The following is a 214,826-nucleotide window of genomic DNA, read 5'->3' as shown; positions in this document are numbered from 1 at the left end:
CAGCTCTGGTGGAGGTCGGGAGAGAAATGGAGGTGCAGCTGCTGGCCAGACTGGGAGAGAAAAAGAGAGGCAAGTACTGGTCAAGAGCTGACACAGAGGCAACGGATCAGTCCCTGCTTCTCTCTTCAGCTCTCTCTGGCCCTGATTTGCAGCCTCCTCAGCAGTCTGTGCTGGGGCACTCTGCCTGAAGCCGAAGCAGTAAGCGCTGGGTTACCATGATAACCCAGCACTGACTTCCGGTCTGGTAGAGCTTCAGTCTAAAGTCGTTGTACCCTGGCTCTTTATTATAGAGATAATAAAGGGCTAATATGCAAATCGTCCCCTCAGCAGTTCAACTAACTAGGAGTTTGACCATTCAATATGATGTGTGCTGACTACCAAGGGGTGGCACAAAACGAAAGGAAGGCCTCAGCTGGCAGCCAGTACCAGGGGAAGGAAGGACCTGACCAGCAGCTAGAAGGTCCCAATCAGCCCTGATCACCAGCCAGGACACTACTCATGCATGAATTTCATGCACCAGGCCTCTAGTTTAGTATTACATCCTATGTCTCAAAATTGATGTTTCTTTTTTTTTTTTTTTTTTTAATGAATGTATTGGGATGGCATCTATCATATATAATAAAGATACAATATGCAAATCGTCGTTAAGCATAACAACCAACTGTGTAACAACTGGATCATGGATCAGCAGGAGGGTGGGGCAGTGAGCTACAAGTGGTTGGCAGAGAGCTACAAGAGGAGCCAGGGCAGTAAGCTATGGGAGGGGTGGGAGGTGGAGGGAGCTACAAAAGGGTGGGGCAGCAGACAGAGAGCTAAAGGAGGGCAGCAGCAATCTACAGGCTACAAGCAGGCAGCGGAGAGCTACAGGAGGGGGCAGGGTAGCAAGCTATGGGGGGGGCTACAGGAGGGTGAATCAGTGGGTGGAGAGCTACTGGCACATGGATTCATGCACAGAGCTACTAGTCCTATATAATAAAAAGGTAATATGCAAATTGACTGTACCTCTGCTACACCCACAAGCCACATCCACTAGCCAATCAGGAGCAAGTATACAAATTACCCAACCAAGATGGCTATGGCCATGGAGCAAGCAGGAGGCTTGAGCTTCCTAATAATGGTGGAAACCAAGCTTTCAGCACACCCTGGGTGGCCTAGGCCTCCACTCAAGGCTACAAAGTTTCAAATATAGAAGATAAATAAATCCCAGACACCAGGGCCTACAGTTGGGTCTCTTGGGGGCGTGGCCAGCCTGCAACTACCACAGGCCCCTCATCCAGGCTGCCCCACGCCACACAAAGGAAACCCCACCCTGTTCCAGGACATCCTTCAAGGCAAACTATTTGGCCCCCACCCGTACACCAGGCCTCTATCCTATCTAATAAAAGAGCAATATGCAAATTGACCATCACTCCAACACACAAGATGGCTGCCCCCATGTGGACACAAGATAGCTGCCGCAAGATGGCCAGCAGGGGAGTGCAGTTGAGAGGGACCAGGCCCGCAAGGGAGGGCAGTTGGGGGCAATATAGCTCACTGTGAAGAGAAGTTAGGGGTGACCAGGTTGGCAGAGGAGGGAAGTTGGGGGTGACCGGGCCTGCAGGGAAGGGCAGTTGGGCAGGACTCAGGCCTGCAGGTGATATCAGTTGGGGGCGAGGGGGTGGCAGGCCTGCAGGGAAGGCAGTTAGGGGTGACCAGGCCTGAAGGAGAGGGCAGTTGGGGGCAAACAAACTGGCAGAGGAGAAGTTAGGCATCAATCAGGCTGGAAGGGCAGTGGTTATGGGTTTAGCAGGCTGGCAGGCAGAAGCTGTTAGGGACAATCAAGAAGGCAGGCAGGTAAGCAGTTGGGAGCCAACAGTCCTGGATTGTGAGAGGGATGTCCAAATGCTCAGTGGGATTGGGCCTAAACGGGCAGTCTGACATCCCCCAAGGAGTCCCAGATTGAAGAGGGTGCAGGTTGGGCTGAGGGACACCCGCCAATGCATGAATTTCGTGCACCAGGCCTCTAGTGTATGTGTGTGTGTGTGTGTGTGTGTGTGTGTGTGTGTGTATATATATATATATATATATATATATATATATATATATATATATATATATATATATATATATATATAAAAGCCTAAGTAACCAAAGACTGGTCAACTGGTTGCTATGATGTGCACTGAACCACCAGGGGCAAACATTGAATGCAAGAGCTGCCCCCTGGTGATCAGTGTGCTCCTACAACCAACATCCTGTTCCTGGCCAACCTCCTGCGGTCCCTCCCCCCAGCCCACTGCACCAGTCAGCACCTTTTGGGTCTGGGTGAGATGGCTCTGATCACCAGCCAAGCCGAGGGACCCTATCTGTGCACAAATTCATGCAGCGGGCCTCTATTTTATAGATATATCATTACAAAAAGGAAAAAGAATGTATTCTCAGCTATTATCCTATATACAAATAAAAGTCTTAATATAAAAATCTACCAAATAGCAGAATGACCAGTGGAACAACTGGTCACTATGATGCGCATTCACCACTAGGGGGCAGACGCTCAATACAGAAGCTATCCCCTGGTGGTCAGTGTGCTCCCACAGGGGGTGTGCTGCTCAGCCAGAAGCTGGGCTCATGTCTGGCAAGTGCAGTGGCAGTGGCAGGAGCCCCTCCCGCCTCCATGGCAGCACTAAGGAGCAACGAGCCAAGCAGTAAGGAGCAGCGAGCAGGCAGGCAATAAGGAGCAAGGGGTCCCAGACTGCCAGAGGGTGAAATTCGTACACTGGGCCTCTAGTTACCAATAATGACAGAGGTTTATAAATGTCATCTCTAAGATCGATATTACTTCGACTTGCCCAGCAGAATAACCATCCTAAATATTCTTTGGGGAAATTAATGGATAAATGGTGAGAATGCTAACCCTATGAATGTCATCTAATTGGTCTTAATTCTTTAATTCCTTACCTATATTACTAAGTCTTTGCTGTGGGGTATCTGTGATGAAATATTCCACACACTTCAAACTTAAAGTCCAAAACTTAACTTAATATTGGTTTAATCTACTTCTTTTTCTACTTTTATTCTTTTAGTTAATGGTGCTCAAAGGGATCCAGATATACCATCAAAAAAAGGGGACCACTTCATGGTAAGGATTATTTTGAATTGAAGGCAATCAAGACTAGATGCTGGAAAGTTCTCTAGAATTCCCCTTTCTCAGCCTAAAAACAAAAGCAAGGTGAGAATTTATCTTTGTGGAGGTGTCTACCCCTTACTCCCAACTCCCTATCAGGAAGAGGAAATTAACTTTTATTAGGGGAGATGGAGTGTCAACAACCAGATGTGTTTACATAAACATTTTATGCAAATAAGATAATATTTCCTATCCACTTCCCAATGATTTTTCATCCCTTGAAACCCAAGCCCCCTGTCCTTGGTTAAAATCGTATGTAAGCCTGCGTTAGATGGTTTAGCTCAGTGGACAGAGAGTCAGCCAGCGGATTGAAAGGTCCCAGGCTCCATTCTGGCCAAGGCATGAATCAAACATGCCTGAGTTGCAGGCTTGATCTCCAGTACGGGACATGCAAGAGACAGATGATCAATGGTTCTCTCTCATCATTAATGTTTCTATCTCTCCATTCTTCTCTGAAATCAATCAAGATATATATATATTTAAAAATAGTATGTAAGCCCCAAGCCTAACCATCTCTTTGTTTTACTTCTTTTCAGTGAACTATGTACATAAATAATAAAATTATATGCTTTTTCTTCTGTTAATCTTTCTTGTTAGTTTCATTCCCACCCTCCCACTGAAAGAGGATAGAGCAAAAAGTCTTTTTCTCCCCTGCAAATGCTTTCTTAGAGGAAAGAAAAATCTGTATACTGATACAGGAATGTATAGGATTAAACTAGAGTGAAAAGAGCAGAATATTTTGGAGGAAACCATCCTAAACTAGGGTTTAATTTTTTGTTTACCAAGCAATATACCCATTGTTAACAGTCCAAATACAGGACTCCATACCCCTTTTATGTGATTTCCATTTAAAGATAATTCAAGTTTGTAACACTGAGTGTTGAGTGGATAAATAAAGAGAAATAAACAGATACTTCGTTCTTAGTGTGTGTCAGGCATTAATCCACCCAATGAGTCTATTTAGAAGATATTCTTTTTTTTTGTTTTTGTTTTTATAGGTAGGAAAAGTAGAGCTTAGCATGGTTAAATAACATGCCCAGGATGACACAGCTACTAAATAGAATATCTGCTTAGGACTGCCTGATTCCAAAGTTTATGCTCTTATGTAACATTTCCTCCCATTCTAAAATGTTTTCCCTACCTTATATAACCAAATATCGTCACACATAACAATGCAGATATCCCCTTTTACATAATCAGAATGTAGAATAAGAAAAGACATGATTTTATAATCTAGTTCAAACAAGATGGAACAATATATATAAACATAAATGTCTGTGTAAGTCAGATAGTGTGCTGATAAATCTGTGCCCATGATAGCACAAAGGAAAGAAGGCTGGCCTGGGTATTAAAGACCCAATGTTCCGTCTTAGAGTCTGGCTACTGCAAAATGTAACATAGTGAAAGTAGGGAAAATCATTTGTAACCTGTCTGTGACATGGAAACATCATTTAAAAATGAGTAGGTTACACTTTATGATCCTCAATGTTGTAATTTTAATTTAATTTTGGCAGTATACCTTATTGTTTCCAAGTGTTGATGAATCCAAGTGAAAAATGGTTGCCTTCATAACTCAGAATGATAATGTCACATTGAGAAATATAACTAGGGAAAAAAGTTATTACTCAGAGAATCTTCTGGCATCATTTCAGTTCTTGTATCAGTTGCTAAAGGTAAGGAAAAGGAATGGGTGTCATTTCTAGCTATTTTTTCTTCTGGAAAGGTCTACATTGCTAATTTAAAAATACATTATACTTCCCTAAATTTCCTCATGAAATAGTCATTCATTGTGTTTACCCCATTCCAGTTTAATGAAAGACTCATCTAAATAGGGGTGCCCCTTTGTATTAACCTTTTCATACCCAATATCAATCTATACTAATAATGGAGTAATATGCAAATTGTCCGGGATGCCATTACAGTAACAGTAACGACTAAACAGCAGGCTGTGTGGGACAACCAGGTCAGCAGGAAGGTTAGTGAGGGATGACCAAATGACTAAACAGTAGGCTGTGTGAGATGACCAGGCTGGCAGGGGGGCAGTTGGAGGTGATCAGGCTGGCAGGGGGGCAGTTAGGAGCTGGATTGTGAGAAGGATGTCTGACTGGCAGTTAGGCCCAATCCCCAGGATCAGGCTTAAACCAGCAGTTAAACATCCCCCGTGGGGTCCCAGATTGGAGAGGATGCAGGCTGGGCTGAGGGAACCCCCCCTCTCATGCACAAATATCATGCATTGGACCTGTAGTTATAATATAAAATACCCTGGATCCGTACATCCACAATGACCAGGAGGCTCAAATAACCAAAAGTCAGTCCTGCAGTCAGCGCTGGGTTGCCGTGGCAACCCAATACTGACTGCTACGGCTGCAGGCATGGTGACCTAGCACTGACTAATGAAGGGACTGCAAATCAGGCCCCGAGGGAGGCCTGAAGAGAGAAGCAGGGTCTGAACTGTAGTCTCTGTGGCAGTTGTTGATCAGCACTTGCCTCTCTCTTTCTTTCCAGGGCTGGTCAGCATCTGTGCCTCCATTTCTCTCCAGGCCTCCACCAGGGCATTTTCTGTCACTTAGGGCAGCCTGTTGCCATGTTGTGGGCTACTCTTTGGAGAGGACCACACAGCAAAGAATTGACTGAGGCTTCTTACCAACAGCCAATGAGGAACTCAATCCTGCCAACTCACTGAGCAGAGGGTAAGTTGAGTCTCCCCCAGTTGAGCCATCATATGATCACAATCTCAAACAACAGCCTGAATGAAACCTCCTGAGAGGCCTTGAGCCAAAAGCACTAAGCTAAGCTCTGTCTGGATTACTGAACTGTAAATTCTGTGAGACAATGGTGGTTGTTATCACAATAATTTGAAAATTCTGTTTTTTAAATTATTTTTATTGATTTCAGAGAGGAAGAGAGAAGATGAGAGAGATAGAAACATCAATGATGAGAGAGAATCATTGATCATCTGTTTCCTGCATGACCCCCCACCCTCCACTGGAGATCAAGCTCTCAACTCAGGTATGTGCCCTCTCCGAGAATCGAACTAGAGATCTTTTCACTCATAGATTGCCACTCAACCACTGATCCACACCAGCCAAACTGAGAATTCTTTTTAATGAAATGTTGATAGTGGAAAAAATTAGTCTAGCTTCAAAAGTATGACTTCTGGCATGCTTCAGGCTTTAAAAAATAAAGCCAACATTAAGAAAATATATGGACTGAAGGGTCCCAGGTTCAATTACAGTCAAGGGCACATAGCTCAATTGCAGGCTCAATTCCCGGGCCTGGTTGGTGCTCATGCAGGAGCCAACCAATGGATATGTCTCTCTCACATCGATGCTTCTGTCTCTTGTCCTCCCTTCTACTCTCTAACAGAGAGAAAGAGAGAGAGAGAGAGAGAGAGAGAGAGAGAGAGAGGGAGAGAGGGAGAGAGAGAGAGAAAGAGAGAGATGGAAAAATATCCTCAGGTGAGGATCAATAACGACAACAAAAATAAATAAATAAATAAATAAATAAATAAATAAATATGAAAAATCATAAAGTGTTTTACTTGTAGTATACCAATCCTAAAAGATAGATACTGTTACAATTCCCATTTTACAGATAATGAAACTGAAGCTTAGAGAGTTTAACTCTATTGAGTATAGCCACCAGGATTTGAGTATAGACTAGTTAAACTTTGATATCATACATTTATAGGAATAAATGTTTCTTGGATACTTATTTTGTGCTAGGCACTGTCTTAGGCACTTAAGATTCATCAGTGATCCTATCTGGTTTGGCTCAGTGGATGGAGCATCAGCCCGAGAAGGGTCCCAGATTTGATTCTGGTTAAGGGCAGGTACCTTGGTTTCAGGCTCCTCCCTGGCCCAGGCCCTGGTCAGGGCTCATGCAGGAGGCAATCACTGATCACATCGATATTTCTCTCTGTCTTTGATAGAGAGCTCTTCTATCCCTAAAAATCAATGGAAAAGTAACCTTGGGTGAGGATTAACAACAACAAAAAAGACACAACAATGAGCAAAACCTACAGAGATCTTTGCCCTTGGGGAGCTTACATTTTAGTCAGGGGATAAAGGCAAAAAATGATAAACAGATTTGTGGTATCTTAGGAGATGACACATGCAATTGTAAAAATTAACAGTAGGACAGAGCAAAGGGGACCAGAAATATAAAAAGTGATGAGGTTAGTTGCAATTTGAAGAAGAATATTAGGTATATCTCATTGAGAAGATAACATTCTATTTTCCTAATTTTCTATTATAATTCTTAAATTTTAAACAATATTTAATATTCTAAATATTTTAAAATGCTGAAAAGTATAATCATAAATAAATACTGTAATACATATTTATAATAATAAAATCATAATATGCTAATTAGACCAGACAGCTGAATGACCTTCTGGACATCCTTCTGGACAAAGCCACAGGGGCAGGACCCTAAGCAGAGATGGTTAGGGACGATCAGGCAAGCAGGCAGAGACAGTTAGGGGCAATCAGGCAAGCAATCAGAGAGTTTACAGGTGATTAGGCAAGCAGGCAGAGGCAGTTAGGGGCAATCCAGCAGGCACAGTGGGTAGGGGTGATCAGTCAGGCAGGCAGAGGTGGTTAGGGCATCAGGCATGCAGGCAGGCAGACTGGTTAGGGGCAATCAGGCAGACAGGTGAGTGGTTAGGAAGCAGAGGTCCTGGATTGAGAGAGTGTGCAGGCCGGGCTGAGGACCCCTTCCTCTGTGTGCATGAATTAATGCACTGGGCCTCTAGTATAACCATATTTACTGAGATTGGTAATCATTCTATCTATCCATATTTTTATACTTTTACTACATATGCTCATATCATTAAAATATACACTAGTAAACCAATTTTGTATATTTTAAAAATTTATATGAATATAATTTCTACCTCTCCGTCTCAATTGTATATTCTTGGAGTTCATTTTATGTTGAATGTGTAGATCTAATTCATTTATTTTTAACTAGAGTCCTGGTGCACGAAATTCGTGCACTGGGAGGTTATCCCTCAGGCCAGCTTGCCGCATCTCACTGTCTGGGAACCCTCAGGGGATATCCTCTGTGGGAGGCGACCGGGCTGATCAGGGGAAGGCGCCAGCCCCATCATCCCGCTGCTGCAGCCACTGCCAGTCACCACAGCCACCAAGGAGTTTTCACCAACACGGACTCCAGTCCCTTCACCAAGAAAAAATGACAACTTTCTTAGGCATTTTGAAGATGTCTCTTTCATAGGATATGCATTTCTTTCTTTCTTTTATTTTTTTATCCTCACCTGAGGATGTTTCCATTGACTTTTAGAGAATGTGGAAGAGAAAGGGAAAGACAGAGAGAAACATCAAAGTGAGAAGAACACTTTGATTGGTTGTCTCCTGCATGAGAACTGATCTGGACCCCGGCCAGGGAGGAGCCTGCAACCTAGGTACATGCCCTTGTTCAGAATCGAACCCAGACCCTGCGGTCGGCAGGCCGAGGCATTATCCACCGAGTCAAACTGGCTAGAGCAGGATATGACATTTCTTAGCCCTCCAGCAGTGGACCTTCGTTTTTTTCTCAGAAGTGTGGTGGAAAAACCCTAGATCACCTTTTTGGATTCATATTACCCAAGTTACTAAGAATATTACCAGTGGCATACAGGAAGCTTAGCCAATGTGCAGTTAGAAAAGGTGTTTCCTCTGTAGTTCACACCAATCCCGGGCTGGGCCCTGCCAAGGCCTAAAGCCTCTGGCTGAAGCTTTAGGCCTGGGCAGGGGCCATCTAGCTCCCTCTGATCACCGGCTCTGCCCCTGCCCAGGCCTGCCCAGGCCGAAAGCCTCTTGGGCAGGAGAGGAGCCACAGCTCCCTGCAATCAATTGCAGGAGGTCCACTCCTGCCCAAGCCCTACCTTACAATGACCTGGGTGCCTGGATGTTCCTAGGACACAGGTGCTGGGTGCCTATGTTTGCAAATTAACCACCATCTTGTTTGGGTTAATTTGCATAGTCACTCTGATTGGCTATTGGTGTAGCGAAAATATGGTCAATTTACATATTTGTCTATTATTAGGTAAGTTATATGTATATATTTCTGTGTAGAATTCCATTGTATGAATAAATAAAGCCCACATTTTAAACTTCTCATCTACTGAGCCAGTATACTTCCTTTTACTTTTTATATTAAGCTTTAGAATAAAAAACATTCAGAACTTGAAGGAACTTTAAAACAATGTAGGCTATGAGAAAATAAGGAGCTTTTGATCTCCCAATTTCTCAGAAATCCAAGGTCACATAGCCAATCAATGGAAAAGGTGTACTTAAAACCTGATAGCCAATACCCAGCACAGCACTCATTCAATTACAACAGCATTTTAATTCTAGATATCTGTGATATAAAACTACTAAAGGCCCAGTGCATGAATTAATGCACAGATGGGGTCCCTCGGCCTGGCTGGTGACTGGAGCCAATAGGGCCATCTCACCCAGGCCTGATCAGCTGGGGTCTGGCCAGCTGGGGGAGGTACCATGGGAGGTTGGCTGGGGGAGCACACCAGGGGACAGCTCCTGCGTTAAGCATCTGCCCCCTTGTGGTCAGTGCACATCATAGCGACCAGTCTACTGGTCATTAGGCCATGTGGTCGCTTAGGCTTTATATATATAGATCTATAGAGCTATATATATATATTTCTTTATTGATTTCAGAGAGGAAGGGAGGAGGGAGAGATAGGAACATCAATGACGAGAGGGAATCATTGATCAGCTGCTTCCTGCACACACCCCACTGGGGATCAAGCCTGCAACCCAGGCATGTGCCCTTGACCAGAATCAAACCCAGGACCCCTCAGTCCTCACTCATCGCTCTATCCTCTGAGTCAAACTGGCCAGGGCTATAGAACTCTTTTTATATAACTCTATATATCTATAGTCTAAATGGAAATAGTACAGTAGTAAAAAAGAGAAAAAAAAATTTCCAGGAATAATAAAGCTATTAAACTAAATTATATTGACTACAGTTTTAAAACAGCATTAATAACCTATTTATGATTAAAATAATTCTTTCTCCACAGTTGGCTATGCAAGTTTATTTTTTTTAAATTAAATGCTCTTATTTTAAATCATTTGTGTCTGTTTTGTTTTTATTTAGAAAATAAGAACACCAGATTATGAGATTGTAGAACAGGCTTGCAGACAGGAGTCAGTGGAAGTTCTCTCCTAGTTTGAGCAGCAGCAAGGGCCCATGGAATTACAAGGCACAATTCTAAAACCTAGTTCTCCCAAAGCTAGTATGGGGGAGCTAGTGCTCTCTTTTCTTACCACTTAGTTTCCCAACTGTTATCTACAGGTGTGTCTTGATTGCCTATTACATGCAGAGGACTATAATTCCAAAATCATTTCTTGGAAGAAAGAAATAGTTTTAGCATCTATGCTTTATCTTACATTCCCAGTGAATGAGAGTTCCTGTTACTCCACAAATTTACCAAAATCTGGTGTTGTCAGTGTTTTGCATTTTGGTTATTTCAATATATGTGTAGTGGTATCTCATTGTTATTTTAATTTGCATTTCCCTAATGACATATGATTTTTGCTTATGTTTACTTGCCATCTATGCATCGTTTTGATAAGGTGTCCCATTTTAAAAAATATATATTTTATTGATTTTTTACAGAAAGGAAGAGAGAGGGACAGAGAGTTAGAAACATCGATGAGAGAGAATCATCGATCAGCTGCCTCCTGCACACTCCCTTTTGGGGATGTGCCCACAACCAAGGTACATGCCCTTGACTGGAATCGAACCTGGGACCTTTCAGGCTGACACTCTATCCACTGAGCCAAACCGGTTTTGGCAGATGTCCCATTTTTTAAATCACATTGCTGTTTTCTTATTGTTGAATTTTATGAGTTCTTTGTATATTTTGGATAACAGACTTTTATAAAATATATATTTTCCCCCAGATTTTATATTTTAGTGCAGTTTTAGGTTTACAGCAAAATTAAGGGGAAGGTACAAGGTCTCCCAGATAGTGTCATCCATCTAATTTTTAATATGTTGCTATATATCCATCATTATTTTAGAAATAAAAATACAAAAATGAATAAGGCACTGTTCCTGGCCTCAAGGAGTTCACAATCTAGTGAGGAAGATGGGCAGAAACTGATGACAAAATTGTTTGAAAGGCCCACCATTATCCTAGGCCATTTCATTGTTCATGTAAAAGACCCTGTCCTGTACCCTAACGTCATTGGACCTTAACTTTAGCTTGGACAATTTTAACCTTTGCCCCTCTTCAGCAAGTCCCTCCAATTACCACGCCCAGGCAAATATTTTATTTCTAAATCTGACATGCCAACATACTATTAACTGAGAACTTTCAGTCCTTTAGTGCTATCTCTCCTCTGTAGGTTCATTTACTACCTTTGTAAGATAAGCCTCTTTGTCCTGATTTTCTCTCAGTCTATCTCCCTGCCTTGGTTTACTCAGTGTTCTATTTATTCCTCAGCATATGTGACTCCAACTTTTCAATCACTCTCTCACTCTTAATAATAATCATAATAATGGTAGCTACCATTTATTGGCCATGTACTGTGTTCCAGCCACTGCAAATTAGGTGCTTTATATAATACTTAAATATTTTACAGATGAGTATATGGACTAAGGGTTTAAGGCTTATGTAGGGAAGGGGACCGAGGCATGCCAACCCACAATGTGCCGCTGTGGTGTACTAATTATTTTGAGCCTAAGGCAATTGAGAAATAGCAAACACAGGAGGAGCTATCTGCCCTTTCCCTTGCTGCACAAAAGCAGAACATAAATTGCCCTTTGTAAAGATGACATAAAATTCCATTTGTAAAGACTCCCCACTCCCATACCAGTAAGAGAATGATACTTACCACGGGAAATGACATGAGACTACATTAAAGAACCTTACTAAACAACCCATTGAGTTCCTAGTCATCTTTCACAATTTACTATCCCTAAGAGCCCCAACCCCTTTTCCTTTGTCTAGTGACTCTAGTCACTTCTCCACTAGCCTTTGTTAAAATGGTATATAAGCTCCCAGTTCTAATCACCTCTTTGGGTTTCCACTTCTTTTCGGTGAAGCTCCTGCAAATGTGGAATTACTAACATCAATACAAACATATGCCCGTTCTCCTGTTATTCTGTCTTTTCTCAGTTTAATTCACAAGCCTCCAAAAACGGAACCTGAGCTGGCAGAGGAAAAGTTTCCTTCTTCAATAGGGTAGTAAATAGCAAGGCCTCAATCCAAATCCCGATCTCTCTCACTCAGAGCTCATATTTTTTCCCCTACCAGGCCACACTGTTCTATATCTTTTGAAGATATATTAGATTCTGGGCAGAAAAGCATTATGCAATTTCATATCAGTACATGAGACTAAGGGTGAATTATTGCCCTCAAAACTGATTAGGTCTCAGAACAGTTGGGACTAGGGACTTCTAAAATCATCAGGATTTTCTCTCTCTCATAGTTTGTCTCACCATTATGAGGTAATAAATTCTTGTTAACTTAAAAAAACAAAACCTGGTGAGTAGAAATGGAAAATAATAATTTAAAATTTATTATTTTATAGGTTTTGTTAAGAATGAATATTTTAGAAGGGCAGAGATCTTAAATGAATAATGTTCTTTATAGTATAATAAGCATCATAGCAATGGGTAAGAGAACGGAAAGTATTAGACCTCAGGCCTGCAAACTAGATTTAAGTACTATCTCTGCTGCTTATTAATTGTACATGCCTTAGGTCTGTAGAACATCAAATCTGCAAAATAAATGAGCTAATCCCCACCTTAAATGGTTTTCTGAGCTTTATATGTCCAACTATGTACCAGATGTCTGCACTCAGCAGTTTCATAAACACTTCAACATCAGTATGAATTAATCCTGCTTTACAGGCTTTTATTCTCCCAAGGAAACCTTATCTCAGTTAATGGTACCACCAACCACACAGTACTCAATTCAGAAGCCAGGAATGGTCCCCACCTCCCTACTTACTCTTTTGTTTGTTTCCTAATTTCCAGGTGTACACACAAGGTGTTCATGTGAGGGTTATAAGGACATACTGATTTGTTTTTAAATCTTTACTGTTGAGAATATTACAGATATTCTCTCCCTCGCTTCCCCCATTACTCCCCTCTACCTTATTTTCATCCCACTCCAGGCCTTCACCACCCTATTGTCTGTGCCCATAGGTAATGCATATATGCATGTAAGTTCTTTGGTTAATCTCTTCTGGGTCCCCCATCTGTCTCTCTTCCCTCTGTGATTCATCAGTCTGTTCCATGTTTCCATTCCTCTGATTCTATTTTATTCATTATTTTATTTTGTTCATTAGATTCCTTGTTTGTTTATTTTGATTTTTAGATTCCATTGTTGGTAGATATGTATTTATTAGCATTTTTATTGTTCATAGTTCTTCCTCTTTTTCCTTTTCCTCCTCCTCCTCTTCCTCCTCCTCCTCTTCCTCGTCCTCCTCCCCTTTCTTCCGAACTGTTTTTCCTTTGCTGCTTTTAAGATTCTCTCTTTGTCTTTAACCCTTGATATTTTAATTATGATGTGTCTTGTTGTGGGCCTCTTTAGGTTCCTCTTGTTTTGGAGACTCTCTGCACTTCTTGGACTTGTAAGCCTTTCACCAGGTAAGGGACATTTTCTGTCATTATTCATTCAAATAGGTTTTCAATATCTTGATCTCTCTCTTCCCTTTTGGCACCCCCATAATTTGAATGTTGGTATGCTTGAAGTTGTCCCAGAGGCTCCCTATACTATCTTTCTATTTTTGGATTCTTTTTTCTTTTTGCTCTCTAATTGGGTATTTTTTGCTTCCTCATATTCCAAATAATCGATTTGATTCTCAGAATCCTCTACTCTACTGTTGAATCCATGTAACTTATTCTTTATTTTAGTTAATGTACGCTTAATTTCTGACTGGTCCTTTTTCATGTCTTTGATGTTCTCACCAAGGTTATTGAAATTCTCACTAAGATCCTTGATATTCTCACTAAGTCCCTTGAAACTCTCATTAATATTCTTGAGCAAACTTATAGCCATTGTTTTTAACTTTGGCTTTTCTTTTCTTTTTTTTAATCCTCACCTGAGGGTATCCAACCCCCCTACCCCTCCCCTCTCCCCCCCCCCCACACACACTTTACCCCATTGATTTCTAGAGAAAGTTAAAGGGATGTAAGAGGGGGAGAGAGAGAGAGAGAAACATTAACATGAGGGAGATAATGATTGGTTGCCTCCCATATGTCCCCTGACCAGGACTGGGGAAACTGCAACCAAAGTTCATGCCCTTGACCAGAAATCAAACCCAAGACCCTTCAGTCCATGGGTTGATGCTCTAACCACTGGACCAAACTGGTTAGGGCTGTTGTGAACTCTGTAGTAGTTTGTTTGCTTCCATTTCATTTAGTTCTTTTATGTTGTTGTTTATTTTTTGAGATTTCTTCTTTCATTTGTGATATATTTCTTTGTCTCCACATTCTGGCTGCTTCTTTGTGTAGTTTGTATATATTAGGAAAACTACTATATCTCCTGGAATTGGTAGAGTGACCTTCTGTAATAGGTGTCCTGTAGGGCTAACTGGCTCAGACTCCCCATTCATCTAAGGTGGGCACTGTAGGTGCATCCCTGTGTGGGCTGTATACACAATCTTATTGTAGTTGAGCCTTGATTGCTGTTGGCGTCACTGGCGTCACCTCCAGGCCAATTGGCTATGAGGATCAGCTGTGAATGCAGTGGAAGAGCTGCTGTGCAGGAGATACCCCGATGGAGCAGGACTTGCTTCAGTGGGGCTTTGGAGCTCACTGAGTCTGCCCCTTGAGCTTGTCACTTGTGGATGTGTAAAGCTGTAATCTGGTATCGTCTAAAACTGTCCATCAGGCCTACCTGGAAGGGCAAAGTCAGTCACTGCCTGGGTCCACTCTCCAGGAGCCACAGAGTGATTGTATATGACTGCTACTTGTGTAGTGCTCAGAGGAGGCCAAGCTGTCTTGGGCCTCTTATTGATAAGTATGAGGCATACTGATGCCAGATGCTGCTTGTTTGAGAGATTTTAGGAAAGTCTGAAGCTTGAGCCAGGATAGGCTATTCATATAGAAAGGCTGTTGCAAACAGCTTAGGCAGGTTGGCAAATTGGATGGAGCGGTGTCTCAGGGAATCACCAGGGTGGAGTAAACAGTGTGAACCAGGCTGATGGAAACTTAGATATGGCTGCCAGTCAGCTCTGCAACAGGGGAGGTCTTAGCATAGGAACAATGATCCCTGAAAGCATCCCTGTATGGGAGAAAGCCACCCCAGAGTTCTTGCTCTGATGCCAGACAATCCAGTCCCTTGGATCCCCTCAATGTGTTCTCCAAGCACTGGAGCTCAGAGGGAGTGAGTCCAAGTAAATTCATACACTGGCCCTTTAAGAGGAACTGCCTGGATCTCCAGCAGTCTGTCACTCAGCCACAATCCCCACTGTTTTTTTATAGCCTGAAGTTACGTGGACTTCTCTTCCCAGCTCTGGAACCCTGGGCTGGGGGTCTGGTGTGGGACTGGGACCCCTTGTCCCTCATAGGAAGCCTCCAGAGCCAAGGTATCTCTCCTGATTTAAAAAAAAAAAAAGCCACATGTGGGTGTCAGACCACCCCGTTCCATCCCTCCACCCTTCCTACTAGTCTCAGTGTGCTTTCTTCTTTACTTTTCTAGTTGCAGGACTTCCATTCAGCCAGATTTCAGGTGGTTCTAAATGATGGTTGTTCTGAATGATGACTGTTCTATATTTTAGTTGTAAGTTTAATATTATTGTGGGAGGCAGTGAGTATCACCATCTTGGTTTCCAGGGTCTATACTTTTTTTAAAAATATTTTTTTAAATTGAATTTTACAGAGAGAGGAAAGGAGAAGGAGAGAGAGATAGAAACACTGATGAGAGGGAAACATTGATTGGCTGCCTCTGGCATGCCCCCCGCCTGAGTGCAGGTCCACAACTGGGCATATGCCCTAACTGGGAATCAAACTGGAGAACTCTTAGTGCATGGGTTAATGCTCAACCACTGAGCAGCATGGCCTGGCTCCCTACTTACTCTTTTTTAAAAATATACATTTTTTTAATTGATTTCAGAGAGGAAGGGAGAGGGAGAGAGAGATAGAAACATCAATGATGAGAGAGAATCATTGGCTGCCTCCTGCATGTCCCCTACTGGTGGGTCAAGCTTGCAACCTGGGCATGATTCCTTGACCAAAATCAAATCTGGGACCTTTCAGTCCACAGGCCCATGCTCTATCCTCTGAGCCAAAAGGGCTAGGACCCTACTTACTCTTTATGTCTAATCACTGCATCTATGTTCTACTTTCATTAATTCATGTACTCAAAATTTATTTACTGAGCACCTGCTTGGTATATTAGGCACTGGGAATAGAGCAAGGAAGAAAACACACATAATTCCCACGGTCTTGTAACAACTTTAGTAGGAGGGCCACCATCAGGGAGTCATACCATACTCACATTAAGCTGCATGAATTTAAGCAATTATGTAATTACTAGAGGCCCCACATGCAAAATCACATGAGACCCAGACTCCGCCACTCTGCTGTGGGCAGGACCCATCAATGCACCTCCTGGTGACCGGTCTTTTGGTCGTTCCTGCATTCCGGCATTCTGGCCACTGGAGATATATATATATGCTTGGGAGGTAGAGTAGAAAGAACCATTAAAATACTATAACTAAGCAAAATTTAGATAACTACAATTATGACATACCTGACTCTCAGGAAGTACTTATCAAATTATATAATGTAATAAGGAAATGTATGGAGTGCCATGAGAGTGTACAGTATGGAGAACTAAACTAGTGAAGGGTGACAGGAACACTCCCCGCCCACCCCCCCTGAAAATAACTCTAAGCCCAGTGGAGAAGGAGGGTAAAAATTATCCAGGTGTCTGTGTTGCTGGGGTTGGGGTGAGGAGGAGGAAGAGCTTTCCTGGCAGAGGGAATGACAGGTGTGAAGACCCTAAAATAGGGAAGAAAAGGTGTTCAAGGGACTAAAAATAGTGTCACTGAAGCACAGTGAAACCTCAGGAAGTTTGATTCCATGAAGGTGAAAGGAGAGGCAGGCAAAATCACAGCAGACTAGGGGTTGCAAACACAAGTGGCTAAAGAATTCAGGCAGGGAGACCCCATAAAGGTAAGAGTGGTGGAAACAAGACTGGCATACACATGCCATCTAAAGAGGAGAGTCAGCACTCAAATCCAGCTGATTATTGCCCTAAAGGAGAGTGGGTTCAATGTGGCCAGATCTTCTGGCTTAAAAAAAAAAAAAAAAAGGAAATCTGGACTTCAATATGTAATTTTCCACATTTTTAATATTAGCATCCAATTTTTAAAAATTAAGACATTGTCATGGAAAACAAAGCATACAGCAAAAGTTTAGTTGGGACCTGCAGGCCACCAAGTTTCCAATGATGATATTTTAATATAGCATGGAGTCTGTTATATCATGAGTTCATAGTGATACACTAAAAAGTGAAGATGTCAGTAGGCCATATTCCACATACAAGGTTCCTGAGTTCAGAAGAGAGATTCATGCTGATGATCTATATTTGGTATCATTCTTACAATGTTGTTCACTAAAGCCATGAGTGTGAGTGAAGTTGGGAAGGAAAAGGGTTTGGAAGTTTGGAAAAGTATGGCACATGGAAGTTTCTGGCTGGAAAATGGGAAGATGAGAATTTTAAGGGATGAGTCAAGGTTAGTGATCTTTAAAGAGCTTTAAAGTTATGCTAAAAAATTTAGAATTTATCCAAAGAAGAACAGGGAACCATGAAAAGGTTTCAGGAAATAGTAATATGAGTTATGAATTTTAAGAAATAACTCTGGCCGAAACCGGTTTGGCTCAGTGGTAGAGCGTCGGTCTGCGGACTGAAAGGTCCCAGGTTCGATTCCCATCAGGGGCATGTACGTTGGTTGCGGTTGCGGGCACATCCCCGGTAGGGGGTGTGCAAGAGGCAGCTGGTCGGTGTTTCTCTCTCATCGATGTTTCTAGCTCTCTATCTCTCTCCAGTCCTCTCTGTAAAAAATCAATAAAAATATATTTTAAAAAAATGTTAAAAAAGGAAAAAGAAATAACTCTGACTTTAGTGTGGAAGAAGTATGACTAAAAGCAAGGAATCGAAGGCAAAAAGTCCATTTAGGAATCTACTGTGGTATTCCAGGAGAGGTGTTGATGGCCTTAACCAGGGAAAGTGAATGGAGCTGGGAACTATTTTGGTTGTGTTTAGGGTTCAAAGATGGGATCTGTTCATATATTTGTTAGCCTTCCCTCCCCTCCTTCCCCCAGCATAGAGTCCATGTTTTCTTTCTTTATGTTTTATAATCTTCACCAGACAACATGCTTTTCTTGAATTTTAGATAGAGATGGAGGGGGTGGGCGGAGGAGGGAGGGAGGGATAGAGGGAGGAACATCGATATAAGAGAGACACAGCCGTTGGTTGCCTCCTTTATGCACCCCACCTGACCTGTGATGAGACTAGAATCCTGGGTATGTGTCCTGACACCCGAGACTTTTTGGTGTACCAGATGGTCCAACCAACTGAGCAACATTGGCCAGGGCTCATGTTTTATTCTTTATATTGTTCTCCAGCTTCACCGCCTTTGCCTGTTGTCCTTTCTATCACATCTGCCTGGACAAACTCTAGCCCTAAATGAATCCAATTGTCATTCTAACACTCCCAGTACCGAGGCAACTGAGCACTAACGGAGAAAACCACAAAAGAGCAGAAATTAGTATCTCTATTCATGCTCATCAATCCCCAACGTTTTGCATTTTACTGCTCTCCTCAAGAACAGTTTTATACTCTCTCCACCTTTCTCTACTGTGACTCATGTCCCCACTCCCAAGCCTCTCAGGTAGTTCTCTGGGGGGAAATGATCTGGTCTCATACTTCACACTGAAGAAACTCCCTCAGAACCCCACCACTGAGTCTACAACTCCGTCTACTTTTGCACCCGCCTTCTCTGCCAGGCACAGTGGTTGCGTGAGTGAGGTAGAGAAGTATCTTGAGCTCATAGGTGTAATGCTCTCAGGAGTAGGGGATAAGCTGAACAGGAATGGAACAATGGACGAGGACTCAGATTCCCTCCCTCCCCCACCATACTGGCAAAGTTAAAGGTGAGTCAGAATAAAGTAGTCTGGGGAACTCTGTCAGAGATAGACTAATGAAGAAACTCAGATATCTCTACATTGCTGAAACCTTAAGACCAATTTCTTTTCACTCATATTCTATCCCTTTAGCCCAGTCCTCCCACCCCCCTCTGTACTTTCTCCCTCAATATTTCTTCATAAAAAAGGGTGAGATATTTGATTTTTTTCTGGCTTCTTGCGTCCCTTGGTCTCAGTCCAAGCTACTTTCTGCGCACCCAGACGCTAACTTCCGTGTGTGTGTGTGTGTGTGTGTGTGTGTGTGTGTGTGTGTGTGACAGCCTCCACGTGTCTGTGCGGTGGTGCCCGCGGGCCCCAGCGGCGGGGTGCGGGGGTGCGGGTACACTCCGGGCGGGGGGCTGTGGGACACAGAGGGTCACGTTTGGTGCCAGGAGGCCGGGGACGCGGTAGAGCTGGGCTCCGCGCGTCACCCCACCCTTCCCCACAGCGCGGGGCGACCCCCGCCTCTAGGCCCGGCGCCCCGCCGGGGGCGGGCGGGGCGGGGCTCCGGGGGCCGCCCGCCAATCCGGGGCCCGGGCGCGGGGGCGTCGCCCGCGGGCGGGGCTCCGGCTGCCCGCCCCCCGCGAGCGGTCCGGGCCCGGGCGCCACGGGGCCGCACTCTCCGCTCCCGGCGGCTGCAGCCCGGTCCTCGCGCCGGGCGCTCGGCGGAGATGGCCTCGGTCGCCGCGGCGGCGGCCAGACGGAGCCTCGGGCGGGCGCCCCCGCTGCTCCTCCGGCGCGGCTACCAGACGGAGAGGGGCGTCTACGGCTACCGGCCGCGGAGGACCGAGCGCCGGGAACCCCTGGGTGCCCGCGCGCACCCGCCAGGTCCGGTGGGGCGGCCGCGGGCCTGGGGGCTGGGAGGCGGGTCCCTCTGGCCGGGCCGGCCGCGGGGTGCTGTTGTGGGGCGCGGGGGGCTGCAGGGGGGCTGCAGTCTGTGCGCGGGCCGGGAGGAGCGAGGAAAAGAGGGGGCAGAGAGGGGAGGCGTGGGTGCTGTCAGTGTGGGGTTCAGCCCTGTGCAGCCTCTGGAGTTGGGGGACTTTGAGGTCAGGGTCGCCACGTCGGTTCCACCTTCTGAGTTCTTAGGGGTGTTGGGCGCTCTTGCCTTCTGTTCCTGTGCAAACTTGTGGGAACCGAGCTCTTTGCGGAGGCGGAGCCGCGGGAAAAGTTCTAAGATCTCCCAGCTCCTGGAGTTTACACAAGAATACATTGCAAGGCCACGGCCACAGCGTGATATTTGTTGCCTGTTTATATCCTCCAGCTAGCCTCGAACTTTAATTTCAGCATTTAACACTCTTTGCTGAATTTAGAACTATGTTACTGGAGTTTTAATGGACTAGAAGACAGACCTCTTTCTTCTGTTGCATGCTCGTGTGCAAGAGATTTTGATTATTTGATTTATGCTCCAAAGTTATAGTATGTTTAGTCATCCTCACAGAGTAGAAAACGAATACAGATCAATTTTCAGAATAAAGTCATTTGGTATCGTTGATCCAGTCATTAGAGTAACAATGAAGATCCCCTTTATCATCTGAGCACCTGACCTTTGAATCTTACATCACACACTGGTATCTCACTATTTTGCTCTTGACCTCAGGGAACATTTGGGATAAACCTGATTTCTCTCTCTTGAACTCATTGGGGTTTCTTTTAGGGAAGGCATTTGGGAACTACATTGTTAATCCATTGTGGGTAAGACTATAGGTATCTTATTTCACTTTGCAAAATGAGTGTCAAACATTTAGGTGTCATTTCTCAAACCTAAGAGTGTGCTCAAATCACTTTGATATTTGAAGTGCCAGTTTCCAGGCCTCCTTTCCTTCCTCTACCCCTGGGTTCCAATTCAGGAATATGTATTTTTATCAGGCACCCCAGGTAATTCTCTAACAGGAAATCCATGGCCATCTGTGGCCAAATATTGTTATAGTCAGAAAGAGATATATGTGTGAAATCTGTTTGACAGTCTCTTCTTCATATAAGATCATATTAGTGTGTGCTCAGTGCACAGTTACTATGATCTCATTTGAGGTGTTTCCTCACAATTGGTCTCTGTTTGATTCTTCAAATTATTTTATAATAACTTTTTTTTTGTAGATCATTATCTCCTACCAGGCTATGTGGGAGAAGGCGGAAGGAGAGTTGTGTATATTATGTCCAATAATATCTCATTGGCCAGAACTTGGTCACTTGTCTATATACATGCAAGGGAGATTGGAAAACACGGTCTTTATTCAGGGTGGCCATGTGTCAGCTAAAAATTACCTTGAGAAAGAAAAGGAAAATATATATCAGAAAATAACTAATGATCACCATACTTGATCCCTCTGGCCATTCAAGTAACATAAACTTTTCTTTCCAAACATAAAACATGTTCATCTCTTTCCATTCAACTTCTGGATCCAGCTCAAAATCCATTATTTCTGGAGAATATGTGGTTCTCTTCATCTGGTCTGACTGTGACTCCTCATGTGAACTGCCACCCACCCCATATATACACCTATGATACATAAAGAAAACTTCCATCTGTAGAAGGAAAGAGTGAGGGATTTCTTGCAGCCACTGGTTCAAATCAATTACCAATCCTACTAGGGAGGAATGACAAAAGCTCCTTGTTGTGGCTATGTAGTAAGTTCACGAGTCTATTTGGCCCTTCAACACGGCCCTCTGCCCATTCCCCTGAATTTGCCTTATGGATTCTTCTCTATCCAGTATCTTCTGTGGCCATCTTTGACATGGGCATGCCCTTCTCGGGGGCTGCACCCCTTTCACAGTCCACTTTGATAAGGTTAGGAGCTTGAGAGTTACTTTAGGGGGTCATCAGTTACAGGTTTTATTTTTTTTTCTGGGCAGAGTTGGGATTTCTTAGGCAGTATAGTTTTCTTATAAAATTCATAACCCTGCAGTCTTTTTACTTCTGGTCATTCTATGAGCAAATTGCTTAAATATCTCTTCCAGCCCTGGCTGAGTGGCTCAGTTGGTTGAAGTACCTAAAAAAGGTTGCAGTTTGATTCCTGGTCAGGGCACATACTTAGGTTGTGGGTTGAATCCCCTGTCAGGGCACATATGGGAGGCAACTGATCACTGTTTTGCTTTCACATTGATGTTTGTTTTTTTCTCACTCCCTCTTCGCTTTCTAAAAATAAGTTTAAAAGCACCATATCCTTAGATGAGGATTAAGAAAAAAGATCTCATCTAGACCTAACATTTATATAGTGATTGATTTTAGGGAGAAGAAGGGGAGAAGGGCAGGAAGGAGGGGGTGAGAAACACTGGTTTGTTGTTCCGCTTATTTATGCATTCATTGGTTGTGCCCTGACTGGAGATCTAACCCGCAGCCTTGGCATAGGGGGACCCTGCTCTAACCAATCTGGTACCTGATGAGGGCCTCTAGACCCAATATTTAAGCCACAAAACTTCAGTCTGTTATTCATTGCTTCTGTGTTCTACACGTTCCGCTCCCTAAATTTAATGTTGCTTACCTGACATCAACCAAAATAATAGGCTTGAGTGGGAAGGCAACACTCTTTATCGGATCTTGAGGTCTCAGCTGGCTCCCCTTGTCTAACAGAGAATGCTTACTAGAATGTACCTGAAGAAGGATTTTGTCTGTTCTATCTCCTATTAGCCAGCCTTTTCAAAATCTTGTTTTCTAAATACTTCTGATTTTCCAAACTGACCAGGGTCTGCCTTCTAGGTACCTCTATGCAGAGTGAATTTCCTGCCATCTCTTGTTGCTGAGTAGCTAGCTCCAACTTGACCTTGTCTTTTTCCCAGGGCTTTCCTGAAAATGACAAGAAGCAGTGAGCACTCACTACTAAGCTACAGCATCTGTGGGTATGTAGTCTACCTCTCAGGGTATTGCAGGTGACAGTTTTACCAAGTCAGATAGCAAAACGGTGTGCATCAGCTTTCTATTCTGAACTATATAGGTCCTTGGCACCCACTACCTGGCTGCTGAGCCAGTCAAGCATTTTAGCTTCTACTATGGCAGCAAACCACCTTGGGTACTGAGTTCTATAGTAGATAGGATGATTTCAGGGTTGTGCCAGAGGCCTGGAATAATAATGACAAGTAAGTTAATAAAAATCTAAGCTGGTATGACAGCTTTGCTCTGCAGTTTCATAAGGGGTCAAGCTCCTTCTTTATTGTTCCTTCATCATCCCGTGGGTATTGCTTTCAACTTTGGTCTGAGATAGCTCACCACTGTATCCATGTATTATTGGCCAATAAGAAGAAGGGAAGGGTGAAAAGAAGAGTACCAGGCAAGACCCAAAAGTAGTATATATCACTTCTATTACCTTCTTATTGGTCAGAACTTAGTCACATGGCCACGCTGGCTGCATGGAAGACTAGGAATGTGTATCTCTATTTTGGATGGTCATATACTCAACTATCTATTGCCATGAAAGAGAAGGGAAAATGGATATTGAGCGCTTTAGGAATATCTGTTGCATTGTAAAATTCTGGGGTAAGCACTGCACCTTCAACCTTCTCACCTTATATTTCATATCAAGTTTTGAGCATTGTATATCTCAAAGTCTTGCTTTCTATATATGTTCACTAACTAGAATCCTAGGGTAGACCTTTAATTCTGGTCTGCTAAAATAAAAAATAAGTTTAATTCAAGGGTTCTTAAACCTGAGTTCATGAACCCATATGAAAAGGTTTCAGAGGGACTGTGAACTTTGCACAACTCTGGGGAGTCTATCTGTTCTAGGCAAATGGCTCATAGCTTTAAAAAATATGTATTTTGTTATTGATTTCAGAGATGAAGGGAGAGAATGAGAGACAGAAACATCAATGGTGAGAGATAATCATTGATTGGTTGCCCCACCTCACACCCCTACAGCCCAGGTATGTGCCCTGACCAAAAGTAACCCTGACCTCCTGGCTCATATGTCAACGCTCCACCTCTGAGCCTGCCAGCCAGGGAAGGGCTCATAGCTTTTATTAAATTCTCAAAAAGATGCATAGCTTCAAAAAGGTTAAACTGCTAGCCCCTCTGGTATTAAAATTCATAGCCTAGTCCCTTCCAGTTTTTCTAAAACATTGATCTATAAGTCATTTTCTTACTCAGGTCTCCAAAGGCTCTACTTTGCCTCTCAGAATAAAATCCAAATTCTTTAGCTTGATATTCAATGCCCTCATGTGTCTTGACTCATCCTACCTTTTTTTTTTTTTTTTTTTTTTTTTTTTTTTACGTCCCTCCAACAAAATACCCCTACATTTTAATCTTTACCCCAAATTCTTCTTCCTCATTCTGTGCCTTTTCACTTATTACCCTACCTATTCTCCATGGTCCATCTCCATTCACACTTACTTCATGATATCTTTCCAGACAACACCAGGCCATCCTGATCTGAACTCTCTCAATTCTCAATATGAAGCCCTTTGGACTCTATTGAACTTTTTCTGATTGTGTATAAGGTTCTGTCTAGTAAAGGCCTAGTCTTATATTTTTCTCAGCTCTACACTTAACTGAATACTTATTAAATTATTCACTCTTTTTAATACATGGAAATAGGGTTCTGTATTTGTAATTTATTTGTGACATTTAGCACATTTGAATTTTGCATGTACAACCAAAACCTCAAGTGCCAAGAAAGGAAGCACTTTATATATTGAGTAATCAACTATATTACTATTACTATGTTAGTAATAGTGTGTACTATTAATAAGTTATTTAAAGAGTTGTAACTTCTTTTTTGCTAATGAAGTCAATTAAGACTTTTTGTTTTTTTCTTTAAATTCTGGGTAAGTGTGTGCTTATAGTCAGTTCCATTAATTAGAACAGGAGGCTTATGAGGCCAAGGACATGGTTTGTTGGGCTCTATCTAGTCTTTTTCATGCCACCTGCCATTTGTCCCAACAGTTGGCATGTTGGTTGAGAGGAATGACCGAGTTGGTGTGATGGATCACGTACATAACTTTCAGTGCTGGCAAAGTGGATTAAAGGACAAACCCTACTGAAAATGACTCTTAGCATCCTCCAACATTAAAGGAGATATAAGAAGAGGGAGGAGGGATAGTCAGACTTACGGTATCTCCCTCCTCCCTTTGCCCTTTGTCAATTGTCTTTCTTCATATGTTTATCTTGGCTGAAAAGCATTGACTTCATAGGATGACTACACTGTTAATAAGACTTCCATTGTATCAGGCTTAACAGAGATACTTATAATAATTTGCTTCTTGTAATCTTTTGGATGGCCGAGGTTTCACTAGTTAAAATTTGACCTGTGATGAGTGTTCTTTGTGGCTGTTAGTAACAGCATGTACTTTAACCTCTGTAAACCTCAATTTCTAAGTAAACTTGAGTTTATTTATCGACAATCCCAATTTAAAATGGAGATGGATTTAGGAGTGATTTACAGATATAAATTTCGCTATGGCAGAATTCAGGAGATGGGAGCCATAGGATTCCGGTGTTTAGTGGTTATTGACCTTGGCACTGAGCTTTAGTAGTTGAAGTGAGATGTTGTAGGTATGTTACATATTAGAAATAACTCCTTTACTGGAGTTATGGGGAAAATGGTTGACTAAAATTTTACTGCATTAGAGATTTTTAAAAATTTAAATAATTCTGGAGCACAAATGCAGACCAAAAAGGCTAATGACATTAGCTCTTGTACTAAAAAATAAAAAGAAGTCTTAATGACTTTTAGTTTTCTCATCCTTTTGCTATAAGCTCTGGACTTCCCAATTCAATTAAAAAAATCAATTATAGTTGATATAGACTATTATTAGTTTCAAGTGTATAACATAGGATTTTTGTTATAGTATAACTACAGGTCCGGTGCATGAAATTTGTGCACTCAGGAAGGGGGGTCCCTCAGCCTGGCCTGCACCCTCTCGCAATCTGGGAGCCCTTGGGGGCAGTCAGACATCCTAGTGCTGCCGTTTGTTCCATGTGCTAGCTGTGAGCCTGGCTTCTGGCTGAGTGGCACTCCCCCTGTGGGAGTGCATTGGCCACCAGGGGCAGCTCTTGTGTTGATCGTTTGCCCCCTGGTGGCCAGTGCAAGTCATAGTAACTGGTCATTCTGCTCTCCGGGCGAAACTGGCTCTCCAACATCCCCCTGAGAGGTCCCAGATTGCAAGAGAGTGCAGGCCAGGCTGAGGGACCCCACCGGTGCATGATTGGGGAGGGATGCAGGAGGTTGGCCAGATGGGGAGGAGCTGAGGGAGGGCTCCAGGGCATGCCTTACCTGTCTTGGTTAGTCCCTATCATCCGGGGGATGATAGCAAGTTAACCTACCAGTTGGAGAGTCTGTTCTCTGGTGGTCAGTGCATGTTATATCTTCTGGTCGACCTGTCGACTGTCTGCCCCCTGGTGGTCAGTGCATATCATAGCAAGCAATTGAGCTACCTTAGCATATTATTAGCATACTAGAAGCTCAGTGCATGAGATTCATGCACTCAGGAGGGGAGGATCCCTCAGCCTGGTCTGTACCCTTTCACAGTCTAGGAGCCCTTGGGTGATATCTGACTGATGGCTTAGGCTTACAGGGAGCTGGCATAAGCCATAGCTGGATATCCTTAGTGCTGCTACAGAGGTGGGCTGCTGCACTCACCAGCCACCAGCCCTCTTATGACTGAGTGGCACTCCCCCTGTGGGAGCACACTGACCACCAGGGGGCAGCTCCTGCATTGAGCATCTTCCCCCTGGTGGTCAGTGCGCATCATAGCAACCGGTCGTTCAGCCGTTCAATTGATTTTGCACATTACCCTTTTATTATATAGGATTATGCTTTGATTGGTTGAACTGAAAATTGGACAACCGGACACTTAGCCTATTAAGCTTTTATTAGATAGGACAGTTAAAACACTGGATTGAAGTCAAATTCCAGCTTTTCAATGATCTGTGCCACCTTTTGTAATTCACTTTACCTTTGCAGTTTACGCTTCTGCAAATAAGAACACTTATTTTCAAGTTATTGCAAGGACTAGGTAAAATGATGTGTGTGAAAATCCAGCACAGTGTGTACCAAAAATTAGTTCTTAGTAAATGGTCACTGTCATTTATTACCAATCTGTGACACGTAGGTATCTAACTTGGCAATGATTTAAGAAAGGATTAGGGGAAAATGGAAAGGACCAGACAGACCAAGGTTTCTATTTAAAGTCTGGGTTTTTTTATTTCGTTTTTGAAAAAAAGAAATAGCTGGCAAAATTAATTTATTTCAAAAAGATATATTTGAGATGGGAAGGAAGGGTTTGATACACAATGAATTCAGTTGCACAGCCTAGGTCTATTTGAGTTTGTTGCACAGAATATAGTATTCTGGTACGAAGTCTTGGCTTTTAATGTGGTTATCTCTGAAGTTCCTAAGTTGAAGCTGGAGGCAACCATCTCATATTTATAGGATTCTAAGGGACCCCAGTTATGAATTTCTCTTTCTTGGAATCTTCAGCGTTTGTATAAGTATCTAACATTCTTACTTGCTGTAAGCGTATGCTGCCTTGAATGGAAATATGCTGTGGATATGATCTAGATTTTTTTTTTGGGGGGGGGGAGGGGTGAGTATGACCAGCTGATGAAAGGGAATTGTAGTGACTTTTAGTTTAAGCACTAAGTTTAGTTTTTCTGTCAGTGTGCTTCATGCTGATTAATATGAACAATATTCTTCCTGATAATAAAACACTATTCAGTGTCCCTACCATGTTTGCTTACAGCAGAGAATAAAATATCAATAATTGATGTTTCATAATTTCTTTTTTTACTTCCTGTATGAGCTAAGATTCTCTTGGTCACAAGCATCAGAAACCAACTCTGGCTATTTTAAGAAAAGAGGGGGCTCTATTTGAAAGATACAAGGATATCTCCTAGAACTGAAGATACGTGCAGTAAACCCGAGGTAGCTCCGGGAATATTGGCAGAAGCTGTGTGTGGGCTCACAGAGCACAGCTGTGAGGTACTCAGTGCCAGTGTCACCCATAGTGTGTGTTGGGTGTCCTTCAGGCCACGGCACGTCAGGAGTTCGTATATAGTTGCACTCAGTGCTAAGACTTATTACAGTGAAGGAATAAGGACGCACAACTGGATCAGAATGGACAAAAGCACAGGAAGAACCTGGAGGAACCATCATGCACGCTTTGTTATGCTCTCTCCCCCACGAGGGGTAGCAGAACGCACACGTCTTCAAGTGACAAAAACCTGGAACGTGTGGAATGTTTCTGCCCAGTTCAGCCAATTAGAGCCTTGACACCTAAGGCTTTTGTTGGGGATGCTCCTGTAAGCACCCTCTCTGCATGCCACAATTCCTCATTCCCACCAGAAAAGCAGGTATCCAGCATAAGCCACATTGTTTGCACCACGTAGGCATAGTGAACCACCCTTATTAGTTAGAGACAGGTGAGGACATTCCTGAAATCCAGGTTCCCAGACACCAGCCAGAGGCTCACAAAAAAAAAAGCTTGCAAGCAGGCTTTTTTTCTAAGATAATTTTCTCCAGGTAATTCTTTTATTTTTTTAATTGATGAGAGAGAGAGATAGAGATAGAGATAGAGAGAGAGAGAGAGAGAGAGAGAGAGGGGGGGGGGGAGAGAGAGACATCAATTTATTGTTCCACTTTTTTGCTGGGACCGGTTTGGCTCAATGGATAGAGCATTGGCTTGGGGACTGAAGGGCCCTGGGTTCGATTCCGGTCAAGTGCATGTACCTTGGTTGCGGGCAAATCCCCAGTAGGGGGTGTGCAAGAGGCAGCTGATCGATGACTCTCTCTCATTGATGTTTCTAACTCTCTATCTCTCTCCCTTCCTCTCTGTACAAAAATCAATAAAATATATATTTAAAAAAAAATTTACTGTTCCACTTTTTTATGCATTCATTGGTTGATTCTTGTATGTGCACTGACTGGGGATCAAATCAACAACCTTGGCATATCAGGATGAAGCTCTATTCAACTGGGCAACCCAGCCACGATTCTCTGGCTTCTTAGGGATTTAACTTAAATTCCTCTGGACTTTTGGAGATATCATGAGTTCTGACTTGTTTGGACAGTATCATGGCTAACATAAAGGTATTCGTTTTTCTGTTACAGTAACCCTTTGATTTATACAATAATAGAAAGTTATTTTAATAGAACACATTCTATTGCTGTGTTCTCATCCTCTTAAGTATTTTCTTTTCTATTATATTATTTAAATATCCTAATTTAATTATTTTTATTACATATTTTGTTTTAAATATATTAATATTTTGTAACAAATACTTTCATTATTTGCTACAGAAGAAAAACAGCATTTGAAACTAGGAGTTTGTCAGTTAGTTTTTTAGAAAGCCGTTGACACAAGGATTATCACAAAGATGTGAGATGCTTCAAGTTATTTTAACCTACATACTTATAGTTTTGTTTGCATCTAAGCAAGCATTTAAAAAGAGCTCATGAAAGCAATCTGAGTGCAGAATCTTTCTATATGTTTATAGTTTCTCTCCTAATATTTTATTTTTTTCTCACAGCAACAGGCTTAGGAACAAATATAACAGATTTTTACCAGCATTTAGTCAGTTGGTGAGGGCAGAGGTGTAGATGTGCTGAGAGAAACCACTAATCAGAAGCTTTCAGAATGCAGTGGACAGCAAGCATGTTTAATGGATACAATGAAAAGAGTTCTATTGTACATGTCCATTGTGCAAAACTTAGAAAATATGATAAACCAAAAAATATCAGAAATTTTGACATAGGGTAAATAACTAAGGTTTTGGTCTGTTTCCTTTATATATATAAAATATATGTATAGATATATACATATCCATTTGTATAAAGTATAGATGTTCTAATGTGGTGCTATATAGACTATATAATAAAATAAATGTTATATTAGAGACCTGGTGCCCAAAAATCATGCACAGGGTGGGGTGGGGGTGGGAGTGGTTCCTCAGCCCAACCTGCACCCTCTTGCAGTCTGGGACCTCTGGCTCCTAACCGCTCACCTACTGCCTGCCTGATCTCCCCTAACCACTCTGCCTGCCTGCCTGCCTCATCATCCCTAACCACTCTGCCTGCCTGCCTGATCGCCCCTAACCGCCTTTGCCTGGGTCTTCACCACAGTGGCTTCATCCAGAATGAGATTAGGAAGGTCATTTGGCTGTCCAGTCTAATTAGAATATTATACTTTTTTATTATAGATAATATTAACACAAACAACATTTTAACAAAAAGCAGGCTCATGCTATATGTATTGTATTATTGTCTTTTCCCATCTAAATAAGTGGACACTTTCCCATTAAGCATTTTCCTACAACATGATTTTGTAATGACTTTTGGCAAATGGAGATTAGTTAACAACAGTACAGTATGTCCCTCAGAGGCTGAGGGTTTATAAAGAATTAAAGGATTAATGATACTGAAATATTAACGAGGAACCAGAAGGCTTTGACTCCACCTTCGATATTTGAGGAGTATAATTATGGTTGATCAATAGTTTCACCTTCTACTGGTGGCCTCTGGGGAAACCAGACTCCGGTTAGGATAAGAGTTTAAGGAATGTTCGGGGATGAGGTTAAGAATCTCCAGAGGTTTGTTATAATCATGAAACAGAATTCCAGAGGTCACTAGGAAGGGCTTGTGGATCAGAGAGGGAAGGGTATAGGATTGTACATGCCCCTGACTGGAATCGAACCTGGGACCTTTCAGTCCGCAGACCGATGCTCTACCGCTGAGCCAAACCGGTTTCGGCTTCTTTTTTATTTTTATTTTTTAATATATTTTATTGATTTTTTACAGAGAGGAAGGGAGAGAGATACAGAGTTAGAAACATGGAACAGCTGTCTCCTGCACACCTCCCCCTGGGGATGTGCCTGCAACCAAGACATGTGCCCTTGACCGGAATCGAACCCGAAACCCTTTAGTCTGCAGGCGACACTCTATCCACTGAGCCAAACCGGTTTCGGCCAATAATGGTTGTCTTATAAAGGCCACTCTTTCTTAAAAATACATCCTTCCTTAGGCTCTATGGCATTGCAAGATTCCTGCTAACAACCTCAGTCACTTTTGGGCAGATTCTTCTTTGCTCACCTCTAAAATATTGGTGCTCTATCATCTACCTAGGGTCACTTTCTCAATCTATTCTGGGTGATCTTCTCTACTTTCCATAGCTTCTGGTATTATCTACTGAATTTCATCTTTGTTGGGATAGGTCCAATAGTAAATATACATGGTTAATATCACCATCCTCATAGCAATCTAGTAGTCCTTTCAAAAACATTCTCTCAGTAAACATCAACTTACAGAGATCACTGCTCCAATTTCTAAAGGCTCAATGCTTACATGGGAGTTGGCACAAAAGGACAGTGCTTTAGACATGATCTATCTGGATTTTAACCACAAATATGAAGATTTCCTACTTCACAAAATAGCAACTAAGAACTTTAATACAATTCAGAATAGAACCCTATGGCAATATATAAGATTAACCTCTATCCAGAATTCAGTTCATTTACTGGGATTGTTTGATTAGTGTAATAGACATAATATGGATCTTCCTAACTGCATGTCCTCTGAGCTTATGCCAATAGATACATTTTGCAGTATACTGTTTACAAACCCAGGCACATATGTAACTGTGAAATTGTTGCATAGCAATACATGTTGAAATGTATTAAATGGTCATTAAATATTGAAAATATGCTAATAGTTTTTTTTGGATTCTGAAAATAAAAATGCAAATTTAAAAAATGTTCAGACAATTGTGTGCCCTCTATAGCACATCTGCTCATCCTCAGGGATTTGTGCTCAGTTTGTGTAAAACTACCTTGACAAACTCAAAGTTAAATGAATGTTGGCATGAGGAACCCCCACCCCCAATTTTAGGCCTTGCATGTAGAAAGGAAAGAAAAGCAGCTTTTGGCTGAATATGACATCATCTCAGATAAAACTGGATTCATTGAAAGATAATGGCTCCCCTGTCAGTGGAGACTGCGGGATCACTCATTTAGGGTTTTACAAAGGGGATTTTTTTTTTCATAAAAAATTATGTGAGTGACATAATTTTTAGTCTTCATCTAAGATTTTATGAGTCTATGAAATAACTGTGTACCTGAGGTCTTTAAGAAATAAGAAATAAATGTAACATTGATTTGTAGTTCTCTATATATTTTTAATGTAAGGTGTTGAAAAATATCTTACTAAGAGGACTAATTATCCATAATTTCAGCATTATAAGTTTTTTTTTCAATTTGAGGTATTCCATTTTAATATTCACATACATAGCTATTTTTATAAATGTACAATCATAGTCCTATTTACATTTTGTTTTTTTAATGACTTTAATTATCATGAGATACATTTAAGGAAATAAGTGTGTTTTCCTGGATTTTGAATCTTTAATCCTGAAAAACTACTGGCAGATGTGGTGGGTAGGAGCAATGCATTAAAAATGTTGAAGGCCGCAAGGCTTCTTTGAAAAACTAATTTTTGTGTTTTGTGGGCATTTCCTAAACTGTTTGTATTGCTTTCTCCCCCTAAAATAGTTGATCATGGACTTGCCAGGTTGGTGACAGTATATTGTGAACATGGTCATAAAGCTGCCAAAATCAACCCCCTCTTCACTGGACAAGCCCTGCAGGAGGATGTGCCTGAAATCCAAGCTCTTGTGCAGACCCTGCAGGGACCCTTTAATACCACAGGTAAGGCCCATTGGCAATAGATCTTCCGTGTCAGTTACCTGCCAACAGGTGGGGCTCCTTCCTCTGCTCTTGAAGTACCCATATGCTCACTGGAGTTGAGGCTTTCATGGGGTGAGAGGAGACAGTGAGGAGCACTTTCAGGCACTGACAGGGAGGAGCAGTCCTGAAGTTCTAGAATGGTCTTTCAATAGGGCTCATTTCATCTGCATTCAAAAACCAATAGACAAATAATCAATAGGTATATGAAAAAGTACTCAGGGAAATGCAGATCAAAGCCATAATGAGATATCACCTCACACCTGTTAGAATTGACTATTGTCAAAAACCCAAAAGATGCAAGTGTTGGTGAGGATGTGGAGGAAAGGAATTCTTGTGCACTCTTGGTGGGAATATCATTTGGTGTAGCCATTGTAGAAAACAGCATGGAGGTTCCTCTGCAAATTAAAAATAAAACCATCATTTGATCCAGCAATTCCACTCCTGGGTATTTATCTAAAGGAATTGAAATCAGGATCTTGAAGAGATATCTGCACTGCCGTATTCTTGCAACATTGGTCAATCAATATCAAAAATCTAAAGTTTACTGTAAGAAATATAAGAAATATAAAGTAAATATTTGTTTGTTTTTTTGCATGTGAAATTCGTGATACTTTTTATTTATTTATTTATTTATTTTTAAATATATTTTTATTGCTTTCAGAGAGGAAGGGAGAGGAAGAGAGAGAGAAATATCAATGATGAGAGAGTATCATTGATGAGTAGTCTTATGCAGGCCCCACCCTGGGATCAGGTCTGCAATGCAGGCATGTGCCCTTGACTGGAATCGATGTTCTATCCACTGAGCCAAACCAGCAGGGCAATGTTGGTTTGTTAATTCATGCTGTAGGTTTAAGCAAATGACTGATAACTGATATGGTGCTGAGCTAATGACATTACAAACTTCCTTTTTCTTTGGTTGAGTATCAGAGAGATTTTTTTTTAACCTTTAAATGTTGCTTTGGAATCAATATTAATTTACATTAAGACCAACTGTGTAATGATAAACATTGCTTTACAGATATTTATTAATATTTTGGTAGATAGATATTTGAGATAAAGGTAGGACATAAGCTATGTAACTATGAAGCAGATGAAAAAGTAATTTTGAAGTATTTGTTTAAATGACTCTAGAATCAAAATTTGACATAAAACAGTATGGATGTATGCTTGGGAAGAGAGATTTTTTTTCTCTTCTAGTTTTACTATTTTGGGGCTTTTGATCATGTTTTTAGATTTGCTTCTAGAAAAATGTAGATAAGCACTGATAATGACCCAAGTTATTTGTAATGAAATGCTCCAAATTGAAAAAAATCATTTTGGTATGTTCTATAATTAGTTACATGGTTGATTCTTCTTTAAAAGGATCTCTTTGATTCCATTTCATAGGATTATTGGACATGGGGAAGGACGAGGCCTCCCTTGAGGAAGTATTAGCCTATCTCAACCAAATCTACTGTGGGCAGATGTCCATTGAAACCTCCCAACTTCAGAGACAGGAAGAGAAAGACTGGTTTGCAAGGCGGTTTGAGGAGCTGAAAAAGGAGACGTTTACTACAGAAGAGAGAAAACATCTATCCAAGCTAATGCTAGAATCTCAGGTATAAAAGCAGCAGCTAACAAATGGAATAGGTCAGCTCATTTTCTACAAAGATCTATAGATACTGGAGAGAGGGAATTGGCATTAAATCTCTCACTATACCCCTACTTACCCCCTCCCTATTACTTCAACACAACAGACAATATAACACCATTTTATTCTAAGATGGAAAAAGTAAATCACCAAACAATGGAGCTATTGGTTCTCCTCAGTCAGGATACTTTTTTATATGTGTGTCTATTCACTCTATAAAAGATTATAAAATCCTTAAGATCTCCTCTTTTTATCTCCTGAAGTAATAATAAATAAATAAAAAACTATGCATGGAAGACAAATCAATACAAATTAATGGGATTGAATGTTTGTCAAGGCTATTCTGAGGTCTCAGGCATATCAAGAGGAAAAAAATTTTATTCCCAATAATTCAGACAGTTGGCCAGTTTGCATCCTTAATAAAATAGTACTGTGGAGCCTGATACTGAAACTCGGGTACTGGTTCAGGCTGCAGAAATCTGAGGCTCTGCCCAATGGAAGAACACACATTAAGGGGTTCCTCTTGGGTTAAGTTATTCTACTTCTCAGGCCATTTTCTCTTCATCCCTTACTGTGGCCGGTGTCCCTGGCAAGGTGTTCCTGCTGGACTCAGGGTGACATGTTTTTCTCTGGGTTAGGTAGTGAAGGGCACAGCTGCAGCCATTTGAGGTGGTGTGGGGTCTTTACACATAAGTATGTCTGATTTTGACCTAAGTAGTCAGCTAATGTGTAACTAAGGTGTCTGATGTGATGTCCCATAGGAATTTGACCATTTTTTGGCCACCAAGTTTGCCACAGTGAAGCGATATGGAGGCGAAGGAGCCGAAAGCATGATGGGCTTTTTCCATGAGCTGCTGAAAATGTCAGCCTACAGTGGGATCACTGATGTCATCATTGGGATGCCCCATAGAGGGAGACTTAATTTACTGACAGGCCTTCTGCAGTTCCCTCCAGAGGTAAGATACTTTCTATGACATACAATAAAACCGATGGTAATAATTTCTTTTAGAAAACTGACTAAGTATATGAATCATTGGCCCAGGATATAGCTTAGTTAACTGATGGAATTCATTACTGCTGGATAGAATGGGTATTTAGGTTGATTTTTTTTTTTTTTTTTTTTGGCATATCCTTACATAGGTTCGTTCTTTCAGGGCATTTAAAGTTTAGTTTATTTCCTTAAGGATGATATGAATAGATAAATTCTGTTCTTTGAAGCAAAATTTTCTTACTTCATAAAATTGTTCTAAAGAACACAAAGATTTGCACAATTTTATACAATTTTACCTTCTGAGAAGTCAATGTTACCTTTCAGTTATTTACAGAGTTTATAGTTTGTACTAAATAGATTGTTTTAAAACCAATGATACATTGCTATCTTAAGACACTTAACCTTTTTTGGGCAAAGGCACACTTGTTTCATGAAAAAAATCACGAGGCACACCACCATTAGAAAATGTTAAAAAATTTAACTCTGTGCCTATATTGACTATATATAAAGTAATTCTCTTGAATAGGAATCAAATAAACACAAAGAAAGTATTTTATAATTACTTTATTATGAAATATTAAGTAAACAAAATGGTGAAAAATTATAAAATTCTTGTCTTGTCTGCACCTACGGCACACCAGGCAACATCTCTGTGCCGCGGAACAGCGGTTGAAAAACGCTGTCTTAAGAGACCATCTAAGTGAGTGGTTTTATAGATAATTGGATCTTGGTATTTCTGTTCAGTCCAACTCAGCTGCTCTACTCTATAAGTAGCTCAAAAGACTTTGGAATCAGGACTGAAGATCTGATGTCAGAGAACATCAGAGAGATTTGATATTTAACAAAGTTGTGGCCATTATGTGTGAATAAGCCCCATTACTGTCCTTTTCCAGGGGATTAAAAATAACTACAAATGTTAAAGGGACTGTCAAAATTAGATGGAGTGAACAAAATTAGACGTGCTGTCTTTAAGAATATTAGAAAATCTAGGTAGTATCTTGTTTAGGGGCCAAGCTCTACCACTATTACTCAGAGCTCAGTGTTTCTGATGCTAAGAGATTGATAATCAGATTTTAAAAGACAAATACCATAGAAAAGGTAGTGTATGACAGGATAAAGTAATTGGCAGACGGAGCATGTGCTTAGGTACATGTGTTGCCGAAGCGAGCACCACGTGCAGAAATTCTTAAACCAGAAATTGCATTCCTAAAATATCTCGGACAAAGAAATCACTCAAAGATGCAAAAGTGATAAATGATTATACCTGTGATAAACACATCTGTATATACACTATGTATGGTTCTATTTGTAGATAGGTAATTAAGCTTTTGCAAACTAGAGAAGCTTCGGGGTCACTCAAATGATTTGGCAAACTGAGAATAACATGCTGTTTTTGGTTAATACTTTGGTTTGAGACCTAGCTTTGTTATAGGACCTTTAACAATTTAATTTCTCTTGTTCACTTTAAAAATGGGTAATAAGATTTGTCTCATAGAACACTGAAAATGAAGTCAGACAGTATATGTAGAAAAGTCCTTTGAGTATTGGACTTCTATAGTTTTTTTTATTGTTTAAAGTATTATATATGTCTCCGTTTTCCCTGATTGACCTCCCCCCCATCTACTCCTACCCCCAAAGGTAAGCCCCCACTGCCCCAGTGTCTGTGTTCATTGGTTATGCAAATATGCATGCATACAAGGCCTTTGGTTGATCTCTCATCCCTTACCACCACTCCCCTGCCTCTTGTCTCTGGATCTATTTTTGTTCATCAGTTTATGTTAATCATTATATTCCACATATGAATGAGATCATGTTATATTTATCTTTCTCTTACTGGCTTATTTTGCTTAGTATAATGCACTCCAGTTGCAAATGGTAAAAGTTCCTTCTTTTTTATAGCAGCATAGTATTCCATTGTGTAGATTTACCCCAGTTTTTTTAATCCTCTCATCTGCTGATGGGCACTTGGGCTGTTTCCAAATCTTAGCTATGGTGAATTGTGCTGCTATGAACATATGGGTGTATATATTCTTCCTGATTGGTGTTTCTGGTTTCTTAGGATATAGTCCTAGAAGTGGGATTACTGGATCAAATGGGAGTTCCATTTTTAACTTTTTGAGAAAATCCCATATTGTTTTCCATAGTGGCTTATGCTCAATTAATATTTGACAAAGGAGGCAAGAGCATAAAATGGAGTCATGACAGCCTCTTTGATAAATGGTGTTGGGAAATTTGGTCAGATATATGCAAAAAAATGAAACTAGAGCAACAACTTACACCATATACACACAAAAAAACCAAAACCTCTGTTTTTTAGGACTTAAATGTAAGTTGGGAAACCATTAAAATCTTAGAAGACTTCATAGGCAGCAAAATATCAGACATATGTTGTAGCAATATCTTTACTGATACAGTTCCTAGGGAAGGACTAAGGAAAAAATAAACAAATGGGATGACATCTATAGTTTTTTAGATGTAACTTGAGCTAAAAATATAGTTGTCTCCTTTCTAAACAGGATTAAGTTCTATTATTTCCCTCTCGACTTTTAATGAAATTAATTGAAAAAGTTATTTTGAAAACATACTCTAACAAGTGTATTTAAGAAAATTATTGTGTCTACTGCAAGGCAGAGGTAACTTACAGTCTATGTCATGTTAGACTCCTCATAAAGTGTTACGTCATTTGATTTTGAAGATATTCAAAAAGTTCTGTGCATTGGAGCAGTTAGAAGTTTGTGCATATCTTTAAATAATGGATGGTAATAATTATAAAAGCATGTGCATGAAGTTCCTTTATATTGTATAATTTAAACTAGCCACTTCTCAGTTATGATTAAAAAAACCTTTTTTTTCTTTCTTGTATGTGTATCTGCAATAGCTGATGTTTCGCAAAATGCGAGGCTTAAGTGAATTTCCGGAAAATGTACCAGCCACTGGAGATGTCCTGTCTCACCTGACCTCCTCAGTTGACCTGGACTTCGGTGCGCACCATCCCCTGCATGTGACGATGCTGCCTAACCCCTCACACCTGGAAGCTGTCAATCCCGTGGCTGTCGGGAAGACTCGGGGAAGGCAGCAGTCTAGACAGGATGGGGACTACTCTCCGGATGTTTCGGCTCAGCCTGGGGACAAAGTCATTTGTTTGCAGGTACTTCCAGCTTCAGGAAATGTGATCAGGGTGTGGGAAGATAAAGGAGAAAGAATGTCGAAGTTGGTAGGTCTGAAAGGAGATGGCAGGTATTCAAGATGAAACTGAGATAAACTTTTAGGGAAAATAATATTCTGGGGTTGTTTTAAAAATCAGTAACAGATATGAAGTCTAGAGTCAAGGCAATAGACTTCAGACTGGTTTTCACTGTGCTTTTCCTTTCTCAAGTTATGATTAATTAAGGGGTTATTGACTGGCATACCTACTACTGCTGGGAGGATGGATGTCATTACTTCTATGAAAGTATGGCCTTCTAGGAAACCACCTGGTACTCATACATCTAACAAGGCTACACGAGTCTGGATTTATTTATTTATTTTTTGCTTGTTTGTTCTAAAGTGACGGTTTTTGGTATTAAGGTAAAGAATACAAGTTATTGCCCTCCCTGGTTTGGCTCAGTGGATAGAGCTTTAGGCCGGAGAATTGAAGGGTCCTGGGTTCGATTCCAGTCAAGGGCAAAGGCACGTACCTCTGTTGCAGGCTCAATCCCTGGCTCTGGTCGGCGGCATGTGGGAGGCAACAATGTGTCTCTCTCACATCGATGTTTCTCTTTCTCTGTCTTTCCCCCTCCCTTCCACTTTCTAAAAGTTAATCAATGGAAAAAATACCCTTGGGTAAGGATTAACAACAACAAAAGGATACAAATTATTAGTGTGGCTCTTGCTTCCCCAGCACCTCCCCCAGATTTTTCATAACCCAAAAGGTATCTTTTAGAGGTTTGGATTGTAGGTCCCTTTTAAAAAAAAAAAATTTTTTTTAATTGATTTTAGAGAGAAGAAGGGAGAGGGAGAGAGACAGAAGCATCAATGATGAGAGAGAATCATTGATTGGCTGCCTCCTGCATACCTCCTACTGGGGATGGAGCCTGCAACCTGTTGACGCTCAACCACTGAGCAATGTCAGTTGGCTTGCATATATATATATATATATATGTGTGTATATATATATATATATATATATATATATATATATATATATATACACACACACATACATACACACACATACATACACACACACACACACACTGTTTCCCCGAAAATAAGACAGTGTCTTATATTAATTTTTGCTCCCAAAAATGCGCTAGGTCTTATTTTCAGGGGATATCTTATTTTTCCATGAAGAAGAATACAGTACACATTTATTGTTAAATGAAAATAAAGGAAATTTATTACCTGTATACAGTACGGTAGTACGGTAATTGTCAACACAAACCAGACAAACTGTGAATCCTACAGTATCAAGAATTTACTCATTTATTCAATGACAATCATGTCATCATCTTCTGGAACATCATCATAACAATCCAATTCCTGAATTTCCTGGTGAATTTCTTGTGACTCCATTTCTTTCAGAATCAGTGGACAAAATCTCTCATGTTTAGCCTAGGTGGGGCCTTATTTTCGGGGGATGCCTTATATTTCACTCAGAAGGATACCTGTAAGTAGGTCTTATTTTGAGAGGATGTCTTATTTTCGGGGAAACACTGTGTTCGTTTCATTGTGAACCTTTAACTACTAGGGCACATGTGTCAAACACAAGGCCCTCGGGCCAAATCCGTCCCGCCAGGCCTTGCAATGTGGCCCTCACCGCGCTGTCATCACTGCACTCCGCTGCGTTTCCATCACAATGACAGTTTATGACTGTTCAGTAAACCATTTGGCCCGAGATTTAGGCTGGATTTTAGATTTTGGCCCCTTCTCTGATTGAGTTCGACACCCCTAGGGGATAAATAATCCTGGATATCAGTAACCAAGTCTTCAAACTCAACAGAAATCTACAAACTATATATAAGGCAGTAGAATATTTGGCTCTGTATACAGATAACCACGGTATCTTATTCATGTTAATTTTTCATGGGCTAGAAACTTGTGGAAAATACTTGGGGATAGGCAGACTGGATTTGATTATGATACAGCATTGTTAGTATATGAGGTCTGGGTCCAGAGCAAGTCTGCCTAGGAACTGCCATAGTGTGTGGGTTCTTGACTTCACTTAGGAAAGATTTCACAACACGAGTCCAGGTGATTTTGAGAGCATGTTTATTACAGTTGGGGACAGTGAAACAAAGGAAGGGCTTAAGGTATTAGAAGAAGCCACAGGAGAGAGCCTAGGCCAGACGGCTGTTAGCTCACTGGGAAGTAAAAGTCACTGTGACAAGTAAGCCACATTGGGGCTGCTGTCAGTTCACTGGAAATTCAGAGAAAATGGAGGCCTTGGACACAGGTTCAGTGGGAAAGCCCGGGAGGAGCTGCCGATGCCCACCGCTCCCCTGGTTGTAAGTCTTTTGGGGACCCTTAGAGTTTAGGAGAAAGAGAGCAGAGATAGCAGGTTGGGCATGCTTTAGCGAGAGTGTGCTGTGGGTCCTTTGTCTTGAGGCTTTTTATCTTTCTTTGCCTGGCCAGAATCTGAGGGAGGTCTCATGGGAGGGTCTTAACAGAAGATTCATTAGCATTCCAGGGATGTCCTTCAATATGTTGATTCATCAAATTGTGCATATAGAGAGGGGTCAGGAGTTATTTTTGATTTAGTTTTATATTCAAAAACATTGAAGAGGACTGGGACTGGGGCTTGTCTGCCCTGAGACAGACTGGAATGTGTAAACTTATTTGCTTCTAAGTGTCCTTGATTAGGGAAGATAAAATCTTGTGATTCATTAGCTGCCTGTAAATTGCTGAAATTGTTTGGTCTTGTTTAATTGTTTTGTCTCAGTTTTCCTTATTTCACTTGTCAAGGAATTTCCTTAGCTTCTTACTATGCTGCCACAGTATTTCTAAATAGAAAACTCCAAATAATTAGCCAGATATTCTTTTTTTCTTTTTAAAATTTTTATTTTTAATTACAGTTTACATTCAATATTATTTGCATTAGTTTCAGGTATACAGCATATGGTTAAACAACCCTGTACTTTACAAAGTGTTCTTCTCAATATTTCCAGTACCCACCTGGCACCGTCTAAGTTATTGACTATATTCACTATGTTGTACTTTACATGAGACTATTTTGTAACTATCAATTTGTGCTTTTTTATATATATATATATTTATTGATTTTTTACAGAGAGGAAGAGAGAGAGATAGAGAGTTAGAAACATCTATCCCGATGAGAGAGAATCATCGATCAACTGCCTCTTGCACACCCTTCTGGGGATGTGCCCGCAACCAAGGTACATGCCCTTGACCGGAATCGAACCTGGAACCTTTCAGTCTGCAGGTCAACGCTCTATCCACTGAGCCAAACCAGTTTCAGCTGTGCTTCTTTTTAAAAAAAAAATACATATTTTATTGATTTTTTACAGAGAGGAAGGGGGAGGGATAGAGAGTTAGAAACATTGATGAGAGAGAAATGTCAATCAGATGCCTCCTGCACACCCCCTACTGGGGATGTGCCCGCAACCCAGGTACATGCCCTTGACCAGAATCGAACCTGGGACCCTTCAGTCCACAGGCTGATGCTCTATCCAATTTGTGCTTCTTCATCCCTTTACCTTACTTACTGATTTTGCATGTGTTTTATTTGTTCTATAAATTACAAAGACAGATATTCCCTTTACCTTTCTCTTGACTTAATTCATGATACAAATTTTTTCCTAAGTGAAGTCAAGAACATTATGGGTAGTCATTTGCATGTATCCCTACATTAAGCAGATCTTAAGATTGATTTCTGAAGTAAGAGGTAAAAATGGTATTTTCTTTGACGTTATGAGAAACTGACAGCCTACCTTTGCCTGCTTTGTGTTCCCAAAATATTTTCCCTGCTGTTTTGCATGCCTTGCTCAAGTACACGATTCTGATTTCTTGTGGGAACTCTAAATTTGGAGCCTATAAAACCATGGCGAGTGAGACGCTACTTTTTTCTGCCTGTCCTCTGTTTTTCTTAGTCCTGGACCTGGTAAAAGTGGATTCTCATTGTGATCTCCTGTGTGTGTCCAAGCTCCCTCCTCCCACCTCCCAGTCACGTTTGACTGCGTGGCTGCCAATCACCCAGCATTTGTTTGTGCTTATGGGCCCTTAATCCCACAGAGCTTTATGGAGCGTAATGGAGTGGTTTCTTTCTTAATTTAAGAGGGAAAATAAAATTAGCAATTGACAGGTGTGCTTTAGTGCCAAGAATCCTAAGGCCAGGATAAAATGAAGCAAGTTATGAACATATGTTCTTATCAAAGCCTCTACTGTAACATTTTGTAAAGGAGCAGAAAAGGCACTTACCTTTCTTCCTTGTTTTGCTGATCTCCATTTACATCCTTACCCACAATGAATCCCATCAACAAGGGAGCCTAAGGGTGAGAAACCCCTTGACCCTGTGTGGCTGCCGGCTGGATTTACAATGTAGCAAGTGTAGAAAAGACAAGGCCTCTGGAACCAAGAAGACATTTGCTGCCTTGTGGTTTGGCATGTTTGGTTTTTACATTGTTCTCTGAATCTCACAGGTAAAATGAGGGTATATTAATTCCTCATTGTATTCTGAGGATTACATGAGAACAGGTACATAATAAATTCCTTAACCCAGGAAAATGGCTCAGAGGAGTGGGGAAATAAGTAAATAAAATAAAATAAAATAAAATAAAATAAAATAAAATAAAATAAAATAAAATAAAATAAAATAAAAGGTGGTATCACAACCAAAGAAGGTCTAGTGTCTAGTGCCAGCCATGTGAAATATATACTGTTTCTGAACCTAGGTTTTCTCATCTGTTAAAAGGACAGTAGTGACTTCCTTATCTGCCCCCTCCCTCCAGCCTGGCTGTTGAGTGGATCAGTAGAGATAGTGTTTAGTGCTGTGGAGATAATGTAAGGGTATGTTATCGCTATGTATAAATATTCCACATTGTCAGTTATCCCTCTGGACCCCAGCAATGGGGAGGTGGGGCCCGGAAATTTCACTTAGGCAGAGGAGTGTTTTCTTTCTTACTCAAAATATTCTACTTATATAAAAATAACTCTCCTTGGGACATTAACAATATCATTAAAAATGAACTTCTAAGTATTTTTCCTTAACTCATATTTAGGAAAATAAATTAATATTTAATTCTGTTATCATTAGAGCCATAAAGATTGCTTTAAGTTAGGGCACATCAGATCATTTTATTCTTTAGTTCAGCATCTTAGCTGTTTATGATAATTCTTTTTTAGCATAAAGTCTGTAAGGCTTATATTTTCTTCTAAGATCTTCTAAGATCTAGAATTTCCTCATTATTAGCTTTCAGCTTTTCTTTTTTCTTTTTTAAAATATATTTTATTGATTTTCCACAGAGAGGAAGGGAGAGGGATAGATAGCTAGAAACATCGATGAGAGAGAATCATCGACCAGCTGCCTCCTGCACACCCCCTACTGGGGATGTGCCCGCAACCAATGTACATGCCCTTGACCGGAATTGAACCTGGGACCCTTCAGTCAGCGGACCAATGCTCTATCCACTGAGCCAAACGGGTTTCGGCATCTTTTAGCTTTAAAAAACAAAACAAAAAACCCTCCTTCTCTTTTGTGATATTGTGATCTAGCAGACTTCAAATATTCTTGAAGAGTAGTATATTTTAGACATTCTCTCATAACATTTTGTTTTTTCTTCAAAGCAGTTGATTGGGGGTTTCACTGGGCAAAGGGAGTGTTCAAAGCCGTGCACTATTCCTTATATCTCACAGCCTGTTTCCGTGAAAGTTTTAGTAGGCCTGATTTTCTTTCCTGGACCTCCAAGAGCCCTTGCTTCTGTTGATGAGTGTACCAGAATACTGGGGATAGGTGACGATATGGGATGGAGAGAGTAGGTCAACTGGTAGTAGCTGCAAGAGGAGAATAACTGATTTAGCATCTTTGAAAGTGCTTTAGGTCAGCATAACTATTTGAGAAAACCCTACAACCAGCAGATTTTTAGGAGGGCAGGGGAGCAGTGAGAAGGTGGTTGTTTTTATTCCTGTTATTTGAAAACAATCTATTCCAGTCTGAAAACATAAAAATTTTCCATTGTGTTCCTTCTTTTTTATTCTCCCCCATAATTTAGGTTCACGGTGATGCTTCTTTCTGTGGTCAAGGGATTGTCCCTGAAACATTTACGCTCTCTAATCTCCCACATTTCAGAATTGGTGGAAGTGTCCACCTGATTGTCAATAACCAGCTGGGTTACACCACTCCAGCAGAAAGAGGAAGGTCTTCCTTATACTGCAGTGATATTGGTATGTAACACAGAATTGTTGGTGTTGCTGGGTCAGACAAGGAATTTCTAGAGAAACTTCCAGTTCAACTTGGAACAGCGAGCCTCACTGGTTAGCCCATTTTAAATTTTGGATCAGATACTTTCAGTGTTGTTAGTTAATATTTATTTTAAACTTTGAGCATAGTTGTTACATCCAAGGAAATAAGACTAGAGTGGAACTTGGATGGTGCAATCTCAAATTGCTTAAATATCCAGTTAAATGATCTGGAAACAAGAGATCAACACAATTAGTCAGCATTAAAGTAATTGTCTTTACAATGTTCAAACTTTGAGTACTCAAATCTTAGTAAAAAAAGGATATGTTTAATTCAATAAGGGATTAATGTCTAAATATATAAAGAACTAATACAATAATAAAAACAATTAGATTAAAAGGGGAAGGAATTGAATACAGCTTTTCCCAAAGAAGATATACTGATGGCCAACAGGCACATGAAAAGGTGCTCACCATCACTAATCATCAGGGAAATGCAAATCAGAACCACAATGAGGTACCACACAAACCTCTGAATAAAAAAAACAAGAGGCAACAGGTGCTGGTGAGGATGCGGTAAAAGGGACTCTGATGCACTGTTGGTGGGAATGTAAATTAGTCCAACCACTATGGAAAACAATATGGAGATTCCTCAAAAAATTAAAAATAGATGTGGCATAAAATTCAGAAAATCCACTCTGGCTATGTATGCAAAGTATATGAACACAGGATTTCAACAAGGCTACCTGCACTCCATGTTTATGACAGCATTATTCACAATAGCCAAGATATGGAAGCAACCCAAATGTCCAGCACTGGGTGAATGGATAAAGAAATATGATAGGTATACACATGGAGTACTATTCAGTCATGAGAAAGGAATACATCCTGCCATCCATTTGTGCCAATGTGGATGGATCTTTGAGCACAGTATGCTAAGCAAGATTGGTCAGACAGCAAAAGAAAAGTATTGTATGATATCATTTATATGTAGAATCCTAAAAAAAAAAAAAAAAAAGTCACAGATGTGAAAAAGCAGAGTGAAATGGTGGTTACCAGAGGATCAGGGGTGTGGGGAAGGATAAAGGTGGGGAAGGATAAAGGTACAAATGAGTGAATAATGAATAGTAAGTAAGCCATAGAGATCTGATGTGTAGTATATAATGAATATAGTCAATAATACTGCACTATACTGGTATAATGTGATAAATATTGCTTCAATGGCAATCATATAACAATATCTAAAGTATCAAAGTAATATTCTGTATATTTGAATTTATTAATTTTAATATGTCAAATTTATTTTATTTATTCTTATTATTATGTTTTAATCCTCACCTGAGGATATTTTTCCATTGGTTTTTAGAGAGTGGAAGAGAGAGGGAAAGACAGAAACATCATTGTGAGAGAAACACATCTTTTGGTTGCCTCCTGCATGAGCCCTGACCAGGGCCCAGGCCAGGGAGGAGTCTGCTACCAAGATACGTGCCCTTGACTGGAATTGAACCCGGGATCCTGTGGTTCACTGACTGATGTTCTATCCACTGAGTCAAACTGGCTAGGGCTCAATTTTTTTTTTTTTTTAAATGATATATGTTCAGCCACTAAATTTGGCCAAGTAGTCTGGTTAGACATCAGATGTGAAGAATGATGGTTGCCTTCTTTTAATCAATGAAAATTGGCAGTATTAAGAGAAATGCAGGATTCTAAATATCTATATACTTAAATGATATTTATTGATTTTTAGAGAGAGGAAGAAACATCCATTTATTGTTCCACTTATTTATGCATTCATTGGTTGCTTCTGATGTTTGTCCTGGTTGGGGATCGACCCTGAAACCTTGGTGTATCGGGATGACACTCTTAACCAACTATGCCACCTGGCCAGGGCAGAAATGCAGAGCTTTTAATACCCATTCCCTATTTCACAGAGTTATAGGAAATGTGAGATGGTAGGATCTATTCTGTTTCAGACCCAGAGCCTGGCCCGGATGTGCCTTGAGACTATGTGAAATTTTTGTGATTAGTTAGAGATACTGAAAATTCATTATTGAATTCCTCTTTGGAGAAAATCCAATTTTCTCCCATAGGATGCATTAATAGTAATAATGTCAATAACAAAATAACTGTTAGTTATTACACACCAGGCACTTTTAAGTACTCTATATGCATTTAATCTTTACAATAATGCTAAGAAGTAGGAGCTATTAACCCAGTGTTATAGATAGGGAGAGTAAGATAACTTTATCAAGGTCACAGAATAAGTCATAGAATTGTGATTTGAACTTATTCTTGTCAGCTGGACTCCAAAATTTGAGATAACAACAATCCAAACTCTCTTTGAAGATGTGGGCTGCCTTTCCACACAGGCAGCAGGACTTGGCCCTGGGGTAGTTTCGTCTGGCTCACTTCATCTTGTCTTCTCTGCCTCAGGGAAGCTCGTGGGCTGTGCCATCATCCATGTCAATGGAGATAGTCCAGAGGAAGTGGTCCGTGCCACACGGCTGGCTTTTGAATACCAGCGGCAATTCCGGAAGGATGTGATTGTTGATTTGTTGTGCTACAGACAGTGGGGCCACAACGAGCTGGATGAGCCTTTCTTCACCAACCCAGTCATGTACAAAATCATCAGGTACAATTATACACCCTCACTTAACGTGCCCTCTCCCCCTTAGTGTCACATGCTTTTTGTTAGACATCCTAAATTAGAATGATCAACTTTCCTGGTTTGTGTGAGACACGAAGCTTTCAGTGATAACACTGGGACTCCAAAGTCCTGGGCAGACTGGGATTGTCATCCTAAGGGTGTTAGGAAAGCTCCCCATATTCTTCAAATTCTACATATTTCGTCAATGAACAGGCAAAGTGGGCCACTCAACAACCTCACTTAGCAGATGGGAAGATGGAGTAGGAAAACTTAGGCAGAGCCTTGTCTGAAGTAACTTAGTATGGCATTAACAGGGTCAGAAACAGAACCTCCATGATCCACTTCTGCAAACTACAGATGGGTACGCACTCTGTACCTTGGCACGATGTTGGATTTTAATGAAAGTCCAGAACTGTACTGTCCAATATAGCAGTCACTTAAGTGGCTACTGAACACTTGAAATGTGGTGAGTCTTCATGGAGACAGGCTGTGAGTGTAATGTACACATCAGATTTCAAAGATTTAATATGAAAAAAAGATTGTTAACTATCTCAACAATTAATTATATTAACTAGATATTAAAAGGCAATATTTTGGATATATTGATTTAAATAAATATGATTTAAATTCTACCTGTTTCTTTTTACCTTTTCTAATGTGACCAATAGCAAATTTTAAATTCCACATTGACTTGTATTAGACACTGAGTGGCCAGATTATTATGATCTCTGAATGCATAATAATCTGACCACTCAGTGTAGACTGACCACAGAGTTGGGATTTTAAAATAAGGTTTTTCCATGTATAAGAACTGCATTGTGGGTAGTTAGAAGCAGAGGACTTACTAGCCAGAGGCTGGGGGCCACTATCTCCTGGTCCCTTGGCATATCAAGATTTGCAAGCTTTCCCTTATACGTAAGTACACTGAGTGGCCAGATTATTATGTGTTCAGAGATCATCAAAATCTGACCACTCAGTGTATTTCAGTGCTGAGTCAGAGGATTAATGTGACAGAGAAAAATGTCACTTTTTAGATACTAGAAAGTAAAAATAGACCCCTCTTCTCTACTTTATTTCCTCATAGACATAAATTAAAGCAGAAGAAATAACTTGGTGACATTTTACGAGCCTTTCTAGTCATGGAGAGCAGACTGCTTTTGGAAGAACAAATCTGGATTCTTTATTTAGCTCTGAGCGTAGCAGCTGAATTACTTGGTGTACCCCAGTGCCCCATTTAAAATAATCTATCCTGCTAACCTCTCACTTCGGTCAGAATTAAATATGGTAATAAATCTGATCAGACCTTATAGTTTAAAGTGTTATGCAAATATTGAGTGGCATTATTATTATTGGAGCTGAATAGGTTCAGGATTCTTAAAGACACCTGAAATGGATGTTGGCAATTTTGGGTTTAATATATATTTTTTTAAGACAAAGGGGTGCTAAATGGGTAGATTATGTAGGTCAATCCTATGAATAACTGAATTTACCAATTGGTTGAAAAATTACTAATTATTTCTACCTGAATGTAGATGAAAATTCATAAAGATAAATTTGTTTTCTCTTGCTTCCCTGGATGAAGTTGTTACTCACCACTGCCTTTTTGAAGAAAATAATTTATTGGAGTGACAGTCACATGGCATTAAATGGACCATTTAAAATTCAATAGCAATTAGTAAATTCACAATGCCATACAACCATCCCTCTGTCTAGTTCCAAAGCATTTTCTACATGCCTTTTTACAGTGAACACATCACATATCTTTGACAATAACTGTATCTGTCTCTCTTTGATGTTTACAAATCAGATTGATTTATTCCTTTGTTTTCTTGGACAGAGCCCGGAAGAGCATTCCAGACACTTATGCAGAGCACCTTATTGCCAATGGACTCATGACCCAGGAGGAGGTGTCAGAAATCAAGGCCTCCTACTATGGCAAGTTAAATGACCATTTAAATAACCTGGCCCACTATAGCCCCCCTGCCACTCACCTGCAGGCCCACTGGCAGGGCCTGGCTCAGCCAGAAGCTCGCATTACCACCTGGAACACAGGTGTGCCCATAGACCTCCTTCGGTTTATTGGCGGCAAGTCTGTGGAGGTGCCGGAGGAACTCCAGATGCACAGTCACCTTCTGAAGATGTATGTTCAGGTGGGGAGCCCTGAACTCTCTGATTGTTGTTTGTTTCTTATGCAAATTGCTATTTGGTCATTTGGTTGGCTAATTTGTTTGACAAATATCTATTGTATGCTGTTATGTTCTAGGAACAGATTCTAGTGGTATTTTGGTACTGATAGTAAATTAACTCAGATTTTGTCTACTTCTCTTTTTCCTTCCTTCCTTCCTTCCTTCCTTCCTTCCTTCCTTCCTTCCTTCCTTCCTTCCTTCCTTCCTTCCTTCCTTCCTTCCTTCCTTTGTTCATTCATTCACTTATACATGTTTAATACATTAAATGTACATGTACTACATGCATATTATTAAATACTAGAGGCCTGGTGCATGAAAATTCGTGCACTCGTGGAGGGGGTGTTCCTCAGCCCGGCCTGTGCCCTCTCGTAGTCCAGGCCCTCTTGAAGATATCCACCTGCCAGCTTAGGCCTGCTCCCCGGGTGATCAGTTGGACATCCTTAGTGCTGCTGTGGAGGCAGGAGAGGCTCTTGCCTACCGCTGCTGAGCTCGCTAGCCTTGATCCCCAGGGTTCTGGCTGAGTGGTGCTCACCCTGTGGGAATGCCCTGACTACCAGGGGGCAGTTCCTGAGTTGAGTGTCTACCCCCTGCTGGTCAGTGCAAGTCATAGCAACCAGTTCTATGGTTTGGCTGATTTGCATATTAGCCTTTTATTATATAGGGTACAGCAATACCAGAAGGCCTGTTTGGATTATTCTAACCAGAAAACACTTTAATTCTTTTGGCTGCCTTAAATGTAATAAATAAAAATCAACATACACACCCCAGAGTCAACTGTTTAGAGCCTGAATCATGTTGAGGTTTTATATATTGTTTCACATTATGCATGTGACAAACACTTCTGGTTTGCCTGGCTCTCAGTTAAAGGCCTTCATCTTTCTTAAACTTGGATGAAGAAACTGCCTTTTGAATTATTATTTATTTATTTATTTTTTAAATAGATTTTCATTGATTTCACAGAGGAAGAGGGAAAGAGAAATAGAAACATCGATGAGAAAGAATCATTGATTGGCTGCCTCCTGCACATCCCCCACTGGGATAAAGCATGTGTTCTTGGCTGGAATTGAACCTGGGACCCTTTAGTCTGCAGGCTGACACTCTTTCCACTGAGCCAAACCAGCCAGGGCCTTTTGAATTATTTTTAAAACACTAACTTCATTTTGTTTTTTGTTAATACTCACCTGAGGATATTTTCCCCCCATTTATTTTTAGAGAGTGAACAGATAGTGAGAGACACACAGAGAGAAACATGGATGTGAGAAGACACATCGATTGGGCATGCACCCCAACTGGGGCTGGGGATTGAGCCTGCAACTGAAGTACTCTCTTGACTGGAATTGAACCCACAATCCCTCAGTCTGTGGGCCAACACACTAACCACTGAGCTAAAGTGGCTGGGGCCATTTGGGGGTTTTGATTATAGATATAGAGAATATTAAAATAAACTATGCATTCACCATCCAGGTGAAGCAATAGAATATTATAAATAAGTTCCCTGTGAAACCCTCCCTGCCGCCATCTCTCATTTATAATATTCTATTGCTTCATCCATAGGGTGAACAACTAACTTGAGCACCTGTGTATTTTGCCTGTTTTAAGATGACAGATGATTGCTATCAGACTTTCATGTATTCTTCTGCACTTTCTGTTTTGTTTAACATTATGTTTCTGATACTTCCCATTGTTGCATTACTTTTTTTTTTTTAACTCTGTGAAAAAGAATAACTTTCTCTCCCCATTCAACTTCACAGTCCAGGCTGGAGAAGGTGATGGATGGAACCAAGTTAGACTGGGCCACGGCAGAAGCTCTTGCCTTAGGCTCATTGCTTGCTGAAGGTAAGACGTTTCTGTTTACCTGCACAGCTGGTAGGAGATGTTTTAATATGATGTTTGATACATGTGATTCTGCAGATTTTTAAGTGATAGCTACCTACTATTATTTTTATTGACCAGAGAGATTCTAAAACACATTATCTTTTCTTATCTGACAATATTATTTAATCTTAGTATATCATGTTGACAACCTTCATCAGAGAATAGAGCAACATACCTGGAATAAAAGAGCTCAGGGCTGGATATTTTCCTCTAAAAACTGTAGGGTAAATGATGACTCTCCATTCTTACACAATCTCACTTTGACTACAGCACTTTACATATAGGACTGGTATATTTGAGTAAGGATAATCTATTATGCTAAGAAAACTCTCAGGATAAGTTGATATATAAAACTTCAGGGTCACCATGTCTTATTACTAGGTTATTCATAGGAATCTGGTTTTCCCTGCCTTTTGATTGCCTAAGGTTATAATGTCCGTCTGAGTGGCCAAGATGTTGGCCGTGGAACGTTTAGTCAGAGACATGCAATGGTTGTTTGCCAGAAGACTGATGACACCTACATCCCACTGAACCATATGGACCCTCATCAGAAGGGGTTTCTAGAGGTAGGATGTTTTCTTACCTATTTGAAAATTCATATGCTAATGATTATAGTTATAGAATTATTTTTCAGCCTATCTAATAAAGAGGTAATATCCAAATTGACCATCACTCTAACACAGAAGATGGTTGCCCCCATGTGGACACAAGATGGCCGCAACAAGATAGCCTGCAGGGGAGAGCAGTTGTGGGCGGTCAGGCCAGCAGGAGAGATCAGTTGGAAGAGACCAGGCCTGCAGGGGAGAGCAGTTAGGGGTGAACAAGCCATCAGGGGAGGGCAGTTGGGGGAGACCAGGCCTGCAGGGGAGGGCAGTGGGGGTGACCAGGCATGCAGGGGAGGACAGTTAGGGGTGACCAGGCCGGCAGGGGAGGGCAGTTAGGCATAACCAGGCTGTCAGGGGAGGGAAGTTGGAGGTGACCAGGCTGTGAGGGCAGGACAATTTCGGGCAAACGGGCTGATAAGGGAGGGCAGTTAGGGGCAATCGGGCCAGCAAGGGAGGGCAATTAGAGGTGACTGGGCCAGCAGCAGAGGGCAGTTGCGGGTGACCAGGCCTGTAGGGGAGGACAGTTAGGTGCACCCAGGCCTGCATGTTGGGCAGTTGAGGTTGACCATGCTGGCAGGGTAGGGCAGTTATGGGCAACCAGGCTGACAAGAGAGGGCAGTTAGGGGTGACCAGGCCTGCAGGGGAGGGTAGTTGGGGGTGACCAGACTGGCAGGGGAGGGTAGTTGGGGGCGATTGGGCTGGCAGGGGAACAGTTCGGGGTTAATCAGGCTGGGAGGGGAGCAGTTAGGGGGTGATCAGGCTGGCAGGCAGAAGCGGGTAGGGGCAATCAGGCAGGCAGGGAGGAGCAGTTAGGAGCCAGAAGTCCTGGATTATGAGAGGGGTGTCTGACTGCTAGCTTAGGCCCAATCCTTCCACTATTTCTTACTTCTTTTCAATAAGGTTAAGTTTCTGAACTCTCTAAATCTCTGTTGTCTTGCTAATGAAAAGAAAATTGGATTCTACTGAGTCTCCTAATTACTTACTCCAGGACTTCCGTGAGGATCAAATGAGATGACACATGTGAAAACACTTCATAGACATTTGGTTAAACTGTAAAATGTTTGTACCTGGCTATAAAGCAAGTCAGGTTCCTGCACTGAAGAAACTCCAAGGAGACTAGTCACTAGAGAGAGGAAGCTGGGCATTGCTATGTGATGTCATTACTCAACACCCACAGCGCCTGTTTCTGGGCTGGGCTGTGGGCAGCATTTTGCGCAATGGGGTCTTGCAGCATTGTTTGAGATTTGGTGGGGTGTCACTTCAGGGTGGTGGTGGGGCCTTTGTCCTACTTGGCGGAAACCAAGTGTTGGTTTGCCAGCACCAGTTCCATGGTGCCATTTATTTTTAAATGGGCAGTGCGCATCATGGCAGCTCCTGTGTCCTCCTGGTGGTAGTGCATGCCATAGCTACTGGATAGAGCGTCTGCCTCCTGTTGGTCATTACACATCATAGCTACCGGTTGGTGGGAAGGACTGGCACTTAGCCTTTTATATATATAGATACCTGGTATTGTGATTTCTCCAACTTTGTTTTTCTTTCTTAAGCTTGCTGCAGCTATTCAGGGTCCTATATACATTTTTGGAGTATTTATTCTATATCTGTGAAATATGCCATTGGTAATTCAATAGGGATTGTATTAAATCTATAGATTGCTTTGGAGAGTATAGAAATTTTAATGATGTTAATTTTATCAATCTATGAACACATTTTATTTTTCCACTTGTTTACATCTTTATCTCTTTTTTCATCATCGTGCAGTTTTTAAGTATGTCTTTTACATCCTTGGTTAAGTTTATTCCTAAGTATCTTTCTTTTCTGTTGCAATTGTAAATGGGATTGATGTTTAGTTTATCTTTCTGAGAATTCATTGTTGGTGTATAAAGATGCCATGGATTTCTGGGTGTTGATTTTGTATTCTGCTCATTGCAAAATTCATTTATTAAATCTAGTAGTTTTTGGTGGAATCTTTATGGTTTTCTATGTACAATATCATGTCATCTGCAAATAATGAGAGTTTTACTTCCTCCTTTCCAATTTGGATGCCTTTTTTAGTTTCTTCTTGTCTGATAGCTGTGGCTAGGACTTCTTGTACTATGTTGAATAGGAGTGGTGAAAGTGAACATCCCTGTATTGTACCTGTTCTTAGGTGAAATGGTTTTAATTTTCCCCATTGAGTATGATGTTGGCTGTAGGTTTGTCATATATGGCTGTTATGTTGAGACTAGAGGCCTGGTGCACAAATTTAGGTTTGTCATATATGGCTGTTATGTTGAGACTAGAGGCCTGGTGCACGAATTTGTGCACCAGTGGGATTCCTCAGCCTGGCCTGGGGGATCAGGTTGAAACTGGCTATCAGACATTCTCCCAGGGTTCCCAGAATGTGTGAGGGCGCAGGACAGGCCGAGGGACCTCAATGGTACACTATCGGGGCTGGGGACGTAGGAGGTTGGCCAGCTGGGGAGGGACCATAGGAGGGCTCTAGGGCATGTCTGGTCTGTCTAGCCCAGTCCTGATTGACTAGACCCCAGCAGCAAGCTAACTTACCAGTTTGAGCATCTTCCTCCTGGTGGTCAGTGAACGTCATAGTAACTGTTTGACTGGTTGACTGTCTGACCCCTGGTGGTCAGTCCACATCATAGCAGTGGTTGAGCATTCTTAGCATATTATTAGCATATTACACTTTGATTGGTTGAACGGATGACCTGATGACCAGACACTTAACATATTAGGCTTTTATTATATAGGATATGATCTCTCTATTCCCACACTGCTGAGAGTTTTTATTAAAAATGGGTGTTGGATTTTATCTAATGCTTTTTCTATATCTATTGATATGATCATATAATTTTTGTTTTTAGATTGTTTATGTGATGTAGCACACTAATTGATTTGCAAATATTGAACCAGCCTTGCATCCATGGGATAAATCCCACTTTGTCATGGTGTATCTTTTTAATATATTGCTGGATCTGATTTGCTAATATTTTGTTGAGGATTTTAGCATCTAAGTTCATCAGGGACATTGGTCTGTAATTCTCTTTGTATCTATTTTTGGCATTAGGATAATGCTGGTCTCATAAAAAGAGGTTGAAAGTATTCCTTCCTCTTGGAGTTTTTGGAACATTTTGAGGAGGATAGGTGTTAGTTGTTCTTTAAATTTTTGGCAAAATTCCTATGTGAAGCCATCTGGACCAGGATTTTTATTTGCTGTTTTTTGTGTTTTTATTTTTTATTTTTTTTATTACTACTTCAATTTCCTCAATTGTTATTGGCTTATTCAAGTTTGCTGATTTTTCCTGATTTATTTTTGAAAGATTGTATTTGTCTAGGAATTTGTCCATTTCATCCACATTGTCCAACTTATTGGCATATATTGATAGTTACTCATAGTATTTTCTTTTAAAAAAAACTTTATTGTTGAAAGTATTACATAAGTCTCCTTTCACCCTCCCCCCACCCCAATTGATCTCTTTTCTTCCACCCCTGGCCCTCCCCACCCTATAGTCTTTGTCCATGGGTTATGCATATCTTATATAATAAAAGCCTAATATGCCAGTTGTTCCCTCAACTGGGAGTTTGACCAGAAGTTTGGCCAGAGGGCGAGGCCAGTTGGCCAACTGCCTGAGGCCCCTCCCTGACCATCAACAGCAGGCAGCCGGAGGGAGGAAGGCCCCAGTCAGCTGTTGGCAGCCACTAGGGACCCTACCCATCCAGGAATTTCATGCACTGAGCCTTTAGTATGCATATAAGTTCATTGATCGATCTCTTCCTACCCACCCTCCTCTGCCTTCCCTTTGAGGTTCCACAGTCTGTTCCATTCTTCTATGTCTCTGGGTCTATTTTTTAAACTATATTTTTATTGATTTTAGGGAGGAAGGAGGAAGGAGAGGGAGCTAGAAACACCCATGATGAGAGAGAATCATGGTTTGGCTGCTTCCTGCAAGTCCCCCATTGGGGATTGAGACCACAACCCGGGCAGGTGCTCTTGGCCGTAATTAAACCCGGGACCTTTCAGTTCACAGGCCAACACTCTATCCACTGAGCCAAACCAACCAGGGCTCTGAGTTTATTTTTGTTCATCAGTTTATTTTGCTCATTAGATTCCACCTCTGAGTGAGATCATGTAATATTTGTCTTTCTCTGACTGGCTTATTTCACATCACATAATACTTTTCGGGTCCATCCATGCTGTTGCAAACGGTGAAAGTTCCTTCTTTTTTATAACAGCATAGCATTCCATTGTGTAAATGTACCACAGTTTTTAATCCACTCATCTGATAATGGACACTTAATCTGTTTCCAAGTCTTAGCTATTGTAAATTGCACTGCTATGAACAAAGGGGTGCATATATTCTTTCTGATGAGTGTTTTGGGTTTCTTAGGATATATTCCCAGGAGTTGGATCACTGAGTCAAATGAGAGTTCCATTTTTAATTTTTTGAGGAAACACCGTACTGGTTTCATAATGGCTGTTCCAGACTGCATTCCCACCAGCAGTGTACTAGGGTTCCCTTTTGTCCACATTCTTGCCAACACTTGTCATTTGTTGATTTGTTGGTAGCCATTCTGAGAGGTTTGATGTGATACCTCATTGTTTTGATTTGCATCTCTCAGATGATTAGTGAATTTGGCTCATAGTATTTCCTTACGGTTCTTTTTATTTCTGTGGTATCAGTGATACTTCACCACTTTTATTTCTGCTTTTATTTATTTTGGTCCTCTCTTTGTTTCTTGATGAGTTTAGCTAACAATTCATCAATCTTGTTTATCTTTTCACAGAACCACTGTTGGTTTCATTCATCTTTTTTATTTTTATTTTTATTGTCTATGTAATTTATTTCTGCTCTAGTTTTTATTACTTCGGTCCTTTTACTTATTCTGGGATTTTCTTGTTGTTCTCTAATTCTTTAAGTTGTAGGGTTAAATCGTTTATAATTAATTTGTCTTTTTTTTTTTTTTTTTTTTTTTTTTTTTTTTTTTAGGTAAGCGAGTCTAAGGAATGCTTTTGCTGTGTCCTAGAGATTTTTGGTTGTTGTGTGTTCATTTTCATTTGTTTCCAGGAAGTTTTTGGTTTCTTTCTTGATCTCATTGATAACACATTCATTGTTTAATAGCATGCTATTTAGCCTCAATATGTTGAATACTTTTGAGTGTTTTCACTGTAGTTTATTTATAATTTCATTCAATTATGGTCTGAGAGGATGCTTGATATGATTTCAGCCTTTTTGAACTTATAGAGACTTATTTTCTGTTCTAATGTGTGGTCTATCTTTCAGAATGTGTAATTTGGGGTGATATGTTTTATAAATGTCAATTAAATCCATCTAATTCAGTGTGTGATTTAGAGTCACTGTTTCCTTGTTAACTTTTTGTCTGAAAGATCTATCCAGTGTCAGAGGTGTTTAATTCCCCTGCTATAAATGTATTGTTGTCACTTTCTCTTTTAAAGTCCTCTAGAATTTTTTTTAATATACTGAGGTGCTCCTATATTGTGTGCATATATATTTCCCAGCATTATATCCTCTTGTTAGATCAATAACTTTAGTATTATTTAGTGGACCTTTGTTATCTCTTCTGATGGCCTTCATTTAGTCAGATATGAGTATTGCTAACTCAGCTTTTTTTTTTTTTCATTTCCATTTGCATGAAAAATTTTTTTCCTATGTGAGCCTTTTTTTCTAGGTAGATCTCTTCTAGACAGCATATAGGTTGGTCATGTTTTCTTTATATTCAGATATCCTAAGTCTTTTGATTAGAGCATTTAATCCATTTATATTTAAGGTTATTGATAGTTATTTCCATTTTAATTTTTTATGCCTTTTTTTTTCTCTTCTCATTATAGCAATTGCTTTAACATTATTGCAGTGCTGGTTTGGTGGCAACAAACTCATTAGCCTTCTTTTTGTCTGGGAAGCTCTTCATATCACTATTTTGAATGATAGCCTAGCTGGATATAGTAATCTTGGTTTTAGACCCTTGCTTTTGATGACCTTGAATACTTCATGCCATTCCCTTCTCGCCTGTACAGTTGCTGATGATAAATTAGCTGACAGCCTTATGGGAGCTTGTTTGTAGGTAACAAATTGCTTTTCTCTTTCTGCCTTTAAGGTTCTCTCTTTGTCTTTAATTTTTGACATATTAATTATAATGTATCTGGGATTGGGTGTGTTTGAGTTCTTCTTGCTTGGGATTATCTGTGCATCCTAAACCTGTGTGAATTTTTTCTTTACTTTATTATGTAAGTTTTCTGCCATTATTTCTTTAATCATGTTCTTTATCCATTGCTCACTTTCTTTCCCTTCTGATACTCCTGTTCTGTGAATATTGTTACATTTCATGTTGTCACACAGCTTTCTTTTGCTGTTCTCCTATGTTTTTTTTTTCTTTTTGATTCTATGATTGAGTGATTTTTTTCAACTCTATCTTTTAATTCACTGATCTGATCCTTGGCCTTCCCTAATCTTCTTTGTGTACCTTCTAGTATTATCTTTACTAGTGCTATGTCTTTCTTCATAGTTATTATATTTTTTCTCATGCCATTGAGCATCCTTGTCTTTATTATTCTGTGTTCTATGTCTGATAAATTTCTTATCTCCATTTCATTTAGCTCTTCTGGAGAATTCTTTTGGTTTTCATTTGGGGCTTGTTTGTCTCCACATTTTGGCTGCCTAATTGAGCTTGTGTCTGTGTATTAGGTAGATCTGCTGCAACTTACAATCTTTAGTGCAGGATTGTGCCAAATGCTGTTTCTGACTTGCCCTGAGTACCCTTTTTGTAGCCATCACCAATCTACTACTTGTGGCTCCCTCTGCTGGCGGATGAATGCCTTGGGAAAGGATCAAGATTTGTGCACCAAGGCCTGATTTTTCTAGCCCTGGGCCCTGGATTGGATCAGGAAAGACTCAGAGCCTCCAGAGACCTGCCTCTGTCTATTGAATGATTGTTATTCAGTCTGGCTATTGACCACAGGGTGGAGCAAGTAGTTTTCCAACAGAATGGGGCAATTGCTTTTAGCTACAGGCTGATTGTTATTCCCAGTCTCTTAATGGGCCTCAGAAACTTCACCGGGTACAAGAAGGGGTTTTGGAAGAGGGTGGGGCAATTGCTTCTCCCCCAGGCAAAAGCTGCCTGCATGGTGAAGGTCTGCAGGAGAAAGGCATCCTTTGCAGTATGAGGGAATGACTCAGCACAGGAAACTGGGGTGGCTGCCTTCTGACCTCACAGCCCCTAATCCTGGCTGCTGCTCACACAGTTCCAGTCTACTCTGTTCTCCCTCGGTCAGATTCCAAGGTGAGTGGCTGCACACAAAATTTTGTGTGTTGGCCCTTTAAGAGGGTACCTGCTTTTCCAGCCATCTCTCCCTGGCAGACAGCAACCCTGCTACTTTTCATAGCCAGATGTGGTGTGAACACCTTTCTGAGTTCAGTAATCTGGGTTGGGGAGCCCAGCTTGGAGTTTAGACCCCAGAGTTCTCAGTGGGAACCCCACACCTGAGATATCCCTCCAGAACTTTAGCTGCTGTCTGTGGTAGCCCAGCAAGCCCTTTTGAAGTCTCTATGCAGTCTTCAGTTCCTGTCCTTAGTTTTCAGGATTCTCTCCAGCTAGTCTTTAGTTGATCATTCAGGATGGTTTTTCTGTGTTTTAGTTGTAATTCCAGTTTGGTCTTGAAAGCATGTCACTGCTCATCCTTTTTATTTTTTTTAAGACTAGTTTATTGATTTTTAGAGAGAGAAAGGAAAAGACGGGGAGAGAAACACTAATGTGAGAGAGAAACATCAATCAGCTGCCTCCTGCACAAACCCTAACTGGGGCCAGGGATCGAACTTGCAACCGTGACCAGGAATCAAACCCAAGACCTTTTGGTGCATGGGATGATCCTGTAATCCACTGACACACTGGCTGTGCTGTGACATTTTTTTTTTTTTTAAAGCCTATATGACACAGTTTTACTCTCAGCTCCAAAGGTGGGTCTTCTGATACATCAATTTTGCTAATCCTTAGAGAAAATCTTCAATGCTCATATTCTAACATCTTTCATATCTTCCTCTTTTTGTTCCAACTTTCCCATATGCATCACTCATAGAGGGCTTTTTCCCCAAGGGCATATAGAGAGAACTAAAAACAAAGTTTCTCTGTCTGCCCTTCCTCTCTCTTAAGAGGTTTGCATAAATGTGAATCTTTGACCTTTACTGACTCATGTTGCCATTTCTCTGCCATGACAGTGTCTCTGTTCTCTTCCTTTGCATCAGGTCAGCAACAGCCCATTGTCAGAGGAGGCTGTCCTGGGATTTGAGTATGGGATGAGCATTGAGAGCCCTAAGTTACTGCCCATCTGGGAGGCTCAGTTTGGCGATTTCTTCAATGGTGCCCAGATCATCTTCGACACGTTCATCTCTGGAGGTTGGTTTTGGCATATGGGTGTATAGTGGATACATGATGCTGTCCTTATGGGGGCAAATGAATGAAAAGGAGCTGTAGCTGCTTTTGAGACTCCTTGTACCACAGTTCCTGGGGAGAGTTGGGGGTTGCCCTATCATCCACTGGAGCATGGCAGCTATCAGAGTTAAATAAACTGAGTACCACTCAGCTGCTATGCAGGGAGCGCCTTCCCATCTGTGGGGGAATGTGTTTGGCTATAGGAAGCAGGACATGTATCTACTAGGTCCTAAGTAGTTTGACTTTCAGATCTACTTTTGGGGTTTGTTGATTAGCTGTGACATTAATCACAAGCAGGGAATGGCCACACCGTTGAGGATTTGTGAGCATAGTGAATGTCAGTCTTGAAAATCTGCTTCCCTCAACCCAGAGACACTCAAGTATCTGAACATTGGAAGTTGTGCATCTTGATCATTTTTAATAAACCTTTATAAAAGCAGGACCTGCTTCCTGTGAAAATTCCAAGTATATAAAGTACAAGTATGAGTCTCCCCCATGTGCTTACCCCATTTTGGGGGGTCAGCACTCTTGGATTATGAGTGTGCACTATAGATCTTTCCCTTGGTTGTGTTACTCTGTGTCTGTGTAGTTGTAAGAAACATGCCAAGCAATGTCATCCCAATAAATGTAATTTACAATAAAGAACAACAATAAAAAGAAACGTGCCTTAAGGAAACTGGACATTGACATGTCCAGAGACTGTTCTAAAGTGCCTGTGTCTTGAAATTGAGGACAGTGGCCTGTGTTGTCAGGGGATCTGTGAGGGAAAAGCAGGAGCTGTCCAGTCTTGGTAAGAGTCGTGCCTGAGTGGATTCGGCATGGCCATGCTGTTCTGGGAGCCGGATGGCTACTGCTGTTGAGTTTGTGTTCCACTTGCTAAATAAATCCCAATATGAGCCATTCCAGGATTTCAACTGGTAGGATGGGTACTTTTTCCTCCCCAACTATGGTGTAACAATGCTGGACAGCACATGTAATGAAAATGGTTCTAGTGGGTCAGGCAGGTAACTAACATTTGTTCCTCTACCCAGATCAGATCAGACCTTTCATCTCTGCTCACAGAGGTCTCACTCCCTCCTACTATTTTCCAGGAGAGGCCAAGTGGCTCCTGCAGAGCGGCATTGTGATTCTCCTGCCCCACGGGTATGATGGGGCTGGACCTGACCACTCCTCTTGTCGCATAGAGCGTTTCTTGCAGGTATGTCCAATGCCTTTTTGATTCCCAGGAATGTTTTCATGATTCTGAGGTTTTGAACTAGAATTGCCTCCTGCAGGTACTTAATGTGTGCCTTAAACTGTCAGACATTATAGTATTTGAATGAAACGGATTTCATACCCTGGGAAGTGGCAAGCCTGGCAGCCTCGTCACCTCCACTGAGCTCTGTGGTGGCTTCTGCTCTAAATGTTGCCTTTATTTTCCCACTAGGGTTGATTATGCACACCCTCTCTCCAAATTGGAGGGGACTAGTAATAATTGTCAGGATTCTGCTGCTTTCTTTTCTCTCCATTGTTTCTGGAGTGGGGTTAGGAGCCATGTCTTAGCTTTTTGCTACACCAGGATCTTCTGAGATTTAAATCATGGTCCTCAACTTTTTCAACCTTGTTAGCCGCTTTTGATTTTGTTTTGTCGTTAAAACAAGCTAACAGCCCTGGCTGGTTTCACTCAGTGGATAGAGCGTCAATCTGCTGACTGAAGGGTCCCAGGTGCGATTTGCCTCAAGGGCACATGCCAAGGTTGTGGTCTCAATCCCAGTAGTGGGAGTGTAGGAGGCAGCCAATTATTCTCTCTCATTATTGATGTTTCTATCTCTCTCTCCCTCATCCTTTTTCTCTGAAATTAATAAAAATATTAAAATAAATAAATTTAAAAATATGTAAGCAAGTTGTTCTAAAAAAACAAATCAAACTCTTGTGTTTATTTCATTAGACGACACCATCATAACTCCACAGTAATCAGAATCTGCATTTTTTAAAAGGTCCCCTCCAGATGCTCCTTGCAATCAGCTGTGTTTGGAAACAACTGTGTTAAAATATGCAGACTCAAGAAAATGGGGGAAGCTCGGACCTCTCCTTTGGTTAATTGTTCATAGGCTGTAAATTTACTTTCTGGTATTATCTGTAATGGAGGGAAATATTTTCTTCTCACCCTTGAGAGCCCTGTGGTCCCTTTGGAGAGCAGATGTTATGATTGTAGGCGATGATCTGAACGTTCTCCTTTCTTTCATTTCTGTTCCAGATGTGTGACAGCACAGAGGAGGGGGTGGACGGGGACACCGTAAACATGTTTGTGGTGCACCCCACGACTCCTGCTCAGTATTTCCATTTGCTCAGGAGACAAATGGTCCGGAACTTCAGAAAACCCCTCATTGTTGCTTCTCCAAAGATGTTACTCAGGTTCCCAGTAAGTAGGAAACGCTATTTGGAAGCCTTTCTTCTCTCATCATTTTATTCTGCTGTGTTCTTTTTTTTAAATCTAATTATAGTTCTAAATTACAGAAACCATCTATTTAGTTTTAGTTGGCTTTGCTTTTCTAAAACTAAATCAACCTATCAGCACGCACCTCCCTGCCCTCCCTCTCTCTCCCCCTTTCAAGAATAACTGGTTTATAAGTAGCTCTCAGTTTCATTGTAATGCAGGACAGGATAGCAGATATTACCACACTGGTATTCTGGTCTGAGAGGAAACAATTTCGTAGAAAAAGTTTAAAAGTCCTAATGGTCTACTAGTAAACACTACTGTGTTGATAGTAGCAACTTGGGAATGTAGAGCATTTTCACGAAAGGGAGTGGTGTTATTCATTGACTTTTTTTTTTTTTTTTTTTTTTTTTTAACATTTTCCCTGTTAAAGGATTTATCACAGGTAGAGAAAGGCCTGTTTCCATAAGCACAACATCATAACAGTATAGCTTATTGTATGCGGCTTTAAAAGTATACATTTTTAAAAGTGTATATTTTTCTCTTGGTTTACCTGAACTAAGTGTTAAGTGCACAATGTATTTTATTTATTTATTTATTTATTTATTGAATACATTTTATTGATTTTTTTACAGAGAGGAGGAGAGAGGGATAGAGAGCTAGAAACGTCGATGAGAGACAAACATCGACCAGCTGCCTCTAGCACACCCACTACCGGGGATGTGCCCGCAACCAATGTACATGCCCTTGACCGGAATCAAACCTGGGACCTTTCAGTCCACAGACCAATGCTCTACCACGGAGCCAAACCGGTTTTGGCAGTGCACAATGAATTTTAAATAACAAATATGTTAGTTTTCAAATGGCAGAGTTAAGGTAATAAATACTAATAAGTATTTATTTATCCTTTCTGCTATACTTCCCCCCCCCCCAATTTTACTTGAGAATCTTAATTAGAATGAACATTAAAAAACTTGCACTTATTTGGATCCTACAGCTGAGGTGAAATACAGGTAAGTGATTTATGATATGGCTGTTCAGGACTATCTTGTGCTTTGCACAAAGGTTTGAGAGTATAGATTTGGAATTGAGGGGTATTGAGGAAAGTTGCAAGTGACTTGCTTTCACAGGTTGCATTTTTAAGCAGTGCCTAGCCTTTGGAGAGGAGTAAGAAGATATACTGTTATGGTCAGCACTTGTGTGATCCTAGAGTGAACTGAACACCTCCTTAAATTTTGCATTCCAGTCACCTCACCTGTCTTATCCTAGTTCTGACTCTGAGGGTCAATATCAAATGTAATGATACTAAATATAATATATGTGTAGTATCAAGTATTAAGTGAACTACTAGAAATTTTATTGAGAATCTCTTGCTATTTGAAACTGAGAACAAGAGTTCATATTCTGGTCCTAATGTTTTACTCTTTGCCCCCTTACCCCAAGTCTAATATGTAACTTGTCCTATAATAAAGTCCTTATTTGGGAGCCTTAAAAAATACCAACAGCTATACTATAGATTTTAAAGTTAAAAACTACTCATTAAGTAGTCAAATAAATTATTTTATTAATTGAAAATGAGTATGACCGTTATTGAATTCTGATTTCCTCCTGAAAATTTGATTATTGGTACACATGATCTATTAGAATATAAATCAACTCTTTTTTCCAGGGTCTATTCAGAGATGACTTGCCACGTGATAAAAATGACTCAGGGCTATCGGGAGTTTTTTGTCAATTGGTACCTAAATCCCACTCCAATTTCCCACCCAGCTTCTTTTGTTTCCAGTCCTTCCTAGTAGGACTGATGAAGGGATATGGTTCAGAATGGAGAAAGATCACATTAGTTAATAAATAGACTAGCTAAATAGTTAATATTAAGTTTTAAAGTTATATCCCAGCATCAATGTGGCTCCCCACAATGGCCTAGCAAAATGCCATATACCCATTTGGGACTAGACTGTAGGGAAACTAAATGATAGCAAAAGGAATCAAATCTCTAATCTTGGCTTCATCAGTTTTTGTACTCTAAGTTCTTTGCAATAAGCATTTATTTAAATTGAGCTCATTAATAATTTCTTTTTTTTATCACAGAAATATTCACTTCTTGTTCCTATTTGTTCTGACTTATAGGTTTCATTTAAAACTTATAATAAGAAACTTAAAGAGAGAAATAGTTGCCTTGGTTTCACTGTTTTGGTTCACAGTATAAATTTATAAAACTTTGCTTCTATAGTAATTCCAAATAATTAAAGCATACTTTTTATTAATAATAAAATTGTATGATCAAACTGAAACTTGGATTCTTAAAATTTTATTGTGGCATCAGACAAAAGGCAATCTTACCTAACCTCAGGAAAAGAATTTATTCTGAAGTATTCCAAACTAAATATTTCTGTAAAGCTATTGTATTTATTAGTACATATGTTTACTTATGTTCCTAGGTGAGAATTTTGATACTATTTCTTGGCAAAGATCCCTCATAGTAGTAAGTAAAAGCATCTTCAGCTCCTTTCACTCTTTGATAGATTTATGGCTTTTCCCTTACTCCTTAGGCAGCTGTATCAACTCTTCAAGAAATGGCACCAGGAACAACATTCACACCGGTCATTGGTGATTCATCTGTGGACCCAAAAAAGTAATTTGATGTGTATTTCTGTTTTCAGAGTTTTAATTGGTGGGAGAACTAGCTCATGTAAGGAACCCAAAGAGACCCAAATCTCCTACTTCATAATATAAGTCCTTTAAGTGAGCGAGGTAGGAGTTAACATATGCATGGGAGAGTGGACTTTGGAGGCATATGTTGCTTAAGAAGGCTTGCCAGGGTACTGTATATGTCTGAGCCCCACTGCTTTATTAGTGATGTCTTTAAATCTATGTGGTCTCCCCTTTCTTCTGATAAAATTCTCATTTTGAGGTAATTCTCTGTCATCTACTGTCTCTTTTCTACCGAACAGTGTTAAGAGTCTAGTGTTCTGCTCTGGAAAACACTTCTATGCCCTGCTGAAGCAAAGAGAATCTTTGGGGGCCAAGAAACATGCATTTGCCATTATCCGAATAGAGGAACTCTGCCCGTTCCCATTGGACTCATTACAACTGGAGATGAGCAAATACAAACACGTTAAAGGTAAAGGGTTCTTTGATTTGAAATGTCTGCATGTGAATGTTTTCTTGAGCTATCTCAAATGAAAAGAGGTTATGGGGCAGTGAGAGTTATTAGAAAACTAGAGGCCCAGTGCACGGATCCGGGCTGGCCTGCTAGGATCGGGCTGAAACTGGAGATTGAGCTGAAACCGGCTCTCCGATATCCCCCGGGAGTCCTGGATTGTGAGAGGGCAGTTCTTGGATGACACACCCCTGAATCAGGCTTCCTTCTCTGTGGTTTCTGGTACATCACCTGACAACTGCAGCTGCTGTCACTGCAGCTCAGAAGCTCCTGCGTTGAACATCTGCCCCCTGGTAGTCAGTGTGCATCATAGCTACCAGTCAGAGCGTCTGCCCCCAGGTGGTCATTACATGTCATAGCTACCAGTTGGACGGTTGGATGGTCACTTAGGCTTCTATGTATATAGATAGATTGGTTTTCATGGAATCTAGAAATATGAAAATAATACTTCTAGAGCTAGTGTCTTCATGTCTTTTGTGGTGTTTCTTACAGTCTCCCCTTCTCTCATCTAAGGCATCTAATTTCTTGAGATTTTGGAGGGAATCACTATCATTTATGACAAATCAACTATAATTGTAGAAGATAAGCCTTTCAACAAATGGAGTTAGAATAATTGGATATCTTATGCACCTTACACAGAAGTTAAATTAAAATTGACTATAAGCCTAAATGTAAAATATGAAGTTGCAAAACTTCTAGAAGAAAATGGAAGAAAATCTTTGTGACCTTAAGTTTGGCAAAAAGTTCTTAGCTATAACACCAAAAATATGTTCCATAAAGGAAAAATTGGACTTTATCAAAATGAAAACCTTCTGCAAAGAAAATAAAGGACAAGCCACAAGCTGGGAGAAAATATTTGCAGATAGATATCTGGCAAAGACTATCCAGGGTGTTTAAAGAACTCTTAAAACTCAATAGTAAGAAAATATATAATTCAATTTTTAAAGAACTGAACAGGCACTTTACCAAAGAACTAGATGGCAAATAACTATATGAAAAGATGCTCAACATAATTAGTGATAATGGAACTGCAAATTAAGTTAAAATGAGATATAAACATACCTATTTGAATGGCTAAAATGAAAACAAAAACAACAAATTGATGATATCAAGTGATGATGAGGATGAGGAGTAACTGTAACCCTCATTCACTGCTGGTGGAAATGCAAATTGGTTCTGCCATTGTGGTACACAGCTTGTCAGTTTCTTACGCAGTCATATGTAGAGTTACCATACCACCCGACAGTCCCGCTCCTAGGTGTTTACTCACCAAAGAGAATGGAAAGCATGTCCCCAGAAATACCTGCATGTGAATGTTTGTAACAGCTTTATTCATAATTGCCTTAAACTGGAAACAAACAAAATATCTTTCCACCATGAGTGACTAAAAATCTGTGGTACATCCATACTCAAGGTCATACTACTCAACAATAAAAGAGAGTGAACTATTGCTATCAGCAAAATCACAAATAGATTTTTCTAATTCAAGGAAGCCAGACCCATACTGTATGATTTTATTTACCTGACATTCTGGAAAAGGCAAAACTGTTGGGATAGAGGAAAGATCAGTGGTTGCCAGAGGTTGGGGGTAGGAGAAGGATTTGAGTACAAAGGAACAAGATGATGATAGAATTGTTCAGTATCATGGCTGTGCTGGTGGATACATTACTGTGTATTTGTAAAAAAAAAGACACTATGCCATGTTGGAAAAAAATGTGTGTGTATGTACACACACACACACATATATATATACACATACATACACATACACACACACATAGTATGTGTGTATGTGTGTGTTTTTATGTTGTATATGTTTACTTGAGGTACTGAGATGGATTTTCTTTTATAGATTTTATTTGGAGTCAGGAGGAGCCTCAGAACATGGGTCCGTGGTGTTTTGTTTCTCCAAGATTTGAAAAGCAGCTGGCCTGCAAGGTACTATCTCTGCCTTTCATAGTGTTCTTATATGTTGCTTTTCCTGGAGTGCCAACAAATGGTTTTGTCCCCTACTATCAATCCAATTCTTTTAAATATTAAGTAAAATATAACGTCTAGTTTTAGGCTGTTCTTTAAAAATAAAATGCTGAGTGTTTATCAATCTATGTGCACATATTAGTAGCATGTAAAAACAAAAAGTGACTACACTTAGAAAGTAAAAGCCCTTACCTGTTGGCTGCTTTCCTGCTAGCCTCCTCAGCATTCTTGTCCTCAAGGTCAACATCCAAGCCACGGGGAACTGAGTGATGAGCAGGCTTGTTTTACAACATGGGAGTAGAGAACCCAATGATGCTTGTTCCAGACCTATCCACACAGCAGAGATCCCTTACAGGCCAAATTCTTCTTAATTATGCTGCAGGAAGGAGAAAACAATGCGAAGAGCAATTGTGCTTCTGTTTTATCTTTCTATTCTGCTTAAATTAGAACTCTGTTCACTCATTTGATACTAATTGGCTAGGCCCAAATAATTTTCACATGTGAATAACTCTAATTTAGGAAACTACAGCTAACACCAACTAATAGTTACTGAAGAATAGAACAAATTTGAGAATTTATACACCCTTATTATGCCTGGAATTTTGTTGCTTTTTAGTTGTGACAATCTATTCTATGTAAGTCATTATTTTTCCAAAAAGGTGATTTTATATTAAAAAAGATAAGAGAAACACAGGCACCTGCTTGGGTGAACTAAGCAGAGTTCTGATTGGGTCACAGTGTCATTTTATTTCTTTTCTGCTCCAATGACAGCTCCGCCTTGTGAGCCGACCACCTTTGCCAACACCTGCTGTAGGAATTGGTACTGTGCACCTGCAGCAGCATGAAGATATCCTCACCAAGACCTTTGCTCAATGATGTACTTTGAAGAAATACAACTTCCTGTTAAGAAAATTGCCATAAAAAGAAAGACCTGCTTCCTCTACTCTCCTTTTTCCATTAGGTAACATGAAATGTCTGCGTTCCTCTAAGATGTTGGGACTGATTGGGACAGTTTATTCTGGAATTCGTGGAATAGCAATGGAATCAATATATAAATCAGATAAGTAACTTTTATCCTTACATATTCGATCATGTTACAATTTGGTTAGATCTGAGAGTTATAGAGCTAGGTCATAATCAAGATTTTTCAGATTCCACTCTTTCTCATTAACTGTATATGCCCAGGAAAGTTCTTTAGCTCGACTTTATAGCTACATATAGATTATCTCAACATTACCTCTAAATTTATTTGATGCATGTCACTTTCATTAATTTTCCCCTCCTTTATTCAAAGTCAAATATTTTCATTTATGTCGGTTTTGGTGTAGTCTTCCAGCCACTGTGAAAAATGTTTCACTAGACATTGTAGCAATACTATATTATTTCTGATTTCAAGATAGTTTTACCCATTGTCCTTAAGTATATTAAATACAAATTTCTGGGTGTGATCTTTTAGCATAGTGGTACTAAGTAAAGGAGTTTTTTGGGTTTTTTTTAAGTACATTTTTATTGATTATTTTTTAGAGAGGCAGAAGGCAAGAGGGAGAGAGAAACATCAATGAGAGAGAAACATTGATCAGCTGCCTCCTGCACAACCAGACATGTGCCCTGACTGGGAATTGAACTGGCAACCTCTTGGTGCATGAAATGATGCTCAACCAACTGAGCCACATTGGTGGAGCAAGTGAAGGAGTTTTAGGTACAATGAAATTGGTTTGTAGCCTGCCTTGCCATAGTATCTTTCTCCCCTAAATTGTTCTTGTAGTATTCAGATCCCTTTTATTCCCATACACCATAATGCTTCCTTTCTGTGTCAAGCCTTATAAATCATGTAACTTGGTGCCACTCATGTAAATCACTAAAATCACAGAGGTCTATTTAATAAGACTGGTTAACAGTATTGTACATCAAACTAGTAAAAAATAAAAGCACAGTGTCATTTTCAGATCTCTTGGTTTCTTAACTTAAAATTTTTTTAAAGTGTAAGACAAAAATTAAAGGGAAAACTAAATTTTTTTTCTTAATTTCATGTAGATCTCTTCAAGTTTCTAACTTTGTACCTCAAAAGTCTGTTTATGGTATCTTGTTACATCTTCTCCAACTTGAGCCATGAGCTGTGTACCTCATCCTCACAATCACTACAGCAACATGGGCCAGCATTTTGAATTTCCTTGCGGGAAGAGACCATTTGAAAAATTCCAAATCAAATGCTCCCATGATAAAATATTAGATTAAAAACATAATAACATAAAATAAAATATTTTATTTTATTCCTTTTTAATTTTTGATAATATGACTTTTGTATCCCATTTATATCTATCAATGCTAAATTTCAGAGTCAATGAAGATTACAGTTCAAACTGGGTATTCAGTGAATAGAATGACACATTATTCTTTGTAAAATAAAATTTTATTTCTTATAAGACCATTTGTTTTATTCAGTTTTTGTTTTCCATACATATACTATAAGGAAGCATGCTATATTCTAAAACATACCCTTTTATAGTCCTACTGTATTACTTTTAAAGTTTTATTATTTCTAAAAACATTTTTTTTTTACATTTTTATAAGAGGCATTTATATTTATAAAAGAAATCTCCATTTGTAAGGATGTCTTTCTATCCATTGGTGCATCTAGGTTAACACACCTTTGTTGCTGTTTTATTTTATTAAATCTTTATTACTGAAAGTACAGAGTCCCGTTTTCCCCTCATTGAACCCTTCTAGCCTGCCCTCATCCCCTGCCCCAGGTCTTCACCATCCTATTGTCTGTGTCCATGGATTAACACACATTTGTAATGCCTCTTTTTTAAAAAAATATATTTTATTGATTTTGTACAGAGAGGAAGGGAGAGAGATACAGAGTTAGAAACATCGATGAGAGAGAGTCATCGATCAGCTGCCTCCTGCACACCCCCTACTGGGGATATGCCCGCAACCAAGGTACATGCCCCTGCCCGGAATCAAACCAGGGACCTTTCAGTCCGCAGGCCGACGCTCTATCCACTGAGCCAAACGGGTCCCGGCTGTAATGCCTCTTTTTAGACCCCTCATAAGGGTAACTACCCTGAAGTGAGCACACAATTTTAGCTATCCTGCAATGGATAGAGATTTTCCCGCCTTACTTCCTCCTACTTTCACATAATCTTCTTTACATTCCCCCATTAGTTCCAACTGTATTTAAAGGGATGCAGCCTTCCCTCCCAGACTCCAGTTGGAAGGCAGTTCCCGCCTGGGTCCTCGCTGGTGGGTAGGTGCTGTGGGACATGACCTCCAACAGGCCTGGAGGAAGCAGGAGGTGCAAGAGGACCAAGTTCAGCAAAAACCAACTTCAGGTTCTTATCGAGGCCTTTGAGAAGGACCCATACCCTGATATCACTGTCCGAGAAGAACTAGCCAAGCAAATCCAGATTCCTCAGTCCAGAATCCAGGTATGGTTTCTGAACCGGAGAGGTAGACAATCAAAGGACTCCCAGAGGAGGCCCCATCCGGAGGTAGACGCTGTGGCTCCTGGATCCCTCCAGGATGCATTCCCTGCCCCTCGCCACCAAGGCCTCCAGCACCTCCCCCCCGACCCAACCACCCCCACGTGGCTCTGGTGTCAGAACTCTCCAGAGCTATGCCCACCGATTCTCCTGGGCTGAGCGTGCTTCTGGGCCAGCAGTCCTCTGGGGGTACACTGGTGTGCTGGGCGCCAATGTGGCCTCTCCTACCTCGAGGCTCCAGCCAAGGCCTTGGGGAAACCTGGGAGTTTCCATCACTCTCCATCTTCGGGATTCAGCCCTTCAGCTATGCGTGCGTTTCCTGCTCCCCAACAGCCCTTCCAGGTAGCATAGACACTCATCTGGGGGCCACCCAGGCCACTCATATATGGGGACTGGGCCCTGTAAGGGCAGGGGTAGCATTTTCCTTCTGATGGGCAGCAGCCATGGGGGGCTGGCAGCCACTGTCCCAGCAACCTGGAGCCTGGAAGCAGCCACCCCGCCCCCTTCAGCCCAGGAAGGCTGGCTGCATCCTGCTGAGACCAGATGCCTCAAGGAGGAGGGGGAGCCCCTAGCTGTTTGGCTCAGTGGACAGATTGCGGACTGAAGGGTCCAGGTTTGTTTTCCTTCAAGGGCTTGCACTTTGCTTTGCAGACTCAACCTTGTGGGAGGCAACTAATTGATGTGTCTTTCTGACACGGCAGTTTCTCTCTCTTTAAAAACTTCTTGCCTGTCAATAGAAACAATATCCCTCTCACAAAATTGAGGAAATATGGTTTAAAGAAATTAAGGATTACATAGGAAGTCACAGATTTAAAAGTGAAGACATTCAGGTCTTGAGGTTCCAAAAGCTTTACCTACATTTTTCTTTGATGTATCAGGATATTTGGTTTTCATCTTCAGCTTCTCATAGGGTTCAAGCTAAAACTATTATACTTTTGAGAAATTTGGATACAATGTTTAATTCCTCAATATTTATAACACACTATTTCACAAACAACTCCTAAATTACTCTATGGACATAGCAATTCGTTGTCATGTTTGTATTTAAATCTGAAAAAGCACAATCTAAAGCAGACTGTTATTTTCCCACTACCAATTATAAAATCAGTTAATTTTTAAAAAAAATTTAATAAAAGTATATTGCTTTAGTGTTGTTTTTCTTTGTCTCTTCTGGCTTTTATGGAAACCATCCATAATTGAATAAAAGTATTAAATTACATACTTTTCACATACATAGTAAGAGTAAATAGTATTTCCTCAATGAATAGTGTATTGGACACCTATTGCATATATGGCATAGTTCTTAATGCAAGGATATTAAAAACACATGGATGTGAAAAATAAAATGGGTTCCCCTCCATCCTCAAGGACTAACAATATGTTTGAGAAGACAGCATTTTACTTGTAGAGAGAGAAATGTTTTTGTTGGATGTACTAAAATAGTGTGGGGGGTTAGGGAAGAGTGATATTCCTAATAGATGTAGATTAGGTGGCATATGTGGTTATACAGAAAAAGTCATGAATAGTATGTAGTAGTAGAAAGACTGAAGAATGTTGGAAGGGCCGAAACCGGTTTGGCTCAGTGGATAGAGCGTCAGCCTTCGGACTGAAAGGTCCCAGGTTCGATTCCGATCAAGGGCATGTACATTGGTTGTGGGCACATCCCCAATAGGGGATGTGCAGGAGGCAGCTGGTCGATGTTTCTCTCTCATCGATATTTCTAACTCTCTATCCCTCTCTCTTCCTCTCTGTAAAAATTCAATAAAATATATTAAAAAAAAAAAAAGAAGTTGGAAGGGTAACTAAAAAAGTTATCTAGAGTGTCAAAGCTTATTCCCAGGCTCCTACTTGAAACATGGAGTTGTTCCAGAAATAGGCAGTAAGGAGAGGTGGGGTCTTTTCAAGTTAGTGCAGCTTACTGAAAGGAAGTTATACTCATGAAGTTCGTGCCAAAACTATATTTAAGTCAACCATTCACAGTTACTGTATTAGGGGTGTCGAACTCAATCAGAGAAGGGGCCAAAATCTAAAATCCAGCCTAAATCGCGGGCCGAATGGTTTACTGAACAGTCATAAACTGTCATTGTGATGGAAACGCAGCGGAGTGCAGTGATGACAGCGCGGTGCAGGCCACATTGCAAGGCCTGGCGGGACGGATTTGGCCCGCGGGCCTTGTGTTTGACACATGTGCTGTAGATGATATCAAAAATTAGGTGAGTCCCTCCCTGCCAACCAGAAGTTTATGTGAATATTTAGAGAAGTATGAAAATGAGGTAAAAGTAGAATGAGGTAAGAATGAAGTCATAGGACATGAGCTGATGACCACGGCAGATTTCATTTTCCAAAAGCAGTCATGGCAATATTTTGTGTCCCTTCTGCTTCGTACCTTGCCACACTCCCACTAGAGTTGGAGCCTATTTCCCTCCCCTCTTGAAACTGAGCAAGCCTTTGTGCCTGCCCGTATAAATACAATACACTGAAAGTCACCTCAAAGACAGGACTTGGCCGCCAGCTGCCAGGTTGTGAGAGAGCCCAGGCCACGTGGAGAAGGCCATGGAGATGCTGGAGCTGATAGCTTCACCTGAAGCCTGCTGACAGCCAGCTCCAAAAGCCAAACTTGCGAGTGAGAGCCTTCTGATAATCCATGTATTGAGCCTCGGAGCTGTCCCAGATGACCAAGTGGAGCGGAGACCCATGCAAACCGTGTGTGTGACACTGATTATTGAAGTGGTCAGGAGAGATTTTAATCGGTAATATCCTACTGCAATAGGAATAACGGTCCAGCTTAAACTCAACTCACTTTGATTTGTAGAGGCAACTGGGCAGTTTAGGAGAATGAGAAAACAGGGAGGAGGTGAGTGGGTGCTCATAGTTAGGAAAGTTGAAAATTTCAAAAAGCAGGAAGGAGGGTTTGGTTCACATGAAATACATCTGGGTTTGTTGACTGAAATTGATGGAAGTTAGGCTCCCACCTTCTGACTAAGGCTGGGAGACAGACAACCTACCTCTAGGTGTTGCCTGGAACAAGAGGTAAATTCTGAGCTTTCCCAGGCGGACATTTTAAGCGTGGGCATGGTGATCCTAGGAATGGAGCTGTCAGAAAATGTTAGTGTTTGTTCAAGTCTTTACAGGCTAATGTAAGGCCAAGTGAAGAAAGGGCTCAGAGGAGCCTGGCTAGAGTGTGCTCAGGGAGTGAGGCGCCCACACACAAGTATTTTTTTTCCTTCTGGTACATAGACCCCAAGCATGAGAACAGATCATTAGATTATGAGGCAGGGTAGTAAGAAGCTAGGGAAATTCCTTGACAAGTGGAATAAGGGAAACAGACAAAAATAATTAGACAATTTGAGCAGCTAATGAATCACAAGAACATGTTGTAGCAAATGGTTTACAGGTTCCAGACTATCCCAGGGCAGATGGGCCTCAGTCCCAGGCCCTCTTTAATAATGTTCTTTAAAAATAAAACCAATCAGAGGACAACCCTGGCCCCTTTACATTCTGATAAATCAACATATTGACAGACATCTGAAACACTAATGAATATTCTGTTAAAACCTTCCCCAGACACCTCCCTAGGATTTCACCTGATAAAAGGATCCAGCGCAAGCTCCTCCCTGGAGCACACCCACATCTTTCCCTGCATTACTTCTTGGCCCACAGTGTGAGAAATGCTCACCTGTCTGAATTCAAATAATGGATTCGGAGACAGAAGTATGGAGAAATCAAGCCTTTTAATACATTCTGGAGAGGGCGTCTCTGGTTGTACAGGCACACATGGAGTAGTGATCACAGCCTACTTATCGCCATTGTACAAGAGTCCCTCCTCTGGTTCCTCATCGGCTGATACTATGGATTAATAGCTTCCTCATAGGTCGCCTAGGTCTTCCTATCTCCTATTGGGCCATTAAAAAAAAAAAATGGGCTGAATGAATCAATTCTTAAACTCACAAAATACCAGCGTTCTCAGTAAAGGAAAAGGTTTGTTCACCTATTAACAATAAAAAACATCTTAACCACTGGGGGGAGGGGGGATGGGCTGAGGCCTTTTCTAGTTGTCTCCACCAGCCCCGTCTAGTTGGAGTGGGCACCTGGGGAGGGGGCGGGGTTCCACCAGGATGCTGGCTCATGTCTACAGATCTTTGTTCTTATATCCTTTTCCCTCCCTACATTCTGTTCACCCTGGGGAAATTCAGTAACCGATTCCATTAAAAGTTGCCTATGCTGGAGGTGGATCACACAGAGGCCTAGTTCCTAAAAGGATCTCACTGAGGCTCCTGCATCTCCTAAATTCTAAAGGACCCCAGGAGCCTTGCAACCGGGGTAACAGCGCAGGCAGTGGCAGCTGGACCTGAACTCACTCCCTGAACCCATCTCCTCCCTTGCCTTTCTCCTGTTGCTTCTCCTACCTTAAGCCCTTTCTTTGTGTCACTGCCCCCAGCTTTAATACTAGTAAACATGCTCTCAAGATCACCCAGGCTTCAGTTGTGAAATCCTATACAAAGTCAAGAACCCACACTACCCTTGGTTTCAGGCAGACCCACCCTGTGCCCCGACCACCTCAGTAATGAAATAAGACATTAAGAATATACATCTCATATGCACCCCTATGTTCATAGATGCACAATCTACAATAGCTAGAATTTGGAAACAGCCTAGGTGCCCGTCAGCAGATGATTGGATAAAAAAACCATGGTATATCTACACAATGGAATACTATGCTGCCATAAAAAAGAAGGAATTCTTATCATTTGCAGCAACCTGGATGGAATTGGAGAACATCATGCTGAGTGAAATAAACCAGTCAATGAAAGAGAAGCACCACATGACCTCACTCATTTATGGATAATAAAGAACATTATAAACGGATGAACCAAAAGATAGATATAGAGACAGTAAAGCAACAAGCAGACTGTCAAATTATAGCGGGGAGGTGAGGGAGATCTGGGGGAGATAAGAGATGAACTGAAGGACTTGTATACATGCATATAAGTACAACCAATGGACACAAAACTCTGAGGAGGGAGGGTATGTATGGGGGGGCAATTGTAAAATATGTACACAGATAATAATTTAATTAAAAAAAAGAATATACATCTCAGGTAAAAACTGCTGTTTGAATTTTAATTCTGCTAAGGCAATTTTCCTGTGCCTGGGACCATAACCTTTGGAGATTAACCACCGAGTTCTGCTTCTGCAAGATAGGGCCACATTCCAATGTCCAGCAGGATGTGACTGGGAACGACCCTGCGGGCTGACCCCAGTTTTTAGAATACAGTCTTCAGGATTTAGAATTTAGAACAAAGGAAAATTCCTGTGGTTTGAACTGTTGCAGAGTTCCCGAGCGGTTGGATGCTGCAGGGGGAGAGTTTGGAGAGACTTGCTTTGTTCATCCCTCGATGGGCTTGGGGAGGATGAATTCAGGTTCTAAGTAAGGTTACAGGCAGAACTTGCTTTTTAAAATTTTTTTTATTTTTTATTGTTGAAGAGCCAGCCCTATGTGCACTTAGTGGTTATCTCGATGCTGGCCTTGAAAACAATACAGTTCTATCCAATTGAAAAAGTGCATCTGGCATGGTATTGAAATTGTGGGCATATCTGGTCTCTGGCCTACAAGGTCAGACAGCTAAGTTTATCTTCATCATTCTTCAAACTGGCTAAAGCAAACCAGAAAGCAACATTTTATCTAGGAAGAACAGCAGAAAATTCAAACAACAGTTTGTTGCAAAATAGGGGTTTTCCTTCTCAGAACCTTTAAAAAGAACTACCTGCCCCTGAAGCAGTGCAGTTGTGTGGAGTCCACCTGCTTGTGGTGCTCTTGCGGCTGTCCTGGCCAGATATTTCAATAAATCTTTGCCTGCTTTTTAAATAAATCATCAGCCTCCGGTGGTTTTATTTTGAACCCAGGGTTCGACCCCACAACAGGTAACAATGACAGGTCATTAGGGAAGTTTGAAATAACTTGTTTCAGCAGATGTTAGAGAAGTTACACTGCACGGGTTTAAAATTTGAGTTTGGAAAACACGAGAGCCTTCTATGTGTCCATCTTGGCCCAATTCCACACCAGTAGGATGTGTTTATTATCCTTGTTCCACCCATGTAGCTCAGAAAGGCTAATTGCCCAAAGCCATTATGTAGATAAGGGATTAAAATGGGAGGGGGTGGCTAATTTCTAAACCTTGTCCATTTCCTTTTTCACCATGCTGTCCAAGAAGGGATAAAAGACTATTCCCGGGGCAAAATCCTAACCCCTCCAATTTTGGAGAGGCTGAAGGAGCCCACGCAGTACACAGTGAGAGTTCACAAATACTAATTTTATAAAGTGTCCCAAATTTTTGAAAACTTGCACGAGAGGACAGGAGCAAATTACAAAGGCTGTTTGTGTCATGCTGGCTCTAGGGGCGGCTCAGGCCCAGGCCTCAGGAAGGCACGGGGTCCTGACCTGCCCCAACCTGGCTGTCAGGAAACCACCCCCGCTCGACGCCGAGCTCGGACACGTGCTTGCAAAGGACAGACCAGAGCGCGGGCTCCGGGTCCGAGCATGGCGCGCGCACAGCAGCCAAGTAGTTGGCGCAGGCGCTCAGGGCCCGGCCCCGGGGGCGGGGCTACGCGCGCCGCACGCGCGCCACGTGATCCGAGGCGGAGTCTGCGCGCAGCCGCCAGACGCGTCGGCCGCGGCGCAGAGGCCCAGCCGGGAGAGCCGAGGGGAGACCACGCCGAGCCCCGTGCCCGGGGGCCCGCCCAGCCGCCGCCATGGGCAGTGAGTACGGGCGGCGCGGCCGGGCGGTCCCGAGCGGGGCTCTGGCCCAGGGCGCGGGCGCTGGCTGCGGGCGTTGGGGCTGCGCCCACTCGGTGTCCAGCCCGCCGGCCGGGGGGGCGCGGGCCGCTGCGTAGCGCGGGGGCGGGAGGCGGCCGCCGAGGCTCCTGCAACCTTGGGAGGCCCGGCCGGAGCCGGGGGCCGGGGCCGCGGGGCCGGACCGCAGGGCCGGGGTGTGCTCTCCAGGCGGCTAGGCTGCTGGCTTTTGGGGGGCGGGCAGAGAACCCGGCGAAACCTGGACAACTTTGTGAATTTTCGGGGAGCTAAAAAAGCTCATTTTTATTGCCAAATCACCCCTCCTTGACATGTTAGTTGTGATGAATAAAGCTTCCTGACCTGTCTAATTCAGAAAAGTGATGCATGTCGCGTATCTTAGGAGAAGCAATGAGTACGTTGGGAGCATAGCGTTTCCCTTAAATTTTTTATTTGTCATTCTGAGGCGTTTACTGAAAAGTCACTCTGTGTATGAGGTTTAAGCCTTAAGGCCTTGTATTATGCGGATCTTTTAAGGCGCTTCCTAAACACTCACCATCGCATGCATTAAGAGCTGCTCAGATGTTTTAGGATGAATGGGTAACTGCACACCCAAGCTGTGCATCAATTATCCAAACAGTGGGTTGTTTGGGGATGCCAGCAAGGAAGTAGAGGAGAACCTGTCCTTTAATTTCAGTATAATGGGTAAAATACTGCAGCTCAAGAGTGGACATGTGGCATACAAAAGCATTGCTTGAACATCAATGCAGAAGTGCTCATGAAATGTCAAACATCTGGGAGGGTGGCTTGGGTTGAGGTGGGATGGGAAAGGGATAAAGGGGTTCTAGGAAGTTTTCTGGTGTAGCTACTATTCGTTTTGCATCAGAGATGAACACTTTCACGGTTCAGATTTACTTTCCAAAAGTCCAAAATGTTATGGTTACAAACATCTGCCCAGGAGAATTTCAGAATTTTGTCAAATAAGTCTGCGAGTGCCATCCTTTTGAGAGGTTTTATAAAACAAGATAGACTTTGGCCAACTGCTGAAGTATAATTTTCAGTTTTAAAACAATTTCATGATACTGGTACAGAATGCAATGTGTGTAGGGGAAGATGATCATAACTAATTGAGGCCTCTTGTGTTTCTGCACATTGCAGACGCTGGCCAAGACTGACTTTGAGAGACTATTATCTTCATCCTCCAATTTTTGGGCAGGGCTTGACTTCAGTCATGCCAGAAGATGGCATCTCTCCTTAAAGAACCTTTAGTTTATGAGATATAGATATAGATATAGATATAGAGATCTATAGAGATCTATATATATATCTATATATATATATATTACTAGAGGTCTTGTGCACAGATTCGTGCACCAGTGGGGTCCTTCAGCTTGGCCTGCAGGGATCTGGCCAAAACTGGCTCTCCAACATCCCCCGAGGAGTCCCGGATTGTGAGAGGGCAATTCTTGGGTGATGCACCCTAGAGCACCCCAGAATTGGCTCTCTCTTCTCTGGTTCCAGGTGCGTCACTCAAGAACCACAGCTGCCAAGTCACAGCAGCTCAGCAGCTCCTGCATTGAACTTCTGCCCCAGGGTGGTCAGTGTGCGTCATAGCCTCTGGTCAGATGGTTGAACAGTCAAGATGGCCACATAAGCTTTTATATATATACAAGAGGCCCAGTGTGTGAAATTTGTTCACGGGTAGGGTCCCTAGCAGCTGCTTACTGCCATCCAGGGCCTCCCTTCCCCTGGCTGCCTGCTGTTGCTGCAGCCACCCGCTAGGACGGAGCCAGCTGGCGGGGAGGAGCCACGGACAGTTGGGTGGCCTGCCCCTCCCCCTGTTGGAACTCCTGGTTGAACTCCCTGTGGAACTCCTGGTCAAGGGGACAATTTGCATATTAGGCTTTTGTTATATAGGATACATAAGTCTGGGAAACAATACTGTCTTGTGAAATTGTCATTCTCTGGGCTTTTACCGTACATAAGCAAGTACTCAGATCATTATGTGGGAAAGCAACCAAGCAATAAATAATTACTTAATGAAAAGAAGTAAAAGTTATCTATAAAGGTGATTCCATGGTCACTCCTTGCATCATTTTTTAGTTTAAATAAGTTGTATCTGCAGTTTCACCTCATTTCCTGTTGTACTTTCTTCTCCCTCCTCTGATGGCTCTTATTTTCTTCTTTAAAGCATTGTGTTATGGGTACCACAGTAAGCTGCATTTGCTTTTTTTTCTTTTTCTTTTTAATGTAGTGATACTCATTGAATTATTCCTTTAAATATAAAAGGGTTGGATACAATCATGAGGAAGCAAAATCAGGATTTTACTGACTGAGTCCTTAAACCTTTTGGATTTTTTTTCTTTAGAATTATTTCTCTTTCTTTCTATATTTGAAATACTATTGTATAATTTTGATTTCTCATTAATTTTAGAAGTGGGGAATGGGAGGGATTGCTGTTATAAGTTAGAGAACATTTGCATTTGATTTTGTTAAAAGATAATATATATTTTTAAAACTATGTAATAGGAACATTTATTTATTTATTTATTTCCCACAGTCAAATTTTTAGAAGTTATCAAACCTTTCTGTGCGGTTCTACCAGAAATCCAGAAACCTGAAAGAAAAGTAAGTATAATATTTTAGTAATATAGAAGGTACCTAAGGACTTACTCTGCTAAACTAGCAAGATTGATTTATTTTTCCCAACCCTTGTGTGGTTGTACTTGAAAAAATATTGCCTGTTCCTCCTCCTTCTAACAGGCATGAAGTGAATAAAACTAGTACAGACCTGTTTATCTTGTGATTTTAAAAATAATTGTTCTTTAAGTTCTAACATTTCCAAACCAAGTGTTTTTTTGGCCTGTGTGTTAGGTAAGATATAATGTTTCCTTGTCTGTAATGATCTTTATAATTCCTGTAGTATGGGGTGTGTGCTGTGCTTGCTAGTGGTATGATCCACTGCCATTCTATTAATGGCCTTATCCGTTTGGATAAGTACAGCTGTTTTACATAGATGAATTACAACTTTGCAAGTACCTATATATCTTCCATTTAAAAAAATATATATTTTATTGATTTTTTACAGAGAGGAAAGGAGAGAGATAGAGAGTTAGAAACATTGATGAGAGAAAGTCATCGATCAGCTGCCTCCTGCACACCCCCTAACGGGGATGTGCCCGCAACCAAGGTACATGCCCTTGACCGGAATCGAACCCGGGACCTTTCAGTCCCCAAGCCGACGCTCTATCCATTGAGCCAAACCGGTTTCGGCTATACCTTCCATTTTTTAAATTCATTTAATGCAAAGAAAAATCACAGGAATGCATACAGAAGATATTGTGACTTCATCAAATTGTTCTTTCATCATTGCCTGCTTTTGGAGATAGGGTATTTAAATTCAGAAATATTGTTAATCCCAAACCGGCCAGTTCCCAGGCATTCTTCTACTATAATTTCGATTTCTCATGAAACTAACAGGCATAGGGACATAAAAAGAGATAAGTAAAACTTTTGTTATACTTACTCTTTTCATTTAGAAGTATATTCCTTTTTTCATTGCTTTGAGGTTATAAAAATAGATGTTCATATAATATTACATGGGGTCCTAGCTTTGCACAATACTGGATGAACTGAAATGCATACATATTGGATTGTGTCTTGCTTTGCATCATTTTCAGTTTTATTTAACATTGTATAATGTGATGAGGACTACCTGTATTTAAATTATTTCTTGAAAAAAGAAAGTTAATGTTTAAAAAAAGTTTGAGAAGTTTAGCTGTTTGCTTTAGCCACTGCTAACTAGGGTGAGAGTATTTTAAGAGTTAAAAATAGCATGTCATGATGGGGAATGTTGGCTATACTTTAATAGGGATTTTTACTATATATTTGTTTTTTCTTGTTTCTTATTGACTGTTCTTTATCTTTTGTTGTAAGATCCAGTTTAGAGAGAAGGTACTATGGACTGCTATAACTCTCTTCATTTTCTTAGTTTGTTGTCAGGTATGTAACCATACTATTAAATAAATGTCTATACTCTTGTTCTAAGGTTTTGGTTGGTTAGAATCTGAAGAACTTATTTTAGATAAAAAACATACTGAATGATTTTGAGTACTTTTTTAATGAGTTGATAGTGAAAAGGGTTATTTTGTCTCACTCTGTATTTCTTTTGGTTTACTAGTGGGTTTGAACATTTTCTCTTTTTTTTCTCTTAGTTTTCAGTTACCCATTTTCCCCTTGAGATTTTTTTCTTACTGATTTATGATAGGTTTTAAATATGAAAGTGTTAAGTCTTTGACTTATACATTAGACATATATATTCTTTCCATTTTGTTTGCCTTTTTTCACGTTGTAGATAGCATGTATTACTTTAGAAATCCCAAAATGCCAAACTTTAGAATCCCAGGGATATACTGTGTTTATAAATTAATAAAATTCAATGATGCTTAAAAATTTTTTCTTCAGAGATTAAGTTCATGAAATGTATGATCTATCATAGGGTTGTTGTGAGGATTAAAATAGATAATTTAGGTGAAAACTTTTTGAGGATTTTGAAAAGCTATCGAGCTATAGAGAAGTTTTTTGTTAATCTTCACCCAAGGATAATTTTTTTCCATTGGTTAATTTAAGAGAGAGAGAGAGGGGGGGGGGGGAGGGAGGGGGGGAGGGAGAGAGAAAGAAATATCTCTCTTTGTAAGAGAGAAAACAGATTGGTTGCCTCTTGCACTTGCCCCCCTTCCCACCCCTGATGGCAGGGAATTGAATCTGCAACCTGGTATGTGTCTTGATCTGGAATCATACCTGAGACCCTTCGGTGCTTGGGAGGATGCTCTAACCACTGAAGCACCATACCAGCTAGGGCAGAAGACATTTTTAAAAAGTGTATTAAGAAGCAGAAAATAGAGAATATTAACAGGATCGGAATCCAAGATGGCTGCTCGGGTAGGCAACTAGCCGCAGCCGCACACAACAATTTCAACAAAATACAACTAAAATATAAAATGGACATTACCCAGAACTACAGGAAAGTCGACTGACTGGAAATTCTACAAGAAGAAGCAAGGAGAAAACCAGAAGGAAGCGCGGAGGAGCTGTAAAAGCCCAAGGTACGGAGACACGCGGTGCGCGCGGAGAGGACAGAGCCAGAGAGGAGGGAGGCCGAGTGCCTGGCTGGCGGTCCCAAGCGGGAAGGAGAGAAAAGCTCCGACTGTGCTGGGCCCAACTCCAACTGCTCTGAACCCCAATTCTAGGCCAGACCCCGGGGACCCAGGCTCATCCATAGGGAGCTGGGCTATAAGGCGGGACTCCGGGGAAGCAGCGAAAGGAGGTCCCGGAGGCGCGCATACTGCGCACAGAGAAGGGCCGGCCGGCTGTGCCGCGGGATTGCCCTGACGGGAAGGAGACAGGGGCTCCAGACTGCTCTGAACGCCACCTCCAATCCCACTACCAACTGAACTGAACCCCAATACCGGACTCATTGGGGGAAAGCATAGACAGTTTGGCAGCAGGCGAAAATCGAGGGCACCTTTCTCTCAGAGGCGCTCGCAACAAGTACTGAAGGACCCTGAGTCTCAGGAGTCGCATAGGGCGGGGCTGACGGAAGCCAAGGCTGTAGGCTCCACCCTGAAACCCCGCCCCATCAGGAAAGCTGCCTGCGAAAATGCCTAAACCAAATCACAAAGGAAAGAAATGGAGGACAAAAAGCGACTGGATATAGAGTTCAAAACCACACTTATAAGGTTGTTCAAGAATCTCCTAGAAAAGGCCGATAAAATAAACAAGACCTATGAGGATATGAAAAGGGATCAACTAGAAATAATAAGGGATCAACAAGAAATAAAGAATACATTGTCTGAAATAAAAAATATTTTATGGAGTCCTAAAAACAGAATGGAAGATCGCAAGAATCAAGTCAAAGATTTGGAACATAAAGAGCCAGAAGACACTCCTTCACGGACACAAGAAGGCCAGAGATAATGTAAGAAACCTCTGGGACAACTTCAAGCGAACCAACATCAGAATTATGGGGGTCCCAGAAGATGAGAGAGAGCAAGATATCGAAAACATACTGAAAGAAATAGTGACAGAAAACTTTCCCCACCTGGTGAAAGAATTAGACTTACAAGTCCAGGAAGCGCACAGAACTCCAAACAAAAGGAATCCAAAGAGGACCACACCAAGACAAATCATAATTAAGGTTCCAAGAGCAAAAGACAAAGAGAGAATATTAAAAGAAGCAAGAGCAAAGAAGGTAGTTACCTATAAAGGAGCACCTATACGATTGTCAGCTGATTTCTCAACAGAAACCATGCAGGCCAGATGGGAATGGCAAGAAATATTCAAGGTGATGAATAGCAAGAACCTACAGCCAAAGATAATCTACCCAGCAAAGCTATCACTCAGATTCGAAGGTCAGATAAAGAGCTTCACTAATAAAAAAAAGCTAAAGGAGTTCATCACCACCAAACCAGAATTATATGAATTGCTGAAGGGTGTTCTTTCAGAAGAGAAAGTAAATAAAGATAAAAATTATGAACAACAAATACGTAACTATCAACAAGTGAATCTAAAAACCAAGGAAACTAAAAAAAAAAATCTGAGGAACAATATTAACTGTTGAATATAATAGAATCAGAGGTATGGAAGGGGAGTGAACTGTTGATTCTTGGGGAAAAGGGGAGAGGGGGATGTGGGAAGAGACTGAACATAAACTGTGCACCTATGGATGAGGACAATGGGGGTGGGGAAAGGGCAGAGAGTGGGGTGAGAAGGGGGGGAAAGGAACATTTGTAATAATATGAACAATAAAAATTTATTAAAAAAAATATTAAAAAAAACCAAAAAACAAGAAGCAGAAAATAGAGGAGAAACCATATATACTGAGTGGCCAGATTATTATGACCTCTGAACGCATTATAATCTGGCCACTCAGAGTGTGTGTGTGTGTGTGTGTTTCTCCCTCAGCCTGACATACACCCTCTACAATCTGGGACCCCTCGAAGGATGTCCTACTGCTGGTGTACAGGGATTGGGCCTAAACCAGCAGTCAGACATACCTCTCAAAATCTGGGATTGCTGGCCCCTAACCGCTCTCCTGCCTGCCTGATTGCCCCTAACCACTCTGCCTACGTCCTGCTCGCCCCCAACTGCCCCCTGATGTCAGCCTGCTCGCCCCCAACTGCTCTCCCTGCTAGCCTGATCACCCCCAACTGCCCTGCGTGCCAGTGTACTCGCCCTCAACTACCCCCACTGACGGCCTGCTCTCCCCCAATTGCCAATCCCCCCATGCTGGCCTGCTTGCCCTCAACTTTCTCCCCACTGGTCTGCTCACTCCAAACTCCCCCTTTACCCCCCACTGTCCTGAATACCCCCAACTGACCCCCACTGACGGCCTGCTTGCACCCAACTGGCCCCTCTCACCTCCGCTGGCCTGATCACCCCCAATGGCCCTCTTCTCTTGTCCTCTAACTGCCTCTACCTCAGCCTTACCACCATGGCTTTGTCCAGAGGAACGTCTGGACATATTACCCTTTTATTTGTTTAGAGGCCTGTGCATGAGTGGGGGTTGGCTGGTTTGCCCTCAAGGGTGTCCTGGATCAGGGTGGCAGTTCCCTTGGGGTGTGAGTCAGCCTGAGTGAGAGGCCTGTGGTGGTTTGCAGGCTGGCTTCGCCCCCATGGGGTGAGGGTCCTGCAGGGGGGCATGGCCAGCCTGGGTGAGGGGCTGAGGGCTGTTTTCAAGCTGGCCAGGGCCCTAACCAGGGACTCTTACTCCATGGGGGTGTGGTCAGCCTGGGTAAGGAGTTGAGGGCCCTTTTCGGGCTGGTCACCCCCCCCCCCCCCCCCCCCCCCCGCCTCCTGGTGACCCAGGCTCCCAGCCTCTCTTTTTTCCCCATCCACTCCTTCACCAGTGGCCAGGGTGGGCGGGAAGCTTGGCTTTCTCTGAGGTCAGGGGCAACCCAAGCCTTCTGCTTTCTCCCGCTCCATGGCCACTGCCATCTTTGTTAGATCAATTTGCATGTTTCTCTTTTATTAGTGTTGACCAGAGGCCCAGTGCATGAAATTTGTGCGTGGGTCTGGGGGAAGAAGGGGGTTGTCCCTCAGCCCAGCCTGTATCCTCTCCAATCTGGGATCCCTCTTACAATCCAGGACTACTGGCTCCCAACTGCTCACCTTCCTACCTTCCAGATTGCCCCTAACTGCTTCTGCCTGCCAACTTGATCACCACCTAACCATTCCCCTGCCAGCCTGTTTACCCCTAACTGCCCTCCCCTGCAGTCCTGGTCTTCCCCCAGCTGCTCTCCCATGTAGGCCTGGGTCCCCCCCAACTGCCCTTCCCTGCAGGCCCGGTTGCCCCCAGCTTCCCTCCTCTGCAGGCTTGATTTTCCCCATCTGCCCTCCCTTTCAGGCCTGGTCCCTCTCAACTTCCCTCTCCTTCTGGCCATCTTGTGGTGGCCATCTTGTGTCCACAGGGGGGCAGGATCTTTGACCACATGGGGCAGCCATGTTGTGTGTTGGAATGATGGTCAATCTGCATATTACTCTTATTAGATAGGATAGAGACCTGGTGCACGGGTGAGGGCGAGCTGGTTTGGCCTGAAGGGTATCCCAGATCAGGGTGGGGGTTCCCTTGGGGCATGGGGCAGCCTGGATGAGGGGCCTTTGGTGGTTTTCAGGCTGACCACACTCCCCGGCGACCCAAGTGGAGATCCTGGTATCTTGGGTTTATTTATCTTCTATAATTAAAATTTTGTAGCCTGGAGCGGAGCCAAGCCTCCTGCTTGCTCCAGAGTGGCAGCAATTTTTTTTTGGATTTATGTATCTTCTATAACTGAAACTTTATAGCCTTGAGTAGAGACAAAGGGAGGCCAGGGCTGCAGAAATTTGGCTTCCTCCATCTCCGGGGATAAACCTAGCCTCCTATTCTCTGGAGCTCAGTGGCTGCTGCCATTTCCGTTGGAATTTATTTATCTTCTATAATTGAAACTTTGTGCCCTTGAATGGAGGCTTTGTGCCCTTGAGTGGAGGCCTGGGCCTGCCAGGATGTGTGGAAAGTTTGACTTCCTCCATTGCCAGGGAAACCCAAGCCCTCTTCCTGCTAGCTCCATGACCGCAGTATCTTGGTTGAGGTTAATTTTCATATTTGCTTCTGATTGTATGGTGGGCGTGGCTGGTGGGCGTGGCTTGTGGATGTAATGGAATGATGGTTAATTTGCATATTACTCTTTTATTAGATAGGATTAGAGCCCCAATACATGAATTGGTACATGGGTGGGGGTCAGCCAGCCTGACCAGGGGGAGGAGACATGGGTGGTTGGCTGGCCTGCCTGCTGGTCAAGCTCCTGGTCAAGGGGACAATTAGCATATTAGCCTGGCAATGGCATGCATATATATATATATATATATATATATATATATATACACACGCACACACACACACACACACACACACATATATATCTTTACATATGTGTATATCCTTTTTTAAAAATACATCTTATTGATTTTTTACAGAGAGGAAGGGAGTGGGACACAGAGTTAGAAACATTGATGAGGGAGAAACATCGACCAGCTGCCTCTTGCACACTCCCTACTGGGGATGTGCCCGCAACCAAGGTACATGCCCTTGACTGGAATTGAACCTGGGACTGTTCGGTCCACAGGCCAATGCTCTATTCTAGGGGTGTCGAACTCAATCAGAGAAGGGGCCAAAATCTAAAATCCAGCCTAAATCGCGGGCCGAATGGTTTACTGAACAGTCATAAACTGTCATTGTGATGGAAACGCAGCGGAGTGCAGTGATGACAGCGCGGTGCGAGCCACATTGCAAGGCCTGGCGGGACGGATTTGGCCCTTGGGCCTTGTGTTTGACACATGTGCTCTATTCACTGAGCCAAACTGGTTTTGGCATATGCATATATCTTTTTATACCTATATATATCTATATATTGATATATCTCAGTGTGTGTGTGTGTGTGTATATATACACACACACGCGCGTGCGCGTGCGTGCGCGCGTGCACACACACACACACACACACACACTCACACTGTATTTTTCGGACCATAAGACGCACTTTTTTTTCAGCTTCATATAGAGAAAAGGTTTTTGAAAGCTGGAAATGTATTTTTCTTTGTGTCTGATCCCCACTTAGTGGGGGAGGGGGTATGGCCCAGTGCTGTGTCCTAAACATGGGTCATATGATGGGAAGCATTATGTGCTTACTTTAGAAAATTTGATAAATACTGAAAAGAATAAAGAAGAAAAGGTCCACCATAATTTCCCCACCTACAAATAATCATTGTTTAGGATATAAAAAAATATTTACACCTTGTTACCTTCTATGTGTATTTTGCATGTTTTGAACTTTTCCCTATACAATTTTGTGCTTCTCCTTTTATATGGCAGGGTTTCTCAATAGGAGTAAATTTTAGGTTGGGTAAGCATTTGTTGTTGGAGGTCTGTACCGTGCCTTGGCAGCAACCCTGACCTCTAGCTACTAGATGCCAGTAGCATCTTCCCTAAAGTTGTGACAGCCAAAAAAGTCTTCAGTTATTGCCAGAAATTCCCTGGGCGACAGGGGCAGGGAGCAAAGCTGCCCCAGATTGAGAACCACTGTTTTATACTTAGGATTACAACATAAGCACTTTCTCATTCTGTTACAAACTTTATAAGTACAATCTTTAGTGGTTGCATAATTTTTCTATTGTGTACATCATCTTCAGTCTTAATGAAGATGTAGTGTGGCCTTCTAGTGTAGCTTTGGCTGATATTAATACCCATAGCTTTGCAAAGTTGTTATGTGACAAGGTAAGAATATCCTATAATTTACTGATAGTATTTTTTTTTAATATATTTTTTTATTGATTTTACAGAGAAAGGGAGAGGGAGAGAGAGATTGAAACATCAATGAAAAGAGAGAATCACTGATCAGCTGCATCCTTACACCCTACGCTGGAGATTGAGTCTGCAACCCAGGCATATGCCCTGACCTGGAATTGACCTCCTGGTTCAACTACTGAGCCACACTGGGCAGGCACTGATAGTATATTTTAAAATTATATATATTAAATACAAAATTAACTATCTTAACCATTTGTAAGCATAGAGTTCAGTAGTGTTAAGTATATTTTATTTGCATTGTTGTACAACAGATCTTCATACTGATAGGAGAATTTAGTAGTAGTGTTAAGTATATTTTATTTGCATTGTTGTACAACAGATCTTCATACTGATAGGAGAATTTACTAATGAAATGCTATAAGTAATGATTTCTGTTGTTTTTATTTTCATTAAAAAACTATCTTTAAGGTATGTTTGTTTTGTTAAAGAACATGAGAAATCATAAATCACGAGTTTTTATTTTTTTAACTTTTTAAATTTTTTTATTGATTTCGGAGAGGAAGGGACAGGGAGAGAGAGAAACATCAGTGATGAGAGAGAATCACTGATGGGCTGCCTCCTGCAAGCCCCCCACTGGGGATTGAGCCCGAAATCCTGGGCACGTACCCTTGACCGGAATTGAATCAGGGACCAGTCAGTCCGTACGCGGACGCTGTATCCACTGAGCCAAACCAGCCAGGGCATAAATCACAAGTTTTTAAAAAGTATTGCAGCCCAGCTGGTATAGCTTGGTAGTTGAGCATTGAGCTATGAGCCAGGAGGTCATGGTTTGATTCCCCAGTCAGGGTACATGCCCAGGTTGTGGGCCTTGATCCTCAGTAAGGGCTGTGCAGGAGGCAGCCAATTAGTGATTCTCTTTTATTTTTGATGTTTCTATCTCTAATCTTACTCTCTCTGTCTCTCTCTCTCTCTGAAATCAATAAAAGTAAATTTTAAAAATGTATTGCAAACATTAAGTGATGAGTTACAAAATAAAGTCAAACTTAATTTATATAATGTAATTTTACAAAATGTTTTCTGTTACATTATAGATACCACTATTTGGAATCATGTCATCAGATTCTGCAGATCCTTTCTACTGGATGAGAGTTATTCTTGCATCCAACAGAGGTATGTACTTCTTTTCTTTTGCCCCAAGGGCTCCCAGATTGCAAGAGGGTGCAGGCCGGGCTGAGGAACTCCTCTCCACCCCCCCCCCCCCCCGTGTGCATGAATTTTGTGCACTGGGCCTCTATATAAAAGCCTAGTCACATAATAAAAGCCTGGTAGTCAGGGCCCTCCCATAGCCAACTTTCCGTGGCTGGCCAACTTTCCTCTCCCCACCTCGCCTGTTCAATTAGCCCTGATCGCCAGTCAGGCTGAGGGACCCCACCCATACACGAATTTGTGCACTGGGCCTGTAGTATGCAAATAATTATAGAATCATGTGTTTATTCTAATTATAGAACTATGTTAGAAGTATTGAGGTACACAGAAAATGTAGTGATTATCACTGTCTAGAGCATTTTCTGTTTTGTTTATTTTACATTTTTTTCTATATATTTGTTTTCTTTTTTACCCCAATGCACTATGTCAAGAACATTTTTCATACCACTAAATATTCTACAGTGTAGTTTTAGGTAACCTTACATGTAATTTTTTTTGCATATAAAGATATTGCATAAGAGTCATGAATTTTTTCTTTAATATTTTTATTGATTTTAGAGAGAGAAACAATGATGAGAAAGAATCATTGATCAGTTGCCTCCTGCATGGCCTCCTATTGGGGATCGAACCCACAACTGGGGCATGTGCCCTGACCAGGAATCAAATCATGACCTCCTGGTTTATAGGTTGATGCAGCCAAGCAACGTTACAAATCTTTTTAAATATCTTTTTTTTATTTTTTTATTTTAAGCTTGGTGTGTAATTTTGGGGCTTGATAAGTAATTTTTTTTTTTTTTAGATCCTCACCTGAGGATATTTTTTCCATTGATTTCTAGAGAGAATAGAAAGAAGGAAAGAGAGGGAGAAAGAGATGGGAGGGAGGGCAGAGAGAGAGAGGTGGATAGAGGGAGAGAGGAAGAAACACCTTTGTTAAAGAAACACATTGGTATATAGTATTTACTTTTCCCTTCTTTTATAGGAACTTTAATGGAATTGGGTATCTCCCCAATTGTAACATCTGGTTTGATTATGCAGTTGTTAGCTGGAGCCAAAATCATTGAAGTTGGAGATACACCCAAAGACAGAGCTTTATTTAATGGAGCCCAAAAATGTGAGCATTAATACAATTAAATTTCAAATTTGGAAATTCTGTGGTAAAGATGTTTTTTTCTATGGTCTTTTATGTCTGTGCATGTAACATGTACTCCCTTTTCCTCAATTTTTTGTCAGTGTTTGGTATGATCATTACCATTGGGCAAGCCATTGTATATGTCATGACAGGCATGTATGGGGATCCTGCTGAAATGGGTGCTGGAATCTGCCTCCTTATCATTATTCAGGTGAGAAATCTTATTTTTTATATGCAGATAACAAAACAGTTTCATTCCTTTTTTCTAACAATTTTTTAGGTGATTGATATATTCATTTTCTCACTTTTGAATTATGAAATATTTTGATAATTGAAGTGATATGTATCATGTTGAAGTGAAAATATAAAATTCGAATAGCCTTATCACTGCATAATATATTGAATTATGGATTAACTCTATTGCATTGATTCTAAGATGCACATTTTTCACATTGTGATGTCTCTGAAATCAGGATGTTTTCTTACAGTTGTGATAGTGTCTTACAATTGCTGTCAGCCAGGTGGCAGTTCTGATAGTTTGTCTTTTCCTACATGTGTGTCAACTTGACCATAGCTGTTCATGTCATCACGTCAATTTTTTTTTTTACTTTAATTGCTTTTTAAAATGAATTCCAAAACGGTGATTTGTTATTGAAATTAAGTTATTGTGTGTACACAAAGACATAGGAAGAGCAAGCTAGATGATAAACATCAATATTTAAATCTAAAATAACTTTTTATAAGTAGAGAATCAAATTACAATATTTTGTAATAAGTTGTATCATAGTTTAATTGACAGTTTAATATCTTTGAATCAGTGAAATACTATATAAAAACCCATACATGTATTCTGAGAATTTTTTAAATGGATGCTTTGGAACAGAATTTTTGAAGGCCAACATTAATTTAATCCTCTAATAAGTATCTTAAAGTGTGTAAAGTTTGGTAGATATTTCTGTAATGTAAAATCCTTAAAAGTCATTTAGAGAAGTTGCTCAATGAATTGTACTTAAAATATATAGTTATTTTTTGACTTTTGAAAAGAAGTTTGTTTAAATTAAACACTGGGCACCTAGAGTTCTGCTTATCTTGGGAATACCTCTTCTTTCTCACTCTGAAATTAAGATTAACTCAGGAAAGTTTTACTAATGGTCAAAAAGATCAAGGTTAGAAAAATAGTGTAAATAAAATCAAAATACTAGTTTACAAATATATGTATTAAGAAACTAGAGGCCCAGTGCTTGAAATTCGTGCACAACGGGAGGGGGGGTGGTCCTTCAGCCCATCTTGCACCCTTTCCTGGACCCCTTGGAGGATGTCTGACTGCCTCTCGTAATACTGGATTGCTGGCTCCTAACCACTCGCCTGCCTGTCTGTCTGATAACCCCTAACCCCTCTGTCTGCCTGATCGCCCTAACCACTTCTGCCTGCCTGCCTGATCTCCCTTAACTGCTCCCCTACTGGCCTGATCACCCCTAACTGCTACCCTGCTGGACTGATAGCTCCTATCCTCCTCTGCCTCACCCTACACCCAGGACCCAGGATTCCCTCCTCCGGCTGATTCCAGGCACCTGGGACCCAGGCTTCCCTCCCTCTGGCCAGCCTCAGGCACCTAGGACTGAGGCTGGCTTCGCCTGGGCTGCCCACAGCTGCAGGGACCGTGGGCAGGCAGCTTTGGGCCACAGCCGCCGGTGCCCGGGATCATGAGGCAGGCAGCTTGTCCCTCTCCCAGGCTACAGGTGCAGGTGCTGGTGCCTGGGACCACAGGGTGGGCGGTTGTCCCTCTCCCAGGCCACAGCCCCAGCTGCTAGTGCCCAGGACCACGGGGTGGATGACTTGTCCCTTTCCTGGGCTGCATGTGCTGGAGGCTTGTCCCCCTCCCAGGCCACAGCCTGGCTGGTCCTCATTCCTCTCTCACAAGCTCATTTGTGCCTGTCTGGTCCCCATTCCTCTCTCCCCAGTGTTGAGTGTCTGAGTTGTTATGGCATGAGGGTGTGATGATCATTTGCATATTAACTGTATCATATATATACTAGAGGCCCGGTGCACAAAATTTGTGCACGGGGGTGGGGGACGTCCCTCATCCCAGCCTGCACCCTCTACAATAGAGGTGTCGAACTCAATCAGAGAAGGGGCCAAAATCTAAAATCCAGCCTAAATCGCGGGCCGAATGGTTTACTGAACAGTCATAAACTGTCATTGTGATGGAAACGCAGCGGAGTGCAGTGATGACAGCGCGGTGCGGGCCACATTGCAAGGCCTGGCGGGACGGATTTGGCCCGCGGGCCTTGTGTTTGACACATGTGCTCTATAATCTGGGATACCTGTCATAATCCAGGACTGCTAGCTCCCAACTGCTCACCTGCCTGCCTTCATGATTGCCCCTAACTGCTTCTGCCTGCCAGTCTGATCACTCCAAACTGCTTCTGCTCTGCCAGCCCGATTGATGTCTAACTGCTCTCCTGCCAGCCTGTTTGCCCCCAGCTTCCTTCCTCTGCTGCCCTGGTCACCCCTAACTGGCCTCCCCTGCAGGCTTTATTGCTCCCAGCTGCCTTCCCTTCAGGCCTGGTCCCTCTCAACTGCCCTCACTTGCAGCCATCTTGTGTCCACATGGGGGCAGGATCTTTGACCACATGGGGGCAGCTATCTTGATCTTGTGTGTTGCAGTGATGGTCAATCTGCATATTACTCTTTTATTAGATAGGATAGAGGCGTGGTGCATGGGTGGAGGCCAGCTGTTTTGTCTTGGATCAGGGTGGGTGTTCCCTTGGGGTGTGGGGTGGGCTGGGCGAGGGACCTATGGTGGTTTCCAGGCCAGCCATGTTCCCCAGTGACCCAAGCGGAGGCCCTGATATCTGTGATACATTTATCTTCTACAATTGAAACTTTGTAGCCTGGAGTGAAGCCAAGCCTTCTGCTCGCTCAGTGGCAGCAGCCATTTCTGTTTGGATTTGTTTACCTTTTATAATTGAAACTTTGTAGCAGGGAGTGGAGGCCTAGGTAGGCCAGGGCAGGTGGAAAGCTTCACTTCCTCTGTTGCTGGGGGCAACCCTAGCCTGCCCTCTCCAGCTTACTGGCTGCCACCATTTTTCTTGGGATTTATCTTCTGTAATTGAAACTTTGTGTCCTTGAGTGGAGGCCTGGGCTGGCCAGGGTGTGTGAAGCTTGGCTTCTTCCATTGCCAGGGAAATCCAAGCCTTTCTTTTGCTCTCTGTGGCAGCAGCCATCTTGGTTAATTTGCATGCTCACTCTGATTGGCTGTTGGGCATGGCTTGTGGGTGTAGTGGTGTGATGGTTAATTTGCATATTACTCCTTTATTAGGTAGGATATATGATATGACTGGCACGGTTGACCGTTCTTAATTTTTTTTATTTAGGGAGATCATAATAAGATAATTATTTAGTTAGCATGACTTGCAACAAGGAGAGAGATTGTTCAGGTATTTATTGGCAGCAGTAACAATAAGGAGGGAGCAAAAGCGGAAGGCAGATTTAGACCTTGCGAAAGACTTGACTTTGACTTGCCCCTCTGCCATGAGGATGGAAGAGGGTACATGAGAGAGAATGCAGGTGGCTTCTAGGAATAGAGTAGTCGTTGGATGACAGCCTGGGAGAGAATGGTTATACTTCAGACCTACAGTCCACAAGAAACTGGATTTTGACCTTATTCAGAATGAGTTTAAGATGGATTTTTCCCTAGAGCATCTAAGAGCCTAGGCTAACTAATGCTTTCATGTCAATGTTGGGAGACAAAGCAAAGAATCCAGTTGAGCTTGCCCAAACTTCTGAAGTACAGAACTATGAGCTAATAAATTTAGTTTGTTCTTAGTTGCTTAAAACAAACAATAACAACAGATTGGGAGTGTTTTTTTTTGTCTTTTGACAAGGGGAGGAATTTTTAAAAATACGTTTTTATTAAGTTCTAGAGATAGAAACATCAATGACATGCTCTAGCTGTTCTGGCTCACTGGACTGAAGGGTCCTGGATTTAATTCCGGTCTAGGCACATGCCCGGGTTGCGGTCTCGATTCCCATAGGTGCGTGCAGGACAAAGCCAGTCAATGATTCTCTCTCATCATTGGTTTTTCTATCTTTCCCTCTCTCTGAAGTCAATAATCCTCATGGGGATTGAGCTTGCAACCTGGGCATGTCCCCTGAATGGGAATCGAACCAGTGACCTCTTGGTTCCTGGGTTGAAGCTCAACTACCAAGCCACACTGTCCAGGCACAAGGGGAGGAATTTTTAATCAGAGTTTTTGGTAGTTTTCTGAGCCCCTGTGTGTTTCTTTTTGGTATATTTCTTTAAAGAATAACTTTATCATTATTTCTCCATTTAAAAAACATTTGATTGGCAAATTTATAGCCTTTGGGAATTGGAGGAAGGAAGGTTGGAATGGATAGATACGGTTGTCTGAAAACTGAATTTAAGATTTCAGTGCATTTCAGTGCTTAAAATTTCTTCATAGGCTTTTGGCATTATTGAGGATAATAATACTAATTGTTAATTTATGTTTATTTTTTTAGCAATTGCTTTTTGCAACTCATTGTTTAAAATCCCGATTTTTAGAAGATACCCAGAATTGGCATCTAGCTCTTAACATTATGCATCAGTAAAATTTTTCTAGTGTTTTATTAAGGTTAGATTTAGACTTTTAAAAAAACCTCAGCTGAGCAGTTCTGGGTTAGTTAGATAAAGTATTGACTTCTTAAAGTGTTAGTTAGTGATTTAAATAGATATTAAATGGAATTAAGCTATTTTAATTTTTTTTTCAGTATTACAAATCCAGGAATAATTATGTTCTAGGAATGTAACAAATTCAGTGCATATATATTTGTTTACATAAATTCTGGTGCACAGATATTTGTGTTATGGTAAATTCTTCTAGTGTTAAGTATAGAGAATATGTCATGTTTATTTAATCATCAGTGGGTAATAACCCATTTGCTTCTTTTTAAGGCATTGCTAACATTGAAAATCTGTGGGTACACTGAAGAGATATGATTGGATCAATGTGTTTCTACCTAGAAACATATGTTTTAAAAACTGTTTGCATGTTCTTATATAAGGTATTTTTCAACTTAATTATTCTTGTTTCATTCACATGGTCAGTGTCTTTCAGCTAGTGAGTTTTGAAATCTAAATAGTGTGTCTTGATTAAAATAAAAAAAGAATAGAAAATATCAGTCCATGGCACATTGTAAAGGTAAGTATTATTTTATCAAACTGAGTTGTGTGCACATAAATACATCTGTAGGGTTGAAATATACAGTGTTTGTTTTATGTCTGATTTAGAGATTCATATGTCTACTTTAGAGATTCATATTGATTGTACATCCTACAAAAGCATGCAGTTAGTATTCAATTCTTATCACTGTTTTAGTCAGTGAGATGCTCTAACTTCCTAGTGTCTAATTTCTCCCATGGGCATGCGTGCTTTTTTACTATCTTTTATATTATTTCTTTAATTATAGAAACCATTTCTCATTTAGGTTTTTCTATAATGCCTTTCAACAGTTAGAAAAATGAGTTTGATTCTCATCGGATATACACAAATCACTCTATAAACTGATGAACATTGGTGTGAACTGGTAGTTTGAATTACAGTTGATTCAGAGTTGCCCCATGTGATTCTGGACAGGTCATTCAGTCAGTCATTTAGTCAGAAGCCCATGATAATGCTTTTGATTGGCTGTTAGTTTGTGGACAGCTATTCTTTGCACAGGATTGGTTTTCTGGATGATTGAGAGTATTTATTACATAATTGTGGTAAAAATAAAATCTCAGTAATAAATCCTAACTTCTCTTTTATCTTGTTAAAATGTCAAAAGTAAAGGATTCATGAGCTCACTTAGAAGTTTTAATAATTGTACTCTTTTCCCAGTCCATTGAAAGTTAAACTAAAAGACTGTCAATAGATAAGTTGGGCTCTGTACACCCATTGAAATGATGGTTAAGGAAAAAAGAAATATTCCCTGTGTAAGGGAAACTTGTTTAATATGGTGTACTGTAGTTGTTTGCTCTCCTAATGGGGATATCAGGGAACTGTGTAAGTAATGGGGGAAGCTTCAGAGATGCTTCACAGAAGTGACATTTCCTTAACTTCTGTAAGAAGGTGTCTTTATAGTGGGGACAGGCATGAGATGGGGGTTGGGGAGAATAGAAGTGTATTTTCTACATTGATTAAGTTACTGAGGTGCATGTCAAGGTCACTTTTAAGTCTAGGGCTTATTATTATTTCTAAAATATGTTTTTATTGATCTTAGGGAGGGGGAGAGAAACATCCATTGGCTGCCTCCTACACGCCCTCCACTGGGAATCGAGCCCCACCCAGGCGTGTACCCTGACCTGGGATTGAACCAGTGACCTCCTGGAGCTTGTGATGATGCTCAACCAAGTGAGCCACACTGGCCAGGCTCTAGGGCTTATTTTTAATTGGTATACGCTTTTATAGAAATGTCTTATCCAAGAGGGAAATTAAGAATTTCCAGTTTTACATAAATTGAAGTTAGCATGCTTTCATTTTTTAAAAAAAGTTACGAACTTAGGAACCTGTGAACTCTTAACTGTCTTGAAATTTACATTCAATCTTTGTCACTATATGTATAGAATGCATTTTTACATTGTTATAAATCTGTGTATGTATTAATTTGTGCTTCACCTTTTTACTTATTCCATAGATATATAATAAGTACACAATATATATATAATATTATATATAATATTTAAAAAATGTATGAACATAGTTCATACAGTTTTCCTTTCATGGCAGTGTGCAATTGCATCTTGTTATATCATAGTTCATTTGGCCTTTAACTTGCTTGGAGATATCTGGGATATACTCAGTTTCTTGTCATAAATTCTACAATGGTGAACATTTTTGTTTTATAGTGTGCTTTTCAATAAGTCTTATTTCCCTTATTGTAAGGGAAACTGTTCCAATGGTAACATCTATTTTAAAAATTGAAATGGCTGCTATATAATATAGCAATGTTTCTAATCATCTGATTTTCAGGACTAGCTTCTGATTAAACCACAGGGGGTTGAAAGCTGTAGAGTCACAATAGTGATATTGTAACCATTAGGTTTGAATGTTAGACATGCCCATACTTTGAAAGTAGTCACTGGCGCTTGTCTTCCCCTTTTTTGATTTTTTCCTTGCTTCCGCTTACTTGCATTTCTTTTCCCACAGTTGTTTGTTGCTGGTTTGATTGTGCTGCTGTTAGATGAGCTGCTACAGAAGGGTTACGGCCTGGGGTCTGGTATTTCCCTCTTTATTGCCACCAACATCTGTGAAACCATTGTCTGGAAGGCCTTTAGTCCCACTACTATTAACACTGGCAGAGGTACAGCACAGTGACTGCGACTGCATGAGTGTTGCTGGATGTGTGTTGAAAAGTAACACGTAATGAGCAGTACATGCCTGTAGATATCTGGGCTTACTGTTCCAGTGGACAATTGATGCTAATTATTCAAAATTATTAGCAGAGATTTGTGGAGTCTGAAATATTACTTCACAAAGAATATCTACATTTTAGCCTCTGCTTATTCAAAATTTCAGTGGTCCCAAGCATTTGAACATTTTTATTTGCTTAAGCTATTGCTGCAGAACTCATGAATTTGACCAATTTCAGCATTGCAAGGGGGATCAAAAGGTAGTGGATTAAGATTTTTGAGATGAAAAAATCTGTTATATTCTTTGTATCATCAGGGAGCACTAATACTTTTGCTGCTATTCTACTTGGCTTGGTATTCGCACCTAAATTTTGAAATATTTCTACTCTTTCCTTTTACCTATTTTCACTTCTCTCAAAATGCCATGCTAGATTTGTAAGGGTTAACATCTAAGCTGATCCGAGCCTTAAAATAGCAACAATGGTTTATTAATGTTCATGGTAAAACGAACTTAAAGGCAAGCTTGGTAGAGTAACATATATCTTTTGAATCTGACCTCTACTCTGCTTTGCTGCTGCCATTCCCCCCCTTACCCGCAGCACTCTCTGCCCTTCTTGAAACTAAAGAAGCAAAGCATTATGAATGAAATAGTTTTTTGGCTTACTCTACTTTGGTTGTTTCCATCAAGAAACTTCTCTTGAGAAACTTCATATTTATGCTAAAAACATACATTTTGCCTCAATGATCAAAATATTTTAGAAGCTCCACATATGGCTATGTTATAAATGCTGATGAATTATTTTCACTCATATTTTTTGCTGTGTACTAGAGTTCCAAGGTTATTTGTTTTGACCTTTGGGATAACTTTGAATGATCTTCTACAGTTAGTTAATTTTTCTCTTGGTTTATCAGGTACCGAGTTTGAGGGTGCAGTCATAGCTCTCTTTCATTTACTGGCCACCAGGACCGACAAAGTCCGAGCTTTAAGGGAGGCTTTCTACCGCCAGAACTTACCCAATCTCATGAACCTCATTGCTACTGTTTTTGTGTTTGCTGTTGTTATATATTTTCAAGTAAGTATACTTTCTTTCTAAAGTAAGTGGGATGTGGGTTTTTATTTTGCTGTTAAAGAGAATGCTATTTGAAATGTTTGTTTCTAATAACTCAGTGTTTCAAAATCTAGTCAAGCAAATAATTCCTTTGCAACGGAGGTGTAAATAACAAAAAGTACAATGAAAATGAAATAGAAAGGGATTTCTGTTTGCATGCCTCTGTGTGGAAGGGTTAAGTTTTATAGCATTATCTTTTCATACTCCCTCCTGTTTCTGTTTTGGCTTTCTGTATTCTTTATATACTAGAGGCCAGGTGCACAAAATTTGTGCACCAGTGTGTGATCCTTAGGCCTGGCCGGCAATCAGAGCACCGCTCGCTCTCTTCAGGGTGATCTGCAGGGCAGTTGGGCTCCTGCCCGACTCCCTCAGCACCTGGGAGCCAGGTGCAGTCCCGCTTCGCCTCCACTGGTCGCTGTCTGTGAGGCAATTGGCGGGGAGGTTGGGCCCTGCTTGCACTCACCTTGGCCTGCCGCCACCTGCTCATTTGCTCCATCATCCACTGCTGTCCCTCTCTTGTTGGGGCCCATTGGGGCTGCCGGTGACGCATTGCTGCCCCCGCTGACCCCTGGTCGTCAGCACACGTTGTAGTGAGCATCAAACTCCCGGTTGAACTCCCACTTGAGGGGAGAATTTGCCCATTATGCTTTTATTATATAGGATTATATAGGATGTATAGTTCCTCTTATTCTGAATTTTCACTTCGTAGGGATTTCGTGTTGATTTGCCCATCAAGTCGGCTCGGTATCGAGGACAGTACAGCAGCTACCCCATCAAGCTCTTCTACACCTCGAACATCCCCATCATTCTTCAGTCAGCCTTGGTGTCAAACCTCTATGTTATTTCCCAGATGCTGTCTGTTCGATTCAGTGGAAACTTTCTAGTTAATTTACTAGGACAGTGGGCAGTGAGTATTTTATTATTTATTCAAGTGTTTCCGTTTATTGTAATTTGCATTTCATAGTTATATTTTTAAACTGAAAGACATGAGCCATAATCGAAGTAGTTGCTGTAACATTTTTAGAGTCACTTAAGTAGGAAGCATTTTTGCATCTCTTTTGAATGATCTTTTAAGCTAAAATCACATGGTTCTCATGATTCTCTGATTTATAATCTCATTCCACTATTGTCTGGAATGTTTTTTAAAAGAAGCTATTTGTTGATAATATATGGAATACAGAAGTCAACCTTTTCTGTTTCTCCCTGGTTTTCATAGCCTGCATGGCACTAAATTGGTTTGTGATTAACTGGGCAGGAGACAGGCATGTAATTACTAAACTGAAGAGAGAACAGATGCTAGAAATAGAATCCAGTAAATTCTAACTTCCTTTTATTTGGGCTTGGTATCAGAGTTTCTTCTAAAGCAGTTCACCTACATTGTTATCGAAGTGTTATGTGGGATTGGATTGAAATCTGATTGGTTTAAATTCTATCACCCGACCAAGGAGTATTTTTCTCTCCTTTAAAACTATAAAAGTAAAAAATACTAAGATCCTTTATTCTTTTGCAGAGTATGTAATTCTAGAATTTATATTGCACTAAAGAATATTATTTTTAGTCATTATACTGAAGTATGGTGCTTAATGTATTGTGCATCTTAATATGCTATCTTTTACATTATAAGTTATAGTAACTGACATATCTTTGTTTTTACTGAAGGTAATTTTAAAAAGAAATTGAACAGGGTAAGATAGTGGTTTTTGAATGTTAGTTGGAAGAAATAGGATTTGCTCTATTTATAATGTTCCTTTTCCATTCATTTAACAGAAATTTGATTAACTAATAGCCAGCTATAATTATTACTATAAAAATTTCAAAGTAATAAGTGGATTGAATGGTTGTATAAAATATGTTGTGACCTTGAGTAAGATTTTGTTAAAATGAGAGAATTATTGAATTTGTCTATAAACAATGCTTTTGATTTGGTAATATTAATTCTAGGGGCACAGTAAAAGAATCATTTGGAAGTATAAGTTGAAGAATCAAGATAAATTAATCTTTGCAACCAAAAACTTCTTTCTCACATCCTGTATCCCAAATGTTTTATTTAATAAGAGCAAATACATGCGGGTCCCATTTCTGTTATTTCTTAAATATTTGTGTTGCTAAAAATCCCATTGTATATACTTATCAAGACTCATACAAACAAATAATGTTTAGGCAGTGAGTTATTAGACTTCTGTCAATATTTCAATTGATTACATTCTTTTAAAAAATATATATATTTTATTGAGTTTTTACAGAGAGGAAGAGAAGAGTTAGAAACATCAATGAGAGAGAATCATCGATCAGCTGCCTCTTGCACACCCCCTACTGGGGATGTGGCCGCAACCATGGTACATGCCCTTGACTGGAATCGAACTTGGGACCTTTCAGTCCGCAGGCCAATGCTCTATCCACTGAGCCAAACGGTCTCAGCTTGATTACATTCTTAATAGAATTCTTTGAAATGAAAGAACCATGTTTAAGAAAGGGTTTTAATGTATTGCATACTCTTTTTATGTTTTTTTTTTTTTTTAATTTTATTGATTTTTTACAGAGAGGAAGGGCGAGAGATAGAGAGCTAGAAACGTCGATGAGAGAGAAACATCGACCAGCTGCCTCCTGCATATCCCCTACTGGGAATGTGCTCGCAACCAACGTACATGCCCCTGACCGGAATCGAACCTGGGATCTTTCAGTCTGCAGACCGACGCTCTACCACTGAGCCAAACCGGTTTCGGCTCTTTTTATGTTTTTATTCTCTTTTGTTGGAAGTATTACAGCTGTACCCTTCTTGTTTTCCTCAATGACCCTACTCCTCTCTGCTCCTGTCATTCCCCAGGCCTTCATTGCATACTTTTATATAGTTTAGAAAATTTTAAATTCTAAATGTAATAAGAGATTGACTATATCCCTAGTTGGTTTGGCTCACTGGATAGAGTGTTGGCCTGAGGACTGAAGGGTCCCAAGTTCGATTCTGGTAAGGGGTGTGTGCCTTGGTTGGAGGCTCAATTTCTTTCTCTCATAGATGTTTCTCTCTGTCTCTCCCCATCCCTTCCACTCGCTTTAAAAAAAAAAAATTAATGGAAAAATATCCTTAGAATTAACCAGGGGGAAAAAAAGAGATTGACTATAAATGTAGTCTTATTTCTATTTTATATATATTTTTCTTAAATCACTCTTTTGTTATTAATATATCTACATCTTTATGTAAGAGATGCTCACTATATAATTTTGAAGGAATAAAGATATTAGATATAAAAGCAAATCCTTATTTATAGCCATTAGCTGTAGGTGCTTTGAGCTTAAACCATTGTCATAATTTTTGAGGAGTTTGAAAAGTTATAAAAATGTATGCTTGATAAGTTAGGTTGGCTATTTGTTATTTTCCTTCTTGTTCTGTAGGATGTGAGTGGGGGAGGACCTGCTCGCTCTTACCCAGTGGGAGGCCTTTGTTATTATCTTTCTCCTCCTGAGTCTATGGGTGCCATATTTGAGGATCCTGTCCATGTAGTTGTTTATATCATCTTTATGCTGGGATCATGTGCATTCTTTTCCAAGACGTGGATAGAGGTGTCTGGTTCCTCAGCCAAAGATGTAAGTATTTGCTTTATTTCAAAATAAAAATAATTTATAAATTTTAGATGTCAAATCATATTTTTGTAAATTAAACTTTAATTCATACTTTAATAATGAGGTAATATGACCTCCCTATAGGGTTAAAATTGGTTCCTAATAGCTGAAACATAGACTTTACAATGGTTTGTGACTCTCCAAAGCTCAACCCTACCTGACAAAATATTATTTCTTAGTATTAATTTTTCTTGAGGGGTGATAGAGAAAAATGATTGAGAACACTGGCTTAGTTTATGGGTACTGTGGTTGTGCAGTATTGTAGCCTCAGTGTCCTTAGATTTAATAGGAATGATATGCCAGTGCCTACTTCGGGGTTCTTGTTACCTTATTAGTGTATAAAAAGCACTTCACACAGAACCGAGTGATAGTGAACAGTGTAATGCTGGTTTGATTTTAAAAGTTGTGTTTTTCTTGACAGGTTGCTAAACAGCTTAAAGAACAGCAGATGGTAATGAGGGGCCACAGAGATACGTCTATGGTCCATGAGCTTAATAGGTAAGGTCATTTGATTTCATTTTTTGCAGGGTGGGGGCAGGCAACATATACTCAGTTTTTCAGTCTTTCGTTTCTTGCCAAATGTTCTTTGTTTAAATTCGTATTTTCAGCATTTCTACTTCACACAGAAGGACCAAAATTTAACATAAAAGTTAATTGTTCTCATTTAATTGGAATTATGTTCCTCTTCACAGCTCAGCCAAGTGTTAAGATACAGATGGGAGGTTCTCATTATTGGCTGGCTGTACAGAAAATCACCTGGGAGCTTTTAAAAACTACTAACATCCCATCTTCAGGAATGTTGATTTCTTTGGTCTGGAGTGGGTGGGTCCCAGTTTTTGGTAACAGCTTTATTGGTATAATTCACATACTGTGTAATTCACTCATTTGAAGTATATGGTTTAGTGTTCTTAATTTTTTAAAAACAGTATATTCAGTGTGTGTAATCATTATATTCTAATTTTAAAAACATTTTCACCACTCAGAAAGAAACCTTGTACCCATTAGTTATTTCCCATTCCAACCCTTCTCGCCCCCTCGACCAAGGAAACTTTTTACCCTCTGTCTCTGTAGATGTGCCTATTCTGAACATTTCATATATAAGGAATCATATAATTTTTTGTGAGTAGCTTTTTTTTTTACTTAGCATAGTGTTTTCAAAGTTCATCCATTATCTGTGAATGTTCCATTGTGTGGATAACATTTATCCATTCACTAGTTGATAGGTATTTGGGTTGTTTCCACTTTTTGGCCATTATGAATAATGCCGTTATGACCATACTTATAGAAAGTGTGTGTGGAAGTATGTTTTCATTTCTCTAGGAATGGAATTGTTGAGTCATACAGTAATTGTTTCACATGTTGAGGAACTGCCTTACAGAGGGGCTATATATGTGTGAAGGTTCCAGTTGCCACACATCCTCTCCAGCACTAGTTTTTGCTTTTTGATTAGTATATAGCCACCTACTGGGTATGAAACGATATCTCATTGTGGTTTTTGCTTTTCCTTGATGAGAAATGATGTTGAGTATTTTTTCATGTGCTCATCAGCCATTTGTGTATTGTCTTTGGAAAAATGTCTGTTCAAATATTTTGCTCATTTTAATTAGTTTTTTGTTAATCCTCACCCAAGGATATTTTTCCCATTGATTTTTGAGTGGAAGGGAGAGAGGAGGGTGAGAGAGATCCAAGAGCTTGATGGGAGACACACACATGGATTGCTTGCTTCCTAAAGGCGCCCCCACCTGGGTTGGGCGTCAAACCAAAGTCTGAGGTATATGCCCTTGACTGGGAATCAAATCCATGAACCTTTGGGCTGATGCTCTAACCACTGAGCAAACCAGCCAAAGCTATTTTGCTCATTGTTTTTTGTTTTATTACTGAGTTGTAAGATTATTTAAAGAACATTTGGATGTCTCTTGTTAGGTATATTATTTACAAATATTTTGTCATTCTTTGGGTTGCCCTTTCACTTTCTTAATGGTAACCTTTGAAGAACAAGTTTTTAATTCTGATGAAGTTCACTGTATCTGTTTTGTCTTGGATGCTTTGTGCTGCTGTTGTATGTAAGAAACCACCATTGCCTAACCCAAGGAAGGTCATGAAGATTTCTCTTAGGAGTCTCAGCTTAGATTTCAGTCTGTGATCTACTTTGAACTAAGTTTTGTTTGGTGTGAGATAGGCATTCAAATTCTTTTGCATGTGGATATCCAATTGTTCCATAATTATTTGAACAGGCACTAGTATTTATATTTGAATTTTATTTATTGAGAACATAGACTGCAGAGAATAGTATAATGAATCTGCCATGTACCCATGTATATCTAGCTTTAATAGTTATTATTTTGTCATTTTACCCTAATCTTTTTTCTTTTTCTTTCTGGAGAGTATTTTAAATACAATCCCATTATTTTTAAGTTCTCCAGGTGGTTATAACATGCAGCCATGGCCCAGTTACTGTTAGAAGATTATCCAAATCTTGTCACATAAATATGTCATTTAGAAATCATTTTAAAATTCACTGTTCATTTAGAAGGAGCTAAAGGTTACCCATTTTAAAATATTAAACATTTTAATACTTAAATCTAGTTGAGGATTCTGATCTGATCAAAATCTTTATGCCTTTCGTGGCTGTTAACTGGCTTTTCAAAATCAGGGAGCAAGTCATTCCCTTCGTCAGTTTTCATCAACATGTAACCACTATGGATAGCCCACCAGTACTGCAGACTTCTGTTAGATTAATCACACTTCTACATGCATATTACTGCTTTTGTTGCCCCTTTTCAGTCCCCTCTGCTGCCTGACTTGGTTTTGTCTTCCAGGTATATCCCCACCGCAGCTGCATTCGGCGGTTTGTGTATTGGCGCCCTGTCAGTGTTGGCCGACTTCTTAGGGGCCATTGGCTCTGGCACTGGAATTCTGCTTGCAGTCACTATTATTTATCAATATTTTGAAATATTTGTTAAGGAACAGGCTGAAGTAGGTGGGATGGGTGCTTTGTTTTTCTAAATGTTTCAATATTTTTGTGTGAAGGGAAAACATTTTGACACATTGTTTTTGTCAAATAATGCTGACTCCACCCCCCCCCCCTTTTTTTTTAAGTGCTAACTGTCCCATTTTTGAAATGGGCACCAAGCTTAAGTCTGTGTGCAGCATTAGTACCAGCTGCCTTAAAACTGAAGTTTACATTACTCCTTAGAACATGTACATGTAGTGTTGCCTGTGATGCTGGAAACCAATGTACCTGCCTTGCCGTGTTGTTTTGACGGTGAGGTAATGTGGATCAGTTTTGCACACATTCAAAACACTCAGCATTTCCCCCACTTGTTTAAAATATAGTTTAAATTGCCACTTTCCAGTATTTTGGGCTTATCTATATTTTAGATATAATTTTTATACTTTTTGTGTAGCATCCATGTTCCAGCCCTCCCTCTTCATCCCTTCCCTTTGTCCCTTCTCAAAGCAGCCACTTAGCCCAGATGGGCCAAGTCAAGCTTCTGTCATTAGAAAAACTGCTTGTAATTACTATTCATGTTTTCCATTCTTCTTCCTTCCCAGTGACAGCACGGTTGGTGCTGTTTTTACTGTATTGGCTATGCCTTTGGATCCCAAGTCACTTGAGAAAGATCTTTCAAGATACTATGCCCCAGTTGTGTTTTTCTTTTTTTTAATCCCTAGAGACGTAATTCTCAAGCAGTGTCTGTAGTTCAGTGGGGGTGAACAATGAGTAATTCATGCTAGGAATCTGTGTACGTTGTTGTACTTTGTAGCAGCAACATGAGTGTAAACAGTAGACAATAAACTTTTATTTAATACAACTGTTTCAGTTGTGTTGGAAAAATAAAAAAAAATCTGAAATTAAGTGCTTCGTGTAAATTCATTGTATTCATACAAAATCTATCCTGAGATGCCTATTGCAAGAGGTAAAATGTTGACCTAATATAGAATTCAGGTCTCTTCTAACCCCTTGAGTTTATTAGGAATACCTAATAAATTTCTTGGATTAGGTTAGATAACAGCTTAAGTTAAAGAAAATGGATTAAACATATTTGCATTTAGCATTTAAATGAAGACTATAGCTTACCTATAATTATAATTCCATACCACCACAAGCATATTTTTTATTTTATTAAAAAGGTAATTTCAAATTTCCATTAAATTTAGCTGAATACAAAGTCTTAGTGAAGGAGACCTTATGGCCTTATTTATAAAACAAAAACATGGCTACTCTCCTCAGGCTTCAAAATTTCAGGAAGGGCACTTCAAATGGCTTTGTATTTGCATGTTTCAGCGCCAGAGCATAGGAATAGACCCTAGCATCCACTGTCAGATGTTCTTCAGTTACCAGTGCTACAGGAAGCAAAGAATATAAGTCAGACAATGATGTTAATAGAAGATAATACCCCTTGTCATTCAGTCAATATTTACTGGGCAATTACTATACACCAGTCCCTATGCTAGATGCAGGTAAAAGTGAACAAGACATTTTCTGCCTTCAAGGATCTTACTCTAGTGGAACTGTGTGTGTGTGTGTGTGTGTGTGTGTGTGTGTGTGTGTGTGTGTATATACATATATTCATATATACATACACACACACACACACACACACACACACACACACACACACATATGCCTAAGTGACCATGATGACCAAACAACTGGAACAAGTTCTACCAGCGGGCAGACAAAATACAGGAGCTGCCTCTTGGTGGTCAGTGTGCTCCCACAGCCAGCCTCCTGAGGGGTCCCACGCCTCAGGTGGCAGGTGGCAGGTGGCAGGCCCTGATCAGCACTGGGCAAGATGGCCCCCATAGGCCCTGATCACCAGCCAGGCTTAGGGACCCCACCTGTGCACAAATTTTGTGCAATGGGCCTCTATAAAAGCAGGGTTACGTTTCAGCTTGGGATGAGCAAAAAAGAATAAAGATAGAAGAGCATATCAGAGATGATGATTTTGTGTGTTAAAATAGCAAAGCTTTATAGATTCACTTTTTCATTTATAGCTCACTATTGGACTCTGCTAATATGAAGCTGTATAGTGATGAATACTCATTTATTGAAGACTCATTCATCTTTCCTGCTGCTAGGGGATAATTTTGCACATACATGTTAACTGTGTGCATGGTAGGATTAGAATTCTATAAAAAATATCTCAGAGCCCTAACTGATTTGGCTCAATAGATAGAGCATTGGCCTGTGGACTGAAAGATCCCAGGTTTGATTCCGGTCAAGGGCATGTACCTTGATTGCAGGCACATCTCCAGTAGGGAGTGTGTAGGAGGCAGCTGATCAATGTTTCTAACTCTCTATCCCTCTCCCTTCCTCTCTGTAAAAATTCAATAAAATATATTTAAAAAAAAAAGTGAGATCTCAGACTTATTACAAAGAACTTTAATGGAGGTTATCAGACTTCAAATTTGTTTTGTTTTCCTAGCCACTTGTTTAGGGACACGCTGAGACACTTTAATTCTTAGAGGCAGGGTTATGTCCTCCTCCTCTGCATGCAGGTGCTTGCTAAGTGTTGAAAGCTTATTCCTTGTAGCAAGCTAAATTCAAGAACCTTCCTACTTTTCAAATGTGATGAATAAATGATTTGATTACTATCTTTTGATTCTAGTAAAGCTAGAAGAACTGGTTCTTTTACCCCTCCCCCTTCTCTATAACCCTTTCTACCTTCCTCCCTTCCTCCCTGTCTCGCTTCATATTTCCCCCTTTTCTAAGGCCAGAAGGGAAGTTAACTTAGGTGGAAGGAAGAAGGAATTAAAAGATAAAATTTGCTGATATAAAAAAATAAAAAGCATATAACATTTAAGCACTGTTTGTCAACATTATCCCATTTATTCATGTCTCCGCAGACTGACTAGGGGCTATCTAGTCTATACATGAGAGAAGCTCAGAGAGAATATGAAACTTGTTCAAAGTCATAACTAATAAATGTTTGAGCCTCAAACCCAATCAGATTTGTCAGACTCAAAGTTAAATCCTGCTTATAATTGATGGCCATGGCTTTATCTGAGGAAATACCTAATAAATTATTGAGTCTTCAGTACAAGTATTTATAATTTTGACTTTGAATTTAAAGGTGGCTTTTACCTTAGGTTTAATTTTTAAAATGGCAAAGTAGGAATGGAAACTTTCTGGGAATCTGAAATCACCGCAGTTTTTGAAAGACCCACTTTACTTTTTAAATAAGCAACAGACATTAGAAATAAAATTATAAGCCATTGGTACCTAAGGGAGGTAGAAAGAGCCTGTTCTCAAAGCTTCAGGTGAAACAGGGCTTTGAATTAGTTTTTGAAACAGAAATTAGGTAAGTGAACAGGCAACCCGCTCAGCCTGTGCAGAGAGCTTCTTAAAAGGCCTCTCATGTCTTCAGTGCAGTGTATCCTGATGTACTTCTATCAAAGAACATCTGTCCACATAACCTTATTTTTTATTTTATTTAAAAAAAAATCCCTAACAGGTAAGCTGGCCAGGAATTTCACAATAAATTGCTAACTATATGACCAATAATTTACTAAGGGTCACACAGCTAGTTTGTATGGTTCATTATATCAGCACATTGCACTTGGCATACAGTAGATATCAATATTTATAGAAGGAATATTATTCAATTCTTTAACTTATACCTGCACAAAGAACCATCTAATAACTAGCATATTTGAGAATCAGCTAAGTGATATCTAATTACGCCTCTGCATTGTCATGGGTTAAAGATTTAAGGTGTAGAATAGTTTGGGCTAACTAGTGGGAATATAATGTTGACTCTTCTATAGGAGAAAAAAAGCCCCCGGCCGAAAGCTCAGGTGAAAGCTTTCATTGACATGGGATGTTTTGCTCTATTTTCAAATTCTATGCCACCAGAAAGGAAAAGTATTATTGGCCAACTGCAGCTTTACAACAGTTTCTAGGTATTTGACTTTAAGGAGGAAGAATATAAAGACACAATTCTCCTTAGTTCCCCTTTGCTGGGGATGGGGAGGAGGAAACCAGAGAAAGTTTGGTAATAATCTCAGGAAAGCTTACCTTCAAGTCTCTTCATCAGGTCATTCTTTGGTAAGGAAATTACTTCCACAAATTCTAAACAAACAAACCACAAGTGAAAACAAAACTAAAGAACGGGAGAGCCTACCAGAACAACACAAATGCCTGTAGCCATTACCACTACATTAAGCCATATACATTGTCAGCCACTGCGAGTTGAATAACATACCTCCATCTCCTGAAAATAAACAGAAGGAGAAAATTTTAGCAAGGCCTGGAGTGGTAAAACATTGGAAGGTTTTTGTGCAAGACAAATAGAATCTGAGAGTAGCAGTCCTTGGACAAAATGAAAGGTGAGGCAGAGGGTGGCTACCTGTCAACTTGAAAGGGAGGGAGGGAGGAAGGGGAACATTTTTTAATTGCTTAAGATGCTGGAAACTTCACCCATACCACTTCACCTTTTTTGTTGTTAATCCTCACCTGAGGATATTTTTACCATTAATCTTTAGAGAGTGAAAAGGAGGGAGAGAAAGAGAAAAACAATGATGTGTGAGACACATCGATAGGTTGCCTCCTGCATGTGCCCCAAACGGGCTGGGGATGGAACCTGCCACCTAAGTGCTTGGACTGACACTCTAACCACTGAGCACACCAGCCAGGGCCTTCCATCTTTTCTTAACCTCACTTCAGTATCTACACAGTCTGCATGAGTGCTAACTCAGAACATACTGGTCTTTGAAAATAAAAAGGCTATCCTATATAATAAAAGCCTAACATTCGAAGTGTCTGGTTGGCCATTCAACCAATCAAAGCATAATATGCTACGGCCTCTCAACTGCTTGCTATGACGTGCACTGACCACCAACGGGCAGATGCTCTGATCAGTAGGTGAGCTGGCTGCTGGAGTCCAGCTGATCAGGACTGAGCAAGATGGGCTGGACATGCCCTGGAGTCCTCCAGGCATCCCTCCCCAGGCTCTATCATGCACAGGTGGGGTTCCCTCGGCCTGGCTTGCTCCCTCTTGCAATCCGAGACCCCTTGGGATGTTGGAGAGCCAGTTTTGGCCCAATCCTGCAGGCCAGGCCAAGAGACCCCAGTGATGCACAAATTCATGCACTGGTCCTCTAGTAAGAATATAATAGAAGCCTGGGTCACAAAATTTATCATGTTCACCATTTTTAAAGTTATAATTCAGTAGTATTAAATAGGTTTACATTGTTGTGCAAACATTAGGACTATCTCAAGAACTTTTTCATCATCCCAAATGGAAACCTGTTACCCACTGAACACTAACTTCCCCATCCCTATACCTCTGTTTTCTGTCTCTATGAATGCACTAACTCCAGGTATCTCCTATTAGTGCAGTCACACATTATTTTTCCTTCTGAGTCTGGCTTCTTTCACTTAGCAAAATGTTTCTAAGGTTTATCCAAGTCATAGCATGTATCGGTCTCTTACGGCTGAATTTTATTCCATTACTTGAATATACCACATTTTGTTATCCATCTGTTAATGGGTTGCTTGGGTTGCTTCTACCTTTAGGGTATTCTGAGATGCTGTATGAACATTGGTGTACAAGGTATCTGTTTGAACCCCTGCTTTCAATTTCTAGGAGTATAATTAGGTATATACCTACGAGTGTTACTGCCACATCAATTTGCTACTTTAAAAAATCAAGCATTTAAAATAAGCCACAATGGGATGCCAAAGCATTTAGGAACAACTAAAGGATGGGAAATGGAAGGCATCACTCTCATACAGGATTTCTTATGATGTATGTATGATCACCTTGTTTGAGGGGGTGGTGAGGAACTGAGGCATTAAAGCTTCTAATTCCAAACTTGCAAAGAAATAGAGAGCAAAGAATTTACTGAAAGCTTTTCTAAGAGTTAAGCTGCTGTTCTGTAATAATTACTTATGCCATTCCTATAAATATGAAGATATAAATCAGTGATTTTGATGATCTTCAGTGTTTACTATTTAGCTTCATACAGAAAATATGGAAATGTGTAATTTAACATTTTAAGAAATCATAAAAATAGGTAAAAGAATAATGCTAAAATACACAAGATTATGAAAATAGCCAGGAATACTCATGAAGCTTCTGCAAAAGACAATTATTCTTTTGACCAATCAAAAATCAATCTATTGTAGTAACTTAGAAGTTAAATGATATTTAATGGAGTTCATCTACCTTCAATGTAGCTCACTTACCTGGATTTGGCTTGGGTCTTACATTTTCAGCCTCATCTCCATTAATAGTTACTGTCACGATGTGTGTGGTACAGTTTGACAAACCTGGATCCATACATACAGCTATGGAGAGAAGCAGCAGGTCATTTTTACAGACATCAGTCAGATGTCATGTTTCATGACTTAAATGTCTTTGGAAGAAGACTGGTCTCATAATTCCTTTAACACAGAATTTATACATGAAAACTAGTTTAATTCTAGTCAGTATATGCTGTAGGGCTGTAGAGCATAGAAGTAGTCAGTATTCATGTTTTCCCCAGAGTTCCTGCGTAACATTTGGTAAGTAAGTCTGAGGGGTTAGATGGTCCTACTGACATGTAAATCCTTTTACTACATCAAGAAAAAAATCTCCAAAGGAGCATGGCATGTGCATAAGGTATGAATATAAAAAAGCTCAGATGTGAGAAACTCTGGAAGGCAACACAATTTCCTAATTCTTCTCCAGTTTCAGGTCCTTTCTGTTCACACTTCCTCTCATTTGGAGGAGATGGGAAGTTTACGTGCCCAAATCTAATTATGATTTCTCTTCAGTGAATTAGCTGAAATAAAATTTATCTGAATTCTTCCCATAAAGAACACCCAATCAATCAATCCTTTTATACACAGAAGAATCTACTGTCCCAAGTGCACCCCTGGAAAGCAATACAAACCTGGAGAACATTCAGCAACATCACCTTTATAGCCAGTTTCTTCTTCCAGCTCCCGCAGAGCAGCTGCTTCGGGGCTTTCGTTATCATCTATGAGACCTGGAAGTCCAAATCATTTGTGAGGTGGGAGGCGGAAGTCCACTTTTCTTTGATCCTCTCCTAACACAGCTGCTGCTGAGCTACGTGAGAAGAATCAGAGGATTGTGAAAAGTGGTCTTACAGATAAAGCTGAGGTTTGGAACTTTTATAGGAAAAAAAAAAAAAAGGACAAAAGCATGAAACCCTGGGCAGATTAAGTTGGTTCTGACAGTCCCCATCTATTCTCTTACTTAGACCTAGATTGTTTTCCAAGCATCTCAGCACTAACTAATAGGCAGCATAACTAATAAGAACATTGGCAGCATCGACTGTGAGGACAAGTGGCTTGGTGGTGCTGACTGGTCCAGGTTTTGGACCTAGCTATGTGTCTACAGCACAGGAAGCCTATTAACTCAGTTTCCTCTCATGTTAGATGGGGACAGTTGTCACCTATCCCACTTTCCTCCCTCACAGAATAATGTGGAGACCCTGCAGTGAAACGCCAAGATGAAGATCACTTCTGAGGAAGAAGAACAGAAAGGACAGAAGCGAAGGCTGGTGGACTTCACTGTGGTCACTGTGAGAAGTAAGTGGCGAGAGGTCAAGTGGGAGGAGGGCAGTAGCAACTCTGAGTCATTTTCCTGAAAGGAATAAAAATTGCAAAAAGAAAGGTGAAATATAGGCTATTCCTTAGTGAAATGGTAAGTAAATGAGAGAGAAAATAAAGTTAATTACAGAATGGGATGGTGTTTAAAAATATAAAACTTAAACCACGAATGATAAATGAGATCTAATCTCTTCTGATGGAACAAACCAATTAAATCCTATAATAATACACTGCATAAGTTCTAGATAGCTTAACTTACTGTGCAACTGAAAAGATATTTTAGTGGAAATGAAAACAATTTATTTGGTCTACATACATCCGGGAAGGCCAAGATATCTTTTCCATTCATCGTTTTTGGAGTCTGGCCTAGTTATTACTATACATTGCTTGTCAGAGGCAGATTGCTAGTGATAGAAGATGAAGTAAATTGACTAATTAGCAAAAAGCAATTACTCAAAGAGCTAGAAAGAATGTGGGAAAGGAGGGAAGGTGGCTTGGGAAGGTGAGCTGTGACACCGCCTTTCTGTCACCTCGATGGGTTACTGCACCAGGAGTGTGTGGCTGGAGGTGCTGCACTACAGAAATGGTTTTACTGAACTTAGAAGCCCAGGGACAGATACAAAGGTTTAAATGTCTAAACTCTGCAGTACTCAGGCTCTGCCCGACCAGTCCCAAGAAGCAGTTCTGTTCCCTGTGTGTAGACTCACCTGCAGGGAATTCCAGGCAGTAGCTGCCCATGGGTGGACGGAACTGTTTCACCAGAATGACACATTCATAGTGAAGAGTTCTTTGCAGTACTGGGATAATCACCACACCTGTCACCAGGAAATAAGACGAAGTCTCTAATGAAAGGTCAGTCTGTTTATAGCAATCTGTTTACAGCAATCTAACTAAAATCCCATATTTTAAGAAATGCTGCATCAGAAATCTACCTTACTGTAGCCACTAGCAACAGGGAGTTAAAAGCTACAGTACTGGCAGTGAACTTGGAAGTTATTCTCACTTAGAAATTAATTATAGAGTATCCCTGGCTGGTGTGTTAGGTGGTTAGAGTGTTGGTCCATCCACTGAAGGGTCACAGGTTTGATTCCTGGTCAGGGCAGATACCCAGGTTGTGGGTTAAGCTGCGGTCAGGCAGGTGTGTGAGGCAATTGATCAAGTTTCTCGCTCACACTGATATTTCTCTTTCCCTTTCCCTTCCTCTCTCTCTAGAGTTAATGAAAACCATATCCTTGGGTGAGGATTTTAAAAAAAGTAGTTAAAGAACAAGCACTCACACTTCCATGTTGTTTATAGATCAAGTGAATTACCTGGTCTTACAACAAAAACAAAAACCCACTGGGTCCTAGAAAACACAAACTGCCCAGAAGTACCCTCCCACCCCCGCCAACACCTTCCCAGCTGGGAAGACAGCACCATGCAAGTACTGTTTGCTTCCAATAAAAAACAGGAACAGAATGGAAAAATAAAAGGGAAAAAGAAAGATGTATTTTCTAAATTCCCCTAGACCAGTGTTTCCCAAAGTGTGGTACGCGTACCCCCAGGGGTACGGGAAGAGTTTGGTGGGGGTACGTGTTGCACTGGAGTTTGGTGGGGATATGCACTGCACCGTGCTTAGCTGCACCTAATTCTACGTTCTCATGAGTACGAGGGGTACTCAGCATTACGAAAATTATAGAAGGAGTACACATATGTCAAAAGTTTGGGAAAAACCGCAGACCAATGGTCGGGAAACTCATTAGTCAACAGAGCCAAATATCAATAGTACAACGATTGAAATTTCTTTTGAGAGCCAAATTTTTTAAACTTAACCTTCTTCTAACGCCACTTCTTTAAAATAGACTTGCCCCGGCCATGGTATTTTGTGGAAGAGCCACACTCAAGGGGCCAAAGAGCTGCATGTGGCTTGCGAGCTGCAGTTTGCCGACCACGGCCCTAGACCAGAGGTGAATTTCAGGATTGTTTCTGGGACCTTGGCAGTCAAACCATTCATTCTTGGGAGGGTAAACTGAATGAATAATTGTTTCTTAATCCCATTTCCTTATCCTATATAATAAAAACCTAATATGCTATGTGTCTGGCTAACTGTTCAATCAATCAAAGCATAATATGCTAATGATATGCTAAGGCCACTCAACAGGTCGCTATGATGTGCACTGACCACCAGGGGGCAGTTGACCAGTTGCTACGATATGCACTGACCAACAGGGGCAGATGCTCCAACCAGTAGGTTAGCTTGCTGCTGGAGTCTGGGCGATTGGGACTGAGTGAGATGGCTGGACATTCCCTGGAGTCCTCCAGGGGTCCCTTCCCAACTGGCCAAGCTCCAGCATCCCTCCCCAGCCTCTATCGTGCACAGGTGGGGTCCCTCGGTCTGGCCCGCACACTCTTGTAATCCAGGACCCCTTGGGGGTTGTTGGAGAGCCAGTTTTGGCCCGACCCCACAGGCCAGGCTGAAGAACCCCTCTGGTGCACGAATTCATGCACCGGGCCTCTAATCAGCTATAAACCACATGGATGAGAGTGGGAAGTAGTGCAAATAAGTTTTCCAAAATTAAGGCTCTCACCTAGATCCTTTGAACAGAATACAAAGGATTTCTGAGTCATATCAGATCTAGACACAGTATGTTGCTTCAAATTCTATTGATTTGTGTCTGGCTATAAATATTAGTGTACATCTTTCCCTCAAAAACACTGTGTGGAGCTTAGATAACAGGAGCCAGAAGTTATTTATAAAGAAAGCCCTACTTAGTTACACAGTATTACAAAAACAAATATTAAATTTAAAGATAAAAGATCATAATTGAAGATCATTCTGCCCTGAGATCTTGGTGACAAACCAAAGCAAAACACAACCCTCCTGCACCTTGCCTACTACAATAATGTGTGGTAACTTCTCTTAGGAAGAGTTATAATAGGTTTGCACTCATACCATCAGCTGACTGTCCTTTCTTGGTTGTTCGTTTCACAGTTTCCCAAGTTCTATTTAGGCAAAGAAGAAAAAACAAAATCATTAATGCCAAAGAGGAGAATACTCTTAGGTTTTGTGTGTACAGCAAGTACTTTACAAATGCAGAGCATGCAAATGTACACATGGTCGACAAGACCAAGCAGTACAGATATGTATTGTTTTAAAAAGCCAATTGTGCTGTCTTACAGCTTTTGAGAAGGACCAAAGAAAACCTGCTATGGAACATTTAGCTCTCTGGGTGCTGTCACTTGAGCTGCCTTTCAAGTCAATACTCAAAATACTTTAGTTTGTATCATAAATCTACAGGGAGCAGCACGGTTGGTGACAATGGCTTTCGAAGCTGTTAAGCAGTGTGTGTGTGCACAATAAGCCCCCATGAAAAAAGGGTACTCTGCATAATGAGAACGAGTTGGATATTTATACAATTTAGATTTTAAAATCTGCAACCTAAAATACACAATTTAGGAAAGCAAGACCTTTCTATTTATTAACTGAGGAATCCTTAAATTTAGGAGAGTGCTCTATTATATGTGTGTGACATCTTATCTAAGAGGAAAATATCCCTAGAGGAAAATGAGGTAACAGAAGGTTCTTGCTGCTGTTTAAGACTTCCTTCCTAATTAGCTATTTGTTTCAGAAGAACATTGTACTGAAAATCCAGTTATTGGAACAATCATGTTGTTTATAGGGGGAAGGGCATATGAGAAAAATTCTCCCTTCACTCTCATTCCTTAAATAAGAAAAAGCAGTGGTAAGAGAGGGGAGTGAAGGAGACACCTGACGTGGCTCTGGGAACTGGGATAAGAAAGGCGTCAACGTCTCATTACAGTAACAGTGAGCATAAGATTTGTTACTTGGAGCAAGCCTCATACTTTGTGTCTGGTTTGAGGTGTGGTCATGCCACACTTATATTTTGAAAAAAATTCAGATACTTAATCTAGTTAAAAACACACAACTTTCTGTAAACTAGATCTTTCAATGTTGTATCCACATTTTACAGGGCAAAAACGTTAAAATGAACCTATGAAAATCAAAGATGACTATGACAACTCACAGCTGCCCAACATTCCTGTTAGTAGCAAGAAGCCAACCATAAGCAATTCTGATGTCAGTAACACAGATTGCAAGAGACATAACACCTTTTGGTATAGCTCTCTCTGCTGCCTCTTAAGATTAGTCCTAAGGACTGAAGAAGACAGTGCTGGGAAAAGCACTGAGGGTCCCATCCCAAATACACTAGGAATAAGGGAAAAAGAGTAGCATCATTATAGTGGTTAAGATGAGATAAATAAGCAGTAATAAGCCATCAATTATAAGCAATAAAACAAGTGCATTTATAACAAACAATAGAACAAGAATGCCCCATGAAGACTCTTATTGTCTTAAAGGGACTCTAAGATGTGTACATTGGGCTGAGTAAGAAAATCTTAGTCTCTAATTACCTACCAGCTAACCCATAGCCACAACCTCCTTGAGAGTTTTCTCATTTACAAAGCTAGAGAATTAAGAGCATGTTATCTCGTTAACCTCTTGTAACTTTAGAATTTTGATTCTAATGAAAGTTATTTCATTTTTTAGTCTTTGTTATAGGAAATCCTGTTTTGTTTTCCTCTCTTTAGTCAACCAACACAAGAGATAGGAAGGCCACAAGAGGGCAAATGCCAGCATCCTTTTATACTTCTAAAATTAATTTCACAGCCTCTTCCATGAGTCACACAGTGAAACAAAGGATTCTCTCGCTGCGATTTTTCCTCATGTACATGCTTCTGTATCAGGTAACATATAAAACATTTTATAAATTTATAAATTGTGGCCTACTGCAAAGTACAGAACTCCATTCTTCTAATGAAAAATGAAATGCCACTGCTTCAGGAAGACCTCTTTGGAGGCCACGAGGAAGGCCTATGTGAGGAAGACTGGAAGTGAACATTGAGCCTGCAACCCAGGCATATGGCTTGACCGGGAATCCTTAACCGTGACCTCCTGGTTCAATCACTGAGCCGCACTGGCCAGGACTCTAGTTTTTTCTTACATATCATTTGACAGAGTTTAAAAAGCATATATATAATTTTCTACTTTGTTAGCAAGTTACTAATTTTTTTTTCATATTGCTGGGTTGTCTTCATAATCTGCCTTGTGGATGGATGCATGGATTTTACAAAATGAATACACTAAAATAATTATTCCCTTATATTTACAAAGTTTAGGTTGCTATCAATTTTTTTTTTTTTTTTTTTTTAGTTTTGGTGAACATCTTTAGGCATAAAACTGATTGCAAATAGTTTTCTTAGCACAGTCTCAGAACCCATGGTGACCTGGCTCTAAACAGCTCCGCCCCCAACCATATCTTTATGGCAATTGGTACATGTTGTGAAATGCTTTATGAAAGATTTTCTTTTCCAATTTACATTTCCATGAGCAAGGTTTAAGCATGTAACTTTTACCTCAAACACAATGTTTCCTCTTTAATTCTAATTTAAAGGTTAGAATTGGTTTAATTAAAAGGAATATTATTAACGATTTTGCTGCTTTATCAGCTTAAATTAGCCTTGTCCCAAAAGTTTTAGGTTCACATTAATCTACTTGGGGGGAATGGTGTTAAAATAACTACCTGACTAGTTATTGTAACAAGTTTATAAATTTATAAACATGCATAGATTGTAAGTTATTCAAACATTCTAACAATAAGAAAACAGCTAAATTATATTTCTCTATAACATAGTTTCCAATGAAGAAAATATCAAAGTTTATGCCAAACACTAAATAGAGAACTTGAGAACCTTCAATACCAAGCATTTTACAAAAGAAAAAATATAGTTTACCTCGTTTTACCAGTAGGATCCATGTAAGTTGTTTTTTCAAACTTGATCCATTTTCCTTCTGCAATTAACTAAAAGGAGATGAGACGACAGATGAGTTAGAAGCTTTCAAACTGAGTTTTTTATTTAGAAGAGTTTTTATTTTTATTTTCACATTCTCTCTATGGCCTTCCCAATTATCACACTTCCCTTCCAATAATTCATATGCAGGTTTTCAGTTGAATATATTAAATATTGTTTTCCTAACGGGTGGTTCTACTTCTATTTTGAGTTTTGGCGTTAGTATGATAGGTGAAAAGAAATGAGTTGAAAACTCTTGGGGTTGGGGTGGGGAAGGAAGACCAGAAGGGAGCAAAACGGAGTGAGGGCTTCTCTCGGATGCTTCTCTTATTCTGGCCTCTGATCTGGGTGCTAGTTATATATATGTATATATTTAGTATATGAACACATCAGTGGCATTTTACTTTCTTTTTTAAAATTTTTAAATTTTTATTTTATTGATTATGGTCTCACATAATTGTCCTTATTCCCCCATTCCCATCCCAAACCCCTCCCTAGATATGCCCCCCCAACCCCCGTTGTCCCTGGCCACTGGCTAGACCCATATGTATGCACAACAAGCATGTCAAAGTCAAAGGCTAACACAGGCCAAATAAACAAGGTTAAGTTTATGTGGGCTGCAAAAAACAAAAGCTTCTATTTTCATAGAAACATAGGTTTATTTTGATAGAGACATGCTGAATAGAAAGAGCTGAAATAAATGAGTAATCATTAACATAAAATAGAACATTTTAATAAAAGTTAGTATTTCTTCTTGAACATTAATTTACCACTGAATAACTGCATAAATTAATAAGCGTAATGCAAATAAACCTATTTTTTCTTGTTCTCTGAAAAGCTCACACCAAACAAGTCAGTACAAGATTAATGATGTGGCCATCGGCTGCTAAAATATTTGCTGCCAGTATTAGTGGAGAGAAATGGTGCGCCTGTGTGTAAGGAGTGTAAGGGAAATCATGCAACATGATGATAGTGATCAGTCATTAGCGAACGTTGTAGTTCGTTATTAATAATTATGTATAACAGGATATTGTAAGGATTAAATTACAAAATTTTTATTAAAATGTTTCTTACTGCCGGGACCGGTTTGGCTCAATGGATAGAGTGTCGGCTTGGGGACTGAGGGGCCCCGGGTTCGATTCCGGTCAAGGGCATGTACCTTGTTTGTGGGCATATCCCCTGTAGGGGGTGTGCAAGAGGCAGCTGATCAATGACTCTCTCTCATTGATGTTTCTAACTCTCTATCTCTCTCCCTTCCTCTCTGTACAAAAATCAATAAAATATATATTTTAAAAAAATGTTTCTTACATACTGTTATATTGGCTGGGCTGCAAAAATATTCATTGTGGGCCTTGAGTTTGACATGCTTGCTATACAACAAAGTTGAATGTGGGGAAACCATGTCCAATGACTGGATTTCTAAAAAGCGAGGGTAGCACTCTCAGCATTGTTCTGCCTAGATACTGAGTCTAGGTTCCCGGGACTAACTTACCGATGGCACTGCACTGCACTAAAACGAAAGTGTCGCTGTGTACATAAAGCAGCTTATAGGCTTCTGACTATCCTTTCCACTTTGTTCTTTAATCCTCACCTTTAGATATGTTTATTGATTTTAGAGAGGAAGGGAGAGAGATCCATTGATGTGAGAGAGAAACATTACTTGGTTGCCTCCTGACCAGAAATCAAACCCACAACCTTTTTGGTATACAGGACAACACTCAACCAACTGAGCGCCCAGAAGGCTGGTCTTTCACTTCTTACCAGAAACAACCTACCAATTGCCAAAAGATCTATTCACAGATAAGATAAACTTATATTTATTTACTTAACAGGAAAATAGTCTGATATTTATTTTTGCATGTTATATGCAAATACACAATACAATAATGTCATACATCCCTATATGATTTTCTTTTTTCTGCATTTTACCTTTTTAAAAATAAAGTGTACAGAAGGAGGGCTATATAACATTTAATAGGAAAGTTCTATAGAATAACAACTTATATTATGTCCTTGTAAAAATCTGGACCTCTTTAAAACATTTAACTGAAACATTCATTTTTTTAGCTTTGCTAATCAAAATTGTTTTAAGAAGTAAAACTAGGTTATAACTAATGTCAGTATATAATAGTGACTACAATTTCATTTTTTCTTTATACAAATATATTTTATTATATTCACTTGATCAAACCCTTAAGTACCTTTTAAAGATTTCAATATTTTTCTTCAAAAAGAAAAGAACTGTGTATGATTCTAAATTATGAAGAGAAATATAAAGTGTGTAAAATAAAACCAAAGTGTTTTTTATATTTCAGTATGTTTAAAAATATATAATTAGATGACCAATTATATTTTCTAAATTAATTTTACACGCTGTCTTAAAATTAATAAATTTCCACTTTTATTTAAGTGTTTTACATTAACTTTGGGAAAAATAAAGAAATAAGGGAGATTTAAAATGTTTTTATTGATTTTAGAGAGAGAGGAAAGAAGAGGGAGGGAGGGGGTGAGAGAGAAAAAAGAAACACTGATTGGTTGCCTCAGGTACACACCTGGAACAGGGACTGAACCCAAAACCTGGGCATGTGCTCTGATTGGGAATTGAACTGGTGATCTTTTGTTGCACAGGACGAAGCTCAACCAACACAGCCACATCAGCCAGGACAAAAAAATATGGGAGATTTTTAAAGGTACTCCCAAAAATACCAGAGCTTTCAAGGATAGTACTACAGGGTAATGAATCAAACAATTTTAAGTTACTTTTATTTATTTATTTAAAAAAAGCATGTTAGGAAGGCCAAAAGGGCACAGGAGCTCCCATTGGGACCGGCCCATGCTTTGGTTTTGATTGGCATTCAATTTGGAGTTCATACCAGCTTAGAATACTTGATTCTGTTCTCCAAAATTTATCTTAACATAATCACATTCTAATGAACTGTGTCCATTTTATGTATTTATAACTGAGTCAGAACTATTTACTTTAAAAAAAGTCAACTTTCAAAGAAAAACAAAACAGTGAAAGACATTGGGATATTCTAAGGCCTTAAATTCTACTCATGCCCTTAAGCAAACCTTTATCTTATGTTCCAATCAAGGCCAGCTTGTGTATTAAGCTTTTGAAAGTTTCCTAACTATTACTGAGAAATAACAGAGTAAACTGAACTTGCCAAGTGTAAATCATAATTAGCATTTGATCTCTGTGGAGCTGTAGCTTCCTTAGTTTTTCTAGCTGGTGACAGAGTTCCCTCAGGGGCTTCTCAGAAGGCTTGGAGCTTAAGTTGTATGAAAATATACTATCTAGAAAAATCTTAACTTCTATTTTTCAGTTACCAAAGATACTGAAAAGAAGATACCTTTTTGCTTTAAAATACCAGTGTCCTAATTTTCCTTTTAATTCATCATCTGAGTAGTCAGTCTCCCTGAAGAGCATTATTTACAAAATGTCCTCATAAATCTCTGCATCTTTGATATTGTTGTAAATTTAATACTTCTCATTATAGATTTTAAACAACTAAAACTTGGGGTTGTGTGTATAAATATGTAAAATAAGCAATACACTCAGATACATATAATCTATCAGAGGCCCAATGACGAAGATTCGAGCAAGAATAGGCCTTCCTTCCCCTGGCTGCCGGCACCAGCTTCTCTCTGGCACCTGAAGCCCAGGTCTTCGCTCTGGCCGCCTCCTTCTGCCTTCTGCCTTTGCCTTCGCTCTGCTGCCCTCCTTTAATTTCCTCCACCTCTGCATCCCATCCCCCAGCAGACGTCCCGCACGCACTGCTCCATGCCTGTGCATGTGCACAGCCCAGAGGCCTGGAGCAGCTGGGCGGGGTGCAACGTCCTTGCCCAACCACCACCATATTTGTGGAGGAGAGATGGTCAATTTTCATATTCTGTCTTTATTAGATAGGATATCCTACATAATAAAAGGCTAATATGAAAACTGATTGAACGACAGAACGACCAGTCGCTATGTCGCACCCTGACCACCAGGGAGTAGACATTCAACGCATGAGCTGCCCCCTGGTGGTCAGTGTGCTCCCACAGGGGAGTGCCGCTCAGTCAGAAGCCAAGCTCACAGCTGGAGAGTACAGCGCCAGTGGTGGGAGCGCTAAGGATGCCCGACTGCTGGCTTGGGCCTGCTCAGGGCTCCCGGACTGTGAGAGGGTGCAGGACAGGCTGGGGGAACCTCCCCCTTGAATGCACGAGTTTCGTGAACTGGGCCTCTAGTCCTATATAATAAAAGGCTAATATGCAAATCAACCGAACGACAGAACAACCAGTCGCAATGATGCACAATGACCACAAGGGGGCAGAAATTCAATGCAGGAGCTTTCTTCTGGTGGTCAGTGTGTTCCCACAGAAGGAGTACCACTCAGCCAGAAGCCCTGAGCCAGGCTCATAGCTGGCGAGTGCAGTGGCGCTGGCAGGATCCTCTCCCACCTACATGGCAGGGCTCCCAGACTAAGAGGGAACAGGCCAAGCTGAGGGGACCCCCCACTTCCAATGCACGAATTTCATGTATTGGGCTTCTCTCTCTCTCTCTCTCTCACTCTCTCTCTCTCTCTCTCTCTCTCTCTCTCTCTCTCTCTCTCTGTGTGTGTGTGTGTGCATGCCCATGCACACATGCATATAATTCAGGATAGATTTACATATATAAAGTTGCAAAAGATCCTATGAGCCACAAAGTATCTCTAGGATATTTCAAAACACTGGCCTCAACACTAAGTTTCATTTGTAGCACATAAACATCCCAAGACAAAACAACACAGACAGAATAATTAAAATACAACAGGATCAAGGAAAATTTTTCAGTAAAGTTTTCTCAAAGTTTGCTATGCTGAAAATATATATAAATACTCAAAAGAAAGCCTGACCCCAAAGTATATTTTGTACTCTAAACAAAATGAAAAGTAAACACAAACCCAGCCACCGTTCTTTACTTATCAATGCCAGGGATGCAAAAGCTCACATGGAAATTTTCATTGTTATGTGGTCTGAAAAGATTAATAAGTAAAACAAGTAAATGACTTTCATGTTAGCACAAAATTCTAGGTGCACTGGTTAATAATTCGGATTTTTTTCAATAGATGGAGTTACACATATGCAATTTGATATGTATGCTATTTTGTTGTATTGAAAACAAAGCTTCAAAACTTCATATGTCAAATTTGCTGAAGGTGTTAACATCATATTTTATGCATAAAATTGTCAAATTTTGTGCCAAAAAAAAAAAAAGATATCTGCGGGAAGTTTTAATTCATTACTTTATTTAAGAAAAGTGCTGCTGAAAGTTATTGTATACTTTGGGAAGTTTATGGTTGAACATACTCCATCTCAAGGTACTTGTGAACTCTGGTTTAAACACTTTAAAAGTGATGATTACAATGGGAAAGACAAAGAACATCCAGGTCAACCGAAAAAGTTTGAAGAACAACAATTACAACCATTACTGGATGAAGATGTGTGTCAAACTAAACAACAACTTGCAGAAAGATTAAACATTGCTCAGCAAACAATTGCCAATCATTTACAAGCAATAGGAAAGATTTTAAAGGAAGGAAAATGGGTGCCACATCAACTGAACTAAAGACAAATGGAAAACCCAAAAGCCTTCAGTAAGGTCATCCATTTAATCAAAGTTTAATATGCTAATGATATATATCTAGGAGTGTAAGGCTGCTCAACTGCTTGCTATGACATGCTTCGACTGGTAGGTTAAATGGACAGGTCATCCATTTAATCAAAGTGTAATATGCTAATGATATATATCTAGGAGTGTAAGGCTGCTCAACTGCTTGCTATGACATGCTTCGACTGGTAGGTTAGCTTGCTGTTGGAGTCCAGACAATCAGGACTAAGAGAGATGGGCTGGACATGCTCTGGAACCCTCCCGCAGTCGCTCCCCACCGGTCAACCTCCTGTGTCCCTCCTCAGCCCTCATCATGCACCAGTGGGATTCCTCAGCCTGGCCTGTGCCCTCTCGCAATCTGAGACCCCTCAGGGATGTCAGAGAGTCGGTGCACAATGCACAATGCTTCCAAATCTTGCATCAAATTGTGACTGGCAATGAAAAGTGGATTTATTTTAAGAATCCCAAATGCACAAAATCATGGGTTTATCCAGGTCAACCGTCAACATCGACTGCAAGGCTAAATCGCTTCAGAAAAAAGACAATGCTCTGCGTTTGGTGGGATCAGGAAAGTGTGGTGTATTATGAGCTTCTAAAACCAGGTGAAATCGTTAGTGACAACAAATAATTGAACCACGCTTTGATCGTGAAACTACCAGAATGTCCCAGAAGGCACAGCTAAGTAATTTTGCTTCACGATGACACACCATCACACACTTCAAAAACAGTTAAAGTCTTGTTAAAAGATATTGCCTGGGAAGCATTAACCTACCCGCTGTATTCATCAGACCTTGCTCCTTCAGATTACAATGGAATACAAAAATCAGAGATACATATGTCAACAAAGATGAATCTCTAAATCTTACTTTGAATAAAAATAATCAAATCACAGAGGAATACTATTATATGTATACTAGTGGCCCGGTGCACAAATACATGCACACTGAAAGGAAATTAGAAGAAATATTTTAATATCACTACTTGCCCTTTCTCTGTAATAGAAGTGTCAACCAAATTCATGATTGCCAATGACAGATTGAAACACACATTTGCTACTGGCACCAGCAAGAGCTTTATATGCATTGTGCACCGACTCTCTGACATCCCTGAGGGGTCTCAGATTGCGAGAGGGCACAGGCCAGGCTGAGGAATCCCACTGGTGCATGATGAGGGCTGGGGAGGGACACAGGAGGTTGACCAGTGGGGAGGGACTGCGGGAGGGTTCCAGAGCATGTCCAGCCCATCTCTCTTAGTCCTGATTGTCTGGACTCCAACAGCAAGCTAACCTACCAGTCGAAGCATGTCATAGCAAGCAGTTGAGCAGCCTTACACTCCTAGATATATATCATTAGCATATTACACTTTGATTAAATGGATGACCTGTCAACTGGGCACTTAGCATATTAGGTTTTTATTATATGTATTATATAATATATAGGTTTTTATTACACATACACACACACACGGCCTGGTGCATGAAATTTGTGCATGGGATTGGGGGGGGGGGGGGGAGTGTCCCTTAGCCTGGCCTGCACCCTCTCCAATCTGGGACCCTTTGGTGAATGTCCAACTGTCGGTTTAGGCCCAATTGCATATCGGGCCTAAACCGGCAGTTGGACATCCCTCTTGTAATCCAGGACTGCGGCTCCTAACTGCTCGCCTGCCTGTCAGCCTGATCTACCCTAACCCCTCTGCCTGCCAGGCTGCCCACTCCCAATGCCCCCCTGCTGGCCCGATCACTCCCAACTGCCCTCCCCTTCTGGCTTGATCGCTTTTTATTTTTATGTAGTTCCATTTGTTTATTTTCTCTTTAGTTTCCATTGCCCTATGAGCAGTATCAGTGAAGAAATTGCTTCGGCATATGTATGATATTTTGCTGCCTGTGGATTCCTCTAGTATTTTTATGGTTTCCCATCTTATGTTTAAGTTCTTTTTCCATTTTGAGTTTATTTTTGTGTATGGTGTCATTTTTTTTTTTTCATGTATCTATTCAATTTTCCCAACACCATTTATTGAAGAGACTGTCTTGACTTCATTTTATGTTCATGCCTCCTTTGCCAAATATTAATTGAGCATAGTGGCTTGAGTTGATTTCTGGGTTCTCCATTCGATTCCATTGATCTATATGTCTGTTCTTGTGCCAGTACCAGTCTGTTTTGAGAAAAGTGGCTTTGTAATACAGCTTGATATCTAGTATTGAGATCCCAGTATGGTGGTTATTGATGGTGGAGGAAGAGATGAGGGAGAGGCATGCAGGGGTCTTTGAAATAACTGGTATCATACTATTTCTTTACTTGGGTGGTAAATACACATGTTCTCTTTATTATTCTCTTAACTCTTTTATATGTAGAGGCCCAGTGCACAAAATTCGTGCATGGGGGAGGGGTATGTGTCCCTCAGCCCAGCATTTACCCTCTCTAATCTGGGACCCCTTGAGGGATGTCTAACTCCGTTTATCGGGCCTAAATGGGCAGTTGGACATCGCTCTCACAATCCAGGTCTGCTGGTTTCCAATAAGGTTCCCTGCCTGCCTTATTGCCCCTAACCGCTTCTGCCTGGCAGCCTGACCACAGCTTAACCACATACTTGCCAGCCTGATTGTCGCCTAAGCGCTCCCCTGCCAGCCCAATTGCCCCCAACTGCCCTCCCCTGCTGCTCTGGTTACCCCCAACTGCCCTTGCCTGCAGGCCTGGTCACCCCTAACTGCCTCCCCTGCTGACCTGGTCCTCCTCAACTGCCCTCCCCTGCAGGCCTGGTCCCCCCAACTGCCCTCCTTTGCAGGTTTGATCCCCCCCAATTACGCTCCCCTGCAGGCCTGGTCCCTCCCAATTGCCCTCCCCTGCAGGCCTGGTCCCTCCCAACTGTCCTTTCCTGCAGGCCTGGTTGCACCTAACTGCGCTCCCCTGCTGGCCATCTTGTGTGTTGGAGAGATGGTCAATTTGCATATTACCCTTTTATTAGATAGGATATATTTTCTCAGTAACACAGAGAAAACACACATTCACATAAATGTACATTCATCCATATTTATATCGGGTCTAGTAATACTTAATGTCGTTTTTAAACATTCGTTTAAAATCTTGCTTGGCGTTGACTTGTATTGACATAACCTTCAAACACGTGGTATCTACAGAACATGTGAAGTGCAATTAACAAGTTTTGCTTGAAAAAGTTTGTGTTTGGTTTGGTTTTTGTTGCAAAACTAGGGCTAAGAAGATGGCGGATGAAGAGCATATTCGGCACTGCATGCTTTACGAGTTCCAATTAGGAAGAAAAGCAAGTGAGGCTGCAAAAAACATCTGTAGTGCTCTTGGTCAAGATGCAGTTAGCGCCAGAAAATGCCAGCGTTGGTTTGAGAAATTTCGCGAGGGAAATTTTTCGTTAGATGACAAGAGTGGTCGAGGCCGTGTGTCCAATTTTGATCAAGAAGCTCTTCAAGCTCTTTTGGTGCAAAATCCTCAAATTACCCAACAAGAGCTTGCGACAACTTTAAATTGTTCACAAAAAACAATTTCCAATCAATTGCGTGCACTTGGCAAAGTCCAAAAGTTTGGAAAATGGGTTCCTCATGAGTTGACCGACAACAATCGTAATCAAAGAGTCACAATTTGCAGTTCGCTCCTCTCGTCAAAACCGTTTGCCATTTTTAAAGCAAATTGTTACCAGAGATGAAAAATGGGTGCTGTATGTTAATTTGAAAAGGTGGCCTCAATGGTTGGACAAAAATGAGGCTCCGCAGCCCACGCCAAAACCTGACTTGCATGCGAAAAAAGTGATGTTGTGTGTTTGGTGGAATTTTAAAGGAATTCTTCATTATGAACTTTTACCATCTAACCAAACCATTACAAGTGCAGTGTATAGTGCCCAATTGGAAAGGTTAGCCCAAGCTTTAAGAGAAAAAGAACCTGCGCTGATTAATCGGAAGGGCGTAATTCTTCACCACGATAACGCACGACCGCATACTGCAAGAATCACTACTGAAAAACTGCGCCAGTTGGAATGGGAAGTTCTCCCTCAACCTGCATATTCTCCTGATATTGCCCCTTCCGATTACCATTTGTTTCGTTCTTTGCAAAACTTTCTTCTTGGAAAAAAATTTAATAATGAAGAATGCCTCAAAAATGCATTGACCGATTTTTTTGCATCAAAATCACATGAATTTTACAACAGAGGGATTAAAATGCTTCCTGAGCGTTGGGCACAAGTAGTAGAAAACAACGGCAACTATATTGTTGATTAAATTTTGTTGTATTGTTTAAATAAATTCGATTTAAAAACGTATTAGAAAACGACATTAATTATTACTAGACCTATTACAATGGAATACAGAAATCAGAGGTACACATGTCAGCAAGGATGAATCTCTAAATCTTAGTCTTGAGTGAAAATAATCAAGTCTTGGTACATATATACATACATTCATATATATAAATATGTAAAGTATTGATAATTATTAAATGGAAGAGGTAGATAATATACATGTATGTATTATGCTATAAACTTTCCTGAATGTTTCAATTTTTTACAAGAAAAAGTTGGAAAAACTACTTTGGAAGGCCTTTAGAAGGAGCATGATCTCTCTAGTTCACTGCCACCCCCACTATTCCTTATTAATAACTCTCAGCCTGTTACATAATTTCTAGTACCTCTGGTCCCTAGAGACATTTGAATTTGCAACCTGGGGCCTTGCTTGTTGGTTTTGGTCCCTCCTATATCTCCCTATCCCCTACATGTAAACAGATCATGGTGTAGGGACATGACAGGCATTTCTCTCATTCCCATAGGCCATATAAACATACATGAAATTTTGCTTTTTAGAACAGGTTAAGTACAGCACAAGCAATATAATTTCCCACAAGCAGGCAGTAGAGAGTAAAGCCCTCTTCACCTACCTCCCAGCAACTACAGCAACTTTGGCAAGATGTACTATACCTGATAAGACAAACGTGGGGCCTTTATCCCAGAAGATAAGATGAAGAATTTTATGATTTTTATGACTTTTGCAGTGTATTTGGCACCAAAGATAAAAAGGGTGGGAAAGTAAGATCTTCCAGGAACATCAAAGGACCAATGGTGCACACTACTGCATCAGGGATACAATCCTATATAATAAAAGGGTAATATGCAATTTGACCCTAACGGTGGAACAACTGGTCACTATGACACCCACTGGCCAACAGGGAGCAGATGCTCAATGCAGGATCTCTCCCCTGGTGGTCAGTGCGCTTCCACAGGGGGAGTTCTGCTCAGCCATAAGCCAGGCTGATGATTGTAAGTGCAGCAGTGGTGGCAGGAGCCTCTCCTGCCTCTGTGGAAGCACTAAGATGTCTAACTGTGGCTTAGGCCTGATCTCCCGGATAGCAAGGCTAAGCTGGCATGTGGATATCCCCCAAGGGCTCCCAGGCTGCCATGGGATGTCTGACTGCCAGCTTAGGCTTGATCCCCTGGGGACATTCCCCTAAGGGGTCCTGGACTGTGAGAGGGTGTAGGCTGGGCTGAGGGACCCCTCCCCCCAGTGCATGAATTTTCATGCACCAGGCCTCTAGTCCTATATAATAAAAAACTAATATGCAATCACCAAAACAGCAGAACGACTGGTTGCTATGATGTGAAATGACCACCAGGGGGCAGAAACTCAATGCAGGAGCTGCCCCCTGGTGGCCAGTGCACTCCCACAAGGGAAGTGCTGCTCAGCCAGAAGCCAGGCTCACCACTGGCCAGTGCAGGGGCGGTGGCGGAAGCCTCTCCTGCCTCTGCAGCAGTGCTAAGGCTGTCTGACTGCCAGATTAGGCAGTTGGACATCTCCTGAGGGCTCCTGAACTGCAACTGGGTGCAGGCTGGGCTGAGGGAACCCCCTCCACCCCCCACCGAGTGCACACATTTTATGCACCCGGGCCTCTAGTGGATGAGATAAATCACTGTTACCTCTGCTTGGACTTGGGAGTAAAAAGAATTCATTGAGGATGTACAGGCACAGCATTTTAAGGCAAGAAACCATTCCTCTACAGACTGATCGTTTCTTATTTCTCAGAGTCCAATGACATTAGGGAACCTGAAGCAGCTTCCCAGTTAGCATTTTTCTAGCTATGTTCAGTGATATGACATGTACTTTCTTTGCAAACTCCGGTTTTCACTCCCACAGTTATCACATTGCAGCTTAGTTATTTCTGTACACACCATACAGCATGAATTCATCTAATTGTTTAGTAGGCAAAGCAGGCTTAGAATGGACAGGCAGATAGCCAGAGGCAGTCAGTGTCCACTGGGGGATAATCTGAGGTTGTTCAGTGACACTGCATGACAGGCTGGACCAGCAGGCCGAAGCAGGTGGGGAAATGGCAAGATCCCTGTCTGATTTTTCTCATCACCTGAACTGAGAGATCAAGATCACTTACCTTCCATCTCTACTCACCTTTGACCTAGGACTAGACCTGGGTGGTTTTCACTGGCTGTGTAACCTTTGAGAATGGTCTTGCCTTTTTTATTTATTCTTGATTTGATCTTCACAACTTGCTGACTTCCCAGATCTTAGAATTTCCACTTGTTTCTGATACCTATTCAATAGATCTCCATATGACCAGACATTGGCCTAGGCGGAATATTGATGCCTGTCAATATTTCTCTGTGACCTGCTTTAGTTATTTGCTGCCCACATCCTATTGTGACAGAACTCACTTGAGGATTTGATGCTGCTCTGATAAATCCTTACCAGGCCAGGGACTGAAGATAAGGGAAAGAAGGACTCTATTACCAAAGCTGTAGTATCAAGAAGATACCTGCAGGCCTCTGAGAAGGAAGTGAAATCCAAGATCAGACAATTAGCTGCTAAATTGTGACCCAGGCAAGGACAATACTTATCATGTATAATGCTAAAGAGGAAAGTCCCCACTGTAAAAATGTGGATAAATATAGATAGAGGACATCCATAAAACAATGATGTGAGTGTGTCATCAACCAAGGGGTATGATAATACAATTCTGTGAGATCACTTTAAAAAAAGGTAAGGACCAGTGTACTTACTAACAACAGGTTCTCACATCACCAGGTTCCTCATTTCTTTGGCTATCATTCCATTTCCTTTGACAGTGTAGGATGGCCAGGACCACCCACATACCAAGAAAGTCTCTAAGCCTAGGAAATTCCAATCACTCTCACCTTTAGTTCAGGTGAGAACCAATTTTTTCCCCCCCTCAAAAAAGAAAACAATATGAAAGTATAAAAACCAACATAGTGCTAGAACAGAGTTTTTACCTTAGTTTTTCCAGGATACAGGCAGATCTCAGTGTTCTAAAGTTAACATGTCTCATTTTCCACATTTCAGTCAGTCCTGGACTTAACTTGTATTTGAACATTCCCTCAACTTGAGCTGAGGTGAATCTATGCAGGAGCCTTGCCAGGTCTAGTAGGATTTGGGGGGGCGGGGGTGTCTTCATGAAGAAATTTGTTCCCAGACCTGTTTGAATAAGAGGCTCAATCTCTTCCTTTAGACCCAGTCATCTTGTGGGGAGAGGCCAATTCTGTTGACCAGGCTATCTGGTTCCTGGACCTTACCTAGGTTAATGGAGGCTTGAAGAAATGTCTACCTTCGGCACCAGTATATCCTAAAACCTTCTGGGAGAGAGGAAACTGAGCAGTGCCACAGAAAGGGCTGTGGGTAAGAGAGTTTTTGATCAGTGACTTTTCACCTACCATTAAAAGATGTAGAAATCTGACCAGTTGGTGGAACAAGCATGCCTAAAAATTAGTGCTTCCTCCATAACAGGAGATTGGTTAAGTGAACCATGGCATATCCATACAATGAAATGCTCTGTATAATGTTATAGAAGAATATTGACATAAAAAATATCCACAATGTACTATTAAGTGAAAAAGCAGGACACAAAACAGTATAATGTGATTCTGGTTAATAAATTATATATAATTGTTACAGAAAACCGAAGAACAAAGCAATACCAGAGAAATGGAGTTACATTTATTATGCACGGGTACAGAGGAAAATATCTCTCAAATTCTGGGCCCCAAAATGTAGGAATTCTCCCTATTTATATGATTTTACCTTCTTTGTCTCCCAAATATGGAGTGTTTCTGGCCCCTTTTGCAAGTTCTTAAAGAGCCCGTATGTTCTGGGTTTTGAGACCTCAATCAGAGGCCTAGCTTGATGTCAGCACTGATAACCTTGTCTAGGGAAAGTTTAATGGCCTATCAGGTGTCTTCAAACTACAGCCCTTGGGCCACATGCGGCCCGCAGAGGAGTCTGATCCGGCCCGCCAGGTTTTTTGGGCAGTGAGCGCAGCCGAGGTGTTACAGTAGGAATTAGTAGTTCATATAGTCCGGCCCTCCAGCTCTCTGAGGGACCGTGATCTGGCCCCCACTTTAAAAAGTTTGAGGACGCCTGGCCTAGATGAAGCGGGAGTAGTCTTAGCAAGCAATAATTTACAGAAGCCAATTAGCAGAGTTAAAATTTCAAACAGCAGTTTTCATATAAGATGGATGCTTCATAATAACTAAAAAATATGAGTATATATATATGAGCAAGGCACTAAGTAATGTCTTACATTAATTACTTTATCCTCATGATAACCTTATGATATACATAGGTATTATATTCATTCTTCTACAGATGAGGAAACTGAGGCAATAAGAATTAATTTGCCATCGTTCACTTAAGTGGCAGATGTGTTGAAGTCAAGAGCCCAAACTCTTCACAATGAACTCTATCTATGTCTATATTTGTACAGAAAAAAAGTGAAGAAGGATACCATGATGTTGACAGTTAACTGGTTATTTCTGGGTGGTGAGATTATGAGTGACTTTTGTTCCCTTTATGCTTTCCTGAGTACTGTGACATTTTCATGATTTACATGGATTATTTTTATAATCAGGAAAAACAATAAATCAATTTCCATTTTGAATAAAGCAAACAAGCCATTGTTTCCAATCTGTAGGCAGCAGACTGCTGGCAAATGGGGGGAGTAACTTTATTACAAGGTTTTTGGAAATTCCTATATGGCCCAAGCACTATCTAGAAGGAATATATAATGTGCTTCTACACAGGTCTTTTTCAAATGTCATGATGTATACTGCCATGATGTGCACCCATAGTCCTTGAGTTCACTATAAATTTATTAATTAATAGATATTAAAAATACAACCATTATCAGCACTGGTTCTGATCACTCCACAGTCTCAGTGGGTGTGAGCGGCAGATGCTGACCCTAATGGCCCCTGAGGGCTCTCCACCTCCCCCTACTCTTGAGAGGTGATAAAGGCCGGCAGTCGCCTTTTGCACCCATTGCTGGGGACAGCCTGCTTGCACCCACTGTTGGCGCTGGAGCTGCTGTTCCCATCCACTCCCAGTGCCAGCCCCGGCTCGCACCAGCAACTGCTGCCAGAGCCACTGCTCACACCTGCTGACGGCACTGGCCCCACTAGCACCTGCTGCTGGCGCTGGCCCCAATCACTCCACACTGTTAGCATGTGAAAGCGGGGCTGGTGCTGTCAGTGCATGGGGCTGGTGGCAGAGAGGGGACTGGGGGTCACAATGGGAGGGCCAGGCAGGGGTTCAGAGGATGGGCTGAGACCCGCCCCTGTGCCCACTGCAGCCTCGTGGCCCACAGTTCTTTTCAATGTTCACAAATTCATGCACTGGGCCCTTAATATAATATGTTAGGAGAAACAAACAAAATGTACATACAGCAAGGAAGTGCTCAAAAGATAAAATGATGGGCCATGTCAAAAGGATATACAGGAGCAACCAGGAAGAGCTCTCAATGGCCAAAGCTGGAACAATTGGAGCAACAAGATAAATAATGTAGTATTGGATTATTATTGAAAGTATAAAATAACCCTGCTCATGTGGCTCAGTAGTTGAGCATTGAGCCATGAACCAAGAGGTCATTGGTTCTATTCCCAGTCATGGCATATACCCTGTTTGCAAGCTGATCCCCAGTAGGGGGCATGCAGGAGACAGTTGATTGATGATGTTTTTCATCCATGTGTCTATCTCCCTTTCCCTCTCCCTCTCCCTTCTTCTCTCTCTAAAAGTCAATAAAAATATTTTAAAAACAAAGAATAAAATAAATATACACAGGTTTATACTGATATAAATAAATGATTGAATAAATAGATAAATGGCAATTCTGTAATTCCTTACAGAATTACAAAAAAATATATGTAGATACTCTCCCTTCCAGTAGATGGAGCTTGATCCTCATGCCACCTCCAAGTTGCACTAGACTTAGTGATTCAATTCCAAAGAATAGAGTGTGGAAAAAAAAACACAGTAACTTTCCAGTGGAAAAACGAGGCAAACACAGACTAAATCCACCGAACAAGGTGAACACACAAGCAGTAAGCCATGTTGACATCATGTAATGAAAAAGGCATTCACCTCTGTAATATTCTTTTCCAATACCACAAACCCAATCTAACTATGAGAAAAACATCATAAAAGCCCAAGTAGAGGAATACTTTATAAAATACCTAATCAGTACTCATGAAAATCATTGAAGCCATGGAAACAAGAAAAGAAAATCACACACCAGAAAAGTTAAAAGACATGATGACTAAATGCAATGTGGTATCCTAAATGTTAGTGAGAAAATGGTGAAATCCCAGTAAAGTGTGGAGTTTAATTAATAGTAATGTACCAATGCCAATTTCTTAGTTTTGACAAATGTAGTACTGTGGTTATAGAAGATATTAACATTAGGAGAAACTGAGTGAGAGTTATATGGGACTGTATATGATCTTTGCAGTTTTCTCTGTAAGTGTAAAATTATTTCAAAATAAAGTTTATTTTGAAAAATGTATGAGCTGCCCTGACTGGTGTGGCTTGGTTGATTGGGCATAGTCCTATGCACTAAGGGGCAATCAGGCCGTCAGGACAAATATGTTCAATTCCTGGTCAGGGCATATCCCCGGGTTGTGGGCTTGATCCCTGGTAGGGGGTGTTCAGGAAGCAGCAGATGGATGGTCTGCTCTCACATAAATGTTACTATTTCTCTCTCCCTCTGTCTTCCTCTCTCTATAAAAGTCAATAAAAATATTAAAAATGTGTGAGTTGATGCCAAACAAATACTGAGAGGAAAACTCATAACTTTAAATGTTTATATTAATAATAAAAGTAGAGAGAGCAATTAATTATACCCCTACCTGAAAAGTTTAAGAAGTGAAAGGAAAGTTTACTAATTAATTATAATACAGTAGTGGGCAAAATTAACAGTTGTTCATGTAGAAAATAATACAATAATAAATAATAATTCAAGAATAAATTCTGTGTTTCCTGTACTCACAACTATATACCTACATTTTCCAACCCCTGTATATAAATTAGAATATATAGGAAATGAATACAAGTTTGTGTGTATAAATAAAAAATTTAAATATATATATATAAAAATAAGGCCTGGTGCACAAAATTCATGCACAGGGTGAGGGGTGTTGTCCTTCACCCCACCCTGTACCCTCTCTAATCTGTGACCCCTCAAGGGATGTCCAGTGGGATCAGGCCTAAACAGGCAGTCAGACATCCCTCTCACAATCCAGGACTGCTGGCTCCCAATCGTTAGCCTGCCTGCCTGATCACCCCCTAACCACTCAGCTGTCAGTCTGATCCATGCCTAACAGCTCCCCTGATAGCCCAATTGCCACCAACTGCCCTTCTCTGCTGGCCCAGTCACCCCTAACTGCCCTCCCCTGCCAGCCTGGTTGCCCCCAACTGCCCTCCCCTGCAGGCCTGGTTCCCCCCAACTGCAGGACTGGTTTCTCTCCCCCCCCACCCCCCCCGCAACTGTCCTCCCCTGCAGTCCTTGTTGCCCCCAACTTCCCTCCTTTGCCAGCCCAGTCACCCCTAACTGCTCTCCCCTGAAGGCCTGATCGCCCCCAACTGTCTTCCCTTGCAGGTCTGGTCCCTCAAACTGCCCTCCTCTGCTGGCCTGATTGCCTACAACTGCCCTTTCCTGCCGGCCATCTTGTGGCAGTTATCTTATGTCCACATGGGGGCAGCCATCTTTGACCACATGGGGCGGCCATCTTGTGTGTTGGAGTGATGATCAATTTGCATACTACCTTTTTATTATATAGGATATTTATATGCTGTAAATGTGTAATTGTTAAATATAAATATATAAAATAAATCTCAGGTAGATTTGTAGAATTTGGCCAATGAACACTGTAGTAGTCTGCTGAAGCTACTATAAGAAAATACTGTAGACTGGGTGGCTGAAACTTATTTCCCCATAGTTCTGGAGTCTGATAAATCCAAGATAAAGTTGCTGACAAATTTGGTTCCTGGCAAAATCTATCTGCCTGGCTCATAGACAATCGTCTTCATATTGCCTTTCCTCTCTGTGTGCAAGAGAGCTCACACTCGGATGTTTCTTTTTCTAAGGACACTCTCCTATTGGATCAGGCTCCAACTCAGGATCTCATTTAACCTTTATTACTTCCTTAGAGGCCCCATCTCCATACCTTCACTGGGGGTTAATGCTTGAACATATGAATTTTCTGAGAACACAAAATTCAATTCATAACCGACCCCATGTCACACCCAGGGCATACAAAGATTGCTTTCAGAACTAAGAAATATTCCATGTCAGAATCTAGACTCTAATTGGCTTTTCAACCAGTAGGGTTTACGCTGTCAGGTGTACAATAGCAAATTGATGGAAACCATTTAAATGTGCACCAATACAGAAAAGGTTAAACAAATAAAAGGTAAATTTAAATATATCTATATAGTGGAATACTATGTAACCAATAAAAGTGACATCGTAGAATTTTTTTAAAAAAGGAACCCAACATCTATTTTTCCAGAAGAGTAAATGTTCTTATTCCTACAACTTTTTCTTTTTCATTATATTTTTAATTTTATTTAAATTACAGTTTATAAAAACCCCGAATAGCTGCAGTGATCCTAAGAAAAAAGTAGGAGGGATCTCAATACCAAACTGCCTAGTAGTGGCAAAAAACAGACATATAGACCAATAGAATAGAATAGAGAACCCAGAAATGAACCCAAACCACTATGCTCAATTAATATTTGACAAAGGAGGCAAAAACATACAATGGAGTCAAGACAGTTTCTTCAATAAATGGTGCTAGGAAATTTGGTCAGACACATGCAAAAAAATGAAACTAGACCACCAACTTACACATACACAAAAATACACACAAAATGGATACAGGACCTAAACATAAGATAGGAAACCATAAAAATATTAGAGAAATCCACAAGTAGCAAAATCTAAGATATATGCTGAAGCAATATCTTCACCGACACAGCTCCTGGGACAATGGAAACTAAATAGAAAATAAACAAATGGGACTACATCAAAATAAAAAGCTTCTGCACAGCAAAAGAAAACATCACCAAAATAACAAGACAACCTACTGCATGGGAGAACATATTTGCTAACGATATCTCTGATAAGGGTTTAATCTCCAACATTTACAGGGAACTCATGCAACTTAACAAAAGGGAAAAAAACAACCCAATTAAAAAATGGGCAACAGACCTAAATACTTTTCAAAAGAAGACATAAGGAAGGCTAAGAGAATATGAAAACATACTCAAAGTCACTAATCATCTGAAAGATGCAAATCAAAACAACAATGAGGTACCATCTCAGCCTGTCAGAATGGCTATCATCAACAAATCAACAAATAACAAATTCTAGTGAGGATGCGGATAAAAGGAACCCTAGTGCACTACTGGCAGGAATGCAGACTAGTGCAGCCACTATGGAGAACAGTATGGAGTTTCCTCAAAAAACTAAAAATGGAACTCGCATTTGACCCAGTGATCCCACTTCTAAGAATATATCCAAGAAACTAGAAACACCAATCAGAAAGGACATATGCACCCCTATGTTCATAGAAGCACAATTTACTATAGATAAGATTTGGAAACAGCCTAAATGCCCATATGCAGATGAGTGGATTAAAATACTTTGGTACAGCCAAAACCGGTTTGGCTCAGTAGATAGAGCGCTGGCCTGCGGACAGAAAGGTCCCGGGTTCGATTCCTGTCAAGGGCATGTACATTGGTTGCGGGCACATTCCCAATAGGGGGTGTGCAAGAGGCAGCTGATTGATGTCTTTCTCTCATCGATGTTTCTAATTCTCTATCTCTCTCTCTTCCTCTCTGTAAAAAAATCAATAAAATATATTTAAAAAAATACTTTGGTACATCTACACAATGGAATACTATGCTTCTGTTAAAAGGAAGGAACTCCTGCCAAAACCAGTTTGGCTCAGTGGATAGAGCGTTAGCCTGCGGACTGAAGGGTCTGGGGTTCAATTCCAGTCAATGGCAAGTACCTTGGTTGCGGGCACATCCCCAGTAGGGGGTGTGCAAGAGGCAGCTGATTGATGATTCTCTCTCATCGATGTTTCTCTCTATCCCTCTCTCTTCCTTTCTGTAAAAAATAATAAAATACACTTTTTTTTTTTAATAAAAAAAGGGAAGGAACTCCTTCCATTTGCAATAGCATGGATGGAGCTGGAGAGCATTATGCTAAGAGAAATAAGTCAGTCAGAGAAAGGTAAATATCACATGATCTCACTCATTTGTGAATTATAATGTACAACATAAATCAATGAACAAAAACAGATCTAGAGACAGAGAAGCATTGATCATATGCTCAAACCTTAGAGGAAAGGTAGGGGAGGGTTGGGGTAAGGGGGAGAGATCAACCAAAAGAATTGTATGCATGCATATAAGCATAAGTGATGGATGCAGACAACAGGGTTGAGGGTGAGGGCAGGACTGGAGTGATGGGGGAACAATGGGCAAGAAGGACACTTTTGTAATACCTTAATCAATAAAGAAAAAATGGAAAAAATAAATTACAGTTTATATTCTACCTAATAAAAGAGTAATATGTAAATTAACCATCAATCTGCTCCACCAGCCACGCCCACAAGCCAGACAAGTCAATCAGAGCGAGTACGCAAATAAAACCAACCAAGATGGCTATAGCCACAAAGAGCAAGAGAGAGGAGTTTCTCCGGCAATGGAGGAAGCCAAGATTTCCACCTGCCCTTGCTGGCCTAAGCCTCTTCTCAAGGCTACAAAGTTTCAATTGTAGAAGGTAAACAAATCCAAACAGAAATGGCTCTCACCATGAAGCAAGCAGGAGGCTTTGCTCTACTCAAGGCTACAAAGTTTCAATTGTAGAAAATATATCCCAAATACCAAGGCCTCCACTTGAGTCACTGGGGGGCATGGCTGGCCTGCAAACCAAGATAGGCCCCTCGCTCAGGCCATCCCATGCCCCAAGGGAACCCCCCCACCCCCCAGATCTGGGACTCCCTTCAGGGCAAACCAACTGGCCCCCACCCATGCACCAGGCCTCTATCTTATCTAATAAAAGAGTAATATGCAGATTGACCATCACTCCAACACACAAGATGGTTGCCCCCATGTAGTCAAAGATCCTGCCCCTATCTGGACACAAGATGGCCAGCAGGGAAGGGCAGTTGGGAGGGACCAGGCTGGCAGAGGAGGGAATTTGGGGGCTAACGGGCTGGCAGAGGAGCAGTTAGACATCAATCAGACTGGCATTGGAGTGGTTAGGGGGTGATCAGGCTGACAGATAGAAGCAGTTAGGGGCAATCAGGAAGGCAGGTGAGCAGTTGGGAGCCAGCAGCCCTGGATTGTGAGAGGGATGTCGCAGATTGGAGAGGGTGCAGGCTGGGCTGAGTGACACCCTCCACTCCCGTCCCTTGCACGAATTTCAAGCACTGGGCCTCTAGTTAATAATATTTTGTATTAGTTTCAGGTGTACAGCATAGTGGTTACACAATTATATAACATTACTAAGTGTTCCCCCTGACCTCTACCTAACCAAAACCATGCATAGTTATTATAATATCATTAACTATATTTCTATTTTGTACTTTACGTCCCCATAACTATTTTGTAACTATCAACCTGTTTTTCTCAATCCTTTTACAGAATTATTACTTTTGACAGGGAAAAAAAGTTATCAAATAAATGGCTAAGTGAAAAAGGGAACAGGTATAATGTTTAAAACCTGTCTTTAAGAATTAAAAAAAAAAATAATTTGAAACAACAAATAGTCTACATTTCTTTGCAAATCAGTTTTATGTGGGGAGGGGAAAAGTAAGTGAAAAACTATACCTCCTCTGAAATAGTAAACTGTTTGTTTTTTCCAGAAGAATCCACTGGTTCTTGGTTTTCCATGTTCAAACTGGTCAGTCTTTCCAGTTCTTAGATAAGAAGTTGACACTGCAAAGAATGAGATAAGTTTAGGCTACATTTATTTTTCTGAATTAAACATCTGTTCATAAGCCACTGATCAAAGTACTGTCTGGTAGCGGGCGAAACTCGAGGGCACCTTTCTCTCAGAGGTGCTTGCACCGAGTACCAAAGCAGCGTGTACCAAAGGACACTGAGGAACACTGAGACTCAGGAACCTCATAGGGTGGGGCTGACGGGAAGCAAGGCTGTAGGCTCTACCCTGAAACTCCGCCCCATACAAGCTGAGCACAGAGGATTTTGAAATTTTCCAAGTCTAATCAAATAAGGCTGTCTCCCGGCATAGACACAGCTGATCTTCACAGGCAATTGGCCTGGAGGTCAGTTCCTCCCAGTGATACCAACAACAATCAAGACTTAACTACAATAAGGCTGTACACACAGTCCACAAAGGGGTGCACCAAGAGTGTATACCTCAGGTAACTGGGAGGCTTGACCCACTGAACCATATAGGACACCTTAGCACACAAAGCCACCCTACCAACTCAGGGAAGCTGCGAAAATGCCGAGACAAGGAAACAAGATCACAAACGAAAGAAATGGAGGACAAGAAGCGACTGGATATAGAGTTCAAAACCATACAAGGTTTTTCAAGAATTTCCTAGAAAAGGCCGATAAAATAAACGAGACCTATGAGGATATGAAAAGGGATCAGCTAGAAATAAAGAATACATTGTCTGAAATAAAAAATATTATACAGAGTCCTAAAAACAGAATGGAAGATCGCAAGAATCAAGTCAAAGATTTGGAACATAAAGAGCCAGAAGACACTCCTCCACAGAAGCAAGAAGACAAGAGAATCTAGAAAGTTGAATGTAAGAAGCCTGTGGGACAACTTCAAGCGAACCAATATCAGAATTATGGGGATCTCAGAAGAAGAAAGAGAGCAAGATACCAAAAACATACTGGAAGAAATAGTGAAAGAAAACTTCTCCCACCTGGTGAAAGAATTAGACTTACAAGTTCAGAAGTGCATAGAACCCCAAACAAAAGGAATCCAAAGAGGACCACACCAAGACAAATCATAATTAAAATTCCAAAAGCGAAAGACAAAGAGAGAATATTAAAAGCAGCAAGAGAAAAGCAGGGAGTTACATATAAAGGAGCACCTATACGATTGTCAGCTGATTTCTCAACAGAAACCATGCAGGCCAGATGGGAATGGCAAGAAATATTCAAGGTGATGAAGAGCAAGAACCTACAGCCAAAAATACTCTACCCAGCAAAACTATCACTCAGAATTGAAGGCCAGATAAGAGCTTCACAAATAAAAAAAAAAGCTAAAGGAGTCAATCACCACCAAACCAGAATTATATGAAGCGCTGAAGGGGGTTCTTTAGGAAGAGGAAGAAAATAAAAAATTATGAACAACAAATAGGTAACTATCAACAAGTGAATCTAAAAACCAAGGGAATTAAAAAATCTGATAAACAATATTAACTGGTGAATATAATAGAATCAGAGGTATGGAAGGGGAGTGAACTGATGATTCTCGGAAAAAAGGTGAGTGGGGGGTGTGGGAAGAGACTAATATAAAATGTGCACCCTATGGATGAGGGAAATGGGAGTGGGGAAAAGGTGAGGTGGGAACCTGGCGGAGGGGAGCAATGGAGGGGAAAAAAATAAGGAACATTTGTAATAATATGACGAATAAAGATGTTTTAAAAAGAAGTACATTATGGCACCAACCCTGTCACATATACCTATATTTGTATGGGGTATGTGATGGGATTGGCGCGATGATGTCATCATGCCGGGTACCCGTATGTGGGTGTATCTCCAGGTGGGCGGACCCACCTGGAAACGAATAGAGGAGCAGTGTCTTGATTCCTAAGACCACTGGAAATAATGCTTTTCAATGGCCTTAGGCGATCCCTGTGAAAGGGTTGTTCGACCCCCAAAGCAGTCTCGACCCACAGGTTGAGAACCGCTGCCTTAGATGGAAAAGTAAACACAAAGGCCCCAGAGTAGAGGTGGGGAACTTTTTTTTGCCACTTAGATATTTATAACATTCTTGGGCCATACAAAATATCAACTTAAAAACTAGCTTGCTACATTTGGTTAAACATTTAATGATTTCTGGCTGGATATTCCCCACCCCTACCCTTAGAGCATCCAGGGAAGAACTTAAAAGCCATCCCAGTTAGGTCCAATCCTTAGCAGCAAAGTTCCTCTGTGCATGTACTAGGACACCTTAGATAACATTTTTAGATTTTCTGACTTTACATTTAATAGACATTCCAAGGGCACAGTACAAAGATAGTACACTACTCCCCATGACACCCCTCAAGTATTGTCCTTTATCAATCCTTTATAGGTAAACTTTAAGAATTGTATGGGCTGGCTGTTTCTATCTTCCATTTAATTAATTAATTAATTTATTTTTTTACTGTGGTAGATATACCATGTTAATAATTTTAAAAATGTACAGTTCAGTGATATTAAATACATTTACATTAGTGTGGCCCACTCACTTTAAAGTTTTAATGTGCAAAGTCACAGTTAACTAGGACTACAAGATCTGTGATGATGAGAGTAGTCCCTTCCCATTTGTTTTAACTGCTCTTTCCTCTATCCTGGCTAAATTCCCTCATTTTTCTGCACCCTGAATGTCTGAGCATCTTTTCTCGGTCAGTTTATTGATAATCTGGCTATATATAGAATTATTAGAGGCCTGGTGCAGGAAATTTGTGTGGGGGAGGGGGGGTGGAGGGAAGAGATGAGGGAGTGGGTCCCTTAGCCTGGCCTGCACCCTCTTGCAATCTGGACCTCTGGCTCCTAACTGCTTGCCTGCCTGCTTGCCTTCCTGATGGCTCCTAACTGCCTCTGCCCCCATCCCCCTGGCTTCTTCAGGAAGGCTGGCTGTAATGACACCTGGAAGATCGTTCGGCTGTCTGGTTTAATTAGCATATTACACTTTTATTATTATAGAATGCACTGAAAATTATTTTCTACCAGAAATAGGGAGGTGATGCCCAGTTTTTCTGTTTCTGCTATTGTTGTTAGAAAATTTGAAGCCATTCTGATTCTTGATCCTTTTCTTTTGAGACCTAATTTTTTGCTCTGCAAACTTAAATTTATTCATGTCTTCATGTTGATGTTACGGTGTAGGGCACTAAGTGGATCTTTCAATCTGGAAACTTCAGACAAAAACATTTTTCATGGGGAACTTTTCTTGATTTCACCAATAACTCCCTACCCCATTTTCTCTGCTCTCTCAGGAACTGGGAGGCTAAACTTCCTGAATTGATCCTGTCTTGTCTTTTTCATTACTATTTTCTGTTTCCTTGTTATGTTACTTACATTTCTCAATGGCAATTCCAACCCTTCACTGCTTTTAAGTTCCATAGTTCCCTAATTCACCCCACCTCCCAACTTTAGCTCTAGAGAAAATACAGACATTAAGAATTATCACCTCTCTCACTGTCTTAAGAGGAAAAAACTGGCTTTGCTCTACATTTCTCCTGGGACTTAAAGTGATAATTAAACTACCCATCACATCTTCAATTTTACCTCAGATAGCAAGTTTCCCCCACCCTAAAACACAACCAGCAAAATAGAAACAATCAACCTTCTCATACCCCGTTTTCTCCTCCAACCTTGTCAGATTTCTTGAAAGAACAGATAAAACTATCTTTACTCTATCTTTACATAGTCTACTTCCCTAACTATATCTACCAATCATCCCCAAGCTAGAAATATAAGTATCTTCAATCCTTTATTTTTCTTTACCAACCATAACTTATCCATTGCAAATCCTAAAAATTCTACCTCTAACATCCCCACCATCACTACTCCCTCTTAGGATGAAATAATTTTCAAAACTATCTCCCATGGTCCAACTTTCAGCACTGCTCACAGCTATGTTGCTATAAAAACTCCCTAAAATCACTGCTGAATAAAGGAAAGAATAAAATGAACCTGGCTGGATAAGTCTAGAGAGTCTTTCTGTTCCTAAGAACTAGGTTAGTGTGAGGCATGCTTAGATTTGTTCAATTGTTCCTCATCTACTTGTTTTTATTTGACTAAGTTAGTTAAACACAATTTCAAAATTATCTTGGCACAAATTTAAATGACCCACACTGCCTGATTTCAAAACTTACTGTAAAAGTAATCAAGATGGTCCGGGTACTGCCATAATGCTAGACATATATATTTATGGAATAGAACTGGGAGTCCAGGATTAAATCTATAGGTTTATGGTCTTTTGATTACCTACAAGAGGGCCATGACAATTCAGTGGGGAAAAGAATAATCTTTACAACAAATTGTTCTGGGACTAGATATACACATAAGAAAGAAAACAAACCACTCTCTATACCATATATAAAAATTAACTCGAAATGGTCAAAGACCTAAATCTAAGAGCTAAAACTATACAACTCTTAAAATCCTATATAATAAAAAGGCAATATGCAAATTGACCAAATGGCAGAATGACTGGTCACTATGACATGCACTGACCACCAAGGGGCAGACTCTCAACACAGGAGGTCAGTGCACTCCAACAGGGATGTGCGGCACAGCCAGAAGCCCTGAGCTGCGCTCATGGCCAGAGAGCGCAGCAACGATGGCCAGAGCTTCTCCCAACTCCATGGCAGCACTAAGGATGTCCGACTGAGGGCTTAAGTCTGCTCCCAGTGGGGAGTGGGTCTAAGCTGTCAGTCAGACATCCTCCGAGAGCTTTTGGACTGTGAGAGGAGGCAGGACAGGCTGAGGGACCCCAATGGAGCATGAATACATGCACTGGGGCTCTCGTATGCATATAAGATCTTTGGTTAATCTCTTCTCACTCTTTTCCCTCCCTTCTGAGATTCATCAGTCTGTTCCATGTTTCCCTGCCTGTGGTTTCTGCTCCTGCTTGAGCGTCTGCCTCCTGGTGGTCAGTGCATGCCATAGCTACTGGCCGGTTGGCTTAGGCTTTTATTTATATATATAGAGATATAGATATATATATAGATATATTGGGTAGATATGCTATATATAGCATCCCCTGGAATTTTTAAGGGATTGTGATCATCAAAAAGATGAAGAAGTGTTATTCTGAAGGATAGTTCTGCATCTGTTCATTTACACAAGTTAGTTAAACTCAAATTACAAAAGCCTTTAATCAAAAGAATAGCCCTAGCTGGTTTGGCTCAGTGGATAGTGTGTCAGCCTGCAGATGCAAGGGTCTAGAGTTCGATTCCAGTCAAGGGCACATACCTTGGTTATATGCTCCTCCCTGGCTTGGGCCCTTGGTCAGGGAATGTGCAGGAGGCCACCAATCAATGTGTTTTTCTCACGTGGATATTTCTCTGTCTTTCCCTCTCTGTTCCACTCTCTAAAAAATCATGGGAAAATATCCTCTAGTGAGGATTACAAAAAAAAAAAAAAAAAAAAAGTAAGTCTGGGTTGGCAAATGTAACTACAAACAGTTGTTTCAGACAGATTATATTAAAAATATTTAAACTAGAATGTAGAGACCTAAAAGACAACCCCCCCCCCAAAAAAAAACCCCACAAAAAATAAACAAACAAAAAAAAACTAACTACAGACATAATTACCCAATTGTGGGCAAACCTAGAAAATCAAGAGAGAAAAATGTGGCAAGCAGGGCTGGGCCTCTCTAAAGTAATTACTTTAATATAATCAGCCCCAAGGGGAAACAGTATTCTGTTGCAACCTATTAAATAATTAGATATTGTTGTCTTACAGGTATGAATAATTAAAAATGTGAAAGCATGATTTCAAAAGTATATTCTGCCTTGCCGGTGTAGCTCAGTGGTTGAGTGTTGTCCTACGAACCAGGAGGTCCTGGTCGGGAGCACATGCATGGTTTGTGGGCTGGATTCCCAGTAGGGGGTGAGCCGGAGGCAGCCAATCAATGATTCTTTCCCCCCCACTCCCTTTCTCTCTGAAATCAATAAAAATGTATTTTTTAAAAAATGTATATACTGTATTGATTTCCAGAATATTCAGGATTATAAGAGCATCTCAGAAGTATCACAGAAACAGAAAAAATTATTTTTAGCACCATTTCTAAATGGGGGGGGGGGGGGCAGTCACTACAAGTAACACGCTGCAGAAACAAATGAGGTTTCCATTCCATACTTCACATTCCTGTCTTCATTACTGAGACAAGGCAGCTTTCCTAAGCTGTCACAAGGCTATGTTGAGATCTGAAAGTTTAATTTGAATTTTATACACTTCTTTAGCCAGAATTTAAGGTCTACATTTTGCTGTTATACTTAAAAGAAATACTCATGTACATAAATGTTTAAATGCTTTACTTTTTTTTTAGAATATATTATTTATTGATTTCAGAGAGGAAGGGTGTAGGAAGCAGTTATAGGGTTAAGCCTTGGACTGACCTGTTGGCAAAGCAGCAAACAAGTCCCAGCTAAGAGGGCACAGCCCTCTTAGCATAATTAAGCTTGATCTTATAACTGCTCCCTAGATCTTTCCTGGGTAGCTAGTGAGCTGTGGGAGGGACAGCAAGTGCTGCCAAAACAAGTAAAACTTACAAGAACATTGTATATTACCTTGCTTGTCCCTGACAATAAATAAAACATCAGCTTTGCAATCTGGATCTGTTCTGTGGCCTCAGCAAGATGCAGAAGATCCACCTAGACCCAGCTTATTCTCTTGTCTGTCCTTTTTTCTCCATCCTTCACCGCCCTCCCTCAGGCTCACCGAACCCTAGGCTGTGTTGGCACAGCACAGGAGGGAGACACAGAAACATTAATAATGAGAATCATTGATCAACCGTTTCCTGTACACCCCACACTGGGGATCAAGCCTACAACCTGGGCATGTGCCCTGATCAGTAATCAAACTATGACCTCCTAGTTCATAGGTCAATGCTCACCCACTGAGCCACACCGGGTGGGCAATGCTTTATTGTTTTAATTCGCATAAGCCATTTTAACTGGTTCGAACAGTGAGGGTCTTTGGTATGTCAAATGTTATGATTTTTTTCAGGGCACAAAAACTGAAGTGAGGGAAACTGTTACAGGATTTAGAATTCTTGTACAGTGGAACCTCAAACTTTGAGCATGGGCAGTTGAAAATGTTTGAGTATATGTAAGTGTAAACTGACCGCTATTTTTGTCCTTGAGATCTTAATAGTTTAGCAAACAACCACAGGAGCAAATGTCTGCTGTAGAGATAATGCAATACCAGGGTACTTTAAATGAAGACAAATACATCCACTTGGGAGGTGGGGAAAACTGTAGACTTTTAAAAGGCTATTTACTACTAAAAGGTAGGCTGACACTGAGATTTGCAGACCAAGAGGCAGGAAAAGCATGCCAAGTAAAAGGAACCACCATGAACAAAGCAGAGACAATCTGGGGCAAGCCCTGTGGTTCTCACGCTTTTCTTCCCTAAACCCTCAAAAAAACCAAACCCCAAAAAACCCAAAACCAAAACAAATCCCACATATAATGGGTATTATAATGGTAACACATTTCCAAGAGCTGGATTTGGCTAAATGGTTGCCCTCTTCCCCCAAATTTGCAGGCAAACAAAGCACCCAACAACCTGTTTAAAATTTTTTAACTACCACAGCTCAAAGTCTTTTTTCTTTTTTTAAGAAAGGGTTTATAAGACCAATTTTACAAAAAAAAAAAAGACTTTTTGGGGTATGGAATTTAAACCACCCCAGCATGGGTAGGTAGGAGAGACAATGTGTCTGTCTTCTCCCTGGGGTTTTGCAAACATTTTTATAGATCAGGTAGGAGGAAAAAAGATAGGTAAGCCATTCTGAAAGGATTTACATTAGCTGTAGACAAAGAGAATGGACAATGGTAAGAGGGGCTAATTCCAGGATTGGCAAGAGTCTGAAAGGAAGTGTGGGCTCCTAAGGATTGGAATGTTCACCTGCAAATAAGTGGAGCCTCCTGGAGTTCTCCAGTACCAGGGTGTAATCCTTTTAGATTAGGGGTGTCGAACTCAATCAGAGAAGGGGCCAAAATCTAAAATCCAGCCTAAATCGCGGGCCGAATGGTTTACTGAACAGTCATAAACTGTTATTGTGATGGAAACGCAGCGGAGTGCAGTGATGACAGCGCGGTGCCGGCCACATTGCAAGGCCTGGCGGGACGGATTTGGCCCGCGGGCCTTGTGTTTGACACACGTGTTTTAGATAATCGGAAATAGCCACCCGGAAATTCCAACGAATATACAGGAATGTGAGTCTTTTGTGAGAGCTGTTCCACAGCTGTTTTGTCTCTTTTCTTACTCTGTGGAAGCTGTTATTTAGAACATCTCAGATTTTTTTTTTTTTTTGCAAAATCCTAACTGGCATGCCAGACTCTTGTTGTTACTCTTGGAGTTAGCTTTACATTTCTCTACTGAAGATAAGTGATTACTTTAACAAGTTTGAGTATTTTACTATTAGTAAAAATAGATGGATAAGTGGAAGTTAAAACTCAATAAATTAGCCGAAACCGGTTTGGCTCAATGGATAGAGCCTCAGCTTGGGGACTGAAAAGTCCCGGGGACGATTCCGGTCAAGGGCATGCACCTTGGTTGCGGGCATATCCCCAGTAGGGGGTGTGCAAGAGGCAGCTGATCGATGACTCTCATCAATGTTTCTAACTCTTTATCTCTCTCCCTTCCTCTCTGTACAAAATCAATAAAATGTATTAAAAAAAACGCAAAAAAACCAAAAACTCAATAAATTAAACTGAGAATCTCAAAAGCCAGGCTGTGATGTTTGAACTTAGGCTCATTAGTTTTATTCATATTATTACCATTCTTGAATCTCAATTTGCAGTTCACGTAGTTTGCAAAATGAAGCAAAAATCTCAATATGAAATTTTATGTTGGCTAATCTCTCCCTGGTGAAAGCTGAGTATTACGAACACCATTTATTTTCAACAAAATAATACACATAGGAACTCAAATCATAAACAAAACATTTGATTGACAAATGAAGATCAAGCAGTTAGAACAGTTTAATCACTGGGTAGAGAAATCAACAAGGCACTATGAAAGAAATTAAGTGGGAGAGGATCAGTGTTTGCAAAAGTAACTTTATGATTGTGTGTTAAAGTAAAAAATTTATCCATTGATTAGACATGTCTAAGATGCAGCTCTACATTCTTTCAGAATAATTGCATATAAGTTATTATAATGAACAGAGAATCAATTAGTACAGTTCTATTTGATAGTTTTTGTTATAATCATAAAACTAAAATTTAGGGTTTTTTAAAGGTAGTATTTTGATTAATCCTTCTTTGTATAATTTATGTTATGATTTTGGACTTCAAATAGATTCACTTTAAGTGAGCTTTTCTTTGCTGACAATTATCCTCAGATAAATGAAGACTTCCTGTACTTAATTTGTATAGGAAAGATGGAAAGGCACTGAGAGTTGTTTTGTTTTTTTTTTGGCAGGGGTAGGGGTTAGATGAGTAAAAGTGAACTGGCTGTTTATTATCCTGGGGTAAGTTTAATAGGTTACAGGAAAGAACCTTTTGGAATAGCAGAGGCCTAGGGTGGCAGCAGTCAAAAGAAAAAAATGACTTCTTTGAAGATGAGCTTTTATTACTTTTCTTAAAAGAGTTTCTTCAGAAGGGGTCTGCAAAGCTAATTCTAAGAAGATGATCTTAAAGGACATTGCGATATCAGAAGAAAGGAGTGGTGCACTGTTAAATTTGGACTTACTAAGTTTAAGATTTTGGATAGATTTCCAAGTGGAGAAAACCAGCAAGTGGTTGGAAATATTAACATAGAAGGATCAGTCATGTTATGGATTCATAGGACATCCCCCCCTCCCCCATTATTTAATCTGTAATTGCACAATAACACCCAATCGTTTAGCTACTAATTTTTTTTTGACATGCACGCGAAAAAGCAACTATTTCCATTGTTGTAAAGGTTTTATTGAAGAAACTTAATGAATATAAACACTTTATGGCTAAATAAAGACAAACACTGAGGCTAAAAAATAGTGAAAGTAAACTTTGCTGAATCCATTAAAAATTCTGGAATATCTGTTTGGAATGTCTATTTGATGCTGGTTAAATGTGTAACAAGTTATATTAAATCAGTTGTAATACTCAAGTCACTGAACAAACCTCCACACTAAAGTTTCCTGGGCTATTACTGTATTACTCTTTCCAGAGTGACTATGTTTTGGGTTTCTACCTTCTCCTATACATCTATTAATTCCTATTTTCAAGAGAAAATACCTTAACCAAATTCACCAGTGCTAGCATTTCCTTTGCTGTAACCTATTTATTCTTAGATTAATCCCAACAATATTTGAGTGACTGCTCCATCTGGCATGAGGTTACTATTCTAACATATGTGGAATATTGCTTCTTTTTCCCTTTCGAAACAGAAAGGATTGCATAATCATGGATCTCAAAATTATTTATGAACCACTACCGCTGCCCTCTCCCTTAACAAACACTGCAACATTATAACCTATTTACCTCTGCTTTGAAACTGTATCTTTAAAAGAAAACAGCCTGCAACATTTTTGAGAAAAACAATACATGAAGGGAAGAATTTCCAACTCCAGGCAGAGGACCTAGTAATTATTTTAATGAATACCTCTTACAGAGGCCTGTAGTCGGGTTCATACTTTTCCAATTTAAAACTGCTTCTATGGAGCAGTAAGTTGTAAAGTTTTTAAGGAGACATCTAAAATGCGTGTCTTTAGGCATAGTTGCTTGAAACGGTAAGAGTCAAGGGCTAGGTTTAAAAGACGTTTCTCAGCAGCTGGTCATCTGTTTCGTTCTTCAAAAGAAACAAAAGTGAATAAAATAGAATGTCTCCTTCATATTCTATTTTCTGGTCGCTACCAACCCCCCATTCCGGAAAGAGTACGGAAGATAGAGGATAGGGTGGTGAGGAGGGAGAAGGAAAAGTTAGACTAGGATTCTGCCTTATTATTCCGGCATGGCATGGATACTGAAGAAATCAAGGCTTTCCCAGGCTGCTATGTTTTGCGGGGCTGGTGTAAATAACCTCGACGCTCAAAGGAGAAACCTCTCTCCTTTCCTCTATTTCCCCCAATTTACCTCTCCTCTTACACTCCAAGTCTCACTCCCTAGGGTCGTACAGATGGGGTTCTTGCCCTAGGTCATATAACGCCCCCCCCCCACCCCCCAAAAAAAAGAGAAAAAAAGAAGCGGGGTCACTCTCCTCCACCATGCACATGCTTCAACCACTGCACTCAAATTAATATTTCACTGTGATATTTCCTGATTTCTCTACTCCGAAGAGCCAAAGCTCTTCTACTCCGGTCCGTGGATTCCCCAAGGAGCTCGGCCCTCCTTCCCGCGCCTCCGCGGCCCCCGCCCCTCGCTGCCCGGGGCGCGGACCGGGAGAGGCGCCGGGGGACGCCCGCGTGGCTGCCCGCACGCTCCGGGAGTGTCCCCGCCCTCTCCCCCACAGAGCTAGTGCGTGACGGGCCCGCGCCCGGTTACCTACTCCAAGGTGGGGGGTGAAGGGAAAGGGGCGAAGGAAGAAGCACGAGTCCGAGGCTGCAGTCTCCAGGGAAGCCGGCGCCACCGCGGGAGACGGAGCCGCGCGCCGCAGGTACGAGGATGCGCACGCGCGCCCTCCGGGCTCTCGTGGAACCCCCGCCGGGGACGGAGCCTAGGCGGTTACCTTCCGGGGCGGCGCGCCTCTCTGAGGGAAGCCGGCGGGCACTTCTTAACGTCTCCTAACTCCTCCGGGACGCCTCTGGGGGATCGGACTCGGGGTGTTTGTGTGCGTGTGCAAGCGCGCTCTGAAAGTGCGCCCCACAATCCCCCCCCCTCTGCTCCCTTCCCGGTCACTTCCTCCCCGCTTTATGGACCGGAAGGGTTCTTGAGCCAAACCAGCTCGGCGGGCACTTCCGGGGGCTGGAGAAGGAGGTTCCGGGAGGCGCTGGGAGCGGCGGCAGCGGCGGCGGCTGGAGGATGAAGAAGGAGCAAGTGCTGCACTGTCAGTTCTCCGCGTGGTACTCGCTCTTTCGAAGTGTCACCATCAAGAGGTAACTCAGGATGGGCCTTCCGGGATGATGGCAAAGGAAACTGACATTTGGGGAAAATTCTATCTCCATAAAAAAATAAAAAGCATAAATAAAAAATGTAGGCCTTGTGGGCTGGGAAAGCCAAAGCCGAGTTTTCGACTTCCTAGTGATATTTCAGGTAGGGAGATAAATGAAGTCGATCCATATTTGCTGTGCGTTCTGTTGCGGGTTAGAGAGTGTGCCAGAAGGCTATGTCATGGTTCAGAGAAGGCCAGAGGCTGGTGAGCAGTGGATTAAGCCTGTTTAGGTTTGGGAGTTCACCATCATTGTTTTTAGAATCACCAGAGAGGGAGGAGGTCGAGAGAACTGGGTAGTCCCTGCGATGCCACTGGCTAACCCAATTATATTGTGAAGCTATAATGTGACACTGTAAATGTAAATGTGACACGGTAAATGTAAATGTGACAGCGTTAGTTTAGTTATATATTCTTAAGAATGCTTGTACCGCAAGAGGAAGCTGTCTGGAAAAGTTGTGGAACAATATTTGTTTTCTATTGTAGTTCTCCACCCTACAATCAAGGAATCCATCTCTATTTTGCAGGGCAAGCATAGGATTAACTGTTTCATCCTTCACCCAGATAATTCAAGTATTGTAGGCAAGACAGCTAGGAGAATATAGCCCCAAATGTTCAAAAGCAATCATGCCATCTGGAGCAAGATGCAAGGACAGGTTTTCATTCACTAAGAGTCATGGATCAAAGAATTACATGTCCATGGATAGCATTTTCTGTACTTTGCCCTATCCTCCTTTAGGCCTAGTTTCCAGTTATTTAGATATCAATTGTCACTTGCTTTTCATTCTGTCCTCAGTGCTGAGAGTGTGAATGCAGAGAGGGAAACTGTTTTTGAAATCCTGAGGGATTGAAAGAGCATAAAGAGATTATTCAAGACAATTCTTTTCCATCCTCTTATTCGTACATACAATCAGCTTCCAATTACTCATGGTGTAATGGAGGTTAGCCGGTGCTACCGCATGAGACTGCAGCCTGTGCATTACACCTTGGCTGGCCCTCACAATTTTGCCATTTTGAGGATAATTAGCATCTATCCATTACACCTATCATAGAAGTAATTTTTCTACATGATATGCTAGTCTTTTATAACCTTGCATAATTGAAATAGGCTTTGGGTCTGAGGTAATGATAGCGTTACTTGTTTTGGGTTGCTACAATATGAGGTATGTCTGTGAACTTGTCATACATTTTCACACTGAGTTCACTTAAAACCGACATGTACTTTCTGTGCAGTTCTTTTGCAACCTCTGGTGTACTTTTTCTTTGCCTTCAGCAATAAAATACCTATAATGGTTAAGAATTGGACGCTGGAGCCATCTACCTGGCTTTGAATTTTGGTTCCACCAGCATCTTGAGCAAAGTGTAATCTAAGTCCTATCTGGGAAATTGAGACAAAACAGCCTTATCGTAGGCATTAAATGAAATAAAGCATTTAGAATGCTTGCCACTGTTTCTGGCATATAGTAAACAAATTTGCTGCATGTTGTCACATTTTGGATTTTGGATTTAATCAAAGCTCAATTGAAGCAAAATAATTTTAGTTTACTTAAAATGTGAAACATTCACATGAAGCTGAGAGTGAAAAATAAACCAAGAGGTGGGATTTTCTGAACAGTTAAAAACTAAGCTGTTCTTCCTGAAACCATTCTTTACTCTCTTTAAACTCTTCAGTGTAGTCACTCATGTGGTGATATCACTGAACCTAACATATGGCAGGATACCCCTCCACAACTCAGGCCAGTCGGGTGGAATTGTTAGCTTTGCCATTGCCATTGTCAGCTTTAATGCTGAGAGATATATTAAATCCTGTTTTCTACTCAGCATTATTATTTAGGGTCAGCAGTGAAGCAGTTAAGAATAGAAGTACATTTTTTGACAAGTTCTACAACTTTGATTCAGGCTTATGAACAACTAGCTAGAGGACTTTGGGCCATCCACTTTATTTTTATTCCCTCAAACATGAAAGTTATAGCAATCTTGTAAAGGTCCCTTCTACCTCTACAATTTCATTAGAATAACTTGTCTATATATCTGTAACTATATCAGCCTGGTGGTGTAGGTACTTTGACAGTTAAGTCTTTTACACCTGCCAGTAAAACCTCATTGGATTCTTGCCTGCAAAATAGATTTCAATGACAAATTTAAGCTCTTCTCTGGCAGTCTTATGTGTAAAGCGTGCCTGGCAATGACTTGTTTTATGGCTTCAGTCTTTCAGGCACAATTCCTTTTTCCTCTGCATTTTGGTAGTATTTAGTACATCTTAGCACAGCATTACCATATTGTACTGTGATTTTTGTTTTGTTTGTTTTTTAAAATATATTTTATTGGTTTTTTACAGAGAGGAAGGGAGAGAGATAGAGAGCTAGAAACATCGATGAGAGAGAAACATCTACCAGCTGCCTCTTGCACACCCCTTATTGGAGATGTGCCTGCAACCAACGCACATGCCCTTGACTGGAATCGAACCTGGGACCTTTCATTCTGCAGACCGACGCTCTACCGCTGAGCCAAACCGGTTTTGGCTGTATTGTGATTTTTTTCTTTTATGTCTTTCTCCCTCATAGGCTTTGCATTCTTTTCTTTTTGTTTATTTTTATTGACTTTAGAGAGAGAAGAAGGGAAGGGAGAAAGAGAAACATCAATGTGAGAGAGAAACATGGATTGTTGCCTCCCATATGTGCCCCTACCAGGCATCAAAACCACAACCTGGGTATGTGCCCTGATTGGTAATTGAACCCGTAACCCTTTGATGCATGGAACGAACTCCAACCAAACTAGTCACACTGGCCAGGGCAGGCTTTGCATTCTTAATGGGATCACCTTGGTATCCTCCTTGACTTACATGATATAATGTAAGATAAGTCATAAGGATGAGTTTAGAAATGACCTTAGAACTCAGTAACTCATGAGAACTAGAATCCAATTTGATATCACCAAATAGAGGTAAGAGTTATAGACCCTCCAAATAGGAAGAATAATCAAATAATTCATAATAGAATCAAACATTAGATAATTGTTTTGAATCTAATCAATGGGTGATAAAACTTGGAGGGAAAGCCCAGATTCCAATCAGACTTGAAAATTAGAGTCCTATAAAACAAATGACATGGACTCTGAAATCATTGATTTGGGGATGAGAGGCTTTATTGACATAAAAGAGGACTCAATCTGCTATCACTGTGGTCAGGAAAATCACCCTACATGTCTAGGAGCTGGTATTCTGCCAACATTTCTCAGTCTCAGAACCCTGATAAAATAAACTTCACATTCTCTTAGAAATGTGGTCTCTAATTCTCTTGGGATGACATTTTACTTTATGGGTGTCTTTAACCCTAGGAAGAACTAGAATTACAACAGAGGTGATGAAATAATTCAAACTTAAGAATTTTATCTTTTTTTCTAAGTTTAATATCTTTAAAATTTTGCCATTTTGAGGATAATTAGCATATATCCTATATAATAAAGACCTAATATGCTGATTAGACCAAACAGCGGAAAGACCTTCCGGATGACCTTCTGGATGACGTGGACGAAGCTGGGGCTGTGAGGGCCAGCCAAGGTAGCCAGGCTTGTGAGGGCTGTCCAGGGCTACAAGGGCCGGCCGGGGTGCGAGGGCCAAGCCCCTTGTATGTGTTTCATGCATCGGGCTTCTAGTCTAGAATATATATATATATAAAAGCCTAAGCGACCTTTACAACCGGAAGACCAGCTGGTAGCTTTGATGCGCACTGACCACCAGGGGACAGGTGCTCAATGCAGGAGCTTCTTTCTGGTGGTCAGTACACTCCCACAGCCAACTTTCCGTGGCCCGCCAACCTCCCACAGTCCCTCCTTTTACCCCCATCAGCCCTGATTGCTGGCCAGTCTGAGGGACTTCACCCCTGCTCAATGAATTCGTGCATCAGGCCTCTAAAATAAGTAAATAAGTAAATAAATATACAATATATGGAACAGGTTAGCCTTTTGGTTCCAATTTAAATTGTGTAATTGGTTTACAATGGTGATATGTTAAACTATCTAAGAAAAATAGTTAAATATTTAAAATAGTTATAAATATTTTATAATATTTTATATATTATATATTTATATATTAATATATATTTTATAATATTTTATATATTATTATTTATTTATTTTTTTTTTTAAATATATTTTATTGATTTTTTACAGAGAGGAAGGGAGAGAGATAGAGAGCTAGAAATGTCGATGAGAGAGAAACATCGACCAGTTGCCTCTTGCACACCCCCTACCGGGGATGTGCCTGCAACCAATGTACATGCCCTTGACTGGAATCGAACCTGGGACCTTTCAGTCCGCAGACCGATGCTCTACCACTGAGCCAAACAGGCTTTGGCATATATATTATATATATAAAATATAAAAATAGTTAAATATTTAAAATAATATCTGAATGTTTTCAGGAACATTAGATTCACTATACTTATAGGTTAGTTAATTTGCTGGCTTTTAAGAGTTAAATACCTGGAAGGCTTATTTAAATAGTTGACATATAGGGTGGGCAAAAGGAGGTTTACAGTTATGACTATATAAAACAGTTTATTCTTGTACTAGAGGCTCAGTGCACAAATTCGTGCATCAGCGGGGTCTCTTGGCCTGGTCAGAGGGTGCACAATAGAGGCTGGGGAGGGATGTGGGCGGTTGGCCAACCAGGGAGGGACCGTGGGAGGACTCCAGGGCATATCTGGCCCATCTCGTTCAGTCCTGATCAGCCAGACCTCAGCAACAAGCTAACCTGTCGGTTGGAGCATCTCTGCCCTCTGGTGGTCAGTGCACGTCATAGTGAGTGGTTGAGCAGCCTTAGCATATCATTAGCATATTACACTTTGATTGGTTGAACGGCCAACCGGTCCATCAGCCACTTAGCATATTAGGCTTTTATAATATAGAATTGTTTATTAATTTGCTTACTTTTTAATTCTCACCCAGTGAGTGAGGACATTTTTCCCATTGATTTTTGGAGGGAGTAGAAGGGAGGAGGAAGGGGAAGAGATACAGTGATTGGTTGCATTCCACTCTTGACCCAACCAGGACCTGGGATTGAACCTGCAACTAAGGTACATTTCCTTGACTGGGAGTCCAACCCGTGACCCTTTGGTCCAAGTGCCCAGGCTCTAACTACTGAACATCCTGGCCAGGGCTGTATTTATTTATTTATTTATTATTGTATTATGTATATGTATTACAACTGTAATCCTACTTCGCTCACCCCTGTATTTAAAAAGAAAATGGAACACATTATTTTTGTAATAGAGTTAAATTTTTTAAAGCAACCTTTAAGTTTCAGAGGCTCACTTGAAATTGGTTAAAATTTAACAGGTTTACAAATACATTAAGATTTGTTAATTGAACGTTTTTTATAAAAGCCTGAAGAGCTAGGCTTTTGAATGTGAAATTATAACTTTGATAAATCAGATATTAATTTTTAAAACCAAAGTAGTCCATGAAATAATTTTTTTGCACAAAAACCTTTGTAATGTGCCAAAAATTATTCTGTAAATAAGTGAAGCATATTATAAGTTGTTACTCTATTGATTCTCTGAAAGTAAGCAGGAGATATATATACATATATATCTTATGATCAAAGTAATATTACCTGTAGGTATCCAGCCGGATTTTTTTGGTGATTTATTATTACAGAGGAAAAAACAAATGATCCCATGAGTTTTTTAAGTGACTTCACTTTGCCATTCTTAGTTATGATGACCTGAAACAAATGGAACTAAAGGATGGCCAGTTAAAGAGCTTTATTGCTCTGGTGATCAGTTATGTAGGATGCCACAAAAGCATCCACACATCACAGGTATTCTTCGGCTTATGTGTTCATTGACAGCCAAAGAACAGTTTCCAGAGCTTAAGAGCTTAAGTACACTTCTGCCCTCTCTTCTAGGAGATGGTCAGAATGCTGTTCCTTTTCTGACTTGTTTGCTGCACTTCCTGTGTCGCTGCAATTATCTCTTGTCTCTAATTTCCTAAAGGCATATAATTATTGTACTCAGAATTCTTTTGAGTTTGTTGCTTTCATACTGTGATTTCAGCTTGCTTCTTTGGATTTGGCTGACTTTTGTCTTTATCACAAAGACAGTTGTAGTAACTTTATGAACCTAATTTAGCTTACCAAAATATTTATTCATATTCTAATTTCAAGTCTGCCGCCATCAAATGTACATTATTAACATTTTCCACTTCATAGTTGTATAATGGGAACAAGTAATTTAAAAACTGAGTTTGGAAATTTTTTCTTTCTGCTTATGTTTGGCCTTTTTAAATAATGCCTTTTTTGGTATATGCATTTTTTTTTTTTTTAGTGTTATTCTTCCACTTCCTCAGAATGTGAAGGATTATTTACTTGATGATGGAACTCTGGTGGTTTCAGGAAGGTAAAGTATATCAGAAAACCATTTTTAATACTTTTATCATAAAGGAATGTTGTACTGATTAAATCTCAGCCATTGCCATATAAAATGCACCATTCTCTCCCTTTTTTTTCTAGATAAGATTATGTGCTGATTTTGAGCCTTTATTTTTTTTGTCAATGCTCAATAAGATTCTTAAAATTGGGTACTTCTCTAATAATTACTATTTATGAAAATGGGCAATTCCTTTCTCTCTGTCTTCAGAAAATGGGGATGGAGAGGACTGGTGGGGGGGCAGAGGGCATGTTATTGCCCTTTGGGATTCTTCAGGTCTTTTAAGATAAGAATTCATTGTTCATTGCAAACAAAGTTTTACTGGGGTGTATCATTAAGTACTCAGCATTTTGTTCCCCATAGTTAACCCACCATGACTCCACCTCCACGCTTCTCTGTTCATGTAGTTCCTCTAATTGTAAAAGGAAGAAGTAACCGTGCTTTAGTCTTTTCAGTGTAAATTTGAAAAAGTTTAAGCATTGTACAATTTAATGATATTCCATGTGTTCATTCACGTCTCTGCTCAGAAATCATGTTATCTTAGTGCTCATCCCTCACTATCCTTTCTAAAGTAGCCTGATACCAACCCTTGCTGGAATTTTTTTTTTTTTTTTAATTGTAGGTTGAAAATAATTTTCCCTTAGAATTATTAAAAGTTTTGTTTTATTGTGCTCAAATACACATAAAATTTACTATATTAACTACTTTAAAGTGTACAGTTCATTGGTAGTAAGTACATTTGTATTGTTGTGCAACCATCACCACCAATCCATCTCCAGAACTTTATTCATCATGTAAAACTGACAGCTCTCTGTGTCTTAGATTTCTCTTCTGTGAATGGGTGACTGATGTCAGAGAAGTAACCTCATAGCGTTGTGGCAGAGATACAAATGGAAACTGTGTAAAATGTTTAGCCCAATGCCTAGTGTATTGTATGTTCTTAAAAAATACTGACTGCTCTTGTCATCATTAATTTTTTTAAAATATATTTTATTGATTTTTTACAGAGAAGAAGAGAGAGGGATAGAGAGTTAGAAACATCGATGAGAGAGAATCATCGATCAGCTGCCTCCTGCACACCCACCACTGGGGATGTGCCCGCAACCAAGGTACATGCCCTTGACCGGAATCGAACCCGGGACCTTTCCGTCCACAGGCCGACGTTCTATCTACCGAGCCAAACCGGTCTCGGCTTGTCATCATTAATTTCAGTCTGATCATTAAACACTTCATTAAGTATCTGTGAAAATTGTGATAAGTGCTATGAAGGAAATGGGGAGGCCACTGACATATTACGTTACTGAGGGTGGAAGTGGGGCTGAGGATTGCAGGGCGGGTCAGGGAATTTCCTGAAGAAGTAACTTTTATGAGCCTCTGAGAAAGGAAGTTTGGGTGGAAGGTAGTCCATTGAGTGGTGGAAGGAAGAATCTTCCAGGATGAGGGAACAGCATTAAGGAGGGCTCTGAGGCATGGAACATCTTCACGTGCAGGAAACAAGTGGTGGGAGTCTCAGTTGCTGAAATGGGAGCGGTGGTCAGGGTTCAGGTTGAGGTATGTGTGTGGGAGTCATGTTAAAGATCCTAGAATTTATTGAGAACTCAGGTATTAAAGGGCTCTGAGCAAGAAAGTGATTTTGGCAGATTTCCTTTTGTAAACAATCACTGGTGACTCTGTGGGACTTGAAGGCCAGTTAGGAACCTGATACAAGTGAGAGCTGATAGTGGCTTGATCTGAGAGGGTGACACTGGAGTGGAAAGAATCCTGCAACTTTCAGAACTCAGTGATGGAGAAGGAAGTGGCAAGAATTTCTGCTTGAACAACAAAGTCGATGAATGAAGATGCCATTTGCTCAAACTGAGAAAAGCATTGTTTATTGAGTCTTTGATTTGAAAAATGTAGTAATTTATTTTTTATTTTATAAAAATATTTTTATTGACTATACAGAGAGGAAATGAGAATAGAGAGTTAGAAACATCAATGAGAGAGAAACATCTATCAGCTGCCTCCTACAATCCCCCTATTGGGGATTGAGCCTGCAACCAAAGTACATGCCCTTGACTGGAATGAACCTGGGACTCTTCAATCCACAGACCAATGCCCTATCCGCTGAGTCAAACTGGTTAGGGCAAAAATGTAGTAATTTTAGATTGTTTTACTTTTATAGTTAAAAACTTGAAAATTAGCCCTGGCCAGTGTGGTTCAATGGTTAGGGTATTAGCCCATGCATCAAAGGGTCAAGGGTTTGATTTCCAGTTAAGGGCATGTACTGAGTTGCAGGTTCTGATCCCTGGCCCTGGTGGGGGTGCATGCAGGAGGCAAATAATCGATGCTCACATCAATGTTCCTCTCTCTCTCTCTTCCTCCCTCCCTTCCTCCCTCCCCTCTCTTTCCCTCCTCTCTCCCCCTCCTCCTCTCTCTCTCTTCCTTCTCCTTCTCTCTCCTCCCCCCTTCCCCCCTTCCCCTCCCCTCCCTCTCCCCTTTCCTTTTCCCCTCCCTCTCCCTATCCCTCTTGATCAGTGTAAAAAATATCCTTGGATGAGGATTAATAAAAACAAATTTGAAAATTATAGTATAATTTATATGAGGTACATTTACAATAAAATGCACAGATCTGTTTTACCACCACTCCATTGAAAATATTGACCATTTCTATTCCCCAGAAAGTCCCTTGTATCTCTTTGGTCTCTCCTTCCTACCTCCATTTTCCCACCAGGCAAACACTGGTCTGATTTCTATCTCCATAGCTTAGTTTGTCAGTTCTAAATGGAATCATATAGTATTTTTGTGTGTCTCTGGCTTCTTTCTTTCCTTATATTTTTTGTTAATCCTCACCCGAGGATATTTTTCCATTGATTTTTAGGGAGAGTGGAAGAGAGAGGGAAAGACAGAGAGAAACATCTATTGGTTGCTTCCTGCATGGGCCTTGACCAGGGCCTGGAGCAGGGAGGAGCCTGGAACTGAGGTCCGTAAACTTGACTGGAATCGAACCTGGGACCCTTTGGTCCACAGGCAGACTCTTTATCCATTAAGCCAAACCAGCTAGGGCTGGCTTCTTTAATTAAATATAATGCTTTTAAGATTCATCTAAGTTGCGTTTAATCACTGAGTAGCTTTTTTCAAACATGTCTTTTTAAAACTCAGTGTTTGTGTTTTGCTTGTGGGCTTAGGTGTGTATCCCTCTCAGTACGTTCCTTGCTATACTAATCATTTTATCTTCCTGAGTTCAGATAGTAACAGTTTTTTGAATGAGTGTGTGTGTTTAAAGTATTATTTATAGAAGACCACAGGCCAAATAAACAAGGTTTAAAAAAACTTAAGTTTGAAAGTTTAAGTAAAAAAAAAACAAACCCAAAGCTTCAATCTTCATAGAAATGTGGGTTTATTTTGAAAAGTATAGTATGAAAAAAACAAGAGCAATGGTAAAATTAATGTTTTCTTCCTGACACTTGGCATCTCTTCTCTGCTACTGTCTCTCCTACTTCAGGGGAAGTCTTGTTCACGGTGATTACTTTCAAAACTGACCCAAGGTGAATGTCAGGAATTCTGGATCTGACGGGAGACTTATTTCCTTTCATAATTGTAAATAACTGCTCACACTGTTATATTGGCTGGGCTGAAAAAATATTCTTTGTGGGTCGTGAGTTTGACACGTGTGGTGTATAGTTACAAATAAACTGGTGTTAACGAACTAGAATTATTGACTAGTCTTTTTATTGTGAGTAGACCAGGAAATTATTTCTCGATGTTGAGTTATCAGTCTGTTGTGATTTTGATTAATGTATATCAGTTTTTTAATCAACTTTTCTTAATTCTATGGAATTAAATTTCCAGAGGCACAAAGCTATGAATCACATAGGCTCACTGGTTAGCTTGTACACAGGGTAAAATCTCAGAGCCTCTGTAAGTCTTGGCACTGGATAGACAGGTAGGTCCCTGTGGGTCTTGCTAAGGTCACTTATGCAGCAAGAATGTATGGTGGCGTGGCTCAGTAAAAAGTGAGATTGGAAGTTAAAAAGACTTATTTGACACCTAAACTCAGAATTACATGGTGTCACTTGTTCTGTCTTTTGTTGGTCATAGTGAATCTTAAAGTCGGTCTAAATTAAAGGGATGGGAAAATAAATGCTATTTCTTCATGGGAAGAGTAGCAAGTCACCCTTCAAAAGGGCTTGTCCAACGTGATGGGAAGAATTATTGTAGCCATCTTGGCATATTATTTAAGTTTCCCTCCCTTTATTCCATTCATTGTGCTATATATATTATCTGGAGACTTATGTTTTTCAGTTTGGGGAGAACTAAAAATATTACATCTTTTATAGTTTTATTTTCTTGCTTCTGTTTCTGGAACTCTTGTTGCTTAAATGTTGGATCTGCTGGATTCTCTGTATTTTATTATTTCTTCTCTATTGTCGTTTTCTTTGTTGTTCCAACTTCTAGGTAATTCCCTTGACTTTGTCATTTATTTTGAATTTTTAGTTTCTACAAGTTCAATCTTGTCCTCTGTTCTTTTCTTATAGCCTCCTATTTTTTTTTTTTTTTAATGGATACAATATCTTGTTTTTGTTGTTGTTAATCCTCGTCCAAGGATATTTTTCCATTGATTTTTAGGGAGAGGGAAAGAGAGGGAAAAACATAGAGAAATATCAATGTGAGAGAAACACATTGATTGGTTGCCTTCTGCAGGAGCCCTGACCAAGGTCCGAGCCTGGAGAAGCCTGCAACCAAGGTATGAACTCAGGACCCTTTGGTCCACAGGCTGATGCTCCATCCACTGACCCAATCCAGCTAGGGCTCTTCTTTTATCTTTAAGGATATTAACAATGTTTAAAATATTTTTCATTTAGCCACTTCATTGTCTTTATTTCTTCCATGTACCTTTTTTTTTTTTTATAGAAATGTTTAGAAAACATCTTTCTTCAGTTTTCTGATGATTTTAGGCCTCTATTCATATTTAAGAGTGAGGGACACACACACACACACACACACACACACACATTTGGAAACTGTATACTTGGGAGGGCTTGTTGACTAAGACTGCCAGCAATTAGACTCTGGGGTTTTCCACTTTGCACAGAGGACAATTCTCTCACCTGTCTGCATTCTGACAGCAGGGTAGGAGGACGGGAACTAGGGCTCTTAGTTCAGCATGACTCTCACATGGCTCCTCATCATATTCTAGCATTTCATTCCCATATTCCTCTGGGCCATTATGGACCTGATCCGTGAGCCTCTTTAGTTCACTTGTCCCCCAGAGAATAAACCTGCTTAGCCATGGGGTGGAAGAGGATTAGTTTCTTGGGTGTGCAAGTTTAAGGAGATTGGGTGAGTCTTTGTCATTTTTTGGACCTCCCACAAGTAACTCTATTCATAGCCCAGAGATGCAGTTTTGTCATCGAGAGGTCTCTAGGTTCTAGCTATTGCTTAGTGGGTGACCCCTCTTGGCTTTTTGTTTTGCAAACTTTTGTTGCTATCTTCCTTCTGTAGTTGTCTTCTTGTGGGTCCTCTTTCTTCTTGGGGTCTTTCCGATCATTTTAATGGAGTTCCATGAGGGAACATAAGGGTAGATAAATGCCCATGGTAACCAGAGGCCCCATTTCCCTTTTTCTTGTAGTTTCTTGGTCCAGATCCTGTGCTCCCTGTTATTCTGATTGTTATTTGTTTTCATTATGTGAGTTATTCCCAGGCCAGTTGTTTGTAGTTCAGTATTGAGGAGGGTCCAGGGCAGAGTTATCCCCTCTGAGTGCCTTCAGCCTTTGCTTCCTCCTGGGCAACGAGATTGGCTACTACAATAGATGCCTCCTTCCCATATGTGCTTCTTCAAAGAGAGTCTGAGTATTGCTTTCTCACTCTGTTCCCCATACCTCTCTGTGTTGCCAGTACAGCCTCAGGGAATTCTGGACACTAGTCCACACACTCTGTTTTCACTGTAGAAACTAGGGAGTCTTGCCCCTCAGGGGTGTTCCCTCAGCTGTGCAGAACAGCTCTTCAGCTGTTTCCTCTGGTGTCTTCCTTCATCCAGTTTGACCTTCCTGGTCTCTGGCAGCTCTTTCTCACCACTGGACTCCATAGTTGTGGATGATTCTTGGTGTCATCAGAGGAAGACTTTGAGCTTTCTTTCCCTTATTTTTAAGTGATTTCTGAAAGCAGGCAGAAAGTTTTTATTCTGCCATCTTTATTGTACTCTCATTAATTTCATATTGATTTTTATTAGTTTCTGTCTCAAAAAGTGGACTTTTTCTAATATTACACTCCAGTTGAAAGGTTTTTTATATACTCAACTGAAATTCTGACTACATAGTACACAACCTTTTTCTTTCTTAATTTTTGCTTCATGTCCTTCTAGGGAAGATCCTCCAACATCTTCTCAGCCAGACAGTGATGATGAAGCAGAAGAAATACAGGTTGGTTCTACTCTGTTCTGGAGACTGTTCTAATTTCAATGATCTCTGAAATAGTTCTGACCTTTAGTTCTTAGCATATATTCATTGAAGTGAGAAATTACATGAAAATCTCACTTTGATGTATACTTTTATTTACATACTAGAGGCCCAGTGCACAAATTCCTGCACAGGTGGGGTCTGGCTGGCCTGGCCCCAATTGGGGAAGGGGAGAAAATGGGGAGAAGGGCTGGGCGGGGGTTAAGGGGGGAGGAGGGGAGAGGGCGTAGGCCAGCTACTCTGCCCTTGTTGGGGTGGGAGAGGCCAACTGGGAGCGGGGCCAGCATAGGAGAGGCCACGGTGGTTGGCTGGCCGGCCAGCCCCACCCCAGATAGGGCTGGTTTGCTGGCTGCAGTGGGCGTCATAGGGACCGGTTGTTACAGCGTTCTGGTCACTGGCTTTTTATATATCTGTTTATGTATAAATTTTACATAGAGTACTACTTTTTTGGAAGCCCAGTACATTATCGACATTTAATGTTTTTTTCTATTCTCTTCTTCGTGCAGTGGTCAGATGATGAAAACACGGCCACACTAACGGTAAGAGTACCAGCCTGGGGACAGCCTCACACTATCACACAGCTGCTTCAGGCTTCAGTGCCTGCCTCTGAATGCCCATCTACTCGCCATTTCAGATGTCTCATTTTTTTTCTGTTGGCTATTATGTATTAGTTTTTATTAGTTTCTGTCTCAAAAAGTGGACTAATAAAAACTATCATTTTTAAAATTTATTATTCAGGTTTTTTAAAATCTATTTTTATTGATTCCAGAGGAAAAGGGATACACACACACACACACACACACACACACACACACATTAATGATGAGAGAGAATCATTGATTGGCTGCCTCCAGCATCCCCCTCATTGAGGACTGAACCCACAACCTAGCCATATACTCCTACCAGGAATTGAACTGTGACCTCCTGATTCATAGGTTGATGCTCACTCACTGACCCACACCAGTTTAGCTATTAAAATTCTTTAAATTTGATTTTAGAGAGAAAGGGAGGGAAACATTGATGTAAGAGAGAAACATTGATTGGTTGCCTCTCATAGGGCCTCAACTAGGGATTGAGCCTGCAAACCAGGTATGTGCCCTGACTGGGAACCAAACTTGCAGCCCTTCAGTGCATGGGACTATGCTGCAACCAACTGAGGCAGTGTCCAGGGCTGTTATGTATTATTTTGAAAAATAACTTGAATCACTCTTTTTATTTTTATTTTTTTTAAATATATATATTTTTTATTGATTTCAGAGAGGATGGAAGAGAGAGAGATAGAAACATCAATATTGAGAGAGAATCATTGATTGGCTGCTTTCTGCACACCCCACACTGGGGATCGAGCCTGGAACCCAGGCATGTGCCCTTGATCAGAATTGAACCTGGGACCCTTCAGTCTGCACACCAATGCTCTATACACCGAGCCAAACCAACTAGGGCTTGAATCACTCTTTATAGGCAAACATGGCTTGTCCTTTCCCCCACTTTGGTTACAAAGGAAATATTTTACGTTCATAATTGATGCTTTGACTTGTTTCTCTTAAGCTCTGAAAGAAGGAATCAAGTCTAGATCTATGGGAGCTAAATTAATGTGAAAAATCTATATTCGCTTACATATATTTAAATGTCATAAAACATTACAATTTCTTTTAAGTGAGAGTAGAGGACTTTATGACATTAATCACTAGCCTGTGTAAATCTGTAAAAGTTGATTAAGCTTATAATTTTTCACCAGCACTTGTGATTTGTTGATTTGTTGATGGTAGCAATTCTCTCTCTCTCTCTCTCTCTCTCTCTCTCTCTCTTTTGATGGTAACTATTCTGACAGATTTGAACCTCATTGTTTTAACTTGCATCTCTCTGATGATCAGTGACTGCGCATTTTCTCACGTCTCTTGGTTTTTGTGTGTGTCCCCTTTGGAGAAGTGTCTAGTTAGGTCCTTTGCCTATTTTTAAATTGGATAGTTTGTCTTCCTTTTGTTATGTTATATGAGTTCTTTATATATTTTGGATATTAACCCTTTATCAGATCTATCATTGTCAAATATGTTCTCCCATTCAGTGGGCTCCCTGTTCATTTTGGTGATGGTTTCTTTTGCTTTGCAGGAGCTTTTTATTTTGATGTAGTCCTATTTGTTTATTTTCTCCTTTAGTTTCTTTTGCCCTAGGGGACATATCTGTAAACATATTTCTACGAGAGATGTCTGAGATTTTGCTACCTATGGTTTCTTCTAGAATTTTTATGGTTTCACAACTTACATTTAAGTCTTTTATCCATTTTGAGTTTACTCTTGGTGGTCTAGTTTCATGTTTTTTGCAATTTTCTCAGCATCATTTATTGGAGATACTGTCTTGACTCCATTGTATGCTCTTGCCTCCTTTGTTAAATATTAATTGAGTGTAATTGCTTGGTTCAATTTCTGGGATCTCTTTTCTCTTCCATTGATCTATATGTCTGTCCTTCTGCCAATACAAGGCTGTTTTGGTTACGGTGGCTTTGTAGTATAACTTCAAATCTGGTAGTGTGATTCCTTTATTCTTCTTTCTCAAGGAGAACTTTGTTCTTCTTTCTCAAGATTGCTGGGCTATTTGGGGTCTTTTTGGTTCCAAATACATTTTTGGAGTATTTGTTTTAAACTTGTGAAATATGCTGTGGACATTTTAATAGGGATTGCATTGAATCTTTAGATTGCCTTGGGTAGTATGGATGTTTTAATGATGTTAATTCTAACAATCTATGAACATGGTATATTCTTCTACTTGTTTCTATCTTCCTCGATCACTTTTTCCAACATTCTGTAGTTTTCTGAGTACAAGTCATTTACCTCCTTGGTTAAGTTTATTTCTAATTAGCTTAACTTATTTATTGCAATGGTAAATGGGATTGTTTAGTTTCTTTCTGAGAATTCATTATTGGTATATAAAAGGGCCATTGATTTTTTAAAAAGTTTAAATTCTTTATTGTTGAAAGTATTATATATGTCTCCTTTTCCCCCATTGACCTCTCCCTGGCTACTGCCACTCCCCAATACACTTCCTTGACCCCTATTGTCTGTGTCCATTGGTTATACTTATATGAAGCCATCAATTTTTGGGTATTGATTCTATAACCTGATACATTGCCGAATTCATTTATTAAATCTAGTGGTTCTCTAACCAACTGAGCTACTGGGCCAGGGCCAGAAAGAGAAAGACTGTATGTTTTGTTTAACTCTGGATATCATACAGGTCAATCTTTATGAAAATTCTATTCAGTATAGCATACTTGTTAGTTATATACCATATCCATGGCACTTGATTTGATTCCTGCTACCATCCTATATAATAAAAGCCTAATATGCAAACTTACCAAATGGCAGAATGACCAGTTGCTATGAAGTGCACTGAGCACCAGAGGGCAGATGCTCAACACGGAGCTGCGCCCTGGTGGTCAGTGCGCTCCTACAGAGGAAGTGCCACTCAGCCAGAGCTGGGCTCATGGCTGGCAAGTGCAGCAACGGTGGAGGGAGCCTTTCCTGACTAAGGAGCAGAGAGCTGAGCATTAAGGAGCAGCGAGCAGACGGTAAGGAGTGAGGGGTCCCAGACTGCAAATGGATGTCCGCCTAAATCTGCAGGCAGACATCCCACAAGGGATCCTAGACTGCAAAAGGGTGCAGGCTGGGCTGAGGGAAATGTCCCCCCCTCTCCCCCGTGCATGAATTTTAGTCACCAGGCCTCTAATGGAGGTTATAAACCTATAAACCAGCGGGGAAAGATGCCCCAGTTTGGGTGAAGATGACAAAATACTGTCAGAACAAAGAGAACAATTAGGACTGAGGGGATCTAGAGGTATGTAAAGGGAGAAGTAATATTTGATCTGGCCCCTAAAAGTGGTAAGAATTATCAGTATCAACTCAAGTTTTTAGATGTAGATAGCTATAGAAATTAATAATATATGTGTGCATATGTCTTTTTACCAAACTCTTCACTAAGTTCTAGAAGTAATAATATATGATATCATGGTAGCAATGAACATATCTAGTCTCCTGATCTTGGTTTCTATATGCCATTCTCCATGAAAAGGAATCAAAGCTCCCTGTAGAAACTCAAGACTGAGGGTAGTAAAGTAAAGATGAGCATGTAGCAATTTGTGGTCAGAAAGTAAAGAGGCTCTGAAGGAGACAAGGAAGACTACCAGCCTGCAAAAGAGACTACTTTTGTTCTTGATGAAGTGTAAAGCATTGTAAAAGAGGTTATAGGAAGGACCATCAGTGGCAGTGCCAATCAGTACAGCAAAGTGAATCAGTGGACTACAAATGTAGAACAAAATTTTAAAAATGTATTTTTATTGATTCCAGAGAAAAAGGGGAGAGAGAGAGAGAGAGAGAGAGAGAGAGAGAGAGAGAGAGAAACATCAATGATGAGAGAAAATCATTGATCTGCTGCCTCCTGCACAACCCCCACTGGGGATTGAGCCTGCAACCCATGCATATGCCCTTGACTGGAATCAAACCTGGAACCTTCAGTTCATAGGCTGATGCTCTAGCCACAGAGTCAAACCAGTTAGGGCAAAAGTAGAACAAATTTTAAACCAACTCACCGAGCTGGGAAAACCATTTAAATACATTGAGACCCATGTAATTAAGCAAAAGGAATGGAGCAGGATTACACACAGCAAGTTCTTGCTTCTGGGACAGCTATACAGATGGGAGCTGCACCGTGTGATACACCGCAAGACTGTCATCAGCACCTTTGGATTGTCCATCTGACCTCATCATCCACCCAAACTCTTTCTCCTTTTGTCTCAACATTTCTTCTATCTTCTAACCACCAGCCGTGAATTCAGTGAACACCTTCCTCATTTTCTTTTTGTGTGTGTGTGTGTGTGTGTGTGTGTGTGTGTGTATGTATGTGTGTGTGTGGTGCTCTCAAAACACAAATGACTACACTGTTCTATAATTAGCACACGCTCAGTCAGAGGAATTTTTTACCTTAGGCAATCAGAAGCCAGAGTTGTCTTAACTCTGAATATCTCTGTCCAAAGATGCTAAAAACTCAAATCTGCTGGTGAGAGAAAGGATAGTCACATATTCTTAAATTATTGCACCAAAATCACTTATTAGTTTCAAAAGGAAAAACAATAACTTTACAGTGGAAAGACCTGGCAGCCGAGTACTGCAGGTGAACCTTGTCAGGATGGACAGACCTACATTGCTTGCTTTCTGATGCAATGCACATCACCTGCCAAAACCTGAATCCAAACACGAGATGTCACATCCATCATTTTAGAAATTCCACACAATAAATTTCCTATAAGCTTAAGAAATGTCAAGGTCATGAAAAATGAAGAACAGAGAGAAAAACTATTATAGATTTAAGGAGATTAAAGAGACATGATGACTAAAGGCAATGCATAATTCTAGACTGAATCCTGGGTCAGAAAAAAATGTTTGTTTGTTTTTTTGCTATAAAAGACATTTTTAGGACAATTTTGAATGAGATCTGTCAGTGAGAAAAAGGTATTTCTCAGCGTTAGCTCTCTGATTTTGACAATTTTGCTAGGTTATGTAAGAGTGTTATTTTTAGGAAATATGTACTGAAGTAATTTGGAGTAAATGGGCATCATGACTTCAACTTACTTTAAAAGAATATAGGGCCCTGATCGGCAAACTGCAGCTCACAAGGCACATGCGGCTCTTTGGTCCCTTGAGTGTGGCTCTTCCACAAAATTCCACGGTCTGGGTGAGTCTATTTTGAAAAAGTGGCATTAGAAGAAGTTTAAGTTTAAAAAATTTGGCTCTCAGAAGAAATTTCAATTGTTGTACTGTTGATATTTGGCTCTGTTGACTAATGAGTTTGCCGACCACTGGTATAGGGAAAAAAGTGTGTCTTATGTGTAGATACAAATAAATACACAATGCCTACATAGTTATATATTGAGAAGGAGTTCAGGGGAGAATGATAAAGCAAATGTAATAAAATGCCTGGGTAAAGAGGCATTTGTTTCTCTTTTAATGCTTCTAAAAGTCTGAAATTGTTTTAAAATAAAAAATTAATTGAAAGAGTGATTGGGTTTCACTGGATGAACTAGATGTTGGGCAGGGAAGACACTCATGACAGAAGAACACTCTTAGGGGAATGTGAGCCAAGATCCAAAGTGGGAAAATAGAAGGTCTTGGTGAATGGTAATTGTCCATTAGTGTAGATACAATTACATTGAGCCCAACTGGCATGGCTTAGTGGTTGATCATCCACCTATGAGATCTTGGTTCAATTCTAGTCACTGCATATGCCCAGGTTGCAGGCTCGATCCTCATTGGGGAAAGGGGGAGCATGCAGGAGGCAGCCAATCAATGACTCTCTCATCATTGATGTTTCTATCTCTCCCTTCTCTGAAATCAATAAATACTTAAACACACACACACACACACACACACACACACACACACACTCAGAAAAACAATTAAAAATAGGGTCGGGGAGAAGATAGGTAAATTTCAAAAGCACATTAGTGAATTTCAAAGCTAAAAGTATATGACAGCAGTTATGCTAAAATTTTGAAATGTTATATTTTATGGACAGGCACATGTTTTGCAAGTATAAATCAATGACTATAGAAGAATATGCCCAATTACTAATGATGGTTGCCTTTGGGGATAGGGAAAGATTAAAGAGGAGAACAAGGAGGTAAAAAGCTTCAGTTGTATTGCACTGCTTTTTTCCCTTAAAAATTTTAAAGGTCTGGATCAAATTATTGAATATTTGCCAAATTGTTGAGTGTGTTAATGTTTTTTGTATATTGAAAACATTTTATGGTTTAAAAAATTTTTTTTAAAGAAATACCGTTTCTGAATGGGTGTGGTGCAGGGGTGTGCTGGTGGATAAAGTTGGAAAATTGGTGAGTCCAGATCACAGAAAACCCATGGATATGATTAAAGTATGGATTTTATCCCACTTATAATGGAACCGTTTCCAAGACAACTGAGTGTTATGCAAACTTAAAATCAACTGAGGCTGTGAGCTTAAAAGATTCCTGTTAGTTAAATTAGTTGTAAGATAATTTCCAGAAAAAGGTAGAAGCATGACTTCCCTATAGATATACAATTCTTTAAAACACTTTGAGGTTTAATTTAATTCATGAGGGAGTCAGGCAGTTATAACTTATTCAAAGAGAACCCAATAGCCTTGGCCTGCTGGCTCAGTTGGTTAGAATATCATTCTGATACACCAAGGTTTTGGGTTTGATCCTCATCAGGGCACATACAAGAATCAACCAATATATGCATAGATAACAATGTTTCTCTCTTTTTGTCTGTCTCTCTCTGTCTCTCTCCCTTTCCCTAAAACCAGTAAATGAAAATTAAGCCCTTGGCCAGGTAGCTCAGTTGGTTAGAGCATTGTCCTGATACCCCCAAGATTGCAGGTTTGATCTCCAGTCAGGGCACATACAAAAGTCAACCAGTGAGTGCATAAAAATTAGTGGAACAACAACAGATCAATGTTTCTCTCTCTCCCCCTCCCTCCTGCCTTCCCTCTTTCCTAACTTTCTTTTCTCTGGGGGAAAAAAAAAATCCCTGGCGAGGTGGCTCAGTGAGAGCAGAGAGCATCATCCTGTACACCAAAAGATTGTGGGTTTAATTACTGGTCAGGGCACATACCTAGGTTGTGGGTTGGATCTCCAGTTGGGGCATGTATGGGAGGCAACCAATCAATGTTTCTCTTTCACATTGATGTTTCTCTCTCCCCCTTCTTTCCTTCCTTCCTAAAAAATCAATAAACATATTCTCTAGTGAGGATTTAAAGTAAGAGAATCCCAAAACAGATACATTTACAGATACTTTTATAGATTAGGAATGAATAAGTAAATGAGGCAGAACTATTTTTTTCTCAATGATGGGAGGGAAGACAACTGGATTTCTGTTGGTCAGGATTGAATTTTCACATCCATAAGAAATACTTTTCATTGTTACTGCTTACCTACAATTTACCACGTTGTAAAATAGCTAGAATCAGAAAACCCATAAGAGAGTGCTATATGTAGACAATACATAGTCTTCCACTGCAGCACAAATTTTTCCTTACAATGCATAAACTTTTTATAATTTAAATTGGTTTTAGGGTTCTTATAGCAGGGTTTCTTAAAATTGAATAATTTGAAGATGTAGGGAATCAATCACCTCTTTTAAAATGTAATACATAAATTTAAGGCAGTCCTTATATATTAAGTTTAATGGGGTAGGAAAATTAAATTTTGTTGTCTTTGAAGATTGAATCTCTTCAGATTGTAAATTTTGTGTAACTGCTGTTTGTTGAAATTATTGCTAATGTAGGTAAGTGTTTTTGTGAATAGAGCTGCTCGGAAGCCAAGTCAGTAAATTCAGGGGTTTATAAGGAAATTATTGGCTAAGCATAAATGGTAATTTCTTTTAATGGGGAAAGGCAAATGGAAAATTAAGGACTCAAAGCTGTTACTCATTTTGAAAGCCTGTTGCTAGAGTTTAATTTTACGTATCTAACCTGAAAGAGTAAAATAGAAGATATAGTAGCAGGCTGTCAAATAACTAAAAGATGCTGCTAACTAGTCTAGAGGTCATGTCATGTTCATCAGTTGCAAAAAAAAGTTTGTCTGACCTGCCCTTGATCTTTTGATTTTTCTCACTAGCCTACTGCTTAAAGCTTTCTAGTTAAATATTTCCATTTTTAAAAACTTACATTACTTGGCCTGTTTTCTAGATTCTTATCACAGTTTTCTCTATCATAACTGGGTTAAAACTTGGAGATGAATATAAGCCAACTAGAGGCCTGATGCATGAAATTTGTGCAAGAGTAGGACTGGCTTTCCTCTGGCACCGGGTCCTGGGCTTCGTCCAGAAGGACAAGGACGTCAGGTCTAATTAGCATATTATGCTTTTATTATTATAGATGATAATAAATCTCAGGGTGCACATAAACTAATTACTAAAATCCTGTGGCACACCAAAAATATTGTTTTTGCTGATATGACAAAAATAATTAAGTATAATTTTGAATAATTCACATTAGATGGCTATTGTGTTGACTTTTGTATTTTTAAACTTGATAGTCTGAGGGAAAAGAGGTCAATGCCCCCCGATTAAATAGTCAGGTATTGCTGTTTTAAAAATTATTGTAGCATATCACTGTGCCTCATGCAGTATGCGCAGCACACTGGTTGAAAATCACTGGTATAAGCCATTTGATTTATTTACAGTGTGTAATTTAGCTATTTTTAGACCTGTTTTTAACTTTTCCCCCTCTATGGAAGTACTTGTTATTACTGGATTTTTTTAGAATTTGAAGCTGTCCAGTAGATGGCAGCATATATTAAGGGATACCTGTGACTTTGTTGAGAATCTGTTAATGTATTTGTGTTCTGTCTCCTTCAGGCTCCACTTCACATCTCTCATTCCCCTTTTCTGTACTTTATTTTTGTGTGTTCCTTTCACAGTGACATAGGCTTGAGGCAAAGCATATTAATCGCATTTAAGTTCCTTCACAACAGTAGTTCTATTTACTTCCTGGCTGAAATGACACTTAGTATGTTTTGGTTTCTTACTTATGTAAGATCAACTTTCAAATCAACCAAAAAAGAAAGAACACTTTAATTTCACCAAGATTCTGTTTTTGAGGTTCGTTTATATTAAAACTTGTCAGGAAATAGTAGTGTTTAAATATAGTTTTATCACATAATTTATTCTCATTCTCATGAAACCTTTTATGGGATTTATCCCAGAATCTGTTCCTGCAAATGAAAAGGCGTCTGGACCTTTAAATGTCAGGAGTTACTTCTGAGAATTGGACTATATGTACAGGTGATACTCCGTCTATCTCTTTTCACTTAATAAATACTGGTTTTATGTAGGTGTTAAAGAACCATTCATTTCCTTCCTCAAATCCCCAGGTGCCTTGTGACATCTGTCTCTTTAGTTTATGGGTTTTATTTGTTTTGGAAAGTGACATTTGGGCACATTTCCCCCTTTTTGGCAAATGTTATTTGATTATGGATTCTGTTTAACTGAGTTCAGAATTCTGATAGTGATTTGCATTCTGAATTACTTTTTAACATCTTTAATAGTTTACCTTGAGATTTTGATTATGTTTCATATATTTTTTGTGATGATATTGACTTGCCTTTTTCTCTTTAGGCTCCGGAATTTCCTGAGTTCACCACGACTGTCCAAGAAGCTATCAATTCTCTTGGGGGCAGTGTGTTTCCTAAGCTTAACTGGAGTGCCCCAAGGGTAGGCCACATCAGTAAATCTCATTGTTTCAGTGTCCTTTGCCTGGCTGTTCATTTCACTTTATGTCCCCACAGAAGGGCTCATTACATTCCTGTCTAGGGAAAATGCCATGGAATTTATTTTTATTTTCCCTTGTTATTCTATTTTCCTGATTTTTGTAGTACACTTTCCTGGCTCTGTAAAGTACTGTATATTTTCCCAACAGACAGTTTCAATCTCTTGTGCTGCTGATCATGCTAGAAATATAAGGAAATCTATCTTATGTCCTTTTTAAAACTTCAGCTGTTCAGTTTAACAAAGATTTTTCTCTGTTGAAAAGGAATAAAATTTAAATGTCACAGGATCTAGAAATAGAGCAGTTTGGGAAATCAACTGATACCTTCTTATGTTGTTTTATTATTTTAACATTTCATCAACAAGATTTTTTTTAAGTTAAGGTCTGTGGAAAAATTTACTATTTTCTCTAATCCGATAGAAAACAGTTTTATGACACAAAGGTCATTGAAAGAAACAAGAACTTTGCATTTTCAGAAATCATCTCATGCTTATCTTTCTTTATTCTAAAATGAATGAGATTTATTTAATCTAATGTTTATTTTCACTTATTAAAGTTAATAATATATATACATTGTTTAAATTTTCAAAAGCCCTGGATGCTTCAAAAATCAGCAGGTCCTGACATGCTTTGTTTCACATTTCCTATTCCTCAGAGGCTTTCAAATATTTTAGTATATTTTTTTTGTTATTTTCTCCTACTTCTTTATTCTTCAATGTTATGTATTTATTATTGACTTCCTACTCTAGAACAGAAAGATTCAACTTTTATTTCCTCTTCCACTATTCTCATCATAGCAATATCATACTTTTGATCAGATTAGTGTTTAGTGTTTCTAATATTATGATTATGCAAATACTATGTACACACCTGATATATACTATATTGTAATTACTTATATGTTCTTATTCAACATTTTGTTTTCCCTGGAATTAATAATTGTTTATTTAGTTGCATGATTTTCAGTGTATATACTATTGTTTTAGTGGAGTTAAATCTCTGTTCAATATACATCTTTAATCACAAGTTCTTTATCTTTTTCAATAGGAAAAATTTAAAAGAAGTTATTAAAACTCATTTTTACTTTATATGTGAGCAGTAATTTGAATCATTCCTAACTCCTGAACTAGGTTGAGGCTTTCCATTTAAGTTGGATAAATTATTTGTGGTTTTAAGTTATTCATTTACACTTTTCTTATTTATTGAGTGCCTACTATGTACCAGTGTTTTCCCATATTGTATTGTAGATAATTGAATAGTTTTAAAAATAATCATTGGTCTTCTCAAAATTATTGTATTGTCCTGTGTCTGATCTATCTATGGGAGAAATATGTTTTTTAAATGACAATTATTTTGTCATTTTTAGGCATGTTTCACTAAGTTTTGTACCCATTGTGCCTGATATTCTTACTTTTTTTGTTTTGTTTATATGTATGATTCATAATTTAAAATTGTGATGTTCAGAATATCTGAGCACTTCTCCTCTCCCATATTTGATAGACTTGGGTCTTAAGAGCTCTAGTTATCAAACTTCAGGTGTTCTAGTTCTCTCTGCAGAAATAGAGATAAGGGAAAGGCTCTCCTTTGTCTTAGAAGAGAGTAGTTGGTAAGGCTGTTTATCTAGCTCAAGAGTTAGCATTTCTGATACCTTTTTCCCTCTTCTTTCATCATTAGACAGAAAAACCTAGGGAAGTGCTTGGGCCTGAGTTAAAAGGGTGAGGGCTTTAACATCTGTGTTTATAATTGAGTGTCAACAAGCAGTGGTGATACTATTCATTGTTTGGAAGTATAATTGACATTTGACAATATAGCTAAAATTCTTACCTGGCTTTTTTCTTTAAGCCCTTGTAGAAATAAGCATTATTAACTTGGTATATAGGCCTGCGTTTCAGTCATAGTAACTGATTTAGAAAAATATTAAGTTGCATGTGTTTTATTATTTAGGATGCATACTGGATAGCAATGAATAGTTCTCTGAAATGTACAACCCTCAGCGACATCTTTCTACTGTTCAAGAGTTCTGATTTCATCACTCGTGACTTCACTCAACCGTAAGTATGTTTCTTGTTCTCCATGTCAGTAGTTTCCTTACTTCTGAGAGTTTTTCTGCAGATGAAATTTCATTAGACCTAGATCTATTGTAAACAACAGTTCTATCGAACAAGTCTATTTCATATTCTCAAATGACCTCTTAAAACAAACCTTTCTTTTTCCTTTATAGAAATGCTATATACAATACAATGAATATCCCTAAATGGGCTTTTTTATATATCTGCACATTAAATGTTTGGTATTTTTGTTATTATTATAAAACTAGTTTATGTATGTGTAACTGCTATGCTTTACATCTGAAATTAATATAAAATAATACTGAATGTCAACTGTAATTAAAAAAATGTAAAAAAAAACCTACCCCCGAATATGCATATCATAAAAAAACAAAATTAAGAACTATAGCTAAACAAAAATAGGAAATGTAAAAGCATCCATGATCTCACCACAGTTAGTTTGATATACTTAAAACTTTTTATTTACACATAATATATATCTGTATATAACTGTCTTTAATTGTATTCTAAGTTTTTAGAACGAAAATATATTTCATATTGTTTAGTAGACTGCTTTTGCACTTGTAGTGTATGACATTTGTATTATGTGCTGTAAAATACTTGAATGCCTCATTATTCTAAATTGCCTTACTAATATCCCTCTGGATAGTGATGGCATAATTTGTTTGACCAATCTTCTCTCTTTATGGACATAAAATAAAACTCTGCGGTGAATATGTAAATCTTTGTGTACTTTTCTAATTTTTCTCTAGGATAAAAGAAAATTTCTAGAAGTGTAATTGCTGTTTTTCTTCCTTTGCTGGTTACTCTATTGCTAAAGAACTTGGGTCTGCTCATGTCATGTTAGGCAGACAGCACAACTGTACTGTTGAGCTGTGGGTGATCTCTTTATGCTTCTTTTGTTTTGTCATCAAATAGCAGTTATTCTTCTAGATTTCTTATCCTACCCCATCTTAAATCAGTTATCTCAAATAATCTTTAAACTGACCTCTAAAGTAAAGCAGAGCATAAAATTTAGAAACTTAAGCAGCTGAAAATATTGTAGATGCATGTCATTTCTTCTTCATCTATGCAATTTAGTTTTTCCTGCCCATTCATTTATTTTAGCTTCCAATTCTTTCTTGAAGAGGAGCCTGGAAGGAAAAAATAAATTTACTACATATCAGTTGTGCACCAATTCTTTTGTGTCTGAGTTTGCAGCTTGAGCATATGGATTTAGTATTCATTAAAGAAAATGAAGTTAAGTAATAATATTGGTATTAGGTTTATGATAGCCCTTGTTTTAGTAATAATACAGTAACATTTTATTCTAGAATACCCTCTGATTAGAGGAAGTTGTGACTATCTTTTTTCGGATATAAAGCCTTTTGACATCGAATGCTTTAAGTAAAGAGGTCTTGAAATATTTTACATTAAGAATACTCTATTAATTCATCAGGTCTGGATTTTTGTGCACCTTTAATATTAGTTGTAGTGAGAGTATGATGAAATTTTTTACCAAAAATAATTGTAAATCACTTTTAATTCTCTGTGACTGTTTGTTTTCTAAGTAATTTTCCCAGTTAATGATCTTCCTCTTCTTATCCCATCTCTCCCTTTTTTTGACATGAATTTAACTATGATTCCAGTGGAAATATGAGTCAGTTGTTTTGCATTTTGTGCCTTTTGACTTTTGCATGGGAAAGAAGTTAAGTCATCAGGTGAATTTGAAGCCTTTAATTAAGAATGTTTACCCACAGAATACCATCTTTCTCTTCATATAAATAATTGGGAGTTGGCAGGATCTAACGCCAAATACTCAGCTTTCAGCCAGTAGCACTATTATGTCATCCTTTTCTGGAAATGTTTGTTGGTAGTCTGTTGCAGAACAATTAGTAAGTCTAATCCTATATAATAAAAGGCTAATGTGCAAATTGTCTTCTTGACTGGGTGTTCAACCGTGAGTTTGACCAGGGGTCAGGGCCAGCTGGCCAACTGCTCATGGTCCCTCCCCCTGGCTGTCCCCACCCTCAATTAGCCCCCCCATCCTGATTGGGGGCGGGGTCAGCTGGCCAACAACCTCCAGCCCCTTCCCCCAGCCCAGTAGGTCAGGGCTGGGCTGGCTGGACCCCACCCATGCATGAAATCATGCACCAGGCCTTTAGTTATAACATAAAAAGCCTTATTGATAGGATCTTTAATGAAATATGAACTTTTGTCCAGAGTTCTTTTAGGACACCTTAAAGATTAAATTAACAGTATAATTTTTTTAATTGGATAGGACAATGTCAGTGACATAATCATTTCTTTGATTGGTTAGAAAATTGAAGCCTAAATCTATCAGTAATTTATTCCCACAAGCTAATTAATAGAAACAAAACCAGAATAATTTCAATAACATCATTCTAAGTGTTCTCTGTACTTCCATTTAATAAAGTTACGATTTCTCCTTTTCAAAATGCTTCAAATTAAAATATAACAGAATAGGATAAAATATTATAATATGTAGTTATGTAGGTATGTATAAAATTGTGTGATATTATGAAAGTGAGATTATGTTGTTTATACTATTTTGGGACTTGCCTTGCAAAAAACAACAAAGATATTATCATCAGGATTACAAGTTAACAGAAGGCCAACTAAAAATAATTTACACATACAGGGTTTTAAAAAAGATATTATTTAACAAGAAGTCTGCTGATTGAATTTTTCTTTTAAAAAAATATATTTTATTGATTTTTTTACAGAGGGAAGGGAGAGAGATAGAGAGTTAGAATTATCGATGAGAGAAACATCAATGAGCTGCCTCCTGCACACTCCTACTGGGGATGTGCCTGCAACCCAGGTGCATGCCCCTGACCAGAATTGAACCTGGGACCCTTCAGTCTGCAGGCTGATGCTCTATCAACTGAGCCAAACCATTTAGGGCTGATTGCATTTTTCTAGGTTAATCTGCAGCTTATCATGGTTACCAGGGACCCAGACTCCTGTCTTTCCCTGCTGTAATCCTTGGCTGTGGCTTGGTATTTGGGTTTCTCACCTAAAGGTTACAGAATTGCTGCTACAGTTCCAGGTATCACATAAAGACATGACAGTACCTTTATTAAAAATACGGCATATTTCTCCTTTGTATGTGAGCAAGTAAAGCATTCTGGAAGCTTCCCAGGAGACTTCCTGAGCCTGACAATTACCCAGCCTAATCCAGTAGCTGGCAGAGGGAACAGAAATGCTGTGATTAGCTCTCAAACTTTAGTAGGCATCAGAATCATCTGGGACGTTTGATAAAACAGATTGCTGATAAAACAGAGAGCAAAGTGGAGAACCATATAGTTAAAACTGAGTGTAAAGGTCAACAATAATATTTTCAAGAGCCCAGTCAAAATATAAAAGGAATATTGTATGTTGATATTTATATTCCGTTTACATTCTGAAAAAGGTAAGTTGAAAAAGCAAAACTGAGTGAGATAATTAAGAGTACTAACAACTCTTGAACTTTTATAATCCTTTTATAAATTTAATAGTCCAAATATTGAACAATACGAAAATTAGTATAAACACACCTAATGACCATTAATTCATTATCATTTTACTTTTATCTTTTCTTTTCTGCCATGAGTGAAATCTGAAGAAATAGAATCTCTATGCCAGAACTCTTACTTTGGTTCCTGGTGAGCAATAATAAAACTGTACCAACAGAATTTTGATGTTTAATTTCCCCTTTGCTCTGTATTTGTTTTAAAATATTTTTTCTTTTTTTAAAAAATTAATCTTTATTTTTGAGATTATTACAGATGTCCCTCTTTTTTTTCCCCCTCACTTTTTTAATTAAGGTATTATATATGTACATACCTTACCAATCCCCACCCCCTGAATGTCCCTCTTTTTTCCCCCATAGCTCCCCTCCACCTGGTTTCCACCCCACTTCAGGCCCTCACCACCCTATTGTCTGTGTCCATAGGTAATGCATACATACATAGAAGATCTTTGTCCAATCTCTTCCTGCACACCCTGCCCCCACATCCTCTTCCCTCTGAGAATTGTCTGTCTGTTCCATTTCTGTGCCTCTGATTCTATTCCATTCACCAGTTTATTCTGTTCATCAGACTTTATATTCACTTGATTTTTAGATTTAATTGTTGATATGTATTTGTTGTCACTTTGTGATTCATATTTTTTTTTAATCTTTACTTTTTTCTTCTTCCTATTCTTAAAGAATACTCTTCTTTAAAAAGCCCAAGCACTTTCAGTGTTATTTCCTTGTCTATGCCAATGGATGAAACTTTTCCTTGTGCATCTTTTACAGAAGGTGCTTAGGGGGTCTGTTTTCTAATTCTTAACTTCATTTTGGCTTAAGGCTTAGGCTCCTATCCCTCTGAAGGTATTAAAAACTATGTTCCTTACCAATTATGATAACTACCTCAAAAGGCTTATCTAACTAACCTTCTGGTTCTCAGTACATTTTTCCCCCCTTCCATTTCAAAGGCAAGTGTTTGGTTCAACTGTGTTCTGGTCCAATCAGTGAGGAAATAAATAATGCAAATGTTTTAAAATATGACATGACTGAAGAGATTTCTTTGTTTCTATTAGTATACTCATATTTTCTACTACTATTATTTCTGCTAGTATTATCAATGTTATAAGTAGCCTTGATTTAAAGATTTTTTTAAAAACCTGGAATATTAGGACTATTAAATTTATAAAAGGATTATAAAAGTTTAAGAGTTGTTAGTACTCTTAATTATCTCACTCAATTTTGCTTTTTCAACTTACCTTTTTCAGAATATAAACGGGATATAAATATCAACATACAATATTCCTTCCATATTTTGACTGGGCTCTTGAAAATATTATTGTTGACCTTTACACTCAGTTTTAACTATATGGTTTTCCACTTTGCTCTCCTTTTAGAAATGATAACTTGGGCATCTGGTTAATCATCTTAGGAAGAAAAAGCCTTGTCCAGTAACCTCACAGTGCCACATATGTTTTCACTGCTACCTTGAAACTAGTCAAGTTTTAAAAATAACATTAAATGCTAAACCAATTAGCACTTTCTGATAGGATAATAGAAAGCAACTATGTATTGAAATGTGTATCTTTTAAAGTAGCAGTAAGAGGGTTAACTAAGGGTTGAAATCATAATTTGTAGGAATATAGAAACATGAAAAAATTAGATAATGGAACATTTGAGATCTTGCTTCCCGATATTGTCCTCAGTTTGGTTCAAATAAATGCTTCAAATAAAATTTTAAAAATATTAGGTAATGAAGATCTATGTTCCTTTTGATCTTCCTATAGTGTTTTTAAAATAGGTAGATAGAAAACCTTAATATACCTTGTTCTTTATAGAATACTCTTTTAATAATGTCCTTTATTATCAGATTTACAAAAATATGGCTCCCACATTATTAAAATCACATTTCAGAAGTGAAAGTGGTAGTAGTTCTGTTACTACATTAACCATTGAGATAATGTGATGTTATTTTGTTTATTCGAGTTCCTTTGTCATTTGTCTCCTTTCATCTCTCTTATTTATTTTAGATACATTTAAATTAAGAAAGGTAATCAGTTTTATCATGATCATGACTATTGGTTAGTTGGAAGCTAAAATATTGATTTTTAAAGTGAACTTCAATTGGCTTTTTAGAAAAGCAACACATATGTACTTTATACTTTTTTGTATTTTTAAATTAAAAATAAAATTTTTCCCATCCCTTCACTCTCATCGTATGTGAGTCTTTTATTCTGAGGTGGGTCTCTTGTCGACAGCGTATATTTAGTTCATATTTTTGTATCCATTTAGCTCTCCAATGTCTTTTGAGTGGAGCATTTAATCCATTTACATTTAAGGTTGTTATTGATATGTATTTATTACCATTTTAATTCTGTATGCTTATATTTCTCTCTATTTTTTCTTATTTTAGCAGCTCCCTTAGCATTTCTTGTAGCTCTGGCTTTGTCCAGGAAGCTCTTTATTTCACCATCTATTTTGAATGATAGCCTTGCTGGTATAGTAATCTCGGTTTCAGATTCTTGTTTTTCATTACCTTGAATACTTCATGCCATTCCCTTCTGGCCTTTAGAGATTCTGATGAGAAATCCGTTGACAGCCTTATGGGAGTTTTTTTTGTAGGTAACAAATTGCTTTTCTCTTGTTGCCTTTAAGATTCTCTCTTTGTCTTTAAGTTTTGACATTTTAATTATAATGTATCTATGCAGGGACCTGTTTGGGTTCCTCTTGCATGGGACTCTCTGTGCCTCCTGAACTTGTGTGACTTTTTCCTTGATCTGGTTAGGGAATTTTTCTGCTGTTATTTCTTCAACCTTGATCTCTATCCCTTGCTCACTTCCCTCCCCTCCTGGTACTCCTAATTTGTGAATATTGTTACATTTTATATAGTCCCACATCGCTCTTAAGCTGTCCTTCAGTTTTTTAATTGTTTTTTGTTTTTGTTTGTTTGTTTCCCTGCTTGGGTGATTTTTTTCTACTATGTCTCCTAATTCACTGATTTGATCCTCGGCTTCCCCTAATTTCATTCCAGTGATCTTTATTAGTCCTCTGTCATTCTTTATTTCCCAGTGTCCTTTTTTCATAGTTACTATGCCTTTACTCATGCTTTTGAGCACCTTTGATATCATTATTCTGAACTTCCTATCTGATAAATTTTCTATCTCCATTTTGTTTGGCTCCTCTTCTGGAGAATTCTCCTGTTCTTTCACTTTGGGCTTGTCTTTTTGACTGCCTGTTTGAATTTGTGTCTCTGTGTTAGGTAGATCTGCTATGATACCCAATCTTTAGTGCAGGACATTGTCAGACACTGTTTCTGATTGGCTCTGAGTACTTTGTTTAGAACTATCAGCAATCGATAGCTTGTGGCTCCCTCTGCTGGGGCTGGGTGCCTTAGGAAAGGATCAAGAAGTGTACCAGGGTCTGCTTTTGCTAGCCCTGGGCCCAGAAGGAGATGAGGCAAAGACTCAAATTCTCCAGAGATCCCTTTCTGTCTGCAGTCCAGTTGATTATAGCTTCACACTATGGACCATAGAGTGGCATGAGAGGTCTTCCTACAGTGTGGGGGAAGTAAAAAACCACCTGGATAACAAAGGTCCACAGGTGAAAGATTTCCTCCATAACGTGAGGAATGACTCGGCACACGAAACTGAAGTGGCTTCCTCCGACCTCCAACCCCAACTCCAGTCACACAACTCTCCTGGACTCTCTTCACACAACTCTAATCCACTCTGTCCTCCCTCTGCCAGAGCCCATGGTAGGTAGCTGCCTACTTAATTTTGTGCGCCTTGAAGAGCTTGCCTGCATTTCCAGCCATCTCTCCCTGGCACACAGCACTCCTGCTGCCTTTCACAGCCAGATGTTATGTGGGCACCTTTCTCAGTTCTGGTGCTCTGGGCCAGGGAGCCCAACTTGGGATTTAGACCCCAGAGTTCTCAGTGGGAACCCCCCTCAGCTGAGCTATCCCTCTGGAACTTCAGCTTCTGTTTGTGGGAGCCTGGCCAGCCCTTTTGCACCTACACGCTTCCTATCAATCTCTAAGTGCTTTCCACTTTCCATACTTGGATATTAGAATTCTCTCTAGCTAGTCTTTAATTGAGTTTTCAGGGTGGTTTTCTGTATGTTAGTTGTATTTCTAGTTGGTCCTGGGAAAGTTTCAGTGTAATTTCCACTTAATCTGCTGCCATTTTGGAATCTCCCTTTTTTTTTTTTTTTTCTTTTTTCTTTTCTTTTAATTGAAATTCTGAGAGCTTTATAATAGCAGCTCTAGGATCTTTGTCCTTGAGAGAAGCGGTGCAGCATGTGGTTTAGTGCTTTATTTGATTTCTCACCCTGGTATCGTCATGTTATAAATGTGGATAATAATAATAGCACTTTCTCATGGGATTAGCAAGGATTAAATGAGGCAGCAGAAGATGCTTCTTATGGTGTCTGCTCACTAGCACAGAGAGAACCCACTTTAACAAAGCACCTTCTGTGTGCCTATAATTCAGATTATATCAGTCAGTGCCTCATTATTAAAATAAAAGTTTCTATTCCTGAGGATTTTGGCCAACCAAATAAATTAGAATTGTTATTGTTTGTAATGTAAATCATAAATGATCACAGAGAATTCTAGCCTAATCATACATTCAGAGAAATTTAAAAGCTTTTAAAACTCACTTTTACTTGTGAATTACTTCAGACATCTTTAAAGGCATTTTTTGTGTTATTTGTTTATTGTTTTTATAAAAATGTCTCTTGACCGCAAGTTTTACTCACTCTTGAATTGTTGGTTTTCCCAAGGATTCTGTCATCTGCCTGAAGTGATCACTGCTGCTTTCTGGACTTCAGCTCTTGTACCCATGTGATGATTACTCCCGGATAATTATCTTCAGTTCCTCCTTTTGCTTCCCAGTTGCTTACTAGACATCTCTGTGTGTTTCTCCCAGGATGTTTCTAACTCTACACAAACATAATTATCCTCCATATTTTCCTCACCTTACTTCTGCTTTTCCTAGTGAATGGCATTCTCATAACAATCCAGCTAGTCATCAGAACCAGACACCTAGAGTCATCCAGGCTTCTTTTCCCTCATCCCTCACTTCAGTTAGTCAAGAAGTAATACTGATACTGCCTTTGAAATACCTTTATGTAGTGCTTCTATTTCCACTCCCATTGCCTTAATTAAACTCTCCCCAGGACTATTTAAACAAGGTTCCTCCTGGTCTTTCAGTCTTCTGGTTTGCTATCCCTTCCTCAGGCTACCCAGTACCATTGACATAGTGATATTCTTAAAGCTTAAATGGAATGATTTTGTCACATGTTTAGAAATGTCTGCTAGCTCCCATCCTATATAATAAAAGAGTAATATGCCAATCGGCAGAAAGACTGGTCACTATGAAGCACACTGACCACACTGAGGGGGCAGATGCTTAATGTAGGAGCTTCCCCCTGGTGGTCACTGTGCTCCCACAGGGGGAGCACCACTCAGCCAGAAGCCAGATGAGCAGAGCCTCTCCCCCCTCTGAGGCAGCACTAAGGAGTAGCGAGCCGAGTAGTAAGGAGTGAGGGCTCCTGGACTGCAAAAGGGATCCCAGACTGCGAGAGGGCACAGGTTGTGCTGCAGGAACCCCCCTCCCCCGCCGAGTGCAAATTTTCGTGAACTGGACCTCTAGTTTCTGAGTAAGAAAGTACAACTTTCCTCAGTAGACAGATAAGATCCATCATTCCTTGTCCAAAATTTCTCTCTAACCTCATCTTTTGGCAGTTCTCCCCTTGCCTTCTACACTCCATCAGTCCTGACCTTCAGTAGTTCTATGATACTGTGTGACTGTTCTCACTTCCCTCCCTGACTAAAACCACTTCCCTTTGCCTTAAATGCAGGCCCTTTTCTTCCTGTTGAATGAAGTCTTCTTGACTTATCTCTTTCCTTCCCCCGTCATAAGAGCCAATCTCTTCTTTCTTTGTGCTATCAGAGTAATTTATGTTTTCAGTGTTTTTAAATCCTTCGTTCTCTTGCTAGTCTTTCCTTACCAGACTAACCTCCAGGTCAAGAGACTGTTAATCTTTTTAGCATTATCAGTGCCTAGTGAGGCTTTGGCATAGGTAAACATTTAATAAACAATATGAAAAATTGTTCATTAAACCAAGGATTAGAGGAGGAAGCAATATACCTAATGGAGGACTAACTAGTCTTATCAATTATTTTTTAAGTGGCATTAGGGAGAAAGTTTAGATTAACTCTGTTTCTTTAGATGGCAGAGTTGATGTCCATAGAGACTTCTGCATCATTCCTAAAGAACACAGTGAAAATTGCAAAACCAGCAGTGCCATCCTGCCTTCATTTGGAATCCTGCAGTTGACACGATTTAGGTTATAGTTTTTGTTTGGTTACCAATTTAGTCTTTACTGGGTCTTATTTTTGTTTTTGACAGAAAAATGAAGATTATAGAAGCTCATCTAGTGGTTTTGAAGACTAATGAAACAATATTTCAGGGGGTTAGATAACACTTGATATCAAGTAGTGCTTAATTCAGGTTCACTGAATTCAAATTATTCTTCTGGTTCTGGATACTTTTAGTAAAACATAATCTCACATTAATATAAGTTATGTGTGTGCATAAACTGACACTATTAAAAGAGATTCAATTGCATTTTTTCCCCCTCAAAGATTTATCCATTGTACTGATGATTCCCCAGATCCTTGTATGGAATATGAGGTAAGAAACTTTAAAAAAATCTGAATGAAGTTGATAAACCTACATGAAGAAGTATTGAGAACTGCTATTCTTAAGTGAAATGAATGAAAACTTTTGGATTAATTTCTTTAGGCACCTAGGATCATTGAATTTTTAAATTTATTAAATATACATATAAAAATATACATTCTCTTTTTATAGAGTGTATGTAGGAAAATATTGTGTCTCAGTATAACTCCTGAGGATGCAAAAACCTAGTTTGGAAAGCTTAAAAACATAATATTCTTAGAATAATTAAAATGAAAAAAGTGGCAAGCAGAATTCTATGTATTATGTGCTCTTGTCTGCATGTATCTACAAAGACATATGCATACGTTATATACTCACATATTCCTAAGAATACTTCTGAGAGCTTTATGAGAAATTGACAACACTGCTTGCCTCTGAGGAGAAGGACAAAGGGGTTCGATGGCATAGATTCACCTTTTTGTAATTTTTTTTGGTCATCCACAATTTATGTAGTACCTGTTCAAAACATTATTTCAATAACGCTTATGCAAATTTTCTAAAAATTTAATATTAGTATGTAGCAATTGCTCATTTCTTTTTTGCTTAAAAAGTTACCAGGGCTATAAAAAATATATGCTAGCATAAGCTTTTAATAGATAAGAATATTTTAGTTTGGGGTTCTTTATTTAATAATTAGTTTTGTTTTGTTTTGTTTTTAAATAACTTGACACATTCAAAGCTTAATCTAGAATATACAATGATGAAAATTTAAATCAGTGCATTTTAACCCTAGCCGATTCGGCTCGGTGGATTGGCCTGTGGACTGCAGGGTCTCGAGTTCAATTCCTGGCTCCGACCCAGTCCATGTTTTTTCCTCATGTCAATATTTTTTTTCTCTCTCTCTCTTTTTCTCCCTTCCAAAATTCAATAGAAAAATATCCTCAGGTGAGGATTAAAAAACAAAAAAGAAACCAGTGTATTTAAATTTTCCAAGTCATCTTTTAACCATATAGTTTTTTAAGAAAAGCAAGTTATTAATATTTTTATATTTTAAAAATATAAAACTATAAGGAAATATGAAACTAGATATTTCCTCAGTATTAGCATTTGAGGGTGTGTGTGTGTGCGCGTGCGCACACGCGCATACACACTTCATAAAGCCATTTGTGCACTGTTTTCCCATCACACTTATAGCATAGTATGGGCACTTTCCTAGATCATTAAATATTCTTTTTATCATGATTTTAGTGTCTACTTATTTTACACGTTTACTCTTTTATTTGACAAACATTTCCTAAGCACTTGCTGTGTATTACATACTTGTGCTGGAACACAGAATGAATTAATTTCTTGCCCTTAAGGAACTTACTGTTTAGTAGGGATGAGATACTTATATAAAATTTTCATATAACAACATGATATGTGCTTGCTATAGAATATTGTGCATAGTAAACTGTGGGAAGCACAGGATGTGGGGAAGGAGAATCCTGAGCCCACTGGGTGATTTGGAATGGCATTGAGAGTAATTCAAGTTCTTTCTCACAGGTTTTAGAGGGAAAAGAACAGTATGACAGGATAAGGGAAGCTGGAGACAGTAACCATTTATTAGAGTTAATGTTCTCCAAAGAACATTTTAAAACAGATTCAGAAGCATACATTTGTCAATTGTTCTATTTATAAAATTGTAGCAATTCAATAATGTATAAATAGTATATTAAGTAATAATTACAGTAAGAAAACCTACTTGTGACTTGGTCACTGATAGAATTGGTATAATTTAAAATAATGCCAACATCATGGAAGGGTTGTACTGATTCTTTGTAATAAGCCATAATAATAATTTTATCAGAGTACGTGTTACAGAATGGTGTATAAGGTAGATAATTTGAAATTATAGTATTGATTATATTCTTTTTAAAAAAATTTTTTAAATATATTTTATTGATTTTACACAGAGAGGAATTTAGAGGGACAGAGAGTTAGAAACGTCGATGAGAGAGAAACATCGACCAGCTGCCTCTTGCACACCACCTACTGGGGTTGTGCCCTCAACCAAGGTACATGCCCTTGACCAGAATCGAACCCAGGACCTTTCAGTCAGCAGGCCGACGCTCTATCCACTGAACCAAACCGATCTCGGCTGATTATATTCTTAAAGGAGAGAAGAACATAGGAATACAGGGCAACTTATGGCAAAGCAGTGATAAGACTTGACTTCATCATCCTTGGGGGTTTATTATATCGGACCTCAAAAATAAATGACAACGATGCATTTTGTCATAAAGAGTTTAACACAATTTCCTGTTTATTAGACTAATAGATCACAACTCTGTTCCCTGTATCTCACATTAATGTTTTCCGATGCCTCCTTTTAAAAAGATTTTAATAACGCCAAGTGTTAAGACATAGTCTGGGCATAAAATTGTCTATTAGACTAGTAAACATCCCTTGTTGTATAGTTACGTTACATTTTTTCTTTTTTCTACAGCTTGTTCTTCGAAAATGGTGTGAATTAATTCCTGGAGCTGAGTTCCGATGTTTTGTCAAGGAAAACAAGCTTATCGGTAAGTTCTTTTATCCTTGAAAGTAATTGTTTAAAAAAGACAAGCTTTTGATGGAAGGAAATTTCTAGTAATTAGGACAATCAGTTTTTTATCTCAGATTCTTCCTCTAACCAGTCGAACTGACTTTGAAATGCTGAGGCCATATTCAGTTTCCACAGAACATACTATTGTCAATTCACCATGTCTGGATTCTGGGTTGAAAGTAAGGGTCCTTATTCTTCTCAATTTAGGATATGTCTAATGCTACCTGCTTTCTCTTTGGAACTATTCTAAGTATTACTAGCTATACACTAGTAATTATTTCAAGCATCATAAAAAGTCAATTTATTTTCTATTATTGGAACACTTTATTATTCTAGTAAGAGAAAATATGTGGACAAGTAAGTGTGTTATTTTGAAAGCCACCCATTTTCTTTCAGGTTGTTATTTTGTTTGCTATGATCAAATTAAATATGAAAGATAATTTGTTTTCTCTTTTTTTTTTGTCTACATATTTTTCATGAACTAAAATTTATCTTCAGACAAGAAAAGTGTAATTTGAACAAAATCAAATTAATATTACTTATTTATTGAATTTTATGTTGGAATTTATTAACTTGGTGTGTTGGAATTTATCATATTACTAGGTATTCCTGAAAAAGCTGCACTTTAAGTACAGCTAAAGAAGGGAGCATATTAGCATGTGATTAAGAAATTGGGTGGAAGCCCTTATTTTGGCACACAGAACTTTTTCCTATGCATAGAGCAAATTGAGGGAGTTCTTCCAGTAGTCTCTTTAGTTTATTTGGAATAATATCAGCAAAGCACTCTGAAGAAAGGAATGTTTACTTTTCCATGCCCTTAAATATCAGGCTTGTGAAGGCAGGATAGCATGTATGAACAAGAAAAATAGACTGCTTCTATGAAGTACAATATAAATATTAAAGACATATAGCGAGGAGTATTTTACATTTTCCCAAAGAAAGTGCAAAAGAATAGCAATTTATAGAGTTCATTGGAAAAAGTAAAGAAAAGCAATTGACTATGTGTGCAGGTTAAAAATTGGTTCATTAATTTTTTTTCTTACATAATAGGTGTATTTATGGCTTTGAATTCTTTCCATTATATTAAATAAACAACTACTATTTCTAAAGTAAGAATGCATGGCAGTATGGAACTATGGGATTCACCTATCCATATAAACCTTTACAATTGATACTTCTATCATTCAGTCAGTATTTTTCTAACTGGTCTTCTGATCTATTTTAACGGTTCTGTCAAGAAGAGTTTAAATCATATTTTAGTGTTTTCTGAATATTATGTATTAATAGAATATAAAATATTTTTTGCAGGTATTTCTCAAAGGGATTATACACAATATTATGATCATATTTCTAAACAAAAGGAGGAGATTTGCAGATGTATACAAGACTTCTTTAAGAAACATATACAATATAAATTCTTAGATGAAGATTGTAAGTATTTTTTAATGACTCAATGAAATGAAATGAAATGCATAATGGTAATGAACCTTATTTCATAGTGGCACTTATTTTAAAACTAGAGGCCTGGTGCACAAAAATTGTGAACTGGGGGTGGGGGTCCCTCAGCCTGACCTGCGCCTTCTCACAGTCCGGGACCCCTTGCTCCTTACCATACGTCTGGTTGCTACTCCTTAATGCTGCTGCAGAGGCAGGAGAGACTGGCTTCTGGTTGAGCGGAACTCCCCCTGTGGGAGCACACTCACCACTAGGGGTGGCTCCTGATTTGAGTGTGTGCTCCCTGGTGTTCAGTGTGCATCACAGTGACCTGTCATTGTGGTCTTTCAGCCATAAGCCTCACTCAGGCTTTTATTATATAGACTAGAGGTCCAGTGCATGAAATTCGTGCACTGGGGGTAGGGTTCCCTCAACCCAACGTGCACCCTCTCCCATTTGGTTCCTCACGGGGGATGTCCGACTGCCGGTTTAGGCCTGATTCTGGGGATTGGGCCTAAACCGGCAGACATCCCTCTCACAATTCTGGACCACTGGCTCCTAACTGCTCACCTGCCTGCCTGCCTGATCACCCCTAAATGCCTCTGCCTGCCGGCCTGATTGTCCCCAACTACCCCCTACCCCTTGCCAGCTTGATTGCCCCCAACTCTCCCCCTTGCTGGCCTGGTCGTTCCACACAGCCTACTGTTCAGTCATTTGGTTGCCCCTCGCTAATCCCCTGCCGGCCTGGTTGCCCCAAACAGCCTGTTTGTTTGTTGGTTACGATGCGATGGTTGCTTAGGCTTTTATTATTATAGACTAGAGACCCAGTTGGGGGGTCCCTCAGCCCAGCCTGCCCCCTCTCACAGTGCAGGAGCCCTCAGGGGCAGGAGGTGACCCGACGATCAGGGGAAGGTGACACCCCATCACACCTCTGCTGCCAAGAGTGCAAGCCTCACCTGGCCCTGATTACCTGTGCCTCTAGTAGGCCCTGGGCGGCTTGGGGGCTGAGAGGTCTGGGGGACTCCGGAAGCAGGCACGCGGAGCAGCTGGACCCGCCTGGGGTGGGCCCGGCTGTGCCACATGCCTGCCACCTTGGCAGGGCTGAGGGGACTGGGTGCTGTCATCTTGTGGCTGTGGGCATGCTCATCTTTGAGGGAGTGAAGTCAATTAGCATATTCCCTCTTTATTGGCTGTGGGTGCCATCATCTTTGTGAGGGTGTGATGGTCAAATAGCATATTCCCTCTTTATTAGATAGGATAGGTTTTGAAATACTATTTTAAGTGTTTTGCTATATTATTATTTGGTATTGCTGATGGTTGCATGTTAATTTTACCTTATTTGATCCTTTTTTTCTTTCTTTTTCGATTAGTTCTCACTGGAGGATATTTTTCCATTGATTTTTTCCCCCCCTATGTGCCAATCTGTATTCCTTGATTTTTAGAGAGAGTGGAAGGGAGGATGAGACACAGAGAGAGATCAACGTGAGAGAGACACATCGATTGGTTGCCTCTTGCATGCACCCAGACCAGGGTTGGGGATGGAACTTGCAACCAAGGTATGTGTCCGTGACCAGAATTGAACCTGGGACTGTTCAATCTGTTGGCTGATGCTCTGTCCAAACTGGCTAGGGCTGGTCAGAGTCCTTTTTTAATACTAAGAGTTTTTTCGCTTGCCATTTTAGATATTTTATTATATATTTCAAAGGATCTATCTACAGATGACATAATGCTTTTGTTATTAGGACTAAATTAGCTAGGTGACTGATCTGCTTTCTTAGATTATTTCTTTAAATGATCAGATAGCATCAGTTATATAGTAAACTTTTGTGAGTTGGCTTTAAGAATAGAAAGTTTTTATGCATTTTAAAATTATATCTACTATGATTTACCCTTTTTACACTTGCCAAGCCTGGTTCTATGGGAGATTTAATTTAAAAAGAAAATTAAGCATAGCTAGATTTTATGCTTCTGTACTACAAAGTTTACTCATTTCATTCCCCATTCCATTGATTGGTGCTTCTTTTATTGGAACATAAACCTATTTATTATGATGAACTGGTTTAGATGATATTGGTATTTGGTTTGAATTTTAAATATAATGGATTATAAACCCTAGCCAGTTTGTCTCAGTGATAGAGCATTGGCCTGTGGACTAAAGGGTCCTAGATTCTATTCCATTTCCAGGTTGTGCACTCAGTCTCCATTAGGGGGCATGTAGGAGGCAGCCAGTCGGTCATTCTTTGTCATCATTGATGTTTCTATCTCTTTCTCCCTCTCCCTTCCTCTCTGAAATAAATGAAAGTATATTTAAAAGAATTTTAATTATATATATTGGGTTATGGTTGAGGGTAAAGAAAGGAAAAACAAAATTTTATAAATAAAACATTGCAGTTTATGTTTAAAGTTTTGAGATTTAGAATTATGAAGTCCTCTAGGTTAATTATATTCTATTGTTGGACTAATAATAAAATGCATTTTAATTTTCAAAAGGAAGCTTAGATCAGTGGTCGCCAACTGGTGGTCCACGGACCACTGACGGTCCATGAGGTCTAAAAGATTGGTGACCGCTGGTTTAAGGAAATCTTTGGAGCAGTGGTTGCCAACTGGTGGTCCATGATGTCTGAAAGATTGGTGACCACTGGCTTAGATCATAAAACAAGTAGCTTGTTATTAACTTTTAATTTTTTTTTTTTTTACAGTTGTATTCGATATCTATAGAGATAGTACGGTAAGTAAACACTATGTATGATTACTTTAAAACAAGGACTGATTTTATAACTGGACTACATAGCCATTATTAATGTAAAGGGCCTACTGCTCAAAAAAATACTTTCTCAAACTAAGGTGTTTGAAAGTCACTATGGTCAAGAATCTTGTCTTAAAATACACTTAACATTAGAAGACATGCTATCAATAATTATGTACAATAAATTTAGGGAGTTTTCAAGAATTTAAATTATTTTTTATTTTTCAATTATAGTTGACATACAATATTATTTTAGTTTCAGGTGTACACCCCAGTGATAGATATTACATAACTTACTACTAAGTGACCATCCTGATGAATCTAGTAACCATCTGACACCGTAACCTGGTTATTAGAATATTATGCTGTATTTTACATCCCCATGACTATTCTGTTACTACCAATTTGCACTTTTTAATTTTTACTTTTTCACCCATCCTTCCAGTTATCTTCCAATCAGGCAAAAATCAAAATGTTCCCTGTATCTATGAGTCTGTTTCTGTTCTGCTTCATGTATTTCATTTTTATAGATTCACTTGTTGATAGATATGTATTTATTGCCAATGTATTGTTTATAGTTTTTATCTTTTTTTTTCCTGCTTCTTAAAGAAGACTAACATTTCATATAATACTGGTTTAGTGGTGATAAACTCCTTCAGTTTTTTCTTGTCTGGGAAGCTCTTTATATGTCTTTCCATTCTAAATGAGAGCTTTGCTAGGTAGAGTAAAGTTTGTTGTAGATTCATGCTTTTCATCTTTTTGAATATTTTTTTGCCAATCCCTTTTAGCCTGCAAAGTTTCTTTTGAGAAGTCAGGTGGCAGTTTTATGGGGGCTCCTTTGTAAGTAACCAACTGCTTTTTTCTTGCTGCTTTTAAGATTCTTTTTAACTTTTGGCATCTTAATTATGATGCATCTTGGTGTGGGCATCTTTGGGTTCATCTTGTTTGGAACTCTTTGTTCTTCCTGGACTTGTATACCTATTTCCTTCACCTGTTTTTTTTTTTTGTTGTTGTTGTTGTTTTTTTTTTTTTTTTTTTTTTTTTTTTTAATAGGTTTTCTATTTCTTCCTGTCTTCTCCTTCTGGCACTCCATGATGTGAATGTTGGTACACTTGAAGTTGTCCAGAGGGTCTTTACACTATCTTCATTTTTTTGGTTACTTTTTTCTTTTTGCTATTTTGATTGGGTGTTTTTTGCTCCCTTATATTCCAAATCACTGTTTTGATTCTTGGCTTTACCTACTCCCCTGTTGATTCCCTGTAAATTATTTTTTTTATTTCAGTTGTTGTATTATTCATTTCTGACTGGTTCTTTTTTATGCTGTTGAGGTCCTCACTAAGTTTCTTGAGCATCCTTAGAACCAGTGTTTTGAACTCTGCATCTAGCAGATTGCTTGTCCCCATTTTGTTTAGTTTTTTTTTCTCTGGAGTTTTGTCCTTTTCTTTCATTTGGAAAATGTTTCTCTGTCTCCTCATTTTTCAGCCTCCCTGTTTGTTTCTATGTATTATATTAGGCAGAACTGCTACATCTCCTGAGCTTGGTAGAGTGGTCTAATGTAGTACGTATCCTGTAAGGTCCAGTGGCACAGGCCCTTGATCACCCAGGCTGGGCATTCCAATTGTGTCCCTCCCCTTATCCCCAATGTGGCTATGTACACCCTTCTGTTGTATCAATAGTTGAGCCTTGATGGCTGTTGGCATATCAGTGGGAAGGATTTACCCCCTGGCTGAGCAATTGCAAGGACTGGCTGCAACCACAAACAACTATGGAGAATTAGCTATGCAGTAGCACTTCACATAGTCGGTTTTATTTCATTAGGGCTGCAGTGCCCACTGAGTCTGCCTCCTGAGTGTGTCATTGTGGAGATGGTTGTATAGTGTTTTGATGTCGGTCTCAAGATATCCACCAGGTATGCTGGGGCCTCTCAGGAGGTATTGGCGAAGGTCAGCCAAGGCCCCTTTGTTCTGCACACGGCCACGTGGCTTGAGCTACAGAGTGATCTGCAGCTGCTTGCTACCTGTGCTGGGCTTGGAGATGCCCAGGGGAGGCTCATCTGTGAACTAAGGCCAGCTGCCACTAGGGCCAGACCTGGGGTCACTTAGGAAGAGGTATGGTGCACGTTGAGGCCAGATGCTACTTGTTTGAGAGATTTTAGGAAAGTCTGAAACATGAGCCAAGACAAGTGGTTCATATGGAAAAGACATGGAAACCAGTGGAGTAGGCTTGCAAGTTTGGTGGAGTGGGATATCAGGTATTTACTAGGGTGGGACAAACAGTGATAGCCAGGTTGATGTAGACACATAGATGGCTCCTGCTTGCCGTCTCTGGGGTGGAGGTCTCATCCAAGGAACAATAGCCTCTGCCAGCACTTTCGTCTGGGAGAAAGTTACACTCCACTCTTAGCTCAGGCCCTCTTGCCCACAACACTTCAGTTTCTCCCCGTATGTCCCTGGTGCCTTTTAGGCTGCTGTTCCAGCACTGGAGCTCAGAGGGAGTGAGTCAGAATAAGTCTGTGTGCAGGACCCTTAAAGGAACTTCCTGGGAATTCAGTAGCCCTCCCTCTCACTCAGCCTCAATTCCCACTGGTTTTTACAGCCAGAATTTATGGGAACTTCTCTTCCCAGGACTGGAACCCTGGACTTCAGGGCCTGGTGTGGGGCTAGGACCCCTTTCTCTTCAGGGTGGACCTCTGCAGCCAAGATATCCCTCCTGATTTTTATTCAGTACATGTGTGTGTGGACCATTTCGTTCCATATGTCTGTATCTCCTAGCAGACAACATGTTTCTTTAAATTTCTAGTTGTAGGACTTATATCCAGCTAGATTTCAGGTGGTTCTGAGTGATGGTTTTTCTGTTGTTTAGTTGTAATTTTTATATGGTTGTAGAAGGATGCTACATTAACTATGTCACCATCTTGATTGAAAGTCTCGATTATTATTATTATTATTATTATTATTACTATTTTATTGATTGATTTTAGTGAGAGAAAAGAAGGGGGGAGAGACAAACATTGATTTATTGAGCCCGCATTTATTGAGCCCGCAACCTTGGCATAGATGACAGTGCTTTAACCAACTGAGCTAGCCATCCAGGTCTCCATTACTGTTTTTAATTTAAAAAATTTTTATTATAGTTGATGTACAACATTATATTAGTTTTAGATGTACAACAAAGTTTTAAACATAGTACTCACCTGACTTGGTTATTACAATATTATAGACTATATTCCTTATGGTGTACTTTACATCCTTATGATTGTTTTTATAACTAGCAATTTGCATATCTTAATCATTTACCCTTTTCATGCATACCCCCAACACCATCATTTGGCAGTCTTCAGTTTGTTCTCTGTATCTGTGAGTTAGTTTTTGTTTTGTTTGTTCCTTTATTTTGTTATTTAGATTCTATATATAAGTGAAATCATATGGTATTTGCCTTTCTTTGTCTGACTTGTTTCACTTAACATAATACCCTTTGGGTCCATCCATGCTGTTGCAAATGGTAAGATTTCGTTGTTTTTTTTATGGCCAAGTAATATTCCATTGTTTGTATACATATGCCACATCTTCTTTATCCACTTGTTTATTGATGGACATTTAAGTTGTTTCCATATCTTAATTGTTATTAATAATGCTGCAGTAAACATAGGGGTGCACATATCTTTTTAAATTCATGTTTTGGATTTCTTCAGATAAATACCCAGAAGTGGAATTGCTGGGTCATAAGGTAATTCTATTTTTCATTTTTTAAGGAACTACCATACTGTTTTCCACACTGCCTGCACCAATTTATAATCCCACCAAACGTGCACAAGGCTTTTCTTTTCTCTATATCCTCACCAACACTTGTTTGTTGATTTATTGATGATAGCCATAATGACAGATGTGATACCTTTTTGAGGTTTTAATTTGCATTTTAGGCATTATTAACTTAACAAATAACTAAATGGCCACCTTATATCCTACTTTCCACTGTTGTCAGGAGTCTGGGTGTGCTTAAAATAGTTTAGTTTGCACACTTTTATTTTCTTCTCAACAAAGCTTCTTTTCAAGATAACATTTAGAAATAATCAGATATTCCCCCCTACCCCCTCTCCCTACAAACAGTTTTTCCAGTCCTTGACTAGTGAAATTCTTCTAGAGTGATTTTACAGGTCTAAGCAGAACTGTAGAGTTCTCTCCCAGCCTGTACTAGGATGAGCAGACAAAAAGCAATCCAGGGCAATCCTCCTGATCTGACCTGTTTGCATACTTAAATGTGGCCAGGAATTTGTCATTTGATATTTAGGTAATTATTTTTAGCATTATTCGAGAACCTCTGATGTGTTAGATGCTATGCTTCTAATAAGAAGCTTCAAGATGATCTGCTGTGACCTCGAGGAGCTTAATCTCAAGACTTGAAACCCAGGGTATTGGCATGGTGGCAAGCTGGATCAAGTCAATTAGGGAGTAAACTTAGCCCTTTGCCCTGAATGTGCAGCACAGAAGAGCTTTATTCTCATTTAATTCAGTATCTCAATCCATATACCCCTGTGAGGTACATATTATTTGTTCCCAGTTTACAGATATTAAAATTGAAGCAACTATGTGTTAATGCAACTATAATAATGGCATTTGAAAATTTGGAATTTACCAGTCTCTCAATATTTCCCTGGCAAATATCCAGTTCTGCAAATGTCTTAATTGAAGTTGGAGACGTGCATAAGTAATTACTGCTATGATCTTACACAATGAAAATTATTGAATATTTTTAAAGTGAGAAACATACCGGTATAAACACCCTGAAAGTTTCTGAGATTTAAACCATGATGTAAAACTAATTTGCATTTAGTTAGTTTCACCATTTGTTAGGCACTTTCTTAAATATGTATTTTTGTGACTTTTCATAAGGAAAATTAACTCTTATTTTATGTGGTCTCATGAAATATATCTAAAGTGTGTGGGCTTGGCAATATTTTGATGTGTCTGCTTTCTTACTGTGGCTAGCAAGTTGAGTCAGTGTTGATAGATTCTAATTTCATGTATGTAAAGCAATGGTCGGAACATGTATTGTAAGATGCTCTGTAAGTGATGCTCTTGCACCACTAGAATTTAGAGTAATTGCCCTTAGATATTTGAAAAATTATTCCAGGTCCCTTATATTACTGTCCTGGTACTGTGTCTGGTCTTGAGTCTTTAATGCTGTTGAGATTGGCTTTGCAACTTGGTCACTTTTTTATAGCTGTTCTATGTATGATTGAAAAAGAACCACAGTTTCTAATGTGTGTCAGGTTTCTGCAGCTGTTTGTTCGATTAAGCTTAGTAATGTTGTTAAAGTCTTTTGTATCTCATGAATGAAATGATGCCTGACAATACCTTCAAAATAATACAGATTTTGGGATCTAGATGAAAGATCAGCCATGGGGATCAACAAGATTACTGGAAACTGAGTGTTAGATACATTGGGTTCTTTAAACGATTTTTTCTACTTTTGTGTATGTTTAACCTTTACATACAAAAATATTTTTTAAAACTGTAAAAAAATCTTAATTTTTTCTCTCTACTTAATTTATCAGTTACTGAACAAGTTTATGTTAACATCTCCTCTTTCTAATTCTTTTAGCTTTTGTGTTATAGACTTTAAGGTTATATTTTTCAACAAATGCTAGTTCACAGTGGCTTTGTTTTCCCAGTGAATTCTCATGGTCAGGCAGTGATTCTATCCCTAAGAATGCTTTTGTGCTTTTGGCATTAAAGTATGTTTTGCTCTGATATTGACTGTGTTATTACAGTTTTCTTTTGGTCTTAGAATTTATCTTTTTCAGTCATTTTTTTTAATAGCTGTTAGGTTTTAGGTGTGTGCACAGGTCTTATAAGTAATATATTACCGGTTTTGTGTTTTTAATTACTGATATTTTCTGGTTTTAACTGTCAAGTATTGTTTACATTTATTACATTGGATATTTGAATGTTTTTCACTATCTTATCTTGAATTTCAGTTTGCTTTGCTTTCCTATGCCTTTTTTCTTTTAATTTATATTACTGGTTTTTCTTTATTCTTCCTCCTCACCCCTCCATACTCCCTTCCTCCCCCTCCCCCAGCCAATAATTTTGAAGTTTAGTTTCTTATTTCTGTTAATTTTGGTAGAAATTAACAACTAAATCTTAACATAGATATTTAATAAGCTCTGAAGTTAACTTTATATCCTGTTGTTTTTGTGATACAATGACTTTCGTACACTAATTCCCAGCATCTGCTTTTGTCTTACATGTGATGTCTGATTTTTATTTTTTAGATATATTTTTATTGATTTCAGAGAGGAAGGGCGAGATTAATGATGAGAGGGAATCATTATTGATCAGCTGCCTCCTGCACGCCCCACCCTGGGGGGGGACTGAGCCCACAACTCGGGCATGTGCCCTGGCCAGGGACTGAGTGATCTCCTCGTTCATAGGTTGACAACCACTGAGCCATGCCGGCTTCACGTGATGTCTGATGCTTAGTTTACGTGGTGTTTATACCCCTAACTTAGTCATGCTTGTTGCTGTTCAGTGTCTTTGTACCGCTGCTTCTTGCCTCTCACTGCTTTCCGGATCCAGTTCTTCCTAGCAGTATATTCTTCAGTAATAAAACTCCTTAGCCTTTGGCTTGGCTGGAAAAGATTTTGTTTACCTTCATGCATGATGACAGGCTTAGCTGGGCATAGAATTTTTCAGTTGACCATTTCGGTGGCCTCAGCACTTTGAAGACACTGTTCCATTGTTCTTTGGCTTCTTTTCTTTTTTGGGATAATGCTTTCTAGATCCAAGAATTCACTTCCTTTGTTAATTGTGGAGAATGTTGAGCTGTCTTATCAGTATGGCCTCTTCTATCTTTTAGCCTTTGAAACTTTATTTATAGTTAGGTATGTTAGAGCTTCTCACTTTATCTTCTTGTCTCTTGACTTCTCATTTTCTACCTCTTTATCTCTCTGTACTGTGTTTTATGTTTTCTCAGATGTACCAGTTTACTAGTTCACTTTCAGCTTTGTCTGATCTATTTAACCTACTCACTAGGTTTTAAATTATATTAGCTGTATTTTTCATTTCTATAAGTTCTATTTGATTACTTTTAAAATCTATTTATCTTTTCACTAGAGGCCTGGTGCATGAAATTCTTACAGTGGTGGGAGGAGGGGTGCCTCAGCCCAGTCTGCACCCTCTTACAGTTTGGGAGTCCTTGGGAGATGTCCGACTGATGTCTGAGGCCCCTTCCCTATGGGGAGGAGTCCTAGGCTGGCAGTCAGACATCCTTAGCGCTGCTGTGGATGTGGAAGAGGCTCCCTCCACCGCCTCTTGCTCACCAGCTGTGAGTCTGGCTTCTGGTTGAGCGGCTTTCCCACTGTGGGAGCGCACTGACCACCAGGAGGCAGCTCCTGCATTGAGCGTCTGTCCCATGGTTGTCAGTGTGTGTCATGGCAACCGGTGGTTCCACTGGTCAATTGACTTGCATATTAGCCTTTTATTGTATAGGATATTATCTTGTGTTTTAGGGTTTTGATTTCCATTATATTTTAAATCATTTAAAACTGCTGATCTTTTTTCTTTAGATCTTTTTGAGATATAATTTATATAGAGTTGGCATTGACCCTTTTTAGTGTATAGTTCTATGAGTTTGAAGAACACAGCTGGTTGTGTATCGGTCTAGTAATAATTAATGTCGTTTTTAAACATTCGTTTAAAATCTTGCTTGGCGTTGACTTGTATTGACATAACCTTCAAACACGTGGTATCTACAGAACGTGTGAAGTGCAATTAACAAGTTTTGCTTGAAAAAGTTTGTGTTTGGTTTGGTTTTTGTTGCAAAACTAGGGCTAAGAAGATGGCGGATGAAGAGCATATTCGGCACTGCATGCTTTACGAGTTCCAATTAGGAAGAAAAGCAAGTGAGGCTGCAAAAAACATCTGTAGTGCTCTTGGTCAAGATGCAGTTAGCGCCAGAAAATGCCAGCGTTGGTTTGAGAAATTTCGCGAGGGAAAGTTTTCGTTAGATGACAAGAGTGGTCGAAGCCGTGTGTCCAATTTTGATCAAGAAGCTCTTCAAGCTCTTTTGGTGCAAAATCCTCAAATTACCCAACAAGAGCTTGCGACAACTTTAAATTGTTCACAAAAAACAATTTCCAATCAATTGCGTGCACTTGGCAAAGTCCAAAAGTTTGGAAAATGGGTTCCTCATGAGTTGACCGACAACAGTAATCAAAGAGTCACAATTTGCAGTTCGCTCCTCTCTCGTCAAAACCGTTTGCCGTTTTTAGAGCAAATTGTTACCGGAGATGAAAAATGGGTGCTGTATGTTAATTTGAAAAGGCGGCCTCAATGGTTGGACAAAAATGAGGCTCCGCAGCCCACGCCAAAACCTGACTTGCATGCGAAAAAAGTGATGTTGTGTGTTTGGTGGAATTTTAAAGGAATTCTTCATTATGAACTTTTACCATCTAACCAAACCATTACAAGTGCAGTGTATAGTGCCCAATTGGAAAGGTTAGCCCAAGCTTTAAGAGAAAAAGAACCCACGCTGATTAATCGGAAGGGTGTAATTCTTCACCACGATAACGCACGACCGCATACTGCAAGAATCACTGCTGAAAAACTGCGCCAGTTGGAATGGGAAGTTCTCCCTCAACCTGCATATTCTCCTGATATTGTCCCTTCCGATTACCATTTGTTTCGTTCTTTGCAAAACTTTCTTCTTGGAAAAAAATTTATTGTAATAATGAAGAATGCCTCAAAAATGCATTGACCGAATTTTTTGCATCAAAATCACAAGAATTTTACAACAGAGGGATTAAAATGCTTCCTGAGCATTGGGCACAAGTAGTAGAAAACAACGGCAACTATATTGTTGATTAAATTTTGTTGTATTGTTTAAATAAATTTGATTTAAAGTATTAGAAAACGACATTAATTATTACTAGACCTAATAATTACTATTATAATGATGATGTAGAACTGCTTCACTCCCCAAATTTCCTGATGAACCTCCCAGAACTCTAACCCTTGGAAAGCACTGCTTTGTAAACCTACTGAGTTATTTTTAAGTTTTTAATTTATAATACATTTACACTGCTTAAAAAATCAGTGTGAAAATATACCCTTGACCCTCTGCTCTCCTGCAAGTTCACTTTTATTCATTTTTTTATATCCTTCCAGTATTTCTTGATGCCCCCAAAAAGGTAATGTACTTATTTTTTCATTTTTCTTATATAGAGTTAGCATATTATATACAGTCTGCACCTTGCTTTTAAAACATTTTTAAAAAACAATGTATCTTTGAGAGCTTTCCAATTTACTGCTGTGGCACAGTGTTTTGTGCTGTGGATACACCGTCCAGTTTGTTTAGCTACTTCACTATAGACGAACACATAAGTTCTTTCTAGACTTTTGCAAATTGTGCTGTGATGAACATCCGATATATATTTTACTTCATACATCTGCAAGTATATCTACAGGGTAAATTCCTAGAAATGGGATTGCTAGCTCAAAAGGCTAAATGTATTTTAATTTTGATTATCCTTTGTAGAAGCTACACCAAGTAATTCCACCAGAAATGTACCTGGATATTTCCTTAAAGCTTGCCCACAGAGTATGATAGATGAAAAGTGATGTTTCAGTATAGTTTCATTTTCTTTTTTTCTTATTATGTTTTGGATGCATTTTATCTTTTGTAGGGATCATTTCTATGTGTTTTCCATTTTTTATTGTCTTATTTATTATCCTTTAAAATATAGGAATAGGATTATCCCATTTTATTAGTCTTTTACCATGAAGATAAAATGTTATTTATTTTATGACTTCTGAATTAGAGTCATAATTTTAAAAAATACCTCCATTTATTTTTTAGCTTTTATGACTTATTGCATGTATATTTAAATCTTTGATCTACTTTGCATTTTCCCTGGTGTGTGATATGGATCTGTCTTTTTCTGGATTTTTACCCTGTTGTCCTAACACTAATATCTTTATTTTATACTAGAGGTCCGGTGCATGAAAATTCATGCTCTGGGAGGTGGGCATGGGGAGTGGGCTAAGCCACAGTCTGCTCCCTGTGCGGGCAGCAATCAGACCAATCATGGGAAGGCACTGCCCCCATAACCTTGCCGCTACTGCTACTACCTCTAGCCTCCCTCTGTGGGAGGTAGCCAGGCTGATCAGGGGAAGAAGACAGCCCCATAACCCTGTTGCTGCTGCCACTGCTGGCTGCTGTGGCTGCCGACCCTCCTCAGCCCTCGCAGCCTCAGTGGCTTTGTCCAGGAGACATCCAGTCTATCCGGTCTAATTAGCATATTACCCTTTTATTAGTATAGATTCTCCCTTAGGTTGATGATGATTTTCCTCAGTTCTTGGGGCTTTAACCTTTGGTTGCTCTATTTGCATATTCTCATTCATTTTGATTATTTTTGGTTTTGTAAACTAGTCTATTTTACCATGGGTTCATCTTCAGTGAGCTTGTTTTTAGGTTTGTTTGTTTTGTTTTTAATCTGTGAGAATCTCAAAGATTCTCAGTTTCAAGTACTTCACTTCTTCCACATTCCCAGACCCCGGTCAGAGAAAGGCAGGCAGGCTTCTTTGTTCTTTTCCAATCATTAGTTTTATCTTAAACTCCCTTTACTGACGTGGCAGCCCTCCAGAGTTACTTCTTGGTTCTGATTCCCTTCTTGTGGCTAGTCTCCTGTTCCTGTGCGCATGTTAAACCCCCGCCCTGAGCTTCCTGGTAGGAGGCTCGCCAACTGCACGTTTGTATGATTGCTTCTGTTTTTTAGGTTCCTCCTAATTTCTGGTGCCTGGGACCCCCTTTCAAAATCTTATTTTATTAAAGGGATTATTTTAACCATAATTTCATCTGATTTAGAACTAGAGATTTTTGAAATTCCATAATTTTCTGGGACCCCCTTATATTTTACACTCTAGAAAATAACCTGTGTCCAGAGTGGACTGTCTTTTCATGGCCTTCACACCTGTTAGTTTTTATTGTTGTTCCCCCTGAAATGGTCTGCTTTCCTCCCACCATCCACCCTCCTCCCAGATCATCATCCATCATCTTCAAATTCCAAGTTACTAAGGGGAGCTTTTCCAGCTTCACCATGCAGAGTAGGTAGGTTCTCCTTACATTCTACTAGTCTCACAATACCCTGTTCACATCTCTATTGGATTATTTCCCCGTGTACTGTGATTGAAGGATGGTTTTTATTTCTCGTGTGCGTGTGTGTGTGTGTGTGTGTGTGTGTGTGTGTGTGTATCCCCTGGTTCTGGACTGAGCTCTCTGGAGGAGTAGATTCTGTGTTATTAGTCTTTACGCCCCAGTGCCTGGCACAGTGTCTTTCTAGCGCACAGAGATTTATTTGGGCTGTGGGGCTGGTCTGGTAGATTTCAGGAAGGGCCGATCTTATCTCAATGACTGCCTAAAAATAGAATTTCTCAGGATGTCTCCTGTCTGAGCTATCACCTGAAACCATGTTCTAGCTATAAGATCCTCATCTTGATAGTTTTATACCTGATTACAGGTGCTTTTATTTTTCATTGAGTTAGAGAATGTCTTCTGAATTATAGAACAAACTGCCCATTACTAGTTCTAAAAGTAGTGATCTGTTTAAGTTTTAATTATTTTTACAGTATGCCATATTTTTATAGAACATAATATTCCTATATTAATTGGCCTAATAGTGTTTTCTTTTTATAATGAGATGGTTTTACTGGTTATAAAACTCAAGTAGAAAGTGTTTGAAAGTTAGAAAATACCCATTTTGTTAAAATAACACATAGCATGTCAAAGACATCTTAGTTAATGCTCCAAAAGCAAAGCTGACTTTATACCAAGAAGTTGATGGCTGACATTATTTCACAGTAACGGACTGTGCGAGAGGGTGCCGAACTGCTGTGGGGAAGCAATTCAAGCAGCCTGAGGAGTTGTAGGCTTTCTCCTGGGATTATATAAACTAAGAAACCCAATGGTGTGTGGTGCAACTTCTGGCAATGGTTCTTTGCCACTTACCAGATGTTTCAGCTGTTGGAAGCAACTCCTAATTAGATATTTCTTAATATTTTTTCTTTAACTGAGATGAGAAACAGTGCTAGATATTGGTAATGGTGGCTCGACAAACTAGTTCATTAGGCATATGAAATTTTACACACTCATGCAGACATTGAAAACATGATAACTACACATTTACAGGAAAACCTAATTATCAACAACAAAAAAACCCAACAACGATGCAATGATATGAACATTTTGAGAAAAATCAAGAGGAGCAAAGATAAAATTTTGAAGGAAACGGTTATTATCGATACTAAATGTCACTGTGTCTCTGTGGTTATCTGTTGGCTTCAGTCTCTTGGCAGGACTTCAGGTCCCAGTGCTGTCATGTCAGCACCCTGCCCTTTATGCCGAGGTGCTCCTGACTCTAATTGAACTCAGTCTGACCAGCTCAGGGGGATCCTTTCTCTGAGCCTGGAGCTGTCATATTGCCCACCTCTGCTCTCAGAGTACAAAAAGTTAGACATTTCTCTTAAAAGTTGATGTATTTTTTAGATCTCCCCTTCATGTGCTCTAACATATAGACAAACCAATATTACATTAAAGTTAAAGAAAGCTGAGCATTTCCATTCTTCTTTCTATAAAAAAAAAATGCTTAAAAAAAACATGCATCCTTGGCAGCAGCGGCCTTCGGGGGAAAGGAATGGTGTCTCTGGAACTTCCGGCTCTTTCCTTCCTCTGTAGGGCGAAGGTAATCTTGAAAGATGATCAGAGATACCCCCTGAAAGCATTTGGTCATGCTTGGTTTAACTTCTTGTGAAATTTTCCTTTTTCCTGTTTGGATTTTTTACCTAAAATTTTCATGTGATCCAAGCAGGACTTGAAATCTATGTCTTTGTCAGGCTTTTATTTTCTAGGTCTCTCTTTTACAGAACTTCCCTTTAGATAAAGCTGTAGCCCTTTTTCAATGAAACCTGGAGGACTTTCTCTGGTGGGACCTAGAGGACAGCTTATAGAGCATAAATGTTTGATTTTAGTCTATGCCTCTTAATTTTTCTCTCTGTCCTACAGGGGAAGGTGTGGCTAATCGATTTTAATCCATTTGGTGAGGTAACAGATTCACTGCTGTTTACTTGGGAAGAGCTGATATCTGAACGAAACTTAAAAGGCGATTTTAGTGAAGGAGATGCTCTGGAGCAGGTAAGACAGTAAAAGTAAAAACGTAAAGGAAATATTTTAATCTTAACAATTGCTAGTTCTGTAGGCACTTGGACAGGCAGTGACTTGTACCCTTGGGAAGTACAGAATATGACAAATTTACTAATAGATTCTTGCCTATAGAGGTGAGTGAGAAAGGGTGTGCAAGTGCTTCATTCATTTAACTTCATTTAAAGAAATAACGGTCATCTGATATGTATTTTTTCTGATAATTTTTCTTCTTGGCACCTGCATCCTTGACCCCAAGTTCAAGTGGGTGCTAATTACACTGTCTTGTTTCCCTCATCAGCTCCTCTTCCATCAGCCACAGTGGCAATTTCACATCTTTCCATGCTCCTCTGAACCTCTGGCTTCCTTCTCTTCTCGGCAGAGATTTCACATCCTTCTCCAAAAGAAAAGATAATTCATTGGTGGGATCACTCAGTTTCATTGTCAGTAAGCCTCCAACCTTGTCTGCAGCCGTCCTAAGTCTCACCTCCACCGCCTCCCATCTCTCCACATGCTTTGTGCTGTCATGTATCTTCTTTCCTGTTTCTCCTGTCTCTTTCTGTCTACCAGCTCCCAGCTCTCAGCAGTTAATCATGTTCAGATCTCTCATCTTAAAATCTTTAAGCCTCGCTACTGTCTCCTTTCCTTTGCATCACAGCCAAACTTTCTTGAAACGACGACTTTGGAAAGCTTTGTTCTTCCTATAAAAGTACTACCTGCTCATTTTTAAAGAAAATTCTAAAATTACCCTTAAAGCTACTGCCTTGAGACCCACTGCTTATATTTTAATACTAACATGCCTTTTCCACATACAAATAAACGTGCTTAAATAAATGAGATTACACTACATATGAACTTATGTATCTCAAGTTTTTAATTTAGTCTTGTGAGTATTTGGGTATTTTACATCTTTTTAAAAACAGTTGTTTTTGCCCTGGCCGGTGTTCTCAGTGGTTAGAGCATTGGCCCACACACTGAAGGATCTGGGGTTCGATACCTGGTCTAGGCCATGTACCTGGGTTCCAGGTTCGAATCCCTGGTTAGGGCACATGTGGGAGGCAAGCAAACGATGTTATTTGGATCATAGATTCAAACGATGTAAACTATTCAGCACAGGGTTATTTATAAATATGGACACCGTTATTGAATAGAAACAGTTTGTACAAGGTTGAATCTATGATCCAAATAATATGATCAGATCTTTCTTTTTTCTTTCTCATCGCTCATCGATGTTTCTCTCTCTCTCTGTCCTCCCTCCCCCCCTTCCACTCTCTCTGAAAATCAATGGAAAAAATATCCTCAGTGAAGATTAACAAAAAATTAAAATTAAAACAGGGGTTTGTTGTTTAGCGTGGTCATTTAAAAAAAAGAGAAAGGTAAGACTGGAAATCCTGCCACCTCCAAATAGTCATTTTTATCACTTGAGTTAATATATTCTCCAGACATTTTTTTCTATGGATGCATCATACATTTTTTTACATAGTGGGATCATACTAGTTTCCCTCATGCTGCTATGTAACTTGCTTTTTTTGTAACTACAGAGTAATTGTATATCCGTCACAGCCACTTCCTTACATGGTCATCTGTCCTTGCTTCCTGCTGCTTCTCACCCGTCTCACCTGTCACTCCCCAGCCCAGTGAGCCTCAGTCCCTGCCACCCACATCGACTGCTCTTAGCAAGGGCTCCCCTGCTTTGTTGCTAATTCCAGTGAACGTCCCACTGCTCTTCTCTCACTCAACCACTCGCCACCGTTTGGACATGTTTCCCTCTTGTTCTTATAGCATCTCTTCCCCCAGCTTCCCTGACACGTCTTCCTTCTGGGTTTCTTCTGGCTGCTGCTTTGCCTTCAGTGTGACCATCTTTCCCTTTGTCCATCTTTGAAATGATCTTTTTCATCATTACTCTGTCCTGGGCCTTCTTTGGTCCCGTTTCTCTAGATCTGGCTCAACTAGATTTTTCCCCTATCAAGGCGCTTGCCACTACGTGATGCCTGCCTGTTGCCTTGCCTGTGTCCTGCTTTAGACTGCAAGCTCTGACTCCAGGGATAGAGTCTCTTGCTCTCCACGTAGCTGAGGGCTTAGCTCAATGCCAGGCACAACTAATGAGTGTTGAGTTAGTGAGAGAAGGAATTTTGTCCCTGATGGCATCGTACAGTTGTGGGCTGTTAAAGTGGAGTGTCTAGGAGAAGAATGTAAATTATTCAGCACAGGGTTATTTATAAATATGAAGGACACCGTTATTGAATAGAAACAGTTTGTACAAGGTTGAATCTATGATCCAAAATAATATGATCAGATCTTTCTTTTTCCTTTCTCTATCTCTCCTTTCTCCCTTCTTTCTTTTTTTTGCTTAATTTAAACAGCATTATATTGGCAGTTGGGGAAACAGGAACTGGGTCCTGCCTTTGCTCAGCGTCACTTCCTGCCTATTTTCACTCCATAGAAACCTACCTGTCCTCTGTTTCTTGAAGCTCCAAGCCCTGCCTCTCTGCACTGGTTGTTCCACTGCCTTCAGAGCTGTGCTCTGCTCACAGACCTCCGGGCTAATTCTGTCATACTTTCCATCTCTCAGTCCAGACATCCCCTCTTTAGCAAGGTTTTCCCTGGCAGACCACCTGGTTCTCTGTGATAGCAGTCTGTGGCTTTGTTTTTGTAACATTTTGTACTATCTGAAATAATCCTATTAGTTTATTTGTTTGCTTGCTGATTGGCTGTCTATCTTGTTTATCGGTTTATCTTCCATACCTAGGAAAAGGTCCAGTACAAAGTAGGTATTTCATAAATATCTGTCAGATGATTGGTCTGTCTGTCAAAACTATGGCCTGCTTTCTAGGTCTTGCTCCATTCAAGCTTCTGGCCTGTCTCCATCTTCCAGACTCATCCATCCCTCAGCGAGGTATCTGTCACCATGGAGTGTGAAACCCTATTTGACACAAGGCAGCATGTAAATATCATATGCAGCCTCTAAGCAGATACAGCTGATCCTTGAACAACATGAGTTTCAACTGCGTGTGTCCACTTACATTGGATATTTTTCCAATTGACCCATGCAGTTCAAACCCACATTGCTCGAGGGTCAGCTCTGCGGTTGGGATCTGCATACGCTGAGGCCGATTGTAGTTACATGGAGATTTTCAAGTGCTCAAGTGGTCGGTGCCGCCACCCTCCCTGTTGTTAAGGGCAACTGTACATGAAAGAATGTAAAGACTTGTTCAGGATGATACTTGAATTTGCAGTGTTGCTTGCAGTTTTGTGTAGGTAATGAGACAGATACATAAATAAGGTAAATGACATAAAAGAAGTATTAAGGTGTTAGGAATTCAAAGCATTTGCTTGCCCTTACTATTAAGCCAATAAATCTTAACTGCACCTGAAGAAAGTGATAATATTTATAAAGCATTCTGGTTCGGATGAGATTGCTCGAGGCAGTAAGTAGCCTGCAGCCTGTGACCCATTGGGAACTACAGAGACACACACCCTGTTTGTATCACACTCGGGCTGCAGGCAGGTAGCTCTTAGGGATTGGCCTCGCCCTCCAGGACACTGTTTGCAGATACCCATGTTTATGTTATATTGAATATCTAAAGATGTTTTTGAGCCATTGGTGCCTTCTTTTACTTCATAATCTTATTTCTTTCTTGCCTAGTACAAAAAAGAAGATGAAGTTGAAATTGTTATGATAGAACCTTTTTCAGTTTAGAGAAGAGACTTAAAATTCTCACAGACTCCCCCCCCCCCCTCTTTTTTCCCCTTCTTTTTGTAAAGGATTTTCCAGCTTTCCGTTGTACAAACAGTGAAGCTACAGTCCAGCCAAGTCCCTATCTAAGTTATCGAATGCCCAAGGACTTTGTAGACCTCTCTACTGGAGAAGATGCTCACAAACTCATCGATTTCCTTAAGCTGGTAAAGTCTATGTGTACTTAGCATCTTTGTTTTCAAATTGGCTTTTTAATATTTCATCTTAGTTTTATTCTACTTAGACTTTAAAAAGTATATATATTTATTGATTTCATAGAGGAAGAGAGAGGGAGAGAGATATAGAAACATCAATGATGGGGGAGAATCATCAGCTGCCTCCTACATGCCCCCTACCTGGGGATTGAGCCCACAACCTGAGCATGTGCCCTGAGTGGGAATCAAAACATGACCTCCTGTTCATAGGTTGACGCTCAACCACTGAGCCACATCGGACAGGCTCTACCTAAACTTTTATTTTACTTTAGAAACAGAAGTACTGAATTAGGTCACTTAAAGTGATCATGTAATATGAACTGAAGGAATAACTTATTTAATAATGAGAATGGCAAAAATGTTTTTATGATGTGCATGCTTTTTGCATAATTTCCACAATACTTCTAATTTTAAAGTATGTCTACTAGAGGTTACAGGGCTAAGAGAAGATCAGAGCTCTGCTGTGGTGACTCAAGGAAGAAAGTGAATATGTATATTTGTGTGTGTTTCTGGATGGGAAGGTTTACACCTGTATAAGAGAGAATAGAAAATATTCAAAGGCCTGAGGATAACATACTCTGGAACCAAAGTGGTAAACTATTTGAGTAAATAAGTCCAGGCATGTTTTTCCATGATAATTTGGCAAGGCCTCTAGAAAATAAAACTTGCTGACAGAACAAGTGACTCTAGGTGAACAAATATGCCAGTTAGAATGTGTTATTTTAATGTAGTCTTGGTTTCCTTCTTTTCTTTCAGAAAAGAAATCAGCAAGAGGATGAGTGAGTAGAGTGCTGGAGTTCAAGACCAAGTTAAGGAGGAAACCACCGCTCCTTCAGGAACTGTTCATGACCCACAGCTTCCTAGTAACCCAGTCGGTGGGTGGGGTGGGCAACGTGGAAATCAGTTGCTTTTTATATTCATGCATATTAAACTGGGGGAAAAACAGGGACTTTGCTACTTGTAAAAATAACATAATAAATAGAATTTAAATTTAGGAAAGCATACTGTTCTGATGATGACATAATTTCTGTGAAATACCTTTCTCAGTCTATTTAGATGTATCTGTTTCTTATGCTATTTTTATACCTATCAGGCAGATGGGAAAATTTATATTTGTTATACAGAAGTGGATTCTTTCTTAATCATTCCTTTTCCATTAAAAAAATAGAACCTCATATTACTATAGAAAATATTTTTCCTACTCAGAGGATTTTCATATAATCTTTCTGTCAGTTTAGCTTCAATTTGGGTATAACTAA

General features: G+C 40.0%; 4 protein-coding genes across 16 annotated transcripts; 3 read left to right on the top strand and 1 right to left on the bottom strand.

Moving 5' to 3' along the window:
- Nucleotides 1-19,925: 19,925 nt before the first annotated feature.
- Nucleotides 19,926-70,290, top strand: DHTKD1 (dehydrogenase E1 and transketolase domain containing 1). The gene is made up of 17 exons (XM_036452820.2): nt 19,926-20,167; nt 32,808-32,963; nt 34,389-34,600; nt 35,394-35,588; nt 38,502-38,771; nt 44,830-45,001; nt 47,450-47,648; nt 49,501-49,813; nt 51,601-51,685; nt 52,151-52,290; nt 60,579-60,729; nt 61,857-61,963; nt 63,002-63,166; nt 65,734-65,816; nt 66,136-66,305; nt 68,197-68,282; nt 69,093-70,290. The coding sequence occupies exons 1-17, from the start codon at nt 20,011-20,013 to the stop codon at nt 69,195-69,197; spliced, it is 2,766 nt and encodes a 921-aa protein (XP_036308713.1). The 5' UTR covers nt 19,926-20,010; the 3' UTR covers nt 69,198-70,290.
- Nucleotides 70,291-78,416: 8,126 nt separating this feature from the next.
- SEC61A2 (SEC61 translocon subunit alpha 2) lies at nt 78,417-107,744 on the top strand. 3 transcript variants are annotated; one of them, XM_036452834.2, is made up of 12 exons: nt 78,417-78,563; nt 81,154-81,221; nt 82,530-82,595; nt 90,525-90,603; nt 91,619-91,750; nt 91,870-91,979; nt 98,959-99,112; nt 100,074-100,234; nt 100,980-101,177; nt 103,658-103,849; nt 104,307-104,383; nt 106,705-107,744. In XM_036452834.2, the coding sequence occupies exons 1-12, from the start codon at nt 78,557-78,559 to the stop codon at nt 106,889-106,891; spliced, it is 1,431 nt and encodes a 476-aa protein (XP_036308727.1). In that variant the 5' UTR covers nt 78,417-78,556; the 3' UTR covers nt 106,892-107,744. The 3 variants fall into 3 exon arrangements, with proteins under 3 accessions (XP_036308727.1, XP_045441700.1, XP_045441707.1); XM_045585744.1 differs by lacking the exon at nt 106,705-107,744 and adding an exon at nt 105,657-106,291; XM_045585751.1 differs by lacking the exons at nt 78,417-78,563; nt 81,154-81,221; nt 82,530-82,595 and adding an exon at nt 89,009-89,029.
- NUDT5 (nudix hydrolase 5) lies at nt 107,467-153,970 on the bottom strand. 7 transcript variants are annotated; one of them, XM_036452894.2, is made up of 10 exons: nt 153,830-153,970; nt 142,082-142,189; nt 120,246-120,313; nt 117,385-117,434; nt 115,160-115,267; nt 113,771-113,866; nt 113,082-113,183; nt 111,097-111,105; nt 110,910-110,963; nt 107,467-108,232 (listed from the first exon to the last, which is right to left on the bottom strand). In XM_036452894.2, exons 2-10 carry the CDS (start codon nt 142,142-142,144, stop codon nt 108,123-108,125), a joined length of 660 nt encoding a protein of 219 aa, XP_036308787.1. In that variant the 5' UTR covers nt 142,145-142,189; nt 153,830-153,970; the 3' UTR covers nt 107,467-108,122. The 7 variants fall into 7 exon arrangements, with proteins under 7 accessions (XP_036308787.1, XP_045441734.1, XP_036308772.1 ...); XM_045585778.1 differs by having other exon boundaries at nt 113,795-113,866; XM_036452879.2 differs by lacking the exon at nt 153,830-153,970 and adding an exon at nt 153,650-153,788.
- Nucleotides 153,971-154,052: 82 nt separating this feature from the next.
- On the top strand, nt 154,053-214,569 carry CDC123 (cell division cycle 123). 5 transcript variants are annotated; one of them, XM_036452848.2, is made up of 13 exons: nt 154,053-154,196; nt 160,576-160,647; nt 167,021-167,078; nt 167,621-167,653; nt 177,260-177,355; nt 179,355-179,461; nt 189,619-189,667; nt 192,144-192,219; nt 193,551-193,673; nt 196,376-196,404; nt 209,482-209,610; nt 213,382-213,519; nt 214,324-214,569. In XM_036452848.2, the coding sequence occupies exons 1-13, from the start codon at nt 154,123-154,125 to the stop codon at nt 214,348-214,350; spliced, it is 1,011 nt and encodes a 336-aa protein (XP_036308741.1). In that variant the 5' UTR covers nt 154,053-154,122; the 3' UTR covers nt 214,351-214,569. The 5 variants fall into 5 exon arrangements, with proteins under 5 accessions (XP_036308741.1, XP_045441716.1, XP_036308758.1 ...); XM_045585760.1 differs by lacking the exon at nt 177,260-177,355; XM_036452865.2 differs by lacking the exon at nt 209,482-209,610.
- The last annotated feature ends 257 nt before the right edge of the window (nt 214,570-214,826 follow it).

Source organism: Pipistrellus kuhlii, unplaced genomic scaffold (genome assembly GCF_014108245.1).
Source record: "Pipistrellus kuhlii isolate mPipKuh1 unplaced genomic scaffold, mPipKuh1.p scaffold_m20_p_1, whole genome shotgun sequence".
In the NCBI taxonomy this organism is placed as follows: Eukaryota; Metazoa; Chordata; class Mammalia; order Chiroptera; family Vespertilionidae; genus Pipistrellus; species Pipistrellus kuhlii.
Note: the sequence above shows the minus strand (reverse complement) of the source record. Positions and strands in the feature narration are given on the sequence as shown.

Excerpts from the sequence above, each read along its gene's own strand:
- DHTKD1 (XM_036452820.2), top strand. The coding sequence starts at position 20,011 with ATGGCCTCGGTCGCCGCGGCGGCGGCCAGACGGAGCCTCGGGCGGGCG. Across the intron at positions 45,002-47,449 it reads CTTATACTGCAGTGATATTG|GGAAGCTCGTGGGCTGTGCC; the intron begins GTATGTAACACA and ends TCTCTGCCTCAG. Across the intron at positions 47,649-49,500 it reads GTCATGTACAAAATCATCAG|AGCCCGGAAGAGCATTCCAG; the intron begins GTACAATTATAC and ends TTTCTTGGACAG.
- NUDT5 (XM_036452894.2), bottom strand. The coding sequence starts at position 142,144 with ATGGAAAACCAAGAACCAGTGGATTCTTCTGGAAAAAACAAACAGTTT. Across the intron at positions 117,435-120,245 it reads GATCCTACTGGTAAAACGAG|AACTTGGGAAACTGTGAAAC; the intron begins GTAAACTATATT and ends TTGCCTAAATAG. Across the intron at positions 108,233-110,909 it reads CCTGATGAAGAGACTTGAAG|CACTGGTAACTGAAGAACAT; the intron begins GTAAGCTTTCCT and ends TGCTTCCTGTAG.
- SEC61A2 (XM_036452834.2), top strand. Across the intron at positions 100,235-100,979 it reads CTGTTGTTATATATTTTCAA|GGATTTCGTGTTGATTTGCC; the intron begins GTAAGTATACTT and ends TTCACTTCGTAG. Across the intron at positions 104,384-106,704 it reads ATGGTCCATGAGCTTAATAG|GTATATCCCCACCGCAGCTG; the intron begins GTAAGGTCATTT and ends TTTGTCTTCCAG.
- CDC123 (XM_036452848.2), top strand. The coding sequence starts at position 154,123 with ATGAAGAAGGAGCAAGTGCTGCACTGTCAGTTCTCCGCGTGGTACTCG. Across the intron at positions 167,654-177,259 it reads AAAACACGGCCACACTAACG|GCTCCGGAATTTCCTGAGTT; the intron begins GTAAGAGTACCA and ends TTTTCTCTTTAG. Across the intron at positions 177,356-179,354 it reads TTAACTGGAGTGCCCCAAGG|GATGCATACTGGATAGCAAT; the intron begins GTAGGCCACATC and ends TTTATTATTTAG.